The sequence below is a fragment of the Gadus macrocephalus genome, chromosome 16 (assembly GCF_031168955.1).
Source record: "Gadus macrocephalus chromosome 16, ASM3116895v1".
Classification (NCBI taxonomy): domain Eukaryota; kingdom Metazoa; phylum Chordata; class Actinopteri; order Gadiformes; family Gadidae; genus Gadus; species Gadus macrocephalus.
In genome coordinates, this window is record NC_082397.1 from 26,036,661 (window position 1) to 26,325,018 (window position 288,358).

At 44.7% G+C, this 288,358-nt stretch overlaps 8 protein-coding genes and 5 long non-coding RNA genes across 23 annotated transcripts; 7 read left to right on the forward strand and 6 right to left on the reverse strand.

Moving 5' to 3' along the window:
* Positions 1 to 8,450: 8,450 nt before the first annotated feature.
* lrrc75a (leucine rich repeat containing 75A) lies at positions 8,451 to 140,849 on the reverse strand. 2 transcript variants are annotated; one of them, XM_060076044.1, is made up of 6 exons: positions 138,753 to 140,849; positions 82,324 to 82,452; positions 71,758 to 71,778; positions 71,015 to 71,127; positions 12,170 to 12,443; positions 8,451 to 11,522 (listed from the first exon to the last, which is right to left on the reverse strand). In XM_060076044.1, exons 1-6 carry the CDS (start codon positions 139,002 to 139,004, stop codon positions 10,791 to 10,793), a joined length of 1,521 nt encoding a protein of 506 aa, XP_059932027.1. In that variant the 5' UTR covers positions 139,005 to 140,849; the 3' UTR covers positions 8,451 to 10,790. The 2 variants fall into 2 exon arrangements, with proteins under 2 accessions (XP_059932027.1, XP_059932028.1); XM_060076045.1 differs by lacking the exon at positions 71,758 to 71,778.
* Positions 84,427 to 86,878, forward strand: LOC132475069 (uncharacterized). Its single transcript, XM_060076054.1, has 4 exons — positions 84,427 to 84,865; positions 85,200 to 85,316; positions 85,502 to 85,634; positions 85,897 to 86,878. The coding sequence occupies exons 2-4, from the start codon at positions 85,231 to 85,233 to the stop codon at positions 86,353 to 86,355; spliced, it is 678 nt and encodes a 225-aa protein (XP_059932037.1). The 5' UTR covers positions 84,427 to 84,865; positions 85,200 to 85,230; the 3' UTR covers positions 86,356 to 86,878.
* A 75-nt stretch (positions 140,850 to 140,924) lies between the features above and the next one.
* On the reverse strand, positions 140,925 to 159,714 carry poldip2 (polymerase (DNA-directed), delta interacting protein 2). Of its 2 annotated transcripts, none has more exons than XM_060076048.1 (11): positions 159,530 to 159,714; positions 158,659 to 158,734; positions 149,244 to 149,341; positions 148,948 to 149,050; positions 147,837 to 147,912; positions 145,559 to 145,666; positions 143,304 to 143,440; positions 142,611 to 142,637; positions 142,396 to 142,521; positions 142,040 to 142,119; positions 140,925 to 141,948 (listed from the first exon to the last, which is right to left on the reverse strand). In XM_060076048.1, the coding sequence occupies exons 1-11, from the start codon at positions 159,712 to 159,714 to the stop codon at positions 141,834 to 141,836; spliced, it is 1,131 nt and encodes a 376-aa protein (XP_059932031.1). In that variant the 3' UTR covers positions 140,925 to 141,833. The 2 variants fall into 2 exon arrangements, with proteins under 2 accessions (XP_059932031.1, XP_059932030.1); XM_060076047.1 differs by having other exon boundaries at positions 158,659 to 158,740.
* LOC132475085 (uncharacterized) lies at positions 143,487 to 145,753 on the forward strand. The gene is made up of 2 exons (XR_009529809.1): positions 143,487 to 144,385; positions 145,538 to 145,753. It is a non-coding gene; the product is annotated as an uncharacterized LOC132475085 (long non-coding RNA).
* On the forward strand, positions 159,705 to 163,119 carry LOC132475073 (uncharacterized). Its single transcript, XR_009529796.1, has 3 exons — positions 159,705 to 159,844; positions 160,296 to 160,449; positions 162,958 to 163,119. It is a non-coding gene; the product is annotated as an uncharacterized LOC132475073 (long non-coding RNA).
* A 109-nt stretch (positions 163,120 to 163,228) lies between these two features.
* Positions 163,229 to 165,961, forward strand: LOC132475066 (uncharacterized). The gene is made up of 3 exons (XM_060076051.1): positions 163,229 to 163,987; positions 164,640 to 165,103; positions 165,227 to 165,961. Exons 1-3 carry the CDS (start codon positions 163,798 to 163,800, stop codon positions 165,494 to 165,496), a joined length of 924 nt encoding a protein of 307 aa, XP_059932034.1. The 5' UTR covers positions 163,229 to 163,797; the 3' UTR covers positions 165,497 to 165,961.
* Positions 165,962 to 172,060: 6,099 nt separating this feature from the next.
* On the forward strand, positions 172,061 to 172,688 carry LOC132475078 (uncharacterized). Its single transcript, XR_009529802.1, has 2 exons — positions 172,061 to 172,250; positions 172,340 to 172,688. It is a non-coding gene; the product is annotated as an uncharacterized LOC132475078 (long non-coding RNA).
* On the reverse strand, positions 172,339 to 176,766 carry tmem199 (transmembrane protein 199). 2 transcript variants are annotated; one of them, XM_060076055.1, is made up of 6 exons: positions 176,337 to 176,763; positions 175,890 to 175,963; positions 175,562 to 175,651; positions 174,992 to 175,034; positions 173,941 to 174,053; positions 172,339 to 173,539 (listed from the first exon to the last, which is right to left on the reverse strand). In XM_060076055.1, the coding sequence occupies exons 1-6, from the start codon at positions 176,518 to 176,520 to the stop codon at positions 173,444 to 173,446; spliced, it is 600 nt and encodes a 199-aa protein (XP_059932038.1). In that variant the 5' UTR covers positions 176,521 to 176,763; the 3' UTR covers positions 172,339 to 173,443. The 2 variants fall into 2 exon arrangements, with proteins under 2 accessions (XP_059932038.1, XP_059932039.1); XM_060076056.1 differs by lacking the exon at positions 175,562 to 175,651 and having other exon boundaries at positions 176,337 to 176,766.
* A 12,490-nt stretch (positions 176,767 to 189,256) lies between these two features.
* LOC132473867 (retinal homeobox protein Rx-like) lies at positions 189,257 to 192,292 on the reverse strand. Its single transcript, XM_060074150.1, has 3 exons — positions 191,171 to 192,292; positions 190,642 to 190,811; positions 189,257 to 190,308 (listed from the first exon to the last, which is right to left on the reverse strand). Exons 1-3 carry the CDS (start codon positions 191,256 to 191,258, stop codon positions 189,502 to 189,504), a joined length of 1,065 nt encoding a protein of 354 aa, XP_059930133.1. The 5' UTR covers positions 191,259 to 192,292; the 3' UTR covers positions 189,257 to 189,501.
* A 107-nt stretch (positions 192,293 to 192,399) lies between these two features.
* smtnl (smoothelin, like) lies at positions 192,400 to 235,458 on the reverse strand. 7 transcript variants are annotated; one of them, XM_060076041.1, is made up of 10 exons: positions 235,239 to 235,456; positions 233,488 to 234,544; positions 200,234 to 200,315; positions 199,819 to 200,046; positions 199,631 to 199,693; positions 199,445 to 199,505; positions 199,021 to 199,149; positions 198,560 to 198,683; positions 195,697 to 195,848; positions 192,400 to 193,120 (listed from the first exon to the last, which is right to left on the reverse strand). In XM_060076041.1, exons 2-10 carry the CDS (start codon positions 234,196 to 234,198, stop codon positions 192,994 to 192,996), a joined length of 1,677 nt encoding a protein of 558 aa, XP_059932024.1. In that variant the 5' UTR covers positions 234,199 to 234,544; positions 235,239 to 235,456; the 3' UTR covers positions 192,400 to 192,993. The 7 variants fall into 7 exon arrangements, with proteins under 7 accessions (XP_059932024.1, XP_059932023.1, XP_059932020.1 ...); XM_060076040.1 differs by having other exon boundaries at positions 199,021 to 199,146; positions 199,819 to 200,067; XM_060076037.1 differs by having other exon boundaries at positions 199,819 to 200,067.
* On the forward strand, positions 212,471 to 213,871 carry LOC132475074 (uncharacterized). The gene is made up of 3 exons (XR_009529797.1): positions 212,471 to 212,876; positions 213,031 to 213,166; positions 213,331 to 213,871. It is a non-coding gene; the product is annotated as an uncharacterized LOC132475074 (long non-coding RNA).
* LOC132475062 (uncharacterized) lies at positions 214,125 to 216,456 on the reverse strand. Its single transcript, XM_060076046.1, has 2 exons — positions 215,222 to 216,456; positions 214,125 to 215,089 (listed from the first exon to the last, which is right to left on the reverse strand). The coding sequence occupies exons 1-2, from the start codon at positions 215,666 to 215,668 to the stop codon at positions 214,322 to 214,324; spliced, it is 1,215 nt and encodes a 404-aa protein (XP_059932029.1). The 5' UTR covers positions 215,669 to 216,456; the 3' UTR covers positions 214,125 to 214,321.
* Positions 222,417 to 224,375, forward strand: LOC132475075 (uncharacterized). Of its 2 annotated transcripts, XR_009529799.1 has the most exons (3): positions 222,417 to 222,629; positions 222,790 to 223,100; positions 223,222 to 224,375. It is a non-coding gene; the product is annotated as an uncharacterized LOC132475075 (long non-coding RNA). The 2 variants fall into 2 exon arrangements; XR_009529798.1 differs by having other exon boundaries at positions 222,417 to 223,100.
* Positions 235,459 to 288,358: the final 52,900 nt, after the last annotated feature.

A 288,358-nucleotide genomic window follows, 5' to 3' on the forward strand; every position in this document is an offset into this window, starting at 1 on the left:
TTCCGCTGCATCACATCCGGATTGTGTCGGTCCGAACAGAGCAAGTTGCATATGCGCTTTTTCCTTGGAGAGGCGACATGGGGCAATGACACACCCACCAAACGACCCAGAAATGGTTGCAGAACCATCAGAATAACTCTCAACCAGCATAAGTAATGTAATTTTGGCTAAAAAAGTTGCATAGTGGGCCTTTAAATGGCAGTCCGTTAGCTTTAGAAATAGCCAGCTCTAGATCTATGTGTATGATCGTTATTTTGGCTTATAAATCACCTGATACTTTAAAGGAGCATTTCAACGGTGGAGGCATGAATATGTATTGAAATTGGATCCTATATGTAGTCGAATACCAGACATGGGGGACTCGAGTCACATGACTTGACTCGAGTCAGACTCGAGTCGCAAATTTGAGGACTTGAGACTTGCTTGACTAACACTGATAAAAGACTCGACTTGACTTTGACTTGGTCTTCATGACTTGAGACTTGACTTAGACTTGAGACAGATGACTCGAAATGACTTTTCTAAAGTTAGATTATAGGTTGGATATGTGATTTGCGATACGCCAGCAGATTTTGAAAAGACGCAACTCAAATGGTCCTACCCCCTCTCCTTCAACGCTGACTCTGACTCCACCCATTCCAAGTACATGGGCGCAATCACACAAGAGCGCGAACACAGATGCGCGAGAGTGGGCCAGGGCAGGCTAGCTAGGTTGGAGTTTAGGGTTGTATCCTGGGACTCTCTAAATCGACGCCACTTCGACCTGGGCGGGACTTTACGTCCTACGTCACTCGCTATGGGTTTGCATGTGTGCGCGTAGCCGTTTTTCTCAGGGATCTGTGCACAACTCCCTTGCACTACAGATTACGAGCGTCAGTGTCGTACGCGATGGAGGGTGGGTGACATTCCTACAGTCTGTGATGATAGGCTATATTTCTACAAATGACTTACTATTACTAGCGATTAACATGACGAAACAACACAAACTAAGCTAACATTAGACTATAGCCATACCAGATAACACCATACCAGCTAACCCTAACTATTTATATTAAACTCTGAACCATTTTGCAACAGGCAACTGTTTGTTGGTGCGTCTTATTGCTTCCCACGTCTGCGTCTGCGTCTGCATCTTTCCCACTCCTGGCTAATAGTTTCAGCTTTTGTAGCCTACTGTATATCACAAATGATCACCCTGTACCACACTGCTGACTTGTTGATGTTTTGTGAGCACTCACACATTTCTCTAGGTATCTTAAGTTTCCTACTGGAGTAATCAAAACTTTGGACTTTGTTATTGTAAGAAATATTGTGTTGCAAAAACACTTTGTGTCTAACCCCAGTAACATTTCTATATCATAAACTACAAGTTACGCAAAATGGCATACAAACATCCAGTCCAATATGAAAGAAAAAAGCTAGCTTCATTAAGGAATCGAACCCCTTATCACTGCATTAATGAGTTGTTCTCTGACCACTAACCCATCAGGTCTTAGTACATGCGATTCAAGAGTTAACCACTTGACAATCTTTAAACTTCGGTTGCCTAGAAATTGTAAAGACAGTGATGTGTGTACATTGTGCGCGCATCCGTCACTTGCGATGTGTGTGCAGTCCAAAATGAAAGAAAATACCTTGCATCACTAGGGAATCGAACCCCCAATCATCAGTTGGTCGTTGGTAACTGTAAACAAAGAGATCGCATTTTGTTTAACTGCTAACTAACAAACGGGTTTATGCGTTCACTGAACAAAGATTATGGAAATAAAAGACCACTTTTCCATCAGAAAAATCATCAGAACAGTTATTATCAACCCATTCTACTTGCTGTAGTTTGGTCTGGCTTTGCGAGACTACCAACCCATAGACACTAAAGCCAAAACCTTTCTCACATGCACACCCATCGCGAGTGACGGCTATGCGCACACATGCACACCCATAGAGAGTGACGTAGGACGTAAAGTCCCGCCCAGGTCGAAGTGGCGTCGATTTAGAGAGTCCCGTTGTATCCTAGCGCTAGGTCCAAATGTGGATTAGCTAGTAAACTAGCTCCAGTAGCTACCGCAGGATAACAACAAACAGAAGCTTGCTCTGGGTCACAAGCTTTGAGTACGTGCACGTGCACGAAGAGGTCACGCGCGGGGGGAGGGGGAGTGCAGTACGACCGTTTGATTGACGTACTTACTGTCCAATGCCACTCGGTGTTTCTGAAAATCATTGGCTGGAGTTTTCGAGCCCTGCCCGTTCCACAGATGATTAACTTGTTTAATTTTCATGTCAGTAGGCTACTTCTAACTCAGTGGTTTTAAGTGTCTTTTTGTTCAAGGTGGAGGTACGAGTTTATAGCAGTCCCAGCATCAAGTGCACCTGTTGATCGTGTGTTCAGCCATGGTGGGGTGATAATGTGACCGCATCATTCAGAACTCAGTGACAAAGTACTGTCAAATTTATTTTTTTGCAAATGCAATGCATTGTAAGTCGATGTTTGTTGCGAGGCAGCAAGATTGCTACCATCTTTCAGGCTTGTGTATTACCATTTCCCCTTCCTACAGTATGTGTATGTGATATTACTTTTGAAATATTCTTTTTTTTCATGTCTGATGCCATGTGTTGCAAATAATATTCTACAACATGTAGGGAGATTGAGTGATTGACTTGAACTGTTGTCGTATACAGCTACCTAGAGGTTATATTTAATTCTGTTCATAGGTTGGAGGTAATGATCATAAAAAAACATTTTCAAACTATGCACATAATGGTTTTGGAATGTTTTGAATAGTTTGAGTTATTGTTATTGTTAAGACATTGTTATTGTTAATGTTGAAATAAAACTCAACTTATGAAGCACTCTCTTTACCGATTTTTAAATGTGGAAACTGGGTTAGATCATCAGATTTTTGTATGACTTGACTTGTGACTTGCTTGACCTGAGCAATGACTTGACTTGATTCTCACCACAGTGACTTGGGACTTGCTTGAGACTTGAAGGTTATGACTTGAGACTTGCTTGTGACTTGCACATGAATGACTTACCCCCACCTCTGTCGAATACTGCTCGACTGTTTGAAAGTGTTTCCCAAGCTGAAGGAGCTGAAGGAGCTGCTACGTGTCATCCACAAACATTACACAGTCTCTTCTAAGGAGTCACGGGAGCTGGAAGAGGTCAGCAAGGCGATGGAGGTCTCCATTCTCAGGCCAGGGAACACTGAAGGTATTAATACAATAAAGATCTGTTTGTTATAATTTATTTTTAATTGAGACAGTGTATTTTAGAGACTGTAAAATGTGTAAATATGCCGGTTCAGACAGCCAGGGAGGCTAGTTTTCAACCGTAGTCTAAGGCAGATGTTATGAGCACTAAAAATAAATAACATCATAAAAATATATAAATGTTGATGATAATGATGAATTAAAACCAAAGTGAAACTGATTGTCTAATCTCTGCTGTCTGATTGCAGGTACTGGCTACCACAAACATCGCATGCCCTGGAGGTCCTCATGAGGAACTACAAGCCTCTACTTGTACACTTCGAGAACCACACCAGTGATCCCCATGACAGGGAAGCGACTGCAGCCATAAAGGGGAGGGCAAAGCTTATGCTGAAGTCTCTGAAGCAGTACAGCACACTCCTCTTCATCCACCTCATGCTGGATATCCTTCAAGTTTCATAAAGACGGCCTCACACTCCAGATGGTCTCGGATGGGCTGCAGATGACATGCATGGTTTTTGTAGCTATGCAGGTGAGGAACAATGTTCCCTTATTTTACATTATTGCATATTACATTTAGGCTGTAACAGCTCAAAGTCAGAGTTGTATGATTTATTTAATATTATTTAATGTTTGTTCATGTAATGCAGACAAACCCAGGCCCAAGGCTGCAGCGGTTCCTGACCGAAGTTGGGACTGGATCCGACTGGCAAGGTGTCGAGATCAACAGGACCAGCGCCGATGATGACAACTTTAACAACCTCAAGCTTCGCCTCACCAACAGCTTCTGTGAGTTTGCGTCAGAGCGTTACAAGAGACCGGCATTCTGAAAGACACCAACGCCCTGGCTACATTTGGCACAGATGAACTGAATGTCATCATGGAGCATTTCCGCCCAGTCCTGGAGCCATGCAAGGACTTTGAATCTGAGGATGCAGCAAGGCGAGAGTGGCTTGACCGCAAGATCCTGGTTGCCCGTCGCTACAGGCATCTCGATTCCCAGGTGAGTGATTCTCCAGGGGTTTCCTCCACATTAACAGCAACGTTGTACTTATATAGCACATTTCCTACAAGTTGATTGCAGCACAGTGTGCTTAGGTCCACAAAGAATCCCAGTATAAAAACATGCAGGATGAACAGACTTTCAACCAATTCTCTCAGGTGCTGTGGCAGAGGCTGATCCAGGGTGCCATTGGAAGAGGCGGCCAGTTCCAGCACATGCAGGTGGTAGCAGAGATCAGCCTTGTCCTCCCCATGAGCAGCTCCTGCTGCGAGCGTGGTTTCTCGTGCATGAAACGGGTGAAGTCGGGCTGGAGGTCTCGCCTAGCAAATGACACTCTGACCAGCCTCATGCTAATCGCTATGCATGGCCCTCCTCTGGACGAGTACAACTCAATAAAGGCAGTCACTAAATGGTGAAGTACTGGCAGAAGGTCACGTAGACCACAGTTCTGCGACTGAGGGTGCTTGTCATCTGGACGGTTCAAAATGTTTTTCGGGACGGTTCCGGGACGGTGGTGAAAAAAAGTTAATTTTAATCCCTGCCCTAGGGGCACTGTGGGTTGGGGTATACGTTGTGTTCCCTCTCTTGTACACGGACTAAGAGGGACCAGGATATAAAAGGGGCCAAGGCATTGAGTTCGGGGCGCTCCTCACCCCGAGAACAGGAGTACCGATCACTGGACGCCGGCAGACGCAACGATTATCGCAGACCCACTTCTACCGGAGACAACTGCACAACAAGACCTCGCCACACCAGGAAGGACCCATCGGACGTTCTTCAGTTCCCGACAACGCCTCTCAGTCCCGTTGGAAAGGGACGTAACATAGCCATAAGCTTTGACTGAATCAGATTCCGAGAACGTCCACACCACCCAGAAGCATTGTTTATGTCCTGTCTGTTCCATCTAGAAGTCACCCTCCGTTCCGGGGGGATCTTCTAGCCTGCTCGGCCTCCGTGACCGGCGAGGGACTTCGTAGACGGACGGATCCCTACACCACGTCGCACAGCATTGTTTGTGTTTGTTTGTTTTCCAACTCGCCGTTCGAGGGACTAGTTTGGCGTGAGTTGGAACGGACGATTTAGGACTTTACTATTTGTTGTTTTGTTGGTTTTATATATATATCATAGTGTATCTTTGAGTCCATCCTACCTGTGTGGGATTCCTATCGTATAGGGGGGGGTAGTAGTATGGCAAGCACTGCGTGATACTAGGCCTATTGGTTCAGCGAGCCCCTGGTTTTTCCCTAATAATCAAGTGTGGTGGTGATGATTATGCATGACTAGGTGGGTTCATAACCCTGATTTTCGTGTTCTTGAGGTTGGTCCCCCCTCACGTGTGTTCAGGGGGCTGTGAGCAATGTTCAGTTTGTGCTGTGTGCAGCATTTTACAGGCTTGCAGTGCGTCCAGTCAGGGCAGGGTGTGCGGTGTACTGAAGTAGGCTCGACATAGTAGGGTTTATGGTAATAGCGTAGCACCAGTCTACCCCCTGGCCTAGAGCCATTCCTTCTCCCCCTCCCACATAATTGATACTCAATCTTACAGAGAGTGTCATATGATTGTGCTAATAAAGTATTTTTGTTAATTGATCCATTGACTGCTGTTGTGGTATTTGGGGGATTCCTAGTAAGAGGTTTGGGCGACATCTCTTTTGGCGTTGTCGGCAGGATCCCCCAATTCATGTCTGTCCTGCTTGACGGTCATGCTGAGTCCGAAGAGCGTCCAGGGGGTAGCCTAGAGCAGGGGTCTGTTAGACCACGAATGAACACAGTGATGATGCCATGGTTTATGAGCTCTTGGGTCCCTAAGTTCACAGGCGAGGACGACAGTCTTCCATTTAGCAAATGGCATCCTAAAGTAAGGTCCTACCTCAGAGCACAGGGACTAGACCATAGTCAGACAGTAGACTTTGTGTTAGATACGCTAGAAGGGAATGCTCACCGACAAGTCATGTTGCTTCCCCCCGAACGGAGACAGTCAGAGGAAACTATTCTGGCGGAGATGACTAAATTATACGGAGACACTAGGACATCATCCAGCGTCCGTGCAGATTTCTTTGCCTGTAGACAAGAACAGGGGGAGGGAGCGGAAACTTTTACGTTGCGTCTTTTTGAATGTTTCTCCAGATGGCAGAGGTACTCCCCCGACACCACAGGCCCTCGAGATGAGGTCCTGAAGGATCACTTCGTTAAGGGCCTAAGGGAGGGCCCACTGAAGATCGAGCTGGAGTGACATGGCCGACGTAACCCCACGGTGACCTTTGAAGCTCTCTGCACAGTGGCTGAGGCAATGGAGAAGGAGACAACCAGGAGAGAAACGCTGGCTTTCAGGGCCTATGTGCCCCCCCCCATCACACCCTCCCACCAGGGATCCATCCCTCCATCGGAGTCGGACCAGCTGAAGGACGCTCTCCGCGCTGAGCTGAAACAGGAGATACAAAGCCAGTTGTTTCTCCTGGGCAAGACCATCGCAAAGGAGATATGCAGCCAGTTACAGCAGGAACAAGCCCTGGCCCCTCGAAGGAACTACCAGCCACCCCGGGGAGGACAACCGACAGGACGAGAGACCCGATCGTTCCAGTGGGATAACCAAGGGTGCCCCCTATGTGCTGAGTGTGGAGCCGCTGGCCACGTTCAACGCTACTGCCCACGACAACGCTCCAACCGGGTTTTCCTGCTCCTTGGCCACTGTAGGGCAGGTGACCGAAGAGGGTAGCCCCAGCGAGACCCTAGAAAAGCCCTCCTTGGTGGGCCAATGCCCCGAAGTGGAGCTGACGATCCACGGGAAGAACAAAGTGATAGTGATTGTAGAGAACAGCTGTATGGGGACAGAGTATGTCCTTCTAGGGATGAATGTGATCAAAGTCTGTTGGGAGAAGCTTTTCCTAAATGGCCATCCTTGGGAAATGGCGTTCAAGTCCACCGTACCCCAAGCCTCGGTCAAGGCGTGGGACAAGGCTTTTGCCATATGCAAGAGGATCCAGGCCCCAGAAGAGCCCCTCCAAGTAATGGCAAGGCTGACTCAGCAGAGCCCCATCTCCATTCCCCCACGCACGGAGATAATTGTCTGGACCGTTGTTTCCCATGTAGCTGGCTCCCCTGACCACCTCGTTCTGTTGGAAGACCTCCCAGACGATACCGGAGCAGAGGAACGCGGATGGCGAGTGGCCCGGACCTTGACCTGGGCACGAGGAGGTAAAGTCCCAGTACGTATCTGTAATCCCCAACTGTTCCCTGTGCTTCTCCCCGACCGACATGCGTTGGCAACCGTTTCTTTGGTTGACCCCACAGAACTTCTTCCAGGGCAGTCGGAACAGTTCTCTGCCTTGCTACGGAAGTGGCCAGGGGTGTTTGCTGCCCACGAGGAGGACTTTGGTTTTACCACGGCCGTGCAACATCGTATCCCTACCGGCACTAGGGGCAGGGAATATCGGCTCTAGCCAGAGTCTATTGTTCGTTATCTGGGGGGAATCAACTGTCTTTGCCGTTCATGTACTTTTCCCCCTAGTCGCCTTCCGTGACATTTGCCTACATTTAAATGCTAATTTTCAAGTCGATATTTAAAAAGAAACAAAGTTTATGTATTGGTTTGGCTTTCGCCTCTCTAAACTGGGATTTAGGGGTACACTCATTTCTGTACAGTCCGTTTTGATGGTGATCTTCACCAGTCAATCGATCCCTGTAGTCCAGTGCACAGAAAATATGTGTGTTTTAACACAGGTTTTAGATGCTGCAATCCAGTTTATTTCAAAGTTTGAAGTATAAATGATTTATAGAGCAGGTGTTACATGCAGACCCGTAGGATATCTCTCGAATGTGTTTGGTGATGGCTGGTTTAACCTGTGGCATTGGTTCAATACAACAGGTGTGCAGCCTCACCCAGAGTCTAATCAGTCTGATTCTTAAATTAACTAACCGCTTTTATCACTTCTATCTATTATTATTATACTTTTATCATACTTACCAAGCTCACCCTTTATGCAACGTATGGAAGCCTCATGGTGCTGTAAATATAGTCTGACTCTGCTGGGTGAGGTCTGCTGTGGCTCTCTGGCGCAATGCTCTGCAAGAGGTCTACTGTTTGAATCCGTCCTAGACCAAACATATTGAGACACGGCTCATATGATGTCCACCATGGTGTAATCATGAGGCCATGCTCTCTTTATATAGGATCCTGTTATCATTGTGTGCAACTTTAATTTTATTGGAGATTTGTCCTCTGAGAAATAACCATTCATGGTAAAACAACAAACCAAATGTTTACTATTGATAATAATGCCAGTCTTTCATATTCAAATTGGATAATCCAAAATAGAAAAGAATACCAAAATAGGAGATGTGTTCAAGGAAAAGAGAGAAGAAAGGATGGTAAAGAAAATAAAAAAGCAGGGATGAGGAAACAACCACCATTTGCATGGTATATATCTTCAGTGTTCATTCTTTGTGTCTTCAGTCCTTTCGCACAATCAGAAATACCCTCTTCATCATCATAAATTATTGTCATTCACTCATTTGAAGTTTTATGTTGGTGTGTGCTTCTAAAGACAGCCGAGGATTCCTGAAAAGGTTGGCAATACATGAGTGATAAGGTTGGTGGCAGACTGTGATTGAGGAAAGGAATCCCTGTGCAGAACCATTGGACGGTGAAACACAAACCTAAAGCAAGCTAAACACAGGCTGATCTAACACCACACAGCTGCAGCCGGAGATGAACGGCAGTTTTAAGGTAATTAGGTAACTACTGTGTGGCCTACTGCTCCAGAATGTTACGTTGCTTTACTGTTCATCTCATCAATGCTACAGTAAAATTGAGGAGATCTTTGTTGCAGTTCAGCAAGGCTACGATTGCTTAGTGTAAAACATGTTTTAGAATGTTAGTTCATATTCTATGGATCATGTGTTCATTCTGATATTGAGAGTAGTAAATTAATTGTAAGGGTTAACATTGCATTTCCTGATTCATTTTTTCTGGAAAAGTGTTATAATAGCAGATAGAAAACCACATAAACCTGAGAATGGCTTATAGAATAACCCAGAAGTTTTTAAGAAGCTGTGTTATTTTTCATACAACAGAGACATTTTAAATAGGCTAATAGGTTATGGACTATTACCAAACACATTTTGATGTGTGGTGGCAATATAAAAAAAAATCAACAATTACCAAGTGAGGAATGTGTGGTTCCTCTTGGTTGAGCAGAGAATGGCTTTAATTGCAGAGATGGAATCGATCCAACTTGAGGGACTTTCTCACATTACCTGTTTTGAATCATCATTCTTTCATGATGTAGACTGGCAATTGTTTGACAAAGGGTTGCTTGTTACCTGAAATATTTATATTAAGAAGCCAATGTTAGACATTCACTTTAGTATACAATTCCTCTATATGAGTGAACTAAGAATGAACATGTGCAGTATATGGAGAACGCCATCTTATGTTTTGCCTCGGCTCAACAATTGTTAAGACTACTTGATAAGACTACTTGATACAAGTGGGTAGAAGCAATAGCCGTGGGAAAGCTACATACTGCATATAAGGGAATAATAGTTGGGGGTCAACCCCACACAGAACAGTGGAGCTTCACTGTACCTCACAACCTCACTGTATATGAGCTACATCATATTACTGCATTGCAAAAGCATGTGATGCATACATTTGTATGGTACTGCAGAGCAAATAATAACCTGGGTTAAGAAAAAAATGACTTATTGATATTCAGCACTTTGTCTAATTACATAAACAAAACATAGGACTTTACATGTGGCAGCACTGATATCAAGGACGGCGAGACACTCTCAACTGGAGAGGCTTGTCCCCAAACTTTACATTTGATTGGACAACCACCAGTGCTTACTTTCCAACCCAACCAGATGTTCTAATTTATTTAGGCCTACTTAAGAGTAAATATCTTCTTTTAAATCTTTTTAGTGTGTTGGAGTTTGGCTTCTAGGAGCATAACTGGTAAAGTGTAGCATTGATACAGGGATAGGTCTTGACAGCTGTTTCTTTATCAAAGCTGTTTCTTGCCATATATTCTATGTTATATTTTGGTTATATTTATTCTTTCTATATGCCAGTGCATATATATAACAGCCTTTGTTGTTTGATGTTTTGTTCTAAGTTATAGTTAGGTACATTTTTGACATTTTACTTACTCTCTTTCTCTCTTTTTTAGATATTAATCACTTTCACACGATAATAACATTTCACAGGCACATGGGTATTCCTCCACCTGCAGGAAAGGAATATTAATGTTACACATGGCAGAGGGAACATTCTACCTGGTTTACCCAAGCTTTATATTAACACTGGAAGTCCTGTTCTACTCTTGGAATCCTTGGTGTCTGCAAACCTAAACAAGCCACAAGTCATCAGCAAACGGCCTTATGAGCCACAGTTCATAGGGCCCCTCCTGATAGGTGGCAGAGCAGCCCACCGTACCCAGCTTGGTCCCACCTTCCACTAGGTTCTTCTGTCCACAAGGTACCCCAGTGGACCTGGAACATGAGAAATGTTCTACATCCCTATGGGAGCTCCTCTAGAAGAGCTCTGTAGTCTCTACGGACCACGGGACCACGGCAATTAGGTCAAATGCTGCACTTGCTTGGCGGCGTCCCCCAAGTCATCGGCCTCCACTCTCATTGGCTCGACGGCCCCGGAAGAGGAGAGCTGTGATTGGCTGGAGAAGGACAGGCGTGAGGAGTGGCTCTGTGTGTCGTCTTCCTTGTCAGCCTTCAGAGCCTTCTTTCTGCGCTGACCACCCCCCCCTTCTTTCTCCTCCCCCCCACCCTCCTTGTGTCCGTCTTCCTCCTCTTCCTCCTCCTCCTCACCGGCCCTTATGCACCTCCTCCTCCTTCTCCTCTCCCCAGCCCTTCCTCCTCTCCCTGGATCCTCGAGGGTCCACATGCTCTCCTCCTCCTCCATCTCGTCCTCAGGGCCCCTCACCTCACGGTCAAAGTCGAGCAGCTCCTCCATCATCTCCTCTATCTCTAGCTCCCCGTCCATCTCCTCCTCCACCTCCGACCGCAGCTCGTCCATGCTCTCTGTGCGGTTGGCCTCGTCGTCCGTCGCCCCCTCCTCCTCCTCCTCCTCCTGTCCGGCCCGTGGCTGCCCCCCCTGCTCCCCTCCCGCCCTCCTCTTGGGCCGCTCAGGGGGCTCACTGGCTTGGCTCTCCCCGAATTCCAGGATGGTGGGCAGGTTGCCCTGCTTGGGGCAGCGCTTCCGCAGGCTGACCAGGAAGGGCTGCGGCAGGGAGAAGATGTCCACGTTGTTGCCCAGGTCGATCCACGTCAAGCTGGGGAAGCTCCCAGGGTCCTAGGAAGTCAATTAGTGGTTACTACGGTTATTTTAAGACTAAATGGATCATCATGGACGGATCAGCTCAACGCATTTGAAAAAGTCTTATAGGCCTTTGAAAGTAAAAGATATAATGGTTAAATATTGGACTCCAAGTCCAAGATAACTTTGCTTGTTGTTAGGATGTCGGACTGTAGCATACCGAAATCTGAAGCTCTATGATTGACAGTAGAGAGAACCCACTGCTTGCCCTTTCAGTGCTGATTGCAGCTAATGCATATGGTTGATAAAGCAAAAAAAAGTTTTATAAAGTTGAACTCTTAAAGGTACAGCGGATGGACTTGGCGGTATGTTTAAATTAGTTCACTATTCAGATTTCCGTTACCTTAGAATGAGCCCTTTATATCTACATATGTGCGAGGCCTCTTCCATGGAGCCTCTTTCATAGATAGTAATAATTAGAGGTCCTTGAATTGTTTGTAAACAAACTTAAGTAGGAGCTTTCCTCCGCCAACATCAAACCAACTCATTTTCCCACCAACTATCCAAAACCTGAACACAAAAACAAAAACAAAGCAAAGTAAAAAAGGTATAAACTAAACCCACAAACACAGACATATAAATATATAAATAAACCCACATAGAACATTAAAGGAGAGCTGTACCTTCAGGGCGTCGGTGAGCTCCTTCAGCACGGCCCTGGTCAGCCGGTTCCCGTTGAGAGCCAGGGTCTCCAGGTGTGGCAGGCCGGCCAGCGTGGGCAGCAGCAGCAGGAAGGCCTCGTCTGTGAGCTCGGTGAAGCCCATCTCCAAGCTGACCATGCTGGCCGCGTGGCGCCGCAGGTGGCCGCAAAGGCGCTCCATGTCCCTCGCTGCCAACGGGAGGCCTGATAGGTCCAGGGCCCCGCTGGGGGGCGGGGCTGAGAGCACCAGCTTCAGACTGGAGACATTAAGAAATGTGTAACATATTATATTTTTATATTAATCATAGCAGGGGCTAAATCATTGCAGTACAATCTAATTAGATGGACAGGGAAGTTCCATTTCACAACGGTATTCAGTAGAAATTACATGAAAAAATGCATTAAAAGATTAGTCAACAATTCATTGCATATTTTGTATAAAAACAAAGGCTACAGCAATTAACTAAGTTAATGGAAGCTAAAGACATAAAACAGAGGCAGGGATCTTGGTGAATTAAACACCAAAGTGGACAGAATGAAACGATTTTGCTCTCATGTCGGCAGATACTGAAATCCATCTTCTCCCACTAACGTGCCGCCCCTGATGAAATGGGGTCCAGTTTGTTCTGTATAGTTGCTTCTTCAAAACTAGCGCAAGTGACAACACAAGGTGGAAGTTTGTCTACCGCTTTCTCTGATGACAAGTTACCCTTCACGTAGATGACAGGCAATAAACAGATGATAATATCATTGAATGGACAAACCAAATGCTAACCCAGTGAACTCCCCTTCAGGATGCACAACGAAGAACTTAAGAAACTTTTCTTGATCTGGGTAAGACAGACTTTTCCAAAAATGTGAAAATAATAGGAACAGCTCTAGGGGGATGGAGTTTCAGTTAGTCCCCGAAACAGTCTGCAAAATTTCTAAATAGCAGCGGTACCCAAGGAAAGTGTAGAACTCGACGACCAATTAATACAGTTCAATCGGAGATTGATTGAATAACGATGTGAAAAGATAAACACAAATTGGCACGCAATTCTTTTCTCTGGAGAATATGTTTTTGCTTGACTACTTCCAAACGGATCTGGAAAGAGCAAAGAGAGCATCACTCTGATTGGCAATTTTTTTAACCACGTAATGGGAGATATGGGAAAAGTAATGGCTGCACAGCCAAGGCCGGACTGAAACTCTGAATATCTGGAAGGTCTTTCCATTTCACCCCTTTTCTTTGGCGAACCATCTTCTGAATCAATTCTCCCTTGAACATTTCCTACCCATTTTCCTCCCGTATCTCTCTCTCTCTTCAAAACATAGTGTTTAGAGGTCCATCTCTCTCTGAAGGATGCCTCCAGTGAAACCTTAATGAACAACGTGCAGGATGCTGAACACCGTTGACACCTGCATTTGTTCAAAGCTTTAATGATAACATGTTTTTTCTGCGTTAATCAAGTTTGAATGCAGGCCTACGGTTGTTGGGCCTACGGTAGTCTCACAAATAAGACTTCCGATTGACATCTAAAGTCTTACATCAGACAAGCTCAAATCAGGGGGATTGGGCATTTCACTTTCTTTCGCTTTACACCTCGACCAGTACCACACCACTGCGTTCGACCAGTACCACACCACCACATTTCAACCAGTACGGTTCACACCACTATTTTTTGACCAGTACCACACCACCACGTTTCAACCAGTACCACACCACTATGTTTTGACCAGTACCACATCACTATGTTTCGACCAGTACCGCACCACCACGTTTCGACCAGTATCACACCACCACGTTTCGACCAGTACCACACCACTACTTATCGACCAGTACCACACCACCACAATTCGACCAGTACCACATCACTACGTTTCGACCAGTATTGTTGCTGGGGAAGCAGAAAGTGCCTGGGTGCATAAAGTGTGCCATATATTGGACTGATTACTGGTTATACTACTTATAGTTCATTTGCATTTTGCTGGAGTTTTAGAAGCCAACAAATCAATCACTTTCCATCAATATCTATCAATCTATCTCTTAGCCTTCCATCCATCCATCATCTTTCTTAGAGTAAAGAGACAGAATGATCAACTTTGCAGAAATCCTGTGTTTAGCATGGGCCTTTGGGATTTTGTGTGGGGTGAAATTGATCATTTCCCAAGTTTAATTTGCAATTCTCATTCAATCGTATTTTGTTGCTTTTGATTAAGGGTCGTCAATCACACGATGACTCATGTCATCAGACAAAACGCATCATACACAAAGACACAGCTGGCACTGCACAGCCGACACAGAAGAAGGGGGAGATGACAAATGAAAAAAATATTTTAATTGATCCAAAAAAATAAAAAAATACTCCCACGGCGTGTCCTCCAAGGACACTCCGTGTCTACCCACGAAGCAAGTTTACCCCACTGCGATATTGTCGAACTGTCCATAAAGAGCGTGTTAAATAAAAGTCATTACCGACTGTCTGCCTGCCTACGTGTGCTGCATTTGGGTTCTCCCAACCTGTTACAGTACAATCTGGCCCGACATAGACCTAGCACACACCACTGAGCCGCTGGAACGACTGGGCCGAGTCGAGACTCATGAGGCAATCCTAGCCTCCACCGCAGCTGATGTTCGGCAAGCAGCAGCGAATCAAGAGCAAGGGTTTGCCACGTTAGCCCCCCAGGTCCTGCAGCTCACCAACGCCTTCCTCCCCGGATCCAACTCCACCGGCACCGACTCAGCATGGTCCTGTCTCGGAGTCTTGGGTCGGGGTTCCCGAGCGCTACGCTGGTAATGCGGAGGGCTGTACCTCACAAACTTTTCTATCCTCTTCGATCTCCAGCCCAACACCTTCGCCTCCGAGGAAGCCAGGTTGGCGTTCTCAATTAATCATCTGCCCTCCTCGCTTGACGGCATCATCGAGCTGGGAATTCAAATTCGAGCCCATGCAGATCGGCCGGGCCAGCCTCACCCCAGAGGAGAGAGAGAGACGCCGCGTGGGGAACCTCTTCCTCTACAATGGTCAAAGGGGACACTTCCTATCCAAGTGTTCAGTAAAAGCCCGGGCTCACCAGTGAGGGAGGAGGTCCTTGGGAGCCACACATCTAAACCCTCCTCCAACCTACGTCTGCTGTGCCAAGCCCGACTACTGTTGCCTCAGGGCTCCCAGACTCTCGCCACACCGATAGGTTCAGATATGACCATTATTGACGACGATCTTGCTCGACAGCTGGGGGTCGATCAAGTTCTCCTGCCCTGTCTGGTTTCCGTCAAGGCTTTGGACGACCGCCTTATGAAGACAGTCACCCACCAGACGATGCCTATCCACATGCTCCTCTCTGGCTACCACCATGAGACTGAACAGTTCCTCATCCTGCAGTCTCCTCGCCATCCGCTCCTCCTGGGGTTCCCCTGTCTTCGTCGTCATAACCCCCACCTCGACTGGATGACTGGGGCTATCCTAGGTAGAAGCTCATCCTGTCATTAGGTCTGCCTGAAGTAAGCCTGAACCAGTTCCAGCTCTGCACCTGACATGTTGGGGGTCCCCGCGGAATACCTTGACTTCAGGGAGGTGTTCAGCAAGGCCAGGGCTACCTCTCTTCCACCGCATAGACGTTAAAACTGCGCCATCGACCTCCAACCCGGCTCCGTTCCGCCTAGGGGCTGCCTGTACTCCCTAGCCGCCCCTGAGAGGGAAGCAATGGACAAGTACATTAATAATTCTCTGGCGGCGGGCATCATCCGCCCTTCCTCGTCCCCGGCAGGAGCTGGGTTTTTCTTTGTTGCAAAGAAGGATAAGACGCTTCGTCCTTGCAATGACAATAGACTCCGGAGTACCAGCCGGGTCAAAGGTTTGGCAATCCAACAGGGACCTCCCCCTGAAGATGGAATAAAAAAAAGCTGGCCCCATGGTTCTTCGGGCCATTCAAAGTGGAGAGTCATCATTACGGCGGCTGTGTGGCTCAAGCTCCCACGCTCCATGCATGTTCATCCCTTCTTCCATGTGTCCAAGGTCAAACCAGTTTGGGAGATTGCCTTGGTCCACGTTGCGCTTCCTCCTCCTCCCCCTGGTCTCATCGACGGGGGTCCAGCCAACACGTTCCGCCACCTCCTACGGTCCCGTCGGCGTGGTAGAGGGCTACAATACGTGGTGGACTGGGAGGCCTACGGTCCGGAGGAGAGGTCCTGGGTCCCAGCGAGAAACGTACTGAACCATGCCGTGGTCAGAAGTTTCCACCAGGAGCATCTGGACCAACCCACCAAGACCGCCCGTATTCCCCAGCCTCTGGGTCTGCCTCCTCGACCACCTCCTCTGCTCGACACTTCTGACGACGAGTCTGAAGCCGACAACGTCAGCTACAGGGACCCCTCCTCTGACGAGGGTGACGCACTCCATGAGCCGAAGATGAGGATGGAGGTCTCTGACGAATATTAATGTTAAATAATATATTATTATTATTTAACATATTTATGTTAAATAAAAGTCATTACTGACTGTCTGCCTGCCTAGGTGTGCTGCATTTGGGTCCCGACCTGTAACAATATTGGTTGACGCTGCTATGAGCTCCGTGCCAAGACTGATACGTTCAAACTCCAAGGCTATCGGGCATGAACACCAAGGTTGACAGAGCATCACACTTTTTTTTGTCTAACTTTTAATGAAATGCTGCCACACCAACACCTTATGGGTGGTTTAAATTAGTCTGTAGCAGATTAAATGTCTACCAGCAGTCATCCTTAAATTGGGTGAGTTCAAAGTTGTGAAAAACGGGGTGTTTTGACCTCCCGTCTTATAAGTCTTAGAGTCTATCAAACCATACAATTATTATATCAGCAACTATGGACCCTTTAATATTAGTTTTATTTGTGAATGTTGTTTGTATCACAATATTCCCCCCACTCAAAAATAAACACAGTCAGCATATGTCTCTCCTGCCCACGAAAATAATCAATTAATAAGGCCTCTGCTTTCTCTCACCTCAAGAAATTAAGGATGATTTATAATATATGAATATATTTTCTACAAATGTAGGCTAGAACAACCTTGCGATATTTATATCAGAGTTCTTCACAAACAATTTAGGGTAAGAGTGGCACTGTGCCACAATACTCCTGTCCAACGTCACCCTGTCAGAGTTCCTAACAGACGCAGGCTTTTAGTTTGAGATGTCATTTGATTCCATTAAAATTAAAAAAAAACTCTGGTGTATTGGAATAATGCTTAAAAACGAGCTGTGGGTAGGAAGTCTCCTTCAGATCCACTCTGGATCCGACTGGGTTCGGGCAGAGTAAACTGAGGACGCACTTTGGATGATTCCAATCTAACAGAAGGGCTGTTGACAGATAAAGGTTTTGAGCAGTGCTGGAAGATATTGCGTGACTGTATGGGAAGGCTCTCATTGAAAACACCACCCCACCCGAAGTTCCAGTCAAGACAATGACCATTTAAAGGGGACAAATTATACCACCAGGTGTGAGTGTGATTAGCCCTTAAAAGCCATTTCGAAAATCTGCCCCTTATGACATCACAAGTGGGTGTGTCCACCTAGATGGGTGCTGGATAGATCAGTCTAGCAGCCTACCCAGTGGACTGAAGTAAACGTTGCTCATCTATCCATCACAGATCTAGGTGGACACGCCCACTAGTGATGTCATATGAGGCAGATTTCGAAATGGCTTGTAATCACACTCACACCTGGTGTTATAATATGTCCCCTTTAAAGGGCATTCTTTCATATTATCTTGGAACTATAAAGGTTGGTTTTATAAATTGTGCCCCCTTTGGAAATTCTTCTTGAATCAGAAGCAGGAGAAGTACCCACATGTGTTACTGATACAAATCGTTCTGGCCTTCCCTGTGTCCATCCCTCAGGAAAAGTGGAGGAGGCCATACATGAACCCCCTGATTCCTCATCATCAAATGATGACATGTTTTTCAATATTACTTCATATTAGGCTTCAATGATTGTACTGATGGTAGGTGACCGTAAACCTTCTCTAAAACTTTTTCTTCTCACAATGAATAACAAATATATTATTGATAATAATTCTTTCAATGTTTATTAAAAAGGCCTTAATGCTTTCAGAATTGGATTAGTCTAAATAGGTGAAATCAAATTCACATTCTTTAACTTCGGCTGCATTCAGGAGGGACTGTCTGGTTTCAGGCCAAATCAAGGTCACATACTCAGGGAGAGCAGTGGACAAATCATATTAAACATTGGAGGATGCAGAGGACCATCAACTTCATTAATTACAGAAAGAAGTAGCAATTTATGAAGATGTAAATGGTGATTAGAGAGAGAGTGGGAAGGAAAGAGGGTGGGAGGAAGGAAGGGAGGGAGGGAGGAAGGGAATATGGAGGAAGGGAGCAGGGGAGGGAGGGAGGAAGGAAGGGAGGAAGGGAGAAGGAGTCGGAATGAAAGAGAGACATAATGAGGCAAGGGAGCTTCTAGCATTTCCTGGTGACCTACACACACACACACAGACACACCACATACACACACACACACACACACCAAGCCATATAACATGTGTGTAGTGTGTGAATAGTGCCGGACAGACATCTGACACAAGTGAAAGACAGATGGCTCCCTGATGGTAAGACAGAAACGTAGAATGTGTTTAAAAATAGAAGTGCAAATGGAAATGTGTTTTCCAAGATTGACACAAGGTTATGCGTGCGGAGAAGAGTGTGTCAAACCCAACACTGTACACACCGGTGCCGAAGCGGCGCGTCAAAAAGAACGGCCCCATTATTTTGGACGAACTAGCACACGTCGGCGCCGGCCAGACACGCACCAGCGCGATGCGCCGCCCCACTAGGCTTCACGCCACTGTTCTATTCCCTAGCGTCGCCACCCCTGAAAAAGCGCTTTTTTAAAGCTGTTTGGTACATCCCGGCTTGATACAAGATCCTGTACATCTGTACATATCCTGTAAGCACAAACAGAGGATCATGGGCATCAGGGCCATATATGTAGTCATAACAACTGGTATGACGTTATGGTAGCCTATACCGACTAAGTTTGTTGATCTGATTCTTTCAAAACATTATCACAACGGTGCTGCAGCGCGCCGCTTCCAATTGGTGCTAGGGGCGGCATTTGACGGGTATGAAATGCGCACCGTTGCGCTTCGGCGCCGGTGTCTGGCTGGCTTCATGTGCTCTCTGGTGCAAATCCCGTCTGGGCGAGACAAGGCGTCATTACGTCTCCATTCAAGTGCATGCAGAGCAAGATGGGACACACTGAGAGAGACGTCGCGGGGAAAGGTTTGACCAGTGTGCGATCAAAGACGGGTCAGGAGAAAGGTAGAGAGAGAGAGAGAGAGAGAGAGAGAGAGAGAGAGAGAGAGAGAGGGGTAGAGATAGAGAGGGGTAGAGAGAGAACGGAGGAAGTGAAAAATTGAGCATTTAGATGAGATATGGAGTGAGTTATAAACAAACATACAGACACGTTTGAGAGTATCTTGTTAACATGCCTGCCCTTATGACATGCATGTGAGGAAGCATTATCACTAATCAGAATCTGCAGGTTCACCACACTTAGGCCGTGTTCACATCTAGCGTTTTTTTAACTCTGCCAGCGCTTGTTTTACATTATATTCCTATGGAGCAGAGCGTTTCTGGAAAAAGTCACAGCCGTTTTTTTAAACGCCTCTCCCAGCGTTTTTTTCTGCCATACGGAGCATTGAAAAAAGTTCAACTTAGGCCGACGTCAGGCGTATTTGGCAACTGACCAATCACAAGCGGAACATTGACACAGTGATAGGAAACTCTCAAGGTGCGGCCACACCAGACGCGTATCTCGCGTACTTCGCGTATGAAATCGCCATTTTTTCCATAGGGAACCATTGGTTTACGCGCGTATTACGCGTAATATGCGTATAAGCAACATTTTACGCGCGTATTGCGCGTATGAGGCGCGTATATTTACGCGCTATACGCGCGTATATCGCGTACATTTCAAGAGTTCAAAAAATTGAACTTTTTACGCTCATACGCATGACGATTAGCCATGTTGCCCAATCAGCGTTGAGCTTGACCCGACGTCACTGGCAGAGAGTAGTGAGCTTGGACAGAAGCATACGGCCGACATCTTTCTTTATTCTGTGTGGAAATAGTAACATAGTTACGCCATTAAATGCTTTTATGGAAACATTTCTAGCGAGAAATGTGCATTTTACTTTCATAATGTTCGCTCGGTGAATGTGAAGGATGTTTGGTTTGATAGTTATGACGAAGAGGGAACGCTCCGTTCACTTGCATGGACAGAGTCTCTGGTTACTAAGCAACCTCAACGTCTTGGCGGACTATTTCTCTGCTGATCAACACTACAGACACTACACGAACAGAAATGGAGGTGGATCAAAATATCATCGTCGCCGTGTGCGGCCGTCCTGTCCTGTACGACACCACGATGGTGTCGTACAGGGACAGGAACAAAACAGAGAGGGCGTGGGTCGACGTGGCAGAGGATATTGGCGTTCCTGGTAAGATCAGTGAATAATGTGTGTGTGTATTTTGCTTGGCTTCAGCTATCGGTTGTGTTCTACTATGAAAGAAGTTAGCGCCGGTTAGCGGTAGCACCAGTTAGCAGTAATATTAAGTGATACTACTACAACAGACTGTCCCGCTTGTCAGGTTACACAACTTAATATGTATATATGTTATTGTCAGTGGACGTATGTCGCAGGAGGTGGAAGTCACTCAGGGACAGGTATAGCGCGTATTGCGCGTATGCGACCATTTTTGACACAAAATGGTCAAGCAACATTTTACGCGCGTATCTCGCGTAAAAAGTATGCGAGATACGCGTCTGGTGTGGCCGCACCTTCACTGTCAAAACAAGACTGCCAAATAATGGCGGACAAACAATGGCGGACAAATCACTCGGGAAAGTGCCGGTGGAGTGATTAATAGTTTTAATTACAGAACATGTCGAGATCTACGACATGTCTAATGGGCTCTAGCCGGGATACGTAGTAGGCGGGTAATGTCGGGTCTAGAATGGGTTCTTTGCTAAGCGATAGAAAAAACGCTCTCGGCGCTTTTAGGACAAAAAACGCTGCCAGCTTCTTTTTTTTTTTATAAACGGTCATCTCAACTTTTCCCTATTACAAAAAACGCTAGATGTGAACACGGCCTTAGACTGTTTCCCAAAGTGAATGCTGCAACCTTGCTAGAACACTTCCTTGCTAGTCACGTCCTATGGAGATGAGGCTAGAGTGCTGGCTAGAGTGCTGCCTAGCGTTTGTAGCGTTCAGAGTTTGGAACGACTTGCTAGTGTGGAAGATATATGAAAATATAGCCTATCATTACGTTGCAAAAACGTTACAAAAAAATCGCACAAGTTAACTTTTTGCATTTACATGATTAATCTATAAAAAGCAATACGGCGCAAAATATTTCTGAAAACGTTCAAAAACTTCACTTGTGTAAAGCAATGTGTCTTGCTTTCCAGACACGCAGCGTGTGGACGCAAAGGATTGTGGGTATTTTGGCGCTTGCATCCATTGATGGATCCTGGAAAAATATCGGAATTCTCAAAAATAAAGGACGCGAAAAGGGCGCGAATTTCCGAGTGTCCTTAACATTGGAACAGTGCTTGTCGGCGTTCCATGACTAAGCATCCTTAAATGGGCGGCCGTTGATCATTTTTCCTTCACTTTGGAAAACAGCCTGAAGTACAACAATAATCAGTGGCCCCGTGTGGATGGAGAAGAAGGAAACATTTGTCTTTCGTTCACTTCAACATAAATTCTAAAGATTGGAGTTTGGCCTTTTTCTTTTCTTCCCAAATTTAGAGAACATGGCCAAATAAAGCAGATGAACTTGAAATATAATATATTTCAATGCGCCAGTTGAATGTCATTTTACCCATCATCAAGGAATGCTTTGTAGGTGGAGCACTTGGCTCACCGAGAATCACCTGTATTCCTTTTGAAACCGTAAAGACTATTTTCTCCTACTCCTCTTAGTTCTGTGCCTCATCTTTTATTCAAGTATTCTGGAGGTTCATGTTGGTATCTGCAGTCTCCTAACAGATAGAATGGATGAGGTGCAGCTGTCTCTATTCATACACTGAGCTGCTGACTTGTTCTCTCAAAGGAGCCGTTGTCCCCCAGCCGCCGCCAGCGTCTCCCTGACTTGTCTCATGACGGGTGCATTTGGTTTGAATCTGCTCAGCACATCCCTCCCTCAAATTTGATGAATGAGCATAGGATTAGGAAATTAAGAAAAGTATTTTGCGACTGTGTAATTCTGTGTAGTATTACTCGTACTGCCAAGGTCAGAGGCATATCGTTCTTGAGGATTTTATGATTATTAGGTTGCAAACCATCATGTTAAAATGATCATTCATCATTAATATGAAAAGGTTGTTGCTCAATAAAAATAAAATGCCAATAAACGATATACCTATGAAAACATTGACATGTTTAGGTCTACATAAATTCAATTCAAAATGTTTTCCATGGACTCAAGTGGGCCAAAAAAATGCTAAGACTGAACAAGGAGGTTTGTTTATATGTCCTGGATCAGCCTTACCCTGGATACAACATCTGAATTGAGTTAAACAAACTCATTCAAGGGTCCATAGCTGGTGTCTGGGCTGGATTGAGGTCTGATTGGATTAGGAGGTGTTTGTGTGTGTGTGTGTGTGTGTGTGTGTGTGTGTGTGTGTGTGTGTGTGTGTGTGTGTGTGTGTGTGTGTGTGTGTGTGTGTGTGTGTGTGTGTGTGTGTGCGTGTGTATAGACCTATTGTACACTGTTCTCCATCTCTCAGCTCTAGCTCTTCTCTTTAGATGAGGACATAACTATGGCTGGTTTCTAACCCTAGTTAATCTAAATCCATAGTGGGTCAAATAAATACAATCCATGATTGAGAGTTCGGGGGGAGGGTGTTCCCTCTGCTTGATTGTATTTATAATCCCAGATTCATCTTCACGACAACAAACAAGGATTCCCATTCAGGAAAAAAAAAAAAAAATGGCAAAGGATTGTGTAACAAAATGGAACCAGGGAACAGAATGGAATTTAGACAAACCAAATCCCTCTAAATGTTATTTTGTAAGTAATAAGTAGGGAATTATGGTAATGTATGTGTTTTCCCAATTGTCAATTATTTAGAATCCGAATTTGCTTAGTTTCTTTATTCTCTAACACCATCATTCCAATCTGTCCTCTTTGTATGCATATCAACACTGGATCTCTGGAAGCTCAGCAGGGCTGAGCCTTGTCCATCCTTGGATGGGAGACCAGTGGGTGCTGGTAGAGGCGTTGAGGGCCAGTAGGGGGAGCTCATCCCTCTTGCTCCAGAACAGAGAGGGGGAGTCAAAGCTCACCGGCTTTGGGATGTGACGGTAAACCAAGGTGCTGTCCCCCTGTGGTAACTAGAGATTCCATGGCACCCATCACAAGATTAGGGGTGTTGGCCAAACTCCCGACCAGCTCTCCTCATCCCAGATCTCTGATTGGATAGTTTCATCATTCCACCTCTCCACGGTAACAGCCAGTGTTCTGGGGCCTACTGGCAGCCATGAGTCACCCAAGGTGGTGCTACTCACGGGTAGGGCATGAGGTGTAACACCCCCAAGACACACACAAATAATCACTATATGAGAAAATCAGAACCATCGGAATAGAGAAATTATTGAAAAAAAAAAAAGGGCTTAGGACGCTCGTTGCCACAATAATGCGGCAGAAAGAATCCAAACCGTGGGTAAAAAAAGTACTCCCTGTTGGATTGGCAAATGTAGAAAATAGTGTTTTAATTATTGAGTACACAATAGAAGGTGGCAGAGGAATAATACAGGCCAAGACAGGGTCTCTGTCCCCCCCCCTTACCCCCTCCAACACACATGCAGCCCCTTGGGGGGGACCTCTACATTGAGTTAGATATGAGGAACTAATGAGAGGCTGAATACAGTAAAAGGATTAAGCAGGGATTCTATTTTAACTCCTTTCGTTGGAACAGTGCTTCTTTTAGAGAGCTTTGGATGTTTTCTCCTGAACATAGGTGTAACCCATATGGAATATAGGGCTACTAAACCCTTTATTATTTAAAGATGCAATTGCATGTGTTCTCCAGTAGGGAGCGCTTGACATAATTCCAGTAGCAGGAAATTATACGTGAGCATCCCGTTTCCAGGGGGACACCTTCAGCCATTACACTTAAAGGTTGGGTATGGGATTTGCGAAACGCCAGCAGATTTTGAAAATACACAACACAAATGTTTCTTCCCCCTCTCCTTCAACGCTGAATCTGACTCCACCCATTCCAAGTACATGTACGCGCAATCATGCACGAGCGAACACAAATGCGCGAGAGCGAGCCATTAGCTAGTTAGCTAGCTCCAGTAGCTACCGCAGGATAACAACAAACAGAAGCTTGCTCTGGGTCACGAGTAGGGCTGCACGATTATTGCCAAAATGATTATCACGATTATTTTGATCAATATTGATATCACGATTATTTACCACGATTATTCAATGAAAAAAAAATCTTTCGAATTTCTACCACCCCCTTGTGGTAGGAGCCACACACTGTGCTCAGCGGCAAATTGAATTCCATACCCAACCTTTAACAGACAGCAGGTATTAAGCACAACAACAGAGAATCTCCTGGACCTGAACTGTGAAAATAGAAGATAACTACAGTTGAGTTATATTGTTCACTTGAATCTCCGGTTGGTTTTTGTTTGATCCCAGGAAGATTTGAAACTACGATGGCGAACTTTGCCCAGTAGAACTGTGCATGGTGGACTTCCGGGTAACGGTCGAGCAGCATGGATGCTTGAATAGTATGCTCCCTAACGCCCTAAACTCTGCAAAAAATCGAGAATATAACAAAGAAAGATACATGGTCATTGATAATGAGTGGAGGATCAAAGAAAGGAAAGACGAAAAAAATCCTGAACAGTCCAGGTAAAGAAATAAGTCGTTCAGACGAGGAAGAAGACGAGCTAACTGAATCTACAGCTATGGCTACACCGAATGCTAGCTTTGATAGCATTAGCAAGCAAATCCAAGCCATGCAAAAAGAGCTGAAAATTTACCTGAAAACTGTCAAAGACGACAACACAAGTGACAAACAAGTTTAAGGAGGACATTAACCAGAAACTTGTCAAGATAAACGCAGACGTAGAAGGACAGAATGATAAGGTAGACGCCGCTTTGACTCGCACTGAAGAAGTCGAGCAGTGTACTGACGCAAAACGTGTAATGAAGGACATACTAAAGGAACAGAAAATAATGATGGATAAGCTGGATGACTTAGAATCGAGATCCAGGCGGAACAACATGCGAATATACAGCATTCCAGAAGACGCAGAGTTGAGAAGCGAATCGGTCGTGGCGTTAATTGATAAATGGTTAAAAGACAAGCTTTCAATCGAAACAGACCTCCAGATTCAACGAGCCCACCAAGCCCTGGCGCCGAAGCCAAAGACAGGACAACCACCAAGGTCAATTATCCTCCACTTTTAGCAGCTTAATGTGAAGGAGTGGGTTTTGAAAGAGGCGTAGGGAAAGAAAACTCTGAGAAAAAGTAGGATTTATTTTGATCATGACTACTCTGTGAGGATGCTGCAACAACGCAAAGCGTACGTGAACGTCAAGAAGATTCTAAAGGGGGAAGGCAGCTGCTTTCAGACACCCCTCAACAAGATGCGTATCATCCACTGGGCTAGTGGAATGAAGACGTACAGCAGCGCGGAGGAAGCAGTTGGTGACATGAGGAGAAAAGGATTTGAAGTAGATGACATCACCGATACCAGAGGTGCTACAGCCCGTGACAGGCTTCATTCAAGTGGGCTGGAGCCATGGGCATGTGTCGGGACAGAACGAGACTGAACCTCGCAGGCAGGCACACGAGAGAAAGGACGGCTGGAAGAATTTCAACGTGAGGTGAATACCCGACTAAGTATAAATGTGAATAACATATCCTTGAAGTGTAATACAGGTCAAAAAAGAAAAAAGGTAGTGTTAAATTCGATGTGACCTGAAGGGATTTAGATATCAGACTTGTTGGCTCAAAGGGACTGAAGCACAGCTGCCTACAACATAGTCTAGTATGGGCAGATCTACCCCTTAAGGGTTACATCTTACTACTAGCTGGGGGCCCTTCTCTTGTGGAAGGCATTTCCCCTCAAAACAGAAGGAGGGTCAACATATGAGGGTTGTTGACATCTCTAAGTCGCTTTTTCTGTTTATAGTTATGTTACGTTATTTTTTCATATGTTTGTTTCATATGATGGTAATTGCACTGAGGGGGAGACACCACAATGTGAACAGACCAAAAACAGCCTATGAGGATGCAGATTAACTTTCCTCAAGAAACCCACCTTTCACAAACAGAACATGAAAAATGTAAAAGATTTGGATTTAAAAACACTTTCTATAGCTCCCATTCTAACAAAAGAAGTGTTGCAATTCTTATTCCTAATTCCACCAAATTTGAATGTCAAAAAGAAATAAAAGATAAAGAGGGACGTTATATTATTGTAAAAGGAACAATTGACCAAGCAATGGTAACATTGGTGGACACATATGCCCCACCTGAAAGTGATAAACACTTCTTTAAATCCATATTTGATTTGATTGCTGTAGAATATAGAAGGTGTATGTATATGTGGAGGAGATCTCAATGTGATAATGAACCATGACCTAGACACAACTAGACGCAAGAGAAATAAGATACCTCTCACAAAGGTAGTGAAAAATACATGGGAAGAAATGGGCTTTTTTGATGTATGGAGGGAACTACAACCACTACAGAGAGACTTCAGTCATTATTCAGCAGCACACTCATTCTATTCAAAAATTTAAAAAAATTTTATGCAGAAGGAAGACAGGGATAGAATACAGGAATGTCAAATTGGATTGGCCAATTTGTCGGACCATAGCCCAATCTATTTAAAAATATATTTGTAGACACAATATGGAGATTAAACGTGGGGTTATAAAATAACAAACAGGTGGTCGAACAAATCCAAGCAGAAATACAGAAGTACTTAGAGGAGAATGATAATGACGAGACAGACCCAGCAATACTATGGGATGCTCTAAAAGCTGTCATACGAGGACAATTATTTGCAATTACAATTAAACTTAAAAAAGAAAAAGAAACTCAGTACAAGTCTCTGTTAGCTGACCTGAAACAATTGGAACAAAAACATAAAGAGAAAACAGACGAAAAATAACAAACAAATGCAACAAATGAAAGAGGTGAGAAACTAAATTAACACATTACTACAACAGGAAATAGAGATAAAGGCTAGGTATTTAAAACAAAATTACTATGAATTAGGCCCTAAAGATGCCAAATTATTGGCGAGAAGATTACGTAAGCAACAGGCAGGGATTACAGTCAATAAACTATGTGATCCTAATGCCAACCAAATAAAATATGAACCAAAAGAAATTGAAAGTATGTTCAGGGATTATTACAAAGATCTTTACGCACAAACATCTACAACAAATCATAAGGAAACTAAAATATTTCTAGACTCCCTGGATCTGCCTTCTATTAGGTAAAGTGCAAAATGAATGCAAAGATATATACAGATGAAATCCAAAAGGCAATAAGAAAATTGAAAACAAACAAGGCTCCCGGTAGTGACGGAATTCCCTCTGAGTGGTACAAAAAACCTTAAAAAAGATCTGTCGCCAGTATTACTTAGAGCCTTTAATTGAGCCATTGCCAAAGATAACACTCCTCCCTCATGGAAGGAAGCAATAATTACAGTCATTCCCAAATTACTAAAGGATACCAAAATGATAGACCAATAACAATTCTTAATATAGATTACAAACTTTATACCAATTTCAAACAGGCTCCAAACAATAGTATCAGATTTGATAGATGAGGACCAGACTGGCTATGTCTTATGTTGACAAACTCATAAAATAATAATACATAAAATACAAAAAAATTATAATACCAGCAGCATTGATCAGCCTAGATGCCGAAAAGGCATTCGATAGGGTCAACTGCTATTTTCTATATTTAACCTTAGAAAGATTTGGATTTAGTGAGAAAACAATTCAATGCATCAAATCACCCTATAGCAAACCATCAGCTAGAATTAAAGTAAACGGCTCACTATCGGACAGATTTGCTTTGGAAAGAGGAACCAGACAGTGCTCCTGTGTCAGTGCATGCCCTACCTTGTTTGCTCTCTATATAGAACCATTAGCCCAAATGATAAGACAAGAGGATGTAATAACAGGAATAGATATCAATGACCAAAACCATACTATAAGTCTTTTCGCAGATTACTTTTTGATAATATTAAAAGATCCAGTAAACTTGTTTATGAAACATGCAAATTTTAGAACATTTTGGCGTACACTCAGGTTACAAATTAAACATATCTCAAACTCAAATTCTCATGTTTTACTGCTCTCCAAATGAAGAACTTAAATAATTAAAATTAAATTGGAAAGCTACATTTATTCAATATTTAGAAATTAGCATAACCAAAAACTTGTCACAGCTTTTCCGAAACAATTATGATCATATTGATGGCAACATATGGTAAGTTATTGAAAAGTGGTCAACTTATCCATCCATATTGAATCGTGTCTCAGAGCACGATTGTCCGACTTATTTCGTGTTACACAGAACGAAATGTAAACCAATGCTTTGTGAATGGGAGCGTTTCTCTGATGTTTCCATGCTACACAGAACGAAATGTAAACCAATGCATTTTGAATGGGAGCGTTTTTTAGACGAGAGAGAGAGAGTGTGCGCAGACAGTACAGTGCACCTGTAGTGGCACTCCGTCTCATTCTTCATCCTCTGTACCACTTGTTGGAGTCAACTGAAGGCCGATATATGCTCTGTTTTAGACGTAACGCGTAAGCACGTAAGATACATAACCCCCCCTTGCGCGGTAAAATATCCCCCCTTACGTGCTTAAGTGCGTCGCCCAAAATTCCTGACTATGCGACTAAAACACTACGGCCCTACGCAGCTCGCAAAGACTGTGATTGGCCAGCTAACCACATCCTTTCAGGAGTCTCACATTTCCGGTTTTACAGCAACCTTAACATCGTTCAGAGTGTGGAAAAAGACCGCTAACCTAAACTTAGCTACTGCTACTCTCGTCGAAAATACTGGAAGTGCATAAATATAAACAAGCCAGCGATTTCCACTTCCACGCCCACAGATTCGTTCGTTGCTCCCCCTACTGTTCTGACGGAGAATCCCCTTGCAACACGCGCAAGGAACAAGGAACCGTAAATCAAAACTTGTCTAAAACAAGTCCCTTGTGTAAATTACGTGCTTACGTCTCTGCGTCTAAAAAAACGACCCTAAATCGGCCTTAACAGTGTTTGCAACGCGAGCGAAAAGACAAGACAATGTTCTTTCGTTTTAAAAGGTTTACTTGAAAATCTTCAAATACAATACACGTCTTCACACGGTATAATGCACGGTCTTAGGCACGGTCAAAAAACTGTGTAGCTTCCATCAATGTCAAACTCCAAACTGAATTATGTCACCGCCGTTACCGTTAAAACTATACAGTGTTGTCATGACGTAAAAATCCCAAAACATAGAAAATAACATATTTAACATTTTTACATCACAAAATGATGCATTTGAACAGTTTTACACGTTATAAATTAACATGAAATTACTGTTAGAATTTTTTAATAATTTTAAACAAAATATTTATTATAAATCAAATATTGGCATATTTGCTCTTACATTACCCAGTCCCTAATTGGTTAGGCAGGTGAACTAAGCAATTACAAACTAAAACATCAAGAGCCAAAATAAAACAACGTCCAATTCAAACTGGTTTCTTGTCATTATTTCTACCCTTTTTTAAATGTTGACGCTGCTTCTTCTAACAAGCACAATTTGTTAACAGGCCTTTCCAAGATACTGGCCTTGGTCTTTATCTTCACACTTCGAACCGCTCCGCTGGAGTCTGGTAAGGTTTCAACCACTCTTCCCATGAGCCAGGAGTTTCGAGGTGAAGAACTGTCCACTAACAACACAACATCTCCAGGCGAAAAGTTTCTTTGTGGTCTCGACCACTTCTGCCGTTCTTGGAGAAGTGGGAGGTACTCACGGGTCCATCTGGTCCAGAACAATGCCGTGTTCCAATATCCATACTATCCGTACTTACTAGCCTTAGTTTGAGTACGTAGGGCATTCCAATTCAGATCGGGCGAAAATAAGTGTACTGAAAGGACCCGGATGGTGTACTCAAAACGGCCAAACCGCAAAGTGCGGATCGATGGACACTTTTCGTACTCAACGGCAGCCATCTTAGCCATGTAGCGGAAGAGGGCGGAGCTCAATTTTTTTTACTTCTATCGCTTTGGCGCCCCCTCTGGTGCGGCGCCCCTATGCGCCGCATATAGTGCATACCCACTTTTTGCGCCACTGCCACAGAGTATTCAATTTGGAACAACACTGACATCTGAAAATGAGCGCACTTAGCGAGTACGGATAGTGTACTACATTTAGGTGTACTCATGGAAGTATGGATATTGGAACACGGCGCATGTCTGCTTGATACTGGAATTGTTTTCAGAGTTTTCTTGTGAATGTGTCGTTTTTGCTGAAAATGCCTGGAGGCATGGTGGGTTGCGACTTCAGCAGCAATAAATGATAGGGGGTCAGAGGCAAGAGGTCATTCACGTCGTCCGAGATACTTGTGAGAGGCCTGCCGTTGATGATGCTCTCAACCTCGCACAGAACTGTCTGATGACAATCATCATTCACAGCTTGTTCTTTCAACAAAGAATTGAGGATTCTCGTGCGTAATGCTGCACCATGGCACCCCTTGCCCTGCTGGAGGACCATGCAAATGGCAGGATTCGGAGGGAGAGGGTCTTCAGGGGCCATAACGATTTATTGGTACATAAAAATATGTACCTTTATGTCAGACCACTTCTTTTTTAATTTCTGGGACTGTGTGCTCCGTGCCACAGACCGAGTTCATTGCTGCAGCAACATGTTGCCACTCACTCTGCTTTTCGTTGTTAGTTATCCCAATCCTGTGACCGCTGAACAAAACTACTTTTCGGGCCTCCACCTCACCCAAAAATGTGTCTACTTCGACCTCTGTGAAATTTCACTTCTTTGCTTTTCTCAGTCCTTCTGCCATTGTTTCCGACAAGACATAATACTTGCATCTGAGTCTGTTTTATATGCAGATCGCATTCATGAGGTAGTTTGCATTGACAATTTATGGTTAAAAAGGGGCGTGTACAGGGCGGAACGTGAAGCTGATTCAGCTGCGCACACTTATAGGCACTCTGTGATTTATAAAGCAAAGTTTGCTTAGAGGTTTGCGTACGCAGGGTTTTATAAGTCTGAATATTTTTTGGCGCACGCAAATCTTGGCTTTTCGGCGTACGTATACTTTTAGTAACGATCCCACGCAGTTTTATAAATGTGACCCCTGTTCTTTGGTGTATGCCTCTCAAGATCAATGTGGCGACTTTACAGTGCTTAGAGAGTACTGCTGGGTGCTTGACGTTCTCTGGCATGGCCGACTTGTTGAGTCTTCCGCCTACTCTCAATGTGCCATCTTGCAGAATCGGGTCCAGCTTGAGCAGCTGACTGTTTCGACTGACTTGTTTTCCCTTTTGCAGAGCTTTAATATCCTCTCTGAACTGTTGTCTTTGGCTGAACTGGATTAATATGGACTCTGCAGCGACCATATCCTCTAAGGTAAGTGGTTTCTTTTCCTTTGTTGTTCTGTATTTCTCGATGTGTTTTTCTAGCTTTAATCTTTGCTTTTCGGGGTCCTTCTTGGTTTGATTGACTGTTATCGAGAAATCTTTTCTTTAATCTTTCAGCTGGCGCAAGGTTTCCTTCAGCTTATGCCAGTCCAAGTAGTACTCGATCAATCTGTTAATTGGTTCCACGTTATCTTCGACTATGACTGTGTTGACTGAAACTGTGTTCTTGACCTCTTGGTCATCTTGAAGGCTTTCCTTCCTTTGCACAGGCTGTTTGGGCCAATTATGTTCGCTTTGCAGAAGGATTTTTGGTCCATTAATCCATGTTCCTTCTTGCATCAATGTTTTTGCTTTCAGGCTCCTGCTAGCTTGATCTGCAGGGTTTTCTGCTGTGCCGACGTATTTCCACAGAGACGGCTTCGCGAATCAGTGTAACTCTTGCATTGCAACGTAAGTTTTCAATCGAGCTGTTTCACTGTCAATATATCAATAGAGTACAATAGTGCTGTCTGTCCAAAAGGTAGACGGTTTGGGGTGGAAGTTATAGCTCTTGACTTAGCATCTTGTCTATCTTCACCGCCACGACTGCCGCAGTCAGTTCAAGCCGGGGAATTGTGACCTGCTTGAGTGGAGCCACTCTTGATTTACCCATCAAAAACGAGCAATGTTTCACGCCTTGCTTGTTCTCTAGCAGCAGATAAGTCACAGTGCCGTATGCATACTCTGAGGCATCCGAGAAATGATGTAACTGCGCTACGTTTATGCATCCGAAGTCTAGAGGTTTTAAACATCTGCTCACGTGGTAAGGTTAGTAACATCTTCTTTCCATTTTTGCCAACCTTCAGCATGTTTTTTGCCAATGCTTTCATCCCAACCGTGCTGCTCCTCACAAAGCGCTTTAGCAGAAGTTTGGCTGGCAGGACGACCGGCGCCAAGAAGCCGAGGGGGTCGTAGACGGACTTGACGACGGATAAAATGCCCCTCCTCGTCACCGGCTTGTCTTGCAGCTACATACTGTAAGTGAAAGCATCCATGTCTGTATCCCACTGTACGCCAAGAGTCCTCTCGACTGGTAGTGCGTCATAGCTTAGATCCAAGTCTTTTGCTTCACTAGCTCTGTGTACTTCTGGGATGGACGTTAACACCTTCCGGCTGTGGCTCATCCACTTCGTTCGATTAAAACCTCCACTGGCATACAAGGTGCGGAGATCACTTGCCAATGTCACAGCGTCTTCTTCTGTAGCCGTGCTCTTTAAACAATCATCCACGTAAAAGTTCTGCAGAATTGTTTGAATGGTTTCTGGGGAGGCAGCGGCTCTGTGGTCCTCTGTGGTCCTTCTCCGAAGTGCGTACGAAGCAACGCTTGGTGATGAGGTGGCCCCAAATAGGTGCACTGCCATCCGGTATTCCTCCATGGGCCCATTCAGGTTACCATTGGGCCACCAAAGAAAGCGGAGGAGATCTGCATCTTCTTCTGGCACCTGAACGTGATAAAACATTGACTTCACAAAATCTTAGAGGACACAAACTAACGTGTTGGTCAGATCAGGTCCCTGTAGTAATTCACCATTCAAAGATCGGCCCTGAAACGAGGCTGTGCAGTCGAAGACCACTCATAGTTTTCTTTTCTTAGGGTGATACACACCGTGATGCGGTATGTAGAACATCCTGTTGTCGTCACGGTTCAGCTGGTGTCCCAGAACTTGGACAGCGTAGCCTTTGCTTATGATGTTGTCCATGAAGGCTTTGTACTCTTCAAAGAACAGTTCTTGAGCTTTCTGTGCAAACTGGGGTTTGCGCTGCTCCGCCACACAACGGTTATTACACATTTGGAGCTCCTCGTTCCTCTGAGGCAATCCAATGCTGTAATTTCCGTTCTCTAGAGTTGCTGTTTTGTGCAAAGACTGCATGAACTGTTTATCTTCTTGCGACAACTCTTCCTTGTCATCGTAGTTGCGCTCTTGGAAACCAGTATTATACTGTTGGACAAGTAACTTCTCAACTTCAATCAATGAGATCCTGTTCACTGAACATTGAGGTGGTGTGTTCTCTGTGTCCTCCAGTTCCTTTCTCATGGGCCCATTTACTACCCATCCAATGGCAGTCTTAACGGCATAAGGTACTCCATGTTGACTGTTAATTATGCGCCATGGCTCCATAGCCTTCGGACAGTTTGCTCCAATAAGTAGGCCTACATCTGCTACCAATCCTGGCAAACGCACTTCACTGAGATAAGGCTGTGCTAAGACTGTTGAATATCTGATTGCCTGGGTATGTTTTCAGTGTGTACTGGTATGTTGCTGTGAGTGTACACCTTAGGAAGATCGATATGCTCGGCCTCTTCCAATCAGCACACTTCCAGGACTGATATCACGTAGCTACTTATGAGCCTTTGTTCTCCAGGTTCGTCTTGACCCATGGTGCTGAGAAGTATTTGTGTTGGTTTACCTTTAACGTTCAGTTTCTTTTGCCGGTCTCCCGTGCAGAACGTTGCTGTACTTCCCGGGTCCATGAAGGCGTAAGTCTTCACATACTTGTCGCTCTTTTTTTATTTCATCTTCACGGGTACAATCAACAGCACACATTCAGCTTTTCCGGCCCCAGTTAGACTACAGGACTCTTGCGTGACGGAAACTTGAGCACACAAAACTTTGTTTCCGTTCCTTCATTTTTGCAGAACTTGCTGAGATGGCCGGGAGTTAAGCAGCCAAAACACAAGCCATTTGAATTCAGGAAGTCCACAAGTTCTTTGTAAGGCTGATCTATTATTTTGTTGCATGAAGCTAGAGTTCGAGACTGCTGGCAGTACAAACACGGCTTCTCAAATGCGATCCTGGTCTTGCCTGGATTAGCTGGCATCACATATGTTCCATGAGGCATTTTATCTTCTGGGAAACGTTGGTAGCGAAGCTGCTTCCACGCACTTCGCTCTTAAAAGGAGGTCTTTCCTTTTGTTCAACCTTCACAACCGTTGTTGGTCGGCTGTCTGGTAGATTACCGAAGAGGGGATCCATCATTATTTTAGCTTGGCGGTCAATGTATTTCACCAAATCAACAAACTTTGCTCTTCTGCCTCCTCGCACTTTGACGTAAGCTTCAGCACGCCAACGTTCTTTCATTTTGAAGTGTAGTTTGGATACCACAGTCCGTAAGTTGGTAGGGTTGTCCATCTCCTCCAGATAGTCTGTCTTCCATAGTGTTGCGACACCCAAACAGGAACACAGCATAAGCATTTAATGCATTACGTCATCCGACTTGATCTGCAGCCATTTTAGTGCTTTATCAATGTACGCGCTGGCGATCTGTAGCTCGTCCCCAGTGCTCTTGAAGCAGTTTCCACGCTTTAGAGTAGCCTTTGCTAGCTGACATGTGGGTGCAGCAGCGGACTAGGGGTTCACCAGCTGTATATTGTTCCAAAAAATACAATTTGTCCTTATCGTTGTTGGTCTTTTGTTCAATTGAGTGCTCGAATGCTCTGATGAAAGATTTGTACTGCAGTGCGTCACTCTTGAAGACAGGGATGTCCTTCGTTGGTAGCTGGGATTACCTTTGTTGTTTTACCAGTAGCTCAGTGATAACGTTTTGATTTTGCATGACTATTAGCATCTCGTCTCCTCTGTTGGATTGAGCATTACCTTGATCTTGTTGAGCCACCTTTGGTACTTGGGATTGCAGCATTTGTGGTTGAGCATGAAAACCTGGATTTACTGGCTGAGGAAGCGAGTTGATCGACTCGCGACTGGATACTTCTTGCTTCCCGTTCCCACCTCGTAGTAGTTTTACTAGCGCGTGGCTACTGTAACCACGGCTACCGGAACCATCTTCGGATCTTTCGTATTCTTTAAGCACTTCTAATTTTGCACTGCTTTCTGCTAATGCAGTTTCAAACTCAAGTTCTTCTTTTGCCCCTTTAAGTTTAGCCATTTCAAACTCAAGCTGTTGCGTTTCAAACTCAAGCTGCTGCTTTTTCTTCTGAGCTGCAGCACGTTCAAGCAGAGCTGCATGTTCAGCCTCTTGTTTAACACATGTCGAGGAAGCTCGTGATGTGGTCGTCTTGCGACTTACGTGAGATTCGTTCTGATGGTCGTGTCCAGCATAGCATGCACCACACTGCGATATACTGTCGCTTGGTTTAACAGAATCTTGCGGGTCAGCTTCCGCATCATCCTTTTGCAACGAGCCTTCGTGCACAGCTGCGATCCATGTTTTAGTTGCTTTCATGAATTCTTTGATTGATGCCATTTTGGGATCAAATGTTTTTTCATCTTCAGGCAAAAGGCTTGCAACTTCTTTGTTGAGGCAATAAAACGTATTTACAGAAAGCGGGAAATCATTTTCCATAACATCTTTAACCTCAACCAACCAAATTTTAGTATCACTTATCATTTCTCAATGCTATATATTTTTGCAATTTCTCCCCTAAGGCTTTCTCTGTCAACCTGCGTGTCCGTCCTGGATCCATTGTATCCTCAAAATATCCAACCCCCTTTTCCTTTATCAGTCATCCTAATATTGCAGAGTTAGGCTTTAGTTGCATGCTATAGTTTAAAAGCACTTATCCGTCAAGTAACCTTTTCTTCATAAAAACAATGGCAAAACAACTTCTTAAATGAAGCCCATATAATCCACGTTGACTGTCACAAGGCTTAAAATACGAGGTGACAAGGAGAATCAACAACTTGGTTTACTTGAAAGTCTTCAAATAAAATACACGTCTTCAGCACGTTCGTTTCAGTTTTTGAGGAGGTCTGCTTAAAAAATCTGAAATATTGACACATATATAACTAAAGGGTGCACTGTACTATCTGTGCACACCCCTTCTGAAGCCTCTCTCTCTCCCTCCCTCTCTCTCTTTCTCTCTCTCTTTTCGTTCTGTCGAGCACAATAATTGTCTGACAAAACTCGCGTTCTGTGGAGCACGTTTGTTTCAGTTTTTGAGGAGGTCTGCTTAAAAAAATCTGAAATATTGACATATATATAACTAGAGGGTGCACTGTACTGGCTGCACACACTCTCTCTCTCTCTCTCGTCTGAAAAACGCTCTCATTCAAAATGCATTGGTTTACATTTCGTTCTTTGTGGCACGGAAACATCAGAGAAACGCTCCCATTCAGAAAGCATTGGTTTACATTTTGTTCTGTGCAGCACGAAAAAGTCAGACAATCGTGCTGTGGAACACGATTCCATAGATTAACGTTTGTGCGCAAGAGCATGAATTTGCGTGATACCGGGTTGGAAAATTTATATTTTGCCACAGTCACTATATTTGTTTCTATCTTTACCTGTTTGTATACCACATATCCAGTTTCACAATTGTGATAGACTAATATCTAGATTTATTTGGGGGGGGCGCGGAAACCGAGAAGTCAATATACCACGCTACAGCTGCCTAAAGACAAGGGGGGGCTGGCACTTCCTAACTTCAGGGAATACTTTAATGCAGCACAATTGCGTCCACTTATTTACTGGTGTAATGTTGATTATGTAGCTTGTTGGAAAGATATTGAAATACCTACATCTGGGCCCCCGATTCAACCACTCATAGGGCAAAGAGAAATTCCCGCCCATACTAAAGAAGAGTAAGAATTAGACCCAATAACAACTTTTGCCTTCAATACATGGTTTTCCGTTATCAAACAACTGAAGGGAAGGGAAGGGAAGGGAAGGGAACTTGGCCTATTAAAATGGATAGCTTTCGATAAAGAATTCACTCCGGGAATTTCTGATACCAGATTCAAACGGTGGACGGACATGGGCATAACCGTGATGTGCAAGGTTATCCAAAAGGGTGAAATTAGAGACTTTCAAGATTTAAAAAATACTTATGGCCTATAACATCAGGACTAATTCAGATTCTTACACTTGAGAGATTACCATATAAAAATAATTAAGAAACACGCTGATGAGATACATCCTATGGTAAAAGTGATTGTTCAAACTTACAATGATGTCATTCCCAGGGCTGTGTCAATTCTATATTGTTGTTTGATGGAAGCTAAGAATGATTCAACATTATATGTCAAAGCTAAATGGGAAAAAGAACTGAGTGAAGAGATCCCGGACACCATGTGGTTTGATATGTGGAAAATACACCAGACAACTACACAGTCACATGGATGGAGAGAATTCACTTCAAAAACCAAATTTGTTTCTTTATAACGGCCATGATTACTAGCAAACAAACAAACACTCAACAACCCTGCTGGAGCCTGTGCAACTATATGGATCCTAGCCATACACACAGGTTTTGGAGCTGCAGTAAAATTCAACCTTTCTGGGATCATATTCATGTCGTGCCAAATGACAAATAGAGGGAAATTTATTTGACTGTTGTATGGAAATGTTTATTTAAGGGTTAACTTGTTCTGTAGAAACTATGTTTGAATAATAAAATATTTGTTTTAGTTTTTTCTGTATAGGTAATTGGTGATGAGACTGACCTGCTTCTGCTTCAAGCATTGTTCCAAAGTCTCTGTAGAAATGTTGAGTATTTAATTTACTTCAAAGAAAATATTACGAAATTTGTGTGAAGTAACTCAGATTATTTAAACTGTAAAGATTAAGATTTTGTCATTTGAGAATTGGGGTTTGATGCTTTATACTCTGAGCATGTTCTGAGTGACATTATGTGTTATCGCGATGAGGCTGGTTCATAGTGTTTGCTGCTCTGAGCCTATTTTGCAGGTGATGTGAACTGTTCAGCTCCAGTGACTGTTGGTAGTGCAGACTGTAGTTAGATTTTTGCACATTGAGCTCCAGTTGTGCCCACTGTGGGTTAGCGATCGAAAAAAAACGAATGTATGTGGCTTCACTACAACAACCACAATATTGGAGTTCACCCATTGTATGAGGGTCATTCTACGTCACAACATCTGATAGACGCCAGCCAATCACAGGTGGGCACTATTCACACCTGCGCCTTACAGGTGAACGCTGCAAAGCCGGCCAGCTGCGCTCTTTTAAAAAATACACAACTGTTACGGTAACACCCTTAACTCTACCGGCAGTGGGTCGGAATGAGGAGGACACCGATTCTTGACAGGCTTACTTTATTCCCGTTGCACTCACTTTACAGTAGGTTGCATTAGCTTATGCTGCTTTCTCTCGCTTGCATTCACACACCCAGACTCATTCATTGCTTTGCTTGATTGACACATGCTACCGCTCGCTCTCCTCGCTCGTCCATACACTCACTGAAATCCCTCAAACAACAACACACTGCCATTCTCGCTCACTCACTCAAGTTACGAACACACCAAAAGCGTAAAAATAACAAAGATTTACGCGCGTAACGCAGCTAAAATTTTGCTTGACCATTTTGTGTCAAAAATTGTCCTACGCAGCTACGCGCCTGTGGCTGCGCTGGATTTAGGAGTCCGAGGAAGGAAACCCAAACGCCGCAAAGTTTGGGTGCATGATAGAGCTTGGATCGGGTTAGATTAAATAATCTCAGATATAAATAACAATAATCGGGTTAAATAACTTCACATGGTGTGTCTGGTGTGTTTCCAGCATTCGTAGTGTTGATCAGCAGAGATATAGTCCGCCAAGACGTTGAGGTTGCATAGCAACCAGAGATGCTGTCCATGCAAGTGAATGGAGCGTTCCCTCTTCGTCATAACTATCAAACCAAACATCCTTCACATTCACCGAGCGAACATTATGAAAGTAAAATGCACATTTCTCGCTAAAAATGTTTACATAAACGCATTTAATGGCGTAACTATGTTACTATTTCCACCCAGAATAAAGAAAGATGTCGGCCGTATGCTTCTGTGCAAGCGTCACTACTCTCTGCCAGTGACGTCGGGTCAAGCTCCACGCTGATTGGCTATCGCGGCTAAGCATCACTCGTTGGAGTGTTGAAAGTTCAATTTTTTGAACTCCGGGCGTAGGCGCGTAGGTGCATTAGGTGCGTATATACACAGCTCATACGCGGCTAATGCGGCTAAAATGTTGCTTTAGCGCATGTAACGCATCTACGCAGCTCATACGCGCGTAAACCAATGGTTCTCTATGGAAAAATTGCCGATTTTATACGCGTCTTACGCGAGTAACGCGGTTGGTGTGGCCGTACCTTTAGGCTACTCTGTCTCATAACACTACTATCAAGATACATCATCTACTTCCGAATTGCCCTCCAACAATTTAAAATTAGAAAAATCCTCCACCTCAAACAACACATCTGTGTGGCATATGAGCTCACATCGTGTAGCGATAGTGCCTTTAGACTCTCTGTCACTCTGTTTTTCAAGGAAGTTATATCATTTAGATCTTCCTGAGTGACAGCTAGATTAACCCAGCCTCCTTTACAGCCACCTCCTTCCTAACTGAGCCGTCAGAATCTTGGTCAGAACGCATTTTTCAAAATTGTGCAGTGTGACAAGTTATGCTGAGACTGGGGGTAAAGTTACCCTTAAAAGTTGTTTTAAGTATTTTTTTCTGCTTTTAGTCATTTCCCAGGTGACACAGTGGACAACACTGACACCGAACCAGAGTCAAACACTGACGCAAGTAGCAACTCCAGCACAGACTCAGATTCCAGCAGCAGCAGCTCTTCCTCCTCTGATGGCCGAAAGAAAAAGAGGAAGCACAAGAAGAAAGCAAAAAAAAGGAGCAAAAAGTCGAAGATGTCAAAGAAGTCAAAGGCCAAAGGATATCGTGGTAAAGTCAATTATATAATTGTGCTGTATTTCTTTAGGTTCAGACATTACATATACAGTGCTGCTTGAAAGTTTGTGAACCCCTTGACCATTTTGGAATTTTATTGTGTTTAACCATTATTAATTCATTTTTTATCAATACCAGTATTTTTTTTAGAAATAACAGAATTAAACAAATGATTTGCCAACTGTTGTATGTGCAAAAGTTTGTGAACCCTGAGCTGCACTGCCTAAAATCGAGCTGGTAAACACAATCAGGTGGGCCAAATTGAGTGATGAAATGATATTTTTTTCCATTTTCAGTGACAACAATATCGGATGTGGTGAAGCGGTACCGCCAGGTCCTACGAATAATTGAAAGGGGACACACGATGTCAAGGGCATTCCTAAAGGCAGGCGTATCAAGAAAAACTGTGAAGGACACCGCCGCAATCGGGCAAAAAGACGATCCTCCATTTAGCAAAGGTCTGTGACTCAAAAATTGTTGGAGAGCTTTCTTTAAAGATTGAAGAACTTAAAAAGAAAAAAAACTGATACCATTCACCAAAAGAGGCTGAGGCTGAAATGGACAGAGGAGAAAGGGGAGAGTGTTTTCATTTATTTAAAAATATATATATACGTTATTGTTGTATTTGTTCAAACGGTTTATAGTATTCTTGTTTCTTTTGACTCTTTCAACTCTTCCTTTGTAAAAAAAGTTCTGTTAAAGTTTCGTTTTTTTTAAATAATAAAGTTGCTTTCTTCTCTGATATGCTGCTTATGTGTTGTTTATTTCACTTTGCGGTCATCCAGTTTTACTGATCAGTTGAGCAAAACTTGTCTCTATTTTGTACTGTTACTAGTTTGTAGAGTGTCTACTGTTCTCAACTGTTTTCACTTTAATTTGACAGTCCTAAGACCTCTCTACTAATGCTTAGTTGAATATCGACTGATAGTTTGTTGAGAATCAACTATTTTCTCTGTTTTGCTCTGTTAATAGTTTGCAGACACTAAACTGTTTTCACTTTAATTTTACAGTCCTAAGACCTGTCTACTAATGCTTACTTGAATATCGACTGATAGTTTGTTGAGAATCAACTGAAAGTCAACTACTTTCTCTGTTTTGCTCTGTTAATAGTGTGTAGACACTAAACTGTTTTCACTTTAATTTGACAGTCCTAAGACCTCTACTCATGCTTAGTTGAATATTGACTAATAGTTTGTCGACAGTCATATGACAATCAACAGGTTGTCACCTACACAGGGTGCCTATTGATTGATAAAATATTCTCATCTTTATTTTACAATGAACATATATGATCAACAGAGGGTTGAATGGTCATTCATTAGATGTGTTCCTTGTGAGTGGGGGAAAGTTGATCCATATGAAACGTAAGTTGAGAATTGGTTAATAACAGCAGTTGATAGTCAACTTACTAGAAGTTGACACTCAACTGATAGTTGAATATTTGTAAAGAACATGTAGTAAAAAACACAATGTCTGTTGCAGACTGCTTTTGTAAAAATAAATTAACAAAATAAAAATATAATATAGTTAACTAACACTTAATTGAATGCATGTTACATATTTGTTGACAAGCTCTGTAGAGTATCAACTAACTCACTGTTGAATATCAACTAAACATCAGCTAATAGTGCAACGTGTAGTTAACTTACAGTTAGTTGAATGCTTGTTTCTTATCTGTTGAAAGCTTTGTTGAATATCAACTAACCATCTACTGATAATGCAACTTATAGTTAACAGACAGTTAGTTGAATCCTTGTTTCTTATCTGTTGAACAAGCTCTGTCAAATATCAACTAACCATCTACTAATAGTGCAACTTAGTTAACTTACAGTTAGTTGAATACATGTTACTTATCTGTTGATATAGTTCAGTTGATTGTCAACTCAATTAACTGTTGACATGCAACTGAGTATCTACTGATGGCTTGTTGAGTGTTAACAGTGGACTATCAAACTAAAGTGTTACCTAATTGCCTTATTTGAATCACTTGACTTGTTTAAACTTCATAGTATTAGAATGTTGCTGTCAATTTATGAAAATTAATCTAATATTTTGGAACAGTTAGGCAAGCGTCTTGAGAGAACTTTGGCCCCCATGACTCAAGTAAGAATACATTTTTGGGAATTAAAATACTGAATTGATAGAGAAATTTGATAGAGGAAAAAGGATTCCAAACAAATGTCTTTCTCTTCTAATCCCCTTGACCTAGGATGATGACGTTGATACAGGGCGGGAATGTGTTCAAGGGGCTGAGTGTGTACCTCAACGAAGACCTAGCAAATCCTGTCAGGGAGTTTGTGGTGAGTGAAGTTATTTTACAGATTTTGATATTTTGTTGAGCACCAAAATAGGTAGCCGGCGGCGCCGTCCCGGTCTCGCGCTGCGGCCTTGTCTCCCGCTGCGGCGCCGGCGGCAGCGGCGTCCCTTGCGGCGGCGTCCCTTGCGGCGGCGTGCAGTCCCGTCCGGGTTCTGCATACCGAAGGGGTGGGGTATTTTACCGGGGGGTCGTAGTGGGATCTTCATGCCTGCATTCTCCACCATATGTGGCAACCCAGTACTTGATTGGGCCGGGTTCCACGGATAAATGACACGTTTGTGTGAGGAATAGGTCGTCCAAGGCATTTATTACATAACTTAAATCACGCCGTCCAGGACCAAGCCTCGGGCTGGTCCGGGCCGAGGCTTACGGGGCGGGATGCCACAGGACACCACAGTGGGAATATTTGTTGTGAAAAAAGATGCAACCAGTCGACTTGAGGACATTGGGATTGTCCTGGAAGGCCTGCAGATAATGCAAGGAATGGACAACGCTGCATTAGCTGCTGCCATGTTGTTTGGCCTAATGTATGTATTGAACTTCAACTACCCTCCTGAGCTAAAGTTCAAGTTTGAAGTGCTCCAGAAAGTTGTGACGGCATCACGCTCTCAAAGAAAGCCCCAAGCCCACGTCGTATAGGCTTCGCCTTTTAAGGCTATCGCTATTGGGTTTTCCCTAGGCGCGAGCCGTAGCACTGAAAATTTTGTAAACAAATTTTTCAGTGCTACTGCGGAAGTTCTGCTCCCATTTTCTTCAGGACGATCCTAGCATAACTGGATAACATGGACTCCAAGACGATCCGCATCTGCAAGTCGTGTAACACGGGTAACATCTTGCCTCATGACGGCCATGAAATGTGCGAGGGCTGCCCCAGGCATGAACATGTCCTCTTGGCGCTCTCGCCGCTCTGCCTGTGTCAGCACTGTAAGGAGCTGTCGGTGAAATACCGACAGCGCAGAGCCGACACTGCCCCCATCATCGCTGACGGTGCCGACGACTTTACTGTCCCGCTCGACGATGCCCTCTCCCACCTTGCGAACTCGGAGTCGGACGACTCCAACTACGGCGAGGAGGGGGCGTCCCCCCTGGCTTCCCCTCTCCGAATGGAGGGGTCGGAGCCCGGGGCAGCAGCATTGCCCGTCTCTGCCACCACCTCACTTCCAGTGGTTGGAGCTTTGGTGGCAGAGTTTCCGGGCATTATCGCCAGGGCAGCCACAAACCTTGGCCTTCTGGTGCCCATGCCTCAGGCCCCCCAACGCCCGGACCAGCTGCATGGAATCTGGGGGCTCGAGGCCGCGACACACCCCGCCCGTCTCGACCCGATCTGGCCGATGTTTCCCGCCATCAGACCGTACTTCAGAGGGCCTGCGGCGGAGCCCGGGAAGCTCGGAGCCCCGGTGAAAACATTCATCCAGGTCACGAAGACGGAGGGTATGACAGACCGGGGTTACAGGGCGGTACCGCCGCTGGATCCCGCTCTGTGCGCTGTCTTTGGAGTGAAGCCGGGGCTCGGCGGCCGCCGCCCCACTCCCAAAGACCAGCTGACGGCCAAGCTTACAGACAGGGCGCATCAGTGTATGATGAAGCAAGAGGCTGTTATGAATAACATCGCCCTGCTGGCACATGACATCTCCACCATGGCGGCTGACCCTCATCGTCTGGCCGAACGGGCAGTTGACGTGGCGAAAATTGCCGGTGTCATCCCCTGCCTCTGCTCCACCGGTGCGGTAACAGCGGCCTGGACGGCGGCATGGCAGCACCTCATTCAGAGGAACCTGTGGCTGCAGCAGACCCCGGGCATCCCTGAGCCGATGAGGCGACAGTTGCTGGAGTGCCCCATCAGCCCGGACAGGCTGTTCGGACCCCGCCTGTCATCTATGGTGGACGAAATGCAGGCTGCTTCCAAGGAGGCAGATAAATTCCAGAGACCCGTCTCCCGCCCTCCGCCTCCATCCCGGCAGCAGGGCTCGGCCCCGGGTTCCCGTCGCTGCCATAGGCCCCCGACAGCCACTGTCACGGTGCCGCCGGCAGCTCCTCCTCCTGGCCCCCCGGCTTACCAGCCTCACCCGGCTTACAAGCCCCGCCCGCCTCCATCGCAGGCTGTGGCGAGCGGCCAGCAAGGGCCCCGGGCAGCGGGCTCATGGGGCAATGTCCCGCCCCGCAAGCGCTGGCGAAGGCTATAATGGGGCGAGGGAGAAGCGTGTGACGGCGAGAAGACAACGGCTCTGTTAAGAGCCACCGACCTCTTTACTATATGGTGCGTTTTAATATCCATCCGTCTCGGAGCTCCGAGGACGTTGCCTAGCGACACGCACAAACACGCCCCTTTTCCTCGGAAGTCGATCTCGCCATCTCGGTTGAACTCAGCGGTGACTGAGCGAGGCTTCCGAGATAGAATTAAAGATGGATGCGCCCAGTGTGACATGTAAGTGAACTGTTTTCATTGTGTTTGGACCGCTTTGGTGGTTTAAATCGCAATTTCAATCACTCGTATTGCTGTAATAACGTACATATGCAGAAGATACATTGAAACATGAAATAAAGTGAAAATTGTAGAAGTTCAAATGGCTGCGTTTTCGTACGGTGAAAACGCACCGTTTCATTTAGATTATGTCGTAGTCCTGAAATAATATAAATGAAAATAGTAGTAGTAGTAGTAGTATAATTTATCGAATGATGAAGTGTATCAGAATGAGCCCTTTAGTGGCAAGCCTAAAGGGTTAACCTGATATAGTTATATGTAGCCTACCTAAACAAACTACGGTTTTACTAGAAAAGTGCTTTCAGTGGGTGAAATGTCAATGTTGCAGTGTGTGCTGAACTGGTAGCCTATTTGAATTTGCAGTGTGATAAAGTGTGAATGATAACTGTGCATCTTAGAACATTGCCCAAAAGACACAGAGTGTAATATACAGCGTTTCATTTTTAGTGTTTGTTGATCAGAGCAACATGCTGATGTACTGGGAGCAGGAGAGGACCCGTCCCTTTCCTGGGCCCTTGTTTCAAAAACAAGATAACCCAGGCACATACTACTTGGACCAGGGGCTCAGGCATTCCGTTAGCTTGGTGTGCATTCAAAGCACAGGTGAGATAGTAATAAGCATAATTAAGAATGAAGTATGCACAGCATAAACGACAATAATGCTCGAGCCAGGTATAGAAAGCAAAGATCCAGAGGCAGACCTGGGAGGGAAAAGACCCACAGCACACCACACGGTTGTTCAAAACTTCAAAGTGTATTACAGGAACCAACCAGTATTTATATGTCTAAACAATCACTAATAAAAGTATTACAATTAAGTTGACAATTGACATTATTCCCATGGGAATCATGAATTTTCTTCACATGTGTCCTTTCTGTCTGATTCAGCTCCCGCCCCTCTGCCTGCCACTGCCTTCAAATGCCCCACTGCCCACTGTCACCGAGACTTTCCTGAAGGACCACACCCTATACCTAATTGACCTCATGCGGCTGCAATTAGAAGCAGAGGGTAGGGGCCCTCCCAGGTCCCTCCAGGACCTGAGCCAGCGCCTGAAGCTGGTCAGGAACTCGAAGAAGCTGCTGTGGGAGGAGATTGCTGGCAAGCTGACCGACCATTTTAAATGTACCTTTTCCCCAGACAAGGTAGCTCGTAAGTGGAACACGTTAGTGGAGGCAAATAAAAAAGTAAAGGACCACAATTCGTCCACAGGGAGGGGTCCTGGTAAATTTCAGTTTTTTTCCGAGATGGATGACCTCATGGGAGGTCACCATGACATAGTCTTCCCTGTTGTGGGAACAGCCATGGGCCTGGATGTGCGCAGGCCAGGTGCCCTGCAGGTCAGTGTGTCTGCACCAGATGCACCAGATGCCTCACCTTCCTCGTCCACCAGTGCCGTCGCTCCAGCTCAATCTGGAACTCCATCACCTCCTCCGTCATCCCGCGGTGCTCCTCGCACAGCTACCACCATGCCCCCTGCTAACACCCCAAGGAGGCCACGCAAGCGCCAGAGGGAGGAGGACCTGTTGACGTTCCTTAGGGAGTCCGAGGCAGCCTCCCAAGCGGCCGCCCAAAAACGGCACGCTGAGACCCTTGCACAAATGAAGGAAGCCCAGGAGGGGCTCCAGAGTTTGTTTGGCCAGATGGTGGAGAAGATGTAAAATAATTCTTTATTTTTCATTGGAAAATGTTAATATGTTAATGTATTTTGGTTAATGTTCAAATTTTTTAGATATTTTATTTTATATTATATGTAATTTTACCGCACCGTTGTAACGAAAAGAGAGCTGAGCCGCAAGGCAAAGCTCTCGATCTACCGGTCGATCTTCGTTCCTATCCTCACCTATGGTCATGAGGGCTGGGTGATGACCGAAAGGACGAGATCGCGGGTACAAGCGGCCGAGATGAGTTTTCTCAGAAGGGTGGCTGGCGTCTCCCTTAGGGATAGGGTGAGAAGCTCAGCCATCCGTGAGGAACTCGGATTAGAGCCGCTGCTCCTTTACTTAGAAAGGAGTCAGCTGAGGTGGTTCGGGCATCTGGTAAGGATGCCCACTGGGCGCCTTCCTTGGGAGGTGTTTCAGGCACGTCCAGTGGGGAGGAGACCTCGGGGAAGACCCAGGACTAGGTGGAGAGATTATATCTCAACACTGGCCTGGGAACGCCTCGGGATCCCCCCGTCAGAGCTGGTCAATGTGGCCTGGCAAAGGGAAGTCTGGGGCCCCCTGCTTGAGCTGCTCCCCCCGCGACCCGACCCCGGATAAGCGGATGACGATGAGGATGAGGAGGAATTTTATATATTTTATTTAATGCCTTTTTACTGTAAATAGTTGAGAACACTGAAAGCACTGAAACCTGTTCACTTTTCCCTGTTATGTTGTTTGTCCGTGGGCCCTGTTTTGTTTTGTTCTTGGCCCGGAGGATAGAAGAGGAAACAAGGCACACTTCTGTGCAATAGCAATTGTTTAATAAAATCTATTTTGAATATCAACCAAGCCTTATCATGGTTGAATGTTACCAGTTACCAGAAAAACCTCACTGGCCTGTGAAGCATTAAATTTAACACTTTGTATTACAACGCCTACAAATACATGAACATGATATCACATAATGTAGCATGTGCCCTCTACTCTACTAAAGAATATACTTTACATTAATGTTAGGAGAGTGCTATGTATCCAGGTTAACTGTTGATTTAAGTTTAAGCCAGTTCTAGGTACGACTTGAAGGGGGAGAAAATTGACACTGACAAAAGGTTTCAAAGGTGTAAAAAAAACTATATACATTTATTAGATGACAATGGTCAAAACTACTCGTTCCCATCCTCGTGTCTTGGACAGCCCGTGGGGTGTTCATCACAGCCAACCACAGTTTCAAGGGCAAAGTTGTGCAAGAAGCATGCAGCCATGATGATCATCACCACTATGTCCATCCTGGTGTTCTGCAGGTCTCTTAAGCGGCGCCACTTGCACTTCATCCTGCCAAAAGCCTGTTCAACGATCACCCTCCCCCTACTGATGTAGAAATTTTGCTGGTGGTCAGCATCGGTTGTTGCGCTTTGGGGTAATGATGAAGGGGAAGGCCTGACCAATGTAGGCACTGTCACCGAGCAGACGATAGTCCTCCATCTTCTCCTGCCAGTTTGCATAAAAAGTGGAGCCCCGCAGCATCCTGGCATCGTGCACCCTGCCTGGTGGTCCAACAAAGATGTTGATGAAACGGCCTTCATCATTGACAATACCCTGGAGGAGGACAGAGTAATAGCTTTATCTGTTGATGTAATCCCCTCCTCTGATGGGTGGCCTCTGGATCCTGATGTGGCAACCATCTATTGCCCCAATGACTCCATCGAGGCCAGAGGTACGCTGGAAGGCAGCAGAAGACATCCTCTTGTCACAGCCTCTTGGCCAAGAAACAAAGTGTGGGCCGATCCCTGACATGATAGTCAGCACCTGAAGGATGGCTGTGTGCGCCGCTGACTGGGAAACGTTACATTTATCAGAGATCTCTCTGTAGCTGTTCTGGTTGGCCATATACCAGACAAACATGAGGGCTTTTTTGGGAACAGGCAAGGTGGGAAGTCCATGGCTGTGTTTGCTGTGCAGGCCGCCCTCCTGAAGCAGTCGAAGGAGCTGCTCAAACCTGGATCTTCTGATCCGGAAATGGCGGGCAAATGTATGGTCATCCATATCCAGCAAGACCTCCCACTCCGTTCCAGACTTCAGGATGACCTGCGGTCTGGACTGCAGCACAGCTGTTACAACAGCCCTACGTGAATGAAAAAAGAAATAGGGAAAATGTAACAGTGCATACTGTTACATTTGTTTGCCAGCAAAGTTTGCATCTTGCACAACTTGTCGTATAAATAAATAGATAGCTAGATAGAGATACTTTATCTCGAAGGAAATTAAGGTGTCCAGTAGCATACACATCAAGGCACAAATACAATGACATCCATACAAATAAACACACACATGCTAACCTATCCCAACAATATATACATCCTACCCTATACTACCCTTTGACATACATACAACATACATACTACCCAAAAGCAAAGGGAGACATAAATGATGTGCCACTAGTTAATTGCGGTTATGATATGTTACATATTAAGGAGGAGTGTGGATAAAAAGCCAACAGGCGCAAGGGAATCATAGTGCAAAGGTGCAGTGCACAACAGAGGTTCCAGAAACATGCATGACACATTATCTTTACCTTTTAAGTGCATATATTTATATCGACAAAAACGTTCAGTAGAAGAGCAACTCTGCAAGGAGTTCCATGTCACCTCTAGCTACGACGCCCATGTTTTTAGCCCATTACCTGCTAGCTAGCATGCCAATCTACTATCACGCGACTCCAACGCTTTCACTTTTCACTAAATATACTGAAATATGAACATACCTTCTGCGTCTTGTGTACTCTTCCTGGAATTCTTCCTCGAGGTCGTGTAGGTGAAGCACATACTTGTTTTGGAGTGCCTGGTAGTCGGCCAATGCTACCGCAACAATAGCTTTCCGGGTGGCGTCCATGTTTTTCTCCGACGACCTACGCTCAAAACATAATAAAACGATTTTAGTGTGGGCGTGGCGTCCGATCCGAGATCCGAGTCGGCTCGCAGAGAATACTCGAACGCACCAATAGACGGCTGTTTTCTCCCCACACCCCAGTTAACGCCGGAGCCAATCGGCTCAGGCCATTACTGTTTCACACGCATCTCCCGCTACATATGGGCAGGCCTTCAATAAACCTTGTATTATTGATCGAGCCAGCCCTTCATTGCTTTTTAAAAGGCAACCTCGCCCGGCTTACCAGCCCCGCCCGCCTCCATCACAGGCCGCGGCGTGAGGCCAGCAAAGGCCTCGGGCAGCGGGCTCGTGGGGCGATGCCCCGCCCCACAAGCGCCGGCTATTACGGGCCGAGGGAGAAGCGTGTGACAGAGAGAAACACCTCTTTACTAAAGACGGCTGTTTTCTCACCACACCCCAGTTAACGCCGGAGCCTATCGGCCCGGCCATAACTGTTTCACACGCATCTCCCACCACATATAGGCAGGCCGTCAATAAACCTTGTATTATTGATCGAGCCAGCCCTACATTACTTTCCCCTCACCACATCATGCCTGGCATAGTCTCGCAAAGCCAGACCAAACTACAGCAAGTAGAATGGTCTGGAACCAAGCTACCTCGAGCCGTCTATCCGTGGGGAAACTGGGCGGGCCTATTTTTATTTCTTTAAACCAATCACAATCGTCTAGGGCGGGGCTAAGCCCGGGAAGCAGCAGCGGTGTCCATGCAAAATAGTGCCGGGAGGAAATGCCAGCAACCGGAAGGGGAGGAGTAGCGGTGAAATCCGACGCTAGGCAATAGACGCTTTCCACTTCCGTTCAGCCAGACTATGCCTGGCATGACATGTGGCGAGAAGGCCGCTAAAGCGAGCTCTCTGTCTACGAATGACACGCAGCTCGTTCACAGTGTCAGCAGTCTGCTGCCCAGTCACAGTGTTATTCCTCCTTGCGTCCCAACGCTCAGGAGAGAGGAAGCTACACTCTTGTCACAAGCTGAGCAGGCAGGGCATGGGCTGCGGGGAGGACTCCGGCAGGGGCTCAAGCGTGGCTCGTTTCCATGACAGCCACATCAAAACAAGAGGCTGCACAGCCGCTTTCAGAGCATTACTCAGAATGGCTGAATGCGTGCACCCTGGCCAAATGGATGGACAGGCTGATCAGCAAGGGTCACACCCTGCAGTTCACCTCTGTTCCGCCACGATTAAACGGGATTGTGGAAACAACGCTGTCATCCAAGGATCAACAGCTGTCACTTTTGGCGGAGCTCCAGCAGCTTCTAGCGAAAAAAGTGATTTCCACAGTCGCAAAGAGAGGAAATGCAGTTTCGTTATTTCCTGGTACCTAAGAAAACAGGAGGGCTGAGACCGACTCTCGATCTAGCCCTATTCAACAAATGCATCGCGGAGAGAACGTTTCACATGATAACAATCAGACAAGTGTTACAGTGTGTAAAACCAGGCGACTGGTTCACCTCAATAGATTTGAAGGACGCTTACTTCCACGTCACAGTGATCCCCAAACACAGGAAATTCCTGAGTTTCTCATTCCAAGGGTCACACTACCAGTACAACCGTCTCCCGTTTGGCTATTCTCTAGCCCCATGAACATTTCCAAGTGCATGGAAACTGCTCTCCGGCCGCTGCACGCAACAGGAATGAGAGTACTGTTCTACTTGGACGATCTGCTTTTGATGGCTCGCTCCAAGGAGGAAGCAGCTATTCAAACAAAAAAGCTGGTAATTCACCTATCGAATTTAGGCTTCGCCATAATTGGAAGAAAAGCTCCCCCCTCCCCTCACAGAATGTGAGTATTTGGGGGTAGAGCTGGATTCAGCTGTAAAGAGAGGACGGCTCTCACAGCAGAGGATGGAGACGCTGTGGTCTCTCCTCCGCCGCTGTTCCCCGGGCAGCGTCGGGACAGCCCTCTCTGTCATGAGGCTGCTGGGCATGATGTCAGCCGCTCACACGGTGGTGCCGCTGGGGCTGCTTCACATGAGGCGGCTGCAGAGAGGGTTTTCTCGCCTGCAAATCGACCCGGTGCGCCAACGGCGGCGCAAAGTGACCATCCCCCTATCAGTGGGCTGGGGGCACACAAACTTGCTCCCATGATGTGCTGTTGGACGCATGGCGTATGTTATTCTACGTATGCTATGTTATGCACCTTGGATCAACCCCTCATCTCAATATCTCTGCCGACTTTAACCCTTCCACACACTCATTCTCCTCCTTCCAGCTCCCTGATATCTCAGAAATCACTGAACTCATTCGGAAATCCAAGCCATCCACCTGTCAACTTGACCCCCTACCCACACATCTAGTTAAGGCCTCCCTCCCCTCCCTAATTCCTCTCATTTGTGCAATCATCCGCTCCACTCTTACTGCTGGAACTGTCCCTACATCCTTCAAAACTGCTGCCGGGGTCTGCTGGTGCAGACCCCTCCAACTTCAACAACTTCCGTCCTATATCCAATCTGCCCTTCATCTCCAAAATCCTGGAAAAGACAGTTGCCTCCCAACTCTATTTTCACCTATCTGACAATTACCTTTATGAACAGTTCCAGTCCGGATTCCGCCCACTCCATAGCACTGAAACAGCACTCATCAAATTCACCAACGACCTCCTTATGGCAGCTGATTCTGGACTGCTCACCATCCTCATCCTCCTGGACCTGAGTGCAGCCTTTGATACCATCTGTCACACCACACTCCTCAACAGACTATCCTCCATTGGCATCACTGACACTCCGTTTGACTGGTTCACATCTTATCTTTCTGGCCGTACTCAATTTGTCCAACTAAAGTCTTTTAAATCCACCCCCTCCCCCGTCACCTCAGGTGTTCCCCAGGGTTCTGTCCTGGGGCCCCTACTCTTCATAATTTACCTCCTTCCCCTCTGCAATATCTTCCGCAAATTTGACATTCATTTCCACTGTTATGCTGATGACACCCAGCTCTACCTCTCTACCAAGCCCTCGTCCACTCTCCCGCCCACTTCCCTTACTGATTGCATCTCTGAAATAAAAACCTGGTTCACCTGCAACTTTCTCAAACTCAACAGCAATAAAACGAAGTTCTCCTCATCGGCACCAAATCAACCCAGACAAAACCTGACAGCTTTTGCAGCACTATCCATAACACCTCAGTTTCCCCCTCCCCTCAGGTTAAGAGTCTGGGTGTCATCCTCGACGGCACACTATCATTCCAAGCACACATCAAAAACATCACCAGGTCTGCATATTACCATCTACGCAACATCAACCGCCTCCGCCCATCCCTCACACCCCATAGCACAGCCATCCTTGTTCACATCCTGGTCACTTCCCGCATCGATTACTGTAACTCCCGCCTCTTTGGTATCCCCCTCAAGTCCATCCGTAAGCTTCAACTGGTCCAGAACTCTGCCGCTCGCATCATCACCAGAACCCCCTCCATTAATCACATGACTCCTGTCCTTCAGCAGCTTCACTGGCTCCCGGTCAAAACCCGCATCCATTTCAAGATTCTGCTTCTGACCTTCAAGGCCCTCCACAACCTCGCCCCTCCATACATTTGTGAACTCCTACACACCAACACACCCACCCGCACTCTCCGGTCCTCCTCTTCCATTCAACTCACTGTACCAGCCGCCCGCCTGGTCACCATGGGGTCCAGGGCATGCAGCCGATCTGCCCCCCACCTCTGGAACACCCTCCCACCTGACATCCGTAACTCTGACACTCCACTTTTAAGTCCCGTCTAAAAACACTGACATTTAAACTGACATTTTCGATCTAATTCATTGTCTCCCACCCATTCACCCCACTTGTGTAAATTGTTTCAATATATCTTGTTCTTGTGTTTGTGTAAGGTGTCCTTGAGTGCTATGAAAGGCGCCTTCAAATAAAATGTATTATTATTATTATTATAATACGTCTGACGCATGATACTGGGGCGTATGTAGCTGTTTTTCTGGTACTGATCGGGACCAATGAGGCATAGACTACATCGTGCTTCGCCCTTTAACCCAATAGCGATAGCCTTAAAAGGCGAAGCCTATACGACATGGAACGTTAGTTAGATATTGTAACTCTAGATTCTATGAGTATAGGCGCAGCGTTTTAAGTGGTCGGCCTCATTGTCCTTTAAATAGCTGAAGAAAAGCTGTTTATTGGGAGCAGAACGTCCGCCGGCGCCCGCTTGTATCTGCGAACTGCAGATGTGATTGAGGCCCCGCGGACGTGATTGAGGCCCACGCTGTTGGTGTGTTACAAATTCTTCAGTGCTACGGCTTGCGCCTAGGGAAAACCCAATAGCGATAGCCTTAAAAGGCTGCGCCTATACTCACAAGATCTAGAGTTAGAATGCGCAACTGTTGTCCTTGGAGCTGTTATCCTTGGATCTTTTTGCTAATTGACTTGATTCTGGACTGTTGACATGCAACTCATTTGCTGTTCTTTGTTCTTGTTCTTGCAGTTTTTACACACAGTCTACTGTATTTTCAAAGGAATATTTTTTCTGGGAGCTCATGCGTGTGTGCCTCGGATATGCTGTTTTCTCTTAAACTAATAGAGCTGCTGAATGAGCCATGGACCATGTTTGTTCTGTGAATCCACGTGACTTTTGACATGCAGTCATGCAACTTTACTTTTTCCTGTATTATTTTTGCAGGATTTACATTTAGATTCTTGGAAGATTTACATTTGTGGTAGGTCTACTGATGTTTGTCTCGGTCTACTGATGTTTGATGTTTGTTTGCTATGATACACATTCAAAAACACTGGCAGTACTTTATTATTTTATTTTAATTAAATTTTTTACCGGTGCAAAGTAAAAAAAAAAACATGATGCAACCTAACAAAAAGATTGTTAATTTGGCACAATTGTGAGATTGTAGCAGTTGTAGATGTTTACTGTGTTCTCCTGATTGGGTCCTGCTGTACTGCGTACAATTTGCATGTCCAAACTATTGTCATTTGAAGGTGGAGTCAGCGATTAAGGCAAATTCTTGTTGTCAAAATCAGTGAATATCTCTTTATTATCCACTACCTCTCCGTACTGTATCTGTGCTATAAATCCTTTGTTAGTACTCAGCCTAGGCTCTGTAAACCAAGGACCTACAATATCACATTTACAGAGCATACAGGCTGTGTATTAACTATGGATTCTTATTTTTTTTTGTCAGCAACCAAACCGTACTGGTAGGTAGTGGATCATGAAGAGATATTCACTGATTTTGACAACAAGCATTCCCCTTAATCGCTGACTCCACCTTCAAATGCCAATAGTTTGGACATGCAATTTGTACACAGGACAAGCATTCTCCAGATTCGTCGACTCAAGGTTACACATGCATAACACTGGCTGTGCTATTTTATTTTCATATCATTAGAATTTTAACCAAGCAAAGTAAAAAAAAAAACTGTTTTGTGATTTCACAGTTAAATGTTGTATTATTTGAAAGAAATACAATACAATACAAATACTATAGAACGTTGGTTATTTGTGCCTTATTTATTTTGCAAATGTTATGATAAATGTTGCAGATAAGACATTAGATTAGGATGTACAAAAAGCCATTATTTAAATCAAAGATCTGCACAGAAATATGTGGAAAATTATGCAGATAATTGCCCAGCTGACGTCCGGACGGACGGACGGACAGACAGACAGACAGAGAAGTGGAGTACAAAGAAGTGCAGTACTAAAATTAGGTAGATTATGATTGCAGTTTTGGTTGTTTTTAATCCATCTCTTAAATTTTGTTTTAAATTATTGAAAGCTAGTGCTTTCTCTAAGTTCAGTAGGAAGGCAGTTCCAGTAATTTGAGGCCCATACTGAGAAGACTGTTTGGCCAAACTTACTACGTTTATATTGTATAATTGAGTCTCCCCTGGTGGCTGCCCTAGTTGCCCTGCCACTGCTGTTGTTCTGCTGTATAAACTCACCCAGTGGTGGAGGTGCAAATCCATGTAATATTTTGAAAATGAGACAGGCATCTTAGATAATGTAAAAAACTGTCTAAATAAAATAAATTGTACTTAAATATGATATGGCAGTGGTGATAGCTCTTATGTTTTTAAAGTTAGCTTATTGAGAGTTTCTATTGGTTTCCGAGTTGTCATGTTTGCTTGGGACCAGCTTGAAACAGTATGATATGTGAAAAAAGATCACGGCATTCGTAAAGAGTTGGCTGCCTATGTTGTTAGACAGGCCTTATGTGTTTAAAATATTCCTGATAAATCTGATGGTATTAGCTACTTTTTTAACATGTTTTTTAAAAGTTAAATTACAATCTAAAATTATACCAAGGCATTTAAAATCAGACACAACCAAGAGTTTTTCGCCTCCAATAAAAACATCAGCTTGCTGAGCACTGGATCTCTGAGAAAAGAACATATAGACTGTTTTGCTAATGTTCAGATATAGACATGACCTTTTTAGCCAGTCTGCAACGTGGACCAGTGCTTCAGTCAGTTTAGTTGCAGCCTGCTGTTTGCTTTTTGCATGCACATAGAGAACTGTATCATCTGCATACATTTTGTATACTCACAGATGGACAGACTGAAGGTAAGTCATTAATGTACAGGCTAAACAAGATAAAAGTGTCTGATGATTGACAGTGTCAAAAGCCTTCTTAAGGTCAAAAAACAGTGCACCTACTATACCACCCCCATCTAATTGTGACTTGATGTTTTCAAGGAGGAAGCAGTTTGCTGTCTCTGTAGAATGGTTTGTGCAAAAACCAAATTGCATTGGGTGTAAGGGGTTGTGACCCAAATTTAGAAGTGTTTTCAGGTGTTCTGCTACCCATTTTTCTGACACCTTGGATCACACTAATAGGATACTAATAGGTCTATAATTTGACACCATTGTTTTACCACCAAGTGTTTGGAAAAGTACTTTTCCTAACTGATAGGTTGATCAGATGAGCAATTAGGCTAGCAAGGGCGTCCCTCTGCAATTTTAAAAATGTGGTATCCAACCAATACAAATCCTTTGCTTTTGAGTTCCTCAGGTTATAATTTTTATCTCCTCTGATTCAGATATTTCCTTTATTTCAAAGATAGGTTTAGCGTCATCAATGGGGATGGATGGCACAGTTCCAGTCACGATTCCTTGAGTCAGTTCCTCGACTGACTTTATAAAGAAATCATTAAATGTACTTGCCATCATATCATTATCAATATTCCAATCACTGTGAGTTCAGGTAAAGCTGTTCTCTGTTCTTTATTCCTACCAGTTATTTTAATAAGATTTCTCCATATAAGTTTCCCATGTCCTTGTGCTCCATTAATGATTCTGATAAAAAAATTCCCTTTCTTAAATTCCTCAGCACCTTATTTCGGAGAGTGGTAAAGGCAAGCTTATCGCTACTGTGCCCTGATTTTAGAGCCCTCTTTAAAGCAGAATCTCTCTCTTTCATTTGTTTCCAGATAGTGTCATTAAGCCATGGTAAGGTGCTCTTTTGTCCATGTTTATGTTTCACCTTCCGTGTGAAGGTTGCTCTTATTTCATTAATGCTAGTCAAAAAATTATTGCAACTATTCTCAGTGTCTTCGCTGGTTAATAGATAAGGGCCCCGTTTCCCAAAAGCATCGTTAGCCTAAGTGGTTTGTGAAGTGCGTCGTAAGAGCATTGTACAGTTTTCACAACGTTTCCGGAAAGCATCGTTGGTAACGAACGTCGTGAACTCACTCGTAGCTAATGAGGACTCCAGGGGTACTCGTAGATTGCATCGTTAGCCTACTATAGCCTCAGTGACATCACCAGCGGTCATTCCGTGTATTGGATGCGTTTTATTAAATCACATCCAATACCACGGAATGTCAAGCTGGCACAATTTCGCAATATCCCCAAAACAGTGGTTGCCGCTGATATATTACTCATAGACTACTGCTAGATTTAAACAGCAGAGACATGTTAGAAGTCAACAACTGCATAATATATTGCAGCAATTTAAAATTGCAAAATACATGCGCAGCCGAAATGTACCGATCAAACGCCCCGTCACAAGGCAACCCTCTCATAAGGCATATAATAAAATCAAATGATTCCATTGCTCTTGTGTGGGAGGTCGCTTTCGAGCTGCACTTGCTGTCTGCCTCTGATTTTAATTAAACCATCATGGTTAAAATGTCCTCATATTGATCAATAACAAAAGATATAGCCTACTGTACACAAATCATGCTGAGACAAGCGGGTGTCGGAGAATTTCTGCAGGCGTTTTTTGTTGCGATTGTTTGCCATAAAGCACTGCAGATGCTTCGGTGAGGCTGTGATGAAGTTCATTATTTATTGGACCATGTCTAGACAGTTACAAACATCCTTAGTGGAGTGCGCCATCGCCAAGTTGAGAGAGTGGTTTCTGCAGTGAACCTGGACTGCTGCGGGAAAATGTGCTGCGATGCGTGCCTGAACAACGCGTGCTTTCCCACTTACATTACCAGCACCATCATAAGGCGTTTTTACACTGCCAAATATGCCGTCGTATGCACGCCTTTTCGCGGCACATTCCGCGCATTTACACTGTCCGAGGTAAATTGCCTGCTTGAGCTAGCACCCCAATTTACCCTCCCAGACCCTACACACATTTGCGGTTTATTTGGCTTCATCCTGAAGTAAATGCGACGGCTCCGCGGTTCCGGGGGTGGGGGCTTGGATAGAGGTGTTGCTGCGCTGTCTCTAAAGAGGGAACGCAGCGATATCATCATGAGCAGTTCTAACTGGAGAGAAAGTGAAATCCGCGAGCTGCTGATCATGTGAGAGAAGGTTATGAAGTCGCATTAAACACAGGCCTTGAAAGATGGTGCGGTCTACGAGAGAGATGCAGAGGAACTTTCCTTACAAGACTTTTGTCTGGATAAAAAACAACACTACACTCACGTCTGAGTGTAGGCTACACTCAGACTCATCCTTGCATGCGGGTGTCTTCATTCATAAATAAATAAAAACATTCGGGAGTAACCTATGCAAATGATTCTAAAGAGCCTAAAAGAGGTCTACACTCCGTGCACAGTAGGGTAGTAACGGTACACGTATTTGTCCCGAACCTTCACGGTACAGGCACTTTGGTGCGGCAACAGAGGTGTACCTCGGTACGTAAATGTGGCGTACATAGCGTTAATATGGCGAATGTAAAGGCTTGTTTTGCGATGCGGAATTTAAAACTTGAAGTCGGAGTTCCACCCGGACCATTTAGCCAAAGTATACTACTTTTTTTTCTGTTGTATCACGCATGTAGTTCGGTAACTTATCAACCCCAGCGTCCTCGGTTGCTAAGCGACATTAACGTCGTTGGCGGACTATTTCTCTGCTGATCAACACGAATGCTGGTAACACATGAATTGTAAAAAGACACACTGTGTGAAGTAATTCTTTTGACGTGTCTAGTTCACCGTCATGCAGGCTGTGTTCAGTCAAATGAATAAATGAATAGTGATCTGTTTTCGGCGCATGTAGGTCTATCTGCCTAAGCCCACGTTGAAATAATTTTGATGTTGAATGTTGATGGCGCAGTTGTTGAAATAAACAGATGATTTCATACAAATCATAAAAGCCTCTCCCTATGTCATTGTGTGTGCGTGTATCCGAGGTGCGTGCGTGCGTGGGGGGTTCTTGATTGACCGATATTCGAATATTATTCGAATACTTCTCAGCGAATATAGAATAGTATTTCTGCCAGTAATGCACATCCCTAGCACACGCATTTGAAAAGTTACCATCTAGGTGTTACTATCGCCGTTGCTGTTGCTGTTTTTTTAAACCTGTATGCGTTGCTATGCCGGCGTGTCTAGACGCAGCGGCATTGAGCTCTCCTTTTCGGTGCTTTTTCTTAGTGTTTTTGTACACAAATTTGTTTTTCAATTGTAACGTCAGCTGGGCAAATCCTGTCTACAGTCGTCAGGATCTAATCAGCATTGGATTTCGGGCCGAACAGGCCGTAAATAAGGACTTTATTCACTCCAACGGCATACCGGAATGTATCACAAGGACGCCGGGCGCTCCGTGGATGTTATCCCCGTAGGTAGGAAGCGGAGGCGGCGTAGAGAGAGAAGGCAAAAAAGAGGCTGCCGGGCTGGCGTTCTCTTGCGGCTAAAACGACGACAACACACACTGCCGCTTCCCAGCATCTTCCTCTCTAATGCCAAATCAATCGCAAATAAAATGGATGAGCTAAAACTACAGATTGCAGCAAACAAAATAATCCAGGACTGTTGCATTCTGCTGATAATGGAGACCTGGCTTCACTCATCCATACCGGAGACGGCTATCGAAATAACAGGTTGTGCAGCCCACCGCTACGACAGAAATAGCGACTCCGGTAAGAACAGAGGAGGGGGTTTATGCATTTATGCGAACAACGATTGGTGCACCAACGTTACTACCGTCGATAGCCATTGCTCCCCTGACTTGGAGTATTTGACCATCAAATGCAGGCCCAAGTATCTTCCACGGGAGTTTACTGTTGTCATGGCACCGAATGCAAATGCTAACTCCGCCCTCAGTCAGCTGTACAACGCCATTAGCCTTCAGCAAAACACTCATCCAGAGGCAGTGCATCTCATAGCAGGCGACTTTAATCATGCTGATCTGAAAGTAGTTCTTCCTAAATTCCATCAGCACATAAACTGTGCTACCAGGGGAGGAAACACTCTGGACAAAGCCTGCTCAAATATCAAGCATGGTTACAAGACTAAACAGCTACCTCACCTGGGAACATCTGATCACATGTCCCTGCTTCTGATTCCAGCATACACCACAATTAAGAAAAAAGCCGGTAAAAAGCCGTTAAAACCTTGCCTGATGATGCCGCACAGCAGCTGCAGGACTGTTTTGGAAATACCAACTGGGCCATTTTCAAAAATCAGGACTTGGAAGAGTACACCTCCACCGTACTCTGCTACATCAAGCATTGTGTTGACACTGACACTGTGGACAGGCGCATCCGGGTGTATCAAAACCAAAAACCCTCGATGACAAAAGACGTCCAGGCGACTTTAATCATGCTGATCTGAAAGGAGAGGAACACCACCTTCAGGTCTGGAGATGAGGTACATTACAGCGCTGCCAGAACCTGCCTGAAGAGAGGCATCAGGGAGGCCAAGACAGCATATAAGAGGAAGATTGAGGACCACTTCAGCAGCAACAACTCACGGCAGGTGTGGCAGGGGGTCCAACACACCACAAACTACAAGTCCAGCAACCTCACAGTAACCAACGGTGATGCCTCGCTATCTGAGGAACTAAACTGCTTCTTTGCCCGCTTCGAGGCTGAGACACTGGAGGTGGCTCCATCACATCCACCAGCCCCCAGCAACGACATCTTCACAGTGCAGGCACATGAGGTGAGGTACACACTACGGGCAATGAATCCTAGGAAAGCTGCTGGACCGGATGCTGTGACGGGGAGAGTGCTGAGAGACTGCGCTGATGAACTGGCTGATGTCTTCACTGATATATTCAACCAGTCCCTGTCCCAGTGCAAGATCCCACCCTGCCTGAAGTCCTCCACAATCATTCCTCTACCAAAAAAGACATCATGAAGTGTTTCGAGAAACTAGTCCGGAGCCACATCACAACAAGCCTGCCAACCACTTCTAATCCCCACCAATTCGCATACAGAGCAAACAGGTCTACAGAGGACACCATAGCCACCGCGCTCCACACCACGCTGCAACACGTGGAACATCAGGGGAGCTACGCCAGGCTGCTCTTCATAGACTTCAGCTCTGCTTTCAATACCATCATATCAAACAGACTTCTCACCAAACTAATGGACTTGGGTCTTTCACAACCAATCTGTTATTGGATCAAAGACTTTCTGACAGAGCGCTCCCAGAGAGTTGGAGTAGGTGCCCATCTTTCCTCTGCACTTAGCATCAGCACCGGCTCCCCACAGGGCTGCGTGCTGAGCCCCCTACTATACACTCTCTACACCAATGACTGCATCCCCAGCCACCCCAGCAATACCATCATTACGTTTGCGGATGATACAACAGTGGTGGGGCTCATCTCAGGTGGGGATGAGACTGCATATAGGGAGGAGGTCCAAAGACTGTCTACATGGTGTGCGGAGAACAACCTCATCCTCAACACCTCAAAGAGCTGATCATTGATTATAGGAGGAGTAAGCCGGACATTCAGCCCATCTATATGAACGGGGAGAGCGTGGAGAGAGTCTCGGACTTCAGGTTCCTGGGCATACACATTCAGCAGCACCTGACCTGGACAATAAACACCAAGGCGCTTATGAAAAAGGCCCAACAGAGACTGTATTTCCTAAGGATCCTCAGGAAGAACAATCTTCAGGAGAAAATGCTGATGACCTTTTATCGCTGCGCCATTGAGACTGTCCTAAGCTACGGCATCTCGCTGTGGTTTGCCAGTTGCACTGCAGCTGAGAGGAAAGCGCTCCAGAGGGTCATAAAAACGGCACAAAAAGTCATTGGATGTCCTCTTCTCTCTCTTGAGGATGTCTACAATAGACACTGCCTCAGGAGAGCTCAGCATCCTGAGAGACTCATCCCACCCAGGCCATAACCTGTTTGAACTGTTGCCCTCTGGGAGGCGCTACAGGGCAATCAGGTAAAAAACAAATAGGCTTAAAAACAGTCTCCACCCCAGAGCTGTTATTTCTCTAAATAATGCAGAATCATAAATTATTGCATTATCATACCAATCTGACCTTTAAAATTGGCTGACATTTTAAAATGTATATATTTGTCTGAGTTCTTTAACATTCTATATTTATTTTTTAAAAAATAACCCTTTTCTCATTTAGTTTTTGTTTTAAAAAGCACTTATTTTGAGAGCCTCTACCCCAATTTCGTTGCACTTTGTGCAATGACAATAAAGAGATTATGATTCTGATTCTGAAACCCAGCTCACGACACTCTTTATATAACAACCACTGTCTGGGAATTCAGAAATGCCAGGTTTTTCATCTGGAACCTCAATTCCTGCTGCCTCTGAGTTCCCTTTTGCCTTTGAAAAAAGGACCTTGAACTCCTCATCCTTCCTCATTGATTTTACTCTCTGTATAACTCCCTCCTCAATGGTGTATGTTGTCAAATCAAGGACTTTCTTCTGCAGTGAAGCAGATGCGATGGCAGTCTCATTGAAGATGGGTCTGGTAATCTCCATGCATAGAATGAACTCAAAATCTTTGCTACGCAGGAGCATCCGGGCATCACCTGCTGCAGCATCTGGTGGATCACTTATTCAGGGTCATCTCTGCACGCCCACCTTGTGTCAGACAGCTTTTTCAATTCACAGACGCTTTGGTCAGGATACATGGACTGTTGCATTTTAACAAACGCAGCATGGCATTTTGTAGATCTGGCAAAAAATGTGTCAAGACTTTCCACTAAGTTGAAAAACCTAACAAAATGCTGGTTTGATTTGGCACTCTCCACCAAGACCAGGTTTAGACAGTGGGCATGGCAGTGCACGTATAAAGCTTTGTAATTATGGCTCTGAATTCACGACTGCAGACCCTTGTAGCTTCCACTCATATTTGCAGGTCCATCGTTCAGGGAGTGCAGCTTACTTTGCCTCTCTGAAACCTGGCTAACCCAGAACATCCCGGACGCTAATGTGGATCTACCTGGATTCACCACAGTGAGAGCGGACCGAGACTGTGGACGCAGCGGCAAAAGCAAAGGAGGGGGACTCGCGCTGTTTATCAACAACAGATGGTGCAACCAGGGGCATGTTACGGTGAAGGAAATCGTGTGCGACCGAGACATCGAGCTGCTTGCGGTAGGTCTCAGACCGTACTACATACCTAGAGAGTTCTCCCACGCCATCGCTGTCGCGGGCGCACGCGGGCGCACGCAGAGACCGCGTGTGACGTCATACATTCAACAATCGCGAGACTGCAAACACAACACCCAGACGCATTCATCGCTGTCTCCGGGGATTTCAACCATGTGATACTGGACTCCACATTGCCAGACTTTCACCAGTTTGTAAGCTGCCCCACCAGGAAGAACAGGACATTAGACCTCCTGTATGCCAACGTGAGGGAAGCTTACACTGCCACTCCTCTGCCCCCACTGGGAAAGTCTGACCATAACCTGGGCCTGCTCTCGCCACAGTACAAAACACAGATCCAGAGACAGTCTACGACCAAACGCTCCTTCAGGAAATGGTCTCCTGAAGCAGCAGAGGCTCTGAGGGACTGCTTTGAATGTACTGACTGGAGCGTGCTGCAGGAAGCACATGGTGAGGACATAGAGGGGGTCACACACTGCACTACTGACTACCTGAACTTCTGTATGGACGTTGTGGTCCCTATCAAAACTATACGCTGCTTCCCCAACAACAAGCCCTGGATCACCAGTAATGTCAAGGACATCCTGAACAGGAAGAAGAGGGAATTCAAGGATGGTGACAGAGACGAGCTGAAGCGCATACAGGTGGAACTCAAGGTCCACCTGAGAGAGGCGAAGGAGGAATACAGAAGGAAGGTAGAACAGAAGCTGCAGCATAACAACATGAGGGAGGTCTGGGATGGCATGAAAACCATCACAGGCTGCAAGAAGAAGGGCAGCATCACAGGATAGGGGGATGCTGGAAGAGCAAACCAGCTAAACCTGTTTTTTAACAGGTTTGACACTCCAGCTCCCACAACCAGCGATGGTCCACTTCACACCCCCACCATGTCCATCACCTCCCCCAATTCCACCACCTCAGACTGCAGACCACCCCCACCCTCCACACCCATGGACAGTTCAACCACCCTCCCTCCCCACCACCATCACCAAGGATCAGGTGAGCAGAGAGCTGAGGAGGCTTCATCCAAGGAAAGCAGCAGGCCCGGACAGAGTGTGTCCAAGGATGCTTAAAGCCTGTTCTGCTGAACTGGGGGAGCCACTCCAGCATGTCTTCAACCTGAGCCTGCAGCTGGTGACCAAGGCTGATGGCGGTTGGCGTCCCTCCCTGTGGTGATTTCCGTCGCTTGAATAACGCCACCACCCCCGACCGGTACCCGGTACCGCACATTCAGGATTTCTCCGCCCACCTGGCTGGCGCCGCCGTCTTTTCAAAGCTGGACCTGGTACGCGGTTACCATCAGGTGCCCGTCCGCCCGCAGGATGTCCCCAAGACGGCGGTCATCACGCCCTTTGGACTTTTTGAATTCCTGAGGATGCCTTTCGGCCTCAAGGGTGCAGCACAGACGTTCCAGCGCCTCATGGATTCTGTGCTGCGGGACATGCCGTTCCTGTTCGTCTATCTGGATGACATCCTCGTTGCCAGTGCGTCCGCGGACGACCACCTGACGCATCTACGGCAGCTCTTCGGTCGGCTCAGTGAGCATGGTCTCATTGTCAACCCGGCCAAGTGCGAGTTTGGCCGGTCATCCATCACCTTCCTCGGCCACCACGTCACCCCGCAGGGGGCGGTTCCCCTCCCGGCCAAGGTGGACGCCATCGCTAGTTTCCCACGCCCGCGCACTGTGAGTTCCTGGGCATGGTGAACTTCTATAACCGTTTCCTCCCTCATGCGGCCCAGCTCATGCGACCCTTGTACAATGCCTTGCGGGGCAGGAAGCCTGCAGACGTGTTGGATTGGTCCACGGAGATGACGGCTGCCTTCGATGCTGCCAAAACCGCGTTGGCCAACACTGCTCTGCTGGCGCACCCGTCTCCGACCGCCCCTGTTGCTCTTACGACGGACGCCTCTGATTACGCCGTGGGGGCTGTGTGTGACCAGTGGGTGGGCGGAGCCTGGCAGCCGCAGGCCTTTTTCAGCAGGAAGCTCCGCGACAACGAGAGGAAATACAGTGCTTTCGACAGGGAGCTCTTGGCTCTTTTCCTCGCCACCCGTCATTTCCGCTTCCTGTTGGAGGGCCGTCGGTTCACGGCTTTTGTTGACCACAAGCCGTTGACGTTCGCCATGGCCAAGTCTTCGGAGCCATGGTCTGGTCGACAGCAGCGTCAGCTCTCCGCCATCTCGGAGTACACCACTGACGTTCAGCATGTGGCCGGCAAAGACAATTTTGTAGCCGACTGCCTCTCTCGGGTGGTTATTGGTTCCGTCCACTTGGGCCTCGACTACGCAGCTATGGCTGGGGATCAGGCTACGGACTCTGAGGTGCAGGCCTACAGGACAGCCCCCACGGCACTCCTCATGGAGGATGTGGTATTTGGCACGGCCAACACTGCGCTCCTCTGCGACGTCTCCACTGGCCAACCGCGGCCTATGGTGCCTGCTGGCTGGAGGCGTAAAGTTTTCGACACGATCCACAGCCTTTCCCACCCGGGGGTGAAGGCCTCTGCCAAGCTGGTGGGGGCCAAGTTCGTCTGGCCGGGCCTGCGGAAGGACGTCAGGGCCTGGGTCGCTGTCTGTGTGGCGTGCCAGTGTGCAAAGGTGACTCGGCATACCAAAGCCCCCTTGGCACTCTTCAAAGTGCCGGAGAGGCGTTTCGACCACGTGAATGTGGACCTGGTGGGCCCGCTTTCACCCTCCCGTGGTTACACCTACCTCCTCACCATGGTGGACCGGACCACCAGGTGGCCAGAAGTGGTTCCCCTGTCCTCCACTACAGCAGCTGAGGTGGCCCGGGCTTTCGTTATGGCTTGGGTGGCCCGTTTCGGCACACCGTCAGACATTTCCTCAGACCGGGGGCCGCAGTTCACGTCGGAGCTTTGGACTGCGGTCGCCGGGGTCCTGGGGGTGAAGGTCCACCGTACCACAGCCTATAACCCACAGAGCAACGGGCTTTGCGAGCGGTTTCATCGGGACATGAAGGCCGCGCTCAGGGCCAGCCTTATGGGCGGCGACTGGGCTGACCGCCTCCCGTGGGTTATGCTGGGCCTTCGTCTGCCCCCAAGGACAATCTTCAGGCCTCGTCGGCAGAGCTGGTGTACGGCCAGCCCCTGCGCGTCCCTGGGGAGTTTCTTCCGGACGCCACGGCCCCATGGTCGGCTGCCTCCCATCGTGCTGCGTCCCGGGACATTGCGGACGCTTTCATTCCCGTTCCGACGTCTCGCCATGGCCTCCCCCGGTCCTACGTTCCCAAGGATTTACCGTCGGCCAAGTACGTCTTCATCCGCCACGATGGCCACCGTACCCCGCTGCGGCCCCCCTACGATGGGCCCTTCCGCGTCTTGGAGGGTGGGCCTAAGAACTTTGTTGTGGATATGGCGGGCAGGCCTGAGCGGGTGGCTATAGACCGGCTCAAGCCTGCTCATGTGGATGTTGGCGAACCGCTCCAGCTGGCTCAGCCCCCGCGGCGGGGGCGCCCGCCTGCGGCAGCCTCGACCCCTGACCCTGCGGCGGCCTCAACACCTGCTCCTGCCTCTTGCCCTTCTCCTGTTAGGCGCAGCTGTTCTGGCCGCCTGGTCCGCCCCCCTAGGCGTTGATTTTTCTCAGGACTGTTCTGTACTAGATATTCTGTTTAACGCTAGTGGGTGTCCGATGTTCTCTGTGAGTTACCTGTTCGGCCTGGACCTGTTGGTTTGGGTGAATTCTGGGGGGGCCTGTGTGGTGACCCACAACTGCTGTGTAGACATTCACCAAGGGACTGTGCCTTTAAGGTAAACAGTTCCGGTTTTACAACAGTTCCGATACTCGGCAGTTTCGTTAGAACTCATGTTCGAGTAACACTTGTTTGTTTTGAAGTGGAGAGTAAAGCTGACTCGACCCATCTTCGTCTCTTGTCTCATCATTTACATCACTCCACACTATCGTTATTTATTACACGGCTCTTCTCAATGCAGTTGACTTGCATGGGCCTTCACAACTTCCGGTGGTGAATAGCGTCCTCGGTTGCTAAGCGACGTCAACGTCCAAGACTACGAATGCTGGCAACAAATAAATTGTAAAAAGACACACCGTGTGAAGTTATATTTTTGACGTGTCTAGTTCACTGTCATGCAGGCTGTGTTCAGTTAAATTAATAAATAATTAAATAAATAAATAGCCATCCGTTTTCGGCGCATGTAGGTCTATCAGTTGAATGTTGATGGCCCAGTTGTTGAAATAAACATTGATTTCATTCGAATCATAAAAGCCTCTCCCTGTGTCATTGTGTGTGAGTGTATCCGAGGTGTGTGCGTGCGTGGGGGGTTCTTGATTGAGCGTTTTTTGAATATTATTTAAATATCGAATAGTATTTTTGCTACAAATGCACATCCCTGGCACACATATTTGAAAAGGCACCATCCAGGTGTTACTATCACTGTTGCTGTGGGAAAAAAAAACGAGCTGTGCAAACCCAGGTCACGAGTCACGACACTATTTATAAAACAACCCCTGTCTGGGAATTCAGAAATGCAAATGCCATAACATGTTTATTGGTGTTTTCATTGTTGCTGATCTACGGCCATTCTCCGTTGTTGACAAACAAGCATATTTTATTTTCCCCTTAACTATGAACCGTACCGTACCGTGACTTAAAAACCGAGGTACGTACCGAACCGTGACTTTTGTGTACCGTTACACCCCTACTAACCACTTCATGTTTTTTCGGTTTGCCTTATTCTTGCTCTAGAGGGCACATTGTTATAATTTATTGTATGAAGGGGCACCAGAGGACACCCATTAATTTTTTTCACATGTAAAGGGAAGCCAATAAAGCACTTTCTCTCGTATTCACCACTCTAGAGGGCACCTTTTCAACCATGGAGGCATTGTAAGGGCTTTAAGAGGGCACTCATGAGACACGATATCGAATTTTCTTGTTCTAGAGGGCTCATCGTCATAATGTATTGTAAGAAGGGGCACCAGAGGGCACCCAATCATTTTTTTCACATATAAAGGGCAGCCAATAAGGCACTTTCTCTCGTCTTGCCACTCTTGAGGGCACTTTTTCAACCATGGAGGCACGAGGGGGGGCGGTCGGCCTGCCCCCCCCCCCTGAGTCCGCCACTGGTCCTCACATTCTGGCGTGAACGGAAATCAATGAGAGCAACTGAAAACGATGCCGGTTTGAAACTAAAACTGTGATTCTGAAAAAAGTATAAATGCTATTGAAATTTCCTTGGACAGTATTGAAGATAAAATGTGTAGATTTGTTTAAAGGTTTGAACGAAGATAAACAGTTGAAATCTGACCGAGTTACGATGTCTTAAGTAATTTAAGTGTCAGAATGGGCAGATGGTTTCAATGGGACCAACTGTAGAATATGACGGTTTGAAACTAAAACTGTGATTCTGAAGAAAGTTTAAATGATATTGAAATTCCGTTTAGATATTATTGAAGATACAAGTGTGTAGATTTGTTAAATGGTATGAAGATAAACGGTTGAAAATTGATTAGTTTACGTTTTAGAAGTACCAGAGAAAATGGGACTTTTTAAACTATTCAGCTTTTTCCACTTTTGACTTCCAAAAAAGTGGAAAAAGCTGAAAAGTTGAAAAAGTGGATAAACACTGATAGAAAGCCATCATGTCGTTAAGGAGCTGAACGTTTTAATAGTTGAATGGCTTCTGTAGCTGAAAGTATGGCGGAGGAGTCGAAGACCAAAAAAAGGCGAAAGAATAATAATAATAAAGATTTCAATATCTAGAAGGATTTGAAATAAGGGGGCTCCATTCATTCTGCAAGTTCGATGGCGGCAGGCATCCATAAGCGTTAAATTACCGGCCTCTGTTGGACTGTATCTTGGCCCTTTTATTGGAATTGCTATGCCGTGTGTGAAAGGGCAAACGACAGAAACGTCAGAGAACATAGCTGCATGAAAGGTTATCCTTTATTTTCCTGGAACTATGTCTGAAAGTGCATTTAAAGATCTCCAAAAGGGGTAGCTGATGACTCAACGATGACACACTGAGAGTGGGTTGGCAAAGCACATATGCAAACACACACACACACACACACACACACACACACACACACACACACACACACACACACACACACACACACACACACACACACACACTGTGTGTGATCAAGTTGCTGCAGGCGGACACCTCCAACACAGACAGCGCCCTCACCACGTTGGTGGAATCCCTCGCTGAGAAGGAGCATAGCATCCAGCGGCTGAAGGAACAAAGGTTCCAGGATGACCAGGAGAAAGGTGAGGAACTGGTGGCCAGCAGGACTACATTGGAGAGGATGAAGGTGGAGCATAAGATGGCCCTGGAGGAGACTGCCGCCAGACACAAGACTGGTTCCGGGGGAGGGAGGCACTGAAGGCCCAGCTGTTGGGTTTGATGAAGGAGCTGGAAGAGAACCGGCAGGTCGCCCAACAGCTGAGCTTCAACGTCGGTCCCCAGCCCCAGCCAAATGAGACTCGTCAGGACAGACGGGGAACAGCGCCACCTGGACGGGCAGCCCAGCCGAGGCGACGCGTCCGAGATGTGGAGAGGCGGGATCGCATCCGTCAGTTCCAAGAGGGGGAGGAACGGGAGCACCTGATCCGCAAGAGGAACTGGCTGGAGGTGGAGAAGCGGCGTCTGGACGCCGACTGCATGGAGCTGCAGTTCCTGGAGCGTGAGCGGCAGCGCATCCTGTTTGAGCGCCGGCGTGAGCGGTACGGGATCCAGCGGGAGCGGGTCAAGCTGCGCCGGCAGCAGGAGCAGCTACGCTTCGGGCAGGACTACCGGTCCGGCAAGAGGTTCTACAGGTTCCAGGGGGGACACTGGCCATGGCGGACCAACGCCAACACCCTATCCAGCCGCGACGCGGATTGCTGGTCAGTCAGAGGTGCCCCGAGCCTTCATCAAAGGGTGGAGGAGTGTGGCAACCCGTCTCTGGCACAGCGCCCCTGGAGGCCAAGGGGGCAGGTTGTGGAGGCGGTGTACCACAGATTTTCATCAGATGGCGCCAGTAAGAGCATTGGTGCCAATCATTGAAATGCGGAGCACCTGAGGAGCAGGTGGGGAAGCATGCTTTAAAAAGCATGCTTCCACACTCATTCAGGGCTCTCCTGGTTCGCGTGTGTGGAGAGACCAGTCTCGTGGGTGATGTAATTCCACCTGGAGGAACAAGACTGTCGATTCCTCCAAAGCTGGGTTTTGTTTGGTTTGATAGATATATAATTTATGTTTGAATAAAAGTGCCATTTCGGCTTTAAGTAAGCTCCAGTTTGTGTGCTGATTGGAAGGAAGCGGCTCACTCACCAAGCCGGGTTGCCACAACACACACACACACACACACAGGCTCACCAGGACTGAGGCTTCCTCTTGAGCAGGCCCTGTCTCCTCCACTGGGAATGGGGGCTCAGGTGGTAGGTCAGCTGACGACAGACCTTCTCCATGGCCCCTAGGGAGTCCCCCTCCTACAGACAGACAGACAGAGGGTCAGACAGCAGGACACACAGGGCGTACTCATACTAGGCCATCTGTACCGTGCCCAAGTCCGTTTCACACCTGTACCGTGCTCAAGTCTAGATCGTTTGGCTAGTTTGAGCACGCCAACCGTACTCAAGTCCACTTCAATTCCGTGGCCTGAGCACACTTCAGAGAGGTGTGCTCAGGCCACGGTACAGATGCTAGTGAGCTGACACGCGCACACGCACGGCTACGCAACCTGAGTTGGATGGCGTATAGTCCATGCGACCCTTCTTTCCCATCGGGGGGGTTCTAGCTCAAGCAGGCAATTTACATTCAGTAAGTCAATATAGTCAGTAAGGTGTCAACTGTGTTCTCTGTGTTGTCTACTAAGCAGCGGACGCTTGGTGGTGACGTATTACGACGTGATGTCGTATAAGAGGCGCCCAGTTTAGATTGCCTAGTGTGTACAGTCCAGTGCACAGCAGGGGGTGGGGGCAATCGTACTCGAGCACGGTACAGGCGTGAAACAGACTTGGGAGGAAGACAAGCAGAAAGGCACAACAGGTAAACGGTCAAACAAGCATGCAGACAGACACAACCACAGATATAGAAGACTGGTAGACAGGCAGACATACATAGGAAGGAAGGCCGGCAGACTGAAACGAAAACAGGCAGAAACATTAAAGCATTAAAGATATATTATCAACAAACCATCCACCAAGGACTCGTGGATGGTCCTTGAGATTGGAGGCCATTAAACGTGCAGGGTCTTCTCACATTTTCTTAAGATCATGATGCGTCTGTAGAATTATTAATTTACTCAATGACCTCTAAAAACACATTTTCAACACCGGAGTAACTGAGCCTCGACCAAGGGGGTGAGAAGGGAAATGAACTGCACCCACTTACCATGTTTAAATTAATCTTAGCTGGTGTGTGTGTGTGTGTGTGTGTGTGTGTGTGTGTGTGTGTGTGTGTGTGTGTGTGTGTGTGTGTGTGTTTTTGTGTCTGTGTGCCAGTAGGGCCAACAGAGAAGGGCATACATCCATCCATCCATATGTAGCTTTTAGGGTTTACACATTTGTTCAGTAGTCCATAAGGATCACAGGTGTGTGTGCAAAATAACATCACTGATACTAGCTAGTCTTCACCTTGGGGTGGTGGCTCCCAGGGGGCCTTCAGACAGATATCTAATGTCTGACTGCTTTGCTCTCAGTTTCTTTATGTAGTTCTGTCTAACAATCTCTATATCCATCTATCCGTGTATCATTCTGTATCCCTCCCTATCCATTCATCCAACCTCTCCTTGATAAACAGACAGATTGAATGACAACTGTTGCAGACCCTCTATCTTTACCTCCTCCTGCTGTTTCCCCTCCTCTTTTTCTCCCTCCCTGTGTTCTTCTCGATTCTCTCCTTTCCTCCCTCCCTCCCTCCATCCTATCGCTCTCTGCTATCTACACTTTACAGTAGGCCTGTTTAAGTAGTTGGCCAACGAAAGCACATACAAAACCCTGGCCAGACACACAAAGGGCACGTGCCTGTGCACACACACTCATACACACCCAAACACACAAAACAGAGGGGACAGAAAACAAGTAAAGATGCTGACAGAGGGAGAGACTGTGTCTACCCACTGTGTAACCACAGCCTAGGGCAATCTAATTCCAATTAAATAGATTAGTATTGCACTTCATAAACTGTTCAGCTGAGGCATACTGATAAATGGACACATCCATATACAGCCCACATAGCATATTTATAAAATTGTGTGTAATTTGGTTGTGTTTACTTAGAAGATTTATTTAGTTTTCCCAAAAACGTAACTGTAAAATCTATCCAGCCTGACTTTATTGGCTCAGCATGTAAAATAAGACCTCCAATTTGGCATGAGTGAAGACTGTGACAACATTACGTGTTGATTCGTTAACATTGGGGCAAAGTGTTGGATCACTTTCAACACAGTGAGGAGCTCCAATGCGTTTATATGAATGGTCACGGGGGGCGGCCAAACACCGCCCACTACGTGAAACTCGCATGTTCCTCCCCAGCCCGACACAGAAGCATCCGTGAACACTGAGATGTGTGACGATGCTCTGCCCAACGGCACTCCTCTCGTGAGAGTTCGGGGATCGCCCCAGTGGGTCAAATCGGGGCCCACTGATAGGGGAATGGTCACTTTGCGCCGACATTGGCGCGCCGGGTCGATGAGCAGGCGAGAAAACCATCTTTGCAGCCGCCTCATGTGAAGCAGCCCCAGCGGCACCACCGTGTGAGCGGCTGACATGATGCCCAGCAGCCTCATGACAGAGAGGGCTGTCACGATGCTGCCTGGGGAACAGCGGCGGAGGAGAGACCACAGCGTCTCCATCCTCTGCTGTGAGAGCCGTGCTCTCATTACAGCTGAATCCAGCTCTACCCCCAAATACATCACACTCTGTGAGGGGAGGGGGGAGCTTTTCTTCCAATTTATGGCGAAACCTAAATTTGACAGGTGAATTACCAGCTTTTTTGTCTGAATAGCTGCTTCCTCCTTGGAGCGAGCCAGCAAAAGCAGATCGTCCAAGTAGAGCAGTACTCTCATTCCTGTTGCGTGCAGCGGCCGGAGAGCCGTCTCCACGCACTTGGAAAACGTTTGTGGGGCTAGAGAATAGCCGAACGAGAGAGGGTTGTACTGGTAGTGTGACCCTTGGAATGAGAAACGCAGGAATTTCCTGTGTTTGGGGATCACTGGGACATGGAAGTATGCGTCCTTCGAATCTATTGAGGTGAACCAGTCACCTGGTTTCACACACTGTAACACTTGTCTGATTGTTAACATGTGAAACGGCCTCTCCGCGATGCATTTGTTGAATAGGGCTAGATCGAGAATCGGTCTCAGCCCTCCTGTTTTCTTGGGTACCAGGAAATAACGGGAATATAATCCCTGTATTTCCTCTCCCTTCGGGACTGTGGGAATCACTTTTTTCGCTAGAAGCTGCTGGAGCTCCGCAAAAAGGGACAGCTGTTGATCCTTGGATGACAGCGTTGTTTCCACAATCCCGTTGAATCGTGGCGGGAAGGAGGTGAACTGCAGGGTGTGACCTAGCCTGTCCATCCATTTGGCCAGGGTGCACGTGTTCAGCCATTCTGAGTAATGCTCTGAAAGCGGCTGTGCAGCCTCTTGTTTTGATGCGGCTGTCATGGAAATGAGCCATGCTTGAGCCCCTGCCGCCGCTGCGAGGGGAGGAAATATCCTCCTCGCAGCCCATGGGGAGCTCTGCCCAAAAGGGCTGGGTGTGTGTGTCATTAGCAGAGGCATGCCCCGACTGCTCAGCTTGTGACAGATGTGTAGCTTCCTCTCTCCTGAGTGTTGGGACGCGAGGAGGAATAACACTGTGACTGGGCAGCAGACTGCTGACACTGTGAGCGAGCTGTGTGTCATTCGTAGACAGAGAGCTCGGCCTTCTCGCCACATGTCATGCCAGGCATGATGTGGTGAGGGGAAAGTAATGTAGGGCTGGCTCGATCAATAATACAAGGTTTATTGACGGCCTGCCTACATGTGGGGGGAGATTCGTGTGAAATAGTTATGGCTGGGCCGATAGGCTCCGCCGTTAACTGGGGTGTGGGGAGAAAAAAGCCATCTGTAGTAAAGAGGTGTTTCTCGCTGTCACACGCTGCTCCCTCGCCCCGTAATAGCCGGCGCTTGCGGGGCGGGACATCGCCCCATGAGCTCTCTGCCCGAGGCCTTTGCTGGCCGCTCGTCGCAGCCTGCGACGGAGGTGGGCGGGGCTGGTAAGCCGGGCGAGGTTGTCTTTTTAAAAGTAATGTAAAGCTGGCTCGATCAATTATACAAGGTTTATTGACGGCCTGCCTAGCGGGAGATGCGTGTGAAAGAGTTATGGCATAGCCGATAGGCTCCGGCGTTAACTGAGGTGTGGGGAGAAAACAGCCGTCTTCAGTAAAGAGGTGTTTCTCGCTATCACACGCTTCTCCCTCGCCCTGTAATTGCCTTCGCTGGCGCTTGTGGGGCGGGACATTGCCCCATGAGCCCGCTGCCCGGGGTCTTTGCTGGCCGCTCGCTGCAGCCTGTGATGGAGGCGGGCGGGGCTGGTAAGCCTGGGGGCCAGGAGGAGGAGCTGCCGGCGGCGCCGTGACAGTGGCTGTCGGGGGCCTATGGCGGCGACGGGAGCCTGGAGCGGAGCGCTGCTGCCAGGGTGGAGGCGGAGGGCGGGAGACATGTCTCTGGAATATCTCTGCCTCCTCGGAAGCAGCCTGCATTTCATCCACCATAGACAGACGGGGCCCGAACAGCCGGTCCGGGCTGATGGGGCACTCCAGTAACTGTCGCCTCATCGGCTCAGGGATACCCGGGGTCTGCTGCAGCCACAGGGTCCTCTGTATGAGGTGCTGCAATGCTGCCGTCCGGGCCGCTGCCACCGCACCGGTGGAGCAGAGGTAGAGGATGACACCGGCGGTTTTCGCCACGTCAACTGCCTGTTCGGCCAGACGATGAGGGTCAGCCACCAAAGCTCCAACCACTGGAAGTGAGGTGGCGGCAGAGACGGGCAATGGTGCTGCCCCGAGCCTCTCCATTCGGAGAGGGGAAGCCAGGGCAGACGCCCCCTTCTCGCCGCGGTCGGAGTCGTCCGACTCCGAGCTCACAAAGAGAGAGAGGGCATCGTCGAGCAATGACGGCGGCAGTGTTGGCTCTGCGCTGTCTGTCGTCCACCAGCAGCGCCACACAATGCCGACACAGGCAGAGGGGCGAGAGCGCCAAGACGGCATGTTCATGCCCAAGGCAGCCCTCGCGCACTTCATGGCCTTCATACGGCAAGATGGAACCCGTGTTACATGTCTTGCAGATGCGGATCGTCTTTGAGTCCATAATACCTATTTATTTACTTCAGTATGCCACAGGATCGTCCTGAAGAAAATGGGAGCAGGACGTCCGCCGGCGCACAGTTATATCTGCGGACGTGATTGAGGCCCACGCTGTTGGTGGGCGGGGTTTACAAATTTTTCAGTGCTACGGCTCGAGCCTAGGGAAAACCCAATAGCGATAGCCTTACAAATCGAAGCCTATACGACATAGAACCATGTGCCAAGCAGCCTGCAACTCAATGCTGCGTTCACACCAAAAGACACGTTTGTCACCCGTTCGTGTTGTCGCCCAAGTTTTGTCGCGGGACAAATCATAATCTGTCGCTGTGCAAGTTTTGTCAGGCGAATTTGTCGCGCCACATCTTTTGCCCGCCAACGGTGCTCCATGCCAATTCATTCTCAACCATGGCCGAGATAACCACCATTGCATGTCTTTACCTGTTGTGGAAGAGGGAGAGACGTCGGAGAACCCGACGCAGTCTGTTCATAATATTGTAATGACCACAGAAGAGGCAGTGGATGAAGTATTGATTAAACAGCAATTTATTAGACACCTAATAAACCGTTCGAACACAAGACTGGTAACCATAGCAACGCCAGTCAAAAAACCCTGCAAAGCCCAATCCCTACGAGAGCTCCCCGCGCTACGGCCATCCGGAAGCGCACAGAGCTTTTGGCCGTGATATTATATATTAAATTATATTATATACTATTATATATAGAGCTCCGGGAGTCGCAAACGGCAACAATCACTTTCTCCTCCATGCTGCGGTTCCACACCGGACTGCACTGCAGGGAACGGTTGGCCGGTTGAACGCTGATTGGCTGTTACGTTACGCACGTCACATAGTGGCCACGGTGTTGAACGCTGATTGGCTGTCATCACGCAAATGTCACCGCAAAGTTGAAATATTTCAACTCGACCGAAAGTGTGCCGCGGCGAATCCACGTGAACGCTTGCCCGTGCCGGGCAAAAGTGTTGCGCTGCAAATCAAATCTTGTCGCGGGTTTGCTCTAGCCAGAAATTCGCCTGATTCGCATCACTACATTGACTTTGTATGGAGTCGTGTCGCCCACACGCATTTGGTGTGAACACACCTTCCCCTGCACGGGCGAGCGCGTTCACAAGGATTAGCAGCGCGACACTTTCTCTCGAGTGAAATGAAATATTTGACCATTTTGCCGCGAGATGACAACTAATCAGCGTTCAACAGTGTGGCCACTGAGTGACGTAACGTAACAGCCAATCAGCGAGCAACCGGCCAACCGTTCCCTGCAGTGCAGTCCGGGGTGAACCGCAGGCATGGAGGAGAAGGGGATTGTTGCCGTTTCCGAATCCCGGAGCTCTATATATAATAGTATCTAATATAATATAGTATAATATATAATATCACCGCCAAAAGCTGGTTGAGCCTCCGGATGGCCATAGCGGGGGGAGCTCTCGTGGGGATTGGGCTTTGCGGGGTTTGTTGAAGTTACCGGCGTTGCTGTGGTTACCGGTCTTGTGTGTTCCAAAGGTTTATTAGCGGTGGTATCTAATAAATCGCTGTCTAATCAATACTTCATTCACTGCCTCTTCCGTGGTCATTACAATATAATGAATAGACTGCACAGAGTTCTCCGATGTCTCCCTCGTCCACAACAGGTAAAGACATGCAATGGTGTTTATCTCGGCCATGGTTGAGAATGAATTGGCATGAAGCACCGTTGGCGGGCAAAAGGTGTGGCGCATTCACCGTTGCTAAGCATAAAATGGCGGGGGCGAAGCTTCGCGGCAGTGACCGGTTCTCCTTGAGCATCCCGCAATGTCTTGCGATATTGATATCCCTGCCCCACCCCCTTGCGACAGTTTTAACGGCCCCACCGTCGATAAACTCTCCCAGGCAGGGCCGACGGACTGGGAGGGTAATGGTGTGTTCCTGAATCCTCGGACGCCAGTTGCTTTACATTTGTTGTTTGTGGATTTAAATGATAATTTTTCATGCCAAGAATTTGACAGTTTATTGTGTAATTGTTCAGTTAAAGGCTGTAGAGAAAACACAATGAGAAAGACTGCACGTCTCGTATGTGACGTCATGCTCCCTGCGACTGGCGTGGACAAGACCGACAATCTCTCAATTTGCATAACTGAAAATCGACACATGCCCCGACTTATAATGGTTTTCAACTCTTTCGATGCTGTTATTCTCCCCTTGGAAAAAAGTAGTGAAGTGGAGCAGAGAGATCGCCATGTCTGTATAAGAGTGGTGGTGACGTATATCATTCGCGTTGAGAGAAGCGAAGGGCTGTAGTTTGACCCAACGTCATATCCCGCCCCTTGCAAGCCCACCCCCCTTAACCCCCCTGTTGATTCTACTGATGTCTGAACGACAGCGATCTCCGCATATAAAGCAACAAATGCGGCGAAACTGTGGAAGACATGTCCTTAAAATTATTACGCTTGCTTCATAACAAAAGGAGAAAATGATTACGCTTGCTTCATTGCGTAATAGGGGAACCAAAATGTTATACATTGTAACATTATAGGCAAAATGTTATTTTATTATGCACTCAGAAATTTGTTAAATTATCGACCGGGGTTTTCAAAATGATAGCTATGGTTTAATTACGAATAGTACGAATAATCCTAATAATACGATTCTCCACAGATTCTCTGAAAAATGGTGTAAACATAATTTCTTATAAAGACAAATCTAAAGGTACGGCCACACTGAACGCGTTACGCGCATTAGAGGCGTTGAAAATCAGCATTTTTGCATAGGGAACCATTGGTTTAGGTGCGTAGATGCGTTACACGCGCTAAAGCAGCGCGTTAGACGCTTTTTACGCCCCTAACTAACACGGCCAACCTGACCCGGCCGGACCCGCGGGCCGGGTCTGGCCGAAATTTCCCACCACTATCCTCAGGCCGGGTCGGGCCAGGCCTTTGATCGAGCGTTTGTGTTTTTTTTTTTAATCATTGCTTTACTGGCCTCATCTGAGGAGAAATCTATGCCTTAAACAGAAATATTATAGGCCTTTATTACACGGGTCTTCTCAATGCCGTGGAACGCTCCGTTCACTTGCATGGTGTTAAGTATTTTAAGAATCTGCATTTACCTCACATAGCCACAAGGGGAGCCAGACCTTATTGAAGGCTGCTCCACCACAGAAGGCATCACCTTTAGTTAGGTGAAGAAGCCGAAGCCATTACATCACCCCGGCCACGCCCACTAGGCCATGCCCACTTGACGTCCTCTCTAGCGGGTGATTTCGAACTCCAGGGGCAGAGATCAATAGGTAGACGGCAGAGAGCCACCCCGGGCCTAAGCCCGGGGGGCTTGAAGTAGATCACGGTATTTTCCTCTCACACGCGTAAGATACAATTCCCTCCCTTAAGCTTCAGTTACCATACCGAAACATGCCGACTTTGTAACGAATAAAGTGAGTTAAAAGCAACCCGGGATTGGACAACTTTCTTCAAGAATATGCAACAATGGGTAGTACTCCGGTAACTTGTGAACCCCAGCGTCTTCGGTTGCTAAGCGACGTCAACGTCTTTGGCGGACTATTTCTCTACTAATCAACACTACGAATGCTGGTACCGAATAAATTGTAAAAAGACACACCATGTGAAGTTATTTTTTCGTTTTGGCAAGTAGCCTTGTAATAAGCGGGATAATGGATAGAACATCGCCAATCATTGTCGAAAATAAGCCCCTTCAGGGCGAAGCAAGACACCTCCGCTGGGCGGGATCATCTAGCTGCATAGGTGCTTTAGGCATTTTTGTGACACACAATGATCAAGCGTCAGGTTAGGCGCGTTACGGGCGTAATCTAACGCGCGTAACGTGTTCAGTGTGGCCGCACCTTTAGGGGTTGGATACTCGAAAACAAAGTTCTTCATCTGTGGGTCGTAATTTGTCAAGATCTTAAAGCTTCCATCCCCATTTTTTGTTTGTCCCTATTTATTTTTGGTAAATGTTATATTTTGATTGTGTCGTCTGATACTCATGCATTCAGCGTTGGCTAAAGCGTGGGAACCGTGAGTCTAAAAAATACCCAATTTGGGTTGATTTCAGCTTTAACACACAAAATAATAAACTATGCAATGAAAAACATAAGAAGAAGATATGTATGATCAAAGACACGACTTTACTATACGTTTCTATGATGTCCTCCAGATGTTTGTGATGCCCGACGGCTGTGATTGGCCGAGTAAAGCAGGGATAATATGAGCTTTGGGCGGAGATCTCCCCCCAGAAGAGGCAGCACCATGCGTCTACCAAAGCTCTTTGACCCCAGGCAAAGAGGGCTGGTGTTCGTTTGTTCTTGCTTTACACGACATGAAGAGCAATTATCACCCGAGGAAAATATCACAAGCTGATAAATGACTTAACTGCATTAGTGATGGAAATGATGACCAGGAGGCTGTTGACCTCCGGACTCTGATGGTCGCTTGTCTCTGTCTTTGCAACGGGCTGTGATACGTTAGACAAAAACAATTGTCTCTCATTCTTTAATAATTTCACCTGCAAACTAATTCTGAATTCCAGTCGGTCCTTTAGTGATGAATATATATTTTATATGAGCTGAATATTGATCGATCTTCTCTCTGAAAGCGTCAGTTAGGATCTCAGCTAACAGCTGTCACTATAAAAACAGGTATTTAACACAATCTTTTTGATGGTGAATGCCATCAAAACATCAAATCGAGCAGCTCATGAAAGCCTCTTCAACTTCAGGTCATGCATTAGCATTTCAAGACATGGTTACCTTCTCCAGGGGGATTCTTTTATCCTTGAATATATTCTTTCATGACATCATCAAACTGTTCCAAGGTCATATTTTAATTGATTTGCAAAAAGTTCATGCGAATTGCATTTTCCTAGGGCAAATGGCAGCCTTTTGAGGATGTTGAACTTCAAAGGCTTGTTATGGCGTCACCTGTGGTTAATTCTGGCCATTCCTTTGCTTCCCCTACTCATTTCTCTCTGTTCATATTTAGTCACCCTCTACAGTTGTGGAAAGTTTCATAAAATGCGACACAGCAGTTTTGGCTGCGTAGTTCATTCTGGCAAAATAGTTAAAACACTAACAATTACAATGTGGTGCCTGGCCCCCTAATAATAATCCTAACCAACTAACCCTACACATTTTGTAGGTCCCCTAATAATAATAATTCTCACACTCAAAGCTGTCATTCAAGTAGATGGTCTTTCACTTTTGTCTGCCATTAGCGAGCCAGATGAGTCTTGTAAGCAGCAGAGACGTTGTGGTTTTTGATTGTTCTGATGGGAATGGCAATAGGAGAACAGATACAACAAGGAACAAAGGGCCTCTGAATAGGTTCTGAGTTTAACTTCTCGAAATTTCATTCTTTATTTATCGAGCTGTCTTTTGTACGTGTTTCATTGATTGTATTTCCTGCTAAGTGTAAAAGTTGTTCTAAGGTTGCAGGCAAGAAAAGAAGAAAAGCCAGAGAGGAGATAAAAAAATAAAAAGAGAGTAAAAGAGAGAAGGGGGAAAACAGAAAATGCCTTTCTTAACTTCTCATCACACGGTCGCCATGGAAAGCTACTAACCATATCTCCATCGATGCTAGGAGACCGATTACAGTTTGGACCTCGTGTTGTGTCCTGTGTGACCTCGGTCTGATTTATAGCACACGATGAGACCATAAAAGGAGAATCATGTTGGAACACACAATGACGTACATTATCATCAACGCTGTACTCTTCAATCCTTTTCACCCAAGAGTTGAAATTCCCATGCTGTTGCTGAGAGGCTCTGGAGAAAAGTCTGTTGCTAAATGTAATCCTGCAGACGACCACTTTCAAGGGGCCAATGGGATCTAGCAAAACACATCCAAGCTTTGCTTTACGTTTGTGTGATCTAAAAGAGAAAAGTTTGAATTGTCTAACTTTTCACGAGTGTTATATATCATACATACATCTCCTGCTTCTACTCTCTCTCCTTGCCTCTCTTGGGTTCTCTCTTGTCCCTCACTCTTTCTCTCCCCCCCTGCTGTTCAGCGTCTCTCTGATCTCTGCTGTGTGTGTTCCACTCCAGGTCCTTTCTGTCCTCAGGCTAGCAGGGCTCTGGGCGCTGCATGCATCATTTAGAGCTATTCTCTAACCTAATGGCTTCGGTGAGACACCAACACTTCATCACACCATCCTCATAGTGTGTTTTCATGTCTCTGTTTATGTATGTATTTATGGTGGTTCATGAGTGTGTGGGTACATGCGTTTATTTGTGTGTTTAGAGTTTTCATCTCAGAACATTCACACAAATATGTGTATGGTTAGAAATTTGTGTTTTGGGTTATGTATGGGTGCGTGCGTGTGTCCTACCGTGCGTGGGCAGTGCACGTATCGCGCCAGGCTGATGATCAGGTCATGTGTTATGGGGTCCACCAGGTTCCTGAAGCTGGCATAGCGGTAAAGAACGTCATCCAAAGAGGTGGACTCCATGCCCAGGTCCTGCCCATACACACACACACAAACAACATGGAAAATAAATGACATAGGAAGCTGACATAACACACGTACATTTTTACACTGCCAAATATGCCTGTCTTGTACCCGCCTTTTTTCCGGCATGTTCTGCGAGTTTAGACTGGCCGAGGTAATATATCGGCTTGATTTCACACCACAATTTACCCTCTCAAACCCTACACATATTGGGGCAGTGGCGGCTCGCCTATAGAGGGCGCTTGGGCACCGCCCTCCCACCGACCTGCCTCCCTGTTTTTTTTTAATTTATTTTAATTTATTTGTTTTTTTTCTTCTTTTTTTCTTAATCATCTTTCTCATTTTGAGAAATAATATCTGTTAATTGCATTCAAATAACGCATTTACTTTAGAATATCTTTAGAATCCTCCATAATTATATCTTCATTCACTTTCATGTTCAACTTATCATATTGGTGAAGTATGTGTCTTCCCTGGGGCGCCAGTTCGCTCAGCCCAACAAACCTGAGTATTTAGCCAATGGTTCCCCGGTTGCTAAGCAGAAAAGTACATAAAATCGCCAATCAGCGTCGTCGAATTGTATGGCTTGTGGGCGCTCAAAATATCGCCCCCAACACAGTGCACCGTCCACCGCACGTAACCGCGCATTTGCCATTACCTCAGAGATCAGCAACATGCCGACTTTGAGTACTGCTACCACTGTTTCCCTGTGAGTTCAGCTAGCCCCAAATTCAGTTAAGTCTTTGCTTATGAATCCCTTCGAAAGAAGAACATTTGCAGAAAAATTGCAAGTAAAAGAACTCGGACCAGAAAAGCCAAAAGTGAACAAAACCCAACAAGCAAGAGAAAAGGATAGAGCCTACAAGAGAAGTTTTTCCAGAGTTTGGTTCAAGGCTTGGCTAACTAGCTGTGGATATGCAAATGCAATTTTTTGCTTTCCATGTATACTTTTTAAAACAAGTGCGTGTTATAGTACGTGGACGGACACAGACAGGGTTGACCTGAAACATCTGTCAGAAAGGATAAAAAAAAAGCAGAGCGAGTAAGAGTGCATATGAACTGTGAAGCTAGCCATGCTAGGGGTAAGCAACTTCTATTTATTCCACTAGCCTATATGTATTTGTGTTTGTTTGCACATTTTTGTATCCAGAGTTGTCATTATTAGACATACTATGCATACTGTATATATACTGGAGAATGCAGACAGTCTTTTTTTCCCCACATTTATGCTTTTTAATTATTACTGTAAGCTTTATTAAAAAATTAACTGGTAGGAGTATGATTTTATTGTATTGTTGAACTGGGAGATGTTTTCTGTGGTTATTATTTCATAGGTCTGTGACACCATTATGAGCCATGCCAAGGAGAGGTTTTCTTTCACAAAGCATCTCATCAGTGCTACGCTGTTGCAAGGTGACTTGTTCCCACAACACAGCAGAAAGTTCCCAGATTCAGTGCTGGAAACCACGTTGGATGCCTATCCCATGTTGGACAAAACCAGACTTAAAAAAGAACTGTCCCTGATCTACGAGCATGAGGACTTAAGGGGTGCAGTGGAGAACCAGCTCTATTTCAGGTTCTAATGGGAAATAACCTGCAAGACAGATTCAGCAAAACTGTAGGTCTTCTCAAGATCCTAATCACCACACCAATGTCAACAGCAGAATCCGAGAGATGCTTCTCCACCTTTAAGGAGGATAAACACTCCTTAAGAACACTACGGCACAAGATCGCCTCAATGCTCTGGCTATGCTATCTATAGAGAAAAACTCACACAGGACATTCCAGATTTCAATAAAAGGGTTATTAAGAAAGAAGGACAGACGAGCAAGTTCCTATACAAGTAAGAGTTTTCCAAGAGTTCTCTTACTAGTCTCTCTCACTCGCTCTCTCACCCCCCCTTTAGCTGTCTAGCTGTCTTAGGGTTTGATGAGGGTTAGCTAGTTGAGTTGTTTTCACTCAGGTACACGTTGAGGGACAGGAGGTGAAGGCAAGTACTTGCTCTTGTGCTATCGGGAGGGCCAAGTGTCACCATGTAGCAGCCCTGCTGATTTGGGCTGAAAAGAACCTAACCCGCACGGATGTCGAGTGTGTGTGGAAGAGGGCCCCAGCACCAAAAACAGATGAGGTCACAGCGAAGAGGGTGTCTGTGATAGCACCTTCCACATCTCAAGGTCAGGTTTTCTTTGAATACTAAAAGCTACGCCCTGTCTGGCTTTAGTGTTATAAATGAATGGTGATGCTACTGACAGCAGGTATGTGAGATAGGAGATGGTTTCAAGTGAGAACACTATAATCTATTATTTCAGCTGGAATTAAACGACCTGTCACCCAGGAGGACAGAGAATGGACACTGAACTCCTTGGCACAGCTGGGCCGTTTTACAGGTCTTGGTTGGATTCTGGCACCAGAAACACCTCAGGTTTGACTTCTGTCCTTTGTATTTTTGATTTGTCACGTCCTGCTATATGAGAAACATGACAAGTACACTACATTAAATCAGTTACAAATTAGATATGTTTGATTGAGTTATCCCACCACACTCCATTTCAACTGATGATCAATTCAAGTTTACATACCCATAGATATAAACCATTGTAAATCAGACATCAAACTGTTCACACTTTGAATGTATTTTGTTTGTACTGTGTTGCCAAACAGCATATGTGGTCCATGACTTACTGAACATCATTAACCAACATTTTCTGTCTAATTTCATGATATTTGTCTGTTTTACTTAGACCGTCCCTATCAAGACCTTTGATGGGGTAGTGACCAGCTCAGGTTATGGCCATGCAGAGGACAAAGCTCTGTATGTGCTTTCATCGCTTGCTGTCAGCCCACAAGAGAAAGAAGCCATTGAGAGAGCCACAGTTGGGCAAACTAAGAATGCCTTATGGTGATACATACAAAGATAGTCTCTATTGATTTCAGGTGTTGACGGTATTGACTAGCTTTCCCTCCATTAGTGCTGGAAACATCCCTGTGTGCTACATGGTCAAAATGCACCTGTGTTGCAAGTGGCATGAGGTTAACTGTTATGGTTTTATTTTAACAGGATGGCATATCGCCACAAAAGAATCACAGCCAGCAACTTCGGTTTGGTGTTGGCAGCATTGAAGCGGAACTCTTACCCTCCTTCCTTATTCAAAACCCTGCTTGGCCAATACAACCTCAAACAAGGATCTCATGTAAGTGGTGGGCACTAAGTGTTTTGAATTGAAGCATACTTCCATATTATACATATAATTGTATGCATTTGAAAATACATGAATATATAAATTAATATTAATAATAATACTATGTCAATGTTATGCCTAGAGTATAGGAATGCATACTACGTCCAGTCAAATTTTGTAGGATGCAAAGCCACCACTTTTGTGTCATTTAGAATGCGATACGGAATGCAGGGATAGTCTTCACGATTACACCTTTTTCCTTCCCTGCCCCCAGGCTTGTGATTGGGGAATCCTCCATGAGCCAAAGGCAAAGCAGGAATACATGGAGCGCACTGGTGTGACCATCCAGGAGAGGGGAGTGTTCCTTTCTGACAGCGGCCTGCTCGGTGGCTCTCCAGATGGGACGGTGGCTGATGACTTCATCATTGAGGTGAAATGTCCCTATTCAGCCAGAACCAAGACCAACCTGCAGGCAGCGGAGAGGAAGGACTTTTTTCTAGAACTGGATGAAGTCACTGGCTTACTGAAGCTCAAGCAAACACACAACCACTGGCATCAGATTCAGGGCAATCTGCACCTGACAGGAGCCAACAATTGTCATCTTGTGGTGTGGACTCCTCTTGACCTTGTTATCCTGCTCATCCCTAAAGACCCAGCATGGGCTAGCAACATTAACATTCTGGAAACATTTTATAAGGATTGTTTCCTTCCTCGCATACTTCTGCATTCATGACCTGTTCTAGTGAAGGATTTCTTTCTTCTGCAGCTTGCCAGGCCACCAAGGTATCTATCCTTTTGTTTTGTTGTACATTCTCATCACACAGTACATAACACACTACACATAGTCAGATGCCATTTACACTGATACACCTAGTCTCCTAGTCTCTTTAAAAGGTCCCATGACATGTCATCAGGTGTGGTGTGATTAGCCGTTACAAGCCGTTTTGGAAATCTGCCCCTTATGACATCACAGGTGGGCGTGTCCACCTAGATGTATGACGGATAGATGAGCATCGTTTGCTGCAGTCTACTGTGTTGGCTGGTAGACTGATCTATCCAGCACACATCTAGGTGGACACGCCCACATGTGATGTCATAAGGGGCAGATTTCCAAAACAGCTTGTAAGCTAATCACACAACACCTGGTGCCGTGTCATGGGACCTTTTATGGGTAAGGCCTCATTCATGTTCACTATTCATTCACTATATTATTGTTTTGTTACATTGTTTGTGTTAACAATAAACTGACTGGGAGTGGGAGCAACTGTGTGAAGACTCAAATGTGTCTGCTAGTTCAGCTTGTTTTGCACCTAGCCTGTCAAAGTGTATGTCCAAGTAGTTCCCAACTGATGGTGGCTTGAACTGAATGATTTTGATGTGACAGACATGAGATAGACACGAGTAAAACAATGACATTTATTCATATAGAAATGCAGAGGCTCAGCATATCCAAAAGTGTGAGTTTGGGTGGGGGAAGGTGTTATTTACGGTTCTTTGTAGAATTTAGAAGTAGAGTGGCTTGGGGAACAAAAGAGTGTTTATATCTAGTATCTATATATAGTATATTATATCTATATATTTATATTATATAGTGTTTATTTATAAGGGACCGAAGTCAAATTCCTCGTTTGTTCGCAAACCTGGCCAATAAAGCTGAATCTGAATCTGAATCTGAATCTGAATCTGTTGGTTCTGAGTTTTGGGAGCTTAAAGCGTGATCCGGATGGCAACAACTGAAATTCAGCCTGTAAGGGATGAGAACTATTTGACAGGGTAGATTCAACCTTTTTTAGCATCTGCTTCTGTTATGAATCTTTTTTTATTTTATTTTTTGAATTTTTATTATTGTGTCATGCATTAGCATACCCAGCCCACAAAGGCTTACAAGACACCAATATAAAACAACCTAGACAGACCAAAAACCAAAAGTAGATGCTAAACAACAATATAAACCATCCTGACGTTTCATCCAGGCCTGAGTAACAAAAGAGGCTAACTTATAAACATTAAAGGTAAACAAACATTCCATCCTGACATCATCATTACTCCAAAATATTTCAGGGTTTTGAGCAAACAGTAACAGTTAATTTACAAAAGGTACTCTTATTTCATCATAGAAGGGTCAGTATAAAAGAAAACGAGATTCATTCTCCAATTCGCATGAATCACAAAGTTCACAAAGTCTCTGTTCCTCTGGGATATTTTTAAATCTGCCGACCTCAAGTGCCAATTGGGCAATCTTAATTGGGCAATCAAGGATCTCTGATTTCTTGGTAAATTTGTTTTAACATATAATTCTTTTTCATAATCATGCTTGATTTGGACGTATGTCCGTAATTTCGGTTCCATTTTTCATTGAACCCGACAAGTAACTTTTTTCTATTTTTTTTTACGCTGCATGATAAATTATTTCTAGAAATTCGGCTTCTTCAGCATGAATCTCTGCGGCCCATGGAGAGTTCTGGACTTTACTCCAAAGGAAAACTTTGTAATTGATCCTGTCATCTGACATATTAATAAAATTATTCCAGTCTAATCATATCACACTTTCTCCTTATTGTACCAGGGATCCAACCCATGTCACCCTAAGCAGCCAAAGAGGGAACATATTTAAGAATACCCAGAAAACAACGGATAGCTCTGTTTTGTACTGCATCTGAGATCCTTCTTTCTTTAAATCCCCATACCCCAGCAGCATAATTCACAATGGGAGAAACACATGCATCATACAATTGAGAGTAAGTAGAATAACCGAGGTCTTTACATATTTTTTACTTGTTAACAACGGAACCCAAAGCTCTACCAGCTGAATCAGCCAGGAGTTTAATTCCATTTTCATAATTTATAAATTCATAGAGTGGAAATCCTAAGTATTTAAAAACAGATGTATTTTCTAATGGCATATCAGAAAAAGTTACGATTTTCTCACTTTTTGGGACACCATTTTTTCTGAAATTAATTATCTGTGTTTTACTCTGACCCCTGCAACACCAGGGGTCTCATTTATAAAACGTGGGATCGTTACTAAAAGTGTACGTACGCCCAAAAGCCAAGTTGTGCGTGCGCCAAAAAATATTCAGACTTATAAAACCCTGTGTACGCACACCTCTAAGCAATCTTTGCTTTATAAATCACTGAATGCCTACAAGTGTGCGCAGCTGAATCAGCTTCACGTTCCGCCCTGTACACGCCCTTTTTTAACCATAAATGGTCAATGCAAACGACCTCATGAATGAGATCTGCATATAAAACAGACTCAGATCCAATTATTATGTCTTGTCGGAAACAATGGCAGAAGGAATGAGAAAAGCAAAAAAGCGAAATTTCACGGAGGTTGCAGTGGAGACACTTGTGGGTGAGGTTGAGGCCCGAAAAGTAGTTTTGTCGGGCGGTCATGGGATTGGGATCACTAACAACAAAAAGCTGAGTGAGTGGCAACATTTGCTGCAGCAGTGAACTCTGTCTGTGGCACAGTCCCAGAATTAAAAAAGAATTGGTCTGACATAAAGATACATATTTGTATGTACCAATAAATCGTTATGGTCCCTGAAAACCCTCTCCCTCCGAATCCTGCCATTTGCAGGGTCCTCCAGCAGTGCCTGTGTGACGCCCACAAAAGTGTTATATTTGTTTTTGTGAATCGTAGGCCTATTATACTTTAGTGTTTTTCTGTAATTAACAAGGGTTGCTGAAGTTACATGATTTGTGCATTTCGGAAGGTTGATTTCCTTGGTAATATGGACTTGTTTTACTCGCTCCACACCAGCAGGGGGCTTAGGGTAGCGATTTCCTGTGCGTTATTTGAAAGCTTTCTCATAACCACAGAGACTTCGAACGAATGAAGACGCTGTTACCCTGTTTCATCCTTTTTTCCTGATTTTCAGGTTGGTAATGTGATAAACAACACTCAATAGAATAAAACCATGTGAGAAACTTAACTAACTATTCTGGCCAAGTAGTTGGTGATAAGAATGTGGTTTTGTCTAGGTAAGTTATCCTGATATGGGAATGTTAAAGCCCATGGTGCAGGTTTTTATTTTTTTATTTTCTGGCAATTTTCTTGTTGGTAATAAACATTGCAACAATTATCCATTGTATTTGATGTTGTAGGGCATTGGTTCTCAAACTTTTTACCATGAGTACCACCTTAGAAATGATTTGGCTCTCCAAGTACCACCGGAATTAAAATAGTGCGTAGTCCTATAACTACATAGAGTTTACACAGAAGGCATTAATATTAATAATACAATTTATTATTCACATAACTTTACTTGACTGAAGCAACCAACTGTCTATAACTCATGTATTGTATTTAAACACTTGCAACGGGATAATACTAACAATTGAACAACTGCTTCAATAGGGCTACCCAGCAAATGGGGATATCATCTGGCATATAACATACCAGTCAATCTAGTGAGGTTATTAACAATTATACTGCATTAAAGCATTCACAGCACTGAATATTAATTTTTTACAACTGCAGTCAACCAATAATGTGAGGTAAATTGTACTGCATCAAAACATTCAAAGAATTGAACATGAATATTTAAATACTGGAGTCAAACAATCCTGTTATAAGCAATCATGCAGAGCAAAGAGAAAAAATCATGTGTAGGCCTACTGCGAAAACACTAATCAAACTATCATGAGTAAGAACAAGCGTATCATAGAAAAACAACGTATTCAGTATTAAAAAATACTGCAGTAAGTGCCATAAGGTCAGAATATAAACTATGTTTAGGTTTGAAGGAGAATGTGCAGGCACACATTGAAAATTAGGCCTATCATGCTTAGTGAGAGGGGTGTGATGTCTGGGTCGATTGAGGTTTGCTTTAGCCTCAGACTTGGTTCAGTATCCAACCTGCTTCCAGCACTCGAGTTGAGGGGGGATGGTATCCCCCTTTGGAATTAAAATGATCAAAATCATCCCCCTTCTGAAACAGCCATCCCCCTTCCCATCCCGTTATTTTATCAATTGATGTGGAAATATTAACGCTATTTCATTATAGCGGTTTCCTTTTTCAATTCGGCGCAAGCAACGTTACTTTTCCCAGGGACAGATGCGATACTGCATTCTCGGGCAGTATGCTATTGCGCAAGCAAGCAGGCGTACTTGCGCAATAGTGCCTTCACGAGCTCTCAATCCACACCCTACGAAACAGACACTGGTAGCGTGAAGCAGTCTCTGCATCTCAGACATCGCTTCCGCAGGCAACTCTGTCCCCTTTTCTCCCTTTCATTCCAACCCGTGAGCAACGCTAGTCTCCCTTCTCTTCCGAATGCATTAAAAAAAAAAAAAAGAATAAGAATCATTTTTTAAAATCCTTAAATGTGATGCATGCCTCCGAATCGTGTGATGCGTTCGATCAGCTGCGTTTTTGGGGATAAAATAAGAGCGATGACATGATGACAGTAGTCATCGCTCTTATTTGTGACCATTTACGACCAAGAGAAGCCTGGTCGCAAATGGAATGAGAAAGCGGCAAGCGCACAGCCTTGTCTGAAAGCGCAGGATATTCGCTGCGTCGCTGCATCCAAAAAATAAATATAATAAGGAAAAGTAGGTGATATTTTAGCGGTTAGCAATGATTCTTATTTCTCCCACAATGCATTGCATGACGTCACATGAGGTACTCCGCTTTGGGACGACAGCCGAAGCCGCTAGTGAGAGAGTGACAGTGTGACAGTAAATATATAGATAGAGATAGCCTAGATATATATATATATAAATATATATAGATAGATAGATAGATAGATAGATAGATAGATAGATAGATAGATAGATAGATAGATAGATAGATAGATAGATAGATAGATAGATAGATAGATAGATAGATAGATAGATAGATAGATAGATAGATAGATAGATAGATAGATAGATAGATAGATAGAATAATATAGCATAGATAGGTAGTGAGGGATAGCATAGCATAACATAACAGATAGATAGTGAGGGATAGCATAGCATAACATAGATAGCTGACAGATAGATAGAGAGAGATAGATATATAAATAGATAAAATGGTTTACTACTGTGTTTGTGGAGAAGTTTAGTCAACCACATTCAGGACATCCATGACCATGACCCCCCTGCCTTCTCCAGTTGTGCCCATGGCCCTCTAGACGGAGATCAGCGCAACAAAGAGTGGCTGGAACCAGGTACAGTACTGGTATTATGCACGCTCTACATAGTTTTGTTGTATTTGCTGTCTTTGAGTAATTGTCTGGATGCTTTGACATGTGACCTTTGTGATGAAATTATTTTTTCATTCCCTGGCAATCTCATAACATTCTGTTTACTGTTTGTGTTTGCTATAATTCATATGCAGGACAATTTCATGTGTGTTTCCATTAAAAAAAGCAATTCTGTCTGTCTATCTTCCTGTCTATTTGTACATTTTCCGTCTGTGTGTCTGTCTGCCTACCTGTCTTGGTCTTTGCAGGCTCATTGGCAGCAGTAAAGTTGGAGAACATAATGATGAGGACTGCCTTACTGAAAGATGTTCGACAGCTGTCTCCACAGCACCAGACCTTCTCCCTTGAGGCTTACCACTCCCTCATCTTGCACTTCGCGCCCAAGCACACAGGGTTTTCATACTTTGGGATGTATAGCAGGTTAGTGCTATCCAATGGAATAACACTGCCAATTATTATGCCTTTTATAGTAATAATAGTACCTATTAACATGCCTATTGTAGTATTTTGTCATACATACACCAAGTTTCAAAGGTTTTCTCAAATGTGTTATTTTGTAGGCTTCTCTTAGCGGCGCTGCATTATAATCACAATGCCAATCGCGAGACAGCACGGAGAAGTGACGGGACGGAGAAGTACTGCGTGCGGTATCCGCACTTCAGAAAAGGTGCCCATGTGGTGCGTCCCATGAAAGAGGCAGCCTCATACGGTAAGCAGTGTCATGCAGTTCTAACATATTTTGAGATGGCGCACGAGACATCGGTGATCAGTGACAATGATCTTTATAAAGTAATATTATTATTATTATTATAATTAATATTATTATGTCTGCAGGTCGAACCTCAGATTGAAGAGGAACAATGCGGTTTTCGCCCCGGACGTGGAACTACGGACCAGCTCTTCACTCTCGCAAGGATCCTGGAGGGGGCCTGGGAGTATGCCCATCCGGTCTACATGTGTTTTGTGGATCTGGAGAAGGCGTATGACCGGGTCCCCCGGGAGAAACTGTGGGAGGTGCTGCGGGAGTATGGGGTAAGGGGGTCTATCCTCAGGGCCATCCAATCTTTGTACTCCCAAAGCGAGAGCTGTGTTCGTGTTCTCGGCAGCCAGTCAGTTTCGTTCTCAGTGGGTGCTGGTCTCCGCCAGGGCTGCGCCTTGTCACCAATCCTGTTTGTGATATACATGGACAGGATATCGAGGCGTAGTCGTGGTGGGGAGGGGTTGCAGTTCGGTGGTCTGAGGATCTCGTCACTGCTTTTTGCAGATGATGTGGTCCTCATTGGATCATCGGCCTGTGACCTTCAGCACTCACTGGATCAGCTGGCGGCCGAGTGTGAAGCGGCTGGGATGAGGATCAGCACCGCTAAATCTGAGGCCATGACTCTTAGCAGGAAACCGGTGGATTGCTTACTCCGGGTAGGAAATGAGTCCTTAGCCCAAGTGAAGGAGTTCAAGTACCTCGGGGTCTTGTTCGCGAGTGAGGGTACTATGGAGCGTGAGATTGGCCGGAGAATCGGAGCAGCGGGGGCGGTATTGCGTTCGCTTTACCGCACCGCTGTAACGAAAAGAGAGCTGAGCCGCAAGGCAAAGCTCTCGATCTACCGGTCGATCTTCGTTCCTATCCTCACCTATGGTCATGAGGGCTGGGTGATGACCGAAAGGACGAGATCGCGGGTACAAGCGGCCGAGATGAGTTTTCTCAGAAGGGTGGCTGGCGTCTCCCTTAGGGATAGGGTGAGAAGCTCAGCCATCCGTGAGGAACTCGGATTAGAGCCGCTGCTCCTTTACTTAGAAAGGAGTCAGCTGAGGTGGTTCGGGCATCTGGTAAGGATGCCCACTGGGCGCCTTCCTTGGGAGGTGTTTCAGGCACGTCCAGTGGGGAGGAGACCTCGGGGAAGACCCAGGACTAGGTGGAGAGATTATATCTCAACACTGGCCTGGGAACGCCTCGGGATCCCCCCGTCAGAGCTGGTCAATGTGGCCCGGGAAAGGGAAGTCTGGGGCCCCCTGCTTGAGCTGCTCCCCCCGCGACCCGACCCCGGATAAGCAGATGACGATGAGGATGAGATGAGGATGAGGATGTCTGCAGGTTATGCAACATCATTAATGAAGGCCCTTTGGGAGAGCTATGCCAATTCACCCGCGGTTCTTCGAGAGGTTAGCGCCAATTTGTCCTCCCATGCACCCGACCCCATCGCCAAATCCTTCGAACAGATTCCTAAGGAGGAGGCCGTCAGCCTCTACCTAGCCCGGCAGTCACGCTTCAAGAAAACCTAATTTCACATTATTATTTTTTTCCACAGACATGTCCAATGATTTAGTTGTAAGTATTTATTTTAGTTGTTAGTTATCTTCTAACCTACTGTCCCTGTTGTCATCACATTTGGTGGTGGTTTCCTTCATGCTGCATGTTTTATGTTTTCTATTTTTGTGCTGTTGCTTTGTTTTTTACTTTGCACAAAATCATTACTTTTTTTCGTCAATAAGTGCCAATAATTGTCGCTGTGCCCCATTCAAGGGTTCCTGAATTCTGCATGTCTGCTCCTCTGTCTGTGTGCTTGTTTTTCTTTTGTTGTTGTTATTATTTGCATGAAATTTCTTTGTATGTAATTCAAAATAATTTACCAATCATTATACCTGTGCCTTGTCAACCTCTGTGTACGGTGTTGTCTGGGCTCACCTGGCCAACCTGTGTCATGTTCAGTAACCATTACAAGCAATGCCAATAAACAGTTTTTTTTTTATCCAAAATTCATGTGTTCTGTGTACTTTATGACATTTTAAGGGCAATTGAGCGATCACAACAGGAAAAGCATAACAATTATTTGTATTCATTTTCATCCAAACGAGGCCATTGAAAGCCCTGATAGGTCTGGTCACCACTCTGGAATTGTGGTCTGATGGTTGAAACCACACAAGAGGGTAGAGGCTTCCTTATACTCCTGCCTAAAACGCCATAAGCCCAGCGTATAGCCTGCCTGTACGCAGTGTACCGGTATTGCCAGTGGTTAAATTGGGATTTTCTATGTGGGGGGGCTCTGATCCGGAGGGGCCGCCGCTCCCCATACGCAGAGTACGCAGAGCCAAAATTAAGGTTGCAAAAAAAAAAAATCCATGATAGTCGTTATATTAGTACATTAAAGAAATTAGCATTTTTTATATGTTGCTTAATATGTACACTGTAGATTTTGAGTGTGTTTGATGAGGTCACATTAAGAGCTGATTTTATTTTCACAAAAACAAACAACAAAAACAATATGTCTTTAAGGTACATTGACATGGATGAACACAAACATTTGAACAAATAATGGGCAATGGTAATCCCTTTGTTACTACATTTTCTAGTTACACTGCATCATGTACATCTAATTCATCACCTCCCATATGGTCTGATATGGAGATACCACATCATTACTTTCCCTTTTCCTACAGGCCAAGTGATCAGCTGACCTTCTGGTTGCCACCCACTTTCTGACAAACCTGGTAGGCTTCCAAGATTTGAGAGGAGGGCCAACCAGCTTAAAGGGGACATATTATACCACCAGGTGTGAGTGTGATTAGCCTTACAAGCAGTTTCGGAAATCTGCCCCATATGACATCACTTGTGGGCATGTCCAACAAGATCTGTGCTGGATAGATCAGTCTACCAGCCTACCCAGTGGACTGAAGTAAGCGTTGCTCATCTATCAAGCAGAGATCTAGGTGGACAGGCCCACTAGTGATGTCATCTGGGGCAGATTTTCAAAACGGCTTGTAAGGCTAATCACACTCACACCTGGTGGTATAATATGTCCCCTTTAATGAACATCAAAGCCGACACATTCTCCACATTCAATCTGGATCTCAATGGAGTCACAACATTATTCATCTCTGAAAACCCCCTCTCACACTCTGCACTGCTGACAGAAATGGTATTAACGGCATGTCTAAGTGTGAGAAGGGCCTTTTGCATTGTGTCTGGTTTGTTTTTGTACTCACGGTAAGCTTGTTTCACTCCAGTGAAACCAACTTTTACCTGGTCACAGAGTTCCCTCAACTCACTTTCCCCATACATCACAGGTAGAGGGCTCGGCCATGTTTCGGGATTCAAGATGTTAATCTTGGTGAAGAGAGACTCCTCTTCACTCCTCACCATTCTTTCCTTCATGCTCTGGCATAAGGCCTCATAAAACTTGGTTGGGTTGATGACCTTCTGCCCTCTATCACCATGAAGTGCTATGCCATTGAAAGACCCTTGCTGCACTGCCTCACATGCCTTTCTATAGAAGGGGCCATTTTCTGGATCCTCACTCATGGCGGTAAACACATCAGTCTGTCTTTTAATGAGGTTCACTGCTTGAGACAGTCTAATGTCTCTGGCCTGCAGGGCCTCAGACAGGTCTTTGAGTTCCTCCAGTGCATCCATCATTAGTCCCAGGTTCCTCAGAAATGCATCCAAACTCAATTTAACAGCTAGGGCCGAATACATAGATCTCTCACTTGATGTTCTGTTAACATCTTGACCTGCAGCTGTGAGATGACTGTGGAGTGCAGCATACATCATCCAAATGGCTTTCACTGTTCGGAAAGATGAAGCCACCCACCTTACCCCTAAGACTCTACCGATTCTCCTAAGACACACACCAACCTCAGAAGCTGCAGCATCAAGTTCTCTAAGGTTCTTGGGTGACTGATGGTATAGGCAGTACAACTTGTCAAGGAAAGCAGTAAAGTGGTTGGTCTCAGTGCATGTCTTCACAGCATCTGACACAGACAACTCCAACCTGTGGTTCAGACAGTGCCAACCAATGAGACCTGGGAACTTAGTTTTAAGTTGTGTGTACACTCCATTCTTTTTCCCCACCATTACGGCAGCTCCATCAGAGCAGAAACCCACCAGACATTCTTTTAGAAAATCCTCATGAAGACCATGTTTTAAGAGGCATTTGAGTAAATCACCAGTGATTCCATCTGCTGTTGTACTTTCTAATTCAAGCAAATCTAAGAAGAACGTAAGAGGCTCAGAATCATGGACAGATGTTCTGAGGTACACAATGAGACACGATTTCTTTCTGAATGAGGTGCTTTCATCCACAATAACTGTGAGCTTTGGCTGAGTCTGTTTAATACTATTCAGTAATGCCTGTCTCATCTCTACAGATATGAAATGCACTATGTCTGCACATGTGACGTTGGAATGGAGTACACGGCCAACATTTGCACCATTCATCCTCTGTAGCTCTACTAGGTTAGGATGATCAGAGTAAGGCCTGTTGCCCTTTGCCAGGGAGTACGCTGTCCTAAAGACATTGTGAGTTGATGCTAAAATTTCACCTTGTGTTTTCAAAAAACTTGACTCAAGAGCTTGCTCACCTTGTTTTTTCAGTATATCTTCTGCAATTTTGTGACTTTGGGAGGCACTATGTTCATTTATTTTTTTTCTTAAAGATTTCATTTGCTTCTCTGTACTACTGCCATATGGACCTACTCTGCAGTTTTGCCATTCACTGGAAAATGTGTATCTGAGTTTACCTGTTCTCTCTGCCCCAAGTGATGATGCCGCACTACATGTTTCACATCCCAATTTTTTATTTTTTGCCACAAGAAATGGGTAGGTTTTTTTAAAATAATCATATTGCTGTCTCTTCCAGCAGTCAGGGAAGTTGTCAGTTGCACCTACATGCTCATCTGCACCTGTCCCTCCCGGTCCATCCTCAGCTCCTCTGCCCTCAGTGTCCTCATCTCTGCCCTGTCCATCCTCAGCTCCTCTGCCCTGTCCCGCCTCACCTCCTCTGCCCTCAGTGTCCTCATCTCTGCCCTGTCCATCCTCAGCTCCTCTGCCCGGTCCATCCTCAGCTCCTCTGCCCTGTCCCGCCTCACCTCCTCTGCCCTGTCCCGCCTCACCTCCTCTGCCCTCAGTGTCCTCATCTCTGCCCTGTCCATCCTCAGCTCCTCTGCCCTGTCCATCCTCAGCTCCTCTGCCCGGTCCATCCTCAGCTCCTCTGCCCTGTCCAGCCTCATCTCCTCTGCCCTCAGCTCCATCCTCATCCCTGTTCTGTTCAACTCTGCATTTTTAGTTTAGTGGAGGAAGAGACAGCACTTAAGACATGACAGACACACTATCAGGATGAAAAGATCTAGCAACAAATCACAGCTTGGTTACAGTGACTTCTGCACACGGGCCTAGCTTAATTATTTCAAAATTATGTCTTGGATAGCAGCTGCCCACCTTTTGAAGAAATCTGTAAGCTTCCTCCTTTTTGTTCCACTCATGTTTACCTTTTATCTCTGAAATGTTCACTTGTTGACTTTCACCCTAAGTTAAGAAGTAGATAGAATGTCTTTTAAAATGGTTCATATTATATAATGATGTAATCAAACGTTCTTTAAATAAAACACTTTTGAATGAATGAATGAATGAAGCTATATTTTTCTTAAAGGCTAGCCGATAGGCTACGTCACCATCATGTTAACGCAGGCTTTTAAATCTAACCTGCTGTGTAGCCTATATGCAAACATTAAATCACAGGACCTACTGTACTCACAAATAAATAGCCTAGGCAATGCACTGCAATTCATAGATACAAATAAGTTTGAAATTCATCCAGCTAGGAATGAGAAATGTGATTCGGAGATTGCATAGACTACTTGCTAAATCATTTAGAATTAGCAGCATTGTTCTTTTTAACTAGCGCTTGCCATTTGACATACCAGTAGCAGGCTATCCCTGCATGTCTAAGGTTAATTTTTCCTGCTTAATGAAAATGCAAGCCCATATCTAATGATATTAGCCTATTGGTGATGATCGACCTCTTTCAAAATACCGTGCACCTTTAATTTAGTTTCTCTTACCTCGCCATTCACCTGTCTACTACGATAATTATGTCTGATGATGACCGTTAGAATGATTTGACGTTGTGTTGTCTGATCTGGGGGGAGGAGGAGCTGCTGCGCAAGTTTCGTGCGCGATATGCCTACTTCTCAAACTTGCTCCAGATGTCTAGGCCAGCCTATCCCTACTCCATTATTTAGAATTGTGTTTTAAAACAACATAGATTTGCAATGGAAAAGTTGTAAATGAGTAGGACAACATTGCTCGTGATGGACTAGGCAGACTGCCAAAATCGGCTGGAGCTGATCTGCTGCGCAGAACTCCAGACCCGGCCGCTTATGTGCCGGGGCTCCGCCCCGGACAGCCCCGGCCCAATTTAACCTCTGGGTATTGCCTAGGGGAAGTAGGAAAGATTCTTAAGTTCAAAACTCTGTAAGTAGGTTGGAAACGTCATTTTAAGCCTGTTTCTTATGCATGTTTATTGTGTAAGCAACACATCTCCTGTCACCTATAACTGTTGGTTCAAAGGACTAGGTGTAAAAAGATTGGTGAAGTAAACATAAACCATGAACATACCCGTGCGTGCTGGCTTGAAGGGGACCATGATCCTGCCTGAAGTGTGAGTATGCTATGTGTAGCACAAACGGATTCAGGCAGCATGCCTCAAATCCAGGATGCTGCGTTAGGCACGTTACATCTGCTAGCCGCGGGGTGAGCTCCTCGACCAGCGACCAAAACGCGCTCACCTCCCTAGTAGTCCCTACAACACAAGCTCTCCACCACAGTTTCCATGGGACGACACCGCCCACACAGTCACCTGACAAACACAGTGACACAGACACGCTTACTACTCTCTCCCTCTCCCGGTAAGCGGTACCCTGACGGTTTCAATGACAATCAATCACGAGGAAAAGAAGTTAGCACCATCAAAAATAATCACTCTGAAGACATGACCAGCCTACTCGGCGTCGGCTATGTTTGCAAAGAACATTTTCACCGGAGAAAGAGGTACAAGCTTAGAAATAAACAGTAGGGGTTCACAGATGGGACTGTCAAGCTAGCCCATATTTAGAAGAAATAGAAGGCATAGAAGGCATAATATGGCTTCTATTTCTAGATCTTCTGACTAAGTTTAGGGTACTTATCTGAGCCAACGACATAATCAATGTCACTAGATATAAAGAAAACGTTGACTTTCCCTCAATGCTATTCACTGACAGTAAAAAAAAAAGAAGTTGTTATTGTATGCACTGCCGTTCATAGACTACTAGCTCCAGCGCTCCTTGCTGCGTTTCTAATTGGTAGCAACTCACCAGGACACTTTACCAACTCTCCAGTCATTCTCCTCTGACCATGCATTTATTTGTCTTTGACGGCCATCGGCTCTCGGTATTTCCTCATTTGCCCTCTCACGTCTAACCGGTTCGAAATTATATGGCTGTGGGCCATCATAAATGTTGACTGTGGGTCTTGCCACCTCTTCCTCATCCCAGTTAGATGCCATAGTGCTAGTTCTAGTATGCGTCTACCTCATGTGACGTCATCGCCGAATTGCGTAAAAAATAACCATACTAACCAAAAACTACAAAAACTGGACTTTAACACCATTTTGGAGACATTTCTAACTTTATATACATATTTTGAGTGCTTTATGTACCCATTAATCGAAACTTACGGTTAACCTGCACCATGGGCTTTAAGCGCTGTCGTGGTGCACACGTGTTCGCCCGCTTTGTTCGTATATATTTGCATAGACATGTTAATGTTAGCGCGGTTCATGCATAAAACCCTTTAAGTTAATACAAAGATGTGTTGTACCGTATGTGTTTATTGTAGTGTTAATGGATTTATAGGACACAGGATGTGATGTTGCCCCCTGGTGGTTAGGCGGGGGAGGTTGTAAACAAGGACTGGAATAAAGTCATGCTTCAAGAGCACACGCTGGAAACCTCTCTCCCCACTTATTTCCGAGTTACAACTACCTAACCCTACATGGTGTCAGAAGACTTCAGTTACTCAGTTCGGGTGAACATGGGATTTGGTTTAGCCAAACTAACTGGAGAGAACTCATGTCCGTTTAGTCAGTTTTGAGTTTTTTTAAGTTTTCAGCATAGCTAACGTTTGCGGCAGTTGGGAAACTAAAATGGAGCGATTCCAGATTCTTCCGCCACCCAAGTTTGACTTCACGAAGCCAGAATTTGCCCAAGTGAATTTGGAGGTTTGAGAGATTTCGGATTGCATCGGGTCTGGAGCTTCAATCGGAGGAGAACCAGGTGAACACTTTAATCTATACTATGGGGGATGACGCGGAAGACATTGTCACTTCACTTCATATGACGGGAAAAGAAGCAAGCGACTACATCACTGTGAAGCAGAAGCTAGAGGGACATTTCGTGGTGAGGAGAAATGTTATTTTTGAGCTTGCCAAATTCAACCAGAGACAGCAGGAACAAGGGGAGACGGTGGACAGTTTTATCCCTTCACTCCACTGCTTTGTCAGAGCACTGCGGCTATGGGCAGCTGCATGACGAAATGATTCGGGACAGACTGGTTGTAGGCCTGTGTGATAAAAATCAGTCGGAAAAACTTCAGTTGGACTCAGAGTTGACGCTGGAGAGAGCGGTGACGCGCACGCGTCAGAGCGACAGTGTGAAAAAGCAACAGGACCTGTTGAAGAGTAACTTCAAGGCAGAGACCACAGACGTGGACAGTGTTCAAACAAAACACAAGTTCAACATATGCAGAGGGAGTCAGCAGAAAATGCAGGTTAGAACATATGACAAAAGCAGTTATCACGCACAGCCAGGTAACCAGACATGGTGCATGTGGTGTGGTAGAACGCCAGCACACAGCAAAAACCAGTGCCCAGCTAGAGATGTAGCATGTAACCAGTGCCAGAAAAAGGGTCACTATGCAAAGGTGTGCAGATCAGGGGTTCTCAACAAAGTTAACACAGCTGAGTCAGATGAGGAGGGAATCGCTTTCCTTGGCACAGTCAGCTCAGAGGGTGAACCCTGGCTGATTTTTTTATTTTACTAACCCTAACCTTAATGTGAATGAGCACACAGCAGTATTCTAGATAGATGCGGGGCCTGATGTGACAGTGTTATCTGAAGATGAATTTAAGAAGGGGCAGTTTCCAGAGCTAGAGAGAGCAAAGAAAGTGCTGCAAGGTCCAGGTCAGACGCCCATCACGGTGAGGGGAAAATTCACAGCTAACATAGGAACTGACAGTAAAAACACTACACAGGAAGTGTATGTAGTCCCAGGTCTGAAGTTTAGCCTGCTGGGACGTCCAGCTATTCAGGCACTTGGGCTAGTGGCTAGAGTAGACACAGTGGCACTGGATTCAGTCGAGAGAGTCAAGGAGCCGTTCCCCAAACTGTTCAAAGGGCTAGGCAAGATGGAGGGGGAATACAAGATAGAGCTTAAAGCACAAACGGATTCAGGCAGCATGCCTCAAATCCAGGATGCTGCGTTAGGCACGTTACATCTGCTAGCCGCGGGGTGAGCTCCTCGACCAGCGACCAAAACGCGCTCACCTCCCTAGTAGTCCCTACAACACAAGCTCTCCACCACAGTTTCCATGGGACGACACCGCCCACACAGTCACCTGACAAACACAGTGACACAGACACGCTTACTACTCTCTCCCTCTCCCGGTAAGCGGTACCCTGACGGTTTCAATGACAATCAATCACGAGGAAAAGAAGTTAGCACCATCAAAAATAATCACTCTGAAGACATGACCAGCCTACTCGGCGTCGGCTATGTTTGCAAAGAACATTTTCACCGGAGAAAGAGGTACAAGCTTAGAAATAAACAGTAGGGGTTCACAGATGGGACTGTCAAGCTAGCCCATATTTAGAAGAAATAGAAGGCATAGAAGGCATAATATGGCTTCTATTTCTAGATCTTCTGACTAAGTTTAGGGTACTTATCTGAGCCAACGACATAATCAATGTCACTAGATATAAAGAAAACGTTGACTTTCCCTCGATGCTATTCACTGACAGTAAAAAAAAAAAGAAGTTGTTATTGTATGCACTGCCGTTCATAGACTACTAGCTCCAGAGACGGTGGACAGTTTTATCCCTTCACTCCACTGCTTTGTCAGAGCACTGCGGCTATGGGCAGCTGCATGACGAAATGATTCGGGACAGACTGGTTGTAGGCCTGTGTGATAAAAATCAGTCGGAAAAACTTCAGTTGGACTCAGAGTTGACGCTGGAGAGAGCGGTGACGCGCACGCGTCAGAGCGACAGTGTGAAAAAGCAACAGGACCTGTTGAAGAGTAACTTCAAGGCAGAGACCACAGACGTGGACAGTGTTCAAACAAAACACAAGTTCAACATATGCAGAGGGAGTCAGCAGAAAATGCAGGTTAGAACATATGACAAAAGCAGTTATCACGCACAGCCAGGTAACCAGACATGGTGCATGTGGTGTGGTAGAACGCCAGCACACAGCAAAAACCAGTGCCCAGCTAGAGATGTAGCATGTAACCAGTGCCAGAAAAAGGGTCACTATGCAAAGGTGTGCAGATCAGGGGTTCTCAACAAAGTTAACACAGCTGAGTCAGATGAGGAGGGAATCGCTTTCCTTGGCACAGTCAGCTCAGAGGGTGAACCCTGGCTGATTTTTTTATTTTACTAACCCTAACCTTAATGTGAATGAGCACACAGCAGTATTCTAGATAGATGCGGGGCCTGATGTGACAGTGTTATCTGAAGATGAATTTAAGAAGGGGCAGTTTCCAGAGCTAGAGAGCGCAAAGAAAGTGCTGCAAGGTCCAGGTCAGACGCCCATCACGGTGAGGGGAAAATTCACAGCTAACATAGGAACTGACAGTAAAAACACTACACAGGAAGTGTATGTAGTCCCAGGTCTGAAGTTTAGCCTGCTGGGACGTCCAGCTATTCAGGCACTTGGGCTAGTGGCTAGAGTAGACACAGTGGCACTGGATTCAGTCGAGAGAGTCAAGGAGCCGTTCCCCAAACTGTTCAAAGGGCTAGGCAAGATGGAGGGGGAATACAAGATAGAGCTTAAAGCAGACGCCAAACCATTCTCCATATCAACCTTACGTCGAATCCCGCTGCCTCTCATGTCTAAGGTGAAGATGGAACGTATGGAAGAGATAGGGGTGATATCAAGGGTTGAACAACCCACAGACTGGTGCGCTGGAATGGTCACTGTGCCGAAGCCAGGCAAGGATGAGGTGCGCATCTGGGTTGATCTGACGAAATTGAATGAGTCTGTCAAGAGGGAGAGACACATGCTCCCGTCAGTCGAACACACACTTGGACAGCTAGAGGGCGCCAAAGTATTTAAAAAAATAGATGCTAACTCAGGGTTTTGGCAAATTCCCCTTGCCAAGGAGTCCGCCCTCCTCACAACATTCCTCACTCCCTTTGGGAGGTTTTGCTTTAATCGCCTCTGCTTTGGCATATCCTCTGCACCTGAACATTACCAGAAAAGAATGTCCCAGATACTGGAGGGACTTGACGGCGTCCTGTGCCAAATGGACGACGTGCTTGTGTACGGAGACACACAGGCCCAGCACGACACACGACTGCTGGCGGTGTTGGGGAGGCTGCAGGAGGCAGGCGTCACACTGAGAGGTGAGAAATGTGAATTCTCAAAAAGCCAACTTAAATTTCTCGGGCAGATCATAGATGCAGCCGGCGTGAGAGCAGATCCTAACAAAGTGAGAGCAGTGACAGACATGGAGGAGCCGGACGACGTGAGACGGTTCCTCGGAATGGTGAATCACCTGGGGAAGTACTTACCTCATCTAGCAGAGAAGACACAGCCACTCCGGGACCTGTTGAAGAAGCAGAACATGTTTCGGTGGGGGCATGATCAACAAAGAGCATTCAATAACATCAAAGAGGAGCTGAGCTCACCACAAGGGCTGCCGGTCTACAACGCAAAGGTGGAGACGGTCGTCTCAGCTGACGCGTCATCGTTTCGACTAGGAGCTGTGCTACTCCAGAGACAGGAGGAGGGCCACCTCAAGCCAGTCGCATATAGCTCCAGATCACTCACAGACACTGAGAAAAAGTACGCCCAGATTGAGAAAGAGGCCTTAGCAATCACATGGGCGTGCAAGCGTTTCTCAGACTTTCTGGTGGGCATCAGGTTCCATGTGGAAACGGACCACAAGCCTCTGGTTCCGTTACTAGGTTCAAAGAGCCTGGATGAGCTCCCCCCACGCATTCAAAGACTCAGAATGAGGCTGATGGCTTTCTGCTACTCCATCTCCCATGTGGCCGGCAAGAAGTTGGCCACGGCAGATGTGCTGTAAAGGGCTCCGTTGAGCGACAGAGGGCAGCCGGAGCAGGAGAAGGAAGTCAACATGGTCATGTCAACCCTCCCGGCTACAGAAAAGAGTCTACAAGAAATAAGGGAACACCAAGAACGTGATGAAATACCGAGCCAGGTGAAAGGGTACTGTAGTGAGGGCTGGCCAGACAAATCCACAATAGACAGAGCTTACCTACCATACACACAGGTCCAGGAGGAACTATCAGTGGAGAACGGCTTACTACTAAAAGGAAGTAGGCTAGTTATTCCCAAGCCACTACAGACAGACATACTTCAGAAACTGCACGCAGGACACCAAGGCATAGTAAAGTGTCGTGAAAGAGCCAAACAATCTGTCTGGTGGCCGGGACTGTGTACGCAGCTTCAGAAAGTGGTCGAGGGCTGCGACACATGTGCAAAGGAAAGAGTCAACCCCAGAGAGCCACTGCTTTCTACAAAGTTCCCTGACAGACCATGGGAAAAGGTGGGTGCTGACTTGTTTCAGTGGAATGATAACCAGTACCTATTGGTGATAGATAATTTTTCCCGTTTCATTGAAGTAGCTAAACTGACATCAACAACCACAGTAGCAGTAGTGGAACATTGCAAGTCCATCTTCGCCAGGCATGGCATACCGTCTGAGGTCATGACAGACAATGGACCCCAGTTTGCGTCTGAATACTTCACTAAGTTTGCTACACAGTGGGGGTTCACACACACAACGTCCAGCCCAAGATACGCTCAGAGCAATGGAGAGGCGGAACACGCTGTGCGTACAGTTAAAGACCTCCTCCAGAAGGAAAAATACCCTTATCTAGCCCTCATGGCTTACAGAGCCACCCCACTCGCCAATGGATACAGTCCAGCACAGCTGTCAATGGGCTGGCAGCTCAGAAAAACAGTTCCGGTCACTCTGTCATCTCTGAACCCTGGCTGGACTGACATAACCAAACTCAAAAAGGAGGAGCAGAAGAAGCGACAGAGATTGAGTTGGAACTTTAACAAAAGACACTCAACATCTCACAAGTCTGACACCAGGGGACCATGTCTGGATAAAGGATACGAAGGAGAAGGGGACAGTGATAAGACAGGCGGAAGCACCAAGGTCATACGTCATAGACAGTCCCAGTGGCGCCAGCAGCGCAGACCATCCTACCAGAGCCGGAGCAACCCACTGGTCAGCCAGTGACTCCAGATCAAACAGAGCGGGGCCCAGTTCAGCCAGGCAGTCCTGAGCGTCCGGCACGCTACCCTGCAAGAGAGAGACAAACCCCAGGGTACCTGAAGGACTTTGTGGTTAAATAGCAGGTACCCCGGGTAAGACTGGGTGGTTTCTACGGGGCAGAATAAACCCCAACACTCAGTAGGAGGTTTGGGCAGTCTACCCCACCTTCTTAGTTCAGTTTTGCCAATAAATGTTCATATGCTTATTGTTCATGAAACATAGTCTGTTTAATAACTTTACAGGAATGTTCGAGACTGGGAACAGTTAACCTTTTCAATATAGTCTGTTACAGTTAAGTGTTGTTAGTCAGATATCAGCACAACTGATCTTAGAAAGGGGGATGTAGTGTTAATGGATTTATAGGACACAGGATGTGATGTTGCCCCCTGGTGGTTATGCGGGGGAGGTTGTAAACAAGAACTGGAATAAAGTCATGCTTCAAGAGCACACGCAGGAAACCTCTCTCCCCACTTATTTCCGAGTTACAACTACCTAACTCTACATTTATGTTAAAGGTCCCATGACATGCTATTTTATGTACTCTTCGCCATAATCCCTTTCTCTTCCATGTCGTGGTTCGTGTTCTTGAGGGAGTCAAAGCCAAAGTTCCTTCCCCCCAATTCATTCTCAACCTTGGCTGAGATAACACCCACTACGAGTCTCGTTCTAGAAATACCAGAGACGAGAGTCCGACGTGTTATGCGCCATAACACCAAAAGCAGAACGGTTATCCAAATAACAAGGAAGTGTACAACACTTGCGTTACAGTCCTGGAGCTCTATATCTAAATAATATCATATGATGAATAGATATCTATATCATATAATACATATTATCACGGCCAAAAGCTGTGTGCGCCTCCAGACGATATTATGAATCACAAACGACTTTGTTGGGTTCTGCGACGTCTCTGGTTCTTCCACTTTCACATCAATCTGAAGTAGACTAAACCGCGCGCTGCCTGCTGCCGGCTGCCCGCTGCCGGCTGCCCGCTGCCGGGCGGTGGTGCTTCGCGGCGATGGTGCCTCGCGGCAACCGGGCGGCATGTCGCAGTTCATGTACTTCAGCGAGTCAAAGCCAAAGTTCCTTTCCCCCAATTCCTTCTCAACCATGGCTCAGATAAGCCCCACTACAGTCTCGTTGTGGAAATACAAGAGACATCAAAGAACCGACAAGAAACACTTGCGTTACAGTGTGTGTATTCATGTGGCACTCGCAAGGTCGTGTCTCATTGGCGGGCCAACATCTCTGGGCGGGCCAGGCAGAGTAAGGGGAGGAGCTTAGATGCTTTGTGACGACATACCTAAAGACATTCCAAATCAGCGCACTTGAGCCTCTGTTTTTTCAAAGGCGAGCAGAACAGCTAGTGCTCGTTTCACACCAAACGCAAGTTTTAGCCACTGGGGGACCATAGGCAGGCTAGGGGAACTCATACTTATGTTAGAAAACCTCCTAAAGTGAGATTTTCATGTCATGGGACCTTTAAGAATGGTTAATGTTTCATATGCATAAGTAATAGTAGAGATGAGCATTTGATACAGTAAAGTGGTAAATTAGTGCTGATTATAAAGACATGTAATGTCACATCTTGGTCTTAAAAGACAATGTATTCAGATTTGCTATTTAATTAATTAGACTATGATTTATGTGTTAATTCTGTATAAAAAACATTGCTTTGGGTTTTGTATGAAAATTGTAATTGGAACTCATTCTAACGTGAATATATATATTTTACGTTTAACCTAAAGATGGTTTATAAAACAAATGCAATTCCTGAAAGAAAATGTGAAATAAAAATAACCACAGAGACTTCGAACGAATGAAGACGCTGTTGCCCTGTTTCATCCTTTTTTCCTGATTTTCAGGAGTATTATCTGTTAGCACGGTGCCATTTGCCATCTGGTTGCGGTACCTGTTACACCAGCAGTGCCATGGTGCAGCATTACGCACGGGGCTCACCGCTGTATTTATAGGGTTACGGTATTAAGACTGACCGAGAACACCTTGGATAATCAGTTTGTAATCACCCACGTAAAATGTTCTTGAACATAACCCCCTTTTAATGAAAAGCATCAAGAGGAACGGACAATAATATAACGATTGTGATGAGGAGTATGTGGCTTGGTTTTCCACACTTGGGATTTAATTGACATTTGATTATGTGTTTACAGTGTCACATAAAAATATTATGTTATTGACACATGTTGGACAGATGCTTTATTCCATGCAGTCGCGCCGTCAGTGGACAGTATGGAGGGGACGGGGGACGGGATTAAATATAGAGAATTTTGATTTTGAATTTTGATTTAGATTCTAAGGAGATGTTTCTGGATTTATAACTGAGAAATAACGCAGTTGACTTAAATTATTCTGATTACATAGATTTAACGCATGATACGGGTTGAAATTAAATTTATGAAGGGCGATGATGAAACATAATCGTTCTTCTCACTCTACATTTCTTCAGTCTGACTTCAGTTCACCACCGTCTGTGTCGCCAATTCTCCTTTTCCCCCAAACCATGCGTACGCATGGGTCAGAGTTTGCTTAGGGCTGCGCACATCCTCCCGTCAAGTTCGTTTTTTATAGATCACAACCTGAGAGGGGTCTGGCTGCATACATCCACCCACACGCTTCAGACATCCACCCACACGAATTTCCGCTGCAGACATCCACCCACAGAAACATCCACCAGCACACCGGAAATTGACGTTTTGCACTGCGCAAGCGCGAGTTGTAAATTATATTGCCAACGTGGGAAAGGGACGGGACTGCACGAAGCTATTGCTGGGTTTTAATATCCATCCGTCTCGGAGGTCCGAGGACGTTGCCTAGCGACACGCACAAACACTCCCCTTTTCCTCGGACGGCGAACTCGCCATCTCGGTTGAACTCGGTGAGCAACTCGAGCAAAATTCGAGCAAAATTCTGAGACAGAATTCAAGATGGCTGCTCCCATTGTGAACTGTTTTCATTGTGCTTGGACCACTTTGGTGGTTTAAATACTGCGTCCGTATCTCTGCTTATGGCATATAGCCTACTTATTTTGGAGCGCCTGGTCCTCTGCCAATGCTACCGCGACAACAGCTTTCCGGGTGGCGTCCATGTTTTCCTCCAACGACCGAGCGAAATAATTAAACGCTTGAAGTGTGGGCGTGGCGTCAGATCCGAGATCCGAGTCGGTTCGCAGAGAATACTCGAACGCAGCAATATAGTGGCACTCCGTCTCACTCCTACTCGTCCTCTGTACCACTTGTTGGAGTCAGCTAACAGCGTTTGCCACGCGGGCGAAAAGACAAGACAATGTTTCTTTGTTTGTAAATGTTTACTTGAAAGTCTTCAAACAAAATACACGTCTTCAACGATATAAACTACGGTCTTACGCACGGTCAAAAAACTGTGTAGCTTCCATCAATGTCAGACTCCAAACTGAATTACGTTACTGCCGTTACCGTTATAACTATACAGTGACGTCATTACGTAAAAATCCCAAAACATTGAGAATAACATATTTACCATTTATACATCACTAAATTATGCATTCTAACAGTTTTACACATTATGAATTATTATAAAATTACTATTAGCATTTTTAATCATTTTAAACTAAATATTTATTATGAATCAATTATCGGCATATTGGCTCTTACACTACGTGACACGTTCGGTTCAGCTGCACTTGGAGGTTATGGTAGTTGAGTATTCAAAACAGCGATACAATTATAAATGCACGAGACTTGCATTTCTTTACCGATCTATTAGTTTCATTAAGTTTAGATTTTTTCATCAAACAAATAACCGAACGTTACACCAACATGAAGCATTTGTTGTTTTAATCCACACTGACCTGGATAACGCTAGCTAGGTTTCATCTTTGCAAGATAGGCAAATGTTTTTTGTATACGTTGTGTAGCCTATAGTCAGTCTTATTAAACGATTTTACAGATTTGTAGTGTTGCGAGTGTAAACGTTTTTAAGATGTTGACTTTTGACAGTCATCTGTAGACCAAAACAGAGTTAAATTATGATAAAATAATGAGCACGAATTGAATTGACGCAGCTCGTTCCGCTTTAACTAGAGTTGCACCTATCAGCTGTTCATCTCCGCTGCGGTGGCTGAGAAGTGTGATATCATTCAATAGACAAAATCGATCTTTAAATATTCGATCTTCCTGTTTAGTTCATACAATCTGTTTATAACTAAGAGATCATAACACTTGGTTCCGTTAAAAGGGGTAAAAAATAAGAAAAATGTGATAAAAAGGATAAAAGTTAATTAATTACTGTTATAGCCTACTATCCTGTCTCAGAAAGGTTCAATGTCCCCCAGTCAATAGGGTGCTGGGGCTCGGACAGTTCATAAAACATATGACAGAGAGAAACAGATGTAAAGTACAGTATGAGGTAGAAATATATCTTATTATTAATTATATGCCAATAATAGATAAAGTTGATGCTCTGAAGGGACAATAATTGCTGCACCCCCCTAATAAATATTACGTTTTTCAATTTTTCAGCCTGTTTTGTGTAGACTACCACTACTGAATTACCGGCCTTTATATAGTTTGCTGTGCTGTGAGCATTTATCATCTTTATCGTCTGAGGAGGATCTTCAAGTCAACACCATGTTCCTGGGTCGCTGGGTGGACACTCATTGACATTGCTGTGTGTGTGTGTGTGTGTGTGTGTGTGTGTGTGTGTGTGTGTGTGTGTGTGTGTGTGTGTGTGTGTGTGTGTGTGTGTGTTCAGGTTCTGAGTTTGGTTATCTGTTGAGTGTATGACGCGCTTCTGAATAAAGTGTTAAACGTTTACAATGTTTTGATATTTTTATGACTTTACTTATTCACTTTGGTTACACACAGAGATGATATGATAAATATGTTGGAGTGCAGTCGAACCTTATGATATTAAGACAGCAGAATGTAACATAACTAGACCTTATATAAATATGTCAGGAAAGGAGATGCTATAGCGGAATTGTTCTAACTATTCCTGTCCACTTAGTTGCTGTATTTAAAATAATTATTAGCCTCAATCTCTAATGCCCTTCAGCTTTACAATACGAGTATTAGTTTGTGTCATATCAAATATTAAATTGAGATGATTGCAGTAAACACAGAAGGAATTCTTAATTAAGAATTCTGAAAAAGGTGTGTGTATTTACAGAGGGAAGAGCCATGAGCTCCAGCTTAAAGTCAACAGCGAGTGTCAAGTCTTCTGTCCAAAACCGGAAGCGTTTATCCGATTTTATACCGTAATTTATTACGTTCATTTATGTAAACACATTACGTAACGCCCGATTTTTATTTTATTTTCCGATTTCGCCCGTTCATTTATGTAAACACATTATGTAACGCCCGATTATTATTATTTTTTTTAATTTCGCCCGTTCATTTATGTAAACACATTACGTAACGCCCGATTATTATTATTTTTTTCTGATTTTTCCCGTTCATTTATGTAAACACATATAACGCCAGAATTGTACTTTATTTTCCGATTTTTATTTTTTATTTTCCGATTTCCGGTGTGCTGGTGGATGTTTCTGTGCGTGGATGTCTGCAGCGGAAGTTCGTGTGGGTGGATGTCTGAAGCGTGTGGGTGGATGTCTGCAGCCAGACTCTCTTGGAGAATCTTGGCGTGGAAAGTCACGTACGCCACTTTTAGCCCCGTTTTGTGCGTACGCAATGGTTATAAATGAGACCCCAGGCCTGTATTAAGTTTAACATATTCTGTAAATCATCCTCCGATTCAGCCAGCAGAACAATATCATCCGCGTACGACAAAGTACCCACAGTTAAATCATTCAAATGTATACCTAAAATGGCATTCTTGATTTCAAAAGCCAGGTCATTTATACAAAGAGAAAACAAACTAGGGGACAGGACATCACCCTGTTTAATACCAAAGGGGGTTTTAAACCAGTTAGTTTGAAAATCATTTACCTGAACACATGCAATTGAGGAACTTTACAGTGACTTTAGTGCTTGATAGAATTTACCATCCACACCTGCTTTTAAAAGTTTTAAGGCAAGCAGATCTCTATTTACCCAATCAAAAGCCTTTTGGAAATCCACAAAACATACAAAAGTAGATTTATTTTCTGCAATTCTTGTCCTGACAATTGTTGAAATTGTATGAATATGATCAATGCAGGCTTGATTCCTCCTGAAACCATTCTGTTCATCAACTAAATATTCCTCTGATACTTTTTTTCAGATACTCGGTCAGCCTAGCATTCAAAATACTACTATACAATTTATACACTGTGCTAAGAAGGCTGATTCCCCTGTAATTAAGTGGTATCCTAGTAGGGATGGGAATCGAGAACCAGTTCTTGTTCAGAACCGGTGCCGAGTCAACCGATTCCTTGGCATCAATAGCAAACCTGCTTAACGATTCCGCTTATCGGTTCCGGTCGCGGCAAATGCGTCATGACGTCACACAAACGCTGCTTTGTTTTGGTTCCAGGGTTTCCCCAGGTTTGATCAACCCAAATTTAAGACTTTTTTTAGACTTTTTTAAGACCACTTAAATGAAAATTAAGACCTACATCGCACCCATTAAGCAGTCGTAAAACGCGGTCGTGCATATGTTATTCATGTTTTTTTGGAACATATGAAACATTCATGTCAATACATTAATGAATGTGCCAAAGGATAAGTGTGCACTCACCAATCAAAGAGCCAAACTGAGGGCCTAACTCAAAGTCTAGAGGCCTGATGTCTCTTAAGACCATGTACCCAGAAATGATAATAAAAGATTAAAAAAACAATACACAAAGTGATGGTGTGAAAGTGTAGCTGTATTTTTGGTTTAAATATCAAACTTTCAACACACAATATAAAATATAAACAAACAAACTCTTTTCAAATTGCTGTAGTTTCTCAGCATTCAAATTTCCTCAACCATTTCAATGAATCCACCACTTGCCTCGTTGACCTCTTTTACTAACTCCTTCGTAATGTATGGAGCCAGCCCGAACCCTAAACCTAACCCTAACCCGTCCACAGACATGGTGACTAATGTATGATAATAAGCATTATTGGCCCTTAACACTAATATTTGGAAACAACACTGCCTCAAAAGGATATTGGCCTAAGCAACACCAGTAGAGGCTATACTTTTCCCTGAACTTTTAAACGTTGCAAACGTGCAAAAACATAATTATATATTTATGTGGCATTCAGTCCAATGCTTAAAATATATCTGTGGCATTCAGTAGGCCAATGCTGTGGTAAAGTGTGTAAAGTATGACCAAGTGTTTCTTTCTGTTCAATAGATAGAACTTTATCAATCCCCTGTAGGAGAAATTTGTTAATGTTTGTCCCTATAAAACAATAATGGCAACAAAAAAAAAATTACAAAACATGACGGTAACTCTAAAGTCAAACCGTCCAATCTGAAGGCTCTACTTAACCACTCCCCCTACTCACTTCCAGCAATGCAAAGCGAACAGAACTGAGGTGGGGAGGGCGTAGCTTAAGTAGTTTGTGACCGACTCAGAGGAACGCAACGCAAATTCAATGTGAACATGTATGAGGCTTTAATAAAATCCCGGACGATTTTGAAATTCCGCCCGGACACATTTATTTTTATAAGTGTCTCAAAAAGAGGGCATGTCTGGGCAAAAGAGGACGTCTGGTCACCCTTCGTAAGGGGAACCCATTTGATTCCTACCTGTTCCACTGTGGCGCAAGTTGGTGGGCGCTATCCTGGTAATTTCTCTGCGTGAGAAATACGAAGTGTGGCGTGTGAGCGTGTGCATGGGTCGAATTGCGTGTCTCACGCCGAATGCGTGAGACTTGAGAGCCCTGCTTCCCCATGATGTGGCGTCTCCTCTCGACTGATTAAGTTTGTTGAGATTGCCGGCGCGAAAACCCAAAGTATTGTTCGCGCATACTCCAATAAATGAGACGTTCTCTGACGTTACGCAAAACCCCGATATGCAAAACGCCCCCTATTTTCCCCTTGCGTTACAGTCCGGTTGACTACGAAAACATATCCTAGTAGGAAATTTAAGACCATCTTTAAAAAATTAAGACTTGGGTAACGCAATTTAAGACTTTTTAAGGCCTTAATTTAGGAACATGAAATTTAAGACATTTTTTAGACTTTTAAGACCCCGCGGCTACCCTGGGTTCAGAACACAGCAAACATGGCGCCGCCGAGGAAGAAGCGCATTGTGCGTTCACACCAAACGCGACGGGGCGACAAGATCCCATACAAAGTGAACGTAGTGACGCATATCGGGCGGATTTTTCGCGAGAGAAAACCAGAGAAAACCGGCGACAAGTTTTTGTCGTGATGACAGCCAATCAGCGTTCAACAGCGTGACAACTGATTGACATGTGTAACGTAACAGCCAATCAGCGTTCAACCATCAAACTCAGTGCAGTGCAGTCCGGGGTGAACTGCAGCATGGAGGAGAAAGTGATTGTTGCAGTTTGCGACTCCCGGAGCTCTATATATAATAGTATATCATATAATATAATTGTACATATAATATCCCGGCCAACAGCTCTGTGCGCCTCCGGATGGCCAAAATCAAAATCTTTCCTGCATTCCAGGACACCATTACTTAGGACAACCTCCATAGGTATTTTCTGTATTCTCCTCAGTGTTGGGAACGTTACTTTAAAAAAGTAATTAGTTATAGTTACTCACTACTTGTTCCAAAAAGTAACTGAGTTAGTAACTGAATTACTCTATAATAAAAGTAACTATGAGGTACTAAATGAGGATCTCTCTGTACATTGTACTAATTTATCTCCAGAAACAACTCGACATATTGAGTCAAACATATTCGTTGCTCCAACGCCGGAGGCGAGCGCTGTACTTAATGTTCTTAAGTGATGGTAAAAAACACCGAAAGACGACAGTTCAAACCGTCGCCTACTTCGAGCGGCGTTTCTGGACAAGACCAGGTCAAAAATGATTAACCAGCTGATCAACTGTAAATAATATAATCTGATCGCGCGCCTGTAATCTAAACAGAGAGGCGTGGCGGAGTAACGTAACCATGACAACAACTGTTTATCAAAATAATTGGACGGAGATCATTTTCATTGCGCATATGCGTTTTTACTTTTACCCGGGTTAGTGTGGATGGGGCCTGGATTTCAATTTGCTTGGTTGCAAAGGCTGTGGAACATCTGCAAGATACTACAGAAAATGCCAACTTTTCATCGGATTGCTTCGGACTCGCCATTTCTGCTGCTTCATCGAATCGGTTTGGTGTGTGCGTTTGCGTGTGTGTGGCGCGCTTGTGTGTAAAAATACTGGCCCGATTGGCTACCATGAAACATGACTCTGCCTCAACCAGTGCCGCCGCTCCCATAACGTGCACTACGCGCTGCGCGTAGGGCCTCAAGTCCTGAGGGGGGCCCCAAAAATAGGCAACTTTAAAAAAAAATCATCATAGTTATAATAATAATGCCGATATTATTTCAGTATAGAAATATAAGGCACCTTTTAGCCATGCATATCACAAAACAGGCAGAACAAGAGATATATTTAATTGCTCAAAAAAAAGTTACGATGGTCCCCCCCCCCCCCCCCCCCACAAATACACATGCAACATCCCAAGCTCGCGCTGGTTGCCCTGTCTAAAGTGGCCAGGCGAACTTGACAGCGAACTTGACAGGAGGCTACGTCAACTTTTCGGAATGGCCTCGAAAAGATCGCATGAGTCAGGGGCAGAAAAAAGAAAGAAGAGGAAATGGCGAGATGAATCCTTTGCATCACTATCAGGTAAGTCCATGTTTAATCATTGTAAAATACAAGAAATGTGCTGCTAATTGAATGGTTAGCCTATGCATACACCTCGAACTAGCTAACGTTATTGCTAATGTTAGCACACTCAAATATGTTATAACTTAGGTGCAAGAAGGGTTGCCAACTGTCCCGAATTGTCCGGGACATCCCGAATTATGATTTTGATTTGTCCCGTCAGCGTCAGGGACAGCTGCAGTCCCGTATTACAATCACAGCCTTTTTTATTTGTATCCGTGAAAAGAGAAAAATGTAACAGTTTAGTGTCTGTGCCCTGGAGACAAGCGGCTCTCAGCTGCACTCCTCTCCACAACAAGCATTTGTAACGCCAGCACGAAAAGGTGAAACTTTTAGCGATCTAAGTATCTTAAATCACGATTAAATTGGAAGCTTGCACATTGTTGTTTTCATATTTCATATCAGAATTCTTTAGACATGATGAACTGGTGTTTATATGTGTGAATATAATAATAATAATAATACATTTAACTCATGAACATGAACTTGTTCATACGACGTTTCTCAAGCACCCATTATAATTGTAGAAATTAAATCGAGGAGACTATAACATTAGCTAGATAACTAGCTATAATTTCATGCAAACGGAAATCTTACATTTAGATCGTTAAAGGGTATTAAAAGTTCCCTTAGCTAGCTAGCATAGCACCTAGATAACCATAGCAACCAGGAGTCTATGCTAAACAGGTCTAATGCTATTTCAACGAAAACAACATGAAATTTGAGAGAAACTTGTAATGATTGTCTTGACTATTATTATGAACAATACATCCAAGCAAGTACAGTAGCTGTTTTGCCAAAATAACACTGAATTTAATAGGTCCATGGTATGGCTAATGAAACCTTGCAATTTCCATTATTGTTGGTCAGCTGTTGGCGCGTGTGCGCACCTGGAAGAAAGTGTCCCTCATTTGGGGTTTAGGAAGTTGGCAACCCTAGGTGCAAGCTAAATTGAGATTTTACTGTTAAACATTATGCATTTTACAAGTAGGCCTAACTAGCCTATGTTCAGTATAGCTCTAGCAGATAGTGAAAGACATGTAGGTACGTATGTGTATCTGTTTAGTGCGTGTATTTATGTTTAGTATCTATATTGCATATTGTGCAATATGTTTATCTAGTAGGTCTACTATTATTTGTCTTTCATAGGTATATCGTTTGTTAAGTTATGTTGTTATATCACGTGGAGTACTTATATGTTATCTTATGTCTTGTAATGTTATGGTAGTGTGGTACGGTGTCCTGTCCTAAGAATTTCAGTGCCCAGTCTGACTCTGTTGTTCTGTGCATCTGACAATAAAAGACTTGAATGGACTTGAACTGACGCCAGCTAAATGTTACTTTACTTTACATTCTATTATGCTATTTATTTAGATTACATTTATCAAATAGTTGATCAATAAAGGGGGAGAGCACCTTAGTTTTAAATGTTTATAATTCTTAATTCTTATAATTCTTAAAGGTCCCATGACATGCTATTTTATGTATTCTTTAATATAGGTATTAGTGGGCAACTAACACAGTATTCAAAGACGTTCCCTAAATTCAGCCGTGGTGCAGAGTTACAGCCACTCCGAGCCAGTCCCACATTGAGCTTCCCCCAAATGCGCTGTTTCGGTGGGCGTGTCAAGGAGGAGGGTGGGGGTGTGGCCCTGAGCAGCTTGCAGCCACCATGCGCTCTGTTTACAGTGGATGTATCGCAATGGCCTTTAGCCGTGTTCTGTAAATATTCTAGAACACACGGGAGTCCTGGAGCTCTATATCTAAATATTATCATATAGCCTACACATATCTATATCATATAATATATATTATCACGGCCAAAAGCTGTGTGAGCCGATATTATGAATCTCAAACGACCGCGTTGGGTTCTCCGACGTTCCTGGTTCTTCAACGTCCACATCAATGTGAATACACACACTGTAACGTGGCGCTCACACTGAGCGCCACATGTGTGTGTGTGTGAATACACACACTGTAACGCAAGTGTTTCTTGTCGGTTCTTTGACGTGTCTTGTATTTCCACAACGAGACTGTCGTGGGGGTTATCTGAGCCATGGTTGAGAATGAATTGGGGCGAAGGAACTTTGGCTTTGACTCCCTCAAGAACATGAACCACGACATGGAGGAGAAAGGGATTGTTGGCGGCGAATGTCTCCCGCTTGAGCCCCGCTGAGGGACCACCGCCGGAGGCGGAGGTGCATAAGCGCTGCCCGGCAAAGATCCCTTTCTCCTCCTTGTCGTGGTTCATGTTCTTGAGGGAGTCAAAGCCAAAGTTCCTTCCCCCCAATTCATTCTCAACCTTGGCTGAGATAACCCCCAATACGAGTCTCGTTGTAGAAATACCAGAGACGAGAGTCCGACGTGTTATGAGCCATCACACCAACAGCAGAACGGTTATCCAAATAACAAGGAAGTGTACAACACTTGCGTTACAGTCCTGGAGCTCTATATCTAAATAATATCATATAATACATAGATATCTATATCATATAACATATTGTGTGCGCCTCCAGACGATATTATGAATCACAAACGACTTTGTCGGGTTCTGCGACGTCTGCGACGTCTCTGGTTCTTCCACTTTCACATCAACCTGAAGTCGACTGAACCGCGCGCTGCCTGCGGCCGGCTGCCCGCTGCCGGGCGATGGTGCCTCGCGGCAACCGGCGGCATGTCGCAGTTCATGTACTTCAGCGAGTCAAACCAAAGTTCCTTTCCCCCAATTCCTTCTCAACCATGGCTTAGATAACCCCCACGACAGTCTCGTTGTGGAAATACAAGACACGTCAAAGAACCGACAAGAAACACTTGCGTTACAGTGTGTGTATTCACACACACACATGTGGCGCTCGCACGGTCGAGTCTCATTGGCGGGCCAACGTCTCTGGGCGGGCCAGGCAGAGGAGGGCCAGTAAGGGGAGGAGCTGAGATTCCTCATGACGTCATGAGCACAGATTTCCAAATCAGCGCGCTTGAGCCTCCGTTTTTTCAAAGGCGAGCAGAACAGCTAGTGCTCGTTTTACACCAAACGCAAGTTTTAGCCACTGGGGGATCATAGGCAGGCTAGGGGAACTCATATTTATGTTAGAAAACCTCATAAATTGAGATTTTCATGTCATGGGACCTTTAAGATTCTTTGTTTGAATATTTTTGTCTCTTTCTATACTGATCCTTTTTCGTTGTATTTCTAAATTATTGCAGGGTCTATGCTGAAATTTGTTCAAGTGGGAGCACGTGACCAAGACGAAGATGCAGAGGAGGAGCAACCGTCTTGCAGGTCTGTAGACATCACCACCGCACCAAGCCAGGATGATCAACAACCCTCAACCAGCAGTTTAGGAACAGATCCGCAGAGAACCACCACCTCTGAAAGCACAAGTGTCATTGAGAGTCCATCAGTCTGTGACAATGTAGAGACCTGTGTGCCCCCTCAAACTGATCCTGCTCTTTGGCCGCCACATGTTTTAGATGCGGATCGCGTTGAAATGGTACGAAGAGGTCCATTTAAAATCCCATCAGATTTAAATTTTCCAAGGGGACTAGATGGCAGGGCATTTCATAGTAGCCTTCAATTCAAAACACTCACAAATGGAGAGAAAGTCAAAAGAAGTTGGCTTGTTTACTCGCAACAAGCAAATGCCGTGTTCTGTTTTGCATGTAAGCTTTTCAGCTTGGAACCCATTAAGCTGACTGCAGATGAGGGCTACAGTGACTGGTCCAACATTAACAGTAGACTAAAGAGTCATGAATGCAGCTCAGACCATGCCCAGTGCATGTTTAAATGGAGAGAACTGGACATGCGTTTACAAAAAAAATTAACAATAGACCACCAGGAACTGACATTGCTGGAGGCAGAAAAAAGAAAGTGGCGAGATGTTCTCAAACGCCTACTTGCAATAACCCTATCTCTTGCCTCAAGGAATTTTTCATTCAGAGGCTCTTCACAGTGTCTGTATGAGCCAGACAATGGCAACTTCTTGAAGGAAGTGGAGCTTTTAGCCAGCTTTGATCCTGTGATGGAGAACCACCTGACCAGGATAACTGATGAAAGCTCCCGAACACATTATCTTGGACAACAGACACAAAATGAATTTATCCAGATCATCTCTTCCAAAGTATTACAAACCATCCAGACACAGATTCAGGAAGCAAAATATTTTTCAATTATTCTTGACTGTACACCTGATGTTAGCCACAAGGAACAAATGTCTCTCATCGTGCGCATTGTGGATTTGGTGCCAAAGCCAAATATCAAGGAGTATTTCCTTGGGTATATGGAGGTTGTTGAAACAACTGGCCTGAACCTGTCTACTGTCCTTCTAGACAAGTTGAAGGAACTCAACATTCCATTTGATGATTGCCGTGGTCAGTCCTATGACAATGGAGCAAACATGAAGGGGAAGAAGCAAGGAGTTCAAGCCCGACTGCTACAATTTAATTCGAGGGCGTTGTTTGTTCCTTGCGCAGCTCATTCCATGAATCTGGTCATAGCTGATGCTGCCAAGTCGTCCAGGGATGCCACTGGCTTTTTTGGATATTTGCAGAAGCTATTTTGTTTCTTCTCAGGAGCTACACAGCGATGGAGCATCTTGACAAAACACGTCAACCTGACTGTCAAATCATGGAGTGATGTGAGGTGGGAGAGCAGGCTTAAGAGTGTCACAGCTGCCAGAAGCCAAATTAAAGAAATTAGAAATGCGCTCATCGAGGCTAGGGAAACAGTCAATGACCCAGTCGCAAAAATAGAGGCTCAAGCCCTAGCAGAAGAGGTGGCCTCTTTTAGATTTCTGATCTGTTCTGTTGTCTGGTGTGAAATTCTTACGTCCACTAACCAAGTGAACAAACTTCTGCAGAGTAGTTCAATGCAGCTTGACATTGCTGTCAGGCTCATTGACAATGCCAAAACCTCCCTCACCAGATGCAGGCACTCTGGGTTTGCTGAGGCAGTGTCCACTGCCAAGGACCTTTGCGAGGCCATGAACATAGAGCCAGAGCTTAAGGAGAAAAGGCTCAGGAACACAAAAAGGTAGTTTGCATATGAGGCTGCTGACGAGGCCTTCAGTGATGCCCTCAAAAGGCTTGAGGTAACATTTTTTAATAGTGTTGTGGACTCAGCTTTGATGTCACTGCAGGAGCGTTTTGAGACCATGTCCCAGGTCAGAGACAAATTTGGAGTGCTGCTTGATTTCAGCAGAGTTGACGGAATGTCAAAGGAGGACTTACAAAGAAACTGCAGTGAAATGCAGAAGACACTGACTGAGAAAGGAAGTTCTGATATTGATGGACTTGAGATGTTTCAGGAAATGATCAACCTTCCACAACTGCCACCACAGACAACTGCCTTGGAGTTGCTCACATTTCTCAATGAGAAAAGCCTTCAAGAGGTGTTTCCAAATCTCTTGGTTGCTCTTCGAATCGCATTAACTCTCCCTGTTACAGTTGCGTCTGCTGAGCGAAGTTTTTCAAAACTGAAGCTCATTAAAACATACTTACGTTCTACAATGGGGCAGGAACGTCTAAGTGGTCTTACTGTCATCAGCATCAAGTGGCTCAGAAGCTGTCATATGATGACCTAATCTGTGATTTTGCAGCCAAGAAATGCAGACGTGTGCCTCTATAGAGCCTCCCAAAACTGGTGGAAATGTTTGATCCATACAGTATTATGGCTCTCTCAAAAATGATGTCTTTGGTTTATTTTGATAACGAAGATTTTTCGTTTCAAAAAAGATTTTGCACTTTACTTGAATGTGTGTTTTAGCTGTTCTACATAGCCTACTGTGTTTACAAAGTAAGTAAAGTTTTGACTTTCAATCCTCTAAATCTTAGTTTTTTTAAGAAGATTGACTGTTCTTGTTTGTACTTATTGTGTGTGTTCTGGCTGCTATATAGTGTGTTTACAAAGTAAAGTGTGTAAATATTTGTGTAAATAGTTTCTGCTTGTAAATCTTTGCTTCATAGAAGAATTTTTCTTACTTGTATACTTCTGGTTTTAAGTTTGTATTTATGGATAACTATTTAATTTAAAAGATTTTGGACATTCCAATACTTGTGTGTACTGTATGTATGTTTTGGCTGTTCTGTGAACTGTGTTTACAAAGTAGATTTAACTTTTGCGTTTTAATAAAATGTTAAACTGGCAGAAACCAAGGGGGGGGGGACCATAAAGGAGTTATGCTTAGGGCCCCAAAATAGCTAGCAGCGGCACTGGCCTCAACCAATCATAATCGCTTATCTCGTTGTTTATCACCCGGTCTCCTCACTAGCAGTTTGTGTTAGGAGCAAGGGGTGCGTTCGGATTACGCAGTTTATTCAATCAATTCATAGTAACGCACTGCATTTTTCGTACGGTAACGGCGTTGTAACGACGGAAATAGTAATTAGTTAGATTACTCCGTTACTGAAAAAATAACGGCGTTACGTAACGCCATTCTTTTAAACTGCGTTATTACCAACACTGATTCTCCTTGGGCCTAATTTATTAATTCCCCTCCAAAATAGTTGTGGATTATTGGTTTGTAAATAATATAATCTCAAGGACTGCCCTCTACTAAACTCCCTTTTGTGGAACCTTATTTTTTATTCATCAAATGTAAACTGTGTTTGCCTGTCATTTTCTCTCAGTTGTTTCCTCGCTGGATCATTACATCGTAGAAAGTTCTTTTCAGCTATTTTCCGTTCATTCCACAGTTTTTGGGGCTCAGAATTCCAGAAAGGTTTAGAGCATCTTGCTAATTGCTTACATTTGTATTTATTTAAATGTTTGGGTTGACATTTATCCATTTCTAAAATCATCATATCACAGAACTCATTGTACCTCTGATCAACACTATTTTGTTTACTTTGACAGGATTCAAGTTGTTTTATTAACTCTAACAATGCAAAGCGACACATGTCAGAGGACAAAAAGTTTTCAGGAAAAGTTCTGCATCGCTTTTTTGATTGTGAAACTCATTCATTTTCTTCTGTTATTTGAACTCCAACTTTAAATGTTAACAATAAAAGTGAGTGATCGGTAAATTACATCTTTCTCCAATAAGGTTCATACAGGTTGCAGCATTTTGTTCTATAAGGTCTGTAGCAGTAATTACTTTAAAGGCAAGACAAGACTCAAGGCAATTATGCAGTGTGACTATATAGTCCACCACAGGTTTTCCTCTTTCTGATAAGGAAGTAAAATTATCATAATTTCGATTTTTCCTGCCATTTAAAACACAGCATTTAGAGTCCGAAAGAAATTCAAGGAAGGATTCACCTTGGCTATTTAGTGAGCGATCTAAGGCCACTCTCGGTGGAATATTGTCTAAATCCCCAATACAGTCCTTTTTATCCGATATACGACTATTAAAGTCGCCACAAATATAAATTGTGGCTGTATCCAAAGAATAAACTTGAGTTAGTAAACAACTCAAAAACGTGTTACGCGGGGATTCTACCGGACGCGTTACGGCAGCGGCACGGAACGGCTGCGACTCTGCCCTGCTTGCATTTCCACCGGGCACGTTACGGCAGCGCAATGCTGCCTTGCAAGCCAGCCGTATTCATGCGAGATCACAAGATCACACGATAATCCTAAACCTAATGTACTCAACTCCCACTCCCAAAACGAATGCAATTAAATGCCACGCTTTGTCCTTCCGGCCATTGCCCTAATAAAAAGGATGATTTGGTACATAAATTACTACATGTTGCTGAACTTCGACAATGAGTCTCTCGTCGTCCATGTTGCCGACCCTCTGAGACCCTTTGATTGATTGACTGCTGACCTGGTGCAACCGGTCATGACATAATAATGTTGATGTGAAGTTCTGATAGGCTACATGAGCTGAGTATTGTGTTTTATTTTGAAAATTGACCGGATGCTCTATGGCTTTTACTTTTTCACTTCCTGCCCTGCTCGATCTGCTCTGTGGAAATTGACGCGGTTCAGCAACGGCTTGCGGCAAAAATAGAAATGCTACGGAATGAAAGCGCTGCGGGCCGCTCCTGGGACGCTGCTGAGACGTTCCGCAGCCGCGCCCGGTGGAAATGGTCTCATTGATTAGAGTGGAACCTATCTGCTGCGGTGACCGTGGCCAAGACGTGCCGCAGCCGTAACGCTGCCGTAACGCGTCCGGTGGAATTAGGCCTTTACAGTCTCTTCCCCTTACAGATCCTTCTGGGGACAAATAACAGGAGAAAATCACGAAACTATACTGCAGCTCTCGATGTTCAAACCGTACTCCAATTATGTCGTCCACAGATTTATCCACAACATTTATTTTAAAGCATTCAAAAAGTAAATTTTTAACTAAGAGTCTGACTCCTCCTGAACCCTTTGGGGCAAGTATATGTTTGTTTCTGTTGTTTCCAAACCACGTGTAGTCAGTTAACTCAATAACACCATCACCGGATAAATGTGTCTCATTAAGGGAAATAATGTCTGGATTTTGCGATTGTAATAATAAACTTCGGAGGCCGCAGTTTGTAGAGGTCCATCCATTTATATTCCAGTGCACAAGAGACAAACAGGATGAGTCATTCCTTACGGGTCGGGCAGCAGCTCCTCAGCGTCTCCATGCTCCGGTGCTCTGCTGGCCTGTTGCAGGTGTTGCTGCCTCAGGTGCGACTCGTTTGATGAGCCTCCCGTTTCCCGACACGTACAAATCCTTTCCAACTGGTAGATCCCGCAGAAGCATTTTAAACTTTGATTCCATGATCCGATCCGTGTGTGACTTAGCAGATTGGACGAACACTCTTTTGAACATCGGGTTGGATTTCAGGTTTTGTCCAGCGACGCGTAGAGCCCATCTACCTTGCTGTTTAGCTGTTTTTCAATATTATCCACTTTCACCGGGATCACTTTCATCTCTTTTAGCAGCAGGTTAGTCTCTTCCTCGTCCTTAACCTGCGCTCGGTTGCGCGTTTGCTTCACTTTTTCAGCCATCTCAGATACAGTTTTAAAGTTAGATGGTAGAGTGTAGTGTATCTCCAATAAATCACTGGTTCGTTTTGCAAAATAATTCATTTTTAACGCAGAAAGCCTCGAATAAACAGAAAATGTTTGTCAGAGGCACATGCACCACATCTGGCCTGGTCGGTTGTCACTTCCGGTCCCGTATATAGATATAGTTCCTCCAGGCCTTTCTGCTAAGAACCTGTGATTATTCTAAAGACGTCTCAGTGCGTATCCCTCCTGCTCCAATGAACCAAGAAAGCCGGCTCTGTGACGAAGGGGAAATATACCCCCTAAGTTTTATACAGGCTAGACAGTGAAATTGCAGGGTGTGCCAAGCTGCGACCGTACCGGCTTGGCAGTGTGAAAATGCCTAATGAGTCCATGAAATTAAAACTCATGAGTCGCAGGGTGGGAAATTGCAAAGGAGCAAATGAAATGCAACACAAACTGGCAGGGGGGCCATTGAACACCCTCCCACACATTGTAAACACAAGCAAAAAAAAACCATTTAAAATGTGGTCATCATCTGAGAGCCAACGGCCGAGAGAGAGAGAGAGAGAGAGAGAGAGAGAGAGAGAGAGAGAGAGAGAGAGAGAGAGAGAGAGAGAGAGAGAGAGAGAGAGAGAGAGAGAGACTTAAGAATAGGGATGACTCACTCTGGCTTCGAGGGGAGGATGCATGAGGGGTGGATGCATGAGAGAAGCCCTCAGGCTGATGCACATACGCACTCACGCATACACACACACAGTTAACATTTAATGTTGTATTACCATGCATTTGTAAGCCCCTTTTACCGTAAACATCTAAATTCTATATTTCCTTGAGTACACCTGTTCGCAAACTGTGATGTGTTCCCACCAATATCGACCTTTGGTTTTGTATACTGGTTTTTATTTCTCTTCACAATAGATTGGTTTATATACAGATGATTAAGGAAAGGAACTTCAACTTGGTTGCACTACGGCGTTGTAAGGTTTGGTTGTCATTCGATGCGCATGGCTGAAGCAATGCGCAAGGAGGGATGTAGTGTGAAATTAAATCAAAGTAGATACTGTAAAACAATTAAAATTAGAATTAAAGGAAATATGCTTTTGAACAACTAACTGCTGTACATGAGTTTGTATTTCTACAAACTCAGAAACAAAAAGTTCCAGAACCAGATGCAGACACACCCGGAGCCTACAAACTACGTCCGCCGAGCAAGGTGTAAGTCACATGAGGAAATCAAATAACGGCAGGATTTGAATCGGTTCTGTTTTGGTTGTCCACCATTAGAAAAAATATTGTTTGGATAAATTACATATATCATAATCAGCAACAGTTTGTACAGTTTTCCACAAATAAGGTTAAAGGAATATATAAGGTATGGATATGTTATTGACAGAGCAAGGAGGGGTGTATGCGATGATAGGCACAACATGAACATGTTGTACTTTTATCCCCAATAACACAGCTCCGGGTGGGTTGGTGACCAGGGTGCTGGCATGATTACAATCCCTCAGGTTCGAATTGGCAGAGAACTCCGGCATTAATGACCCTTTCACAGGATGGATGGAGAATATGTTTGGGAGGTGGAAAGGCATGATCCAGTAAATGCCCGTCGCGGGTATAATGGCAGAGACCGTGTTAATTGTCACCGGCTGCCGTTGTATTCCCTGCGCACGAGGGCTACTGCATCTGCTGATCACCACAGCAGTGAGCGCTACAGAAGCGCCAAGTGCCATTCAGGCTTACATGGGGATCAGATATGATCCGATGAAAGTGGATGAGACATCACCTGAGGGGGCCGACCCTATCCAGCTGAAATATGTAGAATAGTCAACACCTATACTATTCTAGTAGTAGCGCCTGTCTATAAGATAATCAATATCCCGGATTTACTCGAATAACAAATTTTTAAACAACCATACCAGGCTATGTTTGTTATTGTGTGGTGTTGCTTGGTTGCGAGTGCAACCCGTTATTTCTGTATCACTGCATTGATAATGGGGCGGTTGATCTTCTTTGAGACAGTTGTTTACAGGTTTCCTGTTACTGACACAACGATGATTGAACGCCTGAAGGAGGCTCCCATGATGTGAAAGTAACCTCTCTGTGAGCTGAGCCCTTGACAAGGAGGGACGAGTCTTGGGTTCATGAATTACAGGCCCAGACGGCGACAGAAGAAACAATGGCTGCGATAATAACAATGTCCAAAACCACCCACATGCAACAGCGCACCAATACACGAAGATCACCTGAACCACCCAAATCCATGCTAGCCTATCAATAATCTTGAATTTTTAAAAATTTTATTATGACTACTAATTTTGTACTTTACTTTTGCACATGTTGAAAATGTAATGACCTTGTTGCACATAACCAAAAAGTATTAGCTTAGGATTTCTATGGATACTTTTGTTTGTGTGCTGTTTGACCATATGATTGTATGATAACCAGGATATATGTTCATTGTTGTATTGATAATATGACTTCACTTGTATTACCTATGAGACCCATCAAGGCAAATGCCGTTTCAGTGTTATGGTAATCCGTGGTGGTTTTATCTCTATTATGGAGTTTTCCCACTCGGTTGGTGTTGATGATTTATCCTACTTTGACTATGTTTTCGGTGTGGTAAATGGTGTTTATGATGTAAAATATTATTGTATGGTCATCTGAGATGACCAAGGAGGGATTGTTACGTATTTTAAGAACCTGAGCTGCCTCAACATAGCCTCTAGGAAGCAGATTCAAACGCACAAGCTGTATTACCCTCACTTAACCACTAGGAAGCAGGACCAAACATATAAGCCGTAAATACTATACATAGCCACAAGGGGAGCAAGACCTTATTGAAGGCTGCTCCATCCACAGAAGGCAGCACCTTTAGATAGGTGAAGAAGCTGAAGCCATTACGTCACCCCGGCCACGCCCACTGCATAGGCCACGCCCACTTGACGTCCTCTAGCGGGTGATTCGAAGTGAAGAGGCCAGAGATCAATAGGTAGATGGCAGAGAGCCACCGGGCCTAAGCCCGGGGGCTTGAAGTAGATCACGGTATTTTCCTCTCCACGCGTTAGATACAATTCCCTCCCTTAAGCTTCATAGTTACCATACCGAAACATGCCTACTTTAACAAATAAAGTCAGTTAAAAGCAATCCGGGATTGGACAACTTTCTTCAAGAATGCTGCAACAGCATTGTTAACTGAATTTTTAATAATAAACATTATTCCCAGGTAATCCTCGTATGTCTCTGAAGAATGAGGCAATAACACCTTCTCTGAGCGAGACACACACACACACTCCATAGTATCACATCCAAAGTTTAATTACAGCTTTAATTTCAACTCTACTCTCTCCTCTCACTTGGTTCCCTGTTCTCACTCGCACACGAGGTACAGCCTTCTTCATGAAATTGTGGAGCCTTCCAATTAAACGCCATTGACTTATTTCTACCCTGTAACAATAGAAGAGAAGGAACTTGTAATTGCCCCACTCAATTAATTAAGTATGCTTATCAATTAGATATATTCAATTATTTCACGATAAAATGATGAAAGCGATAAAATGTTGAATGCGAACCACACCTTTGGTGTGGTTCTTGTCAGGAATAAGGCCCCTCATCAGTGAGCAGTACGTCTCTGAATAATTAATTTGAGCAACAGTAGGCAGAGTACATTTTAGCATCTCTGAAAAAAAATTGTCTGTGTGTTGCACAAGCATGGATGTGTATTTGCTTGTGTGCGTGCCTGCATGTCTGTGACGATTGGTGATCGACACACAATAGGGTGAATCAGATGAGCGAGCAATGTGACTTCAGCAGGCACGATAACGATTTGGAGCTGCAACAATGCAAATACATCAGCCCTACACAGAAATGAATCCTCCAGTTCACTCTTATCTGCTCCCAATGACAGAGTGGCTTAGGGACCTGCAATGAACACACGCACCACAGGGCACTGGGATTACAGTGGGTTTGGTTTTTTGTGAGTGAACCATAGCGCAATGTTCTAACTTGGTACTCGTGACATGCTGATCTTTTTTAGAACTGGCCAGCTATAAAATATGCATGATTAAAACAAATAAACATAAACTCTGACCTCTAAGCTCTGTAAGAATCCATTCCCATGCTAAACAATCCCTTCCATGTCCCTTCAGGTCAGAGAACACATTGAAGGCCGACTAAATAACCATGGATTGTCCATCTGGAGTGCAGCATATACTGTATCTCGTCGTCTTTGTCGCATATCAAATCCTACGAATAAAGTGGACCACAATAAGAGTGAAGGACGAACTGACCAGCTTCACACGCTGCTTTGAAAACCATCTTCCCTCCAACAAATGTTGCTGTGGCCTGGGATTGATGACTAATGCTACCGAGGATGGAATGGCCAGCATGAAGCTGTCGTTGTTAAAGCTACCAAGGGTGGATTGGCCAGCATGAAGCTGTCGTCGTTAATGCTACTCCGGATTGGGACGGTGCTTGGAATGGGAGGGACCCTGAGGAGAATCCACTGAAGAGGGAGACCCTCTCATCTATTTGGTGTTGAGTTTATTGAACCGAAGTACAGAAGATGCAGACTCACCTCATTAGCTTTTAACTCAGCTCCTGCTTTATCAATCAATGTCTGTTTATCCGCAGCGCGCTGCCATGGCGATTGTTTCCGGGCAACAAGGAGTCCTACTTAGTAATGGGCAAGGCGACAGCGGCGCATCCGCCCCGGCTCAGAGAGACCTTGACATCTCTAACATATGGCGCTTCTTCTTTTATCACATCGTATTGTTTTATTTCCTCTTACGTGCATTGTCTTTGGTACACTCTCGTTATTGCCCTTTTTTCAGGCTGGTTGTTATCCGTCTGTTTTTTGTCGCCCTTACCAGTTCTATTTTTCTCCCCACTGTTTCCTTCCCCCCTCCACAATGACTTACTGACTTGTCAACCACTGAAACACAAGATAAAAAATACAACACCAAATAAATACTAGAAAATGCATTTCCTGCAGAAAATGCGGTGAGTGCTGTAGTACAAAGTGAGGTTGAAAATATTTTTTAATAAGGCCACATAGATTAAGACATAAAGAAACGTTAAATGGCTTAAATCAAGTGAAGGGATTTGAACAAAAGTTCAAAAGTCTAAATGGAGTAAACAATGTAAACATGCACACCATTTAAGCACTTTGGCCACTGAAAACTGTTTTTAAATGTGCCTTATAAATACATTTTACTTACTTACTTAAGAAAATGTAAATGGTTGGAAACAAATAGAGTGACAGCTGAATGAATAGCGCAAAGCATTGCTAAAAATGTAAAATGAATTGAACTAAAGAATCTGAAAGGTCAAATGTATTGCCCTGCACTGCTGGTGTGTGTGTGTGTGTGTGTGTGTGTGTGTGTGTGTGTGTGTGTGTGTGTGTGTGTGTGTGTGTGTGTGTGTGTGTGTGTGTGTGTGTGTGTGTGTGTTAAAGAGAATAGCGAGCCGGTGCGTGATTAAAAGTAGCCCAATAGAGCAGGAAAAACAGCCCAATCTGGCAACACTGCCTGAACGTCCTCCAAAAGTAGCCCATTCTGGCGGGAAAATCCACCCAATCTGGCAACACTGCTGAACGTCCTCACTAGGGGTGTGACCGGGTACACGTGTACACGTGTAACCGGTTAGTAAATCATAACCGTTTAGGAAACGAAAACCCCAAAAAAAAACAGTAAACGAAAACCCCCCCAAAAAAAAAAGAAATCAAAAATAACACATACTATTTATTTAGCGATTAATAAAGCTACAAATGTTCCACTTGGACAACATTAAGGAGCTAATAAATGCACACGATAAATTTTGGGGAACACCGGGCATTAGGCTACGTCATGTAACGTGAAAAAAAACATGCAAAGTGAACGTAGAGACGCGGGCGAAAGTTTTGATTTGTCGCGCCACACTTTTGCCGTGCACAGGCGAGCGCGTTCACGAGAATTTGTTGCGCGAAAAATTCGCTCAAGTTGAAATATTTGAGCTTTGACGCGAATTTCGCGTGATGACAGCCAATCAGCGTTCAACAGCATGGCCACTGAGTTACATGTGTAGCGGATCAGCCAATCAGCGTTCAGCCGTCAAACTCAGTGCAGTGCAGTACGGGGTGAACTGCAGCATGGAGGAGAAAGTGAATGTTGCCGTTTGCGACTCCCGGAGCTCTATATATAATATAATAGTATATAATATAATAATTGTATATATAATATCACGGCCAAAAGCTCTGTGCACCTCCGGATGGCCGTAGCGCGGGGAGCTCTCATAGGGATTGGGCTTCTCGGGGTTTGTTTACCGGCGTTGCTATGTTTCCGGTCATGTGTGTGTTCCAACGGTTTATTAGGTAGGCCTATCTAATAAATCTCTGTCTATTCAATAATTCATTCACTGCCTCTTCCGTGGCCATTAAAATATTTTGAATATACTGCGACGTCCTCCGACGTCCCTCCCTCTTCCACAAAAGGTAAAGACATGCAATGGTGGTTATCTTGTTGTTGCGCGACAAATTCGAAATTAGGCCTACCTAATAAACCGTTTGTGTTTTTTTTTAATCATTGCTTTATTGGCCTAATCTGAGGAGAAATCTATGCCATACACAGAAATGTTATGGGCCTTTATTACACGGGTCTTCTCAATGGCGTGGAAGGCTCCGTTCACTTGCATGGGTAGTAGTCCGGTAACTTGTCAACCCCAGCGTCTTTGGTTGCTAAGCAACCAAAGACGTTCGGCGGACTATTTCTCTGCTGATCAACACTACGAATCCTGGTAACGAATTATAAATTGTAAAAACACACCAGTGGCGTCTTTGCATTAGGGGCCAGTGGGGCATGGCCCCACCAGAGGGTGCTGCCGTGCAGGGCACGATTATACTTTTCTTTTTTTTTTCAAAAATGTCATTGAGCATAAATTAATAATACATTAATTGTTAATAATTAATTACATGTCCGCAGTTTTAATTTGATGAACGCAATTGTCTTACTTTTTGTAGTGTAGTAGAGTGTGGAATAGTTCGTTGCTCCGTCTCGTCTGTTCCGGTCGGTGGGGCCCAGCCGAGATGGCCCTGTCTGCTGCAGTGTAGAAAACTGTGGAGCTGTTGCGCGAGCAAGCGCGTGCGCAGCGCCCGCTTCTGTTTCGGCTGTGGGGCCAGAAGTTTAGGGCCCCAAAGCTCTTCTCATTGGCTGATTTGTAGAAAGGGCGGGGTTTACGGCGGGAGCCGATCAGATCTTGCTAGCTAGCTAACGTAGTTACTGTTACAGTTACAGTTACTGTTACAGTAAATAACAACAAATGGACGTTTCATTCATTAAATGATGAATCTTGTTGAGTATCTGTCTCATGTGAGATTTAGCACTTTACCACTTGAACAGAAGTTGGAGATAAAACGTTTGGGACCACATCGCCCGACGGATTTAATCATTATTCGAGAGGGAAAGGACAAGAATAGATCGTTCAACCAGGAGTGGTTCAAGCGGAAAACTTGGCTTACCGGGAGCTCGTCAAAAAAGGCGCTCTACTGCTTTCCATGTCCGCTCTTTGGAGGGGAAACCGTCTGGACAACCACTGGATTTAAAGATTTAAAACATCTGTCAGAAAGGCTGGTAAAACACGAAAGCTGTGCCTCTCATGTGGATAATGCCATCAAGCTAGGTCTTTTGGGGAGAGCAAATGTTGCATCTCAGCTTGACAGTGCATACCGACGTGGCATTGAACAGCACAACCGGCAGAAGAAGAAAACAGGAATGTTCTTGAGAGGATTATAACCTGTATAAAACTGTAATATGTGGTATTTCTGGATTGCGTTATAATATTTTCCTGCATGGGCCCCACCAGAGTTTCCAAACCAAAATCGCCACTGAAAGACACACCATGTGAAGTTATTTTTTCGTTTTGGCAAGTAGCCGCGTAATAAGCGGGATAATGTAGCCTATAGAACGTCGCCAGTCATTATCGAAAATAAGCCCCTTCAGGGCGAAGCAAGACACCTCCGCTGTGCGTCGGTGTCCTGTTCGCCCTGTCGGTGCTTCTTTTCCCGATAATGACCGGCGTTCTACACGTTATCCCTTAGCCTACATATATATTTAGCAGAGTAGGCCTAAGTAACAAATGTGTACAAAGTTACACATGAAACCGGGCTCGGGCTCATAATTACAGTTAATGTGTCGGGCCGGGCTCAGACAGAACGTGCACGGTCTCGGGCCGGGTTGGGCTTGATTTTCTGGGCCCGATCTAAGCTCTACCCTCCATTTGTCGTTTTTTAAGTGGAGTGCGGTCCACTTAAAAAAAAAAACGTGCACACGAAAAAAAAGGGGTTGTGTATCCGTTTACAATTTTTTGTAACCGTTCACACCCCTAGTTCTCACGCTTCAGTGTCAACGTAAATCAATGAGACCAACTGAAAACGAAGCCGGTATGAAACTAAAACTGTGATTCTGAGTAAAGTTTAAATCATATCGAAATTCCATTTGGATATTATTGAAGATACACGTGTGTATATTTCTGAAATGGTTTGAACGAAGGTAAACGGTTGAAAAAGGATTGGGTTACGATGTCTTAAAGGTCCCATGGCATCATGGATGCTTTAAGGTCCCCTACTTTATGGATGCTTAAATATAGATATTAGTAGGCCCCAAAAACAGTATTTGAAGACGTTCTCGAAATTCAGCTGTGGTGCAGAATTACAGCCACTACGAGCCAGTCGCACATTGAGCTTTCCCCAAATGCACCCTTTCGGTGTCTGTAGCTTTAATGCAAATGAGGTGGAGGCTGGTCATGGAGGAGGGTGGGGGTGTGGCCCTGAGCAGCCTGCAGCCACGGTACCATGCGCTCTGCAGTGTTGCCAACTTAGCGATTTTGTCGCTATATTTAGCGACTTTTCAGCCCCCTTTGGCGACTTTTTTTTAAAAAAGCGACAAGCGACAAATCTAGCTTGTTTTTCTGGTGTTAGTGACTTTTGGCGAATTTTTGAGGTGAAAGCACGTATCGCTATTATCTCTTCACAACGAGCAACGGTTGCCTGCGCGGCCCCTCCCCCTCTCAAAGCACTTACAGGCGGCCCAGTCCTCGCGCAGCAGTCCCTCCCAGCTGCTCTGTTAGCAGGAGCTAACAGGAGACGTTCACGCCTCGGCATACGGGCTGCATATGAATCCGCGTCCCGGCCAGCAAGCTGCCGCCGACTGATCCCGCTCCCTGACGTACAGTCTGGGCAGGATAATGTCATATTTTCTTTGTTTAAATAAAATAATAAATCACTGCACTAAATAAATCACTGTGTTACAGTTTGACTCACACTGCCTCAGGCTCAGTCACTTACTCACCTCATCTCGTCCACTGTGCGTGTGTGCCTTTCTGTGACAAATAGGCTACACAAACTGTCTTTACCATGTCGCAGTCAAAACTGTACCAACACAAATATAGAAAAGAGTGGGAAGCAAACACTGCTTTTAAGGGCTGGTTAAAGCCGTTTATTGGAGACGATACACGAGCATACTGTCACTATTGCAAGGTAGATTTCTGTGCCATAAACTATGTTTTTCTTAAAACGAGGTTGATGCCATGCAAACTGTGTCATGTACAGGGCCTTATATCAAGTCTTATAAGTCTCAATTGGATGGTGATGAAATTAGGGCTAATAATGTTTTATAATGGCTATGCTATGGAGAAAATGAATGGAATTTTTACTTCTGGTTATGCAAATTATGCGATGACGTCATCTAGCGACTTTTAGGAGAGCCAATAGCTATTTTTCTTACTGAAGAGTTGGCAACACTGGCGCTCTGTTTACAGTGGATGTATCGCAATGGCGAGGCGCACACAGCCTTTAGCCGTGTTCGGTAAATATTCTAGAACACACAGGAGTCCTGGAACTCTATATCTAAATAATATCATATCATGCATAGATATCTATATCATATAATATATATTATCACGGCCAAAAGCTGTCTGAGCCTCCAGACGATATGAATCTCAAACGACCGCATCGGGTTCTCCGACGTCTCTGGTTCATGTCCACATCTATCTGAAGTAGACTGAACCACGACATGGAGGAGAAAGGGATTGTTGCCCGTGGTTATCTCCCGCCAGAGCCTCACCGCCTCGGCAGTGGTCAGCGCTTAATCACCACCGCCTCCTGTAGCGTCGAGGCGGTGGTCCTTCGGCAGCGGGAAGCGGGGCTCAGGCGGGAGACATTCGCGGCCAACAATCCCTTTCTCCTCCATTTCGTGGTTCATGTACTTCAGGGAGTCAAAGCCAATGTTCCGTTTCCCCAATTCATTCTCGAACATGGCTAGGATAACCCCCACTACGAGTCTCGTTGTGGAAATATCAGAGGCGAGAGTCGGACGGGTTATGCGCCATAACACCAACAGCAGAATGGTTATCGAAGTGTACAACACTTGCGTTACAGTTCTGGAGCTCTATATCTAAATATTATCTATATCATATGATACATATTATCACGGCCAAAAGCTGTGTGCGCCTCCAGACGATATTATGAATCACAAACGCCTTTGTCTGGCTCTCCGACGTCTCTGGTTCTTCCACTTCCACATCAATCTGAACCGCGCTCTGCCTGCTGCTGGCTGCCCGCGTTGGTGCTTCACAGCGGTGGTGCCTCGCGGCAATCAGCGGCAGGCAGCATGTCGCAGTTCATGTACTTCAGGGAGTCAAAGCCAAAGTTCCTTTTCCCCAATTCTTTCTCAACCATGGCTGAGATAACCCCAACTACAGTCTCGTTGTGGAAATTAGGGCTGGGCGATATATCGAATATATGCGATGTATCGCGAGATGTTCTCCAGGGGATGTATAAAATGCCCCTGTCGCGAACATCGAATACAAATTGGCACGCAATGTTTCTTTTTGCCGCCGCCGGCATACTCGTTGTGCTTTCACGCGACGGGGCGACAAGATCTCATACAAAGTGAACGTAGGGACGCGTATCGGGCGAAATTTTTATTCGCGTCACACTTTCACCGTGCACAGGCGAGCGTGTTCATGAGGATTTGTGGCGTGACAAATTCGCTCGAGTTGAAATATTTCCACTTTGATGCGAATTTCGCGTGATGACAGCCAATCAGCGTTCAACAGCGTGGCCACTGAGTGACATGTGTAACGTAACAGCCAACCAGCGTTCAACCGTCAAACTCGGTGCAGTGCAGTCCGGGGTGAACTGCAGCATGGAGGAGAAAGTGATTGTTGCCGTTTGCGACTCCCGGAGCTCTATATATAATAATATATAATATAATATAATTGTTTATATAATATCACGGCCAAAAGCTATGTGCGCCTCCGGATGGCCGTAGCGTGGGGAGCTCATAGGGTTTGGGCTTCTCAGGGTTTTGTTTAACGTGTTCCCTTCTCTCGCTCTTTCCTGTGGCTCTCTAAACACACTCCCTCCCCCCGCCCATTGCGAGTCCATGAGATTCTCATGGACTCGCGTGTGTGACGTAGTCTGGAAGGTGCGCTGCTGTAGGTGTGTGTACCTCCGACCAGTGAGTGAGAACAGCCAGAGAGAGAAAAAAGGATGGAAACTGAGGATTTGGTTTCGAAAAGGAATAGCACTGGATCCTTCGTCTGGCAGTGTATATATAATAATTATTATTCAAACTGTTAATAAATAATTAACGGTTTGAATAAATGCTGTGTTGGTAAATCTAACTTGCTGTGATTTTCCTTTTCTTATGTGCAAGTTCTAAATTGTTCCAATAGAAAGCACTAATGAGTTTAAACAATATGTCGTTTCATGTAATCTACATGCAGACTTATGTTTCAGTAATACTAGAATTATTACTGACGTAACATTATGCCAGACATGGTTGAATCGAGCATTTATGATGTGCTCTAGAGGAGATTCAAAATATATCGAGATATATATCGTGTATCGAGATATAGTAAAAAAAATATCGAGATATTCATTTTGGCCCATATCGCCCAGCCCTAGTGGAAATACAAGAGGCGTCAAAGAACCGATGTGTTATGCGCCATAAAACCAACAGCAAACACTTGCGTTACAGTGTGTGTAAACACACACACGTGGCGCTTGCAAGGTCGTGTCTCATTGGCGGGCCAAATTCTCTGGGCGGGCAAGGCAGAAAAAGGGGAGGAGCTTAGAACCCTTATGACGACATATGGGACCACATTCCAAATCAGCGCGCTTGAGCCTCAGTTTTTTCAAAGGCGTGTAGAACACCTAATGCTCGTTTTACACCGAACGCAAGTTATAGCCACTGGGGGACCATAAGGCAGGCTAGGGGAACTCATATTTGTGTTCGAAAACCTCATAAAGTGAGATTTTCATGCCATGGGACCTTTAAGAAGTAGGAGTGTCAGAATGGGCAGACGTCTTCAATGAAAACAGCTGAAAACAAAGCCGGTATGAAACTAAAACTGTGATTCTGAAGAAATTTTTAATGATATCGAAATACAGTTTAGATATATGTTGCTTTGTTTAATGGTTTGGACGAAGATAAACGGTTGAAAATGTAATTAGTTACGACTTAAACTGTTGAAGTGCCAGAGGACGTCCAATTGACTCCAATGTTAAAAAAATATAGTATTTTAAAAGTAGAATATCTTAAAAAGTGTAAAATATTAAAAAAATCTGAAAAGAAGCACGCGATTCCAAGCTATTCTGAACATTTTAAAATTTGAATGGAGTCTCTAGGAGAAAAACTTAGGAAGGAGATAGGTCCCAAAGTTTGTAGAGAATAATAAAGAGGAAAGAAAGAAAGAAAGAAAGAAAGAAAGAAAGAAAGAAAGAAAGAAAGAAAGAAAGAAAGAAAGAAAGAAAGAAAGAAAGAATGAATAAAAGAACATAGTTGAGTGCTGCATGCAGCAATCACCTGATTAAAATGGTTTCTTTGATGGCTTCTGTCCATCATCAAACTCGAGACAATTCGATGTGGGTTAATGAATTGAAACATGTTTTGTTGTAAAACAACACTATATGTGAAGAGAATAGATAATGTTGATCGCTTAGGAACTTGATACTGCTGCTATTGTAATCCGTTGTGCGTTGGCTCTCTACTAGCGCGGTGGTATTTGAGACACATGTCAACCCGCTATGAAGGATGGATCTAAACCTATTGGCTGCCTGGTGCAGTACACGCAGTATACATGACCCTTTATAGCTGTTGAATTCTCCCATGTGTAGGACAGATGGGATATGAAGAGTAACAAAAAGCATAGCATATATTTGTAAATCTATCTATAATAATAATATGTTCCATCTAAATGAAGTGCTTATTTTTGAGTCCATTCAAATAAAGACGTCGCGAGATTAGATCGTTTTCTATTTTCCCTTTTAAACCAAACCACAACACATTTCTGCTTTCAACAACGGTCTTAAATATAGTTTTTTAATTTCAAGAATTTTACTCTGAGCATATTACTCAGAGCATTCATCTTAAATAGGAGTACATGAAGAAATTATGCTTTCTGAAACTTTTACATGTTGGTAATGTCTGCATGATGGGGAGCAGCCTACCTGTCTGTCTGACAGGATAAAGCCCTGTGTCAGTTTGACAGAGAGCAGCCTACCTGTCTGTCTAATAGGGGTCAAGACCTGTCTGAGGGGGTAAGGACCTGTCTGACTGAGGGGTTAAAGACCTGTCTGTCTGTCTGATGGGGTAAAGACCTCTCTGTCTGATGGGGTAAAGACCTGTCTGTCTGAGGGGGTAAAAACCTGTCTGTCCGACTGTGTAAATCCTAGCTGTCTGTCTGACTGGGTAAAACTCTACCTGTCTGTCTGAGGGTGTAAAGCCTACCTGTATGATGGGGTAAAGCCTAACTGTCTGTCTGAGGGGGTAAAGCCTACCTGTATGATGGGGTAAAGCCTACCTGTCTGTCTGAGGGGGTAAAGCCTACCTGTCTGAGGCTCTTCAGCACCTCGGTGGCCTGGTCATGTCGGCCCTGCTTGGCCATGCCCATCATCTCCTGGATCATGCCGATGCGTCTCTGGTAGGGCGGGGGGGGCGGCCCCCGGTTCAGCCTCTCCCCCGACCGCAGCAGGGCCAGGATGTCCCCTCCCCCGCCACGCTCCTTGGTTGGGGTCCGCCTCCAGCTGTGCTGAGGGCTGCCCCCCCCTTCCTTGGGGACTTTTGAGTGCTTGGCTCCCATGGTTTCACTAGGGTGGTGTCAGCGTACAGTACTGGTCCTACCAGAGATCATATGGTGGTGGTGACAACAGTACTGGTCCTGCCAGTGATCCTGTGGTGGTGGGGGTGGTGACAACAGTACTGGTCGTAACAGCCGTCCTGTGGTGGTGGTGGTGTTGGTGACGACAGTATTGGTCCTACGAGCCGTCCTGTGGTGTTGGTGGTAGTGACAACAGTACTGTTCATCCCAGTTGTCCTGTGGTGGTGGTGGTGGTGGTAGTGACAACAGTACTGTTCCTCCCAGCCGTCCTGTGGTGGTGGTCGGTGACAGTGCCGAGGGCGGCCATGAACCACCACATTTGAGTAAAGCCTACAAGCCAATCTTAAGAGCCCAGTGAGACAGTAGTGAAACAAGGCAGGTGTTCACATCTTCTTGAAGGCCTCAGGATGAGTGAGGGTCTGGAGGAGGAGGAGCCTACAGAACTGTCTGATCATGTCGTAGGTCTCGATCCGAACTTGACAAGATGTGTTGGCTGTTCATACCACTACCAACCTCGTGGAGCGAGTCAACCATTCTGGGGTGATACCCTCCCACACACACACTCATAGGTGAGCTTCGATCAACATCACTTTTTTAGTGCAAAAGAAAACTGGACCCACCTCGGATCGTCTCGTCAGGTAGAGAAAGCCTTCAGCCCGACCTGATGGATAATCCAGCAGACCCTAGGTTTGCTTACGGTCGACACCGGGGCCCGGTCTCTGATCCCGGGATGTGATACGGTCCACACCTTACGGTCAACACCGGGATGTTTTGCAGTCCACACCGGGGGATGTGTTACGGTCCAGTTTACGGTACACACTTCTGCCCGCCGCAGTCACTTACTTACCACTACATCCAGACGGAGTCATCGCACAATCCCGGAGAAGAATATCCGTGCAACGTGCATTTCTACCTTGAACCCTCTTCTTTTCATCACCTACCACATGTCTTACTCCTGGTGCATCCTTCCAGAGCTAGATAGAGACGAGGCGGGCGTGTTGAGTGTGAAGCATGACCAGGCAGGTCAGTGTTTACGTCTATCTGCTGGGAGGGAGGGCTCTCGATGTAGTCTGCCCCGCCTTCTGCCATTCACGTTTCATCCGCATGGAAACATCTCACGGTTCTTCTGCCAACCTGGACCGCGTCACGTTAACGTTGCATCCTCCGAGTCGATACGACGGATACCGAAAGGCGATGCATCACCTCACACATAAGAGGGAGGTGGTCGGACTTGGAGGTCTCCAGTCTGAATTATGGATCAGACTTCTTTCACTGGATGAGCGCAGGTCTTCCCAAACAAGGCCATCAGAGGGAGGCAGTGATGGCAGGGAGATATGAGGTATGTTATTTACTTAACTGATGGACTTTAATGGATTGATGGATTAAATCGAGGCCAATAAATAACTTGCTACTTTCGACCACGTGATACAGATGTGATCGAAGATTGAACTTTGCAGACATCTGGTGGCTGCAATCGTAATGCAGAGATAGAGTAAATGACCCTTAGCTAATACTTACATAAATGTGTTTCGACATTAATCTTCAAGAATGATTTAGTTGAATACCTATAAATATGGCCTAGAAACAAGAAATTAAATTGAGGTGATCATCACCGGCCCAACTCAGCCACAGAATAATTAGAGCTGACCTTTAACGATATACAGGGCATGCGTATACGATGCAGTTTTAAAGTATATTGTCATGGCCTGTGGCCACCCTACCCCTACTGTTAAGGTTGCAAAGTTGGACTGTAAGCCATTACCTGGTGGTTGGGCGTCAAACTCTCTACTTGTGTGTACTGACTTGAAACCCTGCAAACACCCAATTCCATTGACAAAATCCCAATACTTCATAGTCTGCACCAATACAAAATTACAAATATGAAAAAGCTAAGGAGACAAATGTTTTTTGAAATGTATATTTATGGTTTGCCTTTAATACATGTCTATTTACAGTAGTACGTCATCAACCATTGTTTTCAATAACTAAATGTTAGTTTATTTTCTCCACGTGGGAGAAGAGTTCAGGATCAACATCACACATTTTAAAAACAAAACCTAATCTGCACCAAACCTACATGAAGTATTGTGAATGTCGAGCACAGCTGCCGGTGGCTTTGTTTTTTTTACTTGATGGTGTCCTGGTGGTGAAACACCTCCTACTCCCTGACCTCCTCCCTGGCCACCTAAGAGCCACCAGTGGAGGCCTCCCTCATCTCCTCCCAGTGTCTGAGGTCTTTCAAAACTGACGTGGTTGGTTCTGAGAACTCATTTCAGAACTCGCATTTAAAAAGATACTCAACATTGACAGATTAAAACCAACTCAAAAGGTACTATGGATTTGATCGTAGGGCCCTGGGATGAGGACTCTTTGTGGCTCATCGTCATGACCGCCAGACTTTTCTTCACAAGTGCAATGCTGAAATGGACTGCCTCATGGGGAGCCTCATCTCCGCCACTGCTTTCTACTCTTCGTCACTGCACTGTTTTCTGCTTAATTGGCAACACCATAAGTTAGACATGAACTTTAACAGGGCTTCAAACAGCAAATTATGTTCCTGCACTACAAAGAAAACCTATGGGGCATTGCATTAACAACAGGACAGGATTGGACCTGTGATCGGGTTATTTGGAATATCAAACAAAACATAAGAGGGATAATTGATTCCAAATTACTCCTGGGCTACATGTATTGTGAACACAGAAACAGTGGTACAGGAAAACAAGAGGGGAGGGGGGGGGGGGGGGGGAGACAGGGGTCCCTACAGATGACTCCCAGGAGGGCTACACCCTGAAGACCTCAACCTCGCATTCAGAAGGTGTAACCTGCAGGGGGAGCCTTGTCATCCTTGTTGCTCTCCAAGGAGAATGGAGGAATGCGGACATCAAAGTGGGAGCCGTCTGTCCTCTCGATGCGGAACGTGCCCCTGTGGAGACACGGGGGGAGGGGGGGGGGGGGGAGATAAGCACATGGAGAAGCTAATACAAGCTGACGACGGATGGGCTGAGAGGACTCACCACATGTGACCGCTGGGGGCCTGGAGGGACACGTGGCTACTGTACTGGAAGGCAGGCTGTTCTTTAGACAACACGGGCTCCTGGGTGACAGGGATGTCAAAGGGCGTAAGACGCAAGGAGGAAGGCATGGATAGGTCAGACTTACCAAGTCATGGCTGTAAATTACCTTTGAGGCAGGAGCTTATCCAAATCACATTATCACATTTGTGGTAGTACAAACAGTTTCAGAAGATATCATTTAAAGTGCTAGAAGTAAATGTAGCTTAATTGAAGGAGCTTTAAAGCCCACTATTCACTTTTTGGCATGGTTTCTTCATTCAGTTTGTTTGTTTGTTTGTGAGGCAGTGTGTACTGACCCGGCCCACCACACCACGGCCTCGCACTGTCTCCAGGGTGCCGGAGAGGCTGAAGATCCTCCAGTGTCTCTCCCTCAGCTGGACCACCTCACTGCCCATGTTCTCTAGACGGATGCAGTACCTCCACTGCACAACCCAAACACAATGCCATTACTGAGTGAAAGGAGGAGGATGTGACCAAATCCTGTGCCCCTCGTAAAACATAAGGTACACACCCAGTAGACGTGGGAGTTCTGGGCCTCCTGGGAACAGAGAAAATGATTACAAACTAGAACTGCTAGCCGTCATGAAATGTATTCCCAAATAGGGGTGTCAACGGTTACAAAAAATTGTAAACGGGTACACAACCCCTTTTTTTTCGTGTACACGGTTAACTGTTTTTAAATTAATTAATGATTTTTTTATTTATTTTTTAAAGTGGACCACAGTCGCGCTATAGGGGGATTATTTGTTTATCAACACGGCGGATGCGCAAGCAGAATGATCGCAAAAAAGAACATTTGTTTGACCGGTTTCCATGGTTATCTCTGTGTGGTTAAATTGCAGTTGCGGTGTTAATTAGGATGTTGTCAGCTTACTGTTACATTAAACTGTAATCAGAAAATGTGGTTATATGCTATAGACCCTATAGTATCTGTGGTATAAAGGCCGGGACGAACTTGAAATTATAAATATGTACACTTTATGTTGAAAGTATGGACCGTCGCGATTCCCATTGAAACAATGGCGCGGTGATTTTATTTATTTTCTATTATGGTTTTCGTTTACTGATTTTTCCTAAACGGTTATGATTTACTAACCGGTTACACATGTACCCGTGCACACCCCTATTCCCAAGCACACACCACCGACTGCACATCTCAAGCCAACAGGGCCTATTTTGTTTACAGGAGGTGCCATTTCCTCACCCTCATGCCCATGTAGAAGGGGATGACGGTAACACGGATGTTCTCGGTGGTCTCGCGGTGAACATCCGACAGCTCCAGCCAGGGGTGGTTCTTCTCCTGCCACGCCTTCAGCGTGTCTCTGGCTGTAAAAGGAGGAGCTACACACACACGCACACATTTAATTCTTTATTCGAATCCACCAATCACATTACAAGAGACAAGATTCAAATATTTCAGAGATAAGATAAGTCATTGTTCAAGGTTACGAAAAACATCTCCTGCGCCACACGGCCAGACTGCCTATCACTGCTGATATGGAGCAGAACTTTGCTAATTGTTTAGATTTTCTGCTGGAGAGCCCCGCCAGCCTTAACCCACTGAAAACACGGTTGTGGACATGCCCCAAGCTTCCAAAAATAAACACTATTAGCTTGCATTGGTAGCCTAGGTCCCTTAGTATTTCCAGAATGGGCTGGTATTTAATGATTTTATCGTTGAAAGCAATTTCCATGTACAGATCAAACACACAGCCTATCTCAAGTAAGAGCACTTCCCTTCTGTCTCTTTTTAAAAACACAACATCAGGGGTATTTGGGATGTTACACATGACATCAATAGAGCTGTTAAACCATTCCGGCATGATGCGTGAATGTTTACACACACACACACACACACACACACACACACACACACACACACACACACACACACACACACACACACACACACACACACACACACACACACACACACACACGGTTAAGTGGTGATATCCAGCTTTTTTTACTTTTCACTTCTCAGGGTTGTGAATTTGCCGCCACACTCGCAAAGCGTTTGACCGATAACAACAGAGTGGGCATCCTGACAAATCACAGTAGACTGGGCTACTCGGGAGGGGAGCCTTAAAGTGACATGATATTAAACAGCCCGTTTTTGAAAGCCACTGAAATTGGTATTGCAGAAATGAACACTGAGAATAATAAGGGATATTTCTAAAATACAGCCATGTAACCCTATTCTAACCGCAAATGCAATTATTAACCCTAAAAAAGCATGATATGGGATCTTTAAAACAAGTCTGAGTGATGGATACAGGGATTAAAGTGAAAAAAAAATCTTCTGACTGAAATTTTATTCGCGCTACAGCCAAGTCACGTGCCGTGTGTGAAACATGTTCCAGGTTAGGTTACTTGACACCTGCTTAAGAAATACAAATGTATAAGACGTCAGCACCAAATGCAGCCATCACGTTTAAATGCTCGACCAATACTGTTTTACAGGAGGAGGATTTTAAACAGCTGTTCTTTTGCATCTATTGCAATTTTTTTGTTGTCTTTTCAATTAGACTCTAAGATTTTATTTTTGCAAAGCTTGTCTCATATTTTTTTGCACCATGAACCGTAAGGCTTGCCATCGTTCCCCGTTTCCGTCAGCCATGCCCATCTCCATTTATTTTTTTGTGTTTTATCAATATCCGATACATCAGAGCCGTCAATCATTATAAGGGAGTTCATACTAGCTTAACTTTCGCTCTGACACTCAACACTAACACAACAAAGAGACGTAAGATGTGGCGCGAAAATGGTGTGTATATATATACATTTGTATATAATATATTTAATATATATTTAATATATAATCGGGATGTACATTAAAATGCTTGTGTTTTCAGTCAATTTTAACGGTAGACCTTTTAAATACTCACTATATAATTTGACAATTTTACCGGCGTTGACGTATGACGACATAATACACGCGTGTATTATGTCCATGTTCGAAACTGCACACTACCGTACTGCCGACTACATACTGCGCAGTATGTACTGTATACTGCATACTGAATGTGGGATTCAGTATGCAGTATACACTACATACTGCGCAGTATGTACTGTATACTGCATACTGAATCCCACATTCAGTATGCAGTATACAGCAGACCGACTGCACCGCAGTATACAGTATGCAAGTTTCCCAGAATGCATTTCGCGGCAGCGGTAGCGGTAAAGCTGCTAAAAGCTGTTTTAATTCTCGCTTCAGTGCTGTTAATACATCACTTTCTTAAGTTTTAATATTTTTTTATGCGAGAAAGTACCTATTTAGATCCTTAATATGCGATTAGTTTATCCAAATGACGCCTGTTTGTAAATTTGTCCCGACGTTATCGGAGATGTGAAGTGGCCTCTGTGAACTCCAAATGACGGAAATCCGTCGTAGCGACGGAGAACTTTAATCCATGGATGGATATATTCATTCAGTATGATGGACTGAGTGTTTACCTTTGGCGGGGTTGAACAGCAGGAAGCGCTCAAACAGCTCATGCTGGATGGGGACCTGCTCTGTGGAGTTGTAGGGCAGGATGTCTTCGTGGCTCACGTAGTCCAGACCTGGACCACAACACCGGTCAGAGGTATGGACACACACACAGAGGGTGAGGAGGATCAAATGAAATGTTCTGAATGACGGACAGGTGTGCCACTCTAAACAAAAGGCCATACACAGGGCTCCAGAGCACTCTGTTTGCCTCTCTATGTTTGCCTGATTTGTTGTCACCAATAAGAGACAGAGCTCAGGGCGTTTCTTTGCCTCTGATTGGTCGTCTTTTTCACTGCTCTAAGTGTGAGTTAAAAAAATGCGATCGACCTGAGCAGGCTGAGCGCCAGAGTTGCCTAAATGAAACAAAAGAAAATAAACATGAAAAAACGAGTGAAAATGAAGAGAGGTAAAAACATTGAAAGCTTTTTCATTAAGAAATCCAGCCAAGACACGGAGACCTCGGCGACGGTCCCTGGGAAGATGCCAACTGGCCGCGGTCCTTCGGCGATAACATTAGATTCGGAACCAGAGGAGACAACCGAGTCCGAGATTGAGCCCGGCCCCGAGACTCAAATTAAAAAGCCCAAAATGTACTCTTTCAGACATGACTGGTTGACACAATTTCCCTGGCTGAGATACGACAAAGGACGGAATGCAATGCATTGCATTTACTGTCGGGAGTGCGGTCAGAATATGGCCGGTAATAGTGCATTCGTAGGCGAGGCAACAGCGTTTCATATCGAAACGTTAAAAATACACATCATGTCCAAAAAGCATACAATATGCCGTGACAAATGTGCAGATAAAGTGGCCCCTCCCCCAGCTGCATTTCAGAGGCAGGCAGTAGTAATCAGGTCCTCGGAGGAAACCGAAATTATCATAAAATTTAATGTTGCATACAACATTGCAAAGGAGGAAATGCCGTTCACCAAATTTAAGTCAGAGATTATTTTGATGAAGAAAAATGGATTAAACGTCAACCCGACCTACAGCAATGATACGGCATGTGCCCAATTTATTGGTGTAATAGGAGATACATTAAAGAAGAAGACAGCTGCGGACGTTGCGAAACTGCGTTCAAGTGAGCCGCCATTGGTTCATCCGCGGTTACGCCAGCCGTCACACAAAATCTTTGTGCGCCTTTACTCTAAACAGCCCTTGGGTGGTATCTCCCAACGTTTTCAAAATAAAACCCTTCACCTACGTGTGTAGGTATATAGAACATTAGATGTCTTACGGCGGCGTCTAGAACGGCCGCACTTGCGGCCATCTTGCCAGTCAGCTGCTCACCCATAACATAGTGCTGGTAGTGGTACATGTACTTTTTAAATAACCATAACTTGCTAGAATCTAACATAATTATTCATCAGTATCAAGTATGCAGTGCCGTAACTACATCTGACGTTTATAACAAAACAAACCGTTTCAAAATAGCAAGTTATGGTTATTTAAAAAGTACATGTACCACTACCAACACTGTTATGGGTGAGCAGCTGGTGGCAAGTTGGCCGCCAGTGCGGACGTTCGACTCCATTGGCCAGCAGAATATGCAAATGTGAGTTTTTCAAATGACATTTTCTCAAAATCTATACAGTAAAATCACATGGTTCCTTGTGTAAAAGTAGTCAGTACAACAGTTAGTATGGTCCTATCAGTCAGTCAGTGGCGAAAATATGCATATATGCATATGTTTTTTTATTGGGCTTAAAATAAAGTATTTCTCTACACCTTATTGTTGTTAGGTGACCTTTTGGCGTTAAAGGCGACACAATGAAAAATTTGGGTGCACCTCAATTTTCTGCTGGTGCACCTAAAAAAATAAGTTAGGCGCACCAGTGCAACCAATGCAAAATGTTAGTCTGGAGCCCCGATACAGGAGAACAGATTGAGAACAGAAGATTTGATGCTCGTTTGTGTCGTCAATACGTGATGTATACCTCTATAAACCCCAACCATGAAACCTTTGGCATGGTTTTTTACATAAGCATTTACAGCATGTTAAAAAAAATAAAGTTGCCAATACCGTGTTCTCTACAATAATCATCTAACAATGTAGAGTTCTATAGAGCAGTGTTTTTTGAACTCTCTGGGTTAAACGTACACCAAATATCAAACCAAACCCTCAAAGCACACTAACTTAAATTCTTGGTAATAGATTAGGAAGAATGTCACAACTGGTGGAAATGTTTCACTGCATTTCCCACATGTGCGCAAATAGCTCACGGCAGGTGGGCAGCATACCTGGGATGGCGTACAGGGCTCTGCTGTCGTCATGGTTGGCCAGAAACGTCACAGCCTCTGTCTGGGACCTCTGGGACTGTCAACAACAGCATACAACAATTAGCAGTCAGAAGAAGGACTTCAAGTCTTTTTCGTTCAAGGGGACATATTGTACCACCAGGTGTGAGTGTAATCAGCCCTTACAAGCCTTTTCGAAAATCTGCTCAGTCTGACATCACTAGTGGGCGTGTCCGCCTAGATCTGTGCTGAATAGATGAGCAACGTTTACTTCAGTCCACTGGGTAGGCTGGTAGACTGATCTATCCAGCACACATCTAGGTGGAAACGCCCACTTGTGATGTCATAAGGGAGAGATTTTCGAAACGGTTTGTAAGTGCGAATCACACTCGCACCTGGTGGTATACAATGTGTCCCCTTTAACATTGATCAGTGCTTCACACACGGAGCAATAAATACATTTAATTGAATTAATTCATAATTAAGACTTTAATTGTTACACAAGTACAAATGCCTTTAAAGGAGAAGTATAATAAGGAATACCTAGCACAGGAGGATGCAACGCTAAGAGCCCAAATGGCTAATATTGCATTGTCTAGGACCATAGTGAACGCTTCCAAATCAGCATTTTTTAACCACTAATATTGCTAAAAATAGCACCAAACCTCTGCAGTAGCATGACTAAGGTCCCTACACATAAAACGAAGCATCAAGCATCGGGAGTTTTTAATAAACTCCCGGTACGCCAGTTAAGTTGTTGATGCTTTGTTTTATGTGTAGGGACCTTAGTCATGCTACTGCAGAGGTTTGGTGCTATTTTTAGCAATATTAGTGGTTAAAAAAAAATATGCAGATTTGGAAGCGTTCACAATGACCCTAGCCAATGCAGTGTAAACCATTCGGGCTGTTAGCGTCGCTCTGGGCATTTCTATACTCGTTGATCAATGGAAAAAAAGGGTCTGGAGGCCTTATTTTATGTGTTTTCATGCCGAAAAGACACTGGGTTCAATTTTCCCCGTAATTATACTTTAAGTGGACCAGATCATAGTAGCTGAATGCATGTCACCGAGACCCAGCACATACAACAGAGAGCAGAAAGCCTGTGGTGACTCACTATGTGAGGACAGTCCCTGGTATCGATCAGGACCTGGTAGTAGGTGTGAGTCTTCCCCTTAACCTCCTTGGAACCATGGGCACCGCCAGGGGGCTCGGGTTTACTGGAGGAAGGGAGGGGAGTTATACTAAGTGTCCAATAATCTTAATCCTCTCTCGGACATGGACATCAAAATACACACATGCGAGTGGAGACTTTGGCTGAAAATGATCTCCCAATATCATATTATTCAGTAGCTCTCCTGGATAATTAGCAGAATGACAGGGTGTGTATGGGGGTTTGTGGAGGGGCCTTACCTGTCGGAAACAGGCAGAGTGACGTCTCTGTCGTAGAGGCGGGCGTGCCATGGGAACAGAACGATGCCCCTGTATCCGAACACGCTGTGGAGGAACAACTGACAACACATGGTGAAACTAAACACCTCCCTGTACGATGTGAATGTGTGTTTGCAATGTACGAAGAATCGTGCTGAAAGGAACATTTCACCAGTGGAGACATGAATCTGTATTGAAAGTGGGTCATATATGTAGTCGAATAGTAACATAAATTTCTAATTTAGTGCCTTCTTGACAGAGAAAAAGCAGACATTAACTTTTTGGCGCTTGTGGATTGAAGACAACAACTCTCACAAAATCAGTGTTTACTCCCTGAGGGACATAACATAACAGCCGATCAGCGTTCACTGCCTGCAGTCCAGGGTGAATCGCAGCAGGAAGAGAAATTTATTGTAGCCGTTTGTGGACTCCCGGAGCTCTATATCTAAATAATATAATATATTATATCAGGCATCTATATAATATATTATACAACGGGTGGCTTGAATCCAGCGATCTGATTGGTTCCCAACTGTTGTATAATGAGCGTATACATAACTGCTGTGACGCCCAATCATTTTGTGAAAGTTTGCATATCACTCCGCGCCTGGAAGTAGAAACAGTTACAAAGTAAAAAATATGTTGAATGATGGAGAGGGTGTAAATGTTGTTACTCCAGGAGTGAGCAAGGCGATGGAGAGACTAACGAAAGCTTAGGCACACGGCGAGTGAACTGCTCCATAGGATAAATTGCCGGCGAACCGCTCTAGCGGAGCCTTCTCTCGGATGGACGCTCAAGGGCGTCAGTTTGTTTTTAGAAGTGGTGGGGACAATAACCATAAGCTTGAGTGTGGTCTGAAAAGTGCTGGGTACCCTTATGTAAGCTATTCATCCATTCAACGCTGCATTACAATATACTGTACAGTGTATTGTCAGGTGTTGAAATTATTCGAATACTGGTTCGGAAAATTAGTATTTGAAGCTTAAATCAGTATTCAGAGCTTCGTCATTTTTTTTTTTTTCACGAATGTGACTTTACCAGAGCGAGGGAGGGAGGCAAACTATAAGCGTCAGCGACACCAAGCAGAGAAGCGAGAGAGGTGGAGGAAGAATAGATATCTTGTTTCCCTTTACTTTATAACACAACATTAGCGGGATCTCTGGAGGAAAAGTAATACTTAAAACCTTAGCTTAGTTGTTTGTTTACGTTCGCTGTACAGCGCCGCGCCAATCAACTGTGACTGGCTTGCTGCAGAGCGTGAGCGTCTTGGGAATACCCGGTCAATATAATGGATATAATATGGACACATAAGACAATCAATATTCTGTTTTTTGTTATGGATTTATTGTACAAATTCCCTGAAAAGATGCACGTTCCAGGATGAATTGAAAAGCTCCCGTAAGGGCTGAGATAGCAGAGAACAGATTTGGAACGGAGCAACAGCTGTTCGCTTTCACGGGGAAAAACGAAGGAACTTCAACCTACTTAGGCCTACTAATTAACGTTCAAAAGCCATTAAATCTTCAACAAAATATGCAGATACTGTCAAAATCGGTTCCAGGGAGTATATAAGGATTATTAATGTTGTTTTTGATGGTGTTTATTTCTGGAACGAGTATTCGAATATTCGCTCGTAAAAACCAACGCGTATTCGAAGCCTGAAAAATGGCATTCGGCCAGCCCTATGAAGATCCTATTCGAACAATAAAAGTTGAAAACCAGTTTGTGGTTTGGCTTGTTTTGCAAAACGGCGTTGGAAACACCAGGGTATTGGCTCGGGATATGTAGGCCTAATACTAATACACACAGGACAAAGAACAGTGTTTAACACAATTTAACACTTATCTTGACATCAACAAAGTTTACCAGACAAACAATGCTAGACTGTAAAGGGGGTACGAAATGAAACGAGGTACTGAGCATCAGCCTTTTGAAGACGAGCAAGGGCTGCTGGTAGCATATGTTATGCTGCATTAAAAAAAGAAGAAAAATACAAGCACCCAGAGGAGAATTGCATCTGCCAAATCCTGACCACCAGTAAACACTTGCGAAGGACCAATGTAGACTTCACTCGTTACATCATAAGAAAATTGTCCGCAAATAAAATCCCCTTCAGTTTAGGATAGTCACACAGGTTATGCGAGAACATATTTATGTCAGTATAGGCCTACCGGGCTCCAAGTTGTCACATATCTCAATCAGACAAAACCAACTATAACCACATTGGCATAGCAATCGCACCGTGTGTAGCTGCTACTAGCTGCAATCTATATATACAATGCATACTAACTGGAGCACCAACCAGAATCAGATCACAATCGCTTAGGACCGTGGGTAACCTTTGGCCTGGTCATCACGATTCACGAGCAAACAGAACCAGCAGCAAAGTTTACGTAAACCAATTTCTTACCTTATGTGGCCCACATGCAGGCTAGATGACGTATCCATATCCAGTGTCACAAACATGCTTTTTATAGGAAGCAAAAGGACCGGCTATTTTCTGAATAAAAATGTCAATTTTGGCTGTCTGTCTTGAAACTTCTCCAGTGCGTTCACACTAGAGATGCGCGGTTGGCGGTTGCAACCGCGGACTCCGCGGTTAAACCGCGGATCGGGCGGGTGACGTGACAAAAAATTATATTTTAATTAAATTCGGGCGGTTGGCGGTTTAACCAACGAAATTCAAAAATCTATACACATTGTTCAATGTCGTTACCTACTTCCAAGCACATTTTGAAATAATCCAATTCTCATCAGGCAGTAAATTGGCCTAGTTCCATGTATGCATACAGCGTTTATCTGAGAAGATGGCAGCGCAGGCGAAGGTAGTTAGGGAAAAGATAAAAAAGGGAGAACTAAAAACAAAGGAAAGAGAAGGTCGGAAAAGTGCTGTCTGGAACAATTTTTATGAAGTGGTGAATCCAGATGACACCAGTGCAGGCTATGTCATTTGCAAAAGCTGCGAAGGTGTCTATGTCCATGACAGTCACAAGACGGGTACGTCTAACATGGTGCATCACAAGTGTGCTAAAGCTCAAACCTCCACAAGCCTTATGACAAGTTTCGTCCGTCGAGATCCCAATAGAGTACCACAGGATGTCAAATCAAAGCTGACAGATTCATGTGTGGACCTGTGCTCTCTTGATATGCGCCCGTTCGATATAGTGTCTGGTAAAGGATTTCACAAAGTGGCCCAGACGTTAATTGACATAGGTTTCCTTAAAAGGCTATCTTTCATTTTGCAAAAAAATGAACACAGTAGGCTATATTACCATATTAAAATGGTGTACCAAATTGCGTTTTATTATGATAAAAAAAGTAGCCTATGGTAAGGTCAGGTTTGCCGATGTGCTTGGCTATTTTAAAGTTTCTCCCTGTGCATCGATCGGAGACAGACGTCACTTCACTGATAATATTCTGGGGATAGGCTACAACATAGCCAATAGGCTTTCATACTAGGGACTTTATCCTTTAAATATCTTTGCAGCATTGGATCAGTCTCCTTTCAAGAACAGGCAAGAACTTTCTAGCCTTGCGTCAGCAGCGCATATACCTAAAAACAACAGGCGGATGGCGGGCGGGTGCGGTTTTGAAAATTGGTCAAAAAAATTGTTGCGGATGGATGGCGGGCGGATCAAGTGTTTTGTGATGCGGTTGCGGATGAAATAATAGCCCATCCGCGCATCTCTAGTTCACACCAAACGCAACGGGACGACAAGATCCCATACAAAGTGAACGTATAGACGCGCATCGGGAAAATTTTTTGGATTTGTCGCGCCACACTTTCGCCGTGCACAGGCGAGCGCGTTCACGAGGATTTGTGGCGCGACAAATTTAAACTTTGACACGAATTTCGTGTGATGACAGCCAATCAGCGTTCAACAGCGTGGCCACTGAGTGACATGTGTAACGTAACAGCCAATCAGCGTTCAACCGTCAAACTCAGCGCAGTGCAGTCCGGGGTGTACTGCAGCATGGAGGAGAAAGTGATTGTTGCCGTTTGCGACTCTCGGAGCTCTATATATATAATAGTATATATTTGTATATATAATATCACGGCCAAAAGCTCTGTGTGCCTCCGGATGGCCGTAGCGCGGGGAGCTCATAGGGATTGGGCTTCTCAGGAGTCGGGGTTTGTTTACCGGCGTTGCTATGGGTTCCGGTCATGTGTGTTCCAACGGTTTATTGGGTAGGCCTATCTAATAAATGATGTCTTCGAGCGCGCCTGTATGTGGGGATTTTTTCAGTCGCAATTGGTTTGCACATTTTTAAAACTGGTGGGGACAAAATTCGTATTTCAAATAGTGGGGGGGACATGTCCCCCCCGTAATCGACGCCTATGGGGACGCTAAAGTGTGTTGCATAGCGACCGTCGTACATTTTGAAGGCAGCCAGGAGGGACTACTTTTTTGTATTCTTTAATAAAACAGCTACATTGACTTTGTTTTGTTTTTTTAAATGTAGTGTGTCTATGACTTTCGTTTTGCCATAATAGTAACCGTTGTATAAAAGCAATAGATCACTTCAGTCAGTGGTATGTGCTAGGGCTGTAACGATACGCGTATCAAACCGAAAATCGCGATACTCAAAGCCACGAACCTGTCTCGCGGTGTGAGAAGGCAGAAGCGCGATATGCCCTTTCTAACTCTTCGGTCAAATTGTCCGATTGAAATTTGCTAATAATTTGTCTAAATAATAGTCTGCTGACAGCGCCCCCTCCTATCGATGCCGTAAATATGTGACGAGATGCCCTCTCTGTGATCACAGCTCTCCGTGGCTACGGAGGATTGCATTTCTCCACAGCCGTCGAAGTCCTCATATGCGATATGAACGACATTTATCCAGAGTGGGCCAAGCGCGAAAAAAATTGCCTGTGTGATCCTGTCTCTATTGTTTTGTGTGATTTGACTGGCAGTTTGTCTGCTTATAGGTCGGAATAAAGCGGCCACCGATTATTGACAGGATGGATACTTTATTCTACCGGACTCATTCGCTTCTTCACTAGACACATGCGCAACCGCTCGCTCTCCTCGCTCGTCCACTCACTCGCTGACGTCACTCACACACGCATACTGCCATTCTCCCGCACACACATATGCTACTCGTAACACTATGCCTCGTTATTGCGACGTTCATGTTTTTCCTCATTTATTGAAAGTTAGGCTATTAAACATGTTGCATTCTATACGGCCTGATTATGTCATTATTTAAGTTACATAGCCTAATAAGAAGCGCTAATAAGGATATTTGAATAAACCAACCAAACAGTTAAAGGGGCCCTAGGTTATTGCTCCAACGTCCCGGAACTATTAAAAGTAATATTAAATAATAAAACAATTAAAAAAACATAACTGGGATAACACAAAGAAAAAACATACAATGTATGATATACTTTTATATGTATATAAGGAATGTCCATGGTTAACCGGTCAAACTTATTGATACCATTTTTGAGACTCCTTGAAATAGAACTTGTATAATTGCTTTAATTGCTGATAAGATGATGATAGTTCAAGATAGGACATTAAACAGGTCATAATTCTATTTTTACTATCTATTTTATATTACTGGGAAAACAAGTTTTCACCAAAATCTCAACTATTATTTATTTTTTTCTGTTGCATTTGAACGCATCAACCATATTACTGAGCCGACCTGAACACATCACATTTAACACTGTGACCATTGGTCCGTTTTTTTTTTTTAAGCTAACTAGCTCTATATCCTGCCAATTTTAACATGGATTATGTGATTACTACCGCTGCTTTGAATGACTGTTGATGCACGCGGTGCCGACTCCAAGCCCGTATGCACAACGTCTGCAGCAGCAGCAGCTGACAGTTTTCGGTTGGACTACTAGACGGATACTGAGTTGAAGGAGTTTTTTAACCCAAAGACAGTGAAGGTACAACACTTTTATGTAGGCCTACAGTCCAGTGTTAACATATGACCAAAATACAAGCTGTGTTCGCTCACACTAAAGCTCGATGTGGGCGTGCATGAACCATGATCCAACATGTCGGCGGCTGGCTATAAAGGGAGCGTGTCTTAGTTCCCCGGGTCCTATGTTCCCCTCTTTGTATGAGACTGGGGCACATAGGACCCTTTTTTTAAAAAAGGGTCCCATGTTCCCCGCTTTTCCCAAAAAGGGTCCTATGTTCCCCGATATGTATGTGACCGGGGAACATAGGACCCTTTTTAAAAAAAAGGGTTCTATGTTCCCCGGTCTGTTACTTTTTCCACCATTACTGCCAAATTCCGGCAGAGATAACTACCATTTACCTTTTGTGGAAGAGGGAGAGACGTCGGAGAACCTGACGCCGTCTATTCATACACCGGTAAACAAACCCCGAGAAGCCCAAGCCCTAAGAGAGCTCCCGTGGTATTATTGGCCGTGATATTATTATACAATTATATTATATACTATTATATATAGAGCTCCGGGAGTCGCAAACGGCAACAATCACTTTCTCCTCCATGCTGCAGTTCACCCCGGACTGCGCTGCACTGAGTTGGCCGGTTGAACGCTGATTGGCTGTTACGTTACACATGTCACTCAGTGGCCACGCTGTTGAACGCCGATTGGCTGTCATCACGCGAATGTCGCGTCAAAGTTTAAATATTTTTAAAGATTGATTGATTATCCCAAAAAGGGTCCTATGCTCCCCGGTATGTATGGCTACAGTGGAACATAGGACCCTTTTTGGGAAAAACGGGGAACATAGAACCCGGGGAACATAGGACCCGGGGAACATAGGACCCGGGGAACATAGGACCCGGGGAACATAGGACCCGGGGAACATAGGGATGACCCTGCTGTAAACAGTGCTGCGCCTACGAGTAACTTATTAATCGCGCGACACAACGAATCGACGACCAAATTCGTTGCCAACGCATTTAGTAATCGATTTTATCGATTCGTTGTTGCAGCCCTAGGCCCTATTATGCCTACCAGCAAAAAGCATCCTCCAACTGCAATCTTTGGTTATTTCTTTATTAATTTAGCTATACTTTAATAGTATTCTTTCGGTTCAAATCTGTTCAGTGTTCCAAATTTTGTTATTAAATGTTACATTAAGATAATTGGTATTTAAGTGTTGTTTAAATAAAATGCTTTTTAAATTTAAAAGAATCGTGGGATGTATCGAACCGTGGGTCAAAAATCGTGATACAAACCGAATCGTGAATTTGTGTATCGTTACAGCCCTAGTATGTGCTCATTATACCACTGTGAAGGGGGTCGCCGGCCCTCCGCTGCGCGTCGGGGCCGGACAACGCCCCTTAACAGTGGTATAATGAGCACATACCACAGCCCGTCGTGATCTATTGCTTAAATATAATATATACAGTGTTTCCCACAGACCAGGTAGCAATCTGTGTGTGTGTGTGTGTGTTGGGGGGGGGGGGGGGGGGGTTAAGGGCAGATTAGACGTGGAGTCCTAACAGAGGGGGGGGGGGTTGGACAAGGAGTCCAGCCGGGGAGGGGGGGCATTTTGCGATTGCTCATTCGCGTAATCGAGCAATCGCAAACAAATTACGTTTCAAAGTGGACCGGACATTTTTCTGTTGTTAAAATCGCTGGCAGAACGGCCTGGGGATCTAACACCGTAATATATATAAACTATAACCGCATTTCACATTAATAGCAATTATTACACGGGTCTTCTCAATGCCATGGAATGTTTCATTCACTTGCATGGGCCCTTCACAACTTCCGGCGGTGAATTATATTTGATAATTCACCGTTGCAAGTATAATCATGAGTATAATTGACCGGTGTCAAGGAAAACAAAGGATTTTCTGCCTCCGATGACGTCTTTGGTATCACTCCGCAAGTACCGGTAACCTGTCTACCCCAGCGTCTTCTGTTGCTAAGCGATGTCAACGTCTTTGGCAGACTATTTCTCTGCTGACCAACACTACGAATGCTGGTAACAAATAGATTGTAAAAAGACACAGCATGTGGAGGAGGAGGAGGAGCGGGCGAATCCGCTGTCAGTGCGTGTGCATACTGATACGTGGGTTTATCCAATAAGTGGTGGTGTACCCGCGCACCATTGGCATGTATCAGGGCTGTACAGTGCGACAGTTTTGATCGCATTTGCAATTAAAATATTTAACGTGCGAAGATAAATACAAGTCCACTCGCGCCGGTGCGAAAGGGTGAGAAGGACCCGTTCTGTACGACTTTCAATGGCACTGCTAAGCGTGAGTGTGTGGGAGCATGATGGGAGCGATGCATGTAGGGAAATGTATTTTGAATTATAGGCTCGCCAGTTCCGCTGAACTACTAAAAAACTACATTTCCCGAACATTCACACGTTGAGGAAGAGGCTTTGTAACGGTCGCGTGAAATTCACTTTTTAAGCAAAACAGAAAAATTAAAAGGTATTTCTCTGTATTCGGAAGTTCTTCTTCATCAAATAAAGATGGAAACTTGGGAAAAAAAATTCACGTATTGGAAGAGATTGACTCGGCGACCACAAGCACGGAACCGGCACCTTCGGACGAAGCCGACTCCACCCATGACTCCGTCTCGGCCAACGGGAAAACGTACAGGTTTAACCCCCAGTGGTTAAAAACGTTCAATTGGCTGGTCTACGACCAATCCAAGAAGTCTATATTGTCTAATTTGTAATAATTACTTAATTTTGTTGAATGTGTTCACCACTTCTGGCTGCTGATGTTTTAAAAGAGGCTCTCATAGTCACTTTACTATTTAATATGTTCATTGTCACTTTACTGTTGTTAAATTTGTTCATATTGTGTTACTTTTGTAAATACACGTCCTATTCTGTTCATATAGTTATATCTGAATAATTTTTATTTTTTTACTATAGTATGTGTGCTACCAAAATAATTTTTGTGCTACTGAATTTTTTTGCTTGCTAGCACCAGTGCTACCATTTAAGTAGTAAGTAAGCGTACAGCCCTGCATGTATGCGCGCTTGTCTCTGTGTGCGTGTGTGAATGAGAATGACAGGGAGAAAGAGTGCTATGCGGAGAAGAATGAACGGGATGATATTTACGTATATTTAAAAATCACACATTGGCCTATGTATGGGAAACAATGATATAATATCACGGCCAAAAGCTGTATGCGCCTCCGGATGATATTGTAGCGACCCTGGGACTCTTAAGAAGTTTGTGTGTTATGCGTTTGCAATGTATTTCGTTGGCCAGTTGTTCCATGTGCATGTATTGGAGTGTTCTACCGGTCAATCAGTGTGGGGGGCGAATCGCCAGGTCAGCTGGGGGAGGGGCTTGGGGAACAGGGGCATGCGCGTTGAAGGTGTTCTGCAGTGTGTGTGTTTCGGTGAATCAATTGTTGTTGGTGTGTATTTTGGAGTGTAAATGTGTGCATGGGTATACAGCAGCAGCAGAGTCCATTCTTACCTGACCCGTTTCATATTTGCCGTGCTGTTTGACTGCCTCAAACACACCAACTGCTTCCAAAACCTTCTCCTCAGGCCTGCTCCTGCCAAACACAGGCAACTCTATTACCATTGGACAAGTCTTCATAAGGAGGGTCGTGAGTGGAGGAGAGGCCAAAATACGGGAGCAACCATTTGCCTTTTTCAAATGGTTGGAATAGATGGCCAAGTGGACACGTGGTAAAGAAAAGGAACACGTAATTGGGCTATGGCCACACCTACGAAAACGATATCCCCCCCTCCCCCCCAATTTTACTTGGCAGCGTGGCAGGAATTTCTCTGTAATGATGGACTCAATGGATAGACGCAACTAGCTGTAGAAACGCTGTAGTACACATAACAGGCCTATATGAGGCGCTGTTTCTGCTACAGAACTCCCGCCACCAAATAAAGAAGAAAAGGCAGAGTATGGGTATAGACTGCGCGCTGTTTACAAACATACAGTTGACGAAGAAACTAAGAACCGTAACCTAAGGAACAGCAGCCATTTAAAACCTAATATTACCCCAACCTGATACTGGTGAAACACAACACTGCCAACGTTTAATACAACGAGCCATGTGTAAGACGGGTCATTTTCAGGGACGTATTGACTTCAAGACATGGGTAGGAATGCTTATTGACTATCAGGTAATTTAATCACAGGCTGGAGCCGTCAAATATCAATTGCAACACTAGCTCTGGGTCCACTGGTGGATCTAATGCCATTCTTTACGGCTGTCATCGCTCGACATGAAATCTGGCCCAATCTGGCAACCGTGCCCAGAGCTAACTGTTGGCTAAAGTCCTTACCATGGTTATCAGCGCTAGCCCAGGAGGACAGCAGACCTTACCGTGAGGACATAAACCGCTTCTGCTGGGTCTTGTTGGGCAGTCCACAGGCTAGACATTGGAGCCTAGGTCTGGTCACCTCGAACCCGTAGCTGTTGTCAACAATACTCAGTATTCTGTGAGCTTGTCTCTTGTTTAAAGTGTTAACAGTGGCTAATAAACCTCGACGTAGTGCGCAGGCGGCCATCTTTATCCTGTCTTCTCCACCGTGCACGGTCTGCTGTTCATGTCCTCCACGCGCAGGAACGCACACGGAGACGCGCGCACTGGAACCGCGCGGTCACGCGCATGACGCAGCGAGAAACACAAACGCGAATGTATGAGTAATGTTTTTTATTGAGTTTAATTACATTTAATGTTTTATATTTTGTACCCATTCTCTAGGGTCTGAAAATGAATCATTTACACAAAAACTACAACGTCTAAGTAAGACATTGAAGACCCGTTTGGTGTGAGGTCCGAAATAAAATAAAAACAGCTTCATCATAGTTTACTAAAGTGAGAATAACAGCTTTATCATGGTTTACTTAATAGAGAATAACAGCTTTATCATGGTTTATTAAAGTGAGAATAACAGCTTCATCATGGTTTACTAATGTGAGTAGTATGTCCCGGTTATATTAATGCGTAATCTATGTATTCAAAGTAGAATTTGTGCTCATGTGGCCGATTTGTTTGGAAATTGTATTTGTTCATTTTAAACCCATCATAAAATATATTGGTAATTTATTTGATAACCGGTGGACATAATTCTTTATTCATTGTTAGATCTCCCACTGCACCTTTTCGAGAAAAATGCCAGTGAACTCAGCAAAGAACAGAGGGAGTTTGCCATCACATTGCACCTGCATGGACCCAAGGCATACCGCTACCTCAGATGCACGCTGCAACTTCCTCTCCCTCATCCACGCTCATTGCAAAGGTATCGTATGTTTTCTTCGAGAATGAAATAAAACCAACCTCTATCAGTTCTAAACAACAATTGTATATGGTCCGGGCTAGAGAGGTTAAAATGAATTGCCAAGTAGTCAAAATGTACAATCATAATGAATTGCTTGAGGAAAATTGGTGATGATTCCCTGGCCTGATAATATGATAGGTACTTTACTTTTTAATTTTTTTAAAGGTCCCATGACATGCTATTTAATGTATTCTTTAATATAGGTATTAGTGGGCAACTAACACAGTATTCAAAGTTGTTCCCGAAATTCAGCCGTGGTGCAGAGTTACAGCTACTCCGAGCCAGTCCCACATTGAGCTTACCCCAAATGCGCTGTTTTGGTGTCTGTAGCTATAATGCAAATGAGGAAGAGCGAGGCGGGTCAAGGAGGAGGGTGGGGGTGTGGCCCTGAGCAGCTTGCAGCCACGGTACCATGCGCTCTGTTTACAGTGGATGTATCGCAATGGCGAGACGCACACAGCCTTTAGCCGTGTTCTGTAAATATTCTAGAACACACGGGAGTCCTGGAGCTCTATATCTAAATATTATCATATAGCCTACATAGATATCTATATCGTATAATATATATTATCACGGCCAAAAGCTGTGTGAGCCGATATTATGAATCTCAAATGACCGCGTTGGGTTCTCCGACGTTCCTGGTTCTTCAACGTCCACATCAATGTGAAGTAGACTGAACCGCGACAAGGAGGAGAAAGGGATCGTTGCCGGGCAGCGCTTAGGCACCTCCGCCTCCGGCGGTGGTCCCTCAGCGGGGCTCAAGCGGGAGACAATCTCCGCCAACAATCCCTTTCTCCTCCATGTCGTGGTTCATGTTCTTGAGGGAGTCAAAGCCAAAGTTCCTTCCCCCCAATTCATTCTCAACCTTGGCTGAGATAACCCCCAATACGAGTCTCGTTGTAGAAATACCAGAGACGAGAGTCCGACGTGTTATGCGCCATAACACCAAAAGCAGAACGGTTATCCAAATAACAATGAAGTGTACAACACTTGCGTTACAGTCCTGGAGCTCTATATCTAAATAATATCATATAATACATAGATATCTATATCATATAATACATATTATCACGGCAAAAAGCTGTGTGCGCCTCCAGACGATATTATGAATCACAAACGACTTTGTCGGGTTCTGCGACGTCTCTGGTTCTTCCACTTTCACAACCTGAAGTCGACTGAACCGCGAGCTGCCTGCTGCCGGCTGCCCGCTGCCGGGCGATGGTGCCTCGCGGCAACCGGCGGCATGTCACAGTTCATGTACTTCAGCGAGTCAAAGCCAAAGTTCCTTTCCCCCAATTCCTTCTCAACCATGGCTCAGATAACCCCCACAACAGTCTCGTTGTGGAAATACAAGACACGTCAAAGAACCGACAAGAAACACTTGCGTTACAGTGTGTGTATTCACACACACACATGTGGCGCTCGCACGGTCGAGTCTCATTGGCGGGCCAACGTCTCTGGGCGGGCCAGGCAGAGTAAGGGGAGGAGCATGATGACGTTTAGGACGTCATCATGCTTGATGATGTCCTAAACACAGACATTCCAAATCAGCGCACTTGAGCCTCCGTTTTTTCAAAGGCGAGCAGAACAGCTAGTGCTCGTTTAACACCAAACGCAAGTTTTAGCCACTGGGGGACCATAGGCAGGCTAGGGGAACTCAAATTTATGTTAGAAAACCTCATAAAGTGAGATTTTCATGTCATGGGACCTTTAAAGGTGGTTGTCATCATTGGATGAGAGGCCGGGCCTGAATACAATGATGCTAAACATGTTGGGGCGTAAATTTGAAGAAGACCCTGACAAGCATGGCCATGTGACATTGATGCTGGATGCCATGTCCATAAAGAAGCATCTGCAGTACAATCCTCGGACTAATCGAATATCAGGATATGTGGACCTAGGCAATGGCTGTAATGAAACGGATCCCGCCACAGAGGCTCTAGTGTTGATGGTTGTTGGCCTTAAAGGCCATTGGAAGGCACCGATAGGCTACTTCTTTACTTCAACACTCACAGCAGACACACAAAAAGAGCTTGTTGTCCAAGCTTTGGAGGCACTACCTGACCGTTCCATCAAAGTAGTGAATATTACCATGGATGGACATGCCACCAACCTGGGTATGTGCAACTTGCTTGGAACTAATCTTAAGGGAAACCCGAAAGACCCCCTGAAGACCAGCTTTACTCATCCCTCTTTAGGTGATGAGGTATTTGTCATAATGGATGCGTGCCACATGCTCTAGCTCGCACGCAATATGCTTGAGGTAATACATTTCTCTTGGTATTTGTGGTGGTCTTTATATTCCCATCCTCTGTATGCACTATCATCATATATCATATACTATTCTTTCGCATATCTTCATGCAGTTGCTGATGGGCGTATCCCTCTGTAGCTGCCAAAACCATGTTTACATCGTGGTTGTACTCGTGCGACTAATGACAAATAATAATTCTGATTCAATTTCTGTAGTCATACCGGACTATCAACAGTGGCAGTGGCAGGATCGAGTGGAAGCACATTGTTGAGCTCAACAATGTGCAAAAAAAGGCAGGGCTGCATGCAGCCAACAAACTGACAGATACTCATGTCAGTTTCAACAACCAAAAAATTAAGGTTTGTTTGTGTTTGTGTTTGTGTGTGTGTTGGGGGGGGGGGGGGGGGGGTAATACACTGAGATTTGTTTTAAATGTAATATGCAATACAAATGCTACCGTGACAGTTTTGGGCCGCCCTGGCGATTGCTCCCGCGCCCCCTCCCTTCTCCGTTCGCGTCGTATATTTTAATTTACTGATTAAGCGACAAACGCATTTGTCGCCCTAGGCAGTCGCCTAGCTCGCCTATGCCGAGCGCCGGCCCTGCTGATACCTATGGATCATCTGATTTTTCCCTCTAGTTGCTAAAGCTCTATCGAATAACTTGTTACAGTGATTAAGATATATGAATAAACCCAAACATTTCTTTAGATGATTGACAGGCTCTTTGACATATTGAATAGCCGAAACCCTCATGCTAGAGGATACAAAGCACCTATTGGGAACCTCCATTGGTGTTACAAGTTTGAGTTCCTGTCAAAGGCTAGGAAGTACTTGCTAGCAGTCAAAGAGGTTACTTTTTAAATACTTATTGCATGTTGTTCTGAATAGAGTTCATGATATGCTATTATGCACAGAGTTCACAATGTGTTGTTTTGCACGGAGTTCATGATATGCTGTTCTGCATCAGGTTTAAAAGAAGTTCTGTATTTTTGTAGGTGGAGTTGGTAATATAATGAGCAATGTTGATAATTTAAAGTTAATGTAGTCTATAGCATGTCTGCTATGATCAGTTCTACAAAACATTTTGGAAATTTAAGGTACCTGTCTGTCATGGGGTTCGTTATAAACATTGACACTCTGATGGGAATGATTCCTCAACTCCTGGAAGAGCAACAATATGTCCTGAACTACCGCTTCAGCCAGGATCATTTGGAGCTTCTCTTCAATTCTATCAGAGCATCAGGTTTGATATATAAGATAAGATAAGACAATATATTATTTTATTCATCCCAGCAGGGAAATGTAGGTGTTCCAACAGCTAGCATACATACATACATACATACATACATACATACACACAACACAACACATTCACTCGTACAGCGGTTAAATTTCTTGTTATCTCTTATAACTTATCAGCCAATCACATGGAAGCAATGCATTTAGGCATGTAGACCTGGACAGGACAACTTATTGAAGTTAAATCCGAGCAACAGAATGGGGTTTGAAAGGGGGTTTAAGTGACTTTGAACATGGCATGGTTCATGGTGCCAGAAGGGCTGGTCTAAGTATTTCAGAAACTGCTGATCTACTGGGATTTTCACTCACAGCCATCTCTAGGGTTTACAGAGAATGGTAAAATCAAAATATTGAAAAAATAAAAGGGAGCAAGACGATAGGTCATATCCCTTTGTGGCGTTTTTGTGTGTGGTTTACTATAACTATGGAATAAGTTAATTGCCTCAATGTTAAGTAGCCCTGTGTTGGGTTTGATATCCTTCCTACTCTACCACTCATGTCTCCTAAGGAAAACAGGAAAACATGTCTCTATAAGGAAAACAGGAATGGTTGAAATATCTTAAAGGGTTGTATGTTGCTGTTTGTTTCTCTTTAAGGAGGCTGGAATAACAACCCAACTGCTGGACAGTTCCAGGGTATCTTCCACAAGCTCATCATGTATAGATGTGGTGTCAAGCCGGTGGATTCTGGCAACGTGAGAGGACAGGATGCCACTGTCACCCTGTCAGCTGAGCACTACACCAGAGTCTCCCTTTCCGCTGCTGAGATGTCCTCTGCAGATGCCGCCACTGCTGAAGAGCTGGTTTCTCCATTCCTGAACATTTCTGCCCTTGTAGGGAACCACAGCTACCTCCCGACTCGCTTCGGTGCTCTAGTAGACAACGCACTGGTCTACATTGCTGGGTTCGTTGTCCGGTGTATTTTTCGCAGCCTGTCCTGTGTTGTGTGCCGTGCCAGCCTGGTGACAGATGCTGTAGCTGTCCCATTTGACCAGAGCTACCATCTGCTGGAACTTCGTAATAACGGTGGGCTGATGATTCCTTCAAAGGGAACTGTAAAGGTCAGTAAAAACATCCATAAGCTCCTCTGTATACACAGCTAGCATGCTGCCAAACAATGACCAACAGCCCAACCCATCCTCATACAGTCACAGCTTTAACATTTTCTAAATCTCTTTTTGAAGGTGGTGAGAGCTGCGGAGAGGGCAATACGTCAACACTCTTCAGGGAAAGCCCCTGATGAGGTTGTTGTAGCCCACTTTGTCAGAGAGGAAATCGGGACAGAGGATGTCTTTGCACTGGGGAGCCATGTCCAAGAAAGCCAGTTTGGCATTGACAATCACCTGTCCCTCCTCCTGTCGCTGGTTGTCTGTCTTTATGCGAATACGGCTGCATCATATCGCCAAATTAACCTCGCTTACCGGGCAGAGAGGAAATTCCCGAAAAGAACTTGAAAAAACCATCCTGTTTCAAGGATTTTCAAAACGACAGATATAGTTACATATATATATATATATATATATATATATATATATACATATATAGTATTAAATGTATAATTGTAAACATACTGTACCAAACTACATTAGGATTATAAATCAATAAAAATTATATATAAAGTGTAAATATAGTACATCAAATTATAAAAACTATTATAGACCTGTGTATATATATGTACATATATGGATTGTATAAATATATAAATTATAAAATATATAGTATTTTAAGTTGCATATGTATGGATTGTAAATATCAAATATAGTGTCATAAATAAAGAAAATTGTATATAGATAGATATATAAAAAGATGAGGAACACAGGAAGTTAATTTATTAAATATTTATTGTGCTTTTCTTTGTTTTGTATTTTTCACATGTTTAATTTGTATTTGAATGTCTGAAATAAATTCAATCAATAGTTCCAGTTGTATCTCAGTCTGGAGGGTTGCTGGTTCTAGTCCAGTGTGATGTAGTGTTAGAGTGGTTTGAGAGTTATAAGTTAAATGGATAAGATATTTACTTTTTGAGAAATAAAATGTTCAGCAGAAACATTTCTGATAGTAGATATAATCAGTGGCAAGTTAAATGTCATGTGTTAAAAAGGTGGACGGCGACCAGTGTCCGCCTGACGACCGTGATGGGACAGGACACCGGAATGAGGGGGAGGAAGCGGCTGGCCGTCCAGTTGGGTGACCGGGAGGTGATGCATGAGTTTTGGCTCGTCAACATCCGGGACTCATGCATCATCGGACTGGACCTGCTAACCCGCTGGGGTGCCAGGGTTGACATGGCTGGAGCAGCCATCACCGTGGGAACAGAGACTGTGGCGCTCCAGTCCGGACGGGGAGGGGACTCTGGCGGCCGGCGGAGTAGTCGCCGGGCTATGGCCCGGAGGCCTCTGCCTCTGCCCGTTCCTTGCGTTCCCCGCAGGCCTGTGTTTGCCGCCTTTCCTTCCCCCGAGACTGCCGAAGCCGTTAATGCGCTTTGGCTGCGCAGTGGAGTTGGGCTCGACGTGCAGCAGAGTCAGCAGCTGAGGCTGTTACTCGAGGAGTATGGGGACATTTTCGCGGCTCGGGATGAGGATTGCAGGCGGACAGGGCTAGTGCAGCATGCCATCGACACCGGCTCTGCTCAGCCCATCCACCTGCGGCCCCACCGATTAGCACTGGCCAAACGCCAGGCGGCAGAGGTCAAGGTCCGCGAGATGGCTGCCGGGGGGGTAATGAGCCCTCGTCCAGTCCATGGGCGGCTCCGGCCGTCCTGGTGAGGAAGAAGGATGGTAGCTGGAGGTTCTGCTTGGACTACCGGCGCCTCAACAGGGTTACGCGGAAGGACTCATACCCGCTGCCACGGATCGACGACGCCCTGGACTACATCGGGGGTTCTAGCTGGTTCAGCTCCCTGGACCTGCGTAGCGGTTACTGGCAAGTGGAGTTGGCGCCCGAGGCCAGACATAAGACTGCGTTCACCATCGGGCAGGGGTTGTGGCAGTTTCGGGACATGCCGTTCGGGTTATGCAACGCACCGGCGACGTTCGAGCGGATGATGGAGAGGGTGCTGGCGGGCGTCCCCCAGAGCCATTGTGTCGTGTACCTGGATGACTTGTTGGTGCACGCCCGCGATTTCGGCGGGGCACTGGCGAACCTGCGGGAGGTTCTTGAGGCGATCCGCCTGGCCGGGTTGCGGCCGAACCCTGCCAAATGTTCCCTGTTGGCCAGGGAAACGTTGTTCTTGGGGCACGTGGTGAACGAACATGGCGTAGCCACTAACCCGGACAAGGCGGCAGCGGTCCGGGCCTGGCGGGGTACTACCGCCGGTTCGTCCAGGACTTTGCCACAGTTGCCAGCCCCCTCCACCGCCTAACCGAGGCGGGCCGGCCGTATGTCTGGGACGACGCCTGCGCCACGGCCTTCGCCCGACTCAAGGTGGTCCTCACCGAGGCTCCAGTCCTGGTTTACCCCGACGCTGGTCTCCCTTTTGTCATTGACACCGATGCCAGTAATGTGGGGGTCGGTGCGGTCCTTTCCCAGGGGGTGGGGGAAGAGGAACGTGCCGTGGCCTACTTCAGCCGCACTCTCAGTCGGGCGGAGCGCAATTACTGTGTGACCCGGGGGGAGTTGTTGGCTGTGGTTCTGGCCGTGAGGCATTTCAAGCCATACCTGCATGGCAAGCGCTACCTGATCCGCACCGACCATGCGTCTCTCACGTGGCTCCTCAGTTTTAAGAACCCTGAGGGCCAGGTGGCTCGATGGTTGGAGGTTTTACAAGAGTATGACTTCGAGATCCAGCATCGGGCGGGGCGGCTCCACAGCAACGCCGACGCACTCTCCCGACGGCCCTGTGCAGTCCTGGTGTGCCTCTACTGCCTGCGCCAGGAGGAGCGGGCCAACGAGTGGTGGCGCTGGTGAGGGACTGGCTGGAAGCGGGGCAGCGCCCCAATTGGCCGGAGGTGTCGGCACGAGGACCGGAGGTAAAGGCCTACCACTCCCAGTGGGGATGCTTCCAGCTCCATGATGGGGTGGTCTACAGCAGGTGGCATGACCCTAGGGGTAAGGGTGACATTCTGCAGCTGTTGGTGCCCTGTGTGCTTCGTCCCCAGGTGCTGCAGCTAGTCCACGGCTCGGTGGGAGCGGGGCACTACGGGAACGCTAAGACCCTGCCTCGCCTGCGGGGGCGGTTCTACTGGCCGGATTGTCGACGGGACATCGAGCTGCACGTCCACTGTTGTGACACCTGCACAGCACAGAAGCGCTCCCACGCCCCGCTCCAGCAGTACCTAGTGGGAGCACCGATGGAGCGGGTGGGGGTCGACGTCCTGGGGCCATTCCCAGTCACCGACTCCGGCAACCACTATGTCCTCGTGGCCATGGACTACTTCACCAAATGGCCTGAGGCGTATGCGGTGCCGGACCAGACTGTGCCACCACCGTAGAGAGGCTGCTGGAGGAGATGTTTGCCCATTTCGGGGTCCCTGCTGAGCTCCACTGCGACCAGGGGCGGAACTTTGAATCCCAGGTCTTTGGAGAGGTCTGCCGGCGGGGTGCACAAGACGAGGACGACGCCACTCCATCCCCAGAGTGACGGTTTGGTGGAGCGGTTTAACCACACCCTGGCCACCCAGCTCGCCATCCTCACCAGCCAGCACCAGCGGGACTGGGACGGCCACCTTCCCCTGGTCCTGTGGTCCTATCGGACTGCAGTACAGGAGTCCAGTCACTGCACGCCAGCTGCCCTCATGTTCGGGCGGGAGCTCCGGACACCGGTGGACTTGGTGTTCGGGTCTCCGCCCGAGCCTTAGATCGCTGGGGGTGCGGCTATGGACTATTCCACAGGCTGAGGGATCACCTGCTCGTGGTCCATGACTACACCCGGCAGGCTCAGGCTGCCTCAGGGGTGAGGCAGAAGAGGGGCTATGACACCGGGGACGAGCGTTCACACCCGGGGACAGGGTGTGGGTGTACTGCCCCGTCAGAAAAGAAAGGGGTCTGCCCTAAACTGCGGAGCCACTGACAGGGGCCTGGGGAAATCCTGGGTTAAATTTTCGCCGGAATTACGCTTCAAAAATGAATTCTGAGTGGCTTGCATGTTCCAAAATTATAATTATTTATTTTCAGAAACGGCCAGTATTTTGCCCAGCTTTGCTCTAGAGCAGGGGTGTACAAACTTTTTTTCAAAGGGGGCCATATTTGAACAATTTAAAAACCTCGAGGGCCGAATGCCTCTCCCGAGATAAAGATAGACTTTATTTTCACCTATACAACCAAATTGGGAGAATTATATATATTATATATATAATTATAATATCTTTGGACCATAATAAAGTCACATGCAAATTAATTGCATTTCATAATTTTTATTTAACGATATGCAATAGTCTGCAATAGACTTCAATTTGACAATAACAAATGCTTGAAGAAAAAAATGTCTTTCACAACTTCTATATCACACCACATAAGGAACAAGCATTGAGGAATAGTTAATTTGAGAAGACATGTATGATTTCATGACAAATTCACATAAACTGTATTGCAACAATTGCAGTCAAATAAAAATATTGTCTTTTCTTCAATTTCATTAACCCAGAACAGTAGGAAACTAACAACAATTTGACCATAAAAAAATGCACATGCAAAAAATAAACATACAGGTCTCTAACAATTTCCAGATCGCACCACACTATGGCGACACATTAGTGCCATAATTCACTGATGTGTTAAAAGATGCATTCGGGCGTATTATATTATTCCACACGCGTAGATATTAACTGCGAGCGCGCAAATGATCTCTGCGCGCGCGCAAATTACCTCTGCGCGCGCAAAACAGCCTCTCGCTCGCGCAAATTACCTCAGCGCGCGCAAAACAGCCTCTCGCGCGTAACAGCCTCTCGCGAAAGATCTTTTTACGCTCGCTCAAATTTAATTTTGGCACTATGGGGGAGGGAACCAAGGCAGGGCGGGCTTTCCTATGATTGGCCGTTTCTGAAGCGCGATATTTGATTGACAGCCCTCCTCAGCCTTCCTCTCATTCAATTCCAATCTGAATTGTACAGTAAATGGCTGAAACGATAGTTACGTATTGTAACTCTAGATTCTATGAGTATAGGCACAGCCTTTTAAGGCTATTGCTATTGGGTTATCCCTAGGCGTGAGCCGTAGCACTGAAAAATGTGTAATCCCCGACAGGGACGTGCACAGGGGGGTTGCTCAGGTTGCTTGGGCAACTGCCCATATGCCCTCCTCGACTCAGGTTGCCCTTCCGAGGAAAAAAAAAATATATATATATATTTTTTTTTTAATCATTTAATGGATGCAGAATTTCATGTAGGCCTAGATAATAAAAATCGCCACTCGAAACATTTCATAAAGTAAGCGTAGCCTCATTCAATTCCGTTCGGGCACTGAGAGTGAAAGTCAGTAGGGGGAGGGCAAACTCTGCCCCGCGGCAATAGCCGCTTTTGCCGCCTCCCCGCTGCCGCCCTTCCCCCATTTAAATGAATGGAGGCGGCGAGTTTCCGTGCGGCGTGTGAAAGCTGCTTTACGTAGCTGCAGCGCTGCACGCGACCGGAACACCGGCACCTGTGAGACGACTGCCTTGATGTTCTCGGAAAAGGTGAATTTGAGATGTATAACAAACAAATAATCATCATCACGTTTTATGAAATGAATTACAATCTTCATAAATCCAGGCTCAGTTTGCCACGTACCGTTTAGCCTAAATAATCAGACAGCTAGCTAGCTTGCAGACAAGCAGCCCGTTATCACATTTTTTGGTAGGCAAACTAAGCTACATGTCTGCTGATAGTTAGTTTCTAACATTTCGTTTTAACAAGAAGAATAAATGATGGAAGTAATGCATCACATGCATTCTTTCATTCAAAATGGTTCATGCCTAAATCTTATCACTATTTTGGGTATTGTTTGTTATTGTTAAGTGAAGCCGAAATGCCCAATGAAAAGAGGAGGATTCAGGAGAGAGAGAGAGACAACTAAAGGAGGCAGCAAAGAGGAGCACATCACTACAGGGTAGTGATGTGCTCCGAAATCCGAAATCAGTGTGGTCAAGAGCGGCTGTCTGACCTCCTCCTGCTGTCCATAGAGAAGGACATACCGACAAAGAAGAGGTTCTGAAGGCTTCTCTTTTGAAGTTTTGCATTTTTAAAATGTCAATTTGGAGAAACTTATCAGTGACTTGATAGGATGTTGTTTAATTATGTTTGTGTTCATGTTATGTTCTTCTTCTTCAAATCATGTTTTTCTGCATTATCGTTAGTAGTAGTTATTTCAGTGTTTTACTTATTTGTATTAATATATTATAAAGACCCAGTTATTCTCAGTCCTTCATATAGCCTGTGAGTTTTTTTTTTTGGGGGGGGGGTGCCCTTTTTTTCAGGTCAGAGCAACTGCCCCTCAAAATTCCTGTGCATGTCCCTGATCCCCGACCACCAACAGCGTGGGCCTCAATTACGTCCGCGTGCGGCGTGCCTCAACGACGTCCGCATTTCGCAGATATAGTCGGGCGCCGGCGGACGTTCTGCTCCCAATAAACAGCTTTTCTTCAGCTATTTAAAGGACAATGAGGCCGACACTTAAAAGGCTGCGCCTATACTCATAGAATCTGGAGTTACAATACGTAACTCGTTTCAGCCATTTACTGAACAATTCAGAATTGAATGAGAGGAGGGCTGAGGAGGGCTGTCAATCAAATATCACGCTTCAGAAACGGCCAATCATAGGAAAGCCCGCCCTGCCTTGGTTCCCTCCCCCATAGTGCCAAAATTAAATTCGAGCGAGCGTAAAAACATCTTTCGCGAGAGGCTGTTACGCGCGAGAGGCTGTTTTGCGCACACTGAGGTAATTTGCGCGCGCGAGAGGCTGTTTTGCGCGCAAAGAGGTAATTTGCGTGCGCGCATAGATCATTTGCGCGCTCACAGTTAATATCTACGCGTGTGGAATAATATAATACACCCGAATGCATCTTTTATCACATCAGTGAATTATGGCACTAATGTGTCGCCATACCACACAACCAAACTTGTTGTTTCAACATAAGATTTGAGTGTCCATGCTGCCTTGAAATTTTATGCCAACATAACGAAGACAATAAGTTAACTTAAATAGATATTGCTATTTGACTCAACTCCATATTCAGTCCATATTACTTGAAACCGTTAGATGTATGTTTTAAATAGCATTATAAGTAACATAGTTTTTGTTGATGCAACTACAAAACTAGTGAGTTGTATTTACATTTATGAACTGATTGAAAATAAACTGCTATCAAGATTACTTAAATTTATAAGTTGATTTAACTGATATACTAGTGAGTTGTACTTACATTTATGAACTGATTGAATATAAAGCCCATTCAGGATTGCTTAAATGTATAGTTTGATGTAGCTACAGCAGCCATGATGTAGTAATACGTCCATGCGATTGCTAACCCCTATGCTTATTAGCCTACCTGTGGGGGGGAGGGGTCAGGTTCATGGGGGTCGCGGATGTGGCTAGCACTAGAATGGTGCTGCCACCATGTGGTGAAAAGAGAAATTGCAACGGTGGCAGGCTGGCAGGCCATAAATAATACATTTTCGTAAGGTCTTTGGACATGCCTGCTCTAGAGGAACACAGGATTCATGGCTTAAGTAGGCACAAAGGTTGTCTTAAGTGGTAACCTCAGAAAATACCACATGCTGCAGGTTAGATTTTAGAGATGCAAAGTGGGCAGATAAGAGCAGGTGAGTGGTGTGCTGAGGATTCATCCCAAGCTTGGTTTTGATTGGTCAATTTGTCCAGGGAGAGTTCTACTTTGAGAGGCTTTCCAGAATTACTTGTTGCTATGGTTGGTTGCATGGTACGTTTCGTTCTAGCATACTGGTAGTTTTTGAGTCAAGAACTGTTAACCAGACAGAACTGCCATGGGAATGATTGGAAATGATGTCCTATAATAATGATAATAGCATAATAATGTTACATTTCTGAGAAGCAGTTAACTATATCTATTTGCCTGCCAAGTTTCACATCTCTAGCATAGAAATGTGATTACAATAAAATACCTACCAACACCTGGCCCTTCGGCCCTGGAGCCCCCCATGACGGACCAAGACAACATCCTTTGTAAGACAAGCAATACTTTTAATAACACAAGAAGTAGATACAGCATGTGGGGAAAAAGGAGATCAAGTTAATAAATAAAAAAACATAACATAACTTTGCTATCAATACCAAAGCAATTGGCATCAATCAATACCCAAACATCAACGCTAAAACTCCCATTCAAATCGTTTGGTCCAATCACCAGGTCTAATGATCTCAAAGTGATCAAGAACAGATACATATGTTCATATTCGTGATGATAATTCAATGAGAACGTTTGCCGTCGAGGGCCCAGGGTCCTGATGTAACCTCTATGGTTCTCCTAATTCTCCTTCCATGGTTCGGACCAAGACGTACAGCTCTGCCAAACCGACAACAGACGTGGCGATAACTGCAGCAATCACCCTCTGGAACCAAAGCAAAGGGGTTCATTTGTGTTAAAGAAGAAAACATCCAAACTGTCCACAGTAAGAGGGAACCACTGCACTTTATCCATGACTTGAATGGACATGTACATCAATGACTCCATTTTGAAAGTTGCTCAAACAATGCAGTGACAGGAACTCAAATAGTTTGTGTGTGCATAGTTCAACACACTGAGTAAAGGAGTCAGATGTAATCCAAAGCATACACTGATTGCTGACTCATATCCAAAAGGTTTGGAGAAAGACCTATTTCTAAGCATAATTAGGCATAAGTCACCATTAAATAATTATACATTCAATACATATGCACAAAAACTAAAAGTTGTCAAAGGAAGCGGACATTTTATGCAATGACACCGCTAAGATAAAGTGCTTGAATTTACCGCTGAAGTCTCAGTGAAGATATACTGGCTGCCCATGTAGGAACAGGCAAACGTTGCGGCAACCGTCACCAGGAAGTTTAACACCGTCACAACAGCGGCCTTAGCTGAGCGCACTGCGAACAGGAATGGTATGATAAAAAGTGAATACATTTATACTGCAGTTTTCAAGTGCTTTAGAATGATTTAACATTATAATTGATATAGCATATTCTTACATTACTTGTATTTTAGCTATTACTTTTCCTTCCATGACTACCCTACAGACAGTTCATGTGCATGTTGGTTGCGTATTGCTCAAAAGACACCTTGCCAGGATGTACCCACAGGATCTCTTCTGGCGCATTTCCACTGCAGGGTGCGGAACGGATCGGATCGCAAAGGTGCGGGTCGGATCGCGTTTCCACCGCCAAAAGTGGGCGTGACCCGGACTTTGCCGTACCCGTTCCGACCCCATTCTAGGGACTCCTCCGTTGCGGTACCCAAAACGAGACCAGACGCCTGAAAGGGTACCCTGGAATTCTAGCTACACCCCCCCTCCGTTGATTGGTCGACAGAATCGTCACTTCCGGGTGACGCGGGGATAAAAACAAACAAACAGTAGCCTCAAGGTATTATTCTTTACAATTAACATGTCGCGTAAAAAGCTTGCTTGGGCGAACAAGGAGGTGGAGACGTTCGTCTGCATTCTTGCGGAGGAAGACGTTGTTTACGATGTTTACGTAGCTGCCGCGGCGATTGACATCCGGCCTACCACCAAGGGTACTGTCGGCAGTGGAAACGCGACCTCGGAACTGAGCTGGGCTATACTGCCCCCTCCACCGCACCTTTGCGATCCGATCCGTTCCGCACCCTGCAGTGGAAATGGGGCATTATAGACGACCCACTCTACATCATGAGACATTCTTGTATTATAGCCCACCGGGCAACAATGCTTCTCACAGAGACAAAATTACATTGAAGATCCATATATATAAGATTAAGTATATCTATCTATCTATCTATCTATCTATCTATCTATAGATATATAGATATATATATATTAGGGACAAACCTTGCATTCCAAAATCTGCCAGTGTTCCATTCCGGTTAATTTCCTTGAAGGTTAAGAGAGATATATAATATTATACTTTTAGATAACTACATTTTTGTATTCCATTAAAGTGGTCAACAGGGATGGCTGACTAAACTTAAAAAAATTAACCCTGCCAATACCCTATATTTTAGTAGGTAATGTGCATATTCAAGCAATATCGATTTGGTTACAAAACAAAATATCTCATTACGCATGTTTTCATGTCTCATGCCTTTTAAACCACTTTTTGACGAGCCTGAAGAGTGAAGGCACAATAGTTGTACCAACCACATGGACAGCATTAACACCACAATTCACAATATAACACAATGTGTGTAACATCGTAATAACTTAACTAACTCAAAAAATAAATAACCATTTCAACAATTCAATTCTAAAAAGTGTACCATTGTGGGGTAATCTGTACAATGATGTTGACCCCTTAAGATGACCCTTGAATCTATGTAAATGCATCATACATGATAAATCATGATCATTGCCAACAAACCCATGCACCTTGCACATGGTTGTCATGTTAACAGAAGTCACCTGAGTGTTGACATTACGCGTGATCCTGTGATACTCCTCATTCGCCAGCTTGGCTTTAATCTTCTCGAGTCGGGCCACCAGCTCAGGGTTCTGGTGTGAAGAACATTAGTATCATACGATATAATTGACTGTCATTAGTACTGTATCTATATGTAGTACATATACTATCATTAGTATACGTGTTCGGTATGAGTTCAGATATAACTGCGATACATTATGTCGGAAACATTGATTTACTAAAATAACTCTGGAGTTCTGAAAGCAACGAGCACTGCAACACTTAAGGCTGAGGGTTAGGGCAAAGGGTTGTAATGGTATCAAGACTTACCCTCGGATGCTTCACTACCTCCGGCAGATACGGCAAGCTGGTCTCCAACAACTGGTACAGGTAGAAAGGATGCCCTGAAGGCAAAAGGTCAAACTTAAACTTATACGAGTTCTCAAGACACAGCAGGTGATTATACATAAACCTAGGCAATTATGCCGGCGATTAAAGAAGCACAAGGGTCTGGAGAAGAGCAATACATTTATTTCTACTTCCGATACGTTTTTGCGGGAGCAAATCACCGAGCTGGCATTTCCCCTTGGCGCGCTATTGGCTGGTTTAACACATTGATGACAGGGAAGCGTACTAGGCCCGTTGATCACGCCTCTTGTGCTGAAGAAAATGACAGCAGCTTCCCCAGACTAACGTGCAATCTATGATTGAGCTTGGTCTGGCAATAGCCAGACTAACATTAACCATGATGAGTGAACACAACGCAGCACGACTAACCATTATCTCGAAGACAATTCTTTAGTTTTCTTAACGTCGCAAATGAGATCCTGTCCTGATCTCTCTTCTCGACCAGTCCCTTCAGTTCGGCCCGCAGCTCCTCTGGACAGGAGAAGCCATTCTGTTCCAGAAGCTCCGTCAGCCTGAGTCTGACTCCGTCTCCTACTTCAAAGGAGGAGGCCATCGCTGGGGAGGTAAAGAGGTCGCTCCTGGTGACAATGTGGTTACACGTACAGCGTTAACTCAAACCGGACGGATGATTGTTTAGGCTCCGGTACTACCGTTCAAATAAAAATCGTTTATATTAATATTATTTCGTTGGATATATCAACTGCTCGTTAGACGCTGTCAGGACGGCTGTAAACAAGGTCGGAGGACACAATTTTTTTCTTCTTCTTCTTCTTCTTCTTCTTCTTCTTCTTCTTCTTAATGTTTTATGGCGGTTGACAAAAAACTTTTTAGTGGATTACCGCCACCTACTGGTATGGAGTGTAGATCGGGACTTTTACACATTCCTGAATTTTATGAATAAATAAATAAAATAAAGAAATCAAAGAAAAAAACTAAAAAAATTGATTCTCTCTATTAAGCTAGTTCTCCTAAGATACTGAAACAAAAACGGATTACATTTGTCCTCAGAACTTCTTCGTAAAAGATCCTGTAAATCATAATTCAACTTAATTTCTTTAAGATTCAATATCAGTTCCCTTCTCTCAGCATCATATTTTTGACAATAAAGCATAACATGTTCTAAAGTTTCTTCTTCATTACAATATTCACATCTTCCCGAATTGTGTTTTCCTATTTTAAATAATGTACTGTTTAATCTTGTATGACCAAAGCATAGCCTGGATATTATTGTTTCCTCTTTCCGGGTTCTCCACGTGCTTGTCATCACGCCTACTTTTCTCTGAATTCTGTGTAAGTGTAACCACCTTTCTTTTTTCTCTTCTTCCCGCTGCTTTTGCCACCTTTCTATCAATTTATACATGATAGTCGTTTTAATTTCCGTTTTACTAAAGGGAACCGTGATGGAGGACACCATTTTAAATCATATGACTCTATAAAACGTGTGTCATAGGCTGCATCCGAATACTCATACTTGCCTGCTATATAGTAGGCATTTTGTAGTAGGCCTACGTCACAAATATAGTGCGTCCAAATGCTCAGTACGCATTGTGTAGTAGGCAAAAAGTTTCCCAATGCGTGCTACCGCCACAGTATACAACGGGAGGTCACTACGCTATCCCATTATTCAGCCGGAGTCTGGTGACCGAAGAGGAAGAACGCAGCGGTGAAAAAAAAAAAAAAATCTAGATGGCTGACCCGTTGTGGGTACCGGATTGACTCGGCTGCCAGATCGACTCGGGGTCCTGCGCTTACAGATGACGTATCGACACTTAACGTATCGACATAAGCCAGAGAATAGCTGTGTTCGAAATCGTTCCCTATTCACTCACTCACTATTCCCTATATAGTGTCCATGATGTAGTGCACTATTTAGGGAACCAACAAACGAGAATTCGGACACTACGCTTAAGATTTCTAAACGTCATTTGCGTCAGTAAATGCGCCGGGTATTTGTGTGACGCAGACAGATGCGCCAACATCATGTAAACAAACCGGTCACTCTCGACGAAAGCTGGAGGTTGTATTGATGTTGAATGTTACATTTCCTTGTTTAATTCATTTTGAATGTTAAATATTCTATGTTAAATCCCAAATAAATTGTTGACATTTCTAAACGAAAGCCGGAGACTCCATCATTAAATGTATTCGTTTTCGCGGTTATTCAGCTTCTTCTTCTCCTCCGGGAAAACACGACCGCATTGCATTGTGGTATACGGGAGTAACATGTAGGGTACATCTATGTACCCTATTTTAAGTTCACTATATAGTGCCCTATATGGTGGACCACTGAGAATTCGAACACCCTACAAAATGGCGTGCACCCTATTTAGTGCACTACATCCATGATAGGGAACGATTTCGAACACAGCTAATGTCTAATATGAGGAGAATGGGCACTCGCTGGTTAGTTCCGGTTTTCTGGACTGGTTGCAGTGATAATCTCTGTCCACTCGGGGCGCTCGCAGGGGAGTCCAGAATGAATGGGAGCCTATGGGGTTTTATCCTCAGAATCCACTTTTCTCACAATGTCATTTTTTGTCAAGTAATTTGAAAGTTGCGTTCAAAAGGAGGGGCTAAGATAATAAACTCAGCTGAATATTGCATTTTTTAAGGTCACGTATCTGTTCTAAAAAGGTGTTAAAAAAATGCGATGACGTCACACATTGTCATACTGTCAAAGGTACTGCTTTACGGCAGTTTCTGAAGCACTTCGGCACTTCCGTATTTCCCTTTTCCCGCAACGATAACACCAGCTGTTGGAGGTAAGGCTTTTTATTGCTTAATACCAGTGGCAGCTGGTGAATTTTATTATAGAGGGGGCAGAAAGTTTGTAAACCAAACCCCGGTAGGGGGGTCTGGGGCCCTCCTCCCCCCGAAGATTTTTTTGTGTTTTTCACATAAAAACGAAGCATTCTGGTGCATTCTGACAAAATAGAACATTTCCTTACAAAGACGAATGGAGCCGGGGAACTAAGTTTTTACTTAATTTATTTGCCTTGTAGTATTCAGCAAGATTAAAAGTGATCAATAATAATAGTAGGCTATAGTAATAGTATAAATGCACAATTTAAATATATATTATAAAAAGGCATATTGGTCTATCAATATCTAAGCTATATTATTGTATGTACGTTTTTATTACGTATATTTATTCTGTTCAATGAGATGTTAACTGACAACATAGGCTTTTGGTTGTGGTAGCAGCCATGGTGACAATGGCTGGCTGCCACAGGTCGCTCATTCAGCCATACCTCTGGTTGGTTGCGACCGATTGGCCGCAAAAAGGGTTGCAACGCTTTTATGGTCGCGACCTAGTCGGTCAGCCTGCCAGAGCCAGTGGCCAGCGGCCAGTGGCCAGCGGCAGCCAGCCAGCCGACACCAGCCAGCGTCGCAGCCCGTCATTACGTCGTATAATTATCATAACATCGTACTAAATCCTACTAAAATGTTAAAATGAAAGAGGCCGATTGCGTCAGTAAGTTTGACTAAAAGGGGAAAGATCTATTTGACCGTGGAGAGAATCAAAATACAACCCCTCGATTAGGCTACTAACCTATAGCACCACTTACACCACTGTGGCTTTTGTGTTGATATTGCTACACTAAAAATATATATAATATATATAAAATATATTATACTATATCTTTCTTCATAGGATATTTTATTACTCTTTGACATTTACAAACCAATAGGCCCTGCAATATAATCAATACAAATTTGTACGCATCACTGTATTACAGTTAATTTAAAATTAATTAGAGATGGATAGACCAATAGGCCTATTTATTTATAGATATTATAAAAAAGCATATTGGTCTATCAATATCTAAGCTATATATTATTGTATGTACGTTTTAATTATACTGACGCAAGTGTATTTATTCTGTTCAATGAGATGTTAACTGATAATAGGCTTTTGGTTGTGGTAGCAGCCATGGTGACATTGGCTGGCTGCCACAGGTCGCTCATTCAGCCATACCTCTGGTTGGTTGCGACCTATTTACCGCCAAAAGGGTCGCAACGCTTTTATGGTCGCGACCTAGTCGGTCAGCCTGCCAGAGCCAGCTGCCAGCCGCAGCCAGCGGCCAGTGGCAGACAGCAGCCAGTGGCTAGCGGCAGACAGCGGCCAGCCGTGGCGGGCCTGACGTCGGAGCCAGCCAGCCGATACCAGCCAGGCGTCGCAGCCCGTCATTACATCGTATAATTATCATACCATCGTACTAAATCATACAAAAATGTTAAAATGAAAGAGGCCGATTGCGTCAATAAGTTTGACTAAATAAGCAAAAATATATCGGTCCGTGGAGAGAATCGAACACCGGCCTTCTTGATTACTAACCTAGCATCACTACCTCTTTCACCACTGTGGCATAGTATTCTTACTGTTGCACTTATATTTAAGTCTATCACTCTATAATGAAGAACTTTTTGCATAATATACCCAATTAGGCTCAAGGACATTTAACAAAACAAATTAGGCTATATATAAGATATAAAATACATTATTTGAATACGCCCGAAATTACAACTAATGTATTTTATTGATACTGATAGACCAACGATTTCATCATTTTAAACTGTACTTCAATATAAAAATATTAAAACAATTTTAGCAATAAAGAGCTGTAGGTAGCTTTCGCCAGAGAGCATGGCTTTCTGGTACTTCAACTGTCGCAAAAAACCTGTTAATAACATGCAAATTCACTGATTAAGGACCGCCCATAGACTTTGAGCGACCGAGCCAGCCAGCGACCAAAACGGCAGCCAGACGAGAAAACGGCAGCCAGACGAGCGACCAACACAGCGACCAATGCGACCTACGTTGCGACCAATGCGACCTACGTCGAGACCAATGCGACCTACGTCGCATTGCGGCCCAACTGGGAAACGGTGTGAAAACTGTACGATGCTCGTACGACCAACTCTGCGATCCACTTAGGCTAACGATGCTTTCGGGAAACGGGGCCCTGGTTTGATCCGGTTTCTAAGGCTTTTGTACACCGTTAAAGTTACGTCAACTATTTCTAAATGTTTAAAGGCCCACTATGCAGAATCGGCCATTTTGAAATGGTGTTTTTTTGTTACAATAAACCCATCCTTTTTTATAGTTGACGGGAGATGTTATATCCTAGATTAGAATTGTTTTATCTTTGGTTGTTGAACAGAATGATCAGTGTAAGAGTGTTGGCCAACATTATACATAACGATAGCATGAACAATTTGCCCAGCAATCGTGCGTATCTGGGCCCCGTTTCCCGAAAGCATCGTTAGCCTAAGTGGATCGCAGAGTTGGTCGTATGAGCATCGTACAGTTTTCACACCGTTTCCCGAAAGCATCGTTGGTAACGAACGTCTTGAAAACGCTCATAGCTAACGAGTGCTCCAGGGTACTCGTAGGAGGCTAAGAGCATCGTTAGCCTACTATAGAGTGAACTCATTATTGCATGCGGGTGTCTTCATTCATAAAAAAATGAAAACATTCAGGAGTATGCAATAATACAAATTATTCTAAAGAGGTCAGAGACTCCGTGCACAGCCCCGCCTTCCCCAGTAAACCAAGAAACCCGTGACGAACGGGGGATTTGACCCCCTCGGTTTTACACAGGAAACTTGAGATAAGAAGGTGAAATCACCGGGCGTGCCAATAAGCTACGACCGAACCGGCTCGGCAGTGTAGAAAGACCTATAGCCAGGGTTCGAGTTAGGTGGGAGGCAGTGGGAGCTGAGCTCCCATAAAGAGAGGTCTGGCTCCCATGAAAGCAGTAAACTCAAATATCTTTGGGGGTCTCGGAAAATACAGCCGCATAATATTGTAATTACAACTAAAGCTATTTTCCCTTCCACATGCAGAGTAATATTGACGGTAAGTAGGGTAATAGAACGCCGGTCATTATGAAAATAAGCCCAGACAGGGCGAACCGGACACCGACGCGAAACGGAGGTGCTTCGACCTGAAGGGGCTTATTTTCGATTATGAGCGGCTACTTGCCAACAGTGGCGGTTTTAAGGGGTGGCACGGGGTGGCATTTGCCACCCCAGGTATATATTTTGCCTCCCCAGTTGCCACCCCATTTTATTTCCAATTAAAGTATCAATTCTAGTTTTCAAACATAGTGGTTTATTCACATAAATGCGCTTACTATCTTCTCTCTGACCCACCCAAGAAGACTACTTTTTAAAACGTCCTCCGACCTCACCCCCACTGGAATTTCTAAATGGTTTCGCCCTTTCTGCCAGTCACGCACCTGACGTGACTGCGACCACCGTCTCAACCAGCACCACACGAGTAATCTCACCTGTTGCAATTTCAGCGGCGTGAAAATAATGAACAAAGGAGGGAGAGGTTGGTCAAAATCATTAAAAACCCTTTTCATGTAAACTAAGCCAATACAGCCCTCTACTGAGTCACAATTTTGGAATCCAATTATTTATTTTGGTTTTAGCATAATCCACTGCTAGCATGGTGCGCTAGCACTATTCGTGTTCGAGACATAGCTAACTAACAACTAGTTCCAAAACTAGCGATAGCAGCTATTTGTCTTTGCTTTGGGGTAGTTCTAGTAGATTCATTTTAAAATGTTGTGTTAGTTTGCATAGGTTGCTGTTCATCAGTACCAACGTCAGTACCATAGTAAACATTGCTTACTAGCGACTGGAAACAGCACACACTCGTCCGTGCATGTGTTGTACAGCTGTTATTTCACCGTTACGACTGACTGGTGGTGATTGGGGGAAAGGGGGAATGTGACAGACCAGACAAGTAACTTGTAGAGATGTGTGTGAATGTAACATTGAATTTACAGACCATAGCTACATGACTTTAATCTACTAACTTTCATGTTAATGTCTAATCTAGGTAGGAGACAGCAGAGTATTTTGGGGTTTTTTCACCCACCCAAAAAAGCAAAGATTTGTATTAGGGTATTAGAGCAGACAGAGGAGACACCTGAGGGAGAGGATTGTGAGCATGAAGTGCAGGAGAGAGAGGAGGAGCAGCAGGAGGAGCAGCAGGGAGAGGAGGTGCGTGAGCAGCATCAGGAGCAGGAGGGAGAGGAGGTGCGTGAGCAGCATCTGCAGCATGAGGGAGAGGAGGAGAGTGAGCAGCATCTGGAGGGTGAGGAGGAGCAGCAGCAGGAGGGAGAGGAGGAGCGTGAGCAGCATCAGGAGCATGAAGGAGAGGAGGAGTGTGAGCATCATCTGGAGGGAGAGGAGGAGCAGCAGCAGAAGGGAGAGGAGGAGTGTGAGCGGCATCAGGGGCATGAAGGAGAGGAGGAGCGTGAGCTTCCACCTGGAGCTCATGGTATGTCAGAGCGGTGTTGCTCAACCTTTGAGTTAGAACTAGTGGTTTGGGGGGGTTTGAGAGATCATGAAGCTCATGAGCCATATTTGTATGTTTTGTCGTTTGATGACATGGGCAATAGCAATATAGGCTTTACAATTGTCTTTTGCACATTGAAGTTGCATATTGAACTTGTCCATTAATTAAATATGCATTAGCCTCTCAGGTACTGTATGTGTCAGTGTTTCCCAAACTATGTTTCACTGCACTAGTGTGTTGAGTTTCTCTCTCTACTTATAGATATATCAAAGACAAAGTTGGAAGGACCAACACAGCCACACCTGAAAGCCTTTCCCAAGACCATGCAAGGCTGTGCACTGCGATCTTTCCGCAAGGACTGGTATGCTGAACACACATGGTTAGAATATTCACAAGCACAAAATGCAGCGTATTGTTTTGCTTGCAGGCATTTTGGCTGTTCAAAAGGGCAGGGCACTGTTTTTTCATCAAAGGGGGGTTACTCCAATTGGAAAAAGGCCACTAACAAAGATGGGGGGTTTAGTTTGCACAGTAAGTCAGAGGCACATGCAAATGCGATGATGGCATGGGGGGAATACAAAAAAATGGCAAAAAACAAAACATCAGTCCTGGGTATGATCAGCAAAACAAATAAAGATCAAATTGGAGAAAATAAGCATTACTTAAAAACTCTAGGTGAAGTGCTGCTCCTCACAGCCACACAAAACATTGCCCAACGTGGTCATAGGGAATCAGAGACATCAAAAAACCAGGGAAATTTTCGTGAAATTTTAAATCTGGTGAGTAAGCATGATCCCTTTATTAAAAAAAGGTTAAAAGAGGGACCTAGAAACGCAACTTACACATCCAAAGCGATTCAAAATGAGATCCTGGACAACTTAGCAGAAATGGTACTGGATGAAATTATGGATGAAGTTAAAGCCAGTAAGTATTTCTCAGTTATGGCAGATGAGACAAAAGATATAAGTAAAAAGGAGCAAATGTCCATTGTCCTGAGGTATTATTATGATGGTGCGGTACGTGAGAGTTTTCTGGGGTTTTCGGAAGCAAAACACTTGGATGCAGGGAGCTTGGCTAGCATGATCATTGCTTGTTTGACGAAATTTGGTCTTGAATACAGGGAAAACCTTGTCGGTCAGGGATACGATGGCGCATCAGTGATGAGTGGGACTTGCTCGGGAGTCCAGACGAGGATTAAGAAGGAGGCAAAACATGCATTCTATGTGCATTGCAATGCACATTGCCTAAATCTGGTGTTGGTGGATTGTGTCAAAAAAGTTCCAGAAGCTGGAGAGTTTTTCTCCTTGCTTCAACATTTGTATGTGTTTATGTCTGGCTCGTATGTCCATGAGAAGTGGCTGCAAAGACAAACCGAAATGTTTCAAGGTCCACCTAGGGAGCTGCCCAGCCTCAGCGACACCAGGTGGGCGTGCCGCTATACGGCATGCCGAAACATAATGGATCGTTTGACAGCTGTATTGACAGTTTTGGATGATGTGGCTAATGAGTCCGACTCTGAGAGAGCTGTTTCATCAGATTGACCTAAACTTCATTGGACTACTGACAGTCTTTAGAACAGTATTGGGTGAGACAAAATATGTCAGTGATCTCCTTCAGTCACCAAACACTGATTTATTGAAGGCTGTAGATATGGTGGAATGTCTTGGGCAGACTTTGGATGAATATCGCAGCAACCACAGGCGGTTTGATGAAATGTGGGAGACAGTTAAGCAAACATGTGAAAGTTGCAGAATCCCAGTGGCTGTTAGGTTGAAAAGGGTAAAAAAAAACAGGCAAAAACACTAAATGACAGCGTCGTGACCTCAACACTGGGACAGAGAGGGGAGGTTGATGGCAAAGATGCCTTTAGACAACAAATATATCTTCCAATCATTGATCAATTAATTACTGAGATGGAGAAGCGCTTCTCCAAGGCGCATCATCAATATAATGAGGGGGATTCAGGGTCTAAATCCTAACAGTGATTCATTTTTGAGGGAGGACCTAATTAATCTGTTAGGTGGAGAGTACAGTGCAAACACCGAAGACTTGGCCAATGAAATTAAGCCAGCAAAACGACTTCTGGAAAAATATAAAGGAACAGAAAACAGTCCATCCTCAGTCAGTGGTTTCATTAAATGTTTGGAGCCATTTAAAGAAGTTATGTGAGAGCTGTACCGGTTGTGTATAATAGCAGCTGTTCTCCCGGTCACCACTGCCGGCTGCGAACGCAGCTTTTCGGTCCTGAAACTGGTTAAAGACCACCTGCGGTCAACAATCAGTGCTGAACGATTATCAAATTTAGCAGTGCTGAGTATCGAAAAAGAGAGAGCTAAAGCACTTGACCTAAATGTCTTTGTAGAGCGGTTTGCTGCAAAACACAAAAACAGCCGACTGAAGTTGTCTTAAGCACTTGATGGATGAAGCCTCCTGTGTGATACTTATTAGGACTGGTGGATTATAATCAATGTTCAGACTTTTTGATGTTCTTAATTAAGTATTTTTGTCTGAACAGAATAGAACTGAACTGAAGAGAATGACCCTAAGATGTTTTTTCTGAAATTAATTTTGAATAGAATGAGAGGGCCATGTGTGTGTGCCTGACAGAGAAGGGAGGGGGGAGAGACAGTGTGTTCATATTTAGACATACATTGTAGTTCATGGATTAACCTTGATATGGATGAAGTTTTCAGTATTCCTGTTGTATGACTGATGGTACTATTCAGTAGTACGAGTGTTTACACATGACTTTTCTGTATTTTTTTTTCCAATAGAATAGAACAGAATCGAACAGGCCCCAAATATGTGAACCTTAAATGGTTCCTTAAATATATGCAGACCTTTCAAAATGGTTGCATGTAGAAGTACTAACAGTATGAGGCTAGGTTTATTTGTCTCAAGGGCAAATGTCCTGCAGGACTAGCAGACATAAACACTTGTATTTATCTATTGGAAGTGGCTGACTGGGAGCCCAAAGCTGAATATTCAAAACCACCAATATACAAAAGGGATTAATAGACATGGCAGGTAAATGAACTCAAGGGAAAATAAAGAAATGGCTCCTACACAGTGCAGACATGATTTTATGTTTGGCACGCGTAATTTTACCATTTACCTTAATGACCTTAATGATATGGCATCTGAATGGATGTTGATCATTCACATTCTGAAGGAATTCTTATGCAATTATAGAAAACACTGATGAGGTAGTGTAATCAGTTTTCCTTGGTGTTACAAACAATTGTTATATGACTATGTGAGTTAGAACTATTTTTTTTCCCATAAATTGCTCCCTGCACCTCCGCCCCCCCTCTGGACCTATTGCCCCCCCTCTGCCACCCCAGGGCAAAATCTCTAGAACCGCCACTGCTTGCCAAACGAAAAAATAGCGTAACTTCACAAGTTTGTTACCATACGTAGTGTTGATTAGCAGATAAATAGTTAGCCAAAGACGTTGACGTCGCTTAGCAACCGAAGAAGCTGGCGTTGTTGTAAAGGGCCCATGCAAGTGAACGGAGCATTCCACCACGGCATTGAGAAGAGCCGTGTCATAATAGCCCATACCTCCTATATCCCCCCCCCCTCCCCCGTCAAAATTCAGCGCAATGGAATCATAACTCGAACCCTGCCTATAGCCTACTTCATCCTGCCCAACGATATGGGCAGGGTCTAGACCAAGCTCTCCTAATCGGGTCAGCAATAGCCGTGTTTGAATGATAGTGAATGAATGGAACGTTGCATTTTTAATGTCTACAAATATTCTATACTAGAGAGCCAATCAATGAAACCTTAAGTCGGCTCTCTTGCTGCGCAAAGTATGTTTCAGAAATCAGCACATTAAGATAAATGTAGTTGTCACACAAGCTATTTTGGATTTTTGTAATATGGAATTATTTCAGGGGGGGAAATGCCGTGAATAAATGTATGCACAGTGCGTTCAGGATTAGGACTGATATATATGTCGGCCTAGGCCTAATCAATTGTGTTTTAATATCTTTAGCATTCATATTATTAGTCTATTATTTTCGTCGGCTACTCTGCTGTTGGCGTTGATGGGGAGGGGGATATTTTAACCCATTTGAACACCATTTTCCTGCGACATTCCTGCGTCTCCCCCTTCTACATAGCCCGTTTCAGCACCGTGTCAGTGGACAGTTACAATCCTACGATCATCGTGAGTGCAGTGAAAGCGCGTTCACGTTAAGAGGAGTTTCGGGAAACGCTCCAAAGAAATTATCGATGGTTCGAAAGATCCATCGGGAGAATGATCTTACGAGCGAAGATCCATCGTTATGGAGCAGGTAATGTATTTAACATCCGCAGCGCTCAGTGAGGCACAGACACATGTCTGTCAAAAATAGTATTTTCTGGACTAACAATAATATGGAACCAGGAATAACGTGGTCTAGTGATAATAACTATTATAGTGAATACAACTACATAGCGATAGATACATACAAGTTATTTCCCAATCAGATGAATACATACGTATTCATCTGATTGGGAAATAACTTTGTTTCAACACAACAAGATAAGACAGAATAAAATCATTAACTCCAATTAGACAACAGAAACCTAGTGTGCATATACATTAAGTGCGCAACTAAAATAGTTATATAAATGGGTAGATGGGTAGATATTGGGTGTAGGCAAAAAAACAAGGTCCAGTGGCGATATGTGTAAGTAACAGACTGATCTGCAAATAAGAGGAGGTGGGGGATGGGGGTGGTAGTTACGCATTGTGAAGTCGGAAAGCAGTAGACAGGACCTCTACTGACATTTTTTGGGGCACTGAGACAGAAGGAGTCTCTTGCTGAACTCCTCTGCCACTCTAGTGTCATGGTAAGGATGAGATGTGTTCATGATGGCCAGCAGTTTGGTCGCCATCCTCGTCTGCGTTGGTCGATGTTGGAATCCACAGCTTTGATGATGCTGCTGCTCCAGCCACATCTGCCATGAAGAGGGATCGTTCGACCACATTCTGGTGGAACTATCTTTAAATGTCAAATGTATAAATCCATTGGTTTGTCATGTTTACTTATTTGCATACTGATCTGCGTTTATCTGTTTTGTGAATTGGACGAGCTAAAGCTTAATAAACCGTGCATGTCGATGCATGGGTGAATAAGGATTGCCCTCGTGGACACACATGAAACAAGCTACAGAATGGAAAACAATAACACCAAGTAGTCTGTGTCAAAACAACATAATTTAATACAGCCAAATACCTGCCCCAAATGTTTTTATCCACTCAACACTGAACCCGCCCAACAGATATGGCCTCAGATATAGCTTGGATAATATTTTCATAAGAATCTAATCCTTGTCTTGTGAATAAGAACACATCTGGTTTTATCAGTTGGATTAAATTTGCATTATTACATCTGGAATACAAAAATATAAAAGTATTTACTAAAGATCTGAGATTTGACACTCAGATTAAGGATTTATTTGAAGATTATTTGGTATTAAAAGTGATTATGATATGCTGAGCTCACTCTCCAACAGTAGACACCGATGCCCCAACATTGAGTTCCTCTGTCATATCTGCCTGCATATTATTACATCTCATGTAATACTTGAAGAACTTAAATCCAGGCAGCAATTGCAGAGGCTGTAAGCTGATAGACCCTGAGCTGCAGATTGAATTCAGTTCTTATCATCCCACTCTTTTCCATCCAACCCCCACCCCCCAAAGGATTTAGGATGCAATTAATAGAAAAATAAAAACAATTTCTCGTACAATAATAACTATTCTTTGTCAATCAATCAGTGTTTGGAAATATAATACTTTTCGAGGTCACAGCATAAATGCATGGTGGAACTGTTGTCACAGAGAACAAAACAGACAAATCTATATCATGTGCCAGCCTGAATCCTGTGTAGGAACAAGCGTTCAAGTTATTCATACTGTAAGCCTGCGTCTGTATCTACCAAAACGCATACTTAAAGATTGACACAGACTTAACAGTATGGTCCAAACATCAAATACATTTATTCCTTAGAAATGAGTACATAACACAACAGTCAACAAAGTATCGATGGAATTAGACAACATTTTAACCATACAAGAAATGGTTGTGGGAAATTCACAAAAAAGTCACTTGGATAATAATCTTACGGCATGGTTCAGCTCTTCTTCTCTTTCTGTTGCTAAAGCCATTAAGTCCAACGTAGTTATCTACATGATTTAACTATTTGGATATTAAGTTCTACTCAAAACTCCAGGAAGTTGGTGACAATAGCAGCGTTGTAAATGAGGTCTGAGATATAGCCCATAGAAGTCTGAGGCCCCGTCTGTGGGTGGTGGTGATGGTGGTGGTGGTGGCTGAGTCCCTGGGATCCGTCCCAGTACACCTGCTGAGGGTGGGACGGTACCACTTGGTCCACTGACCTATGGCCCCTGCAGCCTCTGGTGAGTCCTCCAAAGATGGACTGATCTCCGGCCTGCCCTGGAAGCACAGGTGGGGGTTTGACGCCCGAGCCCTCAGGCCTGTGGCTCTGGGAGGTTGAGGTGTGGTGATGGTGGGGTGGCCTGCTTTGGTGCTGTGGGATGAGACCAGAGAGGGAGACGGGGAAGTTGCCCATGTGGTTCAACTTACTCTGAGGGTCCTCCTCCCAGAAAAGCGTCCCAGAGAGTTTATATGGAGACTGGGGAGGGTGGGGGTGGTCATGGGGTGGGGGTTGATGGTTTGGATGGTGATGGGGGGGGGGGGGGTGGTGGTGGGGATGGGGGGCTGGTGAAGACGAGGAGCAGAAGCCAGAGTTGCTGCAGAGCTGGAGCCAGTCGGAGAACATCTGTTGACCTTCATCCAAGGACTGATTCTGCTCGGAACGAAATAGGCCACCGATGGTGTTGGCGGTGTGAAAGGTGGAGGTAGAGGAGGTGGTCTGTCCAGGGGAGAGCAATTGGATTCTGTGCTGATTGGTCTCTGGATCTCCCCTAGCACCCAGGATGGTTTTGGACGACTTTGGGAGCCTGACAGTCTTGATACTTCTGGCTCTTCGGTTCTGGAACCACACCTATGGAATGGAATACTGTTACACATTCTCCCTTCATATACCACCTGACCCCGCCTTTAAAAACGGTTTCAGGTTGGTTAGGAACATATCAGCCAAGAGAAAGGTTCTACACCCAGTGGTGTTGTGGTTTGGTTCTTATTTAGACAAACTAAGCTGTAGCCTATATAGACAACACATTGTGGGACAGTCATACGTATTGGAAGCAAGAATCAACGAAGGAGATTGGTAAAGGCATGAATAGGTATTTGGCAGCCTGATTTATGTTTCAATTGAAAAGGCGGCCATCCCGCTCCTCCGCCGTTAATTGGTTCGTTAATTAGTTGCCACACCCACCTGTATCTTGCTCTCAGGCAGGTGTGTGTGCTCGGCCAGGCGCTCGCGCAGGGTGATGTCTGGGTACGGAGTCACAGCGAACGCCTGCTCGAGCTCGGACAGCTGTACTCGGCTGAAGATTGTCCTTTTGCGCTTCCTCTGGCCCTCCATGCAGCCTGAGTATTGTGGCTCTGCAATGATCAACACAATATTGGGGAAAACCTACGTTCGGTTGTTACGTTTCGTAATAACAAAAATAATACCGCCTATTCTGCACGCTTGGTTTGTGAAATAAAAATATAGGATTGAAAAACTAGGCCTATCGTGGATTCGGGAAAAGTATCACAATTGGAAATATTTAAGAGGAAGACTGGTGTCCATGAAATGTAATGTATTATATTAGTACTAATAGTAGTAATAATAACAATGATAACAATAATAATAATAATTAGAATAATTACTATTATTGTTATTATTATTATTAAAATCCAAGTATGTTGCAAGGATATATTATTATTTATCAATAGGGCTAAAAACCTGTCTGACATACCTTTATTTTCTCCAAATAACCCATTCAACTCCAATTCTTTGTGCTTGCAGTTGAGTAATGAGGAGTTGGATTCCATGAAGAGAGCCATCAAAGTTTAAATATCCACTGTGTGTCTCTTCTCCGGACCTGCTGAGAATGATACGAGGGCTCGACTGGAAGTGTGTCACTTATAGCGGGGTTGTTACTCACGCCCACCATCCCGTCCAGGTGTTGTTGTTGGCTGGTGCGGCCCAACCCCCCTATAGGCCCTCCGAGTCTCTAATCCCCTAACCCTGCATCACATTGATGAGGTTGCTTTGAGTCTTGGCCCAGATAAATGACGTGCGCAGCGGTAGAATTGCGCATCGCTGTGTTGTCCTGTGGTCTGTGTGGAGGACTACCCTCTCTCTCTCAGGATAAGAGGGTCTCTAGAAGAGGATAATGGGGTATCTAGAAGAGGATAGTAGAAGAGGATACGGGGGTAAGTGGATAGTATAAAAGGAGGAGGATAGGGCCGGAAGTCAGTGCCGCGCGTCGGGAAAAGGCATCATAGGAAACATGAATCTCTGCATAGAACGCATTTCCCTCTGCATAGAACACAGATTTGATCAATGATCAGATGATCTTCCGATACGCTTATTGAGAGATATTGCCATTCCATTCCATTGTCGCCTACAGATTATTTCTGGTACAGAATTTCCCTAATTCCCTTTCAGACGAAATAGGCATAAGTAGGCCTAAATTAAATGTATGTAAGCCTAATGAAATAATCATGAAATCAATGGTTTCACATAATTTCATTGGACCAAAAATATTGACAATGTAGCTTCAATGTGGAATTTTCTTTAGGAAAGCGGTTTGTGAGCAGTTAATTCAGGCCTCACACCTCTTCTCCCTGCAGTGGATTGACTTTATGCTGGTCGCTCTAGATTGTTATTATTGATTGTTATTATTATTATTATTATAGATGTCTTACTGAACACACGTGTTAATGACACAAATAGCGCACACAAGAAGTCCAAATCGGGTTCCAAGAAAACACACATCATTAAATGGTTTTACACACTTATCCCTTGGATAATTGACAGTTATATTGACTCGTTCACACATAATTTAAATTCCTTTGATGCTATTCAAAAATGCTTTATAATAAATGTGATTTTCATTTGTATGCCTGTCAAAATCGACTAGGCTTATGAGACCTAAACAGTGAAGAACACAGCGAAGTGCAGATTAAAATCACAGAGGCATTTTTTAAACAATTGACAGATTTAGTTTTATTAGACTAACACAAATATGATCTTAACCTACTATGAGATGAGCTCCGGAAAACACAGTAGGCCCTGTCCCATTAACGCTGTTGATTGCAAGTGTTTCAAATAAAGAAAAAGATGGGCTATGCTAAACATTGGATATAAATGTATACATATTTTGGTGAAATGATCCCAATAAAAATTGTACTATCTGTAATTTAACTAACCTTTCCTAATTTCCTGATTGTAACCTATGGGCTACACACCCAACACAACTATGCTGAGTGAAGTTATTGATGGTAAATTAATACAAGGCCTATCGAAAAAAAAAAAACTTTTAATATATCCCTGTTTGCAATACAAAGGGCCAAAAAAATGCTGTATACTTTCATAAAACGAATTAGCTTGAGGACCTATGTTTTGTATTATCAATTCATACACGTAAACAGCAAGTCAACCTACACACTACCCCAATGTAGCGTTCTGAGACACACGCACATCACCGCAGCCTTCGGTAATGTACTCATTCTGCCACCAGGTGGCGCTCTCTTCTATGTAAAGCAGGGAATTGGATCGTTCTTTTGCGGCCCTTCACTCAAACTTCCGCAGGTGGTTGTAGAGGGACTGGACGTAGGTAAACACACACATGGGGTCTGGTTTTCGCCCCATGATCATCATGTCTTCCACTTCAATCAGACGGTCACAGCCCGCCTTTGCCCTGAGTACACACAATGATAGACCAATTATTGGTAAATGAATGACCATCATATAAGATTGGTTTGGTTCTGGTTATTGATGTCTGTGTTGTAGACTGGGTTAGATAGGTCTATACCTGTGTGTGTGTGTGTGTGTGTGTGTGTGTGTGTGTGTGTGTGTGTGTGTGTGTGTGTGTGTGTGTGTGCGTGTGTGTGTGTAAGAGAGAGAGTATCGTAGTGAGTGTGTAGAGCAGGGGTCTCAAACTCGTGGCCTGCGGGCCAATTGCGGCCCGCCGGACGATATTTTGTGGCCCCCTAATTGACATCTAAGTTTAGTCACTTTCTTTTTTTTTTTTTTGCTGAGTCGCTGCGCTTGCCCGGGGGCCTCATTTATAAAGCTTGCTGCGCACAAAAACCTTGCATAAGACGGAGGTGAAATGTACATAGGCCAATGGTATGGCTTCTCCCAAGTGTGTGTGCGCTGGAGATATGCCCTTCTCTCCTGTTTGACTCTTCTGATGTATTCCGAGCTTACTGAAGCATCTGAAACTAACCGCTTATGCCCTGTTTACACCTACCCGATAGTGGGCCCCGATGGTGCCCGATGGCTAAATCAGCAGCTATCGTTATAACATCGGCAAATAGCGTGGTTGCATCGGGAAACACCGTTACTCTTCCCGGGAACATCGTTAGACAACGGGAAGAAACGGGAAGAAATGCTCAATGATCGGGCAACAACGGGCAACATCGGCAAAGAACGAACATGTTTGTTAATTTTGGGTCTATCGGGGTAGAATCGGTTACCAGGTGTTGCTATGGGCTAATCGGCTATAATCGGGAATAGAACGGGAGTACAACGTAAGACATCGCAAATCGTTCGGGAATTTTCCTGGGCACATCGGCTATATTCGTTAATCTTCCGCGCTTTATCGTGTTTTATCGTCTTTATATCGGCAACCTCAACACACGAAAGACCCTCGAGAACCCTAGACAAATAACGATTGTGAGTGACCAGATTGTGTTAAGGAAGACCCTCAATCTGCCACTTGGGTATAAATAGGGGGTGATGGATGGATGTCCTACTTTTATAATTACAGGGTACTTCGCCCATTTAGAACCGGCGTTCTATTATTATAAAATCGCTATTGTAATATAAATAAATATATAAATAAATATCAGTCTAAACCAGTCTCCCCTTTGCCTTTTCCCGAAATGACGCCAAATTACGCCAAACGCGTCATTTGACGTGTTTGGCGTCATTCGAAATGACGTCAAATGACGCCAAACGCACTTCGGGTGTCTTCCCTGGCATACATCGTTATGTTATCGTTATAACATCGGGTATGTGTAAATGCTACCCCGATAAATTGACCCGATCATACATTTTTAGCCCGATGTCACCCGAATCACCCCGACTTCCACATCGGTGGTCCATCGGCCATTAGCGGCCATTAGCGGGATGGTCTAAACGGGGCATTAGCAACTGAGTTCCTCAAGTTGTGGAACTTCATATATCTGAGCATGAAATGTGCTTCAGTTTTTCTCACTGCAAACGTTGGTAGGCTATTTATAGAAAATGTCTATGTTTTGACATGTTTGATTGCATTTTATAACTGCATGGGCCTGGATACGTCGGTAGGTGTGTGTGTGTGTGTGTGTGTGTGTGTGTGTGTGTGTGTGTGTGTGTGTGTGTGTGTGTGTGTGTGTGTGTGTGTGTAAGGGTGAAAGGGTGTTTTGTATCAAGTTGAGGCCGACACATATTAATTGAAATTTATATATCATGAGAAAAAATCATGTTATACATTTAGGAAATTATTACATGCATCTCTTCTCAAAAAATATGGTTTAAACTACTCAGTTTCTCTGCCGCAATCATCTGCGCGTCTAGGGCTTTTTTCTTTTTTTTTTCGTCCCCTGTTAAAATTATGAACAGATGAAGAGCAGCAGTGATCAGGAGTAGGCAAGAAAAGCCATACGTTCAGAAGGACAGTTCATGTTCTGAAGAAGGTTCATGTTTTAAAGAGCCGTTCATGTTCAAAAGAGCCATTCATGTTAAAAAAAAGCATTCATGTTGCAGAACTCTTAATAGTAAAGCTTGAGAAGACTGGATATTTGTACTTTTTTGTGGAATACTTGATGCGGCCCAGCCTTACCCAGACTACCTCCAGCGGCCCCCAGGTAAATTGAGTTTGAGACCCCTGGTGTAGAGAGACTTTATGGTAAAAGATCTCCTATAGATTCCTGAAAGGTGTCCACATGTTGAGTTATCATGTGGTCATGTGTGTCCGCATGATGCACACACAATCAGTGTTGGTTCAGCAGCTCAGATGATTTGAATCCCCATTGACCTTTGCATCATCGAGAGCTGAGAAGCTAAGCAAATGGAAAATACTATACCCCTGAAGGGCTATAATAGAGTCATAAGATCTAACATAGGGATATTATTGTGCTATTGTATTAACTATTTACTCATTATGGTTTTATTTTGCTAATGCTATTCATTATTATTAGCTCTTAGTAATATCAGATGTGAAATGATCTTATGCTAGAGTTCGTTAGGCTTTTCAGTCATTAACCTAAATCCGTTGGTTGCTCTTACTCTGCCGTTCCGAAGGCCAGCTCAAAGTTGTGTTTTCGGGCGGCCGGGGACAGAGAGGTGTAATCGAACTCGGAGGGGAAGAAGGAGTGGACCAGCGCGCAAAAGGCCAGGCCGTCGCTCCAACTGGACGAGAAGTTCTGCAGCTCTACACTCTGCAACAAAGGAGGGAGGAGATGATGTGACACTACAACACACTCACGTTTGTGTGTGTGTTTGTGAGTGTGAGTGTGAGGGCACACACACACTAGGCCATCTTTACCGTGGCCAAGTCCGTTTCACACCTGTACCGTGCTCAAGTCTAGATCGTTTTGCCAGTGTGAGTGCGCAACCTGAGCTGGATGACGTACAATCCATGCAACCCTTCTTTTCCATTAAAAAATAAACATGACGGCTGGCGGTTCACGTGGGTGCGATAGTGAAGTTGAGTTTTTGATCAAAAATAGCCCGTTCGTCACGGCGCGGGCTTTCTTGGTTCACTGGAGAAGGTGGGGCTGCGTACGGAGTCTAGACCTCTAATTTGCACACTTGCGAATGTTTTATTTTTATGAATGACAGCCGCATGCAAGAATAAGTTCACGTCTGAGTTTAGCCTACAAACGCGACAAACTATTTACAAGTGCAAAAACGCCAACATATTCTTTATTTTGCTGACCACTTTTTTTTATCCCGACAAAAGTCTCGTAAGGTTTCTCCTCTGCGTCTCTCTCGTCGATCGCACCATCTTTCAACGTCTTTGTTTAATACGACTGCATCACCTTCTCTCGCATGATCAGCAGCGGTGGGGGGGGGGGGGGGGGGCAATCGTACTTGAGCACGGTTAGGTGTGAAACGGACTTGGGCACGGTACAGATGGCCTAGTGTGAGTGCGCCTTGAGTGTGTGAGAGAGAGAGAGAGAGAGAGAGAGAGAGAGAGAGAGAGAGAGAGAGAGAAATTAGATTCAACAATATAAAAATAAATCACACCATAATCCACTGATTGTCCAATCCAACCTTTAATATTTGGTATTTGATTTAACTACAAAGTGTGTTAAGAATTGTGATGATAGCAAAGTCAGATTCCATGAGATCTATGGGTATTTCACGCAGGAGTTTTAGTACCGCTGTATAGCAGACATTCAGTCTATAGCAAGCAGACGTATCTAAAGCTACCATAGTAGAATATTATCAGTTGACTGACCAACCACTATAATTTAGTAATTGGCATAACAGTGTTACGTATTTTAAAAATCTAAGCTACCCACACATAGACCCAATGAAGCAGGACCAAACATATAAGCCGTAAATACTATACATAGCCACAAGGGGAGCAAGACCTTATTGGAGGCTGCTCCAGCCACAGATAGCAGCGCTTTTATATGTATACGAAGAAGCCGAAGCCAGTACGGCACCCCGGCCACGCCCACTAGGCCACGCCCACTTGACGGTCTCTACCTGAGGACACGAGGTGGGGATCGCCAGAAGAAGAGAAGAAGAGAAGAAGAGAAGAGATCAATAGGTAGACGGCGCAGAGAGCCCCCGGGCCTAAGCCCGGGGGCTTGAAGTAGATCACGGTATTTTCCTCTCACACGTGTTCTACACGATTCCTAGAATTCCCTCCGTATAGCTTCACTTACCATGCCGAAACATGCCGACGACTTTATAATAAATGAAGTGAGTTAAAGCAACCCGGGATTGGACAACTTTCTTCAAGAATACTCAACAACAGTAAGATGTTAGTATTTTCAAGTGTGCCCGTCGTCAAAGAGTTGTAATTCAGACGTCTTTCCCTCTGAATGAACTGAAGTGTGCACTGTGTGTTTCCATGAAGAGGAGTGGGGTGGCCAGACATAAGTAACAGACTGCCATAGCACAGGCACTGTTTGAACTTTATGACGCTATTGCTCCATTCATTTCCCATCCCGTCGCTGTAATCGATCAAGCAGATGCAATTTCTGAATATATCGATCTGACTTTTATTTCCAAACCCACTTCTGTGTCACTTCTTCTCACTTTGTACGAGATTCTCCACTCCCCCTATGAACCATACAATCCCTTATTCTCTTCTCTCTCCTCTGACCTGTATAATTTCCTAGAGTCTCCTCTTTCACTCAAATTATACAAACTCTGGTAGTGGTCTACCAGACAACTCTTTTTTTTTTTTACAACAAAAAAATAGCCACTACTTTGTTGCTTGACAGAAAGGGAAACTAGTCAACCCATTTCTTCTTCTCTTTTCCTGGCTCTGCCCCGTTTTTATTTAGGCTCTTATTTTGTCAGGTTACCTCTGGTTGTTTGTTTAGATGGAGCTAGCTTGCTCCCAGTTAATGAGGGCCCATATGAGGGCCCTAGCCATTGGGACATGAGCTCACTGGTATGGGCAGCTGTGAAAGGTGAACAGGGCAGAATCGGGGCCAAACATCAAAGACCCCTTAACAAAATGATGGTAATGCTCACAGACACAAAAACAGATAAAGTCACACACACATTTACACACACACACACACACACACACACACACACACACACACACACACACACGCACACGCACGCACACACACACACACACACACACACACACACACAGGATGCTGCCTAGTATTGGCCGATGAATTACAATGAAGTACAAGCCGTTCTGCAAGGGCCATGTGTAGTTGATTAGCCCAATAGCAATGCACTACAATGAAGTGAATTAAAGCTCCAGAAAGGCCTGGGCAGACAGGACTCAGGCAGATCATTACTCCTGTGAGGGCAGCATCTGTTACTAGGGAACCAACCTCCTGCTGGGATAATGGCTGAACCGTATACAGCACTGGTAAAACCTGAGGTCTATGGTGTAAACGTTCTAGTGGCCATTCATCTCCACACAGACCCAGCATATGGTCACCTGGTATCCCAGGGTCTTGGATCGGCACCAGTCCAGGAGGATCTGTTTGATGCTGCTGGCGCTGGACACACCGAAGCTCTGGGAGTGCTGGAGTTTAGGTTTATTGTCGGGTGGCTGAGGGTGGCTGGAGACAGGGGGAAGGACTATTATGGGGGTGTTCTCTCACATGGTGGGAATTGAGTAGAGATAATGTTGGATAGAAGAATCCAAAAAGCAGAAGGGAATGAATTTCAGAATAAGTTAATACAAACAAAATAAAGAAACAAATGAGAGAAGAACTTTATGAACCCCTAATGGGAAACGAGTGAGGTAAAACAAAGTATGTCATTAATGAAGATTGAAAGCAGGTACTTATAGAGGGAGTGAAGGAAAGGCTTGGACTAACTGGCTGTAATCGGATTAAGAGCTGCATGTAAACATACTGAGAGTGGAGAATGGTGGGATGAGAGCAGAGTGACTACGTATTTGTCTCAGCCTCAAGTCTTTCAAAGATTGATCGACGGGCCTGAGCACCAATGTTACGTGGCTGTTTCTGTGACCTCACTAGCTCCCGTCTCTTCTCCACTACCTGTCCAACGGACGGCTCTCTGCTGCAAACAACCAGCGTAGGTGTTAGTGAGCTTCCATAGGTACAATCGTTTCACTGTTACCAATAGATTTTTTCCCTCAAATTACTTCCGCTGTTGTGTTGGCTAACACGGTTAAAGGCATTATTTCAGGATTAAAATGGTCTGTAGGCATTTCAATCTTCTAGTCTAGTCTAGCCCCATTTGAGAGAACCCGCTATATTTTTTCATCAACCCTTGTGCTAAATAGTCCATATATTTTTCATGCATGAGGAAGCGATATGAATGAAGAACTGTCTACCGCTTGTCTCAAACTCACCCCTCACACGGAGCCAGGCCGGAGTACGTCACAGACTTAGCTGGAGCTGAGTTGGTCTTGTCTGCCAAAAGAAAAACAATACTTTATACCTCAGTATCTCAATATCAACAAAGAGCATATTGTTATTATTAAGATCTGTCATAAGATGACCAATATCATCTCATGTGGTCTGGGAGCCTGCCTCACCAGGAAGTCTGGGAAATCCCAAATTTCTGATTGATGCAGGGGTCCAGGCTTTGGCTGTATACACTGAGGCAAAGACAGAGCGACATGTAAAGATACCTGCTCAGTGCTCACGCTCCTCAAAACGAATAATGCATTAGGTTAGGAGCCAAAGATATGGGATAGGAGGACAACTTCAATGAGATGCCCACCTGGCTGACAGTATGACTCTGTTGACTGGCTGGCGGGAAGCAAAGCCTCTGTGACACATGAGGACTGGCAGCCAATGGGGCTGCGAGGAGAGTCTGGGCCCCTCATCTCGGCCACTTTGGTCACGGCTGTCATTGGGAGGTGGAGCATCCGGGAGGACACCGCAGCTGTGTGCTCGTGGGGCAGGTTGTTGGGTGGGGAGCTCTGTCCATGCACCAACATTGGGCTTTCTGATAAGTGGGTTAGATATACTGTACATCTATAATATCTCAATGGCATCAAAATGGCAAATTATTTCGCCATTTTGACATGGCAAAATAAGTGAACGAAAACGGGAACATAAAATAGAAAACATAGAAAAGTGTTAGTATCTTGGAACACTGGGACCACTTGGACTCCTGGGACGCGACTCCTGACCTGTGTGGGCCGTGTGTCCATTCTCCGGCCCGGAATGTTTCAGAGCGGGGTCCACTTTGATTGGCTCCTCGTGGTCAACGCTCTGCAACCCACACATATAGACAATGGTCCTGTGGTCAACACCAGACTGCATTACCACTCATCCTTTAAAATGTTTAACACACCTTTTAAAAGTAAGTAATTCTCATGAAACTATTTATTGTGTCTTGCACAAAGCATTCTGGCCCTTTGGTGATCTGCTGGTCTTTACCACAATAAGTAATATAGACGTCTCTTTGTTGAGTCACTGTTGGCAAACTTTACATATTTGTCCTCAGATGATCTTCCAGCACGAACACAGAAGGCTTTTTTCGGGGGGGCTGGCTGACTTTCTGTAATATATAGAAAGTCGGGGGGGGGATTAATTAGGACCACCAAGGGTAACTTCTGTGGACTCCTGAGGTTTCTCTTTAGAGTCTGCTATCCTACACACACACACACACACACACACACACACACACACACACACACACACACACACACACACACACACACACACACACACACACACACACATGCAAACCCACTAACCCACAAACACTTTCCAAGTAGACCTGTCGGCATATCTGCAAACACACATTTTTTGTATAAACACAAGGACATATATATGAGGGGCCGTCTGGGACATTATTCAGAATAAGCATGTGGCCTACCTATATATAGGCCTACACAGGCCTATATATCCTAAAATATCCTCTCACACACATATGAAACCATTCACACACTATACTGAAAACCTCACACATACACAAGTAAAAGCTTTTACATATGCGGCAGGTAGGACGGTTATGATGGGAAGTGCAGCTTGGTCCCGCCCACTGGCACTGATTATCTAGATCAGGTGGCGCTTCCCTTTAAAAAGAGTTGTGAGCCGTGGACGGGAGAATAATATGGCGGTGTGGATTGAAGCGAGAGCCCCTCGATGTCTCAGCTGTGCAAACAGGAGAACGTGAGTCTTGTTGGAATGTTGCGTTTGTTGGTCTTTAGCGCAGACTCATTCTTATGGAGTAGCACAAAACACGGTCCACTGTATGTTTGTAGCCTCGGCTTGTTGTCTGTGAGTATGGTGACCAGTAAATGGTACACGCAAGCTACCAATCTAATCATGTCTAAATTATCACTAGGATTCAGAAGCAGTCCAGAAGCATAATCAGCTGACTGCAGCCCTCGGAATGACTTGAGGATTGTCTTCGTCTGTTTAACCAGCCACTGTTTTTCCTGAGCTTAATTAATTGTTTCTTTTTATTTACTCTGATGTATGAGTGCCTCGAATATTTGCCACAATTGTCTTTGGCTGACCAGAAGACTTGAGCGGGTCTAGGGGGAAGGTCTGCTAGTAGTAGCCTGTTTGCCTAATTGTTTTGTCTGTGTCTTTTATTTCTGTTTCTTCATTGGACATAACCTGCATAGATAAGGGATTGCCGTTTGGTTTTCTAGCTTAGTGGTACAAATTGTGAGGTTCAGCACCCCCCTGGGGGTTACAGATACACAACTGAAACACCTTCACTCAAACAACTGAAAAGCTCAAATATTTTAAGCAAATAAGCTGCCCCCACTAGGAAGCAGGATCGAACACAAGCTGTATTACCCTTACCCTTGGTGACCTTGGGTGTCTTGAAAGGCGCCTCTAAATTAAATGTATTATTATTATTATTATTATTACATGGCACTAGGAAGCAGGATCGAACACATAAGCTGCAATAACTACTCCAGCCACAGATGGCAGCACCTTTAGACAGGTGAGGTAGGCGGAGCCAGTACGTCACACAGGCCATGCCTACTTCACATAGGCCACGCCCACTTGATACTAACCAGCGCGGGGTTCAGATTGAGGGCAGAGACATAGGTGGACCCGCAGAGAGCCTCGGGCCTATGCCCCGGGGCTCGAAGTAGTTCTTCAGTATTTCTCTCCACGCGCAACCTGGTCTCACAGGAATCCGTGAAATGACTACGGACGAATAACTCGAAATCCGTGGACACATCACGGAAACGCGCCGATTTCCGTGATGTGGCCACGGAATTCACTCCAATGCAAGTTAATGACACTGATGTTCCGTGGCTCACACACGGATCGCCGTTTCAACGAGCGAGTCGACCACGGGGGCTTAACTCAAAACCCGGGGTGGTCTCACTGAAACGCTTAAATTGTCCTTGTTGTGTCAACGGAAGTTGCTCCAATGCAAGTAAATGACAATGATATTCCGTGGCACACACACAGATTCCCGTTTCAATCTGTGTGTGTGCTCCCGTTTCAATCTGTGTGTGTGCCACATTTGACCACAGCGGGGGCTTAACTCAAAATCTGTGGTGGTCTGACGGAATCACTTCAATTGTCCGTGATGTGGCCACGGAATTTGCTCCAATGCAAGTAAATGACACTGTTATTCCGTGGCTCACATACGGATATCGGCGTGTTTCCGTGATGTGGCCACGGATTTCGAGTTAAGCGTCCGACCGTAGTCATTTCACAGATTCCTGTGAGACCATGTTGCCACGCGTGTTGGATACAATTCACTCCCTTTTGCTTCATAGTTACCATACCGAAATACTTATAAAGTGAGTTAAAAGCGATCCGGATTGGACTGCTTTCTTCAAAAACGCGACAATTTGGTGACCCCGACGTTCTGGGAAAGGACAGAGGTACGAGGCTTAGGAGACGCCCGGCGGGCGCAACGCTCAGCAGCTCAAACTCGCTCCATATCTGATTGATCAGTTCGTGGTGCAGAGTCCAGTCTCCTAGTTGGGGACCCCCCCTCGATATTATGTCTGCCCCTCTGTTCAGGACACCGGGGACGTACACTGCTCTGATGGAGAGCAAGTGTGTGTGTGCCCAGCATAACAGCCGTCTCGCTATGCTCAACAGCTGTGCCGAGCGCACGCCCCCTTTGCGATTTATGTATGCCGCTGTCGCCTTGTTGTCCGTGCGAATCATTACGTGTTGATTCGTTAACATTGGGGCGAAGTGTTGGATCACTTTCAACACAGTGAGGAGCTCCAATGCGTTCATATGCATGGTCACGGGGGCGGCCAAACGCCACTCACAACCGGAAACTCGCATGTTCCTCCCGAGCCCGACAGAGAAGCATCCGTGAACACTGAGATGTGTGACGTTTCTCTGCCCAGCAGCACTCCTCTCGTGAGAGTTCGGGGATCGCCCCAGTGGGTCAAATCGGGGCCCACTGATAGGGGAATGGTCACTTTGTGCCGCAGTTGACGCACCGGGTCAATGCGCAGGCGAGAAATCCATCTCTGCAGCCGCCTCATGTGAAGAAGCCCCAGCGGCACCACCGTGTGAGCGGCTGACATCATGCCCAGCAGCCTCATGACAGAGAGGGCTGACACGACGCTGCCCGGGGAACAGCGGCGGAGGAGAGACCACAGCGTCTCCATCCTCTGCTGTGAGAGCCGTGCTCTCATTACAACTGAATCCAGCTCTATCCCCAAATACATCACACTCTGTGAGGGGAGGGGGGAGCTTTCCTTCCAATTCATGGCGAAGCCTAAATTCGACAGGTGAATTAACAGCTTTTTTGTCTGAATAGCTGCTTCCTCTTTGGAGCGATCCAGCAAAAGCAGATCTTCCAAGTAGAACAGTACTCTCATTCCTGTTGCGTGCAGCGGCTGGAGAGCCGTCTCCACGCACTTGGAAAACGTTTGTGGGGCTAGAGAATAGCCGAACGGGAGACGGTTGTACTGGTAGTGTGACCCTTGGAATGAGAAACACAGGAATTTCCTGTGTTTGGGGATCCCTGTGACGTGGAAGTATGCGTCCTTCAAATCTATTGAGGTGAACCAGTCGCCTGGTTGCACACACTAACACTTGTCTGATTGTTAACATGTGAAACGGCCTCCCCACGATGTATTTGTTGAATAGGGCTAGATCGAGAATTGGTCTCAGCCCTCCTGTTTTCTTGGGTACCAGGAAATAACGGGAATAGAATCCCTGCATTTCCTCTCCCTTCGGGAATGTGGAAATCACTTTTTTTGCTAGAAGCTGCTGGAGCTCCGACAAAAGTGACAGCCGTTGATCCCTGGATGACGGCGTTGTTTTCACAATCCCGTTGAATCGTGGCGGGACGGAGGTGAACTGCAGGGTGTGACCCTTGCTGATCATGTTACGTATTTTAAGCACATAAGCTGCCCCCACATAGCCACTAGGAAGCAGAATCTAACACACAAGCTGCATTACCCCCACACAGCCACAAGGGAGCAGGATCAAACATACAAGCTGTAATATCTACCCCAGCCACAGAAGGCAGCATCTTTTAGACAGACGCGGAAGCCACAGCTAAGACGTCACATAGGCCACGCACAATTCACATAGGCCACGCCTACTTGGTTCATTCGGCAGAGAGCCTCGGGCATAAGCCCCGGGGCTCGAAATAGCTCTCGGTATTTCTCTCTATTCAATTCAATTCAATTCAAAGTGTTTATTGTCATATGCATAAATGAGACGTTCTCAGTTGTGCAATGAAATTCTTCCTTTGTTTCCACAGACTGAATGCCAAGATTTTTTTACAAGATAGATAGAACAAATAATACATTTAAGTTAAAATAAATAAATAAAACGGAATGGTGCAAATCCAAGAAAGCCAAAGTGCATGAGCAATATGTAAACAGCTGCGGCAGTCCTGAGGTAGAATACTCCTTAACAACAGACTCCTATCTGTTGTTAAGGAGTCTGAGGGCAGTGGGGAAGAAAGAGTTCTTTAGTCTTGAAGTTTTGGACTTCATACTTCTATACCTCCGTCCTGAGGGTAGAAGTGTAAACAGTCCATGCTGGGGGTGGGTGGGGTCCTTGAGTATGGTGGCAGCTCTCCTGTGGACTCTGCAGTGGTAGATGCTCTGCAGAGAGGGCAGTGGGGTTCTGATGATCCTCTCTGCAGTCTTTACCACTCTCTGCAGTCGTCTGCGGTCCAAAGCGGAAGTGCTGCCGTACCAGACGGTGATACAGCCGGTCAAGATGCTCTCAACAATGCAGCTGTAGAAGTTTCTGAGGATCTCAGGCGACATGCCAAACTTCCTCAGCCTCCTCAGGAAGTACAGCCGCTGTTGGGATTTCTTAACCAGCTGTGTGGTGTTGAGTGTCCAAGTGAGGTCGTCGCTGATGTGGACGCCGAGGTACTTGAAGCTGCTCACCCTCTCTACTTCAAGCTCCCCGATGAACAGTGGCCGATGAGGACTCCTTTTCTTCCTCAAGTCCACTATCATCTCTTTGGTATTGTCCTTGTTGAGGGTGAGGTTATTGTCCTCACACCATGACACCAGACTGGCCACCTCCCTCCTGTAGGCCGCTTCGTCCCCGCCCGTGATGCGTCCTATCACTGCGGTGTCGTTCGCAAACTTCAGGATGGTGTTGTCTATGAGTGAACAGGGTGTAGAGGATTGGGATGAGCACGCAGCCCTGTGGCGTGCCAATGTTTGTGATGATGCTGGCTGAAGTCCTATTTCCAATCCTGACAGATTGGGGCCTGCCAGTCAGAAAGTCCTGGAGCCAGTCACAGATGGTGGGGTGCAGACCTAATGTAGACAGTTTGTGGGGGATGACTGTATTGAAGGCGGAGCTGTAATCCACAAAGAGCGTCCTGATGTAGGAGTCTTTATTTTCCAGATGGGAGAGGGAATAGTGGAGAACAGCAGCGACAGCATCAGAGCAGGGGGGGGGGGGGCATATTGCAGGGGGTCCAGGGTGTCTGGTATTCTGCTCTGAATGTGGGTCAGCACCACTCTCTCAAAGCACTTCATAATGATTGGAGTGAGTGCTATTGGTCTGTAGTCATTCAGGCAGCTTGGTGGGCTCTTCTTTGGAACAGGGATGATGGTTGTGGTCTTGAAACAGGAGGGAACTGTGCAAAGGCTGATGGAAAGGTTGAAGATGGATGTGAGAACATCAGCCAGCTCGTTGGCGCATGCTCTGAGAGCTCGCCCAGGGATGTTATCTGGTCCGGCTGCCTTGCGAGGGTTGATGTTCCTCAGGACTCTGTGTACCTGTCCTGATGAGACGGTTGGTGGGGGGGAGAGGGGGAGGGTGCTCCTGGTGTGTGAGGGCCTCCTCTCTGTGGTGGGGCTGGAGGTCTCGAAGCGGGTGTAGAAGGTGTTGAGCTCATCCGGCAAGCTGTCTGTGGAGCTGATGGTGCTGGTGGTGGTCCTGTAGTCAGTGATGTGCTGCAGGCCTTGCCACATCCGCCCGGAGTCAGCAGTGGAATAGAAGCCATCCAGCTTCACTCTGTACTGTCTTTTGGCTGCTCTGATGGCTTTTTCCAGAGCATACTTCGCAGCTTTGTACTCCGTCTCATTGCCTGATTTAAATGCAATAGAGCGAGCATGCAGCATGTGGCGTACCTGACTGTTAATCCAGGGCTTCTGGTTGGGAAACCTCTTGACTTGTATGGTGGGCACGATGTTGTCAACACAAGTGCTAATATACCCAGTCACATACTCAGCATAGTCCTGTATGCTGACAGAAGAGTCCTCCAGTGTGGCTGCAGCTTTAAACACATCCCAGTCTGTCTGAGCAAAACAGTCCTGCAGGATGCTCTCAGTGTCTGGTGTCCAGAGTTTGTCTGTTTCAGCCTTTGGCTGTATGCAGGATACAGGAACAAAGAGAAGTGCCCGAAGTGGGGGCGGGGTGCGGCCCTGTAGGCACCACGTACGCTGCTGTAAACATGATCCAGTGTGTTCTTATCACGGGTGGGAATATCCACATGTTGGAAAAATTTGGGGAATACAGTCTTTAAGTTGCAGTGGTTAAAGTCGCCAGCGGCGATGAATGCAGCATCAGGATGAGCTGTCTCGTGCGCGCTGATGACGTCATAGAGTTCACTGAGCGCTGCCGTGGAGTTGGCGCGTGGGGGGATGTAAATAGCAGCCAAAAACACAGCAGTAAATTCCCTTGGTAGATAGTAGGGATGGCATCTCAACAGTAAAAACTCCACATCTGGCGAACAATGTTTATGCACAGTCCGTACATCTCCACACCACGAGTTGTTGATAAACACACACTCCTCCCCCTTTGACTCTACCGGAGGCTGCAGTCCGGTCTGCTCGGTGTACGGAGTGAGTCTGTAGCTGAAAGGCGCAGTCTGAGACTTTGTCTGAGAGCCAGGTCTCGGTGAAGACTAGAGCGCAACACTCTCTTACTTCCCGATGAGTTGTAATCCTGGCCCTTAGCTCGTCCAGCTTGTTTTCCAGAGACCGCACGTTAGCTAGCAGGAGGCTGGGTAGCGGTGGTCGGCTAGCGCAGGCTTTTAGTCTAGCATGAAGCCCCCCCCTCTTGCCCCGCTTGTGTCGGCGTCTCCGACGCGCTATCCTGGGGTCAGCTAGCTCGCTTGAGCCTGGTGATTCGGGGTCTTCCCGGGATTGATGGTGGTTGTGATGGTGGTTGCCGCGGTAACGGATAATGTTTTGTAGCTCCTGTGGTATGGAGCCACTAAAATCCGAAAGGCTGTGTGTGCTGTCGATTTCCAGCAATGCCTGTCTGCTGTATGTTAGCAGTGCATGGCATGCAGGGAAAGTAAAAGTCGAAAAAGCAAAATACACACAAAAAAGAAGAAAAACTCGGCATTCAACGGCGGAGCGAACAAACACGTCTGCCTCGGGGGGCGCCATGGTAACAACATAACTACAAGTGTTAGATACAATTCCCTCCCTTTTGCTTCATAGGTACCATACCGAAATACGTTTCAAACTACTTTCAACAAGAGCACGACAATTAGCCTGTCCATCCATTTGGCCAGGGTGCACGCGTCAGCCATTCTGAGTAATGCTCTGAAAGCGGCTGTGCAGCCTCTTGTTTTGATGCGGCTGTCATGGAAACGAGCCACGCTTGAGCCCTTGCCGCCGCTGCGAGGGGAGGAGTCCTCCTCGCAGCCCATGGGGAGCTCTGCCCGAAAGGGCTGGGTGTGTGCGTCATTAGCAGAGGCATGCCCTGCATGCTCAGCTTGTGACAGGAGTGTAGCTTCCTCTCTCGTGAGCGTTAGGACGCGAGGAGGAATAACACTGTGACTGGGCAGCAGACTGCTGACACTGAGCGAGCTGTGCGTCATTCGTAGACGGAGAGCTTGCTTTAGCGGCCGTATCGCCACATGTCATGCCAGGCATGATGTGGGAGGGGAAAATAATGTAGGGCTGGCTCGATCAATAATACAAGGTTTATTGACGGCCTGCCTGGATGTGGTGGGAGATGCGTGTGAAACAGTTACGGCCGAGCCGATAGGCTCCGGCATTAACTGAGGTGTGGGGAGAAAACAGCCGACTTTAGTAAAGTGGTGTTTCTTGCTGTCACATGCTTCTCCCTCGCCCCGTAATAGCCGGCGCTTGTGGTGCGGGACATCGCCCCAAGAGCCCGCTGCCCGAGGCCTTTGCTGGCCGCTCGCCGCAGCCTGCGATGGAGGCGGGCAGGGCTGGTAAGCCGGGCGAGTTTGTCTTTTTAAAAGTAATGTAGGGCTGGCTCGATCAATAATACAAGGCTTATCGACAGCCTGCCTATATGTAGCGGGAGATGCATGTGTTAGGGGTTGAGGGTGCAGGCAGGCAGGTAGGACCCAGATGCAGACGGTTTAGCGAGAACAGCACTTTATTTATGCCTAAAGGCTAAGGCAAGGAACCAGGGAACTCAGGTGACAACAGGGAACAGGGAACACGCAGGACGAACAACCACAATGATAGCACAAGGAACAAAGGAAAGACAAGGGCTTAAGTAACAAACACAACGAGGAACAGCTGAGACACATTAGGGGAGGGAACAGTAATCAACACAGGAGGGAAACACACCAATACACGACAGACCATGACAGCATGTGAAACAGTTATGGCCGAGCCGATAGGCTCCGGCGTTAACTGATGTGTGGGGAGAAAACAGCCATCTTTAGTAAAGAGGCGTTTCTCGCTGTCACACGCTTCGCCGGCGCTTGTGGGGCGGGACATTGCCCAATGAGCCCGCTGCCCGGGGCCTTAGCTGGCCGCTCGCCGCAGCCTGCGATGTAGGTGGGCGGGGCTGGTAAGCCGGGCAAGTTTTTTTTTTTTTAAATAATGTAGGGCTGGCTCGATCAATAATACAAGGTTTATTGACGGCCTGCCTATATGTAGTGGGAGATGCGTGTGAAACAGTTATGGCCGAGCCGATAGGCTCCGGTGTTAACTGGGGTGTGGGGAGAAAACAGCCGTCTTTAGTAAAGAGGTGTTTCTCGCTGTCACACGCTTCTCCCTCGCCCCGTAATTGCCTTCGCCGGCGCTTGTGGGGCGGGACATTGCCCAATGAGCCCGTTGCCCGGGGCCCTCGCTGGCCGCTGGCCGCAGCCTGCGATGGAGGCGGGCGGGGCTCCATCGCGGTGGAGCAGAGGCAGAGGATGACACAGGTGGTTTTCGCCACGTCGACTGCCCGTTCGGCCAGACAATGAGGGTCAGCCGCCATGGTGGAGATGTCATGTGCCAATAGGGCGATGTTATTCATAGCAGCCTCTTGCTGCATCATACACTGATGCGCTCTGTCTTTAAGCTTGGCCGTCAGCTGGTCTTTGGGAGTGGGGCAGCGGTCGCTGAGCCCCGGCTTCACTCCAAAGACAGCACACAGAGCGGGATCGAGCGGCGGAACCGCCCTGTAACCCTGGTCTGTCAGACCCTCCGTCTTCGTGACCTGGATAAATGTTTTCACTGGGGCCCAGAGCTTTCCGGGCTCCACCACAGCCCCACGGGTCGGGACGGGTGGGGCGTGTCGTGGCCTCGAGCCCCCAGATGCCATGCTGCTGGTCTGGGCGTTGGGGGGACTGAGGCATGGGCACCGCAAGGCCAAGGTTTGCGGCTGCCCTGGCGATAATGCCCGGTAGCTCTGCCACCAAAGCTCCAACCACTGGAAGTGAGGTGGCGGCAGAGACGGGCAATGCTGCCGCCCCGGGCTCCGACCTCTCAATTCAGAGAGGGGAAGCCGGGGGAGACACCCCCTCCTCGTCGCGGTCGGAGTCGTCTGACCCCGAGCACACAAGGAGAGAGAGGGCATCGTCGAGCGGGACAGTAAAGTCGGTGATACCTTCAGCAATGATATCCATCTAATTATGCTACAGGATCGTCCTGAAGAAAATGGGAGCAGAACGTCCGCCGTGGGGGGGACTGCGGACGTGATTGAGGCCCACGCTGTTGGTGGGCGGGGATTATACATTTTTCAGTGCTACGGCTCGTGCCTAGGGAAAACCCAATAGCGATAGCCTTAAAAGGCGAAGCCTATATGACATAGAACTAAGAGCGAGTGATGCTCTTATTCCCGCTCTCCTTGCTTGACAGGTCCCCCGATGTTAACGCTGAATTTCATACATTGAATTTCGCAGCTGACTTTGGCATGTGGAATTTGGGGACGTTGAAAACATTTAAGTAGAATTTTTTAAGTTTAATATTTGATTGTGAATTCTTTAAAGGGGACCTATTATGCTTTTTCGACTTTTATGACCTATAAACGTTGTTATAATGATTGATAGTCATGTTTAACCATGCTAAAGTGTCAAATAATGACGTACATGCATTTCGACGTATTCCATGCTGACAGTCTGGGGTGGCTGTGCAGAGCGCTAAACACTCGGGACAACGTTTGCGATTCACTTGTTCACATTTCCGGGAAATCATCTACGTAGATGCACTCCTGCTACGCCCCCATATGCCTGGTCAAACTGCCCGCGCGCGCGCTTCAAGGAAGGTAACCAATCACAACGGAGTTGGGTTGGCAGGAGGGGGGCGAGGGGGCGGAGAAGGGCGAAACCGAGCGTTGACAGAGAATGCTGAAAGCGCCCAGATGAGAGGAAGAGTTTCCCGAAAATCAACATCGTTTTTTGTGTATGGTTAAACATGACTATCAATCATTATAACAACGTTTATAGGTCATAAAAGTCGAAAAAGCATAATAGGTCCCCTTTAACATTGAAAAATAAAGCTGAGAATTGATATTGAAAATGGAAAGATCTAAATTTAGAGGAAAAAAATCCAGATACGTTATTTCAATGCATAAATATTCAGTGCTTAGAATTCAATGGCTTTTTATTTTCAAAATCCAATGGCACAGATTTACTTCCGTATGTATGTGAGAGAGAATTTTTCAGCTGTGTATGTGAGCACATTTTACTAATACGTGTGAAAGCATTCCGCTAGTCTATGTAAAAGGTTTCACTAGTTTTTATGCAAGCTTTGGTTTCATATGTGTGTGAGAGGAAATTTTTCAGCTGTGTATGAGAATATTTTACTAGTATGTGTGAAAGCATTTCAGTAGTCCATGTAAAAGGTTTCACTAGTTTTTGTGAAAGCTTTTCAGTTGTGTATGTTAGCGTATCATTTTTCAGTTGTTTGTGTGAGTGTTTCAGTTGTGTATGTCAATGCTTTTCACTTGTATGTGTGTGAGGATTTCAGTGAAAACGGAAGGCGTTTCAGTGAAAACGGAGGGCGTTTCAGTTGAAACGGAAGGTGGTTGAAAAAAAAAGCGTGCAATTCAGACAAATAATCGACAGACATGCTATAGACACAGGCGCTAAACTGATGTCTGCTCAACAACAGCCTACAGGTAGCCTATCAGAAGCAGCTGCATTACTCAACAATATATTGGCCTCAGCGGAGACCATCAGAACCCTGTCGAATGCCACAACAATCGGGCAGCAACCGAATGTTTTAATGCCATGTGTGGACACGGACAGTCAGCTAGCATCGATGTTCTCATCTCGCCAGCGTAGCAGCTTGCCACTGGCAGGTGCAGCTCAAGCCATGAGAGAATGTGCACCACGTTATCAAGCGCAGCAGTGCTTCGGCGGATGGACATCAGGCACACAGAGAAAAAGGTAATTCGGAAGATTTTGAAATTATCTTTCATTTGTTTCCGAGTTTAACTTGGGTTCCCAGACGTCCCGATTTTGAGTTGCATGTCCCGAGTCCCAGCAAAAGCCTGTTTGGACGCTAAAATGTCCCGGTTTTCACAATCCACTATGAAATGTCCCCTTTTGTCCGCGATTACATAGTCAACGTGGTCTTATTATAGCCCGATCATTAATTAAAAGTGCATGAGGGAGCGCACTGCCACAAGCTGTGACTGAAGATATTTGCAACATGTTGTGTTTGTTTGTATCCCTTTTCATCATTTACAAAGACAGCACATTTTTCTTCTGCTACTTGAATAAAATATTTACAATTTAAATTAGCCTATTTAAAATTGAAAGAATATTTAATGTTCTGCGAAGTAAAGGGCACTTGCAGCCTCTCATCAGAGGCTGCATTACCCCTACTTACAGCGTCCCTGTCAGTACACAACGGGAGTCGACGTCTTTATTTTAATTGTGTTTTGGGGACTACTGAATTTGTGATAAAACAAAGAATAAATGTAATTTTAAGGCTGTTTTCATGTAGCCTAGTTACGTTCTTATTTCAGAGCTAGGGCACAGCAGCATAACCATTTCAACAAGGACATAATACTACTCGCAAATCCATCATGGGGAATAGTGTACAAACAAGGTGCAAGATTACGGCTACACAAACATGGCCACACCCTCAGTGCCTTTGAATTCCAGAAGGCCTGGGTCCACCAGATTGTTATAGAACTCATCAGGGATGGCTTCGGTGAGCACATTCCGGAGGATGTCAGGTAAAGGCCTATTTTTTTCTTCTTAATTTGTATGTTTAACATAATAATCTTTATTTATAGACCATTTAAAAACAATCAAGTAACACCAGCGTACAACATATTGTTAATCTAATCTAAAAGCATTTTTGTTATAATATCCCCATCTTCTTTGTAGCATCCAGTTACTAATGGCTTGTGGCAATAAACTGGTGTCCCCTAAGATCCAGGAGGGACATGAGCTGAATGGGATGTTAATCCATAAGGTTTATGTAACCAAAGCCCTGCATGTGAGACCATAAAGGAACTTTTTAGTAAGTTAGCTTGTTGTTGTTTACCACTTAATAAATTACGCAAAATATATAAATATCCTTTGAAAATGAAGTATACAGTTTATTGCTTGCTTAATTTCAAATCTTTGCTTTTGATATTCGATATGCTGCTATTGATATTTGAATTTTTCCTTTCTTTGTTTAAGACTGACTCGGAAGAAGAAAATGAACTTTCCCACGTCATTACCTCATCAACGTCAACGTCAAGCATGCTTGCAACTGCTGAGGACAGTGATGATGATGGTCATGTAGTTGATGGTCTGCAAGTCCACATAGGCATTAGGGTGACCACCTGCTAATAAGCCCAAGGGGGGACAAGGGGTATGTTTCGGGGGGACAATGGGGGACACTGCCTGGTGCGGCGGTGCCCCCACCTCACGGGCAGACTCACTGATAGTGGTTTACCCATTTCTAGCACATACCACCTTACATGATATATAAAAAATGCCCTATTCCCCTAAACATGTGTAATTACTGATGTATGCTCATGAATAGGCCAACCAATGTGTATTTTTTTCTAAATAAAGATTCAGAATACTTTGAACATTCAATGAATTGACACACAGATGCACTTCCACTCACGATTTACTTTAGCTATTTAATTGTATTTATTTTTCATTACAATTTATTCACTTTAAATAAATTCTAATGTGAAATTATAGGATTAACATCGTAGTTGCTCAACACCACAGGAACAGTTAAAAAAAAAAAAAAAAAAAAAAGTCTTAACTCACGACTCCAGAGGTTCACGGAACGAGAACGGGGAGGAAGGATGGTGAACTTGCATGTTAGTAAAGGCAGGCGCAGGAAAAAAAAATGTTCAGTGTTCTGGGGACATCTTTAGGACTTTGGGGACACCTTTGGGACTCAAACCTCTTCACCAGCATCTGAATCAAATAAGGAAGAAAGATAGACAGAATTAAAGCAACATTCATTTTATAAGCTTCCAAATGGTTTTCCAGTATAGACAGAGGAGTGCAAACCCATCACCATCACAAGGTTACAACAATACAAAATGGTGCCAAGATACAATCCTATGAAAAACAATGACATATTTTGACCTAAAAGGCTACTGTTTCCGTAAAGTGACACATTTGCACATCAATCTTCATCTTAGACAAATGGGGTCTTACATAACTAGGTTTCTACTTTCTTGAACTTGTATTTCTTGTTGGAGCGTGCAGCATTGAGGAGAACCTTCTCTTTCACTACATAAGTGTAGAAGTCCTTGCAACTGAATGTGAAGTTGCTCTTCACCTGGATTTCTGACTTGATGAGGTTTACCGAACATCTGTTCCTTGTGTCCGTCCAGCATCCTGTCATCAGTGAAAAGACCCTCTCCACTGAAGCATTGGTGATTGGTACACTCAAGAGGAAAGAAGCTAATGCTGTCATGTTTGGTGTGTGTGTGTGTGTGTGCTTGAGTAAGGTGGCCCACTTCTCCACGGCTGGAGCTCCAGACTGCACGATGGCCTGTTGGTGTGGCAGAACGACACAATACTCATCATATAGCGCATCCATGTCCAACTTCTTGTTTAGCTGCAGGACCGCTACAGCTTCACAGAGATGGGAGAAGTTGAATGGGCTCTTCTTTAGTGCCAGGCTAGCCAATTTCTTATGGTAGTTGGAGTCTGAGAAGTCATAGCGCTGCTCCAGGTAGGTGAGAGAGGACTGGTAGAAGTTGCACATGTCCTCTTTGAGCACAGCTGCCTGTAAGTCTGGAAACTGCTGGAGGAGTACATCCGTCTGGGCCCCAAAGAAACCATCACTCTGTCGTAGCTGCAGCTTGGTTTTTAGGGTGAACATCATATCGTAGCGCTCACAGACAGTCCCATCTTCTCGCTCCAGCACCAGCACAGTGTCGTGGAAAATCTTCAGCGCATTGCTGAGGAAGGACAGGTAAACCTAAAAGACGTAAAGAGAGTCAATGATCCTGTGTGCTGGCACTGTTTGCATTATCATAATTTCTCTAATCCCTGTTTCATGTAATAATACTTAGATGAAAAAAAAACGTTGAGTGCTATTAAAGTGAATTACCTGTAGATCCAGGGGGTTGCCTTCACCATCCTGGTCATCCTTGAACAGCCGCCATAGTGACTTTGGGCACCCGTCCTCTCCCAATGAGAGAAAGTAGGTCTTGATAGGAGCCCAGCTGTCGTGAAGCCTCTTCACTGCAGGACACAAGCTCAGCCATCTTGTGGGCACATTTCTAAGCAGGGACTGGTACTCTATCTCCACAAAGGTGTGAATTGACTTAAGTTCCTCAGTGCGTTTGGCAGATGAGGAGAAGTGGCTAAAGGTCTTGTTAACGACATTTTCAATGTTGATATTAAGCCGATCTCCTGCGTGTTTTGCACTGTTGTGAACGATGTGGGCCACAAAGTTTGCCTTCAAAATGCAATTGTTCTCTTTCAGTTTCTGGAAGACAGAGTTGTATCTCCCGTAATTCACACTAGCATTGTCAGCGGAATACGCAGATATCATGTCTAGACCCAGTCTGTTTTCCTCCAGCTTGGTGACTATCTGGTTGTGGATCGCGGCAGATGTTTCATCACTGTCATCATAAAAATCAAGGACCTTCGTCTGTACTCCCAAGTCTGGCGTCCAGTAATGCACTGACAGTGGGAAGAGCTTGGTGGTCCCATGATTGGAGGCGTCTGAAGCCACTGAGAAGAATGGCGTGTGGGCTGTGGGGACACACACACAGATGGGGTGAACTTAAAAGAGATTCTCTAAAAACGGATTATTATAAAAAATAAAAGATACTGCTTTACTGTTTTGATCATTATTGATTTTATATAAATATGATCTATAGAAATATTTAGACTTTTTCAAAAATTATAGTTTTGTTTAGTTTGGGAGATAACGAATAGTGAAATGTTGACTTTTAACATACCAGCAGAAGAAGATGATTAGCTAACAATAGCTAGCTAATGTTACACAAATAGCTAACACACAACAATGTTACATCCATGAACATAACTTTAACTTTACCTTTGGTTGTGCTCGTTGCTCATTCAGTGGTCTTCTGAGGACTTTCAAGCAATCTTCGACGGAGGCAGGGGCAAGTACATCCGTGACAATGGCTTCTGCCTTCGTCCGACCACAGGCCATCCTCTTGGCAATGTCCGAGTCTGGATAAATCGTTGGGGCTAGCTTTGTGCCACAACCTCCTGCTCGATATGATGTAGCGTGTTGGACAGTGTGATACACACTCGTCACCTCTGCAGCAGTCACTTAGTCAGCTAGAAAGTCGTTTTTAGGTCGGAGGAAAGCATTGCTGAGTTCTTCAAGGAAAGTGATCGAATCCAAAGGAATAGCTTTAAAGAGACTTTATTTAGTATAAAGTATTTTCGGTATGGTAAACTGATACTCTGAAGCAAAGAGAGATTGAAGATGTATTCTAAGCATGTGCGAGTATCTCCTAGCTGATCAAAAACATTAACCCATGATGTATGTCTAATAGCTGCCGGAAGATTCTGAAGACAATGCTCGATCTGTAGGCTGTTATGGTCTGAACAGCGCGGTCCGGAAGTAGTGAGGGGAGCCGATGTGAGGTAACCCTCGGCTTTCTCGCCTGGTCTGTGGTGCTGCCTTCTGTGGCTAAAGTATTTATTACAGCCTTCAGTAAGGTCTTGCTCCCCTTGTGGCTATGTATGGTATTTACGGCTTATATGTTTGGTCCTGCTTCATTGGGTCTATGTGTGGGTAGCTTAGATTCTTAAAATACGTAACAGCATCCATAGATTGGATGTCTCTTTCTGTTGGACACGTTTCTTGTGAGTCTCCGTGAGTCTGTGTCGTTTGCAGAGGTGTCAAAAGTATTCACATTAATTTCTCATACTAGCATTTCAAAATACTACTGTAGAAGTTGAAGTATCAACTCAAGCTCGAGTAAAAGTATAAAAGTACTTGTTTCAAAACTACTTAAAGTATTAAAGTATAATGCAAGGGGAAAAAAATGCCATTAAGGACTAAAGCTTAGGCCGTGCCACAGGGGCCTATAGAATTACAATCAGCTTTTTTGCCAAGTATGCTCACACATACAAGGAATTTGGTCTCTGCATTTATCCCATCCGTGAATTAGTGACACACACACAGCACACCTCTATTGCACACTGCCCTACTTCTCCCAAAAATACATTTTTCCAAAGGCCATCTAATGACTATAATGTTAATGTTGAAAAAATTGGGATGCACCTGTTTCAGACACATTTATGCCCATTGATAATGAACGCATATTAATACAATGCAAATACATTAAAGAACCATATATGTGTACTACTGAGCCTTAACATGTGTTTCATGGAGCAGAAGATATGATGACTAGTTCCCTGTAAGTATTGGAATGGTGCAGTCAAACTTCAAAGGCATGTTATCAAAAGCCTTTATTGGGAATGTAAATGTATGTATCCAAGCTTAGCTGCAGGAATGTAAGATGTAACGAGTAAGAACTTGCCGAACTGGGACGCACCATAACAAATCAGCAGTGCCCAGCTGACGGTGCTAACCAAACTTTTGCTAGTGATTAAACATTTCCTGAAAAAAAAAATATATATCTACATCAGCATTTACATCAGCATTTACATCTGTTAAGCACAGACCATGCAACAAAAAGTTACCAATATGCTTTTTCAAATTAGATGGCGAGTTTTTGAAAGCCATTAGCTCATGGTACTTGGGTGCACAGAGCTTGCAGCGCATTTGAAATGAGTTGTTTTTGCATCCAACCATTTCAAAAAATTCTTCCAGGTACGGCCCGGGATGTAGAAGGGTTGCCTGGTCTTCTTGGCTACCAACCTCCTCACTAGTACTTGGTTGGGACATTTCGCTCATCTACGTCTGCTATTTTGTAGCTGGAATGTGGCGCGATTTACGTCATGTCAGAGAATGTAGACGGGCTCTGGTCATGCGCAGGTGCCATGGATCGCGTGTTAACCAATAGGGAGTCAGAATGCTATATGTTTCTATTCTCATCCAACCAATCAAATTCACTCTATCCGATGGCGCGAATTATCTGGATAGGTTTTTTTGTTCGTGTTTTTTTGAACGCCGGCAGAATAAAAACAAGCCGAAATTAAATAGGAGTAATGAGGTCATTCTTAAAAAGTAAGGAGTATAAAGTACAGATAAGTGCGTAAAAATGTAAGAAGTAGAAGTAAAAAGTAGGCTGAAAAATAATTACTCCAGTAAAGTATAGATACCCAAAATTTCTACTTAAGTAAGGTAAGGAAGTATTTGTACTTCGTTACTTGACACCTCTGGTCGTTTGACATCGTATTCCCCTCCATGTCCGATTGAGAAGGACGTTTTGCAAAGGTCACAAAAAGCCCTCTCGGTATCCCCCTCAACATCTTTCAGCCACAAATATAAATTTTCCCAGTCTTTCTTGTACCCACACCTTCTCACCTTTTTTATTGGAATTGGCAGTGCCTCAGACTCAGTCTCTTCCGCCATTTTTCGAATTGGAAAGCGCGCGTCTAAAAGTTCCTTCCCAGTGTGTGTCTGGTATGCACGTGCGTGCGCTGTCATGACAACAACGAAAAAGTTGACAACAACCTAGTCAGCAGTTCAACTGAGAGGTGGGTGTGGCAACAGTAGTGTGCTGAACTGTCAAGTAATGTTCGTTTGGCTGCCTGGGGCTCCAGGATTAGGGTTGCCAACCGTCCCGGATTGTGCGGGACGTCCCGTATTTCGGAAGATTTTGATTTGTCCCGTACGGTACAGCTCCTGTCCCGCATTTCGATCACAGCCTCGTCGGCCTTGTCAAGTTGTCAATGGCCATATAGGCTACTAAACCAAATAATATTTAAACTAGTGCTGTCAAGCGCTTAAAATATTTAATCGCGATTAATCGCATTAATGCCATAGTTAACTCACGATTAATCGTGATTAATCACATTTTTTTTTAATGATAAATATCCCTTCATTTCTTTGTCCCATTAATTTTTCTCATTTTAATGCTCTAATCAACATGGAAAAGTGCATCGGCTTGCCTTGTGCAAATGTTTTTTTATTGATAACAACATTGGCATATACTGATCAAAACAGGACGATACAAAAAAAAAGCCTATAGTGCAATTAAACGATGAACATACAAACATACTGCCTTGAACATAGCAGTCAGGCTACTGCTTCTTTGTATTTGAGCCAAAGAAAAAGAAAAAAATTAATAAAAATTAATAAATAATAAATTGCGTTAATCGCGCGATAAAAAAATTAACGCTGTTAAAATTGGTTTGCGTTAACGCCGTTAATAACGCGTTTAACTGACAGCACTAATTTAAACCAAATAATACTGAAAACCAAATAACATTATTCTAGAGCGGAACATAGTAAACCAAATAATATTATTCTAGAGCGGACCTTTTCTTTAAACGCGCCAAAACTCACGCAAGTTGCTATGGTTACGGTGTGCGGTGGGTAGAGTAGCTGGCCACTGAGCTGTCAAATTGAGCAGTGAACCTCCCAAAAAAAAGAGACTGCAGCTATAAAAAAGAGTGGGAACAAAAAAGGTTGTGGGTTAAACCTGTTAGCAACGACGAAAGGAATGTATTTTGCACATTATGCCAGAGAGAATTTGCCATAAGCCATGGTGGCGAGAACGATATAGTTCGCCACGAAAACTCAGACGTGCCCAAAAAGGCTGTGCTAGCCAAAGGAGCTAGCAACACATTCTTCGCCTCATCTATGGCCGAAAAAGATAAAATTGCAGCAAGTGAGGTAACTTATGTATATCATACCATCAAACACGGCCTCAGCTATAACAGCACTGACTGCGCTGTGAAATTAAATGAGACTGTATTTCAAGACTCATTAATTGCCAAGAAAATGCACTTGGGGAGGACCAAAGCTGAGATGATCTCAGTGAACGTCTTAGGACCAAGTACTGTGGGGAAAATTGTGACTTGCCTTTCTCCAGCCGAAGGTGAGCCCGTATATTTTTCAATTGCCAGCGAAGCCTTGAATAAGGGAAATAGAAATTTTTTTCCAGTATGCATGAGGTATTTCTCTGTGTCCGATGGTGTGCAATCCAAGCTTCTTGACTTTTATGAAGACAGCGATGAAACGGCAAATGGCATACACCAAGCTCTAACGACCTGCCTGGAAAAGTATGAGCTGAATATTAGAAACATCACTGCCTATTCAGCCGATAATGCGAATGTTAACTATGGGAAACATCACTCTGTTAACCAATTAATCAGCAGCGCAAACGATGGCATTCTGAAAGCGAATTGCCCGGCCCACATCGCTCATAATGCCTGCAAGCACGCCAGCGATCAGCTGTCAGTGGACATAGAGACCATTGTCTTGAAAATATATAGCCTCTTCTCAGTGTCTGCCTCTCGAAGGGAGGAATTGCGTTCATTTTTTGCATTTGTCTACATAGAGTGGCATGAAATCCTGCGTCATGTTTGCACACGATGGCTCTCTCTTCATCCAGCTGTCAATCGTCTCCTAGAAACTTGACCTGCTCTTACCTCATATTTCAGGTCCCTTGGGGAGAACTGTCCAGTGGCATTGAGGAAAACGTTTGAGGAGGAAGTTAACACAGACACAGCTGAGATATATCTGTGCTTTTTCCACAATGTGGGATGTGTTTTCGATCTACTTGTTAAGAAGCTAGAATTGACAGATCTCTGCATCAAAGATGTGTATGAAGAAGTAAAACAATTCAAAATGAAGATGCTCCAGAGGAAACAAGACAGTGTTTTTGGATTCCAGACCAAGAGGCTGATGGAGAAACAGTTGCCAGCACAGAGGTCCAAGATACAACAAGACTTTGTGAAGTTTTATGACTCAGTCATTGCATACATTAGCAAGTGGTTCGACTTCTCATCAGACAATGTAATGGTGAAACTGACACCAATTGGCCTGTATGATGAGCTCTCCTTTCCTGACCTGGAGCAGATGGTGGCTGCAATAAAACTGACAGACAGAATCAACATGGATTAGCTGCATGAAGAGTTCTGTGCTAGCCGTGAGGTAATCCAGAAAGCTACAAAAGATACCACAAAATCCACCAGTGAGAAATGGGTGGCAATTTTCCAAAATGTGGGAAAAGACAAAATGACCAACATGTTCAAGATTGTCTCATTTGTGCTCAGTGTGCCAGGCTCAAATGCCTTTGTTGAGAGGATCTTCTCACTGATGGCTAATAAATGGTGGAGAAAGAAAGAAACAGATGCAGCACAGAGCTGATCAAAAATGAACTTCTAGTTACTGTCAACTGTGACTTGTCCTGCTCAGTCAGGAGTAGCAAGAAATATCCGCAGTAGCCTAGATGGTGAGTCTTATTTTGATTGGTTTGCTTGTTAATTAATTGCAATTTCCTATGTATGCAATTCCCACATATAGCCTTACACTAGATAACTTCATAGATTAAGGGCAGTATTTCTCAAACTAATTTAATAATTTGTTTCTGTAATTTACTGCAGGGTAAGGGGAGGTCCATGAGACAGTTGAGTGGGGATAGAAACGGAGAGACAGACAACAAAGACGCAGACAACTGGATAACAGAGACACACACAGACAAGACAATAGTAAGAAACAACAGAAAGAGGTCAGGATAGCAACACCAAAAAAATGTATGAAAGACAGTTAGGACAGATGGACAATAAGAAAAATGTTCTACACCCTTTGTAATTGTAAAAGTTGTAAAATGTTTATATATAACCTACATAAATGTCTGTCTTTCTTCAAAATGCTATTTCCCCCCAAAGTGGTGCATTCATATAGGCCCTAGCTTTCATGACCCAGATTATAGCACTTATTTTGTGAAAAGACAGAAATTCGTTTTTTAAAGGCCAATCATTATTACTGTGAACCATCCAAGCAAGTACAGAAAGGGTTTGTCCTTTCTTTGAAATTAGTAGGTTTATGTTAGGCACGCGTGCGCGCATGCACACGCACACCTGGAAGAAAGTGTCCTGCATTTGAGGTTGAGAAAGTTGGCAACCCTATCCAAGATATAGAGAGCGACCAACTTTTGACACAGTCTCAATTTGCGGGACGCAGGGTTGGGCATCAAAATACTGTGTGCGCACGCGCTACGCGTGACGGGTGGTCACCCTAACAGGCATGCGCAGCCATGGCACCACAAGGCCTGGTACAAGTTTCAGCAGTCATACTAACCCAACTAGCAGAGATATTGAAAACAGCTCTGGTACCAACCATGTGCTTTTATGAGACCTAGAGCAATGGAAGGAAGAGATGGCAACCCTCGCACTAGCAGTGATAATGAAAACAGCTCTGGCACCAATCACGCCACCAGCAGTGCTGTTATGAGACCTAGAGTAATGAAAGGAAGTGATGGCAACCGTGGCAATAGTGGTCTTGATGAAGACTACTCTTCATATTTATCACTTGTGGCTACCTTTCCTGACGATTCTTCAGATGATGAAGATTTAAACCAGGCAATAATTGCCAGTATGGACGGTCAAATGTGAGTAGCACACACAGGATGTGAGCTTGCCTTTTCATTTTAAGATTATTGTGACATACACATTTTGGATTAATTGGTTGCTTATGACCAAAGATTTCACAAAATACTGGTCACATTATTGTGTTTCTGATCATTATTATTTTTGGTGTTGTCTTTATAGTGCAGAAAAGGTCCCGGTTGAAGAGATACTGCTGGAACTGTCAAACAATGTTAGCTCAAAACAGCGGTGCAATTTAATATAAATCGAACCGCAATCTGGGAGGGAGCCATACGGGGCTTCCAAAGGGTATCTTATGACCCCAACTTGATGATCTTTGTAAAATTCTCAGATGACATGGGGAAATTTGAGGAAGTGGGTTGATTTAGGAGGGCCAAGGAGGGAATTCTTCATGCTGCTCATGGAGACCATTACCAGGTCACGTATGTTTGAGGGAAAAGAAAACAGCAAGAACTTGGCTCTTGACAGTACTGGTAAGGACCTGCTTTAATAATATTACGCCATTTTAATCCATGGTGATTGAAATCCATGACTTTATGTAGTAGTGAGTCTTTATGTATAATATTTCCTTCCTTGTATTCCATTGTTTTACAGCTCTAAGAGAGGACTGGTACTACACAGCTGGCAGAGCCATTACAGTAAACTTGGTACATGGCGGTCCACCACCAAACTTCCTCTGACCAACCCTTTTTTCTCAGCTGGTTGATGGTTCAGCAAATCCTGTCCTAGAAGACATAGCTGACACGGAACTCTTGGAAAAAGCCAAAAGTCAGTTGGTAGTTAGATCTTAAATGTTACATTGTATTAGAATTAGGTTACATTACAATGTTCTCTTAGTATTTTGTATGTTGAGAGGGAGTATCGGTCCAGTCTAGGGTGCCCATTGTTGAATTACCTTGAAATGCCCATCCCTACTTCATTCAACATCTTAATAATAACTTGTGACCATTAAGTATCCTCCATAACAAGCCATTCTGCTGCTCCTTTGATGCTAGGTATCTGAAAGTACAACCCTTGAGGACCTTGAGAAGTCTATGGCACCTCTGCTTGACTACTTGGCCAATGCAGGATGTCTGAGGCCAATGCAGTCAATAAGAGACAGGGATCTGCTGGTAGATGAAATTGTCATGTTTTAGGTCATCCATAGGTGCAAGGTACATTTCAAAGGCAGGCAGTGCTGATTCTTTACAGTCAGGTTAATCAGAAAAGGCTTCCGAATTTTACCTGTGTGTGTGTGTGTGTGTGTGTGCGTGTGAGCATGTGCATGCGTGCGCTTGAACCACAACAACATGGCATTTATATGTGAGAAGATGACATAACGTTGAATACACTGTGGTTAATACACGGATGTGGTCAATGCATGGTTTTGCCTTAGAAAACTACATAAGATAGTGTCATGCGGTTTATATATAGTGCGGTTAATAGTCAGGAAATTACGGAAGTAACCCTGATTTAAATTCTGCTAAATGAATATAATTGTTCCATGTTCTTTGCACAGATTCTGTGAAGGCCTCAAAACAATTGGGGTTCTGGAGAAAATAAGAAGGCATCCACACAGCTTTCGTCCCCTGTTCTGCTTTCAGCCAAGCATACTTGACGGCTGACCAGGTGGAAGATCTTTTTAACATTCATCTGTCTCTGGAAGTTGAGTAACAGAACTGCTGAGGAGACAGTTGTCACCTACTGGAGAGACAATCTCCAGGATTCAGAAGGTAATTGACAGTTTACTGTGCATCTATCTTTTCTTTCTTTTAGAAAACATAGCTATATCACAAAAACATTATAGCTTAAACGTCTTTATTCTATTATTGTATTATTGTCACGTAGCACCATGAGATTGTTGAAAGATGAAAGGTGTGTAAGAAATTCATTAGCTATTCATTTCTTTTATGCTTTGGTTTTGAGAAGTAAAATTTTCTTATTGGACAATTTATTCAGTATCAGCAGACGTTATGGTTTAGTATTTAGCTTAGATGTTGTCATATACACTTTATTTGGACCAACTACCAATTATGTTTTTCTGTTTTTATATAAGAAGAAGGGCCATCCAAACTACAAAAGACTTTGGCCTTTGCAACTGAAGCGTCTATGCATGGGCGTCAGTTTGGTTTGAAATGTGCTGGGGACAGAGACATTCGGAAGTGCATTTTCAGAAGTGCTGGGTACAATGAGGATGCACTCTTTTTTCTCTCTTTAGTGCCGGTAATGAAAGGTTCTGAAATACGGCATACCCATGTAGCTAATTTCTAAGGAATAAAATGTATACATAATCTGTCTGGCACGTTTTATGAAGAAAACGTTTCCAAAAAGCATCGGACATTTGACCCAATATGTTCTGCTCCATGTATCCAATGTTGACAACGTGACATGACATGGCTAAGCTAACAACATAAACAAGAGGTGCTAGGAAAGTATATTAACTGCGCGTTTCAGTTCAGAAGGCCCAAACGTGTGGCTACACACAGCACTAAAAAAGTCGTCAAGATTGAAAAAGAAAAAAATATTTGTTGCATAGCAGAACGCTGTATCATATCATGGGCTGGCTGTTCTCAATACACAACATGCATTCCATCCAATCTAGCCTACATCAGGCCTTCTGACCAAAGCTCAGGCACTCCCCCCCACAATTATTCCAGAATTCAAGGAAAGCAAGAATGACCAAAAGTCACTTTGTGTCAACAAGAGACTGACTCCACCGACTATCAATTGCAAGTTGCAATTGATAGCCGACAACTTTGGTGCAAAAAAACCAAAAGACCTCGCCACAGCACCAGCAAATCTTAAGCAATAAATATTGCGTCTTACCTTTATTTATGTGGCAGTGGTCTGCAGATGCATCCCATGGTGTAGCCTACCACATCCATTTAGTTCTGATACTGATACTGTCCATGGTACTAGCAAGCTGCTCAGGTGCTTTTACCTATGTATTCAGGCTAAAATGACTTGATTGTCTGATGCCTCATCGTCCCAGCCAAAGAGTATTGGTATTATTAGTAATGGCTACTTGCCAAATCGAAAAAATAACTTCACACAGTGCGTCTTTTTCCAATGTATTTGTTATCATTCGTAGCGTTGATCAGCAGAGAAATTGTTTGCCAAAGTCGTTCAGCATTCCACTGCATTGAGAAGAGCCGTTTAATAAACAAAAATAATTGACAGCTGAACGTTAGGAAGGCCCATGCAAGTGAATGGAGCAGTCTACAACATTGAGAAGAGCCGTGTAATAAGTAAGGGATAATGTATAGAACGCCGGTCATTATCGGGAAAATAAACCCAGACTGAAGGGGCTTATTTTCGATAATGACCGGCGACGTTCTATACATTATCCCGCTTATTACACAGCTACTTGCCAAAACGAAAAAATAACTTCACATGGTGTGTCTTTTTACAATTTATTTGTTACCAGCATTCGTAGAGTTCATCAGCAGAGAAATAGTCTGCAAAAGACGTTGACGTCGCTTAGCAACCGAAGACGCTGGGGTTGAAAAGTTACCGGACTACTTGAGGAGTGATACCAAAGACGTCATTAGAGGCAAAAAGTCCTTTGTTTTCTTTGACAGCAGTCAATTATACTTAGCAACGGTGAATTATCAAATATAATTTGACGCCGGAAGTTGTGAAGAGCCCATGCAAGTAAACGGAGCGTTCCACAGCATTGAGAAGACCCGTGTAATAATCCATAATAATTCAAGTCGGTTATTTGTTTTTTTTACAAGTGGTGGGTACAAAATTAATCTTGACGAAATCTGGTGGGGACACGTCCCCAGCGTCCCCGGCTTAATCAACGCCTATGTGCCTGTGGAACCACCTATTGGCTTTTCCCCAGCTCCCTCTGTCCAGTTCATTCATAAAGGAGATGACAACTTCTCCTCTACACCAATGTTCCCGATGAGCAACACATGTGTTAACTGCATCAAGTTGGCCCTACTTGTGTCATACCATCTGTTTAAGGCAGGGGTTCTCAAAGTTTTGACAGCTGAGGGCCAATTTAGGAACCCAAAATCTAACGCCGTCAGCATCCCAGTGGTAAAAAAAAACATTGCACGTGGACCTCTGGGAGTGAGGTCAAGTGAGGTCTAAATCACGAAACTGAGATTCATCCTTTCAAAATAATGTACAGTCGGATTAAAACTAAAACATTTATAATTGTTTCAAATGTTTAATTGAAAGCTAGAGAGAGTCGACTTTTCTCTTTATATTTATTTATTTTTGTTTAAATTAATATTGATATAATAATCTGTATGTCATTGCGGGCCGCGAGGAATGTTTCTGCGGGCTGCCATTGGCCCGCAGGCCGCACTTTGAGAACCAATGGTTTAAGGAGAAGTTTGACTTTGCATTAGGAAACACATATGGGTTTGGCAGGGACTATATCTCAGTCAGTGTGTCTTGGAAAAAGTTAAAAAGGACAGCCTTGCCTTGCCTTCCATTTCTGAATGCACACTTTACCTTAAAATGATATTGCATTTGCATTTTTTTTAGTGAGTATTGCCTCATGATGCATTTTATATTTCCAGTTTTAAAACCAGTTAAAACAATGTTAACCTTTCATTTTTAACATGTCTCGTTATCATACTGTTTCATATCAACAAAGTTACATTGTGAAGCCAAGTTACATTGTGCAGCCAGCATTTGCTTAATAATATTAATTAAAACAAAAAAAACGTTGTCTATTTTAAGGGTAAGGTCCAATTTTGAAGGTCCAACTAAGTTGTAAAAACTTAACATAACTTGCTTGTCACTGGAACAAATGTAGAAGCGAGGAAAAACATTTATCCCATGCTTCCCATCATTTTCAAGTGGATTCACTTGAGCACTCTAGTGCCGCGTTTTCACTGCAGGGTGCGGAACGGATCGGATCGCAAAGGTGCGGTAGGGAGGGGGCGGTATAGCCCAGCTCAGTTCCGAGGTCGCGTTTCCACTGCCGACAACACCCTTTGTGGTAGGCCGGATGTCGATCGCCGCGGCAGCTACGTAAACATCGTAAACAACGTCTTCCTCCCCAAGAATGCAGACGAACGTCTCCACCTCCTTGTTCGCCCAAGCAAGCGTTTTACGCGACATGTTAATTGTAAAGAATAATACCTCGAGGCTACTGTTTGTTTGTTTTTATCCCCGCGTCACCCGGAAGTGATGATTCTGTCGACCAATCAACGGAGGGGGTGTGTAGCTAGAATTTCCCGGGACCCTTTCAGGCGTCTCGTCTCGTTTTCGGTACCCCAACGGAGGAGTCCCGAGAACGAGGCCGGAACGGGTACGGCAAAGTCCGGGTCACGCCCACTTTTGGCGGTGGAAACGCGACCCGATCCGCACCTTTGCGATCCGATCCGTTCCGCACCCTGCAGTGGAAACGCGCAGGCTCTCCTGACCACAATTGTTGGACTCTTCTCTCTGCAGTGACTCAATGCAGTGTAGTGCATCAGTAAAAAAAACTTGCCACATCATCTCCATTGCCCCTCACCTCAAAAAATAAACTTTGGACTTGAAAAACAAAGAGGATCAGATGAACATACATTGTAGTTTAAGTACCAGATCTTCACACTTCAGTACACTAGTACCCGATCTTCTCATGCAGTTGCTTCGGTTAGGCTACCTGTAGGCTGTTGAGCAGACATCAGTGATTTACCAACCACCTTCCTGTTCAACTGAAACGTCTTCCTGTTCAACTGAAATGCCTTCCTGTTCAACAGAAATGCCTGTCCTCTTCAAACTTTTACTAGTATGTGTGAAAGCATTTCAGTAGTCCATGTAAAAGGTTTCACTAGTTGTTACGAGAGCTTTTCAGTTGTTTGAGTGAAGGTGTTTCAGTTGTCTATGTAAAAGCTTTTACTTGTGTGAGGTTTTCAGTATAGTATGTGAATGGTTTCATATGCGTGTGAGAGGACATTTTTCAGCTGTGTATATGAGAAAAAATTTCTCGTATGTGTGAAAGCATTTCAGTAGTCCATGTAAAAGGTTTCACTAGGTTTTATGCTAGTTTTTCAGTTGTGTACGTGAGCGTATACTTTTTCAGTTGTTTGTGTGAGAGTGTTTCAGTTGTGTATGTAAAAGCTTTTCACTTGTATGTGTGCGAGGTTTTCAGTATAGTATGTGAATGAGTTTGGTTTCATATGTGTGTGCGCATGCTTATTCTGAATAATGTCCCATACGGCCCCTCATAGATATACACGCACACACACACACACACACACACACACACACACACACACACACACACACACACACACTGGCGGATATTTATACACACACATCTCATACACAACACCCAGATATACAAACAGTACCTTTTGCATAAACACCCCCACTTCGTGTCATGTCCACCCAGCACACCGGTGACCTGGTTCAGCAATGGCCAACAGAACGGTGTTCTAGAAGGGGGGGCGGGATTCAAGTGAGAACAGATGACAAGGTGGAATGTAGTCGTCATTTAAGACAACGGTGGGGGGCCCAGGTTGAGATGATATAGGGAAAACACTGAGGACTTGAGCAGCTCATCATGGAGACAGCCTTTCCATTCCTCCAGGGTGTGTACATTGCAACGTCACATCGCAATCAACGCCTCCAATTTTGAAGAATAGGTGCATTGCAGTGATAGTTATTGTTTGACAATGATGTTATTTTGTTCATTGCTCAGTACTTCATTGTGTTGTGTTTGAAACTGCCACAGCATTTCTCATGCCATACGTGGCAAACAAAGTTTTCATGAGCCGAGGTCAAGATTTGTACGTGGATTTAGTATATGCAGAAAAACAACTATGATGCATTCTGAAGGACTAACACACACACACACACACACACACACACACACACACACACACACACACACACACACACACACACAAACACAAACACACACACACACACACACACACCACGATGAGGCGTCTTTACCTGGAATAACCTCATGGTGGAGGGGCCTGAGATCCTTATCAGTCTCTATCTCTCTCTAGGTCAATCTCTCTCTCTATTTCCTCTATTGTCTCTCTGTCAGGCTGTGAGCTTAGCCTGCAGTGCCGGGGTGGTAGTGATGGAATGGGACACCAGTACAATAGCCTAATGGTTGCCTGGACCAGGGTGGTGAGACGGTCATGAAGGTGCTGCTCAGGCCTGGACACAGCCGTACAAGATGAAGAAATTTGAAGTTTTAAAAGACCGTCCTCATTGCATCAGACCCATTGGCTGCAATCGCTCCAAACTCCCTTGACCAGAGTTTACCTGGACCCTGCATAGGCTCCTCCCTACCGCCCACCGACCTCATCCTCCGTTACTCTTCTAAATAGACTCCTCTTACTCACTTATTGTATGTTGTAGGTCCTGACATATAAAAATAATAATTTAGCATTGTGTAGCATCTTACCCAAGCTATCTCTGTAGTATACGTGGAATGGGGTAACCCAGCGATTGTGAATGCTTGGCCCTTGGTTCTACGAAAATCCCTACTGTATCGACAGCGATATTTTGTTGTTTCTCCTTCTTCTGATAAATATACTTATTGTAAGATGCTTTGGATAAAAGCGTCTACTAAACACCCTTAATGTAAATAATGTCATTTATGGAAGCCGAGGGCTGCCATGAGTGGTGTTATATGTTTGTGTATTTAATGTGATATTGAGAGAATAACTTGTTATCTGGACTTCACCGACATGGTTTTGTCATAAAAACAAATGAATGAATACTTTATCTCAGGATCACAGTCGTTTAACCGATACGGTCGCAACCTCAAACGTCACCGTAGTTTACTTATTTGAAAGTTGTCTCTAATGGAAAGTTACATTTTAAAATGTGGTTTTGATTAAATAGAAGTAAATGCATTAATCTGTAAACAGTTGTTCACCTTCTGCAATTATTGCTCCCTTCTTCTCACCAGTGATGTCAAGTGAGATGCCATTCACAAACACTGTTAAGTAACATTGGGCCAGACAACAACGTTTGACATGAAGCCCTCACAGTTAAGTAGGAAATGGACTGATACAAATGTTTAAGATCTGTTCATCTCTCCCCCTGATAAGAACATGAGTACGAACTGTTGGGGAGAGCTTGTCTTACACGCTGCCTCCCAGACAGCGTGTTTGACTGCTGGGCGTTTAGGCCCACGATTTCCCACTGGGACCAGAGAGAGAGCTTTTGTTCCTTAAGTTAATAACCTGAGACACTACATATTTCTGGTCTAAACCATTCCCAGCAGGGGCCCGGTGGTCACACTCTGTGGAGGATTGAGTGTTATTGTGATCGTCAGAATAAAGTAGGGGTCGGGCTACCCCGTTAGAATAAAAGTCCCTCCAGCAGGGGTGAGCTCACCCTGTGAGCCCACCTGAGTTATTAACCTGTTTCCAGGGAGATGATGACGGGAACCCGGCCTATTGTCTGGAAGTTATTAGGAGAGCCAACCAGGGGTAGCACAGGGAGTGGCTGCATACCTCCACACACACACAAAAATACAGAAGCGCTCTCACATACACACAAACATACACACACACACACACACACACCAACACACTGTGGCAACCCGTCTCTGGCACAGCGCCCCTGGAGGCCCAGGGGGCAGGTTGTGGAGGCGGTGTACCACAGATTTACAACAGATGGTGCCAGTAAGAGCATTGGTGCCAATCATTGAAATGCGGACCACCTGAGGAGCAGGTGGGGAAGCATGCTTTAAAAAGCATGCTCATTCAGGGCTCTCCTGAAGGAACAAGACTGTGGATTCTTCCAAAGCTGGGTTTTGTTTGGTTTTATAGTTATCTAATTTATGTTTGATTAAAGGTGCCATTTTGGCTTAAATTAAGCTCCAGTTCGTGTGCTGATTGGAAGGAGGCGGCCCACTCACCAAGCCGGGTTACCACAACACACACACACACACACACACACACACACACACACACACACACACACACACACACACACACACACACACTATAAACAATTACGGCCAGCTCAATGTCATCTTCTTCTCCTGCTTTGAAAGGCGTCGATGGACATTTGCTGCTGCACACAAACAGACAGTGGGGACGATGGGGATGGCAGGATGAGGCATCAAGTAAAAACATGTGAGTCTGAGGACGACAAAGCCTTGAGGTGCAACAATTACACATCAGAAAGAAAGAAGGAATCTGCCATGTTTATAGCTTCTCCTATCTACTCAGCTTAGCTGATGCCAGTCAAGCCACTGTCTCTTCTCTCCTTTCATCAGGAGCAGAAGCTGGAGTTGGTTTAAGGATAGACTCTGGCTGTGCACACAAACACACACATACACACACAAACGCACACACAATCACGCACATACACGCACATGCACAGACACACAGACACAAACAACGACACATACACACACACACAAACTTACACAAACACACACACACACAAAAATACACACACACGCTAACATGCACAGGCAGAAACATGCCCACACACACACACACACACATACACACACACACACACACACACACACACACACACACACACACACAGAGACTTAGTCCCTGTTCACACAGCTAAGATCTTTGTGTAAAAACGCAGAAGTCTTGCAGGTTTGAGAGAAATAGACTGAGGGCAACAGGGTCAGAGCACGACCAGATGGACAGAGTTTTCGGTGCCTAGAAATGCACTCTTCTCAACCAGGTTCTAGGGTGAAAAAGTGAAAAACGCCCCCGCCGCCTGCGTTTTCGTTTTAGATTCATGAGAACCCAAGATACAGAAACGGTGACGTCATCGCCCCACCCACCAGGTGGGCAACGTTAGATTTCCGTCTAATTTGTGTTTGTTTGATTCTATTTGTATTATTTTTTTGTAGCTTTAAATACAGCCCCATGGTAATTATATTTACTAACTGTACATTAAAAAGTATTTTCTGCAATGTTTAACAACTGTTGTTGTTGTTGTTCTTCGGTTTCTTCTTCTTCGACCGTATCTTTGCATACAGCACGCAGGCTTGATGCCCATGCTCTGCCTCCTCTTCTTTTCTTTTTGGTGGAGTTCTGTTACAGAAACAGTGCCACATATAAGCCTAGAATATGCACTACAGTGTTTCTACAGCTAGCTGCGTCTTTGCAATGACTCCATCCTTAAGGAGAAATTCCTGCCACGCTGCCAAGGAAAATGGGGGGAAAAGATTGTCTTTTATTCAGATTGTGCTCAGCTGCTTCCAATTCTCTTCAACGTGTAAATATTGACCATTGTACTTCATCAAACTTCATCAAAAAGATGAGGAATATCAGGAAAGCTGAAAGATGTAGATCATCAACATCATCGGGTCCCTCTAGCCTTGGCTGTGTGTTTATGTGCGATGTTACGTTTTTTTAAAGAATAAGAGTGGACTGAAGATCTTGTGCTTTCCTCACCATGGCCTGAACACACAAGGATAAAGAGTCTCCTGAGCCTTACAGGCAACACAATCTCCTGGAGTGCTACACATGTAAGGCTGCTACCTATATGCTACCTGAAATAAGGAATATACCAGAAAACAACGCCCAACCACTTATCTAAACAGACACCAGGAACACAAAGCTGTTCTATTTCATGTGTGTGACAAAGAAGTGTTCCAAAAGGCTGACTTGGGCTTTTTAACCACACATTCCACACCACACCACAACAAAACACAACCGAGCACATCACAGCACAAGACCCGGCCACACCACAAATAAAAAAATCATGCTCAATTTTGCCTCCCCCGTGGAACCTGTCTGTGTGCATTATATAAATATATATTATGTAACACTTCATGTATTTTTTATGAATTGACAAACAGATGTGATCAAAATGCGATTACTCTAGTTCCGTGAACGGTTTCTGCTCAGATACATCCACAGTTCTAGTGCACAGGCACAGGCTCAAACCTGTCAACAGATGATGGACAACACTTACATTGGCCTTGCTGTACAGGGCGAAGGTGGCCCTGCTGGAGAAGCGAGCGGTACCAGGGCAGTCGCTGATGCCCGGAGCACTGGTCATCATGGAGGCCACTCTGGGGCCCGGTGGGGGGCAGACGGGCTCTGGGTATGACGAGGAGCCAGGTGGCAGGGAGCTGGTCGGACCCCTGGGACACATGCTGCCCTGGAAGGGGAACTGGACCTGGCCCTTCCCGTGGACCGCCTCTGTTACCTCCTGGTGGGGGTCCAGCCCAATGTCGCCGTGATGACGGTTGTGGTGGTTTAGGCTGGGGTTACCAGTGTCGTTGCTGTGATGGCTGTTGTTGGTGTAGATGTCGGACCAGGTGGAGACACCTTGATGCTCATACGTCATCCCCGACAGCAGCTCCACCTGCTGTGCGAGGGCGTCCAGCTGGGCCCGCAGCTGCTGGTTCTCCTGCTGGAGCTGGGCCACCGCCCGGCCCAGCGGGGCGTCCGCCGCCTCCTCAAGACGCCGCTCTACGTCAAGCTTGAAGGCGCTCACGTCCCCGTGGATCTCACGGATGGTGCCCCGCAGGGTGTCCTCGTAGCGGGCCAGCGCGGCGCACACCGTCTCCCCGCCCTCCGGGGCAGGAGAAGGAGGAGGCGTGGAGAGGTGGAGGGCTGTTCTCACGTCCTCCATGGCTGCTGGTGGCACAGCAACGACAGAGACCAGGACCCTGGGCATGGGCCCTCCTGGGGCTCCTTGTACAGGTGGTGAGAGGTCCGGGGCCCTTGTGGTAGAGGAGCAGCGTTGGGATTGGGTCGGGGGCGCGGGGGGGGGGCAGAGGTTTCTCTCGTTCTCCTTTCCTTTTAAGGCAGCTATCGGCTCCGCAATGATTCAGAGAGACAGGAAAGAGGCAAGTCTTTGCTTTCTAGGCAGAGCTCCTCTATCTCTCTCTCTCACTCTCTCTCTATCTCCCTCTTTCTCTAGCTCTCCCTCTCAGGTGGAAGTATGTGGCTTGTGGCTTGCAAATGCCAATCAGTCTTGGCGTATCTCAACACATAATCCAAGTAGAGTCCTCGGTAGAGTCCTGTTACCAAGGATAAACAAACCAAAAAACGATCAGGAAAATCTAATCAGTTAGAAAATACTTGATTGGTTTGTGCTGTTCTCCATCTGAAACAAACATCCTGATAATCGTTCAGAAATGGATTCAACAAACCGCTAAAAACTGCATTTACAAAACACACAAGCAGATTGAAGGCATCGAAGCTGAGCAACATTTAGCAACAGCACTGCTGAGGGAAGTGAATCCAAGGAGCGAGTGGGAGAGAGGAAGGACATAATATGTGTTTGAGGCCAGCTTGGCTTTGAGGTGCCATAAAACAAATGGGAGGTGAGGTCATCTGAACTGCGTCACACAGCTGCCAAATGCACACTCCCATGCCTCACTGTCTATGAATGTATGGCCCAAATTTGTGATGATACATATGTGTGTTTGTGTGTCTGTGTGTGTGTGTGCTTGTCTGAGTGTTTGTCGATGTGGGTTTGTATGTGTGTGTGTGTGTTTGTCTGTGTTAGTTTGTGTGTGTGTGTGTGTGCCTCTGTTTGTCGAAGCATGTCTGTGTTTGTCTAAATATGTGTGAAGAGTGAAGAGTGAATTTGTTTGTTTAAGTGTATGTGTTTATGTGAGCATGCATGCGTGCGTGGATGCCTGTGTGCGTGCGTGTGTGTGTGTGTGTGTGTGTGTGTTTTTACACACGCACTCATGCAATAATTCCTACCCGGCTCTGTAGAACTCCCCAGGTTTCCTTCTCGCAATCCTGCTCTATGTAGGAGTGTGTGAGAGGGTGTGTGTGTGTGTGTGTGTGTGTGTGTGTGTGTGTGTGTGTGTGTATGTGTGTGTGTGTGTGTGTGTGTGTGTGTGTGTGTGTGTGTGTATTAGCTCTGCTCTATTCTGTTCAGCAGGCTGTCTGGTTTGAACTTTTCCTTCCACTCTGAAGTCAATATCTCCTCCTCCTCTTTCTGGACAGGCGGAGAGAGGGAGAGGGGGAGGAGCACAATGAGGAGGAGGAGGAGGAGGAGGAGGAGAGAGATAGGGAGATGAAGAGGTACGTTGGAGCTAGAGGGGGTGGGGGCTCTCCAAAGTGTTGTAAGGAGGAGTTGTTTATGCAGCCATTCTCTTCACCTCCCCCAGCTGTTCTCCCTCTTTTACTACGACTAAACTGTAGGCATGTCAGTCAGCCACACCCACCCCAAGCTCTGTTACAGCAGGGTGCCTCTCGCTCTTGCTTGCTCTCTCTCTCTCTCTCTCTGAGTCATTCTCGCTTACTTTCAATTCATCAGACCAATGAATTTCCCAGATTATCAATAATATATCAGGACAAAATGTTTTTTGCCCACTCTGTTTTATCTGTAACCTTTACATCTATTTGTCTTTCCTCACTCAGTTAATTTTTTTTGCAATGTACAGACAGACAGATGGACACACCAATCTGTACTATAGCTGGCCACTCAGTAACTGAGACTCTTGTCTCTCTCTCTCTCGTCTTTGTTTTTTCAGCCATGCTGTCTCAGCACACGAAAACATTCACTTTCCCCCTTTCCTTTCCTTCAATCCGCCCCCAACACTGCTATCTCTCTCTCTCACTCTCTCTCCCTCCCTCTCCCCCTCCCTCTCTCTCTTTTCATTCTCCACAGCTTAGGCTCTATCTTATTGTGGTTGAGAGAGCGTGAGGCCCCGGTGATAAGGACACACTGGGGCCTATCTTGCACCGAGCGCAATTGACTTTCTACACCAAGGTCCAGTTACTAAAAATTCCTTCCAAGAAAGGTCCGAACCTACCACGTCCTAATAGCCTTCTTTGGTCAAATACAATCAACACGGCATATTACCTTATAATTTCAGATGTATTTATTTTCAATTTCCAAATAGCTTACTTTTAACCATGAAAAACTAGTAATACAAAGTAACGCATATTAACATTTCAAGTAAACAAAACAGGTACATTAGGCCTGCAATTCAAACAAACATAAAAAGTGCATAAGGCCTACATGTGAAGTAAGCAGAACAGGAACACTAGGCCTACACTTCAAATAAACACAAAGTGCATTAGGCCTAAATTTCAAGCAAGCAAAACAGTGTCTCAAGTGGTGTTAGACCCAACAGGTCCTCACAGATCTCTTTCTTGTCTTGATGAAACAATCGCACATAAACCAAAAGCTGGGCATTATCCGTTACATCTGAAGACGAGTCAATGGCTAAGGATGGGTCACTGTGAACAGCCGCATGAAGCTGTGACAGTGCGTCATCTGATAACATTTCGGATTTTCTGGTTGTCGTTGCAGCTCACATTGGGATTTGCTTTATTTTTTCACACAATTCATCCCTTTGTTTACCTTCAAGTAACGTCTCGGCAGCGGGGTTCAAGCACTCCTTCACAACAGTCGTGTCACTGAAAGTTTTTTAATGTTGCCCCAAAATCCATGCAATCTTAAGTGAGCATTCATTTGCACGTTGCTGGCCGGTAAATGAGTGTGTGAAGACACACGTAGACCTCTCATACTGAGCTCTCAGCTCGGTATTTTCCACGCTCTTACTTCTGACTTCTGGGGATACTTTTCCTCGAAGGATCTGTGTTTGGATTCGTAATGCCGCTTAATATTCCCGCTTTTTATCAGCGCCACGGTTCCAACACATAAAAGACACAACAATTAACACACACATAAAAGACACAACAGTCCATTCATCTTTAAAAAGTCTGTTTTCGGGGTCAACTTTCCTTTTTCCGAGCAAGCCATTTTCTCATTCCAAATCGCTCTTCCGGTAAACAAAAAATTTGATTGGCTATTTTTTGAGAGACGCTATTACGCACATGCCGTGACAGACGGAGGGAGGGGGGGGGGGAGTTCGGTGAGTGCATGATCTTCGCTCGGTGAAGATCATTGCTTTTTGCTGTTTTTATGCTGTACTACAGACTATTCTGCCTTTCAATTTGTATTTCAGTGAGAAATGATTTTACTAACATAATCATGCTTAGTATAATGAAATCATAAAAAAACAAATAATATAAAAAAAAAAAGACTTTTTTTTTATTATTATTTTAAATTGGTCATGGGTCCGGATAGGACCGTCACTTGGTCCGGACCCGGACTGCGGTCTGCCGTTTGGAGATGCCTGTTCTACACCAACGCATGCATTGTTGCTAGTTTGCACCGATACAAACCCGCGGATTGTGTACAAACAATAATAAACTTGAGCAAAGAAGGCTATATCCCAGCCTTCCAAAACCAAATCTTGTTTTAGGATAAATTATAAAGTTGGTTAAATTATTTGGGAAAGAACAGCTGATACAGCGGTAATAAGTTGTACTTTTAAATCAATGCATCTGCAAACACCGTAAAGCGAAAACATATTTTCTTGACACAGATGTAGCCAGTGGAATTAGATGCCACACAGGACACAATGACTTTCGGGGTTTCTTGTAGCATTAATTTATTTTAGAACACAATGATTTTTTGTGTCAGAGTGTTATATATTATTTTTAACAGATAATTTATACTGTGCTCAAAAGTTGCACTTCAATTTACATCAGCTCGATTAATAAAGAGAGGAATAAAACAAATACAAGAAAATGCCTATGCCTAATAGAAAAATACAGTTAAATAACAGCTTAGAAAATAGTGCAGAAAATACGGCAGTGGCATGACTTTAAACAGGAAATGCAAAATAACACTGGTTCCATGCAAACATTAAATGATTCACTTCACACATAATATACACATTGACTCATAATGCCAGAATGTGTCCATAGGCCACTCCGTTAGCCCAAAATGGAGACACACCTCGTCTTCACGGCAAAGACCAACACTGTCCAGATGCTAACAACCGGAAGAAGGGACGAGGATGCACCGGCCGCAGCATTATATAGTCGGACTCAATACTGCCACCCTGCGACCAGACGGCCAAACCACCCGCAATCCCATTCCCAAGTACTACATCCTATATGACTGTACCACCCGGTTACATACTTCCCTGCAGCAAGTCAACGTCCTCGGTGACTACAGAACTTACAGGCTCACCGAAAAAGTCCACACAAAACGGCTGTGAAGAGAAATGTGAAAAGACCAGTACACAAGTTTGTCCAAACCTGGCTGTCTGCGCTGACTGATACAGCATTACAAGATGACTTCGGAAGGTGAAATGGGTTAGAATGAGACCCCGTTGTTGCCCTCTTGCCTTTTCTAACGGCAGGTCTAGGTGTACAGGCCTTACTTTGTACACAATCATTGTCTGGCAGTGTATGCCCGTCCCCATTTGAGGTGCTTTCACCATCCCTGTCATCACTGTTATTTGGATACACATCACTATCCACATGTTCTGTTTCAGTGTCAACATTTCTCACCTTTGGAGAACTTTCTTTAGATCCCTCAAAGTCACTCTCATCTGAAGATACCGATGCAGCTGATACATCAACGTTGTCTTTTCCTGCAACATGAGACAAGTTTGGCAGTTGCACAATCTGAGAAGGAAAAACTTCTTCAACAACAACGAAATCAGGTCCAAGTGACTCTGGAATGTCCTTGGCTACAGGCTGGGTTATCTCTCTAGGTCGTCCTCAGACGAGCCCTCCATCGTTGCTTCCAGTCATCCCGATTCTCCATACATCTGGCCAGTTCATATGTACTTTGCGCTCCTGCATCCTTCTTGAGTACATCCACGAATGTGAGTCTAGGACGTCCTCGAGACCGATGCCCATGGGTTGGTTCCCACAGTACCAATTTGCTGGCTGGCAGCTCTTGGTGTCTTTGGCAGTGTCCTGCCAGTCTCATTCTCCTGGCAGCTACTTTCTCACTCACCCTTGGTATTCCTTCATACAGGATCCTGTTGGTAACATGTGTACTCTTGCTGATGTTAAGTACTGCAAGCAGCATTCTGGTGTAGCACCCGTCTAAAGACTTCTGCAAGGTTGGCTTCAGGGACCAGCATTCGCTGCCGTAGAGGAGAACAGACTCTACCGTTGCATTGAAGAAGCTGAGTTTGATTTGACGGGGGAGGTTGGAGTTCCACACACAGGTCATGCCGTTCAGGGCCCTCCATGCGAGTGCCTTCCTCACCTTTAGGTCCTGCTCGGTTGAGTTGACCCATGAGCCCAGATACTTGAAGTCCTCGACTTCCTTCAGCACAGTGCCACCAGTTGTTGTCAGCGGTTGATGCTCCGGTGAGATGTTGTAGGTGATGACCTTTGTTTTCTTGGCATTTAGCCTAAGGCCAACCTTGGCACACTCCAGCTCCACTCTGTTCAGGAGTTCCTGTGCTTGCTCCACGTTGTTGGAGAGCAGGCTGATGTCATCCGCGTAGTCCAGGTCTGTCAGGACAACTGTAATCTAGCTTTAGTTCTTGGTTTTGGAACCGGTCTTGGACAAGGACGCAACTCTGACCTATGAACCCTCTTAACTGGACCTCCCTCAACAGGCTAAACTGTGTGTGTGGTACCGCAGATGTCAACTATCTTGTAGACTGTTGGACCCCATGCGTCTTGAATCTTGTGTCTACCTAAAGGGCGGTGACGTAGAAAAACCGACTGCCCAATGTAAAACAGGAGGACAATACACCTTCTCATTTTGCAGTGTGATTCTCTCAGCCACCTTCTGCTCTGAGTATACTCTCGCTTTCTCATGTGCCTGTCTAAGTCTCTCCTGATGAACAGTCAACCAGTCCTGTTTCCTGTCTGAAACACATTCACGTCCTTTTAACGCATCTACGGGGAGATGTGGCTGCACCCCAAAAAGCAGAAAATATGGCGAGTACCCTGTAGAGGAATGAGGAGTGACATTGTAGGCATACACTAGTTCAGGAATGTGCTCTGGCCAACGCCTTTTTTTCTCTGGTGGAAGCGTCCTCAGCAAATCATGCAGTGTTCTGTTGTATCTTTCAGACTGAGCGTTTCCTTTTGGCCTGTAAAGAGTTGTCCGTGTCTTTTTAACCCCATAGAGTCTTCAAAGCTCTGCTATAACTTCACTCTCAAATTCCTACCTTGGTCTGAATGAAGTCTCTCTGGAACCCCATATTTCATGAACCACTCCTTCAGCAAAACTTTAACTGTTGTGTCATCTTTCTGATCCTTAGTAGGATATGCTTGGGTAAACTTTGTGAATACGTCTGTCACAACCAGGACATTTTCTCGCCCTTCTGAGGTTTGCTCCAACACTGTAAAATCAACCGCCACTACTTCTAGTGGTCGAGGGGCCAGAAAAGCTTTAACTGGTGCAAGGATTTTTGGCTGCGGCATCTTGGTAAGAATGCACCTCTCACAGTTTGTAATGCAGTTTTCAACATCCTCACATAGCCCCACCCAGAAACACCTCTCTCTTAACAGGTGTATAGTGCGTTCTATGCCCTGATGTCCCATGTTGTTGTGTACATTCTGTAGGACTTGATCTCTCAAACAACTAACTAACTAACACAAGTAACTGCCACACTTCACCATGACGTGGGTCATGAATAACCCTGTATAGCAACCCGTCCCTTTGTTGAATGTTTCTCCACTGTTTTAACAGTCTTTTCACCTGACTTGACAGGGCTGTCCTCTCTTTAGGCCCTGGCCTCCTCCCCCGATCCCAAAACACTCTAAACCCCTTTAGAGTGGAATCACTGGCCTGAAACCCTATTAGCTCGTCCCTGGTGTAACCCGGCTGCGTGGGTGTGTTGCATTGCCCCGCACTATCTTCACCAGAAACCGACTCTGCAACCTGGATCTGTCTCACTTTGAAACACTCAAGACCGTTAGTGGCAAGGCCAGAATCCAAAGCTGTTCCTCTCCAAATAGGGTTACACACTGCGAAACAATTGTCAAACTCTGCATCATGGTCTGTTTCAGGCTCCCCTGCAACTCCTGCCTAGAGAGTGCATCTGCAGCTGCATTGCTAGAACCAGGACGATACTTAACCTCGAAATCGAAAGCAGACAGTTGTGCTACCCATCTCTGCTCTATAGCACCCAACTTGGCTGTCTGGAGGTAGCAGAGAGGGTTGTTGTCAGTCAGGATAACAAACTTTGCACCGAGCAAGTAACCCCGGAATTTCTCAGTAAACCGCCCATTTTAGTGCAAGTAACTCCAACTTCATGCTACTGTAATTCCGGTCATTTTTCTCAGCCTGACGTAGTCTGCGGCTAGCATATGCTATGACCCGTTTTTTGTCCACCTGCTGTTGACACAACACAGTGCCTAATCCGTTCAGGCTGGCATCTGTCTCAACTACAGAAGGCTTTGTAAAATCTGCAAAGCCCAAAATGGGGGCTGACGTAAGTTTTTCCTTTAACTGCTCAAAAGAAGCCTCACACTCTGGTGACCACTTTGCACCAACCTGGTGACTTACTTTTCCTGTTTTCTTCACACCTGAACATTTGCTTACTAAGTCATGTAGTGGCCCAGCAACTTGTGAGAAACCTTTGATGAATCTCCTGTAGTAACTGCAGAATCCAATAAACGACTGCAGCTCTTTAACAGTGGTTGGAACTTTCCAGTTCTTAACAGCAGAGACCTTGGATGAGTCAGTCCCTACACCCTCTGCTGACACCTGGTGGCCCAAAAACTTCACTGAAAGTTGTAAAAATGCACACTTTTGTGGTTTTACCTTAAGACCAGTCTCTGCTAATCTCTTTAACACTGTCTCAAGTCTTTGCAGGTACTGTTCAAATGTCTCAGAAAAAACAATAATGTCGTCAAGATACACCAGGAGTATCTGAAAAATGAGATCATTCATTTTGACTTGCATAAGTCTCTAGAAAGTCGCTGGCCCGTTACAAACACCGAAGGGCTCACATACTCGTAGAGACCAAATGGTGTAGTGAATGCTGTTTTAGCGCTATCTCTCTCATGCATGGCCACCTGGTGGTATCCACTTGCTAGATCAATGGTGGAAAAGAACTGTGCAACCCTGAGTTCATCAAAACTCTCTTTTTCGGTAATCGACACATAACCTCAGACTACCATCTGCCTTTCTCACAAGCACTATTGGCGAAGCATAAGCACTGGAGCTTTCTTGAATGACTCCCTTTTTTTACAGTTGGCCAATATGTTCTCTGACTTCACTGTACTGTGTGGGGGGGATGCGTCTGTATCGCTGTGTGACTGGTATGTCGTCTGTAAGATGGACCTCATGTTGTACTTTGTCAGTGTAACCCAAGTCTTCTTCTTCTTTCACAAACACAAAAGAGTATTTCTCCAACAACAAAGCCAACTGTGCTTGCTGTTCTGGGCTACCGCCTACATTGAGCTCGGCTAAAATAGACTGTCCATACTGTCCTGTCGATACTCACTTGTTCAGTATCTGCTGAGATTCTTTGAAACTGTACTTCACAAGACTTTGGCTTTTCACACTATCTACATGAGTCAAAACCCCTAAACGGGTTCTTGGCTTTAGCCAAGAACATCAGACATGTTCATTACTTGTACGGGGAAAATGTGACTCTCAGAAGAAATCAAGGTTGGAACAACAACCAAACCATCAGGCACGGCTGTACCCACAGACTCCAGCAACAACAAAGGACCATTCTCACTCACTGTTCTGAGTCCCGTAGCCATGACTGCTGCAGCAGATGAAGCGGGCACATGAACTGCACCCTTACCAGCTACTCTAGCAAAAGAGGGCTTGTCTGTTACATTTACAGCATGGACATGATGAAAAGCCTCTTTTCAGCGTGACTCAAGTCGACCCTGTATGTGCACTAACTCCCTGCATTTTTTGACGATGTTCATCCCCACGAGACCTGGAACAGAGGAAGAGTGTGCAGAATCTTTGACTATAAGAAAACCTCGTTCCGGGTCAGTCAAACCCATTGCCTCTACATCGAACACCACATAGGGTATGTCTAATCCATTTGCTGCAGTGATTTTAAGCCACTCAAAGGCCGGATGCACATTTTCGCCCTCTAGTGCCACGTGTTCTCTAAAGGAACCTTCAGAAATTGTGCTGACTTGGCTCCCTGTGTCAAGCAGGCATGATACTGTAACACCCCGGAGTTTCAACTCAACAGTCTTGCATTCCCCAACTGTGTTGGGGAATGCGTCTGTCACTGGTGCGTCTGTCACGTCTTTTCCTGAACCAACTACTTCCCCCCCGACTTCTGTGGCTCATGACAACTGAGGGTAAGGGTTTTCCTGCGCTACAGAAGGATCATGCGTGATAACACTTTGGCCCCTTCTAGCCTGTGGGCATTGTCTCGCAATGTGGCCCACGCCTCCACACTTGAAACAAATAGGCTGGCCATCGGGTGTAAACTTAGGCTGGGATCTAGCTTGATGCTGAGGCTCCCGGTATGTCGGTTGAGTGCTACGCCTACTCAGTTCACTTACAGCGCTAGTTAGCTCAGCGAGTGTTTTAGTTAACTCTGCTAGTTGTTTTTCCTGATGGGCTACTGTTTTTTGGACATCGTCTAATACTGTGCATTGGACATTGTTTGTTTTAATGGCGGAACTCTGTCCCTAACCATCTTCCGGAGTTCACGCCGTAGCGCAGCATCTCCTAGACCCTCAATGAACTGATCCCTGGGAACAGTTTCCTCATTAGCGACTGCACCTGTGGACTGCTTCATTACAGAGCTTGGGACAATGCATGGGAGTAATCATGGAGGTCTTCCCCGTCAACTTGTCTACGGTTCTAAAAGGTCTGCAAAAGCTGTGTGGTGCTGCGTTTTTCCCCAAAAGCATTTCTCAAGTAGGAAAACAAATCACTAGGAAACACAGACTGGCCCTCATGCATAGTCTAACTTCTTCTAAGGCAGGACCACGTAGAAGAGATACTATGTAGTCACACTTTTCTTCTGGTTTCTGCTCTCTGGACCTCAAGACCCTTTCAACCTCTTAATTCCACTGATCTCCCATCTGTACCACCCTCCCCACTAAATGGTGTGATGTGACATTCTCTTGGAACATAGATGTACGAACGTGTTGGTGCGGGGTTACTATTATCCCTCTGAGCCCTTGTTTCAGCATTTTACCGGGAAAGCTCATCACACAATCTGGCAATCTCTTGCAAATGACCCTGCATTTCTCCTGTAGCCACGCTACTTATACCTGGAACCTGGCTTGGCTGGGCATTTTTATCAATAACAGTACCCTCATTTTCAGATTCACTCGACATGATGAGACCTTTAGGTCTATGCACAGTCCGGTTATACTGTGAAGCAACAGTTTAAATTGTGAGTTAAGGATACTGTGAACTGAGACAATCTTTAACTTGAAGTCCTGCGGAATGCTCTCCTTTGCAGCTGAAGTTGTGCATCCTCTGCACAGATGCTCTGGGACCGATGAGTTGTCTCTAACCGGGAACAGCAGCACACCTTGGAGCACCTCAGAACGTCTCACACTGCTCAACCCCTCCACCGCAGGCTGGCCTCACCAACTCAAGCACCACAACTCAAGCACCACTACCGTATTTTCTAAACCAAAAATAAATCTCTGTTGCCAATTAAAAAAAATAGATTTGTTCTTGCTACACCCTGGTACCAAATTATGTAGCCCGTGGAATTAGATGCCACACAGGACACAATGACTTTCGGGGTTTCTTGTAGCATTAATTTATTTTAGAACACAATGATTTTTTGTGTCAGAGGGTTATATATTCTTTTTAACAGATTATTTCTACTGTGCTCAACAGTTGCACTTCAATTTACATTAGCTTGAAAAATAAAAGAAAGGAATAAAGCAAATACAAGAAAATGCCTAGGCCTAATAGAAAGATACAGTTAAATAACAGCTTAGAAAATAGTTCAGAAAATACGGCAGTGGCATGACTTTAAACAGGAAATGCAAAATAACAGTGGTTACATACAAATTTCACCACTATAGACATTAACAGGCCAATCAACAATGCAAACATTGACTTATAACACTTACATTTCAGCAAACTTGCCAACCAAATGTTCTATACCGCAACAACCGACCGTGTTCCAATACCCGTACTGTCCGTACTTACTAGCCAAAATTTGAGTATGCAGTACGTTCCAATTCAGATCCGGCGAAAAGAAGTATACTTCAAGGACCCGGATGCCGTACTCAAAACGGGCTAATCGTGAAGTGTGGATCGAAGGACACTCCCCGTACTCAACGGCAGCCATCTTAGCTACGTAGCGGAAGAGGCGGAGCCAGGCTGAGCCAAATAGCCTGCATTAATAGAGTCATTTTGTAGTTTTTATAGCCTTTTATAGCTGCTAGGAGTAAAGAGTTCACCGTTCAAAGCGTATTCGATTTGGAACAACACTGACATCTGAAGATTAGCGCACTTAGTGAGAGCGGATAGTGTACTTTGTTTAAGTGTACTGATGGAAGTATGGATATTGGAACACGGCACAGGATACACCGGCCGCAGCATTATATAGTCAGACTCAATACTGCCACCCAGGGACGTCCTTAGGGGGGGGGTAAATTAGGATGATTCTAGGGGTGCAGCACTGACGGGGGTGCCCCAGAGGACACTGGTATTATTAAAACTATATGCAAAAAAACAACAACATTAAATCATCAAATTAAGGTGGTTTGTTTCGTTTTTTTTTTGTGGTTTGTTTCTCCATTTTTACAAAATCATTAGAAAGTCTTCACCCAATTATCACCCCTCTCATTTGTCATTATTTGGTACAGCCCAAGTCTTACACTACTGCAGAGCAAAGTAGCAGCCAGGCAGATCGTGGTGAAGCAAGTGCAGACTGCTAGTGTCTTACACTACAAGTCAGTTTGTGTGTATCCCGGTCGGTGAAATGAAGAAGTCCGGTTGTCAGGGGAGGAAAGAGAGGAAAGAAAGAGGAAAGAGCTCAAAGCGGTCGACAGTTCGTCACCCAGTTTTTTACCAAGAAAGGTATATTCCTTCCCTCTACACTTTCCCAACAACCTGATAACAAGCCTAGCCTAGCCTAGCAGTTAGCACTACTGTAGCTAAAATAATTACAGCCTGCACTGGATGATAAAACTGAAAATATCGTTTGCATTACCATTCACATGATATCCAATAGCCTACCTATCTACAAAAAGCCTACATTATTTTTACAAGTCGAGCGGACTGTTTAATAACTCCCGTATGATCTGCTCCTATACAGAGCAGATAGAGCTACAAGGGCCGGAGGCGTTATCACATATGTCTCATCCAATCTTGCCTCCGAGCTGGTTGTGCCCACAGTTGAGCCGGTCCACTTTGAAGGTATTTTTGTGAAAATCATCCTACATGAGAGCAAATACTTAACCATTGGAAACATTTATAGACCCCCTTCAGCTCCTGCTGAATCCTTCAAGTGTATTATATCTACTATTAACTCCATCAAGGACAAAAATGAGCTGGCACTTCTTGGAGATTTTAATATGGACTGGGCAGACAGATCTTATACAGCTAAAAATACTATTAGGAATTTGAACCTAACACAGCTAATTAGTGAGCCCACTCGGGTCACACCGACAAGTCAATCTTTGCTTGACTGGATTCTGGTCTCACATCCGAACAGATACATTAAATCTGGGATAATGTCCGACTGCTTCTGTGACCATTGTACCATGTTTTGCATCTGGAAAATAAAGTTACCTAAGCTCCCTCCGAGACTAATCCAAATTAGACAATACAAGAAAATCAATGTTGATGCATTCATTAACGATCTTATTTCAATTAACTGGGACCGGTACCAAATCATATCAAATGTTCACGATGCATGGGCATTCTTACACTCAGAATTCACAAAAATGATTGATAAACATTCCCCTTTCAAAACTATTAAAGTTAAGGGCAGCCATCTTCCGTGGATCTCAGCTGATCTCATTAGCACCTTCAAGCAGAGAGACAAAGCCTTGGCTGTGTATCGCAGGACAAGAGATCCTGCTGACTGGGAGAAATACAGATTGCTAAGAAATAAAAGCAAAATCTTGACCAGAAACTCTAAATCAAATTATTACAATGAATCACTTACCAATGATTATAAAAATACTAAACAATTTTGGAAAAAAATTAAAACATTAACCAACGCACCAGATAAAACCGCTCATCATACTCAGTTAAAAGTCAACGACACAATTTTACATAATCCTCTTCTTGTAGCTCAAGCTTTCAATCAACATTTCTCCTCAGTCTGTACTCCCACAGCTGATCCCTATGTCATTAACAAGACACCACCATGCCACAGCACATTCTCCTTCAGGAGAATTACACCGGTTGAAGTCCTGAACACAATTAATAACCTCAAAGTATGCAGTGGTCCCGGCTTAGATGGCGTAGAAGCCAAATTTCTTAAACTTGCTCAACACATTCTGATGTACCCTCTTTGTGACCTTTTTAATTTATCACTATCAACCCATGACATCCCCTCCATATGGAAATGGTCACGAATCACTCTACTCTACAAAGCAGGTAATCAACTTGACCCCAATAACTACAGACCAATTTCAATCATTTGCTCAATAGCTAAAGTTTTCGAAAAATTAGTATATAACCAACTGTCTAATTATCTGTCCAGACACAATATCCTGTCACCTGCTCAATCTGGTTTTCGTCCAAATCACTCCACAACTACCGCTTTACTGAAACTCACCAATGACATACACTCTGCATCTGCTAATCGTAAACTGACCGGTGCAATCTTTATTGACCTTACCAAGGCTTTTGACCTTGTCGACCACTACCTTCTACTCGATAAATTATATTCCATTGGTATTTCACGAAACGCTTTACTCTGGTTTAATTCATATTTGCACAATAGAAAACATTGTGTTGTCATTCAGGGCACAACTTCTGACCTTGCAGTTCAGGAACGTGGTGTGCCACAAGGCTCAACACTAGGACCACTTCTGTTTTCTATATTTATTAATGATCTTCCTTCCATTTTCTCTGGTTGCAACGTTCAACTCTATGCTGATGACACAGTCATATACACGTCACAAACTAACCTATTACAAACTCAGTCAACATTGCAATTTAACCTCAATTATCTCGAATCATGGCTCAGAGAAAATAAATTACTTATCAACAAAACAAAAACAAATACAATGCTCTTCGGGACCAATCAGAATATCAAAGCACAAACTAACAGTCAATCCTTCAATATTTCTTGCCTCGATGGTACACTACTGCATAGAGTTGAACAAACAAAATATCTTGGTCTCTGGCTTGATTCAACTTTATCATTCAAATGCCATATAGATAACATAGCCCGGAAAATTAACTTCAGCACTGGTGTTCTCTACCGAAATAGAAACTGTTTTACATTTACAGTACGAAAGAGACTAGTTCAACAACTCATACTACCAATACTTGATTATGCAGATGTAATTTATCAGACCGCCCCTAAAACACACCTTCTTCCGCTCAATTCAGTTTACAATCAATTATGCAGATTTGTCCTCGACTGTCCATACATGACCCACCATTGCACCCTTTATGAAACTCTCAATTTACCATCTCCAACCTCAAGAAGACACCAGCACTGGCTACAATTCATATTCAAATGCATTTACTTCAATTATCCACAGTACTTAAAACAACTTTTGGTACCATACACATCATCACATCAACTCAGGCATTGTTCACAAATCTACTTCAGTACACCTACATCATCTGGCAAAAAAACATTTATATCCAAAGCTCCCTGTGACTGGAACAATCTACCAATCCATATTCGCTTCATAACATCATTCAACCTGTTTAAAACTGCACTATCCTCCCATCTAGAGACCACCTGTTCATGTTTTTAATAACCATCATTTTAACAGATTTATGACACAATGATATATGTGCTATGTCCATGTGTTTTGTTTTGTTTTGTTTGTCTTGTCTTGCTGAATTGTACGATAAAATGTCCATATTGTAGTTTATAGGACCCCCTTGAAAACGAGATGATTCATCTCAAGGGATTGTTCCTAATAAAGAATTTCCAAAAAGAAGTATGCAGGCATTGCCAAGCAACGTGGCCAAGGCGTCTTCATAGGGTCAACGTCTTTCCTAGGGGTAAATTAACACTTTTTAACCTACACCCTCCAGCCAATCAGAATCGAGTATTCACCCAGACCATGGTATAAATGGAGATAATGCAATGATTAACATTCCATACTGCTTGCCAGCATGAGAGCTGTTGACATTAGCTAATGAAAACTGCCCTCATGCACAGATGCAGCCCCAGGATTACCCCCCTCAGTTGAAAGGCAAGAAGGTGAGCCTATGTGCAATCCATGAACAAATGTATTTGGGGTTAACATTTATGTAAACAGATTTTGAATATTTTGATTGGCTGCATTACAATATTAGCAGACATTAAACTAAGGATACTTACATTTTAGCTGACTTTTAAGTTTTAAATCAGCTAAAATTACAAGTAGTCTACCGTTAGATTAATAGCTGCTATTTATTGTAGGCTAATGCAGCAAATCAAAACATACAATTACATATTTAGTCATGCCCAGCTCAATCCAATCAAATAGAGTGTTGACAACATTGTTTAATATGTTCAGATAATTATGAGACATATTCTGAATTATATGATGTATCTTAGAGTCAGGGCCCTCTTCAAGCCATGATGAACCCACAGAAGAAACCAGTGAGGTTGAAATAGAAGAAGGGGAGAAGGAGGACAGTCCAAGTAGAAGCAGCACTGATGAGGAAGTGGAGGAACCAAGTGAAGCTGAAATGAGGGACACGTCAGACAGATGTGAGCCACAGGCAGATGAGCCACAGGCAGATGAGCCACATGTACTGGTCTCAGACCCAGATCAGCTGCTTTCTGTTGACCCAGGTTTGTGGCCAGCAAGATTGACTGATAATGACAGGGCAAGTATTGTCAGAAAGATTGCTGTTAGGGAAGATGAGGAGATGCCCAACAATGGTGAGGGAAAGCCTTTCCCTGATTACCTTAAATATTTCAAGACACCAAATGGCAGGGAAAAGGTAAAGAGGTACTGGTTAGTCCATAGCAAGAGTTTGAATGCACTTTTCTGCATTCCCTGCATCCTCTTTTCACATTCATTAAAAAAGCCCTCCCATAGTTCCCTGAATAGTATTGAGGGATACAAAATGAGCAGTGTGAAGTGGCGACGAATGTATGACAAATTTCAGGATTGTTACGTAAAGTGGAAAAATCTGCAGTGCTCTGTTATAGCTGCAAGTGGCATTGACTGTCACCTACAAAAACAGATGCAGTCTGAAATTGAAAGGAACAGAGCTCTCTTAGAGAGATTACTTCAGGTGACTCTCAGCTTGGCCTCAAGGAATTTGCCTTTCAGGGGTAGAAACACAGAACTAGGGAATATTCACAATGGTAATTTCTTGGGAACCCTTGAGCTTTTAGCTCGTTTTGATCCTATTTTGAAAGAACACTCAGAGCAAATGAGAACTTCAACAAATAGCAGACTGTAAAAAATGAAAGGTTGAGAAAACTCAAAATTGCAAGGCAACTTACTGAGTTTTGAGCCCAACAAAATGTCATTTTTCTTCTTTAGACAAACTTAAAAGTTAGTTATACCAACTAAGATTTTATATTTTACAAAATTCAAAAAAGTAAGTCAGGGTTGTTAACTTAATATTTCAAATTAAGGTTGATATTATAAAAAAAAAAAAACATCTCAAAGAATGCAAAACTAGTTTTAAAGGCACCCAGTGCAACTTTATGTAAACATTCAATGAAAAATAAACATTCAATTTCTAGTCTTTTTTACACGTAGTAAGTTTCAATAACTCCATACCATTACATATCGACATTCAAGGAGCAAAGATGAGACGTCGTTGTGTGGTGAGAACTGATAGAAAATCGTAAACAACAACAATCGCCGGTGGGGAGAAGCCATTTTTCCATTGACTGGAAGCCTGCTTTATTTATTGTAGGTTACACAAAATAAAGAAAATGGCGGCATTGTTGTTGTTATCGATTTTGTATCAGTTCTCACCACACAACGACGTCTCATCTTTGCTGCTTAAATGTCGGTATGTAATGGTATGGAGTTATTGAAACTTACTACGTGTAAAAAAGACTAGAAATTGAATGTTTATTTTTAAGCCTCGAAAGTTGCACTGGGTGCCTTTAAGTTCACTTTATTAAAATTAATAATTGGAAACTTCCATTTTGCATTATTGAATGTCAGACAGCAATAGAACAAGCAACATGTAGCTAGTTCAGCAGCAGAGAATTGCTTGGACTAAATTGCATTGCACAGTTGACATGAATACTTAATGTTTTATATTCATTTTACTCACAAATCATAATGAGACCAACAATTTTAAGTTTTCGTTTTTACAGTGCACGAGTCCAAGAATTCAGAATGAATTCATAGAATTGTGCGGGCTAAGAGTCCTGAAAAAAATCCTAAATGAAAGGTCGGAGGCCATCTATTATGGCATTATTTGTGATGCAACCCCAGACATTTCTCACACAGAGCAAAATGTTTTGCTATTGAGAAATGTTTCAACATATATTACCGGTGAGAATGAATGGGCAATAACGGAGAGGTTCATCAAATTCTGAAATTTCAATAAAAAAACAGGAAAAGAGATAGCCGACATGATGGAAAATGTGCTTTTGGACTTACATAGACATTGGAGATTGCAGGGGACAAGGATATGATAACGGTGCAAATCTGTCAGGCAAAATAAAGGGTGTTCAAGCACAAATTTTGAAAAAAAATCCCTTGGCAACCTCCCCTTGTGCCTAACGCACATTAAATTGTGTGGTGTACATGCTGCACAGACTAGTACAGAGGTTAAAACCTTCTTTGGCAAGATTGAAGCTCTGTACACATTTGTGAGTCCAAGTCCGGAGAGATGGGCCATTTTCAAAAGAATCACAGGATGCTCACTTCATCAATTGTCCGACACCCGCTGGATTGCACGAATTGATGCAGTGAGACCTGTGGCAAAACACTTGCCCGGAGTGATTGAGGCTCTTGCCTCCATTCTAAGCACATGCAGCCTTGCGAATAAAGCTAGAGCTGATGGTGTCGGTCTGAAGAATTATTTTCAGTCATTTGAGGCCATTGTACTTCTCAGCATTTGGGTTAAACTATTGCAGTGTATTGATAACAGAAATGTGATTCTGCAATCAGGCAAGATATCGCTGGAGGTAGAGGCGGCCGATGTGAATGCACTGAAAGGTGAGATGCAGGCCTTAAGAAATAGATGGGATTCTTTCCTCTGAGGCATCATTGATTGATCAGCAAATTTATATTCCACCTCAATTCAAAGGAGAGGTCAGCCGTGAGAGGAAGAGGAAGAGGCTCCCTGGTGAGACCTCAGAGGAAACCCATCAGAAAGACAGTGCAGGTGCAACATTCCGAAACACTGTGTTTTTCACCGCCATTGACCACATAATTAGTGACTTAGATTCTCGCTTTCAGACCATAGCAAATATTGTTGAAGAATTTGCCGCCATACTTAAAGTGGGCCAGTTAAGTGACAGTGGTATTGCTTCTTTGAGTCAGCCACTGATGGCTAAATACAGAAAGGACCTCACACCTCAATTTGAGAGGGAAATCATACATCTTAATTCAATATTTAATGCCACGTTCCCCTCAGTTTGCAGCTGCCTTGGTCTCTTGAATGCAATTTATAAAATGCAACTCCAAAACATTTTTGGAGAAGTCTGCATTGCTCTTAGGATTTTTTGCCCTCTCCCAGTTACTGTTGCTGGTGGAGAAAGGGCATTTAGTAAACTGAATCTTATCAAGAATTATATGAGATCAACTATGTCTCAGGAGAGGTTGAACGCCTTGCAATACTCTCAATCGAACATGAGCTGGCTCTGTCACTTGACTTTAAGGATTTGATCAATGATTTTGCTACCCGGAAGTCTCGGAAGTTGGATTTTGGCATCTAAATGATTAGTGCAACAGGCGGGAAAAAGCTATGAAGTTTTTTATACTTCTTTTTTTCATGACGTTCATATATTCATATAGTTTAGAAATATCTGTACAATATTGCTATTGTTTTGTTTGTATTATTTTGATATATCCTGTTTGTTTTCTTACTGGATTGTTGATTACTGTATTTACTGTGTCTTCTATCAGTCTATAAGTTTGACTGAATATGTTAGCACCCAAGGGGTTGAATGCGGAAGCCTGTTTACTGAGAAGTTTGCCACAGCCAGTCTATTAGCTTATTTCTGTCTATAGTTACTACAACCCAGGTAAATGTGTAGCTAAATACTAACATCTAGTGTACAAAGTAGCCTAGGTAAGTAGGTAGGTTTATCATGTTGTTATTCAGTTGTTATTCATTTTCTTCTGATGATAATGACTACCCAATTTTGACCCAATATTACCCAATATTTAATGATTATAAAATGTGAATGAATATCTAACATTAAAGATGTAGGCTGTTTTTTTTGGGGGTTGGGGAGGGGGCTCCATAACTGAATTCTGTCAGGGGGCCCAGAATTCCTAGGGACGTCCCTGCTGCCACCCTGCGACCAGACGGCTACACTTCCCGTTGCAAACCACCCGCAATCTCATTCCCAAATACTACATCCTATATGACTGTACCACCCGGTTACACAGACATCGTGTACAAGCCCATAACTTTTAGGTTTGATGAGTATTTGATCGTGTGAAAACATTGTGGTAACCCTTCCTTTTACAGTCCCCTAAGTACTAGGTATTTACCCGGTACATACATGGTAAATCATAGTGTATTACTGGGTAATTACCACTGGTAATAAGAAGGTAAATACAGAGGTAGTTACCCGGTAAATACATGGTAAATCATAGTGTATTACTGGGTAATTACCACTGGTAAGAAGAAGGTAAATACAGAGGAATTATCCGGTAAATTATAGTGTATTACTGTGTAATTACCACTGGTAATAAGAAGGTAAATACAGAGGAATTACAGCTGAAGTACTAAGTAAAACCTCCACTATTACCCATCAACTCAACTAAGTACCGTGTAGTTGTAGTTGTGGTAATAACTCCGATATGGTGTACTTCCTGGGAATTTAGGCAACCAATTATTAGAAACACCTATTAAATCAAGTTAGAATTGTAGTTGTTAAGTGTTAATATATGTGTCAAGTGTTAATATATGATTACGCCCTTACTTTGAAGGGACAACGTGATGACGTCACTACGTTTTTGTGAAGCAACCCGATGGTCAACTGTCCCCGTTGTTCTGTTGTTGTTGTTGGAACTGACTGGACAGTAGTCAGTCATGTATTCTAGAGAATAAATATGCCAAAGGCTAAAGAGAACCTATCGATCTGCTTATTCTTCACCACACAAGAGAAGAGGAGTCACCGCTCCATCTAAACTTAACAGGTTATGGGCCCAGGAAACGCTTGGACACAATGAAAGTATAACAAGCATCTCGGACGGATTACAGGAAGAAGAAGTTGCCGCGCAGTATAGACACGGAACTTGGACATGCTTAGGCTAACGTGAATGCTTTGTGTACCAGCTTGGAGATACGTGAGCGTTTAGATTCTCGGAAGAAGTGAAACGTGAGTAGCGACGTATAACGTGAAAGCTAAAGAAGATAGCTTGGCAATGAAAGTATAGCAAGCTAAGAGACTAGCAAAGAGTGAAATTGGCGCGTAAGCAAAAATGGCAAGCACAACGGCAGGAATCATTGGAACAAAGCTCATATTCGATGGATCAGAAGACAAATATGAACTGTGGGAAACAAGATTCCTAGGCCACTTGCACATTCATAAGCTAAAAGGGACAATATTGAATGAGCCTGCCGGAGCCAACGCAGAACAGCTAGCCCTAGATGGCGCGAAGAATGCTGATTGTTATGCTGAACTGGTAAGACTGATAGACGATAAGAGTCTATCGCTGATCAGGCACGATGCAGCCGATAGCCCTGGAAAGCCCTGGGAATATTGAGGGAACATTATTCGGGAAAAAGCAAGCCTAGAATAATCAACTTGTACACGCCTTTGACCAAGTTAAGCATGACAGAGAACGAGAGTGCTACTGACTATATGATAAGAGCGGAGAACGTCATTACTGCTTTGAGAGATGCAGGGGAGACCATGAGTGATGGACTGACCATAGCCATGGTATTAAACAGACTACCAGACTCCTTCAAGCCACTCGCCGTCCATGTAACAGAGAATGAAGATAATGTTACATTCACAGACTTCAAGAGAAGGCTACGGATTTATGAAGAGTCAGAGAAAATAAACACAGTAGAATCTGCAGACAACGTGATGAAGACGAGTGTGAGGCCAAGCTGAGGCCCCACCAAAATGCATGCCAGCAGCAGCAGAAAAAGTGAAGACACCGACGTAATATGCTACAGGTGTGGACTAAAAGGACAAGTCAAGAGCATGATCCATAAAAGTGTGGTGCGGTTACTGCAAGACCAACACACACCAAGAATCTTTATGCAGAAAAAAGAGGACTCAAGATGAAGCCAGAAGAGTCGCAGAGGAACCAAATAGCAACCCGGATCAACTGTTCAAGGTCAACCACACCAAAAGAAAGAAACCACCGGACAATGTGAACATGAAGGACATCATGGTGGACGGGGGAGCGACATCCCACATTGTCAATGACATCGGAAAGTTTAAGAGCTTCGATGACTCATTCCGGCCCGAGTCCCATTCAGTGGAGTTGGCTGAGGGAACCAAGTGCAGTGGAATAGCACACCGGAGAGGAACAGCGATGATCTACCTACTAGACAACGCCGGACGCCAGCACAGAGCGCTCCTTTGAGACGCGCTGTACATACCTTCATACCCACACGACATCTTTTCGGTTGCAAGAGCAGTAAACGGAGGAGCGACGATCACCTTTCAGAAAGAGGATAGTCGCATGGTTACCAACGATGGCAGCAGGTTTGATATCTATGAAAGTCAAAATTTGTTTTACTTGCCAACTGTAGAAATTAATGTTGATCAATGTAAACAATGTGTGTGTCATGATGTAATACAACCCGGTATCACGCGATTTCGTGCTCATGCGCACGAACGTTAATCTATTGAATCGTGTTCCAGAGCACGATAGTCCGACTTTTTTCGTGCTACACAGAACGAAATGTAAACCAATGCATTCTGAATGGGAGTGTTCTCAGACAATTAACGTGCTCCACAAAACGCTACGAGAGAGAGAGAAAGAGAGAGAGGGAGGGACAGACAGAGAGAGAGAGAGCGAGAGAGAGGCTTAATCAGAAAGGGTGTGCGCAGATAGTACAGTGCACCCTAGTTATGTTTATGCCAAAACCACAAATGCTATATATATATATTAGAGCTGTCAAGCGATTAAAATATTGAATCGTGATTAATCGCATTAATGTCATAGTTAACTCACGATTAATAGCGATTAATCGCAAATTATTTTTCTATGCTAAATATCCCTTGATTTTTTTGTCCCATAATTCTTCTCATTTTAATTCTCTTATCAACATGGTGAAGTGCATCGGCTTGCCTTGTGCAAATGATTTTTTATTGATAACAACATTGGCATATACTGATCAAAACAGGACGATACAAAAAAAGAGCCTATAGTGCAATTAAACGACTGCTTTGAACAAATGACATTTGAACATAGCAGTCAGGCTTCTGCTTCTTTGTTTTGAGCCAAAGAAAAAAAAGAAAAAAAAGAAATACAGTTTTTGTTAATAAAATAATTGCGTTAATCGCGCGATAAATTTTTAACGCCGTTAAAATTCGTTTGCGTTAACGCCGTTAATAACGCGTTTAACTGACAGCTCTAATATATATATATATATTGCCTAATTATATATATTGCCTATATATATATATTTATATAGGCTATATATTTAATTAGGCTATAATTATATTATTTAGCGTGTAATGAGACAATCTATAGCCAAATTGTCGAAGATGCCGGGGAATCTTCAGAAATATCAGCATGGGAAATCGGCGCATGAGACCCATGAACCTATAAAGAAAGACGTCATCTCAAGCGGGAGAGAATGTTTGCAGTGCTGGTTTGTGTCACGTAAGTACAGGGCTCTCAAGTCTCATGCATTCGGCGTGAGACACACGCAATTCAACCCATGCACACGCTCGAACCTGGTCTCACGAAAATACGTGACACTGTCACGTTATTTTATCTATTAAAACGTGATCATGGTCACGTATTTTCTAAATTTTGTATTTCAATTGGAAGTATTTGTCGTGTCACTAAGCACGACTTCCACACTAAGGCCGTTTCTCAATTCCAAGTACGCGAACTACGGACTCGTGGACTTCGAAGTTCGTACTTGGCAAGTCCGGACTTCAAGTACACACTTCCGAGGACGGGAGTACCTGCAATTGGAACAGCAGCAGACTCGATGACGTCACCAGCTCAGCTCGTCTGTTAACTGTGCTACGGCCTCATGTAGGCATATAACTACTGAACAATATAAACAAATTATATAAAACTAAACACCAGCCTCTTTAGTTTTAAAATAGTATGTTAGTATTTTGAATGAATGTAAACGAAAAGTTACGTGTATTCACACGGCAAGCCAGCTGTACCCTACATATAAACAGTAGGGCTGTCACTTTTTCCAAAAATGAAATTCAAACGAATTTCGAATGTCCATAATTAATTTTAATTCATTCGAATACATTCGACCCCCCCCCCCCCCATAGAACACGACAACAGTCTTGATTTTTTATGTTGCTCTTTTTATTTCTTGTTGAAATCACGCATACCGACTGAATTCATAACAGCACAGGATAAAAACACATCTTTGATAACACATTTGTAAACAAAAGGAAGCTCCGACACACAAGTGCGGCTGTCTTTTACACATTAACAATAACTCGCGCGGCTGTACACTCTGTGCTGCTCCGCTCGGCAGTTGTTCCTCTGCTGCTACATTTCGGTGGTAAGCTAGCAGATGAGTGCGCAAATTTGATGTTGTCGATAAGTACGACAGCTCTCTTTTACAAAGACGACAAACGGCCTTGTCTTTGTTTGTGACTTTTCCACCCACGGTGTAAAAGACAAAATGCTTCCATACGCTGCTTTTTAAATGTGATAAATGTTTTTAATAGCCGTATCTCGGTTCTGTTAGGGTTGTACAGAACGTTGGGACCCAAGCGCAGGCAGAGACAGAGATGGGGTAAAGGGAAACGGGGTTTATTGGAAGGCAGGCGGGTAGTCAGGCAGGCGGGGATCCGGCAACGGGCAGGCAATCGGGTAGACAGGGGCTCGGCGGTAGGCGGGTAGTCAGGCAGGCGGGGATCCGGCAACGGGCAGGCAATCAGGTAGACAGGGGCTCGGCGGTAGGCGGGTAGTCAGGCAGGCAGAAGCTCGGCAACAGGAGGTCAGGGTAACGAACGGAGAACTACAGACGGGGGGCAAAGGGTTACTAGAGGACAGAGGCAAAGGGCTAAGCAAGAGAGAATGCTGGTAGGTCTGATACTAACTGTATAGTGGTAAACAACGAACTGGCGCCGGCAGACTGGAGATCCCCGGCTTAAATAGAGGAAGTAGATCAAAGATCGCGAACAGCTGTGCAGAGGAGGTGAGACCCAGTGGCACCGGGCGGCCACTAGATGGGGGTGTTGGACCGAGTGACAGGCCGTGGCGTGACAGTACCCCCCCCTCTACGGACGCCTCCTGGCGGACGCCCAACCACGGAAGGATGATCGCGATGGTAGTCCCGAATGAGCGAAGCATCCAGAATGCGATTCCGGGGAACCCAGGAGCGCTCCTCAGGACCGTACCCCTCCCAGTCGACGAGGTACTGGTGTCCTCGGCCGCGGCGCCGCACGTCAAGGAGGCGACGAACCGTCCACGCCGGGAAGTTGTCAATGATCCTGGGAGGAGGTGGAGGCGGGGCGGGAGGGGACAGCGGGCTGGTGGAGACGGGCTTTAACTGGGAGACATGGAAAGTCGGGTGCACCCGGAGGGACGGGGGGAGTTTGAGGCGAACAGCACAGGGGTTAATCACAGTCTCGATCTCGAAAGGACCAATGAAACGGGGGGAAAGCTTGGGAGGAGCTCCCTTCAAAGGAAGGTCCTTCGCCCGAAGCCAAACCCTCTGTCCGGGAGCGTAGTGGGGGGCAGGTAGGCGACGCTTATTGGCCTGCAGCTGGGAGCGGGAGGATGCGCGGAGCAGCGCAGCGCGAGCGCGCTTCCAAATGCGCCGGCACCTGCGCAGATGGGTCTGGACTGACGGAACCGCTACTTCGCCCTCCAATTCAGGAAAAAGGGGGGGTTGGTATCCCAGAGAGGCCATGAAAGGGGAGAGTCCCGTGGAAGCGTTCACCAGGGTGTTGTGGGCATATTCGACCCAGGGGAGCTGAGAGTTCCAAGAGGATGGACTGGCGTGGGTGATGCAGCGGAGAGCTGCTTCCATCTCCTGGTTAGCTCGCTCGGACTGTCCATTCGACTGGGGGTGAAAACCGGAGGAGAGACTGGGCGTGGCACCGAGAGCCTTACAGAAAGCCCGCCAGACTTGGGAGGAGAACTGGGGACCTCTGTCGGAGACAATGTCAGTGGGGATGCCATGCAGACGGAAGACGTGTCTGACCAGGAGATCGGCGGTCTCCCTTGAAGATGGAAGCTTGGGGAGTGCGATGAAGTGCGCAGCCTTAGAGAAACGGTCGATCACGGTTAGGATGGTGGTGTTTCCTTCGGACGTGGGCAGGCCGGTGACGAAGTCCAGGGCGATGTGTGACCAGGGATGGCTAGGGATGGGTAGGGGCCGCAGAAGTCCAGAACGTGGACGGGTCGAGGTTTTATTCCGGGCGCAGACGTTACACGCCGAAATAAACGAACGAACGTCCGCGTCCATGGTTGGCCACCAGAACCGCCGACGGAGGAAGTCCAGGGTGCGGGTGATACCTGGGTGGCAGGTTAGACGGGAGGAATGCGCCCAGACCAATACCCTGGACCGAACCGAGTCAGGGACGAACAAGCGGTCAGGGGGACCGGTTAAGGGATCTGGCTGCTGTCCCTGCGCGAGGCGTACCGCGGAATAATAATAATAATAATAATAATAATGAATTTTATTTGTAATGCACTTTATATTGATCAAACAATCTCAAAGTGCTACATAAGAAAAAAAAGAAAAGTAAAAGTTAAAATTTAGAGATAGAACGTCTCTCCTAAGGAAACAACTAATGAAAGGCTTTTTTAAAAAGGTAGGTTTTTAGGCCTTTTTTAAAAGTGTCCAGGGTCAGTGGTGCTCTCAGGTGGTCAGGGAGAGCATTCCAAAGACAGGGAGCGGCGTGACAGAAAGCTCTGTCTCCCATGGTTCGGAGTTTGGTCCTAGGAATCTGCAGGAGGTTTGCCTGACCGGAGCGGAGGTGTCGTGAAGTGGGCTGAGGGGTGATTAGCTCCTTCAGGTAAATAGGAGCATTACCATGGAGGCACTGGTGGGTCAGTAGGGAAACCTTGTATTTAATCCTGAATGGGACAGGAAGCCAGTGGAGGGATTTGAGAATTGGTGTGATGTGGTCAAATTTTCGTGTCCTTGTAAGGATCCGGGCAGCACAGTTTTGAATGTATTGGAGTTTTTGGATGTTTTTGTTGGAGATCCCGGCAAGAAGAGCATTACAGTAGTCCAGCCTGGTGGAGACAAAGGCATGGACGAGTTTTTCTGCATCTGGGAGAGAGAGTGATGGACGGAGTTTTGCAATGTTTTTTAGGTGGTAAAAAGAGTTTTTGCAAAGCTGTTTGATGTGAAGTTCAAAGGTCAGGTGGGGGTCCATTATTACACCAAGGTTGGTGACTGATGGAGAAAGGTGGATGTCGTGGCCGGCGAAGGTGATACTGGTAATGGTGGATGACCGGGTCTGATGTGGGGTGCCAATGAGAATGGCTTCAGTTTTTGAACTGTTAAGCTGCAGAAAATTCTCCTTCATCCACGCCTTTGTCTCCCCCAGGCAGGTGGTGAGTGTGGAAGATGGCAGGGTGTCAGAGGATGCTGGGTTGATTTTGAAATAAAGTTGGGTGTCATCAGCATAGCAATGGAAAGATATTCCATGCCGGCTGATGACACGGCCAAGGGGAAGCATGTAGACAGTGAAAAGGGGGGGTCCGAGGACTGACCCTTGGGGGACACCACAGGAGACGGGGAGTGTGTCTGACTTGGCTTCTCCCAGGGAGACGTATTCAGTTCTGTTAGTGAGATAGGAGGTAAACCAGTTGAGAGTTGAGTCAGATAGTCCGATGGTGGAGTGTAGGCGATGGAGGAGAATGTGGTGGTCAACCGTATCAAAAGCTGCAGTGAGATCAAGGAGAATGAGCAGGGATGGTGAGCCAGCATCAGCTGACATCAGTAGGTCGTTAGTGACCCTGGCCAGAGCAGTTTCCGTGCTGTGGCCAGGGCGGAAACCAGACTGACATTTTTCAAACATGTTGTTTGTTTGAAGGTGGTCGTGAAGTTGGGCAGCAACTACCTTTTCCAGCACTTTTGAAAGGAACGGGAGATTTGAGATTGGTCTGTAGTTAGCAAGCACTTCCGGGTCAAGGCTGGGTTTTTTAAGGAGTGGCTTAATGACTGCAGTTTTCAGGACAGATGGGATGTGGCCAGTCTGGAGGGAGCAGTTTATGATTTTAGTAATCATGGGACTTATGGCAGAGGTGTGTGTTTTTATCAAAGCTGAAGGGAATGGGTCGAGGGCACAGGTAGAGGGTTTCATCTTCCTCATGATTTCCTCAGCCTCACGCTGTGTGATGTCCTGGAAGCAGCAGAGAGGTTGGGTCGTCCCAGGCTGAGGGCTGACAGTTGGGATTGTGGGGGCAGAGGGGGTGGAGAGGATAGCACGGATGTTATCTACCTTTGCCCTGAAGAAAGAGATGAAGTTGTTGCACTGCTCCTGTGTGGTGTCTAGTTTCAGGGGGATTTGAGGTTTGAGAAGGTTATTGACAGTGGAAAAAAGTCTTTTGGAGTTTCCAGAGCTATTGTTGATGAGATTGGAGAAGAAGCGAGACGTGTATCACTAAGGGATTTTGAGTAGGCCTTCTGATGTTCCCGATAGGCTGCTTTGTGCACTGTGAGACCTGAAACCTTGAAACGCCGTTCGAGGACACGTCCTGCTCTCTTCATTTCCCGCAGCTGGCTGGTATACCAGGGGGCTGAATGGGTGAAGGTAACTGTTCTGGTTTTGACAGGGGCATGGAGATCCAGGAGACTGCTGAGTGATGCGTTATAGAAATTCACAAAGTCAGTGGCTGTTTGAAAATTAACAGAAGAAAGATGCTGTAGGTCAGAAGTTAGGGAGTTCGGGTTGATATTTTTTAAATTCCTGAAGCTGATCTGACGTTTGGGTTTGTCAAGGGGGAACAGGATTGGAAGCTCCATTGAAATGGCCTTGTGATCAGACACGCCCAGGTCGAACACCAAAAGGTTGCTGATGAGAGTGGAGTTTGTGATGACTAGGTCAAGAGTGTGCCCCCTGGTGTGTGTTGGGGCAACAACATGTTGTGTCAGGTTGAGGCAGTCAAGGAGATGCAGAAACTCAGAAGCAGGGTGGCAGGAGGGAGTGTCAACATGAATGTTGAAGTCACCAAGTATTATAATATTAGCTGAGGTTGTGCAGAGTGTGGTGAGGAAAGCTGAGTTAGGTTTGGGGGGCCTATAGACCAAGAGTATTGTAAATGAGCAAGGGGGTTTGCATTTAAATGCAAGGCATTCAAATGAAGCGTATGCAGGCAGGGGCAGGGGAGACAAATCTAAATTGCTTCGGTATACCACAGCTAAGCCACCACCACGGCCAGTGCAGCGGGCTTTTTCCAGGTAACTATAGCCAGGAGGACAAGCTTCATTCAAGGCAGAATAGACCTCAGGTTGTTGCCATGTCTCTGTGAGGCACATGAAGTCAATCTGTTTGTCAGCAATGTGGTCCTGAATGAAGGAGGATTTATTGTTCAGAGATTGTGTGTTAAAAAGTTCAAATTTGACTTTTGTTGAGGTGGTGTGACGCTGAAGAGGGCGGAGTATACTGGAATCAGCTCCCCGTTTATTGTCCTGCTTGGTGTGTGACCGTCTCGCGGTGTTTCCTGCGAGACTACGGCACGGACTACAGCCCGAGGCGGCAGCGCTCTGATGACGTGTCAGATGTGCGACAGACGTCCAGATGGAAGGAATGTAACGATCATGCCGCCGGTGGTAAACAAACTTTTTCCGACAGCTTCTGTGGATATAGCGGGGCCGACTCAGGAGTCCGAGTTCCTTGATGGCGAGGGGGATTCCATATCCAGGGGAGATTGTGGATTTGATTCGGAGGAGTTGGGCGGCGGAATAAGTGAGTGTCATGCTGTCCAAGGGAAGATGTTGTGTAGCCTCACTAGCCGCTAGCCACAGCAACGCCAGCACCGCCCACCTGCCTGCTAGTGTCGCTTTGCTGGGGGTCTTGGACCGGGGTCTTGGACCGGGGTCCCAGAGATGGAGAGCAGACGTGCAGAGGGGAGCAGTCCCGAGGATCAGCTCGCCGCGGACGCCGGGAAGAGGCTATCCGCCGGGGATGGTGCGATGTTCCCGGGCGCGGAACTCCCCCAGGGCGAGGACGGCAGCTCCAGGTAGCCGGTAGCAGGCAGGTACACCATCGGTAGGCAGTGGATGGTCAAACGATGAGATCCAGAGATCCGAAAAAGTTGGAATCCCAAGGTACCGCAATTAAAACATTCAAAAACACAAGGTAGATAGGATACAATCACAGAGTTTAAGTCACAGAAGGAGAAGCGGCGAACAGACAAACGCCAGCGTCCTCTCCGATCCGTCCTCAGTCCACCTCCCAAGTTTAGAGAGGCGATCAAGCGAGCGGGAGGCAGGATGGTCTCGAGGTCAGTACGGGAGTCCTCAGGGGAGTACAGGCGGGACAGGGCATCCGGCTTAACGTTCTGGGAGCCGGGACGATAGGTGAGGGTGAAGTTGAATCTACCGAAGTACAGTGCCCACCTGGCCTGGCGGGAGTTAAGTCTCCTTGCTGACTGGATGTAAGCTAAGTTGCGGTGGTCGGTCCAGACAATAAACGGATGCTCCGCGCCCTCCAACCAATGCCTCCACTCTTCTAGAGCAAGTTTGACGGCTAAGAGTTCGCGGTTACCGACGTCATAATTCCGCTCAGGCGGAGAAAGCCTTCGGGAAAAGAAAGCACAGGGGTGAAGCTTGTGGTCGGAGGCTGAACGCTGGGAGAGCACCGCGCCCACACCGGTGTCCGAGGCGTCGACCTCCACCACAAACTGAAGAGAGGGGTCTGGTTGGATGAGAATGGGGGCGGAAATGAAGCGCCGTTTGAGGCTCTGGAAGGCGGTCTCGGCCTCCGGCGTCCACGCAAAGGTGGTCTTGGTGGAAGTCAGAGCCGTGAGGGGTACCGCAACCTGACTGTAGCCACGAATAAAGCGACGGTAAAAATTAGCGAACCCGAGGAACTGCTGTAGTCTCTTCCGGGTTGAGGGAGAGGGCCACTCGGCCACCGCAGAGACCTTGGAGGGGTCCATCTCTACCTGGTCCTGGCTAATAATATAACCCAAAAAGGAGACGGTTGAGGCGTGAAACTCGCACTTCTCCGCCTTAACATATAATCTGTTTTCCAGCAGTCTCTGCAGAACCTGTCTGACGTGAACTCTGTGCTCCTCCACGGACTTCGAAAAAATGAGTATATCGTCAATGTAAACGAAGACGGTGTGATTCAACATGTCCCGAAGGACGTCATTCACCAGAGACTGGAAGACAGCGGGGGCGTTGGTGAGACCGAAGGGCATGACTAGGTACTCGTAGTGGCCTAGTGGTGTGTTGAACACGGTCTTCCACTCGTCTCCCTCCCGGATACGGACCAAGTGGTACGCGTTGCGCAGATCTAATTTAGTGAAGACGGAGGCACCGTGGAGGGGGACGAAGGCGGAACTGATGAGGGGCAAGGGGTACCTGTTCTTCACTGTAATGTCTTTCAGGCCACGGTAGTCGATACAGGGACGTAGGGAGCCATCCTTCTTGCCGACGAAGAAGAAACCCGCCCCAACAGGAGAGGAGGATGGACGGATAATCCCAGCGGCGAGAGATTCCCCGATGTACTTCTCCATAGACTCCCGTTTGGGACGAGAGAGGTTAAACAGGAGCTCCGGGAAGGGAGGGGAGCTCCGGGAAGAAGGTCTATAGCGCAATCATAAGGACGGTGGGGGGGCAAGGACAAGGCGTGGAGCTTACTAAACACAGCCCCAAGATCGTGGTATTCCTCCGGGACGGAGGACAGGTCAGGTGGTGCGGCAGCGGGCTCGAGTTCTGGCGCCCGAGGGGACTGAGCGGACCGCAAGCACTGGGAAAGGCAGTGTGTACTCCACGACGTGACTCGACCCGTTCTCCAATCGACCTGAGGGTTGTGCGTTTGGAACCAGGGGTAACCCAGGACTACAGGGGAGAAGGGACTGGTAATCACCAGAAGTGATATTGACTCGTGGTGATTTCCCGAAACGAGCAGGTTAACCGGAACGGTACGGTGCTCCACCCGTGTGAGCGTCCTCCCGTCCAGCGCCTGAGTCTCAATAGGAAAGTCAAGTGGAACGGTTTCGATCCCCCATCGATGAACCAACTCCCGATCAATAAAACTCTCATCCGCTCCGGAGTCCAGGAGAATTGAGAGCGGGAGGGTTTGATCCTTCCACAAGAGGACCGCCTCCAGGAGAGGACGAGAGACCGAGGGATTATGGGAGCGGCTCGCCAGGATCCCTCGGGTTACTGGCAAGCCCGTTCTTTTCCCGAGAGGGAGGGACATCCAGACCGGAGATGGCCCGATAGCCCACAGTAGAGGCAGGCTCCGGAACGCATACAGCGTTCCCTCTCCTCGGGAGAGAGGTGTGCGCGACCAATCTGCATGGGCTCGGGGGAGCGTGTCCGTTCGTTGCGGAGTGGCACGGGAAACGAAAGAGAACGGGAGGCTGCAGGCGGCTCGACAGAGGAAGTAGAGGCTGAGTGTTGACTCCTCTCTCTACGGCGTTTGCGTAAGCGATTGTCCACCCGTATAGCGAGAGAGATCAAATCGTCCAAATCCGAGGCCTCCTCCCGAGAGGTCAACTCGTCCTTAATGTCTCCGCTCAGAGCGTTCAGGAAAACGCCCTGCAGAGCCTCCTCATTCCACCCGCACTCAGCCGCGAGGGTCCGGAACTCGACCGCAAAGGAGGCGACACTTCGGGAACCCTGGCGGAGATGCAGGAGACGTTGGGAGGCCTCCCTGCCCCGGACCGGGTGGTCGAAGACCCTTCGCATCTCCTCGGTGAAGGCGGAGTAGTCGGAGCAGACAGCGGAACCGCGTTCCCATATGGCCGCCGCCCAAGCGAGAGCCTCCCCTCGCAAAGACCCGATCAGGTGATCCGAGATTTCTCCGTTGGGTAGGTCTGGGGCTGCAAATCGAAAACCAGGGAACACTGGAGCAGGAATGACCGACAGGATCCAAGGTCCCCCTCGTAGCGCTCGGGGGCTGGGATGAACGGTTCCCGAGAAGCCACAGTTCCAATGGGTAGGCACGGGGGCGGCGAGGAGGCGGAGGGTCTGGAGTGGAACGCCTGGGTCAACTCCCGGAGAGTGGAGGTCACCTCCTGCAGAGCCTGGTCATGTTGACCCAGAAGGGTCCCTTAGCGGGAGATCATTTGTCGGAAAGCCTCTGCGTCTGCTGGGTCCATGCTGGCCAGTTCGTACTGTTGGGGTTGTACAGAACGTTGGGACCCAAGCGCAGGCAGAGACAGAGACGGGGTAAAGGGAAACGGGGTTTATTGGAAGGCAGGCGGGTAGTCAGGCAGGCGGGGATCCGGCAACGGGCAGGCAATCGGGTAGACAGGGGCTCGGCGGTAGGCGGGTAGTCAGGCAGGCGGGGATCCGGCAACGGGCAGGCAATCAGGTAGACAGGGGCTCGGCGGTAGGCGGGTAGTCAGGCAGGCAGAAGCTCGGCAACAGGAGGTCAGGGTAACGAACTGAGAACTACAGACGGGGGGCAAAGGGTTATTAGAGGACAGAGGCAAAGGGCTAAGCAAGAGAGAATGCTGGTAGGTCTGATACTAACTGTATAGTGGTAAACAACGAACTGGCGCCGGCAGACTGGAGATCCCCGGCTTAAATAGAGGAAGTAGATCGAAGATCGCGAACAGCTGTGCAGAGGAGGTGAGACCCAGCGGCACCGGGCGGCCACTAGATGGGGGTGTTGGACCGAGTGACAGGCCGTGGCATGACAGGTTCGCGTTCTCTTCGGTTACGTTTTGTTTCAAAGCCCTCTTGGCCTATCTGTATCGAATGTTGATTCAAAATTCGATACAGATAGCCAGGCCAAGAGGGTCGGCAACAGGTCAATCTGATATAAAATGTTAGCGCGCCCCCTGCTGGATCGAAAGCAGACTACTTAAAATGGTCTGAAGTTCTTATGAGACGGCAGCACACACAGTTCGAATGGAGAATTACACTTCGAATTCGAACTTTTCACCCCACCTTCGAACGAATATTCGAACTTCGAATAAAAAGTGACAGCCCTAATAAACAGTGGCTTGAAAAAGATTGTATGAGATTGCCGTTTCTCAATTTTCCTATATAGCCTATTATTATATTATTGGAGAGTAGGCTATTGATATAAGAATTATGAACGAGCGAGAATAGAATAGAATAGAAACACACACACACACACGATCAGATGGATCCGACCGGGATTTGCGTTCCGATGGGTTTCCTCCATCAGCGACTGTCGTGGAAATATCAATCATAACTATAAATATACAATCATATACAAATTATATTAACCTTGTTTACATAATTATTATGCACATTAGAAGGAACTGTATACATTCTCCCTGTATCTTAAAATATATACGTTCCTCTCTCCAACTGAGAGAGGTTGTGTAAACTTGTTTACAGCCATGTCTTACAGACATGCAGACATGTCCAATTTCCACCTATTGTATTACAAATTTACTTGGCCTTAGGACACTCCCACTCCCTACCCACAATGAAAACGTTTTCCTATAAGAATCTTGTTCATCTATTGTCTCGCTGAATGTATCCTTGGTAACTTTGCTGCCAGTACTTTTCCCATTTATTTATTTTATTGGTTTAGTTCAGGGACATTGCACACTAATCGACATTCAAAATGTAAGTGAGCCAGAGTTAGCCTGAGAGGCTAGTTTTCATCTGTTGTCCCCTGCCAGATATTCAAAAGGCAACCTAAAATTACAGAAATAAAATGCATATAAACAAAGATTAAAAAACAACATAGTCGTAAGAATGAATTGACAGACAATGGCAAACAAACAATAAAATAAGCAGACAATAAAACAATAAAACACAGTGTACATTAAACATTTTAGGAAAGTGCACAAAACAGTAGATTAGAGCTGGACAAATGCACCTACAATAAAAACACATTCAGCAGCATAGAACACAAACATGCAGAACAAACATATATAGCAGCATAAAGCACAAACATGCAGCACAGACATACAGCAGCCTAAAGCATAAACATGCAGCACAATTAACTTAGACACTAACATGACCTGCACCGGACAGGAGCACACAAGAGACAAGCAAGCAGGACACAGCATTTACTAAGAAGTCGGCAGGAGAAGCAATTGCAGTCCTAGTGTGTACATAATTGATGACCAATAAGCCATATTTTCAGCTGTCCTGAAAAGGGACGGTAAGAACTAATTTCTCTAATATGAGCTGGTAGTGAGTTCCATTCCTGTGACGCTGTAACTGAGAATGCTGAGTGGCTAAAGGCACTTTTTCTAAGGGGTACTACACAGTCTCCCCGGGACGAGCCTCTGGTTGTCCGGTTTGTATTTGACCTCTGAGTGATACACTGTTGAAGTGGTGGGGGGGCTTTGTTGTGCAAAATTTTAAAAATAAGGCAAAGATTTGCATACTTTATTAGGTTGTCCCAGCTCAGAAGTTTATACTTTCTTAAAATTAGACAATGGTGGTAGGTGTTTGACTTCCGGTCCAAGACTTTCAGGGTTCGTTTATACAGTGTTTCAAGTGGTTTAAGTGCTGTCTTATTGGCTTGGGCGAAGCTGGTCAAACAGTATGTGAAATGTGACATTATCATAGCATGCATATAAATCTTTGCTGCATCAGTTGTCATTGAATTTCTAATAAAGCGAAAATTCGATAAGTTAAACTTAACCCTGTGACCAACTTTTTTTACATGAGATTTGAATGACAATTGAGAGTCGATTAGGAGGCCAAGGTACTTGAACTCAGAGACAACTTGTAATTTTACTCCTGACAGCATTATGGCTGGGTCTGGAGTGCTACATTGCTTTTTGGAAAAAAACATGCAGACTGTTTTTGATCATGATCATGCTTTAAGATTAAATCAAATATTTCGCTGTCCGACGTGTCCGCGAGAGTTTCGCTTCATCAAATGGCTTTGTCGGCAGGATCCCAATATGAGATCATCAGACTGGTAAGTTATGTTTTGTTAAATGACTATCTTGCCATTCTGACCCTCTGACGGGATCCGGAATTTGGAAAATAGATGAACACATGCGAATAGTATCTGACCCGGACCTTTGGAGGCGATTAGCACTAAAACAAATATTCAGCTCACTTCTTAATGTGACGTATGCAGGGGTGTTGGCGGAGGTTTATAACGACCTTGGACTGCAACGTTTTGAGATTCCTATGAGCAGATGTACAATACTGTTGGTAATTCCTTTGTATTGACTCTACTCGCTAAAATACGACTCTTATTAAGGGTAATAATCCCTCCAGAGAACTTCGTACATTAAAAAGAAAGAGGGGATAAGTGGACATCATTGCCCTGCCTCTGGTATGATGAATGTATACAAGTGGTTTATTTTATATAAGAGTGAACATGACGCCCTCGGGAAGAGCGATCTAAAAGCATGAGGTTTCATTTAAATTCTTGTTTAGGCGGAGGCTGTCTGATATTTTTTGCTAAAATATCCAAGAATTAGGTATCCCTACGAATTGATGATCCGTACTACGTAGGCATCAAGGATTGGCCGGTAGTACACTGTTTGTTCCTACGAATGGTGAGCTTGTGCCTCGTGGATCATTAGCAAGATTCCGCACTGCAGACTCTCTCTTGTTATGTGACGTATGTAGGAGTGTTGGCGGAGGTTTATCACGACCTTGGACTGCAACCTTTTGAGTTTCCTATCCGAGTGGATGTCCTGTACCATCGGAGATTCCTTTGTATTGGCTCTACTCGCTAAAATACAACCCTCATTAAGGGTAAAAACCCTCCAGAGAACTACGTACATTGATAGAGTTAGGTTGGTAAGAATTCCAAGAAAATTCCATTCAATAAGTAGTAATAAACCAGTTTGGGATCCCACATACGGCCAACCAGTTTTGGACCTCAGATGAATGGGTAGTGTATGTCCCTCGGAAGATAAGCAATTCTGACCCGGACCTTTGAAAACCGTTTTTGCACTGCTCGCGGCCCTTTCACTGGTATGATGAATATAGACAAGAGGTCTATTTCAAATAGGGGTGATGATTGCGCCCACGGGAAGACCAAGTAGGATGAATTGAGTGGCCTCATGTTGTTTGAGCCTGAATGAATCAATGTACACAAAATAGAGGAGCCTCCCAACCTAAAGACACCAAAGACGGCGGAAAATTTGATTTAACCACTGTTCAACTTTTCTTGTCATGTTACTAAACTTATCTTATTTCAGAAAAGTGGACGAGTCGTAAAACTAAATATAATAGAGAGATAACGTCCGGCCTTTACGGACGAAAACAGTGCCAGCAGGTAAGTATGGCACTGAAACACATGAGGGTATAGGCCCCCCTCGGTTGTGAAAAGAAAAAATATATAAAGAACATCGTTGTGTCTCATCCCAATTGTTATGTTATGTATTTTTCGCGCCGTGTTTCTATCCTTTCATTCCATGCTTTGCTTTCATGTTGTCTACAACCTCTTGTAGACCCTTCTTCTCTCCACAGCGCTGGAGAAGCAGTTTTACGCCGTCCCGAAATTCTAAATGTATTCGAATGCGATTGTAATAGATTTACTGCTGAGTTGTATTAATCAACCCAGTCTCACCAATATGCGTACAGATCGCACGGTTTGACACTTTCAAAATGCGTGAAGGTTGAAGGTTGAAGCGTATGCGTCCTGTGAGACACCCTTTGATATATAAGAGACCCCAAGGTACAGCTTACTTACATTTTCTCGACTCAGTCACCTATTGACTCACTTCCTTTAGGGCTTCGGCCTCCTAATTGATCATTGTAGTATAATTGAATGCCCTCTTTCATATATATGATACCTCCACCACTGGGACGTGGCAACAATTCTCCAAATCCATATGGGGAGGGGGGGGGGGATGCTTGTGGACAGTAGGGGTGTACACTAGACATAAATAGGAAGCAAACTCAGGAGAAGGAATGACCTCACAAATATTTATTTAATAAATTGTTTCAAATAACCCTGCCTCTTTAAATCAATGAGCTTGGTGTTTTGCTTTCAAAAATAGGTTATAGAAGAAGTCTAAACTGCAGAAAATAAAAACATCCAAGCTGGAATTGGACCTTGGAATATCTGTCTATTTTTTAACCATCGGACCCTAGTTTACGACAAAAACAACACAATTGACGGCAGCTCCTTTGCCGCGTGGTTTTTAGAGCCATGTAAGGATTAGAGGGGGTGGTTGATAGCAACCACCATAGCAACCATGACGGTCAAGTGACTGGATGCAGCCCCGTTGAAAAAAATAGAATACCACCCTACACACCCAGGAGTTTCAAAGATGCTTCAAAGATGCTAATTTTTCTGCAATAATCCAAAATACAATGGAAAAACCCGTTGGCTTTTTGTCAAGGGAACCCAGGGCGACGCTCACTTCCGGGTTGGCCAACATACGTCATCCCTCCACCACTCTATACTGTAATAACACATGTTGAAGTTGAATGATAATGAATGAATTTATTCTTTATTCTGCCTTAGTATTCATTTATTTATTTAGCAGCGAAATGCATTGTGTGTGTGTGTGTATGTGTCTGTGTGTGTGTGTGTGTATAACACGCTATTTTATGTTGAAATGCGACGTAATCCAGTGTTCACGAAAACGTACACTGTCAACGTATGCTTTTGGCGACTGGGTTGGCTCTCAGATATACGTGTTTCTAACAAGATGATATCATTAAAAGTTACATAAAGTAACGGTTTAATGACACAAACGCAGGAAACACGTGAGCTGCTAGTTTAGCGAAAGCAGCGTCCCTAACAACCTGATGTTGTTGAAACATGCGAGCGAGCCGATAAAATCTTCCTAATAACTATAAAACTAAAGATCAGACACAATCACTGACTGAAGATTATGCAAGTAAAAAGTATATTTCTCGCTAGAAATGTTATTAGAAACACGTTTAACGGTGAATCTGTCCTAAAATATTGCATTTCCCATTCAGATAATAAAGATTAATAAAGATCATACACATTCACTGACTGAAGATTATTCAAGGAAAAAGTACATTTCTCGCTAGAAATGTCATTAGAAACACGTTTAATGGTGAATCTGTCCTAAAATATTGCATTTCCCATTCAGTTAATGCTGGGTTTTGCGCATCATATGCACGCGAAATGGACGCATCCGCCCTCCACAGTAGTTAATGCTGGGTTTTGCGTATCATATGCATGCGAAATGGTCATTTGGTGTATGTACTGCACGCATTTTGAAAGTGTCAAACCGTGCGATCTGTACGCATATTGGTGAGACTGGGTTGGTATTAATATGATCTGAGAGATCGTATAGATTTTTTTTCAGATAAATAGCAATGTCCAAGGAACGCATGCCAGAAAAACGTAGCAGTTCAGGACACTGATCCAGAGCCAGAGGACCATTCAACTCTACAGAAGTTTTTTCTTCAAACAGGTTTGATTGACAAACCACGAGTGAGTACCCTGAAACTAACATATAAATAAATCAGGCTCCTTTGAGGCATTGACTTTACTCTGATTTACACATTTTGTACGAAATATATTAATATCATTCAGTTAGGTAACATTTCTTTGTTTCTTTATCAAACAGATCTGTGATCTCCATTTACGTTGAGTTCCACATGTTTTAAAATTATTAAATAACATTAACATACTTTTAGCATTAAAGAATTCATGAAGTAAAACTATAACCCAAGTGATTGTGTTTTGTTTCGTATATCCCTATCTGTTGTATCAGCTGTGTGTGTATTCCTTTATTTGTATTAATTTGTTTGTGTTCTCTTTCCAAGAGAACGTCTGACTCCCACATAAGGAAGAGTAAAATGGGCACCCATTCATCAAAACGGGACGCTAAGGTGACAATAACGGTATCTAAGCAAATTAAAAAAAGATCGGACCTGGTAAGAACCCGCTATGGTAAGAAAAAAAACGATCCTATAGTGCCACCAAGATCCCCCGCAGATATAGTTTTGAGAGAAGAAGGCATATACTCTGTCTTTCCATTTACTTATGATGTGTACGAATGGACAGATGGCAGTTGGCCAATAGGTGGTTCTTTTGATTCTTGCAAACTACAAGAATTAAAAGAAACAATAACATCTGGACCAGATCCGAAATGGGATTTTCATTACACACATAATTGTTTTGATGCATGGATTGGCACGGCAAAACGACACCCAATACCGAAACCAGCTAAACAAGACTTAACTCCAGAAATCACGTCTAACATTTTCAAAAAAACTATGCAAATCAACCCAGATTGGCCAGAAGTGTATAGAACAGCTCTGTTGAACATAACAGCAACTAGTAATGCAGAACATGTTGATAAATTAATGACTGAAATAGAGTTAACAGCCGCAGAAGTAGACGCTATTAAAACAGCCCAAAACAACATAAAAGACAAAACCGTCCTCGCTACACTTTGTGTATGGAGCCTACATCAACTTGTTATAGACCTATACAGATTGCAGAAACTAGCGCGTAATGTAGGACTTTCCGTTAACCAAGACTGTACAGGATTGTTTCCCAAACTGCCCACAGATAACGGACTAGACGACACCGAACTCACCGCAATAGCAATCGCAACCCGAAAATCCAAAGAATCGAATCAACTCGGTGCTTCAGGTACAGCGTCTTGCGCTGCACCAACAATACCAATTACAACCACCTCACAGTCGTGTCAAATTGAGCAATGCCCGAAAATAACAATAGGCGACACCACGATATTGAAACCTTGATCACCAAGTGAAGAGCAATCAATGGCCAAAGATGCTCCAGATCCCCTTCGCGCGCCAACACCTTTTTTACATTGGTTGAATCAAATGTGTACAATTTACAGTCCATTACCAGGAGACGTGTTAATCATTCTAAAATTGGCATACGATTCAAAATGGCAGTTAGTTCGAGAATTGTTTCATGTCCCTCAAAGAGCCGAATGGGGATCAGAAGAAAGGGGAAACAACATCTCCCTAGACATTTGGTTGGACACAGTCTGTGAAAGAGTGGTAAAAGGCGAAGCATCAAGTCAAGCTGACTTTTTCATTGTTACTCAGACCATACAGAAACCAGATGAAGCCCCCGTAGAATTTTCTCAACGTTTTAGACACATATGGGAGGAAAGCGCTGGAATAACAATGGACTCAAATATGATGTTTACTGTACAAACGTTTATAAACTGCCTTAACCCACAAACTCGCTCTCTTCTTATTCTAACTGATTTGCAATGGCAGGAAAAAACACTAACTCAACTAACCACACAATTGGCTAATATGGAACGCTTAGGCATGTTTAAAGATAAAAAGAAAACGAACCAAAGTAACCATCAAGCAGGAATGTTTCTACAGCACAACTACAAAGAACGGAAAAGACCGTTCAAAAAACAGACCCAGGAGTACAGAGAACGTACTAATGATAACGACCGAGACCAACACGATTTTAATTCAAAAGAAAGTCACGTTAAAGATTTTAATAAAACAGAAAACCATAACCACAGCGACTGGTATGGAAAGGACACACATGACGGACAACCCCCCAGATGCAGTTACTGCGAAAAGATTAGTCATTGGGAGAAATATTGCAGAAAGAAACACAGCGATGAGGCCAAACCGTCGGCCCCGCCCATGGAACCAGTCCGCGCCCCCCACACCATGAAGAACCCGCTCCAACGCCAAGGTGAGTATAATCATTACTAGGACCCCTTGGAGAAGGAAACAACGATCCAGGCAACGCTTCTTCAACTGTCTTCCACCCCCACCGAAAACCCTAAATGATCCGTGCAGGTAGGACAAAATCATTTTGAATTTCTTGTCGATTCTGGTGCTACAGTATCAGCTATTAACAAAACTGGTATTTTACAAGAAAGTAACCAAACATTGAGAACGGTTGGTATTGCTGGCATAGCGATGAGTGAAACGATATCAAAGCCGGTTCCTACTATTGTTTCCCATGTCCCGTTGGAACAGAAGTTTTTAATCTCTCGCTCCTCTCCTGTTAATTTAATGGGACGAGATATGCTGTGTAAACTAAATGCAGTAATCTTTTGCACTCCGGATGGTTTGTTTATGCGAATACCCGATGATAAGTTAATTCAGGCTTCCCAATTGTTAACGCATACCGAAGTAACTACTGCTTACTTGTGGAGATTGTTAGGAAAACCTAGTGTTGATATCTGCAATATCGAAAACATTCAAAGTTTGTCTAAAACGTCCCCATCTCTCGCCGTTGGTCTAACGCAAATGTTGCCTTTTGAAACCTTTCATTGTAACGCTACATTGTTTAACGACGTCGTACCAATAGAATATCAACAGAAGACGTGCTTGTTTCTAAATCACACTGATGCATTTAATCCTATCACGCAACTATACATTGGTCCGGCCAGTTGTGCTGCAGTTGTGTCTCTCACAAAAGACCAATTTTCTCTCCTTCACGACGATACAGTACCACACATCATACTAGCTATTTCACCAACACATATTCCCCAAGAAAACATGATTAAAACCCTACACAACACAAAACCCATTAGTTCATCAGCGACCTCTACAGGTATACTGCACACACTACAGTCTGACGGTTGGAGACTAGATTTGAAAACCCCGTTGTTTGCGAATTCGAGTTGTACATTCGAAAAACACTCTCCAGCACCGTCTCCTGATTACAGTCCACCCGCGAGTTTATCCCAGGTACCATCTAAACTATGGGCCATGCATAAAAATCATGCAGGATTTGTAACCTCTTCACCATCTCTTAAGGTTGCATTAAAGTCAAATGCTACTTTGACTTGTATTCGACAGTATCGTTTGTCCCCCGAAGCATTAGATGGGATTCAGCCAGTAATAACTTCTTTCTTATCTCAAGGTATTCTAAAGGAAACTACTAGTCCTTGTAACACACCCATATTGCCCCTCCCGAAGCTAGGGAGACCAGATGAATGGAGATTTGTACAAGATTTGAGAGCAGTTAACAATTGCGTTGTTCCTATCACACCCATAGTACCAGACACACATACAATACTGTCATCAATCCCTTCAGATTCCACACATTACACAGTAATTGATCTGTGCTCAGCGTTTTTCTCTATTCCAGTCCATCCAGACAGCCAGTATTTGTTTGCATTTACATACAAAAGGAAACAATACACATGGACCAGAATGCCACAAGGATACACTGAGAGCCCTACTATTTATGCTGCAGCAGTAAATCGTGATCTAGCTGACTTGCATTTGCTTGGTAACAGCACCCTCATCCAATACGCAGATGATCTACTTCTAGCTTCCCCTTCCAAAGATGTTTGCATTAAGGACACTCTTCTCTTACTCACACATCTAGCAAACAAAGGACACCGTGCAAGCCTCTCCAAAATGCAGTACTGTCAAGAACGTGTACAGTATTTAGGTCATGTACTTACGTATTTTAAGAACACAAGCTGTATTTCCCTCACTTAACCACTAGGGAGTAGGACCAAATATATAAGCCGTAAATACTATACATAGCCACAAGGGGAGCAAGACCTTACTGAAGGCTGCATAAATACTTTAGCCACAGAAGGCAGCACCACAGACAGGTAAGGAGGCCGTCAACCCGGCTCCTCCCACTACTTCCGGGCTTGAGGATCCATACCATAACAGACGGTTGGAGCCAGAGCAAGCCAGAATCTTCTTGGTAGCTCTTGGACAGGGGTTAGGTCTATTGATCAGCTAGGAGACGCTCAGCACGTGCTTAGAATACATCTTCAATCTCTCTTTGCTTCAGAGTATCAGTTTACCATACCGAAAATACTTTATACAAATAAAGTCTCTTTAAAGCTATTCCTTTGGATTCGATCCCTTTCCTTGAAGAACTACGTAATATACTTCATAACGGCACTCGCCAACTTTCTCCAGGTAGAATAACGACTCTGCTCTCAACTACACGCCCACAGACTAAGAAACAAATGATGTCTTTCCTCGGCATGGGTAATTTCTGCAGACAATCGATTATTGAATATAGAGCAATGGAAGCTGTGTTGAGAAAGGCTACTTTAAACGACAACCCTGTTCACATTGAGTGGTCAGAAGAAATAAATATTGCATTTGAATCTCTAAGAAAAGCTTTAAGTACTGCCCCAGCTTTAGGATTGCCTGATTACTCATTACCATTTCACCTATTTGTCTCTGAATGCAACGGTCATGCTAATGGTATTCTGTCCCAGCAACACTGCTCAGGTAAACGCCCAGTAGCATACTACTCCACCTCTTTACCACCAGTTGTTCTCAGCATGCCAGGTTGTCTCCGGTCTGTAGCGGCTGCTGCAGTTATGGTTGAAAAGTCTTCACCAATTGTTTTAGATCATGATTGCACAATATATGTTCCACATGCAGTTCAATTATTACTTAATTCCGCAGCAACACAACATTTCACTAATGCACGAAGAACAGGTTATGAAGTAATACTATCAAGCAAACCAAATCTACATTTGAAACGCTCCCCCCCTGTAAACCTAGCAACACTAATGTTTGACTATTATGAAAATGACGCATATGAACATCCTTGACCAGATTTGTAACCTCACCATGACCAGATTTGAAACAAACGCCATTAGATAATTGGAATCTAATATTGTATACTGATGGCTCTTCCTCCAGACTGACAGACACTGATTATAGATCAGGATATGCTGTTTTGACATTGTAGAATCAGCGTCACTCCCTCCGGATATGTCAGCTCAATTGGCTGAGCGGTTTGCATTAACTAGAGCTTGTGTTTTGGCTAAAGGAAAATCTGCTACTATTTACACCGACTCTAGATATGCTTTCGGCGTAGTCCTTGATTTTGGTATGCTGTGGAAACATAGAGGATTCATTACCACCTCTGGTAAACCTATCCAACACTGTGCTATGGTAAAACATTTACTAGAATCTATAATGTTCCCATCCGAATTGTCTGTTGTAAAATGTGAATGTTGTAAAATGTGAGGTGGATCTGATTCAGTTTCCCAGGGTAATGCATTAGCAGATTTCGCTGCTAAACAAGCTGCATTGAACCCCTCCATGATGGTCCTACAAGGTCCCAAAACAGTGCAATCTAACTTGTTACCAGCCCCCTCACTTAATGATGTCACTATACTACAAAATAGTGCTGATGGTTGTGAAAAGGCAGTCTGGTCCAAGAATGGTTGTACACCCTCTGAGTCAGGCTTGTGGCTCCACCCTGATGGTAGGATAGTGGCCCCTCGATCCCTTCTCCACTCTCTGTGCCGACTGACACACACCCCTTCGCATGTAGGGAAAGGGGGGATGAACCATGTCATTCAATCTCAATGGTTTTCACCAGGACATACCACTGCAACTGAGCAATATTGCAATCAATGCTTAATATGTGCTCAACATGCAAGATGTAACATTAAACTGGCAAAACATGATCACCTACCTCCTTCATCCGGCCCTTTTGTAAATATGCAAATAGATTTTGTTCACATGCCTCCAAAACAAGGCTACAAGTATATGTTGTTGGTATGCGTAGACATGTTTTCAAAGTGGGTAGAAGTATTCCCCACAAGAAAAGATGATACGTCTACTGTTGTAAAATGTCTAATGAGAGATGTGATTCCCCGATTTGGCCTACCCCAAAGCATAAATAGTGACAGGGGAACTCATTTCACTGGCCAAATTGTAAAAAAGATGTGTCAAACACTAGGAATAAATTGGCAGCTACATGTTCCTTACCATCCTCAATCATCAGGACAAGTAGAAAGGATGAATGGCACCATTAAATCCAAGTTAGGAAAAACTGTTGATGACACTGGCCTGGCCTGGCCAGACGCGCTTCCCTTGGTATTATATACCATAAGAAGTACCCCATGCAGAACAACAGGACTGTCACCCCATGAGGTACTCATGGGCAGAGTTATGTCCACCGGAGTTAGCCCACCTCCAACAACTAGCAGAGCAGCTCTAGTATGGACAGATGAAGCTATCACTGACTACACCATAGCTCTAGCTAAACTGATAAGACAACATAATTTGAAAGTCAGTATAAGCCTCCCAATACCATCTGACAGCCCTACCCATGGCTTTCATCCTGGTGATATGATCATGTTAAAGTCACTTAACCCAAATGTTCTCCTCCCCAGATGGCAAGGACCAATCCAGGTGTTACTGACCACGAGGACTGCAGTCAAACTCCAAGGAAAACCAGAATGGATCCATGCAAGCCGATGCCGCCCAGCACCTCCGGAAGAGGAAAGCACCATCGCCTCGGATGGACCACCTCTACCGCGATCTGCATAATACTCCTGATGAGCCCAGCAGACCAATGCAACGCAACCACCAGTAACAACGACCGACTCCCGACCATAGCGGAACCCCAGCTAACCACATCATCACACAACCAGTTTGCAAGCCTACTTGCTGCAGCTCAAACCCACTTCAACACCACCAAGGTCTGTTGAATCAGACCCCACTCTGCATCCTCAGGATTACCCTTGATGGCCGTAGCGCTATCCCCATGTGTTATGGCAGCCGCTTTCTACTCCTACTACAAATCAGGTTTGATTCCATTGAACACTTGGACAAACGATTGGAGTTGGATGATAACAGAATGCCCTAACATCACACAGTATCCCCTAAGAACATACCCATGTGAAACAAATGGGCCCCTTACTCCAATGAAGAATTACCAAATGGAAAATGAGTGTCCTGATTGACACATAGTTAATCTTAAGCTCTCTATTTACAAGTTTTACAAATGTACATATTTATTGCTTTATTGTTTATTTTTACTAATTTCTTTGAATTTCATTTTATTATTTTATTAACGGTTATTAATGATTGCTTTTACTAATTTCTTTGAATTTTACTAATTTCTTTGAATTTCATTTTATTAATGATTATTAATGATTGCTTTACTAATTTCTTTGAATTTCATTTTATTATTTTATTAATGATTATTAATGATTGCTTTACTAATTTCTTTGAATTGTACTAATTTCTTTGAATTTCATTTTATTTTATTAATGATTACTTTTACTAATTTCTTTGAATTTAATTGTTATTACTTTATGAATTATTACTTTTACTAATTTCTTTGAATAAAATTTGTATTACTTTATTAATGATTACTTTTGCTAATTTCTTTGAATTTACAATTTTACTAATGTACATATTGATTACTTTATTAATGATTGATTTTTACTAATTTCTTTCAATTTTTGAAAGAAATTTGTAATCCTGTGACATAATATATCACCTGTAATAAGTGTTGATCTTATGATCAAAAAGGGAGGAACTGTCGTGGAAATGTCAATCATAACTATAAATATACAATCATATTAACCTGGTTTATATAATTATCATGCACATTAGAAGGAACTGTATACATTCTCCCTGTATCTTAAAATACATCCCTTCCTCTCTCCAACTGAGAGAGGTTAAGGTAATTCGGATTTGAATCCCCACTGGAGCCAGTGAGTCTGGTATTGAGACCAGGGCCCCGTTTCCCGATATCGATGGATCTTCGCTCGTAAGATCATTCTCCCGATGGATCTTTCGAACCATCAATAAATTCTTTGTCGCGTTTCCCGTAACTCCTCTTAACGTGAACGCGCATTCGCTGCACTCACGACGTCGTAGGATTGTAACTGTCTACTGACACGGTGCTGAAATGGGCTCCGTAGGAGGGGGAGACGCAGGAATGTCGCTGGAAAATTGTCAAGGACAACAGCAGAGTAGCCCAGGAAAAAAATAGACTGCAATTATATGAATGCTAAAGACATTAAAACACAATTGATTAGGCTTAAGCCGACATATATCAGTCCTAATCCTGAATGCACTGTGCGTTTCACGGCATTTTCCCCCCTGAAATAATTCCATATGACAAAAAATTAAAAATAGCTTGTGTGACAACTACATTTATCTTAATGGGCTGATTTCTGAAACATGCTTTGCACAGCAAAGAGAGCCGACTTAATCTGATTCCGCATAAAGTTTCCTTGATTGATAATTTGATTGGCTATAAAAGACCCTCCGGAAAGAGGGTAAGGCCTCTAGAAACGCGCAGTCATACAGCGCTACAGGCTGCCCAGGGAGGCCATCAGACAGCTGCTTGGGGCGATCAGGCAAGACCTCAGACGTGCTACAAGGAGGAACTTTGCGCTCACACCGCAAGTGCAGCTCTTGGCCGCCCTCCGATTCTACGCCACAGGGAGCTTCCTGCAGGTGGTAGGAGATGGCCAGGGCCTGTGCAAGGCGTCAGTGTGCAGATCGGTCCAGGCAGTGACATGCAGCCTCCTTCGTCTCGTACCGCGACACGTCCGTTTCCACAGCAGAGACGAGATGGGTGCGACCCCTTTTCGGCCGTTCCGCATCCCACAAGTGGCCGGAGTCGTGGATGGAACTTTGATTCCAATTCTCACACCCCACGTTGATGGCCACGTCTACATCTGTCGGAAGGGATATGCCGCTGTCAACTGCCAGGTGGTGTGCGACCATCAGGGCATCATCCTGGATGTCGTAGCGAGATGGCCTGGAAGCAATCACAAGTCACGACTCCTTCGTGTTCCGCGAGTCCTCCATCGGACGGCTGGCTGCAGCCTCCAGGGGAGAGTGGCGGCTCCTCGGAGACTGTGGCTATCCGCTTAGGCCTCACCTGTTCACCCCAGTGGCTAACCCGGGAGACGTCCACGAGGAACGGTACACCGAACGATCGGCAGGTGGAAGTTGCGCTTCCGATGCCTCCACAAGTCCGGCGGAGGGCTCCAGTTTGCGCCAGCCATGTCGTGCGCTGTGATCTGCGTGACAGCAATGTTGCACAACATTGCAGCCAAGGCTGGGGTGGCGTTGGGTGAACCGGACGAGGACGAGGAAGATCCGTTTCGGGACGGCCTCCCGGATTACGCTGCTGGGGTGGAATCACGCCGAAGAGTGATCGCGTCTTTTTTTTAACCCCCCCCCCCCATGTCACTAAACATCCCCGTCAACGTGACCAATCCCCACCATATCCCAGCCTTTTGCCTGCTCCTTTTGCCTTTAATTTTATTTTCATTTCTTTCATTCATTATTTGGTTTCTTTTTTCTTTCATTTCATTCATTATTTTATTTGATATTTTTTTCATTTATTTCATTCATTATTATATATATATTTATTTTTCATTTCTTTCATTCATTTTATTTCTTTCATTTCTTTCATTCATTATTTTGTTTAATTTTTGGGGTTATTGTAGGCTATGTTTTATGAGTAGCCTATGTCACAGTCTGCACAAATCCCCCCACTTTCTCTCACACATTTTGAGTGCCCTGCCTGCGCAAACTTTTTCTGGACTGTCCCGTTTTATTTTGGCCATTTTAACGTCTTTTTTAATAAACTAATTAATAATCTTTATCAATCACCAAACTAAGAACATAAAGGCGCAATGCGTTTTAATAAAACGCATCCAATACACGGAATGTCCGATGGTGACGCCACTGAGGCTATAGTAGGCTAACGATGCTCTTCGCGTCCTACGAGTACCTACGAGTACCCCTGGAGTACTCGTTAGTTATGAGCGTTTTCACAACGTTCGTTACCAATGATGCTTTCGGGAAACGCGGTGAAAACTCTACGATGCCCTTTCGACACACTTCACGATCCAATTAGGCTAACGACGCTTTCGGGAAACGAGGCCCTGGCCAATCGACTGACTTCTTTGTTGTGTAAACTTGTTTACAGCCATGTCTTAGGCTACGTTTACACGATGACGGTCTGAACAGAAGACGCAAAAGTGGCGTTGCGTCTTCACTTTTTATTCCGCGTTTAGACGAGCGTTTTCGGGAGGAAATCTGCGTGCATACGGTGACGCAAAAGTGTGTGGAATTCGATTGGGTATGCATGCCAGGCTGCTAGGTGGTGCTGTGATAGACTATCACACAACACCGCCATGTCTGAGCGCATGCGTAGAATCTTCCTTCTCTTATCCGTGCCGCGAAAAACAAAAAGATCCTTCTCTGTTCAGTAATACTATCGGTAAATATCCTGTACATTTCGTGGAAATACTCCTGTATGCTTGTTAGAGCTGCCAGAGCAGCTTGAAGGTCCGACGCATGGAAATAATCTGACATGTTTGTTTATTTCCTTGTACTGGCACATGTATGTGACGTAAACGCGTACGTGACGTGAGCAGATATGAGCAGTGTTTTGCGTCTTGGCAGTTTAGACGGAAACGCTACGGCGGAGCGTTTTCAACTTTTCCACTCTGGAGGGTGGTTTCAGATTTATGCGTTTTCATGCCCCAAAAACGCTGTCACCGTCTAAACGAAAGGCACTTCCGATGAAATATTTTGTCGTTTTCACCCGCAAGCGTCCTCGTGTAAACGGGGCCTTAGAGACATGCAGACATGTCCAATTTCCACCGATTGTATTACAAATGTACTTGGCCTTAGGTCACTCCCACTCCCTACCCACAATGAAAACGTTTTCCTATAAGAATCTTGTTCATCTATTGTCTCGCTGAATGTATCCTTGGTAACTTTGCTGCCAGTACTTTTCCCATGATCATGCTTTAAGATTAAATAAAATATTTCGTTGTCCGACGTGTCCTCGAGAGAAGTTTCTCTTCATCTGCGACTTATACAATATAAACAAATTATATAAAACAAAACCCCTCTTTCATTTTAAAATAATAGTAGACTATGTAAATATGTTGAAAAGGCCTCCCACTTTGTTATACTTTTAAAATGTTCCCATATAGCCTATTTTATAGCTTACACACTGATATTTTAAAACAGGAATGCGAAATGCATCCTGGGATATTTAACGGTCCCAAGTCACCATCGATTCAGGCTCGATATTTCGGCCAAATTAAGAACGCATCAAGAGCACTTCCGGGTTTTACGACAGTACTTGGCCTGATGCGTACTTTGAATTGGAACAGTACTTGGGCTACGACTGATGACGTTTCACAAGAACGCAAGCACACAAGTACAAAAAAGAACGCAAATTGAGAAACGGTTCTGTTCGGGAGCGTTCTCCCTAATGTCCCTTAAGGAGTACAAAAAAGAACGCAAATTGAGAAACGGTTCTGTTCGGGAGCGTTCTCCGTACAGATCATTCATTGTTGAAAATTGTCTGTGATAACTAACAAATGACAGCTTTTAGCAACCCGTTTCTACTTAAAATTGTCTGTGATAACTAACAATATGACAGCTTTTGGCCACCCGTTTCTACTTTCACCTTTGATTCTGAGAAATTGTGACAATACACGGATATATTAAATGCAGGTGCGCTGCTCTGTAGGCAAACCGCGAAGGAAAAAAGGGTAGCTGCTTCATCTGTTCTTTTTAGAATTGTATGTTTTGATGTTTATTTTATCTAGCCACCTATTCTCTTGTTTTTGGCTATGTGAATGAAAGTCCAGTGTCGCGAGCGGACGTTGCCATGACATCTAGAAATCATACCGTATTTAATGGGTTATCATTAATATTGATGTGTAGGGGTTGATTATAACTCGTGAATAATATTGTTTAGACCACGGTCTGGGGGAATACTCGTATTCTGATTGGCTGCAGGGCGTGCATTAACTCCTGATATAGGCCTACAGACCCCTGCTAAGTAGTTCCAGTCAGTGTTTAGATTCTCTGCCCGAGCCCGACGCGGGCCGGGTCGGGCCGATATTTCCCACCACGATACTCGGGCCGGGCCTTTGATCGAGCGTTTTTATTTATATTTTATCATTGGTTTATTGGCCTTATCTGAGGACAAATCTATGCCATAAACAGACATTATAGGCCTTTATTACACAGGTCTTCTCAATGCCGTGGAACGCTCCGTTCACTTGCATGGGTAGTAGTCCGGTGACTTGTCTACCCCAGCGTCTTCCGTTGCTTAGCGACGTCACCGTCTTTGCGGACAAATTATTTCTCTGCTGATCAACACTACGAATGGCCAAAAGACTTGTATGCCCCCCCCCCTTAAATAAATACTATGGAAGAATTATTATTATTATTATTATTATTCTCATTCAACTTGAACATGTGTTTTTACAGTAGAGTGGTGGAGGGATGACGTATGTTGGCCCACCCGGAAGTGAGCGTCGCCCTGGAATCCCTCGACAAAAAGCCAACAGGTTTTTCCATTGGATTTTGGATTATTGCAGAAACATTTGCATCTTTGAAGCACCTCCTCAAAAACTGAAAATAAATAAAAATAACCTGGCTCCAAAGAACGAAATGTAAACCAATGCATTCTGAATGGGAGTGTTTCTCCGATTTTTCCATGCTACACAGAACGAAATGTCAACCCATGCAAATAAAGACTTCATGGTCATAATCATTTAAATATCATTAATCTCCTGAGTGGGTGGTATTCTATTTTTTTCAACGGGGCTGCATCCAGTCACTTGACCGTCATGGTTGCTATGGTGGTTGCTATCGACCGCCCCCCTCTAATCCTTACATGGCTCTAAAAACCACGCGGCAAAGGAGCTGCCGTCAATTGTCTTGTTTTTGTCGTAAACTAGGGTCCGATGGTTAAAAAATAGACAGATATTCCAAGGTATCCTTAAAAGGCAGCTTGGATGTTTTTATTTTCTGCAGTTTAGACTTCTTCTATAACCTATTTTTTAAGCAACACACCAAGCTCATTGATTTAACGAGGCAGGGTTATTTGAAACAATTTATTAAATAGATATTTGTGAGAGCCTGATTCTTCTCCTCATTCCTTCTCCTGGGTCCCAGTTAGGCCCTAGAATAAGGTATTCAAATTTCAAGGCGGTAGGACCTTCCTATCTCAAAAACTGTTTTTCCACCACATTCTGAACCATTAGGTCTTGCAGGCAACACTTCTGAGGGGCTTTGTCCAAATGACAGTCCATTTGGGAAAACTTTTTTTCTCTAAGTGCTAGAACTACAAATCTCGGATATGTCGTTCTCGGGGTCCCGGGAAATGTGTGTAAACATTTTAGCATCCCTAGCTATCTCGAAAAGGCCGGAAAAGGGGCGTGACCTCCAACAGTAAATGTACATAAGTCAGAGGTTAGTTTCCTCCTTTTTTAGAGGCATGTAAGGATTAGAGGGGGGCGGTCGATAGCAACCACCATAGCAACCATCAGAGGCGGAGTGGCCGTCGGGACGATCGGGAGATTTCCCGGTCGGCCGGCCGGCCAGCTAGTTCAGGTGGACCGCCCCACAATTGTGTAGCGGCCTGCAAAGTCAGTTGGACCGGCCCACAGTTGTGAGTGGCCGCGAGGCGTCTGCAAGCCGGCCCTGAGCATAATTTATTCCCCGTCAAGACGCCGTGAAAATCCCCGATATAAACAATATATGTATCGAGAAAATCCAACCAATATTTATACCACTTGCTTACTTTCTATGTCTCATTCATGGGTTTTTTTATATTATTTTTTTTTACTTCATTTAATTCTTCATTATTCAGGCATTACAGAACTTTCATGGGCATGAATAAATAATATGAACTACAGTTTACTTGAATTTGTTTGTTCTTGAATTGACGTAGAATGGAGCAAAGACTCCTGGGATTGGGAAATGCGTTTATCCAATAAACAGCTTGCAGGTCAAGTCCATTTTCGGAAATGTAGGGGGATATATGAGCGGCCCCACGTCTAATGGCATGGCCCTAAAGACGCGTCAGACAGAGAAGGCGAGCAAGTTCGTGTTTGCTCTTTTGCTTGTTGTGGCACTCATGGAAGGCAAGAAGAGAAAAGAGAAAGGAGGGGCTGAAAAGGCCAGAATAAAGAAGAAGCGGATGCTGGAGGGGGATGCATCTAAGTGCTCAAGTCAGGCATTAACGAGTTGTGCAGGTGAATTGACAGAAAAACAGTTAGCCAGAGCTCCAGCATTGACGTTATTGCTAGGCGGGAGCTAATCTAATCTAGCACAAGCTGCTAGTCAAATGTGTATGTGCTGGCTGGTATATTTCAGACGAATTAATGACTTAACTGATCTTTCTATTTTAATGGATGTAGAATATGTTAACAGATTTGGAACATGTAGTAGTAGTCGTGTAGTCGTGTCAACACGTTACACCGGTATTACCGAGCATAAATGGTATAAACTTTGAAACTAGGTCAACCGCCATCTTCTCCGTCAACTCTCCTCTCACACTCGATGACAGCGTCTTATAATGTTCTATATATAATAGTATAATATAATTTTATAGATAATATCACGGCCAAAAGCTCTGTGCGCCTCCGGATGGCTGTAGTGCGGGGAGCACTACGGCCATCCGAAGTGCTTTTGTTTACCGGCGTTGCTATGGTTACCGGTCTTGTAAGGAAGTGCACCAATTCTCGCAGCGCCAATTCTCTTCCGCACAGAGCAGAACTGTGACCTATTTTACCCATTTTTATTGACTTAATTATAATTATATCATTCAATTTTACAGAATTTTTTTTTTATTACTGAAAAAATAAATAAATAAACGGGGTTGCGGGGGGGGGCGGACCGGGGAGGATTCTCCCAGTGGCTATTAGTGCCCCACTCCGCCCCTGGCAACCATGACGGTCAAGTGACTGGATGCAGCCCCGTTGAAAAAAATAGAATACCACTCTACACACTCAGGAGATTAATGATATTTAAATTATTATGACCATGAAGTCTTTATTTGCATGGGTTTACATTTCGTTCT

Coding starts and splice junctions, on each gene's coding strand:
- lrrc75a (XM_060076044.1), bottom strand. CDS start 139,004: ATGGGAGCCAAGCACTCAAAAGTCCCCAAGGAAGGGGGGGGCAGCCCT. Junction 82,453..138,752: donor TGCTGAAGAGCCTCAGACAG/GTAGGCTTTACC, acceptor GTGTATGGGCAG/GACCTGGGCATGGAGTCCAC. Junction 71,779..82,323: donor ACGTGCACTGCCCACGCACG/GTAGGACACACG, acceptor TTTTCGTTTCAG/TCTGCCGGCCTTCCTTCCTA.
- LOC132475062 (XM_060076046.1), bottom strand. CDS start 215,668: ATGATATCTGCGTATTCCGCTGACAATGCTAGTGTGAATTACGGGAGA. Junction 215,090..215,221: donor GCAACCCCCTGGATCTACAG/GTAATTCACTTT, acceptor TACGTCTTTTAG/GTTTACCTGTCCTTCCTCAG.
- LOC132475066 (XM_060076051.1), top strand. CDS start 163,798: ATGTCTGCTATGATCAGTTCTACAAAACATTTTGGAAATTTAAGGTAC. Junction 163,988..164,639: donor CAATTCTATCAGAGCATCAG/GTTTGATATATA, acceptor TTTCTCTTTAAG/GAGGCTGGAATAACAACCCA. Junction 165,104..165,226: donor CTTCAAAGGGAACTGTAAAG/GTCAGTAAAAAC, acceptor CTCTTTTTGAAG/GTGGTGAGAGCTGCGGAGAG.
- tmem199 (XM_060076055.1), bottom strand. CDS start 176,520: ATGGCCTCCTCCTTTGAAGTAGGAGACGGAGTCAGACTCAGGCTGACG. Junction 175,652..175,889: donor AGGTAGTGAAGCATCCGAGG/GTAAGTCTTGAT, acceptor TCTTCACACCAG/AACCCTGAGCTGGTGGCCCG. Junction 173,540..173,940: donor TCTTCACTGAGACTTCAGCG/GTAAATTCAAGC, acceptor CTTTGGTTCCAG/AGGGTGATTGCTGCAGTTAT.
- smtnl (XM_060076037.1), bottom strand. CDS start 234,198: ATGCCCAGGGTCCTGGTCTCTGTCGTTGCTGTGCCACCAGCAGCCATG. Junction 200,316..233,487: donor CCCTGTACAGCAAGGCCAAT/GTAAGTGTTGTC, acceptor TGTGGGTTGCAG/AGCGTTGACCACGAGGAGCC. Junction 193,121..195,696: donor CTGGCCTTCGGAACGGCAGA/GTAAGAGCAACC, acceptor GTGTGTACTCAG/GGCAAAGGCGGGCTGTGACC.
- LOC132473867 (XM_060074150.1), bottom strand. CDS start 191,258: ATGGCTCTCTTCATGGAATCCAACTCCTCATTACTCAACTGCAAGCAC. Junction 190,812..191,170: donor GTTATTTGGAGAAAATAAAG/GTATGTCAGACA, acceptor TGATCATTGCAG/AGCCACAATACTCAGGCTGC. Junction 190,309..190,641: donor TGCCTGAGAGCAAGATACAG/GTGGGTGTGGCA, acceptor TCCATTCCATAG/GTGTGGTTCCAGAACCGAAG.
- poldip2 (XM_060076047.1), bottom strand. CDS start 159,714: ATGGCCGCCTGCGCACTACGTCGAGGTTTATTAGCCACTGTTAACACT. Junction 147,913..148,947: donor CCAGGGACTGTCCTCACATA/GTGAGTCACCAC, acceptor TGTTGTTGACAG/TCCCAGAGGTCCCAGACAGA. Junction 141,949..142,039: donor GCCCCCAGCGGTCACATGTG/GTGAGTCCTCTC, acceptor GTGTCTCCACAG/GGGCACGTTCCGCATCGAGA.
- LOC132475069 (XM_060076054.1), top strand. CDS start 85,231: ATGGCCATGCAGAGGACAAAGCTCTGTATGTGCTTTCATCGCTTGCTG. Junction 85,317..85,501: donor AAGCCATTGAGAGAGCCACA/GTTGGGCAAACT, acceptor TTATTTTAACAG/GATGGCATATCGCCACAAAA. Junction 85,635..85,896: donor ACCTCAAACAAGGATCTCAT/GTAAGTGGTGGG, acceptor CCCTGCCCCCAG/GCTTGTGATTGGGGAATCCT.